General features: G+C 48.3%; 2 protein-coding genes across 10 annotated transcripts; one reads left to right on the forward strand and one right to left on the reverse strand.

The window, feature by feature from the left end:
* Window positions 1–9,071: 9,071 nt before the first annotated feature.
* LOC148754985 (uncharacterized) lies at window positions 9,072–19,897 on the reverse strand. Its single transcript, XM_088793034.1, has 2 exons — window positions 16,941–19,897; window positions 9,072–15,872 (listed from the first exon to the last, which is right to left on the reverse strand). Exons 1-2 carry the CDS (start codon window positions 17,311–17,313, stop codon window positions 15,847–15,849), a joined length of 399 nt encoding a protein of 132 aa, XP_088649160.1. The 5' UTR covers window positions 17,314–19,897; the 3' UTR covers window positions 9,072–15,846.
* A 1,288-nt stretch (window positions 19,898–21,185) lies between these two features.
* PAX5 (paired box 5) lies at window positions 21,186–209,302 on the forward strand. Of its 9 annotated transcripts, none has more exons than XM_019729111.3 (12): window positions 21,186–21,331; window positions 34,489–34,654; window positions 39,806–40,003; window positions 47,589–47,653; window positions 51,498–51,626; window positions 84,930–85,105; window positions 123,250–123,306; window positions 129,078–129,207; window positions 152,222–152,257; window positions 162,691–162,792; window positions 197,283–197,369; window positions 202,379–209,302. In XM_019729111.3, exons 1-12 carry the CDS (start codon window positions 21,286–21,288, stop codon window positions 202,453–202,455), a joined length of 1,269 nt encoding a protein of 422 aa, XP_019584670.1. In that variant the 5' UTR covers window positions 21,186–21,285; the 3' UTR covers window positions 202,456–209,302. The 9 variants fall into 9 exon arrangements, with proteins under 9 accessions (XP_019584670.1, XP_074186821.1, XP_019584672.1 ...); XM_074330720.2 differs by lacking the exon at window positions 202,379–209,302 and adding an exon at window positions 200,587–202,372; XM_019729110.3 differs by lacking the exons at window positions 21,186–21,331; window positions 202,379–209,302 and adding exons at window positions 26,936–28,721; window positions 200,587–202,372.
* The last annotated feature ends 79,056 nt before the right edge of the window (window positions 209,303–288,358 follow it).

Here is a 288,358-nt window from a genome sequence, read left to right on the forward strand (position 1 = left end):
TTCTTATTCAACAGCTTCTCTTTCTTTGTCCCTTTTCCTTCTTTGCTTTCCTTTCCTTATACTTTTGCCCTGCCCTCCCTCTTTTTAAGACATCTCTCCCTTAAGGAAGTCTCATTCCCAGCAATACCTCCTCAAAGGAGCACATGAATAGCTGACATTATGTAATACTCCGACATTTGGCATTCCCAAGGCATTACCCTACCCCTGATGCAGAATAAGTTGTCAGAGCATGAAATTGGTATTTTTACATATTCTTAATGTACAGATCAGTCTGAAAACCATTCACTAGTGTAATGATTACGTTCTTTGTCTCGTTTTCTTTCTATGCCAAGATCTGTTCTTGTGTTTTCTTTTCTTTTGGGAGTTTCAAAGAGGGAAGACAAAACTTTAATAATCCAGCTTACTGATTCTGCCAAAAGGTAAAAGTAAACTTTTAAGGCTCTGACCATTTTTGAGAACCATACTTCTGGTACAGAAGCAACGAATGTAACACGAAGGACCAGTTGCAAGATGGAAATACAATCAGTGGCCCACTTGACGGTGCCAGATTCCTCAGCATGTTCCAAGTCAAATCTGCTTGCAGTTTACAAGTTTGTTATTCTGCGTTAATCACAGAAATGAATGGCCTAGGCTTCTGGGAAGAACACATGTAAAAATAATAATCTTGTTGAAAATAGACACGGTAAGCACTGGAAGGGATTTAGAGACGGTCCCATCCATGTTACCATATACTCAGCAATATCTTCTTTTCTAGGATCCCTGACAGAGGAGCATCCAGTATCAGTCTGAATACCTTCAGTGATGAACATCTCACTACCTCATGAAGCAACCTGTTTTGTACTTGGACAGTTGGCAATACTGCCCAGCATTCCCCCCCCCCCCCCCAGAAACAGTCCCAACTTCCTTTGGAGAACTGCTACTTCTTCATTCCATGTGGTGTTGATAGGACACAAGGTAGTGTGTTGCTCCCTGGTCTGTTTGCCCTCACCTCCATCCCTTGGCTTCCCCCTGCCTCTCTCTGCATGCTCCCATGTCAGCTGGGTTTGGGTAGGTCTGAGCAGTGGGAGGCATTGGCAGAAGATTGGAGGGCGAAGAAAGAAAGAAGTCATGGTATTTCTCGCCCTCTCTAGAGGGGGAGATGGGGCCAGATTCCTGTGATGCTGCTGCATTTCTTCCATGGCTCTGCTTCAGGTCCCCCAGGACAGCTCCACCATGGATCCAACTTCCACTGGGTGACCCCAGCAGCACCACCTTCTCCCTTGGTCCCTCTAATTTAGGAATAACAGTGGCCTCATGGTTGGTAATATCTGAGTTGCTTTGTTTTCTCAGGAAAGTTTCTGAACCTCTTCCATCGCTGGTGTATAACCAACAAATTCCCTCTGTTCAGAGCAGTTTCTATTTCCTGGTTGGATCCTGACTGATACAGTTCTACACGTGACCAAACCTGACAATCATAGTGCCTGTTTCTGGCCAAGTGATGGGCTCAGGGATGGGCATATGACACAAGCTGGACCTATCAGAGTCCTTCTGTGGGGCTATAATACACTCTTTTTGATGGGGGTCTCTGAGCTCGGATGGGATAAGATTGGAGTCTGCAGCTAAGTCTACGGTGCCCATCTGCATAATGAGAGACTGAAGCCAGCAAGGAGTGAGAGACAGAGAAAGAACCAGCAAGGGATGGGGAGACATCCAATGCCATCCTTCAAGTGCCTCAAGTCCCTGAAGCTCCAACCTGAACTATCCATTTACATGAAACAAAATAGTCTCTTTTTCCCTTAAGTTTCCATGATTTGGGTTCCTGTTACTTGAAACCTAAAAATAAGCCTGACTAACAGAGACAGATTTAGTTAGTAGAAAAATAGCCCCTTGAGGAAGCCCAAATCTGCTTCTCTGTAGCCTCCCCCTGTCAGCCTGGTTCGCGGCTCAGGGACCACAGCACTCCTGGCTCCTACCCACCCTCTGCAGCTCTTCCCACCTCCAGCCTGAGTCCAGCTCACCCCATTGGCCTTCCCTGGCCCTGCTGCACCTCCTTATCCCCTTTCCCCAGTGTTTGCTGTCTCTTCGAACTCCCTCTGCTTCCCTCAGGCTCTCGTCAGACACGCCACTGATTCATTCTTGACTCTCCTCTTCAAGACGTAATGTTGGCAAAAGCTTTTGGTCCCAGGAACTGGTCCGAAGCACTCATGACCCTCCTTGTCAAGGGGGACATTTGGTGACTCTCTTCATGGCCTTTCAGGTACTAAAGGCAGCTTTTCTGTTCCCCTCACCTTCCCGTTTCCCTCAGGACCTTAGAACCCCATGGCCTTCACTCATTCCTTGTATTTTGAGGTCTCTGGTCCCAAGCAGCCTGGCATCCTCCACTGAATGTGTTCAGAATGGTCACCAGGATGCTGTGTCTTTATGGAATGGCTTCTGGCCCGACACTTGGGACCCAGGGGAGAGGATCTGGAGATGACTGTTCACTGTTCCTGGCAGATGGCAGCACAAGTGACCACAAACCCACTAACACAGGAGCATCTTCCCAATGACAGGAAGAACAGCCGCTGTGATGACCGTTTACTAGGTGCTGAGCACTATGACAGGCCCTTACTTACTTCTTTATTTTTAATCATCATAACACCCTGCAAAGTGGGCATTGTTGTCCCCGTGTTTCAGATGAAGGAACTGAGACTTGGAGAAGTTAAGCAACTTGCTCCAGGTCACACTGGTACGGGGTTAGACTTAAACAAGGCCTGAGGAGCCATCCCCCACCCGCCCTGTGTCTCCCATATGGCAGTTCCTATACCAGGCAGTGGGGATGCAAAGATGAAGAAGATGTGATTCCTACTCTAGAGACGCTCAGAGTCCAGTGGGGCAGGAGGGAGCATAATTCAAAGATGGCTTCCCGGGGGAGGTGGAACTGACTGAGCAGAGTTCTTCTGCAAGGGTGGAGAGGGAAGGGCAATTTGGACGAAGGAAAGAACAAGTACAAAGCTACACTGATGTGAGGGATCTTGGCTCATTTGAGTAAACACAAAGCCTTGGTATGTTGTGTCACAGAGAGGTCCTTGGGGAGAGATGCGACTGACAGCTGATCGGGGACAAGATCACAAAGGGCTTTCAATGTCATGCTAAGGAGTTTATACCTTACTCTGGAGGACCAGAGAGCCACAGAAGAGTTTTAAGCAGCCTTTTACATTTTATGATTTTAAGCCCACCTCACCGGTTATGTCCTTTTCACAGCACCAAAGGAATAAATATTCTGACTTCTCTCTTTTCCCATCCTCTGCTTTCTCTCTAGTGCCTCCCATTGGCTGAACCCAAAAGGAAGTAAGAAGGCAAGAAGGTCTGGTTGATGGAGCCTATAAAGGTCAGCCTGCCAGGACGCCAAACAGAGGAGAAGGGTAGAAAATGGATCTGGAAGAGCATCTGTTTCTCTGAAAACATTTAGCACCTTCTTCAACAAGCTAAGGATCACAAGAATCAGGAAGAAAGAGATGAATTCTGGAGGAGGAGCGTTTAAACAGCCTTGAAGATCTTTGAAAGGTACTGGTAAGAAAGGGCCTTTGGGAAAAGGGAAGAGCATGAGTAAAAGTTCAGGGCACGTTCAAGGAGCTATAGCTCTTGCTCCAGCATGGCCAGAGCACAGGGCAATACATAAAAGAAGGGGAGAGGCACATGTATACTGGAGGGTGGCCTCCAGAAGAAAAGTTCACTAGGAAGAAAGGTAGATGGGGCTGTGTTAGGAGAGCCCACACTCGGGAGCCAGACTGCTTGCTTCAAGTCCCAGGGGGGCAATTTTCAATCTGTGAACACGTTGCTTCACCTTTCTGCTTCAGTTTCCTCCTCTGTAAAATGAGGATGATACTAGTATGTACAGGATTGTACATACATTGGAGGGTTGTTGTGAAAGTCCAATGAGTTAAAATATAGTGAGTACTTAGAGCAGAGCATGGCACATAACTAGTATTATATATGTGTTACTGCTGCTGCTGGTGGTGGTGGTGGTGTCATTAAGGGAGCTATCTGACCTTAAGCCCTTGGTTTGGGTCCAGCTCTTAGAATGACCCAAGATCTCAGATGAAGCCTGAATAGAAAGGGCATGTGTATAAAGTGGTATAGAGCAAAGCCATCAAGAGAAATGTGTCATCTTACCTTTGTTACAGAGCAACCATAAAGTAATCCACCACATAATGGAGAGGACGCAGACCTGGGGATCAGGAGACCCGGGTTCTGACCTGATCTCTGCAGTTAATCTCATAGGTGACCTTGAGCACATCCCTTCTGCTCTCAGGACTTCGGCTGACCCTCTGTAAAATGACGGGTGGGATTATGATGAAGTCTTAGGGGCTCTCTTCCAGCTCTATCATTCTGTGATTTTAAATCCCTTTATAACAAACTGGAGAAGAGGAGCTTTGCTCTTGCAAATGGAGTGTAAAGTTAATCCTGCCTGTGCAGAGGCTAACTACTATGCGTGTGTGGTTTATCCTACTTCATTAAACCCCAACTCCCCACAGAGTTCGCATTAAGGAAGCCCAGGCAGGTAATACTGAAGTGTTGCTGAATGGGGTCTCCTAATGGAAAATGATTTCTCCCCACTCACTCTCAGGTTTATAAACACAAAGCCTATAACTCCCATTTTCCACACTGTTACTTTGCCACTTGTGTAGATCAGACTCAGTCATAGGTACGGCCAGTTAGGTCCTCAGACCTTACTTATGTGCGCGCACACCCTGCCGTACCCGAACATGCTGCAGGCAATGCCATCATTTTACATATGAAGAAACCAAAGCTCAAACACTTAGGGGACTTGCTCGGGGAGGCACAGGGAGTTGTGTGTGATCTAGAAAGTGAGGGCTGTGCTGCTCTTGAGCAAAGGCTCGCTAAGGGGTGGACGAAAGGGAAGGTAATTGGGAAGCTCTGAGGCGATGTCCCCAAGTGAAAACTTTCTCCAAGGATCCTTACCTTTTGTAAAACTTCTTGCAGAATCCCAGGTCACTTTTCCTAAGGCTAAAAGAGAGAAAGCACCCATTCTAGATTGTCTTTGGAGGACAAAATTGAATATCTGTCTTGGATTCCCTCAGTTTTCCTTCTTTTATTGTGAAATATAGTACAGATACTGAAAAATGCATAAAGCACTTGTGTATAGTTTAATGAGTAATTAAAAGCGAACACTGGTAGTGCCCACTCCAGTCAGGAAACAGAGTATAATGTTGGGGAACAGAAGCAAGACACAGAGAATACAAATATCCCAGTGTGACCCCATTCATAGAAAGTTAGAAAACTGACCAACTTGAGGTTTGGGCAAAGTGACCAAGCTCTTGGCTCACTCCTTTGCAGTGTGTACATCTGGCAAGCCTTCCTCCCACTCCACCTCACTGCACATGGAACCCACTAAGGACCAAGAGGCACAGAGGCACCTAATTGTACAGCTGGAAGCCACCTCACATGACTTATTCACTTATTCATTCCTCAGGTGTTTTGGGGGTCTTACTGTAGGGACCTCTGGGCTAGAAATGGGGGTATAGCATGGAAGTATCTTGCATAGATGCTGCCCTAAGGAGCAAGAAAAGCTGGAATGAGTTGAGTCTGAAATGGGGGGAAGCTATGAGGGTCTTGGAAGTGCCTGGTTGTCAGCCAGGACATATCCTCATGCTCCTCTGAAAACGAGCCAGATGGAGCAGGAACCACCACAAGGGAGGAGCCAGGAGAGACTCCCCTGGCCTCCGAAAGAATGAGTAGGTTACTGCAGATGGCTACAACCAGCTTTCATGCCAATCTTTGTTCTCCAAAGTCAATTAGATGGCAGTTTATGTGCAAATGGATGAATCCCAAAGGGGTCAAAAATTAGGCTCTGGAATGTCAGAGACGAGGGGCCCTCCAACATTGCCTGGTCCAATGCCCTTGTTTTGTGAAGAGACTGAGGGCCAGAGTAAAGTGACTTTTCCGGTGTCAGCTGGATAGCTTGAGGGGACCCCAGGGCTAGAATCCAGGTTCCTGCCTTCCTAAACAGTTCTCTTTCTCAGCCCAATATTTTCTAGGATTCGTTTTTAGAATCATGGGGGTTTTTATGGTCGTGAAATCATGAAGAAAGAGAATATAAGAGCTGGAAAAGATCTTGATAATCTGTCTAGTCCAGTGAGTCCCAAAGTAGGCTGATCATCAAATCATCTGAGGAACTTGTTTTTAAAAATACGGGCTCTGGGACCCAGCCCCCAGAGATTGGAGTTTAGTAGGATTGGGATTTAGTAGAAATAGCTTGACCATTTATATATTTAAAAAAACACACAAAAATACCCAGCTGATTCTGGTGGGAAATTCAGAGGCCTAGACAACTCTCTCTAGCTGACAGAGGAAGAAACTGAGGCCCAGATTAGGGGAGGCAGAATGTCTACACTAGGTCACGTCTCATTTTACCATAAACTCTTCAATTGTCCAGGAGAGAACTGAACCAGGCTGCATATCTAAGTGCCTTGATATATTAATAGTGTTTTTCCCCAATATTGTTTTTGTGGTTAACATGTTTTATTTTTTGAAGCAGCTTAAAAGATTCCTAACCATGCTGCAAGGCACTCAGATTTGTGCAATGTTTACAAAGACTTTGTTGTTCATTAAACAAATTTACCCAGACTAACTCAACATGAAAAAAATATCTTGTTTACAGTGAGCTCCTGACAAAAATACATGTAGCAAAGACAGACAAACACACATAAACCTGGATTGTCGAGGGGGACATGATTTGCTGCCACATCCAATTTTTCTCATTAGAACTTATTTTATTTGAACATGACTCAGTACCCCGTGTAAATGCGAGGTTGTTAATCTTATTACTATATGGAAAACAAATTAATTAGTATGCATGCTATTGGAGATGAGTTGTAAGGTTGGTGTTGGAAAGATTAGGAAAATACACTCATTAATCTAAATGATATCTGATATACATGTCTGACTTCCATTTTAAGATCAGTTCCATTATATGGGCAACAAATATAGCTAATAAAAATCAAGCTTTTTGTGCTCAGCATCTAAATGTTGGCATTGACCAGATACAGACATGCTGGCCTTTTTTGTTTTAAAACAAAGGTCGTGTGATGAATAACTAACTGCTTGTCACTCTTCCTCAGCTGAGACTCACTTGCCACAGGCAACTTCTCAGGGTCCAACTCCCACCCCAAACCAAACCTAACTGAGAGCGATCTTCTCTTTCTTCTACATGGCCACCACACTTTTATGCCGGTCCCTGAACACTTTCTACCTTCTTTTAGTACCGTAATGAACACACCTCATTTTTCCAGGGGACTCTGTGCTCCTTAAGAGTAGAGACTATATCTAATTGGAGATTCAAATATTGATCAGAATACCATGCTACAGAAAAAAGATTACAAAGAATGAGAAATTCTTTATGTACCAATGTGGAACAATCGCCAAGGCATACTGGTAAGTGTACACCTATGATTACCTCTGGAAGTGTACTGGTAACATTGATTCTCAGATTACCAGGAAGGGGACCTGGGTACTTGAGAGTCCAAGGTAGGAAGAGGCTTTTCCTCGGGTTCCTTTTGTACCTTTTGAATTTGAGCCATATGTATGTACTACTGAATCAAAAAAATAGAATGAATATTAAATGTAAAAATAAAATCTAGTAAAAAGAAAATATTTGTTCCAAATAAAAATTAAAAAAAAAAAAAACACCAAAAAGAATAATAAAAACAATTGTCATTTGGGGTATTAAAGACTGTCATGCGGGGTCTCTGGTTCCGCTCCCCACACAAGAATGCAGGACATGGTGAGGCCAAAAATGAACACCCACAGAGCCATAGATAGGGGAGTCATACCACTATACTCTCGCTGGAGGCTGGGTTGGAGACACAGGAAGCAGGAACCACATGATCTGCAATCCACACTCCACCATGCTAACTGCAATCCATGCTTGCTAGCTCAGCCACCATCTTCTTGCCAGCCCCCTATTTTCTGCTAGCGTAGCCACAGCAGTTATATTAGTGGCCAATGGCTCACTGGTTATAGCTGACGGCCAACTAGCCACAGCTGATGGCCATCCAATTATAGTTGATGGCCATTTACTACCTGAGCCAGCACCTTCCATGTGAGGCCGAGAGCCTGGAAACTGTACTCCTGGCTGTGTCCCCACAAAGACTTTGGGAAATCCTTTAATAAATAAACTTGTTTTATTTTAACTCAGTGTTACCACACTTATTTTACCTGGGAGCTCCAAAAGAAACATAAGGTATCCAGTATTTCTGAAAGGTTTTGACCCCGAAATCATTTCTAAAAAGATTCACTTATTACTATCTCACAAAACACAAGTGAGTCACTAGTGTGCTCTAGGCAACTTGTTAAACCAGAGGGTGGGGAAAAATATGTATATTGACTCTGCTGCCAGCCTCATGAACGGACCAGGGCAAGTCCTCTCTTCTCTGGGCCTCAGTTTGGTCATTTCCAAAATAAGTCAGCTGTATGAGATTATCTCTGATGTTCCTTCCAGGTCTGGAGTTCAGAGCTTCTCTGGCAAGAACATATCAAAGCTCTCCTCCAAAGTGAGCCCAGGCCTGGAGTAACAGAGGCAGGGAGGTCTATGATGCTTGTTGAAAGAAGTTACAAGTGTACCAGATGTGGATGTATTTTCCCAGCTTCTTCAAAAACCCCAAGGATTAAAAACAAGCAAATAAGTACCCAAGGACAGTCCAGGAAGATTAAGCAACCACTAAAATAATTGTAAGAAACCAATACAATCATCTTTGGTTCACTCCTATGACTGATACTGCCAAAGTCTCAGCACTTGCGCTTATTCACTGTGCATCATGGGTCAAAGCCCTGAGTTGAGACTCAGTTTGCTGAGCTATACAGTGGGTATAACAATTGTTTTGCTGCTTTCCTCAAATTCTTAGTAAAGGCATTTAATTTATGACAGCAACAAAGATAAGAGATTAACGAGCCAACGACAGGTTTGTCAAACCATTTATTTAACAAATAAAAATGTTGCTTAAGTCATTTTTCATTTGTCAGTAGAATTCCCTTGGTTGGGGCAAGAGGATGGTACGAAATTATCATACTCATCTGTCACTGGAGGCAAAATAAATTGATAAAAGCCTTTGCAAAGTGATTTGCCTGTATATGTCAAGAACCATGCAAGAATTTAGGCCCTCTGACTCAGAAAATCTATATCTGGGGATTTTAGGAAAGTTAAAAAAAAAAAAAGGAGAAAGGGAAAGATATGAAAATTGCCCTTAGGGATTATTTGTGATGGTGATAAATTGAGTCCTTCTAAGTATACAATACTAGGGAATGCTATATCCACTTAAACGAGTATTAAGCAGCCATTAAAATAATTATTAAAAACATTTATTTTTAATAGATAATTATAAAGCCCATGTAGAATTATAATGATAAACTGTTACGTGAGAAAGCTGAATACAAAGCTGTACCTACACTAATAAATTACCTATGTAAATTTTGCCAGCGCGTAAGAAAGGACAAAAAAGGAATACTGAATAGTTCATTTGTTAGAATAGTAGGATTATGGATAATTTTCTTTCCTTTTAATTTCCTTTATTGTTAAAACATTGTGAACTAAATAAAAATGTGAGGTAAAATACAATGAAAGCAACAGATAGGTACATTCTGTTGTATCCTTCGTAAATCCTTTCACCAAAGAAAGGGATTAAATGTGGCTTACCATAGCAAATCATAAAATAAGACCCACATATTGCATTACCTATAGACCCTCCTACCCTTCTGAGAATAAATTAAAATATAAACACCAGAGTTGATTTTTTAAAATCCAGGATTATCTCATTATTCTATTTAAAACATATTTAAAAAAGAAAATGCACTCTCTTTTTTTGGATTAAAAGTTTCCTCAGCCAAGTTCCTTATGTCTGTTCTTCCCTGTCGGTGGGCCATGGGGCCCCATTCCTACAGAAGGCATTTCTCAACTGTGGGACCTCCACTCAGATGTATAGACAATGGTGGAGAAAGTCCAATCAAATTGAAGGGACCCCAACTGGTCCTATTTTGTGAAATGAGCATACTAATTTCTGCCCAGGCTGCCACCTAGGTCTGTTGTCAAGATCCCCTGAGATGATATATAGGAATATATGAAAGTGCTTTCAAATCCTCCAGAACTACGGTCAGTTGGATCTTTTTTCTTTAGGATTGGATGTAGCATAATGGAGGCCACACAGGGGGTAGAATCTGGGTGAGGGTAAGTGTGGGAGAGGGGAGAGGACTGGGTTTTAGGGGCAAGCGGTGAGTTACGTTAGCAGTTACGAAATTTGGCTGTGAAGTCAGAACTGGCTTCCAAAGTCTAGCTCTGCCATCTCCTAACTGTGTGACCTGAGCAACTCCCATTGTCTCTGAGCCTCAGAGTTGAGACTTCACTCAACTCATGATGATAATATGTGTAAAGCACAGTGCCCAGTAAATAGTGAGCCCTCAAGAAATGTTAGTTACTCTCATTAGTCCTGCCCCTCCCACTAATTTACTGTGGAACCTTTGTCAATTCTATCTCCTTCTCTGGGCCTCAGTGTCTCCATCTGCCAAATGGGACAAGGGGCTAGATTCAATGGCCTTCCAGGGGTGTTTTAGGGACAATGGTTTCACAGTGGCAGTTGTAGCAATGTCCTTTTAAAGACATATTTATGTGGGAATCTATAGCCCGTGGAGACATAGCCATGGGAATAGAATTCCAGAATGTTCTACAGGTTGGACTCTCAGCCTCAGAATCCTGCTTCTGCTTTATGCCTGAATGTGCTTCTCCCAGTTGACATTCCAAGACCACTTCTTCCGGCTGGGATTATTTGTCCAATGACATAGGGGAGGTGTTGAATTTCCCCTCGTCTGAGCAGATATCTTCACAGCAACCTTCACTGTGCCACCTTGTTTGTTCTTTCCTGAGGGAAACAATCCCCAAAAGACAGAACCAGGACCAGTGGACAGAAGTTATATAGAAGCCGATGTGTGCTCAATGAAGAGAAGAACTTCTCGGCAGCCATTCCACAATACCAATTCCATCAGTGGTTTTTAAATCAGTGGTTAGTGAACTCACTGTCCCTGGGTGTATTTAAGCTCAGGTTGAATGACTATTTACAGGGATGCTGTAGAGAGGCCAGCCTAGATACAGCTTATACAATTTAATGAGGCTCATTCACTACTCCAAACCCCTGTGCTATTAATGAACTATCTGCTGATTTATTATTACTTTAGCAATACATTAATTGATAGACTGCTGGTCGTACTATCTTTGAGGCTCTGGCCTAGTCTAGATTCTCTCTGAAAAGAATACCCACTTGAAGACTCCTGGGGTTAGGGGCTGGGGGAGAAATCAGACAGAACATATGACTTATGACTCATCTTTCTGAACCTTCTTTCCCACGAGTGACATTCTTTCTACAATGTATAGGATACGTGTGTGTAGAGCTCACCTCGTTAATGTACTATTGACTGCAATTATGTCTTTGCATTTTCCCTCTAGGAGCTAAGGTTTTCTTCCCCTGCCAGCTCTACCCAGCTGTGTTTTTTGTCAGCAATTCTACATCCAACATTGTCTTTTCAGAAATTTAGCAGCAGTATCATGACAGCTGTTAACCTATGACTCTCAGATGTGCTTGAGTTGAATTTCTTGTTCTTTGCTTCCTCTCTTGCAGTGCTGGCAAAGGATACTTCAAAAAGAACCACACAATTTTTCAACACATGAGTACTGTTGACCTCTTCCTATACAAACCTTCACTCATAGCTCCTGTCAAATGCTAGGCCATCAGCTCTTCCACCAAAGGAGAAATATATTGAGTCAACCAGAAAGGATTTTCTTTAAACAGCGTGGGGAAATCTAAACCCATGGTAACAATACTTCCTGTAGCAAGTGCCAGGTTATTAAATCATTTGGTCCTCACAACAGCCCTGAGAGGTGGATTGAGTGGATGACAATCACCTCCTTATAGCAAACTGGTTAGCAAACTGAGGGGCAGAGAAGTGAAGTCACAATGCTAGGATGTGTGTGGTAAAGTGGAAAGCATAAGTCATGGACTGTAGAGGCCAGTCCAGAAAGGATGTCCTCTTCATCACATTTTTTCATTCATTGGGCATTCAACTAAAATGAGCAAGTCCTACTTGCAAGCCCTATGCTGCACTGGAGCTGCAGAGATGGATCAGACACTCTCCCTGCTCTCAGGAGAGGAAAGCGGGAGGACAAACTACTATGGTAGTGTGCCAACGATATTAACAGAAGTGGGGGACCCAGAGAGAGCCTGAGGTGCTCACACGTGGAGTGACCCTAGGCATAATGCAGACACCAAAGCCCACAAAAGCCGGCGGCAGTGACTTCTGCTTAGCCAGGGGGTTCACCAAGAAGGGGGGTCTGGCAAAGCTCAGAAGGAAGTTCAGATGGTCCCATGGGTACCACCTAGGAGTGGTGGCTATATGCTTGAAACTATGATATTGCTCTAATGCAATTCTTACTGTGTATCCTTGGGGATTCCGTTTCCTCAGCTGGTCCCAGTTTCATCAGCCGGGAGCAAACACTCTATCCTGCTGCTCTGCCAGTTCCTAAACAGGCCAAGCATTTTCCGTCTTTAAGCCATTGCTCATACTGAATCCTTAGCCTATAGCACGCTTCTTCCTATCTTTTCTAATTCAGTCTTCAAGGCTTAGGTCAAATACCACCTCCTTCAAGAAATCTTCATACGTTCCCCCTAGCAAAAAGGGATTCCTCCTTCATTTTCCTACTGTATTTAATCCAAAGCTTGATCAGCTTCTACCTTATACTATAGGCTTGTGTCTCTGACCTGACTGAGCAACTCAAAGGCAGGAGAGTCTTGTCTCCCTCTAGGACTAAGCAGTGGTCTCTCTTTGTTGAATGGCATTAAATTAAAATGAGGGGAGGAGACAGATGGTTCTTTGGTCCTTGGAGGGCACACTGAGAATGGTTTGCAAATAGGGTTGCTGTTACTTTTGGGATTTGGGTGCTGCCACCCTGACAAGCTCTAAGTTCTCAATGTTTGGACAAGTGTAGCCCTGGTGAGGGGGGCAGGAGTCGGTGGATCACAGCAGTTTAGACCTTGCCCTGGAAAAGCTTTTAAGCCGGTGCCTCTCAGTGGATGGCTCAGGTACCTCGTGCATCTGACTCACCTGAGGAAATCACTAAACACTTAGGCTCCAAGCTCTGTCCCATCCCACTAAATCAAGCTCTCTGGAGCTGGGGCCCAGGGATCTACATGTGACTCTTCTCACACTGAAGTTTAGACGCTACAGTTCAAGGGAACATCCTGGGTCCTGGAGGTGGAATCTTGCCTCTAGGAGTTCACAGACGGGGAGGAGTGGTGAGGACTGGACACAAATAGTCCATCACAAACACACAGGGAAATAAGGAAGGGAGAGCTCAGGGCTATGTGGCTTGAGCAGTGAGTGGTGGCCACCGGCTCTAGCTCTGGAAGGGTCTCCCACAGCTTGGGAGGTTATAGTAAGGTGCACGGGGAGCATTCCAGGCTGAAGCTTTTGTTCCCAGGCTGAGGTTTTTGATCTTCATTACAAATTTCCCAGGGCAGAAGGTAGAAAATTGACAGAAATCAAACTCTCCTGTGTTTCTCTCCTTTGGTCCTAAAGCCTTTCCCTTTCCTCTCCCTCTGACCCTTGGGGTCCACTCACTCCATCTGGTAAGAAGAGAGTATCTGCAGCTGCTGCTCTGGCAATCTGAAGGGAGGTGTGACAGGGGCTTGCCCGCTTTATCCATCCTCCTTCCTTTGCCCTTCTGTCCAGTGAATTCCTTCCCTCAGAAGCAACTGCCATTCCTATTGCTCCCCAAACCCTTGGTCAGCTCTTTTCATAGCATTTTGCTTATACGTTGATATCCAGTAGCCTTATCTTCAAAATGGGAATATTAACCATGCTCTCTATGTCCTTATTTATCTAGTAATGGTCTACTCAACCTTGGACACTCATTTAGGCCACTCCCCCACAAAGGTCTCGTCTGACTTCCCTCTTTCCAGAGTCTGCCTTGACCACCCTGCTCAGTTTTTCCACAGTCCCCTTTGCTTACATCCATTCTCACACTTTTATGGACTAAGTTGAGGTCTTTCTCTGCTGGACACGGCCTGGGGCTCAAGTGACATTACACCCTGACTCCTCATATGGGGCTGTGCACCCCTCCCCAGGGTGGCAGTGAGGATCAATGACTGCTATGTGGAGATTCACTGAGGGCTTCTCTGCAAATGTTCTTTCCCTCCTCCCTGACACTCATGACAGTGAAGGGCACTGAGCTGGCCCATTAGGCCCCGGGGACAGGGAACCCCAGTACCTCAGGCATCAGATGACCTGGAGTAAAAGTGAAGGGCTATCCACCTGGAGGTATGTGGCCCTTCTGGACCAGGAAGGCACCTCTCCCCCTCCCCCATGCCAGCTGGGAAACAGCTTCTGCCTGGGTGGCCAGAAGGACTTGAGGGGCAGAACTTTCCTCTGGGTCTCCTGAGCTGCCTGGGTTGGTGCAACCAGGGCACCAGGCCTGTACTGAAGGCCTCAGAGGAAATGGAGGAACCAAGCGCTCAAAAACCAGGCTTTGGTGAAAGGAGCCAGGACAAAACCCAGCACTGAACTTAATTAAAAAGAGTGCTTAATCCCTCCTCCAACAAATGCAGCTCCCTCACAAAGGAGAACAGGAACACCAGTGGCCAGGAAGACCTGAAGCCTTATAAACAAGCACTTCGGGCTGTGCAGGTCAGCTCCTCCATGATCTGATACAATGACTATTGTCAAGGAGGGTTGTTTTTCCATGTTTTTGTATCCTTTCCTTTGCATTTTCTTTTGCTACCTAATTTCATGCATCAGAGGTCAAAAGACAAAAGGTCAGGCCTGGTTTAGAGGCAGCAAACTCCCCACCACCAGGAGCGTGTGTCCAAAGGAGTTCTTTGAGGCACCGCCTGCAGACACCAGCAGGTTTTCATCCCGCCTAATTCTCTTTTGTCACTTCATGGGTACACAAATCTACCTGCAAATTGAGAAATGAGACACCAACTGCTACACCAAAGTAGGAAAAACATCTCCCCACTTTCAATTCACCAAACTGTTTCCATCTCATACCTTGTTTGTAAGAATTTGTGCCTAATAAGAAGCTATCTGTGTGCTCTCAGCCTGCCTATGCCTGCACATGTGTACAACACACACACACACACACACACACACACACACACACATACTGTAAATATAAAATCTAAATAGATATTCCCTAATTGTTTTTCTGGGAGAATTTATAAAGCTCTCTCCAGAAAATTACCAACAGTTGTCCTAAAAATTGCTCTCACTGAAAATTTCATTTTAGTATGAATAATTTAGTATGATTTTTTAGTACGTTTTGTCCTAGACTTCCAATCTTTTCAACGCCCCATTTTGGATTCTTAAATAATAGCAGATTGTTAGTTTCCTTGTGTGATAGGCAGACACTTACATGTTTTTAAGGAGAATACAGCAGCATGATTTCCCATTAGAAATATCTTCATGATTTAGGGGGGAGGACATGACTTTCTTGTTCTACGTTCATAAGCTCCTTGTACCAACTTGGCATGCCAAATGGCTTTCATATGACTGAAAATAATTTAGGCGACATTTTGAATTTTTCTTCTTGTAGACAATTTTTCAGGCGATTGGCATTCAATGTCTGAAGGTCTGGCCCCCATCTTCAGTGTAAAGTAAAGAAGACAAGCACAGTGGAAGGTGTCTCTGGTGATCACTACACACTGGGGCTGGCTGCAGGGATCACCTCAAAGACCCTCTGGACCCAAGCCCAGCTCCTCTTTTCCATCTTACTCTAGGCTGAGTCCTACAGGAGGCTGCCAGCAAATAGCCAAATAGCCGGTCAAGTTGTTAAAAACAGGTCATCAGCAGCAAATCTGAAAGATTTTTAGAGCACAGTTTTATTTCAGGCATGTTTTCAAGTCCTCCAGACACAGTCCCCTCTCCTCCCTATAAAACTACCCCTCAAAAAAAAAATCAAAAAAAAATCAGTCCACAACCTGCCACAGACTGAGGTCTTTGCAGGGTCACACTATAGGCTCCAGGGAAAACGCACAATCCTGCTGTGACCTCTGCTAATGCTCTGAAGTTATTACAGAAAAATGGAGACTGAAGTAAGCGATAGCATTAAAGGGCCTACTTACAGGTGGGCTTCACGTCCCTTTAACCTTCTGATCTGGGTCCGAAAACTTCAAGAATCGTTTAACCTGTGCACTCACTCAAAATCCCTTGTGAAAGTAGGCGCCTCTATATTTCAATATTTCATGGAATCACATTATATCACATTAAAATGTTATTCGTTTAAAACCTATTAAATAAATCCAAGTCTGGGCTGGTGCATGAATATTTAAAGCTCACATTACACAGAGAAATACCAGAAGAAAAAGGGGTGGGGAGCGCTAACAGTTCTTCATATCAATATTGCTAGAAATAAAACATCCTACATGTGTATGATTTTAGTAACATATGATTTTATTACTTACAAATTACGGCGTTGTTAAATTTAAAAGGAAAAAATATAAGAATAAAGAAAACGATTTACAGTTGTTTTCAATGTTAAACAAGCAGAGTGCCAGTAAATCTTTTCAATGCCCCCGTTTTGGATTCTTGGGTGATAGTGGATTGCTGGAACGTGTTGGCAAAATATAAATTTAACTGTCTGTTTTTCATATTACATTTCTAATGTAACTCTAGGAGGAATTTTAACTCAAAATTCTCCAAGAGTTGCCTTCAAATCGTCTCTGGACATACGTATACAGCATACACCTGACATCTGCCATGTGTACCTGTACAATGGAAACCAGTCGTGGAACTGAATTGAATCACTGGATTTGAGTTAAAATGAACCCATCCAAACCACCCAGGTCTACACTCCTTAAGGCTTCTCCCAATAACACTTTAAAACAAGAAAGGCGGTAAAGTAATCAACGATAACAATAACCCACCATAAGCACCAGATTCCGCGAACACAGACCCGTGGTGTTTTCCAGCGGCAACCGAGCGGCGAGCCGCTAGCACATGCTGCCCAGGAGAGCCAGCAGCCCGAGTTCGAAGCCCTTTACGCGTAGAGGACCCCACTAGCGGCAGAAAAGGGCGCTTTGACCCAAACCAGTCTTCAGCCCCTTTCTGCCGGGGGCGCCGCTTGAAAACCTGCGGCGGCGACAGGCCCGCGCGTTGCGCGCTTTTTGCGCTCTGCTCCCAGGGAGTTGAAAGTGGAGAGGCGTCCCCATCCACCCGGGCGCCATCCCTAGCCCCAAGTTTGTACCGCGAGGGACCTACTCGCCGCGACTCGGCGTCCACCCTCAATGCTGACACCATCCAGGCCCCGCAAACGAAGCGGGGCGGGGCTGGGCATTATGGGCCCGCCTGCCCAAGGTTCAGTGCCACGTGCGTGCAGCTCGGACCTGGAATCCTGTGAGTCCAGCTGCGGCCTCAGCAGCCCCCAGAACTGGGCCCCCAGCTTTAGGGCGGGGCCTTCTCCTCGCCTCCTGCCTGGACGTCGGCTCCCACCCACTCTCAGCACGGGCTCCATGCAGCCCAGAGCCCCAAAGGCCAGGATCGTTCCCCCGCGGCTTCTCCCAGGGCTCGCACAGAGGGGAGGCCCAGCGGCTGACCGCGGTGGCCCAACCTTGGCTGGATTTCGTGCTGGGGGTGGCGGGGGGCGCCGGGCCGGAACCCAGCCACAGTCCCCGCTCCACAAACCCTGGAGTCCCCGATTGTCTCCTGGCTGAGTAGAAGATCCGGACCTAGGCTCCTCACGTCCCCACGTCGGCCTCCCCCTCCCTAAATCGCAGCGTCCTAGGGTAGAGAGAGAAGCTGGCAGCGTGCGTAGGCCAACCCCTTCTGTGACTCTTCTTTTCCTGTCATTCTGTCCTCGGTTTCTGCTTTCCCCCTCTCAGAAAATGCCAGAGCGCGCAGGGGCCGGTGAAGCTTCCGCGCCAGCCCCTTTCTTGGGCCTCCAGTCTGCCTTTGCCCACAGTTTTGTCTCTTCCTCTCCAAGTTTGTTTGTTTCTCTATAGATTCTCCCGCATTCCCTCGCCGGTTTAGCTAGCATGTCTTTCTGCCTCTTTAAATTTGCCTTTCCTTTTCTCCCTGATGCAGCGTTAAACAGATCCAGGTGTATCGAGGTTGAAGTTCTGGCAATGTGGACAGAAAGAATGTCTTTTCCGTCCTTGGAACATTTCCGGGCACTGCAGTTCGGCTTCCCCTGGAGGTGGTGCCCACGCAGGTTCCGCCATGCAGGCCGCTGCTACCAAAGCTTTGACTCTCTCTAGCTGTGTATGCGTATGTTCGAGTGTGGATTTATGTGTCTATGGATGCAAACCTGGGCAGGCTCTCCAAACCGAAAGCTGAGTGGAGTTGTGTTTCTAGGATCCTAGGGCTGCAGACAAATGAGACGGGGGATTTTTCGGGGGTCCCGACGCCGATCTGAGCCTCGACTCCACGCATCCCTAGCCACCTGCCCAGTATCTCTAGGGCCGCAGCGTCAGTTCCGTGTCCTCCGAAGAGGTTTGCCACCTGCTCCGTGGCCGGGAGCCAGCCCTTGGTCTGACGCGGCGGGAGTCGGGGAGGTCAGAAGCACACTGACCAGGCGCTAGGGGAGATGCAGCCGCAGAGAACAGGGTGGGCAACAGGGCGGCGGCTGGGCCTGGGTACTCCGCGAAGGGGGGCTCTGTGAATTCTGACTTGGGCACTAGTGCCACATGACCCCGCGGTTTTATGACTAAGGGCGGGCGCCCCCTCGGGAACGCACAATATTTTTTTGCGTTGATCTGGAGCGCGCAGAGTAGCACGCGGCGGCGCGGGGGTCAGGGATTTCGAAACACGAAGAATCCATCCTTCGTGACGCTTGGCCTAACCCTCTGCGCTTCCTGGATGCGAACTGCAGCGGAGTAATGGCGGGTGTCTCTTTCCTAATCCAAAAGCTCCACAAAGCCAAAACAGACACGCAAACCTCATCAAAGCATCCCACAAACACAAAAACTAAAGCCAACACACGAAAACATAAACCAAAATCCCCATCCAAACGCACGGTTTATAAAAACAAAATCAAAATCGAAGAAAACAAAACAAAATTCACCTAACGCAAAACACACAAACGACACCCACTAATACAAAAATCAAAGCACCACGCAGAAGGAACAACCTTCCAAACGACACACAGAAAGACAACCTACAAGGACAGAGTATAAAACACACACAAAATCAAAACACACAAGACAGAAAACAAAACCCACCCCAAAGAACAACAAGACTTACAAAGCAACACCCGCTAAAATGAAATCCGCGAAAAAACACGCAAAACACCTGAAGCAAAAGACTCTCTCATAGATAATGAAAATAAAACTCACAGAAAACAAAAAGAAAACAAACTCTCTAAATAGAAAACAAAACAAAACGACTCCCGCCCCCAGCCCAGGGTGAAATGTCAATTCCGGGAGGGCTTTTGATCTCTGTCTGCGGACAGGCCGCTCTTCCTTGGCGTAGCCGCTCTGCGCTCGCTAAGCAGAAGGGCAGGACGCCGGGGCTGGGGCCAGGCTGCGGAGGGGAAGAATCGAGCCCTCCGAGATGACCAAAAATCAAATCTTCGGACTGGGAACCAGATCCACAGGCTGCAGGAGGGAGGCGGCGCAGGGGGGCTGCGCAGACTACTTGGTGGTGGTGATGGGGGCCGCCCGGGAATTCCCAACCACGTTTCCGATTGTGGCGAAATCAGCTCAGTGGATAAGCGATGTCCGGTCCCCGCTGCGCCCCCCACCCCTTTTCTGGAGCTCTGGGCACTTCCCCCTAGGTTGTGGCCCAGCCTCGTGACCACCCCTTCCAACAAACAAACAACACTCTCGCTGAGGGCGATTCACTTTCCGAAACTGCCATTGTCCCGCGGGCCAAGAGTCCTCCTGCGGAGCGCTTCCCACCCCCCCACCCCCATCCCCGCCCCTGGAGAACCTTGCCCCTGCGACCACCCCGCAACCGGGCCCCACGGGCTTCCAGTGGCCCAGCAGCTGGACTCGGGACTGGGGAGGGGGAGAGAAGGGAGATCTTGAGGCTGGGCCGAAGACAGCGGGCTGGACATGCCACACCTCTGCCGGGTCTCTCTCGGGCTGATTTCCCGTCTAGAATCAAGTCCTGGGACTCGTGGACGCCGCAACGTCTTGGGGCTTGAGGGCAAAGGGATTCTATTTATGGGCCAGGGTAAACCGTTTAGGACTCCCGCCAATCTCCAGCACCTCCTGAGATGGTTCTGCTCAGCCCGGATGCTCCAAAGCGGAGGTCCAGATTTTATCTCCAGCGTTTCACAGCTTAATTTCTGTGCACTGGTCCAGAATGAGACATGGTGTGGGGAAGAGAACTGCGACCAGGGGTCTGAGTGGGACCAGGGGGGTTTAGAATTCTGGCACTGCCCTAGAGTCAGGGACCCAGCGATAGTATTAGAGCTGCAAATTGGGGTGGGGCGTGGGGTGGCTGGGAGCTCTGGGGGCGGGCGCCGCCCTAGGGGTGAATCTGAGGAAGCTGGATGCCTGGCAATGCCGCTTGCCTTTGCGCCCCCAACCCCCTCAAAAGCACCTGCGTGGCAGATTGGATAATTTCTTTAAAAACAAAATCCCGCCCGGCACCCGCCTACACGTCAGGGTTTGCACCTAGAGGGGTCCCCGGCCCCGCGCACTGCGCATAGGGCCGCGACTCCAAGACATAGGGGTTTGTAGAAGGTGCTGCCGTGAGGCCAGGGCTCCGGGCTCGCCTTTGGTCGGCCCCTTCCCGTAAGTGCGCGGGCTAGCTCCCGGTTGTCTGTAGCCTTCCTTCCCTTCCCCCCAACCCTCTATAAAAGTCCAGGGCGGCACGGCGGTGGCACTGCTGTTCTCCCGGCCTTCGGCACTGCTCCGGCCCGGTCCGGCCCGGCTCGCCCCGTCTGGCCAGCTGAACAGGCCCAGCCGCACGGCGCGGACAGCCTTGCCTCGCTCTGGGCCCGCAGTGCGGGGCCGCACGCTGGGGGCGCGGCGTGTCTGGGGACATCTTGTGATGTTGGCGAGAACAGGACATGATCTCACATGGCGAGAAGCTCTTTAGTTCCTTAATCATTTCACGGTGCCTTCGGACGCTTTTTTTCCACCTAAAACGTTTAGTTTCAGCTCAGTGATCAGCTACCCCAGCTCGGCGGGGGAGCGGAAGGCTTGAATTATTCCGACCTGTGAGCGGCCCCTGGCACCAGAGGGGGGAAAAAAAAAAAGAAGCACAAAAAAAGTGGAAACTTTTTTCCCCTCTGTCCATTCCACCAAGTTCTGAAAAATCGAAATGGATTTAGAGAAAAATTACCCAACTCCTCGGACCGGCAGGACAGGTAGGACCTCGGGACGGGCTCCAGGCGTGCTAACTACCGGACCCAGTCGGGCGCTGATCCTGACGTGTGTCCGCCCGGGGGGAGGGGGTGCGCCTCCTTTTCGCCGGGATTGACTGCATGTTTGTCTGCACCTCGATTGTAGGTCTTTTCACCAATCTATTCACAGACTTCTGCATCAGTCCAAGAGTCTGAGAGTTTGCCTATTTTTTCTTTATTATCGAATGTTTATGTAGGTGTCTATCTGGGGACCTGAAAGTTTGTTTGAGCCTGTGTGTTTACATATGGATTCAGAGTGTGCATGAGAGACAGTGAGTTTGTGTGTCCCTGTATATGTATTTTCAAATGTCTGAGTGTGTGTCCAAGAGTTTATGTGCCTGTGTGTGTGTCTTTAGATTCCTGAGTGTGTTAGTGTGTGTTTTTATGAGTTGGTGTTCCTGGGCATTGTTCTTCTGAGTATCCAAAATGTGTGTCTATGAGGGGCATGTATGTATGTATATATATGTATATACATATATGTACATATATATACATATATAAAAATATATACATATATAATTTGGATAAGTGTCTGGGTGTACATCTACTCCTTTAACAGTCTGTGTTCACCTGTCATATCCCAAGTGATTTTGGAAGTGAGAAAGATGTGTTTACACTGACCCCTCCATTTTTGGATGTCAACAGCTGTTCACTGTGTACATCCCAATGTACACAAAAGTGCCAGCCCCTAGGCACAGAAATGGGTCTAGGGCCTGTAGGGGTTTGCTGTGGTAAGCCTGGGAACAGTCAGTCTCAGGTCCCATTCTATTGGGAGAACCAGGGTGCAGATGTGAATTCAGGGTGTGCAGACCTTCAGTGTGTAATGGGCACTGCTTCTCTCTGCGGGCACTGTTGAGTCTACCATTTGTATAAATGGGTCTCCTTGGCAGGTAAGAGCAGTCAGCCTATAGGTTAGAACAGACGTTTCTAGGGACCCCCAGCCTGCCTTCACTTTCACCTAAACAAGGCTCTGACTCGTGTGTGTGTGTGTGTGTGTGTGTGTGTGTGTGTGTGTACTGTGTGCTCAGGTTTTGTCTTGTGGTTGCCGCTCCAATGGAGGAGAGCACAAGTGGGTGGACATGTGTGCCTTGCCTGGGCATCCAGTTCTGGTGTCTGTATGTACACAGGCCTTTCTGGCACAGGGCACTGTATGCCTCCTACCGGCCCAGGGTGTGAGTAGAGTAAGGTGGGTTTATATCTGAAAGGAGATGGCAGACAGCAGAAGGCCTCTGTTTGCCCCGAGGTAAAATCCTCATTTACTCTTTAGGCCAAATATGCTAACCCCCATCCAAACACTCCTGTCACTGGCAGGAACTCTCCTAACCCCCATTCCTGTGCATCAGTGAGCCCGCTTCTCTACCCAAATATAAGCCCAAATGTAGGTCAGAAAGCAGAAAGAGAGGGGTGAATTTATACCCTAAACCCAGGACAATTCCCATGGCTTAGATGTGTTTCCAAAATTGTAACTAAGACATTAGGGCAGAGGTGAAAGAGGCAGAATTGAAGAGAATTCCCCACGCTGAGGGTGTAGGAAGGGAAACCTGGAAATGCCCTCTGCTCCATCCTCACTCTTCCCCTCTTGGCCAGTGGGTCTCTCAGTAGTGGGACTGCCAGAGGTGCCTGTACCTGGACTAGGGATTGTGTATGATTGAGAATGGGTCAGGGGCTTATGAGGGTCCAGGAGAGGGTCTACGTGGCTGGCCTGGCTGCCTTTCCGACAAGCAGTCTATGAAGAATGTAATTCAAGGCGGTCGATGAGCTCTTTGATTAGTTCAATCACCTGAATAATCGTTTAATCAATAAAGCATTTCATCCCTCAGTGGGGCGGGCCTGGGTGGGGCTGGGGGGCCCAAGGCAGGCCAGAGTCTAAAAATCTGAAAAGCCACGCCCCCTCTTCAAGCCGGTCAGGGTAAGGGCCAGTCTGTCTGGGAAAGTGCAGACATCTCAGGTGACACTGCACTTCTGCCTGTCTGCACCAGCCTGAGCCCCGGCTGGGGAAGAGGAGAGAGCCAAGAAGCTGGCCAGGCTGGGGGCATCCAAGTCTGGTTTTGGGGCTTTTGCATGGGCTTCTTCCCTCTCCTAACTTTGAGGCCTTTTATGGGCTGCTTGAATTCCCTTTCCTTTCTTCATAACTGTATTCCATTTCATTGCTTGAGCTCAGTTTCCCCATCTGCACAATGGGGAAGATGTGTATGCCTTTGTAGCTCTAAGCCCAAGATTCGGTGAGGTCAGCCCTGAGCAGGAGCCTCTTAAGGATCCTCTTACCAAAAAGGAAAAACTGAGGTCCAGAGAGAGGCAGAGACTTACTGAGATGATACAGCAGGAGGTATGGGTGGAGTAGGATTGGAAGGCCACTTCTCTGCCATTAGACTTCTCATTCCAGCTGAGAGGAGACAGAACCCCACCCTCCACCATGGCCCCCCTTGGAGAAAAACTACTATTGGGGAAACTAGCTGCAGTGGGAGTTAAGGAGTCCCAAGGCCAGGGAGACCAGGGTAGGCTGAACACTTTCTGACTAGGCAATGGCATCCAGACCACCAGCTCTAGAATGAGCCTGATGAACTAACACTATTCGCTACCCATGAATCTTCATTTTCCAAAACCTTGGGAGGCCTCATCTTAGGAATTCTCCTCCCCATTAGACACATGGGGAAGCTGAGCCCTAGGAGAAGGGGTCCCCTGCCTAAAGTCTTTGAGAGATAGAAAGGTAGTCCCTGGCCTTTGGGGTGAACTGGTAATGATAACAAACTCTGACAAAGACAAATCTGGTTAAATTCTTCCCTTTTATCACCCATTTCAATGATTCCTACAAACAGACCCGGGCCAGGCAGAACAGACCCCTAATCCAGGCGCAGGAATCGGCTCTGAGCCCACTAGTTGTGTAACCTCGGATCAATTTCTTTCTCTCTTTGATGCTTTTAAAATGAGAATTAGAGAGGACCCACCGAGTTAGGACAGTGATGGCTGTGTCACCTTCAACTTTCCCCGAACTGAGCAACGAATCTGAGCCCTGTATGCCTCGCTTTGCCCCAAGCAAGAGCAGGGAAATAGGCTGGACTTGGGCTGCAGGAGTCGATCTCAGGCCTACAGAGCTCTATTGCAGCCCCAACCCCCCGGAGCCGCTGGGCGATGGAGAGACTGACTTGGAGTAGCGAGACGGGAGACGGGAGGTAGTGTGTTCCGAGTGAAGCCAAGTTCTGTGGCTGAAAACCGAGGTGGACGCTTCTCTGAAGGTGTTTTAGCTCCTTAAACATTATTCTCAATGGGCTTTCTCTCAATAGCAAAACTTTCAAAGGCAATTCGATTTACATAAATTGAGTTTCTGCCCGGAGGGTTTCCCTTCCTGGTCTCTAGCACTTAGCACGGGGCCCGGCCCAAAGTCGTGCTGCTGGGGGAAGGAAACCACGCGACTGTTGCGCAGAGCGAGGCCCCACCGCTTTCAGCACAACGCTGTCGAGACCAGCTCTCAGCTCGTCATTCTCCTGGACTCAGATTCTTGGGCTCGTGAGGTTCCCGAGACCGGACTGAGCGGTAGAAGCCCGGCTTGGTCAAGGAATCATTGTGTAATCTCGGACTAGTCGCGTAACTTCTCTGGGCCGCCGTTTGGTGGCCTGTAAGGCTAGGTTTGGTGGCCAGGATATCAGGTCTGGTGGCGCCTCTTGGCATTAAAAGTTTCTGGGGGCCGGCCCGCTCCGGAGGCAGTGAATTACCCTCGACCCAGAGGGAAGCTCCTTCTGCCCTGGGCAGCGTACTGTGCCAAAGGGGGTTGCTCGACGCACAGGTTAGGGAGCCCAACGCCGTCCTGAAGCCGAACACCTTCTGTGGGAAATGGGAGTCTGAGCTATTCCTATTCGGATATCTGCTGTTCCATCCCACCCGGAGCGCCCCCCGGGAATTCTGTCCGAGCCGCACAAGTATAGGAAGGAAAACCCGTTTGTGAGGGCATATCCTAGCTGGGTTCTTTGATTTAGTAGCATACCCTCCCCCACCCCACCCCTCCATCCCAAGAGTGGCTCTGGAGAGGCGTTTCTGAGAAAGAGGTTACAGGCTCACTGCCTTTCCTCTAGTCCAGACTTGCTATGTGACCTTAGAGAAGTCACATTCCTGCTCGGCCTCAGGTTCCGTATCTGTAAAATGGGGAAAGCTTAGCCTCGGGGCCTTTTGAGTTCAAAGATTTTAGAATCTGAGTTTCCAGCCCTGAACTCAATGAGCGGGGCTGGAGGTGGAGATGTCACTGACGGCGTCCCTCAGGGCGTCCCCACACTCCTGAGTCTCAGGTGGAAACGCAGAGACGCCACGTTGAAATCTAGCCACTTCCAATCCACCGCGCGCCACCGGTGGAGAGAGCGCGGGAACCCTAACTTATCCTGGTCCTTCTTCGCAGTTGCGATCTCGCTGCTCCAAGGCGGGCGGGCGGGGTGGGGGTGTGAAGATGAGGACAGGCGGGGTTCCAGACAAAGGAGAAATAACGCCGCCTCCAACCCCCCCCCCCCCCAGGGCTCAGGGCAGCCTGCTGGGCCCCCAGAGGCCCGCCTGAGGCGGTTTCCCCGCAGCTGTGCCCTGGAGGGGGTGGGGACCGTGTCAGGCCGGAAACTTATCTACCGTTCCGGGGCAGCTGGGTCTGGGACAGGAACAGAAGGTGGGCCTGAGGACCGACCCAGTGTAGGGGAGTGAGAAATGGGGCAGAAGTAGAGAGAGAGGAGGCTGAAGCAGAGAATGGCCCGGGAATCCTCCCAGGGTCAACATGTGCCCTGCCCTCCTTACAAGCCGGAACCTGGATCAGGCATCTCAGAGCCATTGTTTTGGTGGATTTATATTTAACATTAGAGGATCATCGCTTATGAATTCGAAATGATGGGACTTGGGACCATGAGCTGCTGGGGCAGGAGAGTCTTCAATGTCTCTGCTAGACATTAACCGCTCACAGAATTATTGCCTCCTGTGTGTAGACTGGCTGTCCTATGCTTCCTTTTCAAAGACCAGTTCCTTTGATTGTGGTCGCAGGGCCTCCCCTCCTTCCCCGCACCAGAAACTGAGACTCGCTGGACAAAAACCCTGCATTTCTGGACCAGGAGGGTTCTACTATAAATTCCACCCATTTTGTCTTAAAAGCAGTAATAACTTCGCCGGAGAGGGGAGGTCGGGTTTTCTCAACAGCTGAAAGCTGCAGCATGGTAGGTAGCACGCCTGGCCGTGGCTTGGCGCGGCCTTGCAGATAGAATGCGCCCTCACACCCGCCTGCTTCAGGACCCTCATTTAACACTGGGCACCACTGGGTTCGTTCAGCTCCCAAGAGGCCATGCGCCAGATGCGGAATTGCCCCTGTGGATAGAAGCCTTCGGCTGCGTGCATCACTATCCCCCCCAAGTGTCTAGGCTGGAAAGGGGCTCAGGGCTCAGTGCTTGGACAACCGGATCCAAAGCCTCAGATAGCTCCCTCCCCTAGGAGCACCCTGGTTATTAACTTTAAAGGAATGTGAGATTTCTTTCACCTCAACATCTCTGCCATTCGGTTATCTTAGAGTTGTAGGCCCTGGGGTAAAATGAGGGAGGGTGGTGGACGAGGAGGTGGCAGGGCAGCGACTTAGGCTCTTGATTCAATTATGAAATGTTTCCACTGAAAGGAGCTTTCATTAAAGACTATGTAAGCCAACTCTGCCCATTTTACCGAAGAGGAAACTGAGGACAGAACGGGCGCACATTGCGAGTCTGATGAGGCTTAGATTGAAAGCCGTATCTCTACTGCGCTCCATGTCTTCCTCCAACAACCGCTGCGTGTGTGCATGTATTTTCTGGAGGCTATTCCGCCCCTCCACCACGCCTCGGCTGTCCGCAATCCTTCTAGGCATCCCAAGGTCTCAACGCCGCGGCGGGGAGGCCAGGTTCCCGCGGGACCTGCTGCAGGACTCTCCGGGCACTATGTGGATCCCCTCCCCCCTCCGTCCATCCGCGCTTCACTAGGCCTTCGCGCCGCGCGTTTGTCAATGAACGTGGCGCCGCCGCTTGGGCCCCGCCTCCCATTCTCTCCTATTGCCCAGGTATCCTCTAATCAGGCGGAGCCCGCCAGTTGCTCAGCCAATGGGGCGGTGTCTCGGGCCAGGGCCGGCTGCCACGGCTCCGATTGGCTTGATGAAACGTGATTGGCATGTTAGCCCCCGCCCCGCCCCCGCCCGGAGGGAGGCTGAGCCCCGGGCGGCGCTGTCCACACGCAGCGGGTCCTGAAAGCGGCTCCGGGGCGGCGCGGTGGCGCACTGTGCGCGCCGAACAGGCGGAGGGCTAGCGCGGGCGCCGGTGGCGGCAACGCGGGTAAAGCCGACAGCAGCTCCATCTAAGCACCAGCAGTCCCGGCGGCCTTGGTGGAGGGGACCTTCCGCTCTCTCGTCTGTCCCTCGCTCCACGCCTGGGGCAGGCGCGGCGGCCGTCCCGGAAGAGGCAACTGAATGAAAGACAGTAGAACCAGACCCCCGAGAGAGGACAGCAGGGCTCGAAGAGTTGGTGGGCGTGAGGCAGATACTCAGGCGAGGAGGAGACTATCGCTGTTGTCCCCATTCCTGGCCCTAACGATGGGGGAGCAGCGGGAACTTTGAAGACAGTGAGTCCGGGGGTGTGAGGGTTGCAAGCTCCGGGGGACTCCGGAGTTTCAGCCCCAACGTCAGTGGCGGAAGAGTCTGCGAAACCACCTGGGCCCCAGCACCGCAGAGAGGAAGTTCTTAGCAACTTCATCCGAGACGTGGGAGAGCAGGGTGAAGAGAGGCTGAGGCTGCAAGTCCGAGCCCCAGAGACTCAGAGAAGCAGAGAGAGAAAGGATCCGGTGGAGACCGGCAGGTCGAGGAGAGACGCCACAGGCAGCGAGGCCGCGGAACCAGCCTGGCAGCCAGCGGGCCTCGCTACCCCCTGAGTGAAGCCCAGGGCCGTGAGTCCCGCAGGCCTCCTCAAAGCCGCTCCTACCGGAGGCCAGGGGTTCCTAGCCCTCCTGGAAGCAGGCCCCTACGCTATGCCACCGAAGCTGCGAGCGCCTTGGCCGCAGCCACTCCGGGCCAGGTCCGGAGCTGCCGCCTGAGTCAGCCCGGGAGGGAAGCCACCAGGAGTTGGGCGCCTCGCTGCCAGTCGGACTGCACTAGCGCGGTTTCCCGCCTCTAGGCGCAGCTCTACGCGATCTCCGGCAGGGCGGCTCTGAGAGAGACCCCGAAGCTCCAGCAGTGTTTTCTGAGCCCAGTGCCTGGCCTGGCGGCGCGGCTCCGTAGCCGCGCTGGGCAGCCCGTTGGCGCGGGGAGGCGGCGGCGTGGGCCGGCCTGCAGTCTGGAGCGCACCGATGGAAATACACTGTAAGCACGACCCGTTTGCATCCATGCATAGTAAGTAGGCGGCGAGCTCTCCTCTCTCACTCTCCGAGCGGGACGGGGTTGGGGGTGCCGGACTGCCGGGCAGGTACTAAGGCTGGGAGGACCCAGGACTTCGTTAGCGGAGCAGTCAAGTTTGCAAAGTGCAGGGCTTCCAGGCAGGGGATGTGGAACAACGTGCCTGGTCGCCCAGGCCCAGAGCACCTGGCACCGAGAATCCCGCCTCCACCAACGCGTAATGTAGGCAGCGAGCTGCAGCCTTTCGGGGGCTCCGGCAGCGATATCTCAGCGTGCTGGGAGAATCCTGGCTGGGACCTGGAGAGGGCTCCGACCGGGCTAGTTAGTTGGAGGGTACGAAGTTGTAGCAAAAGGTTCAGTGTGTCAGACAGCGCCCCACTACCCAACCCTTATAGCTCCTTTTCAGCCGTGGGCTGATCTAGACGGGCTTGGAGGGAAAGTGGGGCCCCAACCATTGCCTGTGTGCTTGTATGTGTGAAGGAAGAGGTTGAGAGGTAAGCAAGGACACTAGGTTCAGAGCTCCAAAGGCGTCCTGGAGTTAAGGAGTGTGATTAGAAAAATCTACGAAGTAGAGGTTCCTGAGCTGAGCTTCTGCTTAGAATCCGCCACTTCATACACAGACCCTTAAAGACACCATCCCGTCCCTCTCTGCAGGGCGCTTGCCTTATGATGACTGCTTCCCCCACCCCCCAAAAAAATCAAGAAGAAGAAGCCAATTAGTCACTATACAGGCGCCCCAGCCTTCTGAAATGCGCCGCGTGTGTAGGAGACGGAAGGGTCATTTTGGGCGCGGGCGAGGTCGGCCGGCCGGCTGCCTGACCCGCGGGATCTTCCAGTTCACCCTTTAGCACAGCCTTCTGTGAGACGAGCGTTCCTCTCACGGTGAGTTAGCGCCGGATTAGATTCGGAGATTTCAAGGAAATACCAAGTGGAACGAATCGTGTTTCCCTTCTGCGCACTGCAGAGCTGGGCCGGAGCAAGGCGCCAGTCTTCGGCGGCGTCCAGCCGGGTGCCCAGCTCCGGTCCCCACGGACCGCAGGTCATAGCATTGATCCCCAGCTGGGAGTCCTCCCCAAGACAGGTTCTTCTCAGATAGCCCAGGATCCTGCTTACCCAGCTGTGGGTCCCCTATTTAACAAAGGCAGCAGAGACCCGGCTGCAGAGAAGGCGAGCTTTCTTGGGCGAATTTGTCCGTTTTTTACCCGGAGGGCCCAGTGACCTAGTAGGCAGAGAAATGCTGATCCAGGCGGCCAGAGCTGGCTGCCGGCAGGTCACTTTCTCTTTGTGTCAATTTCCCGAGTAGGAGGTAATCCACCAAAGCGGTGCGGAGGTTTGCGCAGAAAAGCCGCTCGCTACGGTCCCAGCCCAAACGATTCCTTCTCGTCTGGGGCCTGTGCCAAAACGGTTTCCATTCCACAGTGACCCCAGCGCCCTCGGCAGTCATCTCCTGTGCACACTTGAGCTGGGTTCGGGGCAGGCTCTGATCTCGCAGAGTGAGCCAGAAAACAAACGAGTTGGGGTCAATACTCTGAGAGGTAGGCAAGCCCTTAGCTCAACCAAAGAGCAATTGGGGGGTGGGCAAAATGGGGAGGGCTGGCCCCTGCGCTTGCTTCTCTCTTCGCCGGTGGAAATCCACAGACCCTCACTGCCTCTTTCTGCGCAGAGAGGCGCCCTAAAGGTCTTGCCCAAGCCCTTGGGGAGATAGTATCAGACCCCGTGGTCCCCCAGCTGTGCATGAGGATGGAGAAGGCAGCTCCTTCCAGGTGCTGCTACCCTCTGTCTCTGTCTCTGTCCCTCGTCCTCCCAGACTTCATCTGCCCCCTCCTTGAGAAATGCTCCCTCCTCCCATTTCTAAGCTCAGGGCCAGTACCGTGAGGCTGGGCCCCAGCCAGCCCAGCTTCCAGATCTGGCTTCTGTGGAAGTGCCTTTCGTTCTGTCACCCAAAGCTATTTGCTTGCACAATGTAGGCCGGCTCTGGGGCCTCAATTGGTTGGCGATTGGGGGTGGGGTGTACAGTAGATCCTTAGAGTTCGTTAGGGCAATAGGGGCAAGGACCAAGTCTCATCTCATTTTCCTTCCTGGCCCTAGTCAGTTTCTTCCCCTGACACCCCCCTCCCCCATTGGAGCAGGACAGCTTCTGTGGGGGGATGGGGAGGCACTGCCAGGAAATGGACTTCCTCTGCTCCTACCTGCTGCTATTCCAGACTCATCACTTTCATCAGCACAATGGTCTCCTACCTCCCTCCCCAGACATTTCCCCACCACAGGTATGGTTAACAGTTATAAAATACTTTTATAGTCTCCTACCTGAGTGTTATCTAGACCTTTTGTTATGCCCATTTTACAGGGTATAATATTGAGGTCAGAGAGACAAAAGGACTGAGAGGAAGTTCACCTGGGCAAAGCTGGAGCTGGTTCTTGGCTCTTCAGGAATTCACAGAAGAGGAGAGGGAGGGACTCAGGTTCCAGAGAGGACAGTGGACTGTCTGGGTGGATATACACATACAATGTGCAAGGCACTCTGTCTGGTTTTACTATATCTGTATCTATGGCCCAACTGTCCATGTGTATCAGCACCTGTCTATCATTTAGAGAGTCCATTAAGAAAATTTCATCTCGGCTCTTTCCCTGTGTTCCTGTTGGCACGTCTCTGTGTCCCTTCGTTCATCCTCTCCAGTGACACTAGGAGGAATTTCAATGACCCTGTAAGTCCTGGAGTTCAATCTGTGGCTGAGTCAGCAGACATCCTCTCCCCAAGACTCTATGCCCACCCCAGGGTGTGGACAGGGCCCTTGGTGGGCAGCATGTCCGTATTAGGGCCTGAGAAGCATCTGTGGAGGCTGGCCCTTCCAGACCAGAGCCACAAAGGCCCAAGGGGCATCTGCAATTCAACCCTTCTCCCTCCAAACCTTTTCTGTCAGTCCTGTGGGGGCGGGGCTGTGTTTCCCTTGTATCTGTGTCTGTTTCCTGGTCTTCGCCTTGATTTGTTTCCATCTGTCTTTTAGTCAGTCTCTCCTGTACATTCTACTTGGCCCTGAAAAGTGTAGCTGAGCCTGTCTCCCCCCAACCCCCCGGTACCCTCCAAGGGATGAACTGTCACTCAGCTGGAGTCCACAGGAAGTAGAGGCTGGGACTTGGGTGTCTCAGAGGAAATGCAGGGCTTGAGCTGGGGTTCCAAAAAACAAAGGTCTCCCTCCATACAAGTCCCCTGTCCTCCTGCTGCCCCCTTACTGGGCTTCCTCCATTTTCTCTTCTGGTCTCCTTGCCCTCCACTGTGTACCACACTGACCTTTCTTTTCTTCGCTTGTTGTGGCTGATCCATTCCTTTTTCTCCTCCTCTGCTTTTCTAATGTGAGGCTTACCTTTCAGATTCCCTTTTCTTGCTGTCTGGCTCATTTAATTCCTACTCTTTGCACCCTTCCCCTCACACCTCACTTTTCCTATTTTATTTCCCCACCCTGCCTCCCCTCTCTCAGGCATACAGTTTCACTTCTTTCCAGTCTCAGGGTAACTGGGAGACATTGCCATCTCAGACCACAATTGTAAATCACCTCCCCACCACCCTCACAATGCTCTATTAGCTAGGACTATGTCTGGACCAAGTGGGTTTGGAGGCCTTTCCAGGGGCTCCGAGGTCACCCTGGGTCTTGTGTCAGCCGTGGACATGTGGATCAGACTCTGCAAGAGTATTGGTAGCATAGTCTTTGTGGTCAGGAGCAGACGGTTTGAAGGTTTGTGGGGGACACCTTGAGTGTCCAACCCTTGACGTTTTTTCCATGATACAATGGCCCCCAAAACTCACAAATGTCCTGTAGAACTGCTCTTGGAATTTGAGTCCTCCGAAGGTTGCCACTGTATTTTGGGCAGAAAGTTTAATTGCCTTTGGTATAGGGAATAGACTATTGCAGATGGGCCACAGTGCTTGGACTATCTTACAAATGTGCTGGGTGCTTTTAGCTTCCTTTTTGTCCTTTCTGATGAGATTGTACCAATTTTGAATTTACTTTCTTCTTAAATACAGCCTGTTCTTGAGAGATCCATACAACTCATTTTTATTAGGTGCCTCCAACCCTAGAACAAAGCCTTCATAAGGCCCTTGAATAGGGGTGGCTGCAGTCTTTCTCTTTTAGGTGATCTATGCAGTGGTATTTCTAACTGCAAAATCCTGTTAGGGATGGTTTTCCTTTTTCTTACATCTGGAGTGGTTTAGAACAACCAAAACCGATCAAAGCTCATTTTGAAAATCAGAAATTCTAGCTTAGAATTCGAATGAAGTACTGTCATTATCTTCAAAACTGTGTTTTCCCTTGAAATCAGCCTGAGCTTGGAAATTTGGGGAAATATTCAATTGGGACTCTCATGGGAAATGAATGAATTTCTTTGGCAGTTTTTAGGAACTAGGCTATGTAATGGGTGCCTTTCCCCCCTTCATTTCAGATGTTGTTCGTGAATCTTCATAGTAGTTGAGTGCTGGGGTGGAGGGGAGAGCTGAGAAGAGGTAGCTCTTTTATGTTTTAGAGTTGCAGTGTGTGTATGTGTGTGTGTGTGTGTGTATGTGTGTGTCCTCTGAGATGCCCTGACTTCCCTGGTACAGGCCAGTCCCAGGCAAGTTCAAGTTCAGGAGAGTTCCTCCTCCTTGGCCTCTGAGCTGCCAGTAGCATTGGTAAAGCCTTCGCTTTGGCTTCTGACAGTCCTCAGCAATATTAGTGGCTGATTAGCAGCTACAAGGTCAATGACGTTGCTACACTGGATCACCCTGTGTTTACTGGTTTTTGGCTCTTCATTTACTCGGATCCTGTTTCCCTCCAGATGGACCTTGATGTAAGAGAAGGGAGCTTATTGGGTGGATACTTTCCTAGCCTCTTTTTTACTTAAAATGTGTCCCAGAACCCTTGAAAAACCTGGGACTCAGAAGCCCTCTCCGGCTTCTTTATTGCCCCTGAACCAACTTAAAGCTGCTTGTCAATTGCAAAACACTCCAAATATTTTAGGAAAACTCCTTTATAATAAGTTCTGGTGCAGTAGAGTGGAATGTGATCCTCTGACGCATTTCTTTTGTGTGATCTGAGAAGGTGCAGGGGTCAAATATGCATAACAGCCTCACCTTTTTTGTTTATTTTTTTTACCAGCTTTATTGAGGTATGGACCTCACTTTCTTAAAGAAAACATTTTTGTCTAGGCCGTCGTTGGGTTTTGTCTCTGCAGATACTAGTCTAAAAAATTTTTAAAGTCTTTAGCTCTTAATCAGATCGCTGGTTTAAAAAAAACATTTATTTTCCCCTGAAGTTTTTTGGAGTGGACCCTTTCACTTTTAAAGATATTTGTTAAAAGGAAAAGAGTTTCGTTTTTAAACAATCTCTTTAAATTTGATGTATTTTCAAATGTCTTTTCTCCTGAGGGTCTCCCTTACACCTCAGCATCACGTATGTAATAAATTGTGTCCCTAGTATAGACTGAGGTCTTCACATATTCCATTGTTAAAAAAGAAATTACAAGGAAAATGCTAGTATAAAGGAAACGTAATATGGGATGCTTGCCCTCCGTAGCCCAATTGACTGGCTGAAGATGGACAAAGGCTGAAGTTAATTCTAAAAAGTAACCCGAGGTGCTCATGTGGTCTACATGGTTAGACTTCAGGTTCCAGACATCTAGCCTGCAGCCGTTTCTGATCTGAGGGGCTCTGGGTACTAGCAACGTGCTTTACCTTCTATGTGACTGGTTCTAACCACCCTTTCCTTTGCCTTTTGTTTCTGATCTGTTTCAGGACATGGAGGCGTGAATCAGCTTGGGGGGGTTTTTGTGAACGGACGGCCACTTCCGGATGTAGTCCGCCAAAGGATAGTGGAACTTGCTCATCAAGGTGTCAGGCCGTGCGATATCTCCAGGCAGCTTCGGGTCAGCCATGGTTGTGTCAGCAAAATCCTTGGCAGGTAAAGGCAGGAGCTCCAGGCTTCCCTTGAGTTTTCAAATAACGACCTCAAACACGACCCAGCGGCTGTCCAAACGTGCCAGTGTCCTAGTGAGAATCATGATGGCAGTTTGCCCACACGCATAGCACTGTAGAGTTTGCAAAGTCCTTTCGAGGCTGTTCAATTCAAAGTAGCCCTGGGAAACCCCAGTGGCATGTGGAATGCGGACTTAGTCGGGAGGGATGACATGTTTTCTGAGAGCCTGGTGAATTATTCCAAAGAACCCAAGAGTAAGAGGTTCTTGGGAGATTCCTCTATACATCTCAGGTGAGCCCAGGGCCTGAGCGGGGCTAGGTAGAAAATCCACAAGTTAAAATCACCAAAATTACCAGAATCCAATGTTTCATTTTAATGTTTTCCAAATGCATGTACCATTTTTAAAAGTCAGCTGTCATTATCAGTTTTTGGGTTGTCATCAACCTTATTATGTTGGGCTGCAGTATTTTCCTTCTGTTTTGTTTCCTTTGTAGTGACAGGCATCCTAAGTATCTATTAAATTAGAGAGGAAAAAAAAAAAAAAACAACACTCAAAGAAACACTAACTCTCCAGTCTGACATTTGAAAGTTGCCACTTGACCTGGCGATTTGCTGCAAGCAAAATACTAACAATGCTGATTCTCCCAGAGGGCTGTGCAGCTTTTAGCACTCCTGTTGATTTTCTCGGGTGAACCTCAGCACCATCCAGAGAAGCAGTTTCGAGAGGAGGAAACAAACCTAGAGAGAAGTGACTGACCCGGGTCCAGCCAGCCAGTCAGTACTCAGGCAGGGAAGAGGGCTTAAGGATTCCCAGACCATGCACACCTCACCATCCTCCCAAACCAAAGCCACAGGTTTGTTTCCAGGCATGTGAAGTTGTCATAGGTCTGCCCTGGCAGCCATGAGCGGTCTCGGGTTTAGCTGTTTAATGCTCTCTCAGGATTTCTCTCTCTGGGTCAGAGAATAACCTTTGTCCTGTAGCTCACATTATGGTTTGAGAACAGATGCCTGAATAGAAAAGAAATATTTTTGAAGCATGTCAGTGACATCGTGACTTTCTGCTTGCTCTTTCCCTTCCATGTGCTGGAATTAAAGAAATTCTCTCAGATGGAGGGAATACCAGTTTCTAACCTTGGGGAGCCTTGCTGGAGGCCAAGGGAAGAAGTTTCAGGGCCAGAGGTCTGGCAGCCCCTTTAGGGACCTTGATCCCGGTGTTTATTTCTCATTCCCCTGCCTGTCTCAGGTCACCTTGGCGGTGGAGGCTGTGGGCTCCCGTCCTGTTTAGCACTCAGACGCAAACGAGCCCCAGCCAGAGTTCAAGGAGGAAGGCAGGACGTCAGCGTGGTGTTCTTATTAGATGGTGGTTTTGTTGGACGGAGGATGAGAGTGAGAGTAGAAGAAGAAAATAGAGGAGACAGAGATAGAGAAAAGAGAAAGAAGGAAGAAAGGAAAACAAAGCGAAAAGGAATAATTGATTTTTAAAAAGAGAAACAAAGAGAAATGAAGACAAGATACAAAGAGAAAGAGAGAGAGAAGGGAAATATTTTAGACTATCTCAGCGTCAGACTCCGAGAGCCAAATGGATCTTAGAGATCTTTTTGGGAAGCTTCTTCCTTGTACCGAGGGGGAGAGAGAGAAAGAGAGAGAGAAAAGAAGGCTCTTCCTTTGTTTTTGCTGAGACATCTTTGCTAAGCCGACATTTTGCTTGCTATTTGAAATCGTCTCAGGGCAAAATGCTGAGCCCTTCTCAGAGGTGATACCTCCATGCTGGGTTGGGTGCTCAGGAACCCTCCAGATCTCCCCTGGAGACTGAAGGGGACAGGGACCTTCTCCGGCCCAGCTGGCCGCCTCCCACAGCCCAGAATAGATTTGTCACTAGGTAGAATGGCACTCGGAAGTTACACGCCGCTCCGGTGCCTGGCCATTTAAGTTGTCAACAATAAATTGGAATTTCATAGCTCATTATTTTCATAACTAAGAACCACAGTGGACAAAATGTCACTCTAATTAGAACTGCCTTTTAAGAAACAAGTTCAGACCTAAAACAGTGTGACTGGGAATTTCTGAACTGGGCTGTTCCATCCACTGATTTGTGTGTTTTTTTTTTGGTCACTGAAGAATTTGATGGGTGCACATGGGGTGACAGATTGTAGAGAGTGTGTGGTGTGTGGTGGCCATGGTTTTCAGAGGCTGCATGGCAAGGCAGGCAGAGTCCCTGGGGCTGGCAGAGACTCCCGTCATCTTGGGAAGGTGGCGGTCTGCCAGGAGTGTGGGCATTCAGTCCGCAGAGCTAAAGGCTCCGGAGGGGCTTGAGAGGCACAGCCTGGTGGCATGTGAGGCCCATTTAAATCCACCCAGAAAGACTGGCTGTTGTCTTCTTTCACTAGAGCCTGTCTGGGAGGTTCAGGCCATTTGGAATTGGGTGGCATGTTACACAGTAATAAACACTCAGAGGATTTTAATCCACAACACGCGCTCTTTATGTTTTGCAAAGCTTTTTCTTCACCCTTCTGCATTTCTGTCTTCACAACAGCCCTGCAAGGCAGGCAGAGCAAATATCCTCCACTTATTACACAAATGGAATAACTGAGGCCCAGAGAGGCTAAGGGAGTTGACCAAGGTCACACAGCGAGTTAGTGTCAGAGCCACTGATTGGCATCTACACCTCTTTACTCCCAAACTAATGCTCTTTGCACTGAACTAAACTCTGTATTGGTGGCTGCTGTTGGTCTGCCGTTCATCTGTTGTGCGCAAGCCAAAGGGATGCATTTCTGTTTCGCTAAGATGAAAGGGTAGTTATTTAGTCTGAATCCTCACTTGACACAGTTGCCAGCTAGGGTTTCCTGAAATGTCAGGGTTGCCTTCTGAGTGCCTGACCCATGTGTCAGTCAAAAGGAAGACAGAAACCTCTCCTGTCAAGAGCATAGCCTCCTGTGGGTGGCACTGCTCAGGTGGGATGGGTGGAGAGTCTTGGGTGCTGTCACCCCCAGCCATGCAAGCAGGGCAAGTGCTGGCGGTGGAGGGGCGCTTCATCCTGCTACACCTTCACAGTTGTTGCTGGAACACTGTGGTCCCATTCAACGAACATATTTTGAGTATCCAACATAGGGTTGTCTGTGTGTCTATAACACCCGTTCTAACAGGTACTCGGTGACTATTGGTGCAGCGAGTGAATGAAAAAAAAATGCTTATTAAAATTCCTGGTAGACAGTAAAGTGCTCTACAATTGCAAGGGATTATTATTATTATTATCATTGCTTAACTTTTTACCACCAAAGCAGTAGTTTGATTTAGTGGGAGGAGCACTGGATTCAGAGTCAGCGTTGAAAGCTGGTGTTGCCCTTAACTTCTAGAAGGGAGTTGTGCAAGTCAGTTAATCTTCTCATCATCGGGTTCCCTTTCTACAAAACCCTACTGGACTCTCAGGATTGGTGTGAGGATCAAGATAAATCAAGGAAGAAGTCTGTAAACTCTAGAGCACTGCGCTGAAATAAATGAGTTGTTGCATTGATATTAACGAATGACTTTATCTTGTAAAATTGAAAGAATGTTTGGAGGCTGCAGAGATTATTGGGTGCCTTGATTTAGGTACTTTTCTAGACTTCTGGCAAAAAAGTATTTTCTTAGATATTTCTAAAAAGCTGTTTGTGACCAACAACACATTTTCAGCAATTATAGGAAGAGGGAGAATAGGTTGAGTTTTGCCTTATGGTCCCAATTTGACTCACTCTTTCCAATGAAAAGTAGAATTTCTACTTCCACATTATCGCTCCCAAATCATTTCATCCATTTATAGAATATTCACTAAGTTGGCCCTACCCAGACTTACTCAGGCTGCGAATTTCAGCATCTCTTTCAATGTAAGCAGCCATCGTTCTGGGTAACCTTTCCCACCCATCTCATGAGAGGATCACCTCTTTCCCTTATCAATTATAAACTCTTGTTAGGCTTGAAAATTACCAGTCATTTCTAAAATGTCCTTTTGGTTCAAAAGACATTTCAACTGCAAGATAATCTCCTTTGCAAGAGGAAGTCAAGAATTCCTCTGTAAATATTGAGAGAGACATCCAGTCAAGGCTCAGACTCCGAAAAGGAATCAAGTCGTTTTTTTCCCCCTGAAATGATCTTTCATGGCACTCATCTCCCTGGTCTCGGTGTTACTGTAAAACCCTGACATCCTATTTGCCTTAACGAGGGAGAGCTGATAGCATGAAAATGTCCTTTGAAACAGCGATTTACCTCAGGGGAGGTCCCTGGAAGAGCTGCTGCGACTTGCGGTTGGTTTTTTTGATCGCTTGGGTTTTGACTTATCCATGACACATATTTCCACTTAATTCTGGAATCCAACATTCCCTTTAATTTTATACCAGGGTTATTGTTTTTTTTCTTATGGAAAAATAAGTTGCATTCTAGGGGACGGTTTTACAGAAGGCAGATGAATCTGCTAGGGGATGAAAGAGCTGGCAAGTTAAAGATACCAGCCAACTTTCTGGAGAAATGAGAGCTCAGGAGGTGGTGTCACGGTTCTGGTTTAGCCAGTGTGTTTTGTGTGACTCTGGACAAGCCGTTTAACCTCTATGGGTCTCCGTTTTATTCTCGTGGGTATAAGACCCATTTACTTATTCATTCACTCATTCAAAATGGGAAAACTGACTTGAAAGTGTTCTGTAACCTGTAAAATGGTAGATAAATATGAATGAATGAATGAATGCATAGCATCCTGACCAGTGCTGTCCAAGTGAAGTGTAATGTGAACTACATATGAAATTTAAAATTTTCTAGTAACACATTGAAAAAGGAAAAGGAAACAGGTACAATTAATTTAAATGATATATCGCATTTAACCAAATAGATAAGAAAATTATCATTTCAACATACACCCAAAGTAAAAACTATTAATGAGACATTTTATATTCTTTTTTGGTACTAAGTTTTGAAAATGTGGTGTGTGTTTTTTGTTTACAGCATGTACCAGTTCAAACGAACCACATTTCAAAAATGTAAAAGCCACAGATGGCTAGTGGCTACTGTACTGGACAGATGTGGATGTTTCCAGGATAGAGTAGCCTGTTATATTGTTACCAACATCCGTTTTGCTGGTTCCTCAGGGCTAAGCTCCTTTCTCTTTGGTCCTAGGTATTATGAGACGGGGAGCATTAAGCCTGGGGTAATTGGAGGATCCAAACCAAAGGTTGCCACACCCAAAGTGGTAGAAAAAATCGCCGAATATAAACGCCAAAATCCCACCATGTTTGCCTGGGAGATCAGGGACCGGCTGCTGGCAGAACGAGTGTGTGACAATGACACGGTGCCCAGTGTCAGTTCCATCAACAGGTAAGGGGCTGCTGCCTGTAGGGGTGTAGGGATCTGGGCAGAGTGGGGCATCCTGGAGGCTCTGTGTGTGCCTTCCCTGAAAATCTGGTCTCTCCTTTCACCAAGGTCGCTTAGGGGTCATTGGGCACGAGGGCTGCTCATGGGGCCAGATGGGTCTTTTTATTGCCCTTCTCTTCTCTCCAAAGTGGGTGGGAGCTCGATGCCCAGGCAGAGGAGGCCATGAGATTCTTCTGAGTCCAGAGTGATTTCCATCACTCCCTTTTACCACCTACACTGTGTATGGAGATCTTAACAGGGAATTGTCCTGATTAGGCCTTCACAGATGTCTTCCTTGCAAGCCTAGTCTCAAAGTCTGAGCATTGGCCCATCTCAGAGCTTCCCAGGAAGAAAATCCCTGCGTCTAGTCAGGGCAGAGGGTGAACCACTGAGTGTAGGGAACAGAGTTCTGGCTTGGAGTTGGGAGTTTTAGCTCCTTGTCCCAGCTCTGTCATAAACTCAAAGTGTCACCTTGACAGAGCTTTTACTTTCTCTGAGCCCAGGGCCTTGGCGGTTCCAATGTGGGTCTGTGATCTCCAAGAATGATGTCTGGGATGCTAAGATGCTGTGGAGTTAGGGAGTTGCCCTCTCCCCAGTTGCCCCACATCTCACCCATGGACAGGAAGAACCCCAGAAATACCATGATTGCCAGGCTTGGGGGTCTTACTAGGAGCCACCATGGCGCCTTCTCCTCTCTAGTGTGATCCAGGATATATGTAACAGAGCTCTCAGAGCTTTACAAATAAATTCCTGAAAGAAAGTTTTTTTATAGATGGTGCAGTCTCAACTCCATTTAAACCCACAGAGTCAGGGATGAAATTGTGAGATGAACAGAATGACCATTCTGTAAACTCCACAAAGGAAAGAGAAACCAGCAGACTGACAACTTGAGCAGTTCGCATTTCTCCAAGGTCATGCTTTATCTTTGTCAGTGTAGAGCCTGCCTGGGCTCGGGGACCCCTCATCCCAACCAGAAAGAGCAGTTGTACTAGAATGTCTCTGAGATCTCCTCTGGTCCTGAGAGTCATTCCTTCTGTAATGACACAAATGCACAGAATCACTGTGCAAACGAGTATGTGTCGACGTTTTGAGTACTGCTATTTCATAAACTGTTAGCCTGATTTACTTTTTTCAGTAAACCTTTACTTTGCCTCTGGCATCACGCGAGGTGCTGAGAAGAGAGAGGGGAACCAGGCACACAGTCTCTTAGTCTCTATTCTCGGGGGGCTCCTTGTCCAGGCTGGGACTCTGGCATGTACTTAGAAGTCTGGACAGCCTGAATTAGGGACAAAATGACAACTATTGTGATGAGCTTGGGAGGAATAACTCCTGTTCTTTTTCTGGATTATGAGCGGCCCCAATGTGCCTTGTGAGTCCCCTGATTTTGGCTTGTTGCAGGATTTCTATGACACAAAGCAACATGATCTTTTTTTTCCGGGTCTCTAAAAGCCCTAACGTGGAGTGAGGCATACACTACCTAAAGCAATGAAGAAGCAGTCAGCCTGCTCTGCAGAGGAACCTCTGCCAAACCCGTGGTCAGGCTTTGGGGGCGCACAGATTTGCCCATGTAGTGTATACACGGAATTGGTGGTTCAAAAGATAACTTTAGTTTGCCTGTGAGGGTCCAAATCTCTAATGTCTATGTGGGGCCAGCAGAAAATGCAGCAAGAGAAGCAGGGCAGGCATAAGGTGATAGGGAAAGGTTGGGTCTGTGGCAAACTAGATAGTACGTGCCCTCTGGAAGGGGCAGTGGCTTCTCAGCTCCAGCTGAGTGCTGCCCAGTGTTTGCCAGCTTTTTTCCATGCTTACAGAGAAGCCAGAAGCTAGGACTTGTGTGTGCGTGTATATATGCGTACTTGTATATACGAAATCTCTCTATTTTTAAATGGTGGCAACTAATTTCAATGAAAAAAAATGCCTTACAGGACAAGCATAACTTATTTACAGATCTCCAGCTTACATCCTCTGAGATACGAGGATAAAAATTGTTTCATGATGAATTTGTTTGAATGTATTTTAGAAATAACGAGCACATCAAATCAGGGAGTGTGAACGTCATGAACTCCCCCTGTTTGTAGTAAAGAACTAATGTTGCCTATTTAAGTGAAAAAGTAAGTTATTTGAAGGAAACAGATGAAGTAAATAGAACACAGTAATTACAGAGGTGGAAAAAGCTATGAAGGGGGTACTTAGGAGTGTCTAGGGAAATTGTGGCTCCGCGGATGCTTTGTCCCTGGAGCTGTGCTATGCGGAGGCTGCGGGGTGGGGGGGTGGGGGGTGGGGGGGGTGGGGTGGGCTCTGATTGCTGGTTGCTGGGGCCATGGCTAGCCTCAGGGGCCTCCCGGACATCCTCGTCCATAACAGTGACTGGCTGGCTGTGACTCTCAGGTGCTTTCACATCTGTGGTCTCCGACAGCCCTCAAGGCCTAACTCTAGCCTATGACAGGTATAGAAATGAAGGCCCAAATGTGGAGTGCAGAGGAACGATGATTTTGTGATAGAGAAGGGAGTAAGCGCCTGGGTCCCCTGATGGTAAAAGGAGGGTTGGTCTCTTTCTACCACTGCCCTGCAGGACTCTGCCAGGGGCAGAACTGAGGACCTGTGAGCAGAGAGACAAGGAGTACAATCGGCATTTCTACTTCATTCCTGAGCCTCGCAGCTTGCACGTTTTGCTGCCTGTCTGCAGGCTTCCTCTGCGATCCATGGCCATCTCTTGTGCTCCCCAGTGGGGTCTCCTCTCGAGGAGCATTCTCTGGCTCCTCACCACATTCTTCAGTGAGAGCTCCTTGGTGTCTTTAACAACCAACCCTGCAATGCAAATAAACTAAGTGTGGGACTATCTCATGTTGCTGCATTCTGCCCCACCCCTAGAAAGCCTGAGCCATCCCAGCATAGTTTTGTTTTCTATATGAAGGCAAAGCTCCCACTGAATTCAAACAGATGCAGCTTCTAAATAACTGTCTTGCAAATGTCAGTGTGTACGAGGGTCCACAGCGCCTTTCCCAGCCCCTGCTTCCCTTGGAGGCAACTTCTCACTATTACCCTGCTTCAAACAGCTAGGGAGGTAGTGGTGGCTGGACTTGTAGCTATTCTGATGGCCACAGGGTCATCTCCAGTGTTCACCCCTTCTTTTATTCCAGTCCCACGGCTCTAAACCAGGGGCCAAGTGGTGGGGAACTTTGAGTGGCATTCCCAGTTTAGAGGGGCAGCTCCATTAGCACCAACTGGTTGTTGGCGTGTGAGAATGAGGGTCCAGAATTACCAGGTGTTCTGATTTTTCAAGGGAAGCTAGAAATCCATGTATTCATGTAAGAGCTCCCAACTTACAAATATTGGCAACTAATTCAAATAAAAAGAAATATACTGGGCAGGCCAAACAAAACTTGCCCAGTGATGGATGTGGCCTGCGGATGACAGTTTATAAAGTCTGCCCTTAATCCTAAATTTGGCAACAAGCCTTCTGAGACTGTTTACCCACTCCCTCTTTCTTTTCCACATCAGTCACAGGCCTGAGTGTCACCTGTGGGCCCTCTCCCAGCTTGGCCCAGTTGGACCCTTGGTTTTTGGACTCTTAGCATAGCTGATGGCCCAAGATTTTTACTGAACTAACGGCAATTAGATCAGTGCAGCAGACGTGGATACTTCTTCAGCCCTATCTCCCCGTTTCCTTTTTGAAGGAATCATGGTTTTCCCTTTCAATGTAATTTTGTGTGTGTGTGTGTGTGTGTGTGTGTGTGTGTGTGTGTGTGGTGGTGGTAGTGGTGGTGGTGGTAGTGGTGGTGAGAAGACCTAGCCTTTCCAAAGAGTGGGGGCGATATTGAAATAGAATTCTTACAAATACCTGTAATAACTGAGGTTCCATGGGCTTTTAATCCTCAGATTTTAAATCGATTTTGAATCCAAATAGGCTTTATGCCTCATACAGCAAGTATTTATCAGAGGGACCACTTCCTTTGAATGTGGATCAAAGAAAAGTGCCCCGGCATGGGCGCTGACTTACGGTGTGACCCTGAGCAAGTCACTTGAGCATGCTGGGTTTCAGTTTCATCACTCATGGGAACTGGTTGATTGCTGAGCTCCCTTTTCTGTTGGACCATCTAGGTGGTGTCCAAACTGCAGCCCGCAATCCATTTTTAATTGGCCTGCAGCAAATTCCAAAAATATATTTAGTTTACTTAAATAAACCAGGTGAGGCACTAGGTACTTCACCTCGAGTGAGTGGCCCGGCTGTTTGTGTATTTTACCGCATATGGCCCTCGGTGAAAAACGTTGAAAAAAGTTTGGACACCCTGCTCTAGAATGTTCATATGGCACCCAGGGTCGTGCTCACGCTCAGCAAAGTAAAAGCTGTATGTTTCAGTGTGAACTGCCAATTAGCTCCGACTGCCTCTTACTTAGAAAAGGTCCTGAGTGTGGCTCTTATTGTGATGAGTCTTGATGTTGCTTGTTATTTTTTAATTTTCCTAGAATTGTTATAATTCAGTTAGTCTTGTTCTTCCCACTGTTATTCCTTCTCAGTGGAAGATGATGCTCTTTGTTCTTTTCTTGGCAGCTGCTGCAAGCAGATGGGCAAAATCTCTATCCCTGGGGACAGCTTTGGACAGTTCCCTTTAATTCGGGTCTTACCTATAGAAGACAGTCCCATTGCAGCCTTAAAATTGGGTGTGGGGATGGCTATTTTCCCCTCCCCAGCTCCCAAGGGGATCCCATGTGTTTTTAAGGCATTTGTAAAAAATATGAACCTTTTAAGATTGAAGCTGGTCATTAATCTTCATGAAGATTCCACTAGCAATAGCAACAGCTCACATTTATTGAGCACTTATTACACAGCAGCCATGGCTTTAAGTACTTAATTAATTTAATCATCGTAATAACCTTCTGAAGTAGGAATGAATCTTACTCCCATTTTGCAGATGAAGAAACTGAGGTACAGAGAGGTTAAGTAATTTACCCAAAATCATGCAGCTGGCAAATGGCAAGCCTGGGATTCAGACTCTAAGTCATCTGGTTCTGGAGCCTGTATAATCACTATGCTGCAGCTGCCTCTTCATGATTTATAATAATTGATTAATGCTTGCCAATGATTTATAAATATTTAAATGAAAAATAAGGAAACTATAGTTTGCTTAGCTTATGGACTAAATATAATGGCTAGATAATACTTTGAAAAATTAGGACTTTATGCTGGACTGCAATGGAAAATAGTTACGATATATTTTATCGTATATTTGGATGTATATAAACCATAATATAGATAAATTATATTTATAGCTGGTATATCTATATGTTCACATAGCTGTATCTCTGTAGACACACACATATACACACACACACACACACACACACACACACACACACAGGAGGTGACATAGACAAAAATACAAAGGTTAGATCAGATACTAGCTTTAATCCAGGTGGTCAAAAAGACTACCTCACTCCCAGGTCTTTGTCAATACGCTTCATGCTTGCTTAGTGAAAATAAGTGGTTTGAATGTTGGAGAAAACACACACACAAACAAACAAACAAACACTCTGAATGTATTTGAGGCAATACTCCCGCTGACTTGTCAGAAAAGGGCAAAGGATGTGGAGGCTCACGTGGCCTGGGCTCCAGAGGGCCTGCGGTTATTGGGCTGCGGTGTGACAGAAAGGTCCAGTCCCGGCTATCAGCTGAGGATGCTGAGTGCCCTCGGTGCCCAGTGCTGAGCCGTGAGATCACAGAGGGCCACAGCCTGATGAGGTGAAGGGGAGTCATCTGCCGCCCTGTCCTTCCTCTCCACTTGCACAAGCTGGAGACCCAGTACAGCTTGAAACGAACTTCCAGAAAAAATGGTCTGGAATGTGAAAAAGCTTTTCCTATAATGTTGAGTGAAAAGAGGAGCATACAAAACTGTACACGTGGTTTAATCCTGATTTTGTTTAAAAAAAAAGAAAAAGGATATTTCCAAATATGTACAGGAATGCTAGCATAAAGGAAATACAATTGACCCTTGAACAATGCAGGGGTTATTGGTGCCCACCCCTGAGCACTCGAAAATCCGCATATAACTTTTGACTCCCCCAAAACTTAACTGTAGTCATCCCTTTGTATCCATGGGAGATCTGTTCCGGGACCCCCCACGGATGCCAAAATCCTGAATGCTCAAGTCTCTTATATAAAATGGTGTAGATCAATGCATATAGTTGGTTCTCTACATCCGAGGATTCCCAAGCTTGGTGTGAAAATACTGTTTTCCATCGGCAGTTGGTTGAATCTGTAATTGTGAAACACAGGGATACCGAGCATTGACTGTATATTTATTGAAAAAAATCCATGTATAATAAGTGGACACGTGCAGTTCAAAACCGTGCTGTTCAAGGGTCAACTGTACATTGAAATGTGATTTTAGATGTCTTCTTTAAAGTTGTCAAAATAGTCTACACTAAGCACAGAGTACTTTTATGATCAGGAAAAACTCTAATAAATGATCTTTTCAAGGATAATAGTTGGAGGCTGAATAGAACTTTTCCAAAGAAGCTGAACACTTTATTACCACCCACCCTTCTCCCAAATGCCAGGGAAGTTTCTTGAAGACCCCAAAAGGACTTTTGGCCCAGCCTTGGTTGATATACCAGGGTTAGGGTCTCGTGGAGTCCCCATGCATTGTCCCAGCTGGAAATTTGCAAAGTAAGCTTCCCAGAGCCCAAGGTTCTGCAGAAGGTACCATCAGAGCTGCCAGGTGGTAAAGGGAAGCTAGCACCACTATTATCTGTTTTATACACTGGGCTTTTCCATAAGGCATTGTATGAGAAAAGGATTCACTTACTTAAAGTAAGCAAAGAGGGCTCTGTTCTAACTGCCTTATTGTATTGAGGCCCACAATGGAATGGACTTGTCCAGGGTCACAGTCAGATTCCTGTTAGAACAGGAGCAAGGTTTCTGGAAAGATCGGCCAGGTCACCCCTGGCTCCCAGACCTGTTAAGCTTTACCTTGAGGTTTTTGAAGACTTTCGCTTAGCAAAACCAAGTCAAGCCTTTCCTGGCAGCACTTTAACCCTTTCTAGTTTCAGAACAACTCATACATCCCCTTCCTTGATGATTTCCGTTGGGCAAGGATGTTACTCCTCCTGTGGCTCTCTAAGGCAGAGAAACCAGAGTGTGAGGGCTATTAGGGGACAGTGAGGTCACTTGGGCCGGTCCTTTCATTCCGCAGATGGGGGACGGGAGTGGGGGGGGGAGCTGAGGTCACTCAGCGCGTTTATGGAGCTGGAGCTGCTCCCAGGAAAGGAATACCTTTATAACATTAACACATCATCCAGAAGAGGCATTTGAGGCCCAGAGAGGGGTGCAAGTTACCCAAAGACACCCAGGGAGGTAGGGGCTGAGTTGGGACTATCACTTTTCCAACCCCCTAACTCCCACCCTGTATTCATAATCTCCTCTTCCCTCTGCCCCAGCTTGACTTGTGATCCAGCTGGAGAGGGGTTTTCTGATTGTCCGTGCATAGTTAGTTGAGAACTCTTTTCCATCATGGTAAATAGCTATTTCTTTTCTTCCCACTGTCCACAGGATCATCCGGACAAAAGTGCAACAGCCACCCAACCAGCCTGTCCCAGCTACCAGTCACAGCATAGGTAAGAACTTTAAAAAAAATTTTTTAAATCTAATGGGCTCCAAATATTCTAAAGAACTTTTAATCATTCTTATGGACAGATAATTCTGCATAAAACACTTCGGCACACGTACTAATGCGCCTTCTTTGTCATTCTCCAAGGGCTGAACCCGGTAAATGAATTTTATAAATACTGCTAAAAGGTTTTGAATTTTACTGATTATTATGATAAATAGCTTTCAGCATGAGACAGAAAATTGAAATCTAAGCCAAAAAAAAAAATAAAAAATCCACTAATGGGGGTCTATAGAATGTCAGATAATTAAAGTAATAAATCAAGAAAGGGGTACTTATTCATAACATTTTCTGCATCATTAGTCAGTAAGTAGTTTTGAATGTGTTTTTTTTCCTTCTATCAACCAGCTCTTCTACAATTCTTTGTGCACTTGCAGTCTTGAGTGAAGATGTGGCAAAACTTCCCAAACTTTCTCTCTCTCTCTCTTGCTTCGAACTCATGTGCTCCGTGAACATTCAAGGGCTGCTAGTGGAGTTTCTGACTCTCATGGGTGAAGGCTGAGAGTGATCATGACTTATAAAAATGCGAGTCATGTTTCCTAGTAGTTGACCCTTGAACAATGTTGGGGTTAAGGGTGGTGACCCCTGCCCCCACAGTTCAAAATCTGAGTATAATTTTGACTCCCCCAAAACTTCAGTGTCTCTTAGTATCCACAGGGGATTAGTTCCAGGACCCCACCACAGATACCAAAATCTGCGGATGCTCAAGTCCCTTATCTAAAACTATGCAGAACAATGCACACAGCCGGCCTTCAGCACCCTCAGACTCCTAGCCTCCGATCAAAAATACTGCTTTTGATAGTGGTTGGTTGAATCTGTGGATGTGAAACCAGGGGATAGAGAGGGCTGTCTGTATATTTATTGAAAAAAAGCTGTGTATAAGTGGGCCTGTGCAGCTCAAACCTTTGCTGTTAAGGGTTAATTGTACTCAAGTGTTCAGAAGTTTCCCTTGCCTTCCCTTCTCTGCAAAGATTGTGAGATGAAAATGACACGTGCCTATTTAAGGCATATTTCTCCACTTGGGATAAAGGAAACCCCTCCAGTTAGCTGGGGGAGGTTATTCTACTATAAGAAAGTGGGCAACCGTTCAGCAAGCCTCAGCCAATTCTGGTTGCCAGAGTCACTGTGAATTCCACTTAATCATGCCTCAGATTCTATACAATTTCCACACCTTTGTCACTCCTTTAAATGGAAACTTGAACTCCTCGTGGTGAAGGTACAGGCAGAGGTCTGGCTTATAGTTCCCGCTCTGTCATGAATGCACCCAGTAAACTGTGTAAGTCCCTTCGCCTCTTGGAGCCTCAGTTTCCCCATTTGTGGACCAAACAAGGTGCTCTCTGAGGTCTCTGATCCTCCATGGTTGCCTGTTTGGATGAAGGTAAGACAGAATTCTTTCCTGCCATAAAATCATTCTTCATTTAGTAATCCATTCATAAAGTTTTTGCTAAGCCTCTGCTACGTATGCAGACCTTGGCATTGGAAACTAATATTTTAATTAGGAGGCAGGACAAAATCCCCATTCTCAAGGGCTTCTCAGTCTAATGGGGAAATGTAACAAAAAGACGTTTGCAAAACATTGTGATAAAGCTCAAGAAGAAAGTCCAGGGTGTTGTGGAAACTGAAGTCAGGGAACCACCAGCTCTGTTGAGCTGGGGCAAAGAGGGTTGAGAAAGGCTTCTGGGGAAATGTTTGTGGCTGAGATTTCATCTGCAGCTTTTTAACTATTTCAGGTCACTTAACAATGAATATCAAACTGAGAGTAACTGATAATAGTCTTTCAGTGGGGTTAGAGGAATAATCCTATGTAAAGGTCAGCAGAATGCTTTGTTTTGTGTCCAAAATTTTTATAAAAACTATATCTTATATGTGTACATAAATAGCAAAATATGTGTACAGCCCCTTACAGTTTTCAAACTTAATGAGGAGTGAGGAAAGGGAGGCTTAGAAATATTAAATTACTAGCCCAAGGTCACATTGCCAGTAAGTGGTAGAGCCGGAATTGGAACCTGAGTCTTTCGAATCTAGTGAAATCACAAAATACTGGAACAAATCTCATCGTCTCTGTCAGCAACATGCTGAGCCTTGGTTATATGTGGCTATAAAGTACCAAATAACTTGTGATCTTCCTTCTTCCTCTGTTCTTTGCACCTTAATACAGAAAAGGTTGTGAGATTTGCATAAATCTATTTTGAGGAGCATCTTCTGGTGAAGGAAAAGAGAAGTTAACGATTTCTACTTCTGGGTCTCATAAGGAAGATCTAAAATCAAACTCAAATATGAGAAGAAAGGCACTATTCCCTCTAGGTCTGGAGGAGCAAAAGAGCTGGATGTGCTTCACGGAAAGCAGCAAACAGCAAACAGCTTCTTACGCAACCACCACCATTTCTAGTAATTTCCTACACGTTCCAGTCAAAGGCAGCTCCACCTGCCTCCAGCTAGAAATGTGCCTGAGATTGGTTTGTAGGTTTTAATGAACCAAGAAAGAATTCTCACAGCCCAGAAATGGAAATTCAGCTGTACAGCTTGAGAGGACCCTGATGACTGACTGACCGGGCTCTCCCTTGGACTCTGAGGCCAGGAATTAATGTGAAACATGCACAAAACCTCCCCTCCCCTATTCTTGTCCTTATGTCCTCAGAGACCTGGTGTTAGTCACAAGTCTGCCCACATTTCTGGGCATTTCTGGGCAATTCTAGACTCTCAGTCGGTAGACATGAGGCTGAATCCTAGGGCTATTGCTTACTGGCTAGATGACTTTGAGCCAATCACTTCACCTTTGTGAAGCCTCAGTCTCTTCATTTGATAAATGGGACAAATAACAGCACTCTGGGGGTGGCAATCATTAAATGAAAAGCACTGCATTAACGTGAAGCATATTATTGGTTTTCATTATTAATTAGTGAGGAACAGATTACTATAGGGGGGGAAGACTAGTTTCTGGGCTTCAGTTCCCACTCTGCCTCTTATTAGCTGTGTGACCTTGGGCAAGTCACTTTCTTTCTGTGAGTCTTGGTTCCTTTATCTTTACAATGGGGTAATAACATGACCTAGCTTATACGATTGTTCTCAGAATTAAATAATTCCTTAATGCTTGTCACAGAGTAAGTTCTCAAAAAACGATAGTTATCATTATTATATACATCAATATGATTACATATTATATATAGTACTATATCGATATTATATAATTAATATTAAAATCCAGGTAAACTGGAAGGAGAAAAGACAGTGAGGAACTGTAAACAGTGGGGACAGCCTGTCATTGGAGTTTTGTTGGCTGTGTGTGTGTGTGTGTGTGTGTGTGCACGCGCGCGGGTATTTATGTCTTGCGTAGATGGGTGGGTGTGTAAGCAGGCGGTGAACCTGCCTAATGAGTAGGTCTGGGTCTTTTATTTCAGCACTGGCTGGTGGTGGGCCCCAGCTGCCCTCTTTCTCCTCTCCATCCCCCTGTTTCCTGCCTCCTTGGACAAGCTGGGATTGGAGTTAGTGCCCTTTTTACACTGTCCCTCGTTCTCCTTTCTGCACCTGCAATCGTCCTCTCTGCCCATCCTTCCCGTGGCATCCCCCCCAGCAGCAGGGAACCTGGGCAAATGGCCTGAGGGACACCCTCATCTCCCAGGTGTGGCCGGATGTTCTCAGCACATACCCTGCTCCCTATCCCTGCACTTTTGCTCCCTCAGCAGTTGGGTCCAGCCCAGTGTAGGGTGAGTGCCTTTGTTTCGGCCCTCCGCTCCCTCCGCCCGGCGCACAGCCCTCCTGCAGGGCCCTGACCACCCTCTCCCTCTGTGCAGTGTCCACGGGCTCCGTGACGCAGGTGTCCTCAGTGAGCACGGACTCAGCTGGCTCCTCGTACTCTATCAGCGGCATCCTGGGCATCACTTCCCCCAGCGCTGACACCAACAAACGCAAGAGAGATGAAGGTAAGAGATGGCTGCGCAGCCCTGTCCCGGATGCACCCAATGGGATCTTTCTCAGGGCGCTCAGTCAGCATTGGAAGCAAAGATACCCGCTGAGCACCCCCTTACTGCAGAGCACCGGAGTCTGTCCCCAGCCCCCGCCCAGGCCCAGGCCCTTCTCTGGACACGGGGAGGGGGCAGACAGGGAGCCGACTAGACTTTACTCCTTGCATGGAGAAAGGCGGGCCTGGCAGAGCCCTGTGGTTTGAGCTTTGTGGCCTTTAACAAGACCTTGCGTGTGCAGCTATGATGCCGGAGCGCAGGGTGTGGAGGGTCTGAGCACAACACCAGTGTCCCCTTGGTTGGGGAGCCCTGGAGCAGAGGGAGGAACCTGGTGCCCTGCAGTGAGAGGGCCATGCATGGGGTGGACGGGTCAGGGGGCGGGTTCTCTGAGGGGCTGTGCACACCTCTCCCAGGAGAAGGCCTTTAGGGGTGGTGATAGTGGGGGCCTGAGGAAGTTAATAATCATCATCTCTGCCATGGGGCTTGGAAGGAAGGAATGCAGGGGCCTCCTGGGGATGACAAAGACGACAGTCTTCCCATTGGTTTGTCTCAGCCCCTCAATGGTGCCAGCTGGGCTTCCAGAGCTTGCTGGCCCGCCTTAACCTGGCTCTCCTTTCCCCTGGATGGGCTGCCAGCGCTGCTGACAGTAATGGGTTTGAGAAGAGAAGCGACCCCCTGGGAGTCTGTAAAACCTTAGTCAAGAAAGGAAAAAAAAAAAAAAAGGCTGTGGTCTAGGGCCTGAGAGCAGCGTGACAGAAATCTTGATTCAATTATTCTGTTCCTCGGCACAATTCCCTTTCTCAGCTCCCTGGAAGGGATGTATGTTCTGGTGAGCACATGCCTAAGTACTTAAGATCTGTAACTAGAAAATTGAGTCAGCCCAGCAGTGGATTGGCCTGTGGTCTGCGTGTTCCAGGCATTACAGAAGCTGGCCTCTGTTTGGAGCTGTGGGGGCCCACAGGGATGATTCACGGCTTTGGAAACCTGCCTCACCTCTTTCCTCTGCTCCTGACACTCAGAGCAGATGCCAGAAGTCTTTAACTCAGTGGGTGGCTGTGCTGTGTTACTGCAGGAGGCGGTGGGCCAACCATCTCTGTTGGTTTATGGGGTTGATGGTGTCATCTTTTCTCCTATTGTCACCTGGACTAGAAGCAGATGTGCCCAAGGAGGGGCCCAGCTGTGTTTGATCATGGTGGAGGGGCTGGTTGAGTGCGGCTCTGTCAGAGGCTGATGGGGCCAGGCAGAGATTTTTGGAGGAAAAAAATCTAGTTTGATGTTTACCACCAAACAGGTCCTGATTTGGGGGGACTGTTTTACTGTGTTTGTGGGGTGTTGTATCGACAGTTTCTCTGATCCACAATCATCCCTGGTTACCCTCTTAAGCTGCTCTAAAAGGTGTAGAATGGTCAGAATGTGGGGGGGTGTTAGTGTAAACTGCTCTGTGTCAGTCAGACATTCTTGAGGACTGTGGCCCATTTGGGGTATTGACCATTAAGGGGGACAGTGACAAATTGGGACGTGTCCAGATGGGTGTAATCTGGATGGAGAGGGACCTGGAAAAACACCTCAAGGCTCTAGGTGTGTTTTTGCACAAAGATGAGAAGAATGAACAGGACTGGACTGTTTCCTTCAAATATTTGCAGGGCTGACGTAGAAGGCAAGAGGAATGAGACTTTGCTGTGTGGCCTCAAAGACCAGTGTGTGGCAGATGCAGAGGGGATTTCAGCTCGGTATAAAAAAGAGCTCTGTAAATATGAGAGTGGCCTAGGGCTAAACGGGGCTGCATCGGGAGGTAGTGAGTGCCCTGTCACTAGAGATATGTAAGTAGAGCCTAGGTGGCTACCCACAGGGCTGCTGTACAACAGTATTAGGAATCAGATGTAGGATCAGGGTGACCTTTGAGATCCCCCCAGTTTTGAAATTTATGTTTGAGCCCCAGAAAGACTTGGGAGGTGACCCAGTCTGTGGTCTGGGGGCTAAGGGACAATGATTTGATGATCTTGGAAGCTTATAGGATTGGGAAAAGTGGGAGACCCAAGCAGCAACCAGAGCCCCCCTACCCTCTGCCCAGCATCATGGAGAGTGTATGTGGGTAGCAGACAGGTGGGGGAGAGGTGGCACAGAGGTGTCTAGCTCATATCGGGCAATTGTCTGGAAGGAGTACTGCCTAATGCTTCCTACTGACCTTTCCCTAACCACCTCTCTATCTCCCTGGATCCTTGCATTGACTTCTTGAAGAGTTGAAGCGGTGGAGATTGCCACCCCCATTTTATCGGGGAGGAAACCGAGGTCCCAGGGAGTTCCTTGACACTGGCAAAGCCACACAGCTGGTGTGACCTGGGGGGTTGGGAGGAGCTGGAGAGCCCCTGAGGCCCCTGCTGCTCCTCAGCCCCTACAGAGAGATGCTTTGGAAGTGGAGTAGACTGAGGCTGGGCAGGTCCTGGGGACAGTGTGAGGAAGAGTTTCCAACAAAAGGGCATGGTCAGCAGGTGGCTGCTGAGAGTGGTGAGAAAGGGAAAACCAGCCACTGGGGAAACAGGGTACTTGCTGGATGCACTGCAGGGCGGGTCCATTGGGACTGCAGACCATGGCACCATTTTTCTTAGGAGACCTCAGCAGCCTGAGGGAAGGGCCATGGAGCAAGAGAGACAGTAGAGGGCCAGGAGGAAGCCTGCTGGGATCCTCACCCCTCTTTCTCAGATGAGGTGACTGGGGCTCTGCAAGGGGCAGTCACTTACTCAGCTCTAGTTCATAGTAGTCTACAACTTGGACTTGGGTTTTACCCTGTGGGCATTTCCTGGTGCCACTCCCTTGTCCAGGCATCAGGGCAGGGGTGGGTGGTAATAGAGTCCAGTCACAAAGGGCCTGCCCTGCAGAACTCGCAGTCTGGTGGGCAAGACTGGCAAGCCCAAAGTCCCTTCACTGGGCAGAGTGTGAGGTGATGTGTGATAACGGATGACACTAGAGGGGGGAGGAAGGCAGAGAGGGGCCGATTAGACCAAACGGATCTGGGAATACCCCTTACAAGAAGCGGCACTTTATTGATAGAAAAATATTTTCCACTACTTCTGTTATTAAATTTAAATGAATTACAATCAAATAAAATTAGAAATTTAGTTCCTCCTCAGTTGCACTAGCCACATTTTAAGTGCTCAATAGCCACCTGTGGCTAGTGGCTACTGTAGTGGATAACATGGCTTGAATACACATGTGTGCCACATAGTAGATGCTCAATAAATGCTCCTTGGCGGACAGGATTAGTCCCATGCCTACAGAAGGGTCACAATTAGTGAGGAGGGAGTGCGTGGGGATCTCACCAGGAGTGCTTTTGTCTGACAGTTTGGGCTTCCACAGAAAGCTCTGTTTGAGGAAAGACTTTTGTAGCAAAAACAAACAAGTTAGAACACTGTTAGACCACTGGATTGCCAACTGCTCTTTCAGTCTAGAAATTATAGGATTCTTCCTAGGATGTTTGTCTCCAAGACAAGCCTTGGGAATATGGCCACTGTATCCAAATCTCAGATGAACCATTCTGTGGCTGAGGCAACAGATAAGGTCCTTGGGGCCTCTGAGGGCAGAGGTGGGGTAAGTCAAAGGAAGCTACAGGGAGGCAGAGTGTGGCTCAGTGCAAGGAACAGCTTTCAGGCAAGAGCCAGTCTGGGCCAAGGATGGAAGCATTATCTTGGAAAGGTAGTGAGCTCCCCATCATGGGAGGTATGAGCAGGGGCTGGACAAAGGAGAGGCAGAAGAACCAAAGAAGGCATTCTGGTTTGGATTCTGTAACTTTTGAGGGCCGTTACACTCCGGGTAGCACGTGCTTCAGTAACTGTCCTGTGTCTGGAAGTGGTTCTGCCTACTTGCTTTTCCTTCCTGCCACCTGACTCTGAGTCTGCCATTCACGTGGACTTGCCTCGTCTGGGGCCACATCACATCAGGGCATTTTTATCTCCAGCCCCGCCCCTTGGCACAGGGCCAGAGCACAGAGACCCTCAGGAGGCTTGTGGATGGCAGCAAGAGTCAGATTAGGGTGCTGCCCAGGTGTGGCTCGCAGCCTCTTGTCTTAGTTGGGATGACCTGAGAGCTTTTAGGGAGAAGGCTGTGGTGTTGGTTTCCGGAATCCTGCTAGGCTAGGGGAACAGAACCTGAGGCGATGCCTCCCTCCCCGGAAGGCCCAGAGGAGGTGGTGGCGGGGCTGGACTTGGCAGAGCAGGCAGGCTTGTGAATAGCGGCTGTGGGTGAAAGGGCAGCCCCAGACCCTCTGTTCCTTCCTGGGCCTTTGATCTCTGGTGGGGCCTCCTTCCGCCTGTCTCCAGAGCCCCCATTCAGGTCCCCTCGACCTCCCCCTCCCCTTACTCCCCCCCACCCCAGAGTTTGAAAAGCCCCGAACACACCGAGGTCAGCCGAGTGCGAATCCCTTTCACTAGGCCAGAAAGCTGCCCAATCGAGCACCAGTGTGGGCTTTGGAGACCAGAAGCTTTTTTTTAGGTAGTGGAGGATCCATTGCAGGTTGAATTTCTGGCCTTCTGGTCCCTGGTCTGCCCTCTGCCTGAAGAAGCACCGGAAGGGTAGCCAAAAGTCAGAGGTGGCCTGTCCAAGAGATAACAAGTCCAGCAAAACCCTTATGGGGAGGTTTGAGGGGCATTTAGCAGGGACTCCTGTCATGGCTCTCCATCCCTCTTTCTGGGGGTGTCTGTCTTCCCTCTGTCTTCTGATGTCCTTTGTTTGGGGGTACATTTTATCCAGTGTTATCTGCCTCTGCTTATGTCCTGTTAATTGAGAGTTCCTGTGTGTCTGCTTTTGTCTCTCGGTCTAGCTCTCACTCTCTTTCTCACATTTACTCTCCTCTCTCTCTCCCTGTTTCTCGCTCTCATACTCACTCACTCACTCTCTCTTTCTTCTTGTATTCTCTCTTGCTCTCTCTTACCAACTGCCCTCTCCCCTCCCTCTTACAGGCTGGGAGCCCCACCTCAGCCCTGCCCTGCAGACCTCCATGGGAACCATCTTGGGGAGGGAAGGGGTTTCAAAGCTCACAGGCCAACTGGCCCACGGCCCTCCTGACTGTGTGCAGGCCCCAGCCTTCCTTTCTTAGGACCCTCTTCCTTTGCTGGATACTCAGACCTTGTCTACTGCTCGTGGGCCCTGGACAGAAGGCAGAGGCAGGAGCAGAAAGTGCAGAGACCCGTCTCAGGTTTCCCAGGAGGGAATGGGATATATGGAAAAGCGCAGGATTCCTGAGTCAGAAGTTGCAAGCAGCCCTTGTGGCACCAAGATTCCTGATCTCTGGAGAGCCCACAATAAGGTGTTTAGGTATTGAGGCAAGGCCAAAGCCTCCCAGGCTAGGGATAAACTTGTCTGAGGACTTTCTGTGGTGAGATCTGTGGCAAGTTACTTAATCTGTCTGAGCTTCCATTTTGTCATCTGGAAAAGAGAGGGGGCTCAAGTGTTACAGGTTACTGTGAGGATAAAATCAAGTCACACCCGTGAAGGGTTTCACCCCAGGTCCTGGTGGTACTGAGTGCTTCCTCCATGGGCAGTGAGGGAGAGTGGGGCTTGGGGCTGTGAGGCCAGTCACAGGCTAAGGGCAAGCAGGCTCCAGCCACACTTCTGTGCGGCAGCCGAAAGGAGCTGATCTGCCCACCCCCCACTTCCTGTTTGTAACAGTCTACTGCTGTGGGCATCAGGACTGAACAACAGTGCCCCCAGGTGTCAGCCACAAAATGAAGGGCCACTCGTTTTCCTTTGCTTCCTTTCCGTTCAGGACCCTGGGCTCTCAGCCCCCTTGATGGAAGAATAAAAGGGTCAAGCCTCAGTTTCCTATGAAGAGGGGCCCTGGGTACACAAGGCAGAGGAGGCCTCCAGGATGGAGGGCAGAAGGCAGTGAGCCTGGGCCTGGGAGTTGGGGTCACCAGCTTGGACCTCCAGACTCCCCTGTCAGAGCTGGAAGGGCCTTGGAGAACACCTAGGACATGTCACCCAGGACATGGACAAGGGCCTTGGAGAACACCTAGGACATGTCACCCAGGACATGGACAAGGGCCTTGGAGAACACCTAGGACATGTTTACCCTTATTCCTATGGGTAAACAGGCTTGGAGAAGAGAAAGGGTCTGACCAGGACGCACAGTAAAAACCCAGAAAAACTAGAGGGAGAGAGTCCCTCAGAGTATCTTCAGGATCCTACAGCTATTTGATGCGATAAGTCTCAATTGCTTCTCTCCCCTCACTTCTTCCGCTCTCCTCGGTCTACCTTCTGTCCCCACTGTTGAAAGCCACCAGGAACCCTGCCCCTGCCCGGGCCCTGGGAGTGGGCAGCTGACCTACTAATCCCCCAGTGTTAATTTCTCCTCTTGACAATGAGCCCTGACCTTCCCGCCCTGGGCTTCCATTCCTCCTCCTCCTCCTGACCCTGTACGTTCTCTGTGCTTTCCTGTCTCTGTGACATTATCCGTCCAGGGTCCTTTACCTGGAATGCTGTCCTGGAGGCTGGTCTGTTGACCTGGCCTGGTTTCCAGAGGCAGCCCACTCTCTGGGGGGATTGTCAGTGCTGGGCCAGGGGTCCTGCACAGCTGGCTAAGGCCCTTGGATTCATCAGGGATCAGCATGGAGCTTTGGAGACCAGACATGCTCTGCAGAGAGGGAAGGAGGTGTTGATCACTTTGTCTTGATCTCTCCTGGGGTTTCACCAGGCCCCCACCCCTTGGTCATCCATAATGTGTCCCCTGGATGTACCCTCAGACTGGCCAGGCAGGTGCATGGACCTGCATGCAGGTACAGGGACCAGGACCAAGGTTCTTGCTGGGAGGGCATCACTTAGAACCTGGGTGGCCATTGCCAGCCTGGCAGTCATGATTTACTTGGCTTGCCTTGTGTTTAAAATGACTTTGAGTCAGTTATCAATATTTAAAAATCAGGAAATTTCACATATGGATGTCTGGCTTTTCTTGGGGAAAACAAAAAATCAGATCTGGCAGCACTGAGTGGGCTTCCCTACGTGGCAACAATCATCTGGGGCTGCTGGGGCTGCTGTCTTCAGACTCTCCCCGCTCACCTTGCTCACAGCATTGGTGCCCTTTCTCTCTATCCGAATGCCTTTGAGCTTCTGGAGTCTTAATGGGGACTCTGAAGAGTCCAGCCTGTGGCAGCTGAAGCCTATGGGAGGCAGGGTCCTGATCTGATGGAGGTACGTGTGTGCGTGCGTGCGTGTGTGTATGTGTGTGGTTAGGGAACTGGGCAGTCAGGCTTTCAGACCAGAGGTGGGTGGGGTAGGGGAGGCACTACGGCGGGGTGAAGAAGCCACACCCCTTGGCAGCCTGGAACAGTGAGATAGAGGTCATTCAGTCCACACCTGCCAGATAGGTAGTCCAGGCACAATTGGATGCAGGCTTGCCCTGGGAATGCGGGGTGGTTACGGCAGAAATAGTAAGGACTGGTTTTCTGTCTCCCAGCTTGGCTGGCCACTCTTCTGTCCTTTCAGACTTGCAGTCCCTGGTCCCTTAGCTGAGCCTCAGGCCAACAGGTTTCAGAGGCTTCCTTGGTAAAGTAGAGGACCTGAGGCCAGATGGTCAATCAAAGGGGCTCCTTGGGCCTTTCCCTAGTGCCAAGGGCCTGCCCCTTGGGTGATGGGTCAGGTTTCAGTTCCTCCCAGCCCCCTGCGGCCCCTGGGCCCCTGAGTTTCACTTTTATTCACTGAGCTAGAGCCTTCGTGAGAGCCAACACCACTGAACACCCTCTCCACCCTAACCCTGCCTGTTTGCCCACCTGCTTTGCCCAGGGCCCCTCCTCCCCTCCTACACCAGCTCCTTTTCCCATGGGGCTGTGCACTGTATCCGGAGAGCCCCAGGGGGATGTGAAGGGCAGGCTGATACAGGGTGAGGATCTCAGTTCAGAGAATTTGTTCTGAGGTCATCCAGAACAAGAGTTGTGGCGTTAGCTGAGGGGATAGAGTCTCATCCGCGGTGGGCAGTCCCCTACCAGGGCAGTCTAGAACTCAAGGTGGAATGGAATGGCTTTCTTCCCACTCCAAATGCCCTGCTGCCTTCTGGGGCAGAGGTTCCCTTGCTCCTTTCTCTTTAGCTTTGGAATATGGTTTAATCCTTGGCCACAGAGTCTGTGGTTCAGGGACTTCAGAGGCTTATGAGGCAGGGGAAGGAGCCTGGGTAGAGGGAGTCAGGGGCTCTGGGTTCTGTTCCTGACTCTTTGGCTGACTTGCTGGTCACCTTAGGGAAAAATCCATTCTTCTCTCTGGGCCTCCAGTTTTCACATCTATGATATGGGATCAAGGAATTCTTAAGGTTCTTTCAGGTACCAAGATTCCAAGCTTCTCCTTGTCCTATTATTTTAGGTGAGTGATTCTCAAACAAGTCTTAGGACCTCTTTAAACTCTTAAAAATGATAAAGGACCCCAAGGAGCTTTTTATTAGATTGGTGCAAAAGTAATTGCAATTTTTGCAATTATTTTTAACCTTTTAAACCATAATTACTTTTGCACCAACCTAATAGTTTGCATGGGTTAATGCAAATGGACATAAATTTAAATATGTATTAATTCATTAAAAATAACAGTAATAAACAAGTAATATAAATAATATTTTTGAAGTAAAAAAGAACTCTATTTTCCAAGCCAAAAAATTTCGAGTGGCATTGCTTTATGATTTTACAAATCTCTTTAGTGTCTGACTTAATAAAAGACAGCTGGATTCTCCTATCTGCTTCTGTATCCAATCTATTGTGATATCATGCATCCTAGAGCCTCTGGAAAACTCTACTGTATACCTGTGAAAGAGTGAGAGTGAAGAAGACCAATAACATCTTGCTGTAACTATGAAAATAGTTTTGACCTCACAGAAAGGGTCTTGGGGCCCCCCAGGGGTTCCTAGATGAGATCTTGAGAACCTCTGCTTCAGGCTACTGCAAACGCTGAGCTTGCTCGCTTACCACTCATGCAGATAAGGGAGAGCAGTTAAGTGGTTTTAGTTTAAAAACAAAAGAAAGTGCCATCAGTTTTTCCCATTCTTACCTCCTGAAGGCAGTGGGAGCCATGGCAGGTCTTTGACCTGGGGAGGGAGTAACAAAACACACCATGCTTGTCTTCTGGCAGATTGGGGTACGCAATGCTTCTTGCTCCTCTCCCAAGCTTGAGCTCCACAAGAAATGCACAGCTACGGAGCTTCCTTTCATTTCCAGTGGAATATCTGTAGGGTTTGACATTTGATCTTCCTCCAGCAGGCTTCCTTTGGGGCCAACAGCATCTACCTAGTGCTCCCAAAGAGCCCAGGGAGTGGGCCTCTGGGACCCAACCACATCTGTTTTTCCCAGTTTAGCTCTGCACTAGCTTGGAGACCCCTGAGACCCCATCATTTTGGGCATAGTTTTGGTGGGGAAAAAACCCAGCAAATGATAATTGATTAGGAATGAAACAAAATAAAATGAAATAAATAAGTAGGTTTGGTATTATCTTGACTCCTGGCATTTCAGGAAAAGCAGGTCTGAAAGGCCATTGACAAACGGGAAGTTTATGTTCTGATTTCATAGGGGCTTCTGGGTTTCCTGGAATGACAGTGTGTGTGTGTGTGTGTGTGTGTGTGTGTGTGTGTGTGTGTGTGTGTGATTTCACTTTGAAATGTCCAGTTTTAATTTTTATAGCTGTAAGTTTATCATTTGCATTAGTCCATCCTGAGTCTAATAGACTAAATGGAGGAGAGGGAGCGAAAGAGAATGTCCTAAGGTAATTACAGAAGCATTGAGACAGGGAGGATAAAAGGTGCTAGAGAAGATATGTGTGGAAAAGAGGTTGCTTGTAGGGAGATGAACTGAGCTATGAGAAGAAACAGAGAAAGGCATGGCTAGAGAGACAAGAGAGGAGCAGAATGAGAAACGACGAAGAGGTCAGACACTTCCCAGCACCAGCCACCAGGTGGCACCATTGACCCAAGACAGCTTAGTTGCCGTCCAGGGTTAGGGACCAGAGGGGTAACAGGGCAGTGTGTACTGGCCCTTGTGAGCTTGAACTGCTTCTAACTCGGTGGGGGGCAGCAGGGTCCACGTAGGCTGACCATTTGCTGGAGTCTAACTTCTCTGCCAGCATTCAGTCAGGGCAGGGGGTGGTGGGACGAACATGGTTGGGGATCAACTTGATCCCTTTCTCACCCCGTGGTGCAGATGTCTTGATACAAACCTTTCTGGAAGTCTATCTAGTCCCTGGTTCTATTCTAAGCTTTTACTTGCTGTGTGACCCTGGGCAAGTCACTTCTCTCTGCCTTGTTTTTCTCATGTTAAAATGTGGAGATTTGAAAGATGATTTTAAGGGTCTTTGGGCTCTAACATTCTGTGGTGTGTCAGGGAGAGAGAGCCCTGGAGTTGGAGTTAGATTCAGGATCTTCTTCGGTCACCTGTTTGACCTTGGGCAGCTAACTTCTCATCTGTGGGGATTATACAGTAACATCTCCCTCACAGGCTTTTATATAAAATGGCAGGTGGGAAAATGCTTTGAAATCTTTTCTGGTGCTGTGGGAGAGGGAGGGATCACTATTTATTCTTTTCCCTGGAATTTGAGTGAGAAGCAGGCGTTTCACCATCCTCACAGCTCAGAAAGTTTGTGCCTCGGTCTGTGGCCACAACAAAAGGGCTTATGGCAGGTGTTTGCTCCAGGTCACTGCATCTCTGCCCTAGTATCTTTTGAATCTGTTCATTTCTCTCTGTCCCCACTGCTACTGCCTTGGTCCAAGCATTCTCTCCTCTAGTTTGTGGTCTATTGCTGTGGTCTCCTAGCGAGTCCCTATCTCCAATGTCCCCGACTTCTCCAAACAGCCTGCCTTCCACAGGGCAGTCCCAGCAGGACTTCTGAAATATAGTTCTGATCAGTGACTTGCCTGAAGGGTTTTCACCCTTCATATCTGCCTGTTGTTCTCAGAAGCCAGCCAAACTTTTTAACAAGGCTGCAAGGCCTTCCATGATCAGGCCCCTGCCTGTCTCAAGAGCTGAGTCTCTCTCCACCCTCCTCTTTTCATGCTCACTCCAGCCATACCAAACCTCTTCCCATGCCTTGAGCAGCACTTGTTCTTTCCTGCCTGAAGCCTGTAGGGTCAGATAACTGGGGTTCTGGTGCTGAGTCCACCCATGCCTACTCGTGTGACTTTGGGCAAGTTATTTGACTTCTCTGAGCCTCAGTTTCCCTGTATGTAAAATGAGAGCACCATTTGTGCCTATGATTGGGTTGTTAACGTGGACTGAATGAGGTAATGCATGTGAATGGCTCAGATTGACCCGATGCATGATATGTGCTCAATAAAGCGTGCCTTTTATTATGATACTGTTCCCACTGCCTGGAAAACTGCCCTCCCCCATCCACCATTTACCCAGCTGACATGCCCAAACTGCAGGAGCCAGCGTACATGTCACTTCCTAAGTAAAGTCCTCCTTGCTGCTCACTCCTAACTGTTAGCTCTGCTGACCCCACCGGCAGCACACAGAATCTTCTTGTTGACAAAAATATCACATTTGTCACTTCTCTGTCTTCCCTGTGAGACCATGAGTCCCATGAGGGTGGAAACAGTCTCTGTAGTGGTCACGATTGTCACCTAGTGCCCGGCACAGGGCCTGATTCATGGTAACAAATATGTACTGAATAGGACTTGGATGTCATGGAAGCCTGGAGCCCATCTGGTGGGTGCAGGCTGCTGAGTAGAGCCCAGAGCCTTGCACATCAAACATCCTCCCACTCCTGCCTGACCCTACAGCCTCCATCCTCCAGCTGACACTGTCTGGTCCCATAGATCTTGTGACGACCATTCTAGAGGGGTAGGGAGCTCTCCTGTGGTCTACACATACACATAAACACACATACACTTGCACAGGTATGGATGCTGGGGCCTGCAGCCTGCCTTATCTGAGCATATATTCCAAGTGTACATAGGTCACGGCCCCAAATAGGAACTGCAGCTATAATGGCTAGCAGTTATTGAGTGTTTACTGTACATATTTTAAATTATTAACACAGTTGATACTCACCACTACTGTACCAGGTGAATATGCTTATTATCCCCATTTTATAGAGGTTCAGAGAGATCAAGGAAATTGCCCAAGGTTTCAGAGCTCCACCGGGGCAGTGTTGGGACTGGCCCCTGGGGTGGCTGGCTCCGGAGGAGCCTCACCTGCCACCTTGGTCTGCCTCTCACAGAGTGCCACAACAAGATGACATCAATGGGAATGTCCTTACCTCTCTCCAACATGGAATTTCAATTCCACTTTTTTTTTTCTCCCTAGTTTTGCCGGGTCCCCATCACCCTGCCAGGCTGAGCCGAGGGGGACCTTGGTTCAGAGCCAATTTTATTATTCAGGTACCCCATTTCTGAGGCTGCCCCCAACAGTGCACACTTTCCTGTCACACCTTCAGGTTGGTTACCTTCAAGTGCAGCTGCTGATCACATGTGGGCTTTAAACCAGAGCAGGTTAGGGCAGCGAGTGGTTCATGCCCAGCCCTCCCGGTGACCAGCTGTGTGAGCTTTGACAAGGCCCTTCACTTCTTTGAGCTTCAGTTTCCTCATCTGTCAAAAGGGGACAATTCCTGCTTTTCCTGGTAATTAAAAATATTGCCTATAATATTTTGATTAGGACTGGCACATGGCAAGTTTTAAAAATATCAGTTATTATTATTTCTATCATCAGAAAAGAGTTGTTACCCTGGGTCCATATTCCTCAGGATGATCTTGTTAAGAACTTCCCAAATTCCTAGCTCTTTTGTTTTCTCATTCCCTCTTTTTACATGATTATTTTATTTATATTGCTAGGTCTAATGACAGGATTATTCCTGCTAGGGTCAGAAGGAAAAGACATACCCAATAGAATTTATACTAGCAGAATTTTATCTCCATGGTTCAGAAGCTACTAATTTAAGTTGTAGATGATGACAGCTTGCAGAGGCAGGACAAGCCAGACACGGGGCGGCAAGGCCTGGGTTCCTGGCCTCAGCTCAGCCTCTATCTTGCTGTGTGATCAGTCAGGTTCCTGCCCTCTTGATTGGGATGCCGTGAGCCCATGCAACCCTTCCAGCTCCTGAGCCTCCCTCCTGCCTCCTCCACCTTCTCTCTCTTCGTTTCCTTTCTGTCTGAGACACAAACGCCATCCAGCACTTTTGAATGGTACTTTTGTTCCGCTAACATCTCTTTTCTGAAAAGGACGATCAATCAGGTTTGTATCTTTTAAACGCTGGCACATTTTATCAGTTAAGAACCAGCATACGTCTCTCCCAAGACATAGCCTTAAAGAGGCAGACAGAAGCAGCTAAGTGGAAGGTTTATAGGAGACAGTGGAGAAAAAAACAACAAAATTTCTTTGGGGCCTAAGGTATGGTCCCCCCAGCAAATGCCTTCATTTCCGGGAGCACACTTTCCTACTCTTCCTCATGACCCTAAGCATTTTCTGGCTTGATTCCAGTTATGACTTGTTTCCCCCTCTTAGCTCCTCACAGAATGGGGAGGGGGCAACAGCAGAACCTGTGCCTGAGACATCCTTGTCTCAAGGCCTCTTTGATGTAGGGCTTGGAGCACTGGACTTGGAGTCACAGGACCCTGGGTTTGAGTGGTGGCTTTGAACTCCTATGCTGGTGATCTTGGCCAATGCATTCTGGGCCTCAGTTTTCTTATTGGCAAAAGAGGGAGCAGAATACCTTCCTCAAAGTCTTGTGCAAATTCAGTGAGAAGCAATGCGTGAGAAAGTACTTTGTAAACTGTAAAGCTCTATGGAGGTATGAGAGTATCCTTGTAGTTCATTTCACATGCCTGCTCTGTGACCTTGGACAAATTCCTTAACAACTCCAAGGGTCAGTTTTCCCATCTGTAAAATTGGGACTATAATTCTTATGTCATACAGTTATTGTGAGAATTCCATAATGGATGTAAAACACCTGGCACAGTTCTTGGCAGTGGCAGGTGCCCAGGTCTAGGTTAGTGCTTTGTCCCCTTTTCCTTTCTTATTTCTTCACCGTGCACAATAATTAAGCCAGAGGATTCTGAAGTCTGGTTGCCCAGTCTGAGACCCAGTGAGTCACTCCTTGGCTGGGAGATCTCAGGAAAATTCTCTAACCTGTGCCTCAATTCTCTTGCCTGCAAAAGAAAGATAATAATAGTATCTACGTCAGAGAGTTGCTGAGCAGAACAGACTGTGCCCGTAAATGACTGGGCAGAGTCCTGCCAGACCGTGTTCCTTCTGCACACCCAGACCTAGGACCCCAGCTGCCATCTCCTTCAGACCCCCTGGGCCTGTGAAGAAAGCCAGGTCTGAGCAGAGTGAAAAGAGATTTGCCCAAGATCGCACCAGGATTTGTACGCCAAGATCTTTGAGGAATTTCCAGGGATCCCTCAGTGCCACCTTGCAAATAAAGCCCCTCCAAAAGGCCAAGGGCCCTGGGGAAAGGCCAGAACCTCTTTGTTGGCCCTGCTCTCCGAGGCGCCCCTTTGGCCTAGAAAGGAGGGCGAACGCCTTCCAGGAGGGCATCAGGATTTTCCTGTGGAAGGAGAAATAAATTCGACCGCGTCAGAACACGGCGCAAAAAGAAGGGAGCGCGCGGCGCCCTCGGAAAGGAGGCGGCCCTCCCGCCCGGCCTCTGCCAAACATTTGCAATTTAATTGACATTTGGCGGCAGGAAGCCAATCAGTATAAGTCAATTGACGTTCCGAGATAAAACTAATAGCGGGCCGGCGCTACCCCCGCCAGCGCGACTCGGCTGGGCCGCGGGGCACAGCGTGGCGGCCGCGGCGCCGGCAGGTAATGGCGCGGGCGCGTGTCTTGGCCCGCGAGGGGGCAGCCGGCGGCCCGCTGATTGCAGTGCAGCCCACGGCGGCGGAGAGAGGCCCGTAATGAATGACTTTATTTGCCGGAGCCCTGCTGAGAACAATTGAGTTTGTTATGGTAACAACGGATGCCAGCTTTCCTGGCCCCGGGGAGCTCGGAGGCAGCCGGGAGCTGGGCAGCGGAGCCGATGATGCGCGCCAAGGCGAGGGGTGCTTGAGGCGGGGGACCGGCCCGCCCAGGGTCGGGAAGTCGAGGGACGCTGTGCGCCCTCAAGGCCACGGAGGACAGGCCTGCGGCCAGGCCACATTGGAGCGAGGTGCTGGGGTGGACAGTGCACACCGCTCTTGCCTTGGACCACAGAGCAGAATTGGAATGGAAGCTCCTAAACTCCTTGCTTGCCTGTTGGACTGCCTAGTTCTCCTGGGTGTCCTTGCAGCCTCATCTTCTCTCTGCCCCCGGACCTGGTAAGGTGCGGGGAGGAGGCAGAGGCAGGCGCCCCTTTGGCCTTGCAGAGTGATGCCCTGATATCAACTTTTTGTCAGTTGCATCAGTGGAAAAGTAGAGAGGCACAAAGACATCCCGGCTTTGCGTTCTATGGCTTGACAAAATCAGGGCTGGATTTAAGCCCACCAAATGTGTTAGCATTGTCTCTGTGCCCTCTACTCTGGAGAGATGGCCTTACATCTCTATCCTGTGTGCGTTCCCATGCTTTTTGGCATGACATCTCCCACAGGAAGCCCTCATTTCTCCCACAGAGAAGGCTGTCAGTCTAATGGCTGTTGGCAGCCTTTTACTGACTCTTTCATCAGACCATGAGTTCCAAGGCAGGGGCCACCTCTGATTCATCCCATTGGCTCCCTTAGAGCCTAGCATGGGGCCTGGCACAGGTCACAGATGTGGAAGGAGTGGGTAAAGGAGTGGACTTTTTTCCTCTTTGCAATTTCTTGCTTTCCTTCTGGTTACAGACACCAGAGTTCCTTTTCCCCCCCTTTTTCAATTCTATTTTCAAGCATGCTATCATTCGTTCATGAATTCATTAGCTCAACAAATATTTCCTAAGACCCAACCACATCAGGTACTCTGATATAACAGGCCCTGCCTGTGGGGAACTTACTGGCTAGTGAGAAATGATAATGTAATGCTTGTGATAAATACACGTCAGGCACCTACTGTGTGCTGATTAATGGCTGAAATTTCTTGAGTTTGTAAAGGCTTAATAAGGGCTTGCTAGAGCTTTTCTCTCTGTCATTGAATTCAGTGATCCCTGGTGCCACCGTGTGACAATCACCCCCATTCACAGATGTACAAAGTCATGCTTAGAATGTTTAAGAGGCAGCATGATGCTGTGGAAAGGAATCTAGGCTGGGAATCGCACATGTTTGCTGTGTGAGCTCTGTCCATCTCCTTCCCCTCTCTGGGCCTCAGGATCCCCATCTGTAAAATGGGGGAGTTGGAATTGATGATCTCTGAGGGCCAGTTGAGTGTGAGTGGTCTACAGGGCAGATGGAGCCAGGACCCGGGTCTCTGCTCCCAGTCCGGTGCTCCCAGGTCTTGCAGCAAGACCAGTGGTGAGGGTGGGGTGGTGGGATGGTGGCATGGAGGGGTGGGGGGGGTGCTCTCTTTTCTCAGCTTTATGAGGCTGGCAGTGAGACTGAAGCATTCACTGTGTGACAGGCACTGTGCTCAGAGCAGCCTGAAGAAGTGTAGGTACTATCACTATTTCCATTTTGCAGATGGAAAAGATGAGAAGTTCAATAACCAGTCCAGGGTCACACAGCTAGTAAGTTGCAGGGCTGGGATTTCAACCCAAGCAGTCTAGTTTTAGAGCCTGTGCCCTGAACTGCAAGTGGAAGTCAGAAATACTGCTGGTTTGGTTCCAGACCACCGCAATAAAGCAAATGTCGCAATAAAGCAAATGTCGCAGTAAAGCAAATGTCGCAATAAAGCGAGTCACATGAATGTTTTGGACTCCCAGGGCATATGAAAGTTATATTTACACTCTACTGTAGTCTATTGAGTGTGTAACAGCATTATGTCTAAAAAGTGTACATACTTAATTAAAAAATACTTTGTTGCTGAAAATGCTAACTGTCATCTGAGCCTTCAGCAAGTCATAATCTTTTTGCTGGTGGAGGGTCTTATCTTCAATTTGTAAAAAATGCAGTATCTGCAGAGCACAATAAAAGTGAAGCACAGTAAATAGATGTATGTGTTTATTCTGCTAATGGCAGAGGTAACACATAGACCCCCTCCACTCCCTTCCCTCTCTTCCACCTTGCTGCAATCTTCGTCCCACCTCCCCAGCTCATGAGCTCCAAAACCCAATCTGCATGTCTGCAGGACAGCAGAAACACTGATTTTTCAAGGTGTCTTTTCTCCCACTGGCTTTTTGCTCTTCAAGCTGAAATGGCTGAGAGAAGGCTTTGGCAGAAAGAGAAGCTGCTGTGGAACTTGGGTCCCTTCCTGGCTCCGTCCTGGCTGGATTGCTGCTTTTGGGAAATGGGTTTCTGCAAAGGGTAGGGAGAATCCAGATGCCGTCTTGTAGAAACAAGCTCTTACTATTCATAGCTGAGGAAGTACATTTATTTTAGAGCCATTTGTGGCACCTGTCTTCCTGTCCCTTAAAATGGGTCTGGAGAACTCTTTCTATCCCGGGCGATATCCCTTTTTCAGGAAGACAGGTTAGGAAGATAGTGTCTCCCACGGGTAGTCCTAACTGGCAGAACTGGAGGGGCTTTGGAAATCATACACAGTGGTTTTAAACCCTGTCAACTTAATGTCCCTTCTTTAAAACAAATCCTTTGTAGTGCTTCCTTTGCTATCCTGAAGTGAAATTTAGAGAAAATATAACCTACCCACATACATAATTTAAAAGGTCAATACAATGCTCCAATTGTAACAAAAGGGGAAAGAAAAATAAAATCATAATAAAATGATGTACTTCATTATGTAAATGCTCAGGCATGACTACACCAGAAGACACAATAAAATAGTCCGGTGCTTGCACTTATGCGTAGAATCACCGTGAATACAGCAGCTACAAATGTGGACAGCTGTGTTTTTTGGCAATACAAATACCTCTGGTGGCATGCCACCAGCAAACTGATTTTCTGAAATTGTGAACATGTCTTGATAAAATTCCAACCAAAGCAAAACATCATCTTCTTTCAATTTATGTGATGGTTATATTCCTGGAAAAGTCATTCTAAGTTGAAACACCGAGTTTGTGTGTATAAGTAAAACAGAGTTGGGTTCATAGCTCAAATATTTATAAAGAGTTTTCAACAACCTGAATGTATGAAGCGTCATTCCAAAGATGTGTGGGATGCAGGGGATCCTTCACTGTACAGGGCAAGGCTGGGTAGCACCCCCTGGCTCCGCCCACTAAAGCCCGTAACTCCTCCCAATAACAATAAAACAGATTTCCAAATTCTCCTCTGATCTGACCACCCTTGTTGAGATCTGTGGGAGCAAATGAGTTTCCCTTTGAGGTTTTTTCCCTTTGGGAAGTTCTGTGACTTGGTTAAAAAGCAAAATCTGCATATTGTGTGTACCTGTTGTGTGCAAGACCTGGTTCTGGGCAGACAGAGAAGCATGGCCTGATTTGTATCTAGGGCTATGACAGCTACCTGACTCTAGTCCATTGGTGCCAAGCTCCCAAGGGGCCTCACGCGGTGAGCACAGTCCCACTCACATCTTATCTCTGTCAGGATAGCCTCTGCCTCCTTCCTCATATCCAAATTCTGGTTCAAATACCACCTCTTTCTTCCAGGACATCTTCTTCCCTGACCCCTCTCTCCCCACACCCAACAGCAGATAAGTTCTATCTGTCTCTGAGCCCCCATTGCCTGCTCTTTGGGGCTCCCTTAGGTACTTTTCCATGCTTGAATCATAATTCCATCTCCAGGCCTTGTCTCCCTGACAGAATAGGCACCCTGAGAGCTGAGACAAGGTTCTCTTACAGCGCTAGGCTTGGGGTCAGAGGCCCAGCAAAAGATGAATGAATGCTTGAACCTAGGGATGCCGCTTAGCCGGTTGCTCCTCTCTGTACACATCTTGTCCTTTTTAATTAAGCAAATGTTTTCCCTTTTCCTTTTCTCATCAGTGGACACGAGATGCTTGCTATGCAGAAAGTACTATCTCGTTTGGTTGGGGTCCACTGGCTGGCTTGCTCTGACCCAGTACTCCAGGCTTGGCAGGATTTATTGACCCCATTGCACAGATAAGATGTGCTGAGTAAAGTCACACAGCTGACAAGTAGCAGAGCCAGAGCTGGCATCCAGTGTGCTACCATCTCTGTCATTTAAATACTTCCAAGGCTGGGTCTCCCCCCCAACCCGGGAGTCATTCATTCATTTACTGGCTCCTGACTCAGTGTTGGGCACTGTTGCCTCAATGATAGGCAAGGCCTGGCACCCCCCCCCCCTTTTTTTTCCCTTAGGGAGTCCTGTCTCCTAAGCCCCAGGCCAGGCATGGACGGGAGCATCAGATGCCCCCAGGGAGGGAGTGACCACTGTTTCCCAAGAGGAAGTCACCAAGTGGTGGCTGTCTCCTTTGTACCTGGTTTTATTTATTTATTTTTCTTTTGTTTTTTACACTTTGAATGAGATATCCACTTTAATCCAGTCTATTTATTAATAAATCCATGAGTATTTATTGTGTGTTGGCTATGTGCCAGGCGTTGTTCTAGGTGCTGGGGACACAGTAAAGACAGACAAAACTCTGCCCTCATGAGTGACATTCTAATGAGGGCAGAGAGAATAAATAAATAAGGAAAATAAACAGCAGGTTGAGTGCTCTGGAGGATAACAAAGGTACGTAAAGAGATAGAGAATGCAACAGGGGTAGAAGTAGGGGAAGTGCTAGTTTGTGGAGGGTGGTCATACGATGAGATGACATTTGAGCAGAGACTCTAAGGGAGGGAGGAGTGAACCAAACAGATATCTGGGAGGAATGTTCCAGAGAGAAGAAATAGTACATGCAAAGGCCTGAGGCAGGGATGTACTTGGCATGGTTGAGGGACAGCAAGGAGGCCACTGGGACTGGAGCAGAATAAGTGGGAGGAGAGAGGTCAGGAAGATGGGGTTGAAGGGCAGGGTACCCAGGTACAGTAGGGCCTTGTGAGCCATGATCCACTGTGGATTTTGCTCAGAGTGAGATGGGGCACCAGTGGATGGCAGCCCAGAACGTCTAATAGGGAACTTCAGAGGCACATTCTGTCCCCTGCTGCCGATGAGTCACTAACTGCAGAATTTCCCTCCTAATCATCTCCTAAACCTGGGTAGCCATTCCCATCACCCACTTTCTCCTGGGCGAGGTGTGTCCATCTGGCCCAGTGGCCTCTGTCTCATCTCCCTCCAGCGGGGTCTCTACACTGTGGCCAGATCAGACCATATGAGCCTCTCCACCCCATGTCCCTTCCGTGTCTGGAGTGAATTGTAAATGTATCAGTATGACCAGACAAGGGCCTACTGGTTCGAACACAGATTGGGGAGTCTGGGATGTGGAGATTGGGGTAACTGGAAGGTGGACTGTCATTTTGGGGGTAAGGAAGGCACCATGCTGCAGTGGGAGGCCCAGAAGCCCACCCCCACACCCTCAGCAAGCCTCTGATCTCAGCCCAGTCTCTGGCCTCAGCAATGGCTCCCCCCAGAGGCGCCTGTTTTATTTATTGCTTCTCCCCAGTTCCCCATGGGCAGAGGAAAGTCCATTAGTGTATTTGCAGACTGCCAGCTCTTGAGCAGATGCAAGGCTTATTTGCAAACTGTCATTGCCTTGGCTTCCTCCAGAGACCCGCATGCTGAGCTCAGCCTTGTGGCTCAAGAGTCACCTCCCCCAGGCAGACAGCCGGGGCCAAGACCCATCCCCTGATTTCCCAAAGCACAGCGTCTTGGCTTGCAGTTGGGGAAATTAAATTAAATGCCACAAAGGAACCATAACAGTGCATTGGGCCATGTTGACAGTGGAGAATGAAGTTCTCTCTATTGATGGGAGCTCAGTGGCTTGGCATAACTTAGGGGAGGTGTTGAGAGACAGAACAAATAGTCCTGAGCCTGGGATCTAGGTTCGAGTCCTGGTTCAGCTGCTGAGTGTCCTGGTGACTTTGGACAACTGTTTATTGCCCTTTGGGTCTCAGTGTCTAAACTGTACAAGAAGCTGCAGGAGATCTTAGAATCCATCCTAAGCTCTAAAATTCTCTGAATTGAATGTTGAAGATGTTCCTTTCCTCCAGTAGTCGGGGACAGAATGCTGTGCCCAGAATGGCTCTGAAATTCTGAAATTGCCTGGAGGTTGGCCTCAGCGGAATAAGAGACACTCAGGAGCTGAGACACCAGGACTCTCCATCTCTCCTACCCTGATAACGCTGCTGTGTGACCTTGAGCAAGTCACTTCCCCCTCTCTGAGCTCATTTTCTCATCTGTTAAATGGGAATGATAATTGCTTGCGTACCTGCTAAGGTTGTCATGAGAATCAGATTAACTGATGAATGTGAAAAGTCAGCATGAGTATAGAGGTTGCCAAGACAATGTATACACATTTTAAGAAAGGAAAACACTGTATTAAAATTGTAATATTCAACATGTACCGATAACAAAAAATGAATACAAGTCATGTGTATACATTTTTTTGGCATCCCCGGTATATACTTGAGTGGCAATTATTAGTGTTGTTATTGCTGTTATTATTTTTGTGTGTGTGTGCATTTTTTTTTATTAGTTTCAGGTGCACAAGACAAAGCAATACTTAGACGTTTATCTTTTATATCCCTCACACTGTGGGAATCCCCCTCCCCCCATCCACTATCCCTCTGACATCACACAGAGCCATTACATTTCAACTGTCTCTATTCTTAATGCTGTACTCCGCTTCTTGTAAGTACATACATATACACACACACACACACACATATATATACAAACTTGCAGTTGACATTCATTATTGTTCAGCTTCAGCTTCAGGTATACAGTGCAGTGATCAGGCATCTACATCATCCCTGAGGTGGTCTCCCTAATGAGACAAGTGTGTTGTTGCTATTATTTTCACATGTACCTTACCCTGTCTAGGCACACATACTTGCCAGTATAATACAAGAATATGTCCCTACTGAGTACAGAGCCCAAACAAGTCAATTTAACTATGTAAAAGGGAATGATGATGCCTCCATGCAGAATGAAGAGCCCTTCTTGTAATTTGTGGTGGCTCAATTCCAGGCCATCATGAATTCACCATTGATGTGTGTGTTTGGTGGAAAAACACACCGCAGATACACAAAAAAGCCTCTCCAGTTCTTTTCAAGTGGGACAGGAGATGACACACGTTGGCAGACAGAGGCTGATCTCTGTGTATCCAAGAGGAGTCGAGCCAGTCCGAGTATATCTAACAGGTCAAGCTCTGAAATGAAGAAGCAATAAGCCAGTGAAATGGTACTATCACCGAAACATGATTGATCAATTGAATTCTATCAGAGACAGTGGACAGTGAGATTAACTCAGGCCTGATAGGTTCAATGAGTTAAAGCATGATGTTCATTTCAGCTTCATTTCACCAGTCTTTGCTTGTGAAATTGGTCAATCAATAGAGGTTGAAGATCATATATATATATATATATCGGGGACCATCTTATGGGGAATATAATCTTGGTGGCTGGCTCCTGGCTGGGGCTGCCTGCCTTGGGTAATGGAGACAGAACTGGGAGTCCATCAGCCCCATCGAAATGGCTTGATATCTTCTCCAAATGAAAAGTATTTTTGGATCTCTGATGATTTATCTTTTTTTCCTCCCTCTCACTTTGATCTATGACAAAACCCATACCCATCTTGGAGAAATATAGTGATTTCTTCTGAAAACATTTGTGCAATGATCAGATAGATACACTTCAAAATATGAACCTTTTTTTTTTTAGTTATATTGTCCTTGGAAAAAAATAAAGAGTAATTTAAAAACTCAAATAGGGGTAATGCAAAGATATCAGAGTAAATATGATTTTTAAACCCTTTTATTTATTTATTTCTGCACAGTGGGGGATGGGGGACAGACTCCTCCATGTGTGCATGAAAGCCTAAGAAGGGATGCATGCACGATAAGTCCTTCCAGGTGTAATTAAAATGAAGCCTTTAGCATTTTTTGATCTCATTTAAAAGCACGATTCACAGAAACAAATCACCCTTTTGCTCCTAGTAATATTTAATTTGCTTCGGAATATTTTCACTATGGTGGTTAACATCCTTCCTAATTAGTGTGCATATCTCTCTGCAAGGTAGAGTAATTAGGTACGACTGTATGAGGTAATGGACTTGGACAGTGTGGATTAGAGAGAACAGACTTGTCCTGTGGCAATGCGCAAGGTACGACTTTCTTCCTGCCTATTCTGGGAGGTCATCTTGATTCATTTAAGCACAAAGAAATCCCATCTCTTCATACCAACACCATGAGAGCTTCAATAATGCCTTGCACTGTTTGTATATCAGAGTGTATATTAGGGTCTGGATAATGGATAAAGGTGCTAAGCATCTACAGAGAGGAAAAAGCCTTGCACGCATTGCTGCCCTGCCCTCCCCCAGTTCCTACATTCTAACCCGATAGAATGATGCAGCCCTTCCCCATGTACCATGCTGTCTGGTGCCTCCAGGCCTTCACATATGCTAGTCCTGTGGTTGGAACGCACTTCCTCTTCCCTGCCCCCTCCTTTGACTAATTTTGTTCTGCTCATCCTTAAGATTCAGGCTTCATCTTTTCCAGGATGCCTTTCTGGATCACCCCTGACCCCAGTCTGGATTAAGTGGAGTGGTTTAGTGTAGGGTTAGGAGCAGAATCAGGAGCCAGACTGCTTAGGTTCGGATCCCACCTCCTCCATCTCATAGCTGTGTGACCCTGCTCAAGTCATTTAACCTCCCTGTGCCTCCGTCTCTGTACCTGCAAAATTGGAGGGGGCAATAACAGACTTGACATCATTAGGCTGTTGTGAGGATTAAGTAGATGAGAATAGAATAGTGCCTGGCACAGAGGAAGCACAGATAAGTGTTGGCTACTACCGTTTGGCTCCTGGGGTTGTCTCTGCTTTTCAGGTTCCCAGCACTTATCTTACTACATTGGACTTTTGTATTCATTTGTCTACGTCCTCCACTTGGTGGCAGGGGCTAGAACTTGAGCCCCGCTGTAGCTCAGGTGCCAAGCCCAGGGCCAGACACCAGCTGGAGTTCGGTGTATGTTGCTCAGGAATGAAGGGACCCAGGAGACTTGGAACAGAAATCGGGGCTTCGTGTTTTCCTAGACCTACCTTGCCTCAGACCTGCCTTCTGGCCCTGGACAAATCCCTTTGCTATCCCTGAGTGTGCAGTCATCGATCCCTAGGGTCTTTTCCCTCCCTGACAGCCTATGACTCATTGGGTAACACGGCACAATCAGATTCACTCTGGTCGAACCTGAACGTATTTGGCAATTTTACAATTTCGCGTTTTCCTTCTCCGAGAAGAAAGATTGAGTGAAACTAATAGCTGAATAATGGTAGTTCCAGTGGAATTTTCCTCCATGCCACTTTGATTTTTCTCAGTCTGCGGCCCCAGTTTAGGACGGGATTTATATAATCAGCCGGAACATTGATTTTGGCTCTGGGCTGCCATGGGACATTCCCAGCCTTACCACCCCGGGCCCCAGCACTGGGCCGGGCTCATAGTAGATGCTTTGGAAATGTTACTGACTGACTCTTGTTGTCTGTGCCTGGAATCCGTCCCCTTAGCTCAGCGCCTTGTCCCCTCCCCTTATCTCAGACCTGGCTTGGATGGTCCCTCCTCCATGCCCCCTCCCTGTTGTCAGTCATTTCTAGTCACCCTATGCATCCAAACACCACCATGCAGAGCATAGAAGCTCTGTGAATTATTTTGAGTAAAAGAATTAATGGCATTTTGTGGTGGTTGTTGTTGAACTCAGCAACAATGGGACTTGCTATGCTTCCCGTTAGGTGTGTGTTGCCAAGAAGCTTAGAGCTCAATTGAGTTTTTGTAGTTTATCAGCCTCTTGTTTAAAATTTTACAAACAGCCTCAAATCTTTCTTAGAAGTAGGCAGAATGTAAACCCTTAGGCGTTTCCTCCTCTGGGATCACTGATATAATGGAGATCGCCTTCTAAGCTTTTTTACCGAGTTCTCTAATGATGCCAGAGACCATCCCACTGTGACGCTCCCTTGAGACATTCAGGCCTGCAACCCCTCAAGTCTTCCGAGGTCACTCATTCAGTCAACAAACACTGATTAGCATTCCTGCGTTGGAGATGAATCAGACGTGGGTTCTGTCCTCAAAGAGTTTATACTCTAGCAGGGAATGAAAGAAATAATAGTCTTAGAAACAGCACATGTTTATTGAGACTTATTATGTGCCAGGTACTAAGCATTTTACATGTATCCTCATTCAATTCTTTCATCAACCACAGGTATCATTGCTGTGCCATTTTATAGATGAAAAAATGGAGGATTACAGAGGTTAAGGAAGTTCTCAAATGTCATAGGCTTGTACGAGACAGAGTAAGGATTGGAATCTGGGCCTGTCTGAATTGGGGGTGCCAGAATTCCCTAGTGTGCTGTGTGTACCCCATCTATCACAGTGCTTAGCTTCACTCTAAGGCACCTTAAGAAGTCTTCAAGTGCTCTGCCAGTGTTAGCTGTGACCTTGAACAAGCTACTTATTACCTCAGCCAGTCTCTTCAGCTACAAAGTGGGGATTCCAAGAGGACCAACCTCATAGGATGGGTTGTGAGGAGTAAAATGCAGACCACAGTGGTGACCTGTGCTGCTTGCAGAGGAAACCTGGGAGACAGGGCAACTAATTCAGCCTTTGAACTTGGAGGCAGGCTTCAGAGAGGAGGTGGCATTTAGTCTGAGCCTTATGGGCAGGGGTGAAGGGTGAACCAGAAGAGGGAACAGAGTGAATGATGGTATTGGGGAGTGACATGAAGGGACTCTTGAGGAATGAGGACTAACCTGCTGGGGTGGCACTGTGGAGTGGCTGGAGGGGTAGCCCTGATTGGAAGGGCCAATCATGGAGGTCCGTAAGGCTGGGGCGTGGTCCTGGGGAAGCTTTGGGAGGGTTTTCCCCGATGGAAATGTTATGACAGCAGCTGACTTTGTTTGGACACGACCTTCTTGCCGGGCACCCTACTAGGCGCCTTGAAGGGATCATCTCATTTAATCCTCACAAAAGCCTTAGGGATTGTCTCACATACCATTGTTTCCAGTTTACAGATGAGGAAACACAGGGCTTTGGTCTTAGTAACTGACCTGGAGAGTAAAGAGAAGTGGAGAGAGCACTGGATCTTCAGACAAGAGACCTAGGTACAAATCCCAGCTGAGGCACAGTTACTCCACCTCTCTGAGCCTCAGTTTTCTCATCTATAAAATGGGATAAGAATACATGTCTCAGACAAATGTTCTGAGGCTCAATGGAATTTAAGGATGAAAAAATAACTTGGCTCCGTGTCAGCACTGAGCAGTGCTCCCTCAAGGGGGAGGTGAGGGGTGCTTGGAGGAGCCTGCGTCCCCATCACCTTAGTCAGTCCCCTTTCATTCTTCGATAGGGACAGATCATGCTCTATCAGTTATGTGCGGGGCATTTTGCTAATGTAGCCCTCAAACAAATACCCTGTCTCCCTCCTTTTATAACCTATAGTCATGCCTAGTCCCTCCTGTGGAGAAATTCTGGAGCCACTATTGCCCTCGGCAAGCTTCAGTGGAAACAATGTCCTCAAGCTGAAAATTAGCCTGGTCTGAATTTGGTTGGTCTCTGCTTTATAGATTGCTTTAAAGCTGCCCAAACTCCCTGGCTCACTTGACCCATGCTGGAAATGTCCCAGTTTGCACCAATTCAATCTTCCCAACCACCCTAGCTCTAGACTGCTGTCGCAGATGGCCAACTAAGACCTGGTTCTGTCCCCGGTCTTCACTGGGGGAGGCAGGTCTGGAGGGTATCAGAGTCCTGAGGGAAGAAACAGCAAACAGGCTAGATGTCAGCTACCATGGAACCCTGCAGGCCAGACCTGGAGGGGATCTTGGACCCTGGGGTAAGGGTCGGGATGTAGTAGTGCATGAAAACAGTAATGGTGGGATCCGGGACTTATTTTCACAATTTCAAAAAGATTAAGGATAAATGTGAAGAAAGAAAAAGATTTCTTCCTGTTTCCGACTTCCTCCCAGAAGCCCTCAGTAGTCTCCGTCTCTTCGCATGTCCATTCCTAAACCAAATATTGGCAAAGGTAGGCTTGGACAATCGTTGAAAGGTAGAATGAATATTGGAGGGGGGAGAGGCCCTACAAAGACTGCAAAAACAACCAAAATGGGAAAATAGCTTAATGCTCATTTAACACTATTTAGTAGACAAAATCTAGGTGGGTTTTGGTAGAGAAAACAGTTATGACTGACTCAACCTTCTTAGTTTATTTGTGGGACCCACTGAGGCCCAGAGAGGGAGAGGAGCTTGCCTGGGCTCAGACAGCAAGTAAGGGCAGAGCTGGGGCTAGAACCCAGGTCTGCTGGCTCCCAACCCTTTTCCCACTGGGCCCTGCCACTGCCCTGCCATACACAGGAGTAACTGTGAGGATGAAGGAGGCTCTGGAAGGGCTCTGGCTTTGGCTGGGCTCTGGAGAGAAATGGACTTTGCGAGAGGCCCACACCCAGTGGCTCCAGCCTCCTTCCCTGCGGCTCCTGGGCCTCTGGCTGGGGCTGCATCCCAAAGACCATGATGCCAGAAGGGATTATGGAGATTCTTGTTTGTTTTTATTTTTTTCCTCCCAGTGAGCATCTGCAGACATAAAGTACATGATGATTTTTAAAGAAACAAACCAGAACCCTCCAAGAAAAATGCAAACCCCCTGAATCTGCTGTGCTCCGAAGAAAATGCAATGGGTTTATGATCTTTTAAGACACACAAGAGACAGCTTTTTCTTGACAGATGGGAATCTGAAGCTATTTTGCTTCCTCCCTCTTTGCGTGACCAGACCCGATTGTGTAAAGCTTTTAGCTTCAAAGCCAGGTTGTGAATAACATTGGTTTAACCTGAAATTTAAAGCCAGCATTTCTTTGCTCCCCGAGATGGGGCTTCCTGCCCCTTGCTCCCCTGAAGCTAGCTTCCAGAATGTTAATTCTGACAGCCATGGTTGACTAAGCCCAGCACTGGGTCTATTACATATTATTTGATTTGGAGTAGAAAAAAAAGATTTAAAGATACCATGCCCCCTGTATACCTTTGTACTTTTGCCCATGTCTGTCCATATATTTAAGCATACCATTCACACTGCGAGTTCAGATTTTTCTCCCTGAAATAAAATGGGTCCGAGCATTTCTGTAGCCTGTCTCTAAGACCACATTCCCCAGTGAAGTCAAACAGCATCTCTGTGGCACAGATGAGAAATGCTACAGAAGCTTCCACTGGAGGCCTGGAAGTTCAGACCTGCTTTCCTACTGGGGATGATTTTCCGGTATTCATTTTTGTAGCTGTCTCTGAGCATATAATCTGTTTGTGCACTCACTGTGTGCAGCTGTGTCCCTGGCCTGAGAACTATGTGTCTTTTTTCAGAGTATTTATCTGGGTTGACACATGTGTCTTTATGGGTCTGATTATTTTTCTTTTTTTAACCAATCAATTAATTTTTTATTATTAGTTTCAGGTGTACAAAAACAACATAATGATTAGACATTTACATCGCTCACAAAGTGATAACCCCAATAAGTCTACTACCCCTCTGACACCGTACATAGCTATGACAATACCATTGACTATATTCCCTATGCTGTACTTTACATCCCGTGACAATATATACATATATATTTAATTATAGTTGACATTCAATATTACTTTATATTAGTTTCAGGTGGCCTGATTATTTTTCAATTAATGTTTGCCTCTTGTACGGGACCTAACTCCGTGGGGACCAGGGCTGGGCCAGCTTTTGCCCACCGCTACATGCCTGGTGTTAGCACAGTGCTAACAGATTGGTTGAGGGGCAAAGGAATGAATGAATGCGGTCAGATGGAGGGATTCCTATATTTGCAGATCAGACCTGAGGAGTGAAGGTGGTTTTCACCGGTATTACTAATTTGTTCATTTATTCCAGAAATATTTTCTGTGGAGGAGATAGAGATGAATTAACTGTGGTTCCCTCCCCCCCCCTCCTGCCCCAGCAGACATACACACAGGTAGCTAATAGTGCAGTGTGAGAGTGAAGGGTCCAGGGGGAAAGTGGTTAGAGGGAGAAGTGGCTGGGACATGAAGGAAGGCATCCTGGAGGAGGTGAGCCATGCTTGCAGGCTGAGTCTGTCCTGACAACAGTGAGGAATGATTTACCTTTCATGTGGCCATGGTGAATCACCTGTGGTTGACAGGCTGACTCCACACGTCACCTTCAAATGCCCACAAATGCAAAATTCATGTTGCTAGTCCCTAGTCTTTCCAAAAGATGAGGCTTGGGAGCAGGTTTTAGAAAGCATGTCCTGATCTAAAGGAACTAGCGATTCAGTTCCTGGGACTGAGAAATGTGGAGGGCGACTGCTTCCCCAGCCCCCTCCCCTGGCTCTGCACTTCTCTGTGTGGCTGCCCCACCCCTGCCTGCCTCTCCAGAGTCTCCTGGGTCTCTTCCCCTCACTCCCTCCGTTCCTTTCATCTCCGGGCTTTCTACAGGCTTCTCCCCTGTGTGGCATGCCCTCTCCACTCCCACCCTCTTTGCCCTGCTGACCCCTTGGCCTCCATTCTCAGTTCAAGCATGACTGCCCCTTGGAAGACTTCCTCGATGCCTCCCCCATATGAACGGCCATATGTATATATTTCTAGACAACTTTTCTACTTAGCAGTAATCCCAGTTTGTAGTCATAGGTCTGTTTGTGTGAGTCCTTGACTAGAGTGGACTGCCCGTTCTACACTGAAGAAAGGGGCTTGTCTCGGTCATCATTGTCTCCTCTGTTTTTGTGGTTAATATTGCCTGGTACAGAGTAAACACTTTATCAATATTTGTTAAATGAATGAATAACTGATTATAAATGTAGGAGTGTCTGAAACCTTCTTAAGGAAATGACAGACCTCAGGCACCTGTGCAAAGTGAGAGGGTAGCCTTCCCCCACCTTCTCAGTAGAGAAAACAAGTGGAGGTGCTGGCTGGGGTGAGAGCAATAAGAGCCATCATGGTCGGGGGAAAGGCCTGGACAGGCGGCTCTTCCCAGCCCACCGTTCTCCACTTGGAGTGTGTGAGTCACAAAGACAGGCTGGATAGTCTCCCAGGCTTCGCCCGTGGGTGCTGTGGCTGACCTTCAGAAAGCCAGAGCAGGACGCAGCAAGCCTTCTTCCTGGGACTCCATGGGGTCCTGGCGAGGCTGCCTCTGCTGGAGTATGTTTGGTGACCTTGCAGGGATGGGCCTCAAGGACCCAGTGCATGCACTTGAGTTGGCCAAGTGCCCTGAACCTTCCCTGTGCCAGGCCCTACTCCTGACCACGCAGAGACCTTGCCCCCGGGAGCCATTAGCTGAGCTACCCTCTCGGAGCTTCCCCAGTGGAAGCAAAGCTCTACCCTTCCAGAGCTCTGAGCTGTGCAAAGAGCCCAGCCTGTGAATACCATGGGAGAGGGGTGAGCGTGAGGACATCTGGGAGGATGGCCTGGCTGTCAGGGAGAGACCTGAGGGGCAGAGCTGGGGCATGGGGCATGTGTGATGGGGGAACCTGAGTGGGAGGGAAGAGGTGGGCACTGCTCAGCTGGGGCCAGGGCAGGCCTGGTGGGAGACTGCAGGAGCTGCCTGACAGGAAGCAGCCTTTGTTAGGAATTTGGGGCCTGGCTGGCAGGATGGTGGCTGGGGAGTGGGGAGTATAAGTGAAGTTGGGGGACAGAGGGAAGTCTCTTAAGAGTGGATGTGGTCTCTGACAGAGAAAACTTGGGAATACTGGGGACCAAGGCCAAGGTCAAGCTTTGGCAGGAGTGGCTGTGGTTAGGAGGACTGGCCAGAGCAATAGCTGAGGAGCAAGCTGAGCTTTCTTCATGTGTGTGTGTTCCCATATTTTCATATTTTCATTGATACGTGCACACATGTGCACACATATACACAGCAATGTTGATAATAGGGTCATTTGGTGGATGCCAACCAATAGGAGAACACGCTGGGCAGACAGACTGAGGCGTGAACGTCCACATCTGGCTGGTCTTGGTGCCCAGTAGGAATGGTTCTCACGGGAATGGGCCCTGATGGAAGAAGGGCCTCGTGATGTTGACGAGGGTGACGCCCTGTGGGTAGGGACAGGGACCCAGCCTATGGTATCCCCTTGGATCCAAATTGATCTAGGATCCATTTTCTCAGGGGGCTCCTGAGCCACCTGTGAAGGCCCTTCTTGTAGAAGGTGCTGGGGTGCTCTGACCTGTCAGACTCTCTGGGTACCCTGAAAGGTTAATGCTCATGTAAAAACCCAAAGCTGGTGTCTTTGTTTAAATGTCAGACCCTGTGTTGCAGTTGCCCCCAGATAGGACAGCTGGGGAAACATCAACTTTTGGCAGCATCTCAGTGACACAGTATCCCACTGCTTCAAGCTCCTTGGTTTGGCCTCATTCCTCACATGGATGGGGTTTTGACGTGATGAATGAAGTCTAGGTCAGCCATGTGCTGGCGAGATGGGGGCAGGGGGAGGTGGGGCAAAGCCTTGTGTGAGAAGGGCACCTGTCAGTGAGAGATCTGATGCATGCTGGTTGCCCCTGCATGTCCCAGGGGCAGAGGCAGGGGCAGGGGCAAGGGCAAGGGCAGGGGCTGTGCCTCTGGGCCTGGGTTCCAGCAGTATATCTCCAGTCAGCCCTGCATGAGCAGGTTGGTCCTGGAGGGCCCTGGGGAAGGATGGACCTTGAGGCCATTTCCTCACTGGACACTTTTGCCCTCCTTGCTTTCTCTCATCTTGAATGGTTCAAGCCTAAGGCTCACAAAAGACATTTCATCCCATTTGCTTTTATATCGATAATTCATAATATTTTCACTGACATGTAAACATCATCACCAGAGACTGTTACAGAGTGAATAGCTAACGGTACAGAACACATAGAGAATTCAATCCTGTACTTTCTTGGTAATTTACATTTTTGATTAGGCAATACATTGAAAGCTCTGCAACAAAACAAAACAAAATAAGCGTGCTATGAAACGTCTCCCTCCCCTTCTCTTCTGTCCACTTAGTTCCCACCTCTCTGAATGGGTAACCACTCTAAATGTTTCTCATGTTTCCTTCCAGAGTTCCTTTGGAGATATATATACAGAGGGTGCCAAAAAAATGTATACATGTTTTAAGAAAAGAAAAATCTGTATTAAAATTGTGATACTCAATATATACTGATAACGAAAGATGAATACAAGTCATGTGTATACATTTTTTTGGCACCCCCGGTATGCATTTATATAAAATTTTATATAAAATGCATTTTAATATGTATATGCATTATATGTAATGTATTGTATGTGTATATTATATATTAGTATATATTATATAATACATAATCACAATATATTAATATCTAATATGTGTATTAGATATAAAGTTTTACACAAAATGCATATAAAATCCTTTCTTCATTTTTACTCAAAAGGTTATAATTATACATGCTGTGCTGTACTGTGCTTATTCATTTTTCATATAACAATGTATCTTGAAGATCTTTCCATATCAGTTCACAGAAGGTGTCCTCTTTCTGCTTCGCAGCCATGCAGTATTCCACGGTGTGGGCATACCATGATTTATTTAACCAGCCCCTACAATGTAAACTCTTGGGTTGTTTCTAGTCTTTTGCTGCCAGAACCTATACATATACACTTCCCATACGTGTAAGTCTAGTTGTAAAATAAATTCTCAGAGGTGCAATTGCTCTATCAAAGGGAATGTGCATTTGTGATCTTGATAGATTTTGTCAAAGTGCGTGTCATGCGTGTGTGACATTGGCTATCACCAGAATGGTATGAGAGTATGTTTCCCTACAGCCTTCCTAACTGTTTTGTTGACTGGTCACATGATGTGGTGGCAAATGTCCTGGGTAAGGGTATCAACTCTGGGACAAGACTGTGCCTCTCAGGGGATCGACAGTGCAAGAGAGACAGTGGTACCTGCTGAGTAAGCCTCAGAGTCGACCTGAGCTCCAGTCCTCAGGCAAATCACTTAATATCTTTAGACTTCAATTTTTTCATCTGCAAAATGGGAACATAATATCATCTCCATTGGGTCATTGTGAGGATTAGATGAGCTGATACATGTAAAAAGGGCTCCACACAGTGCCCGACTCGTGGCTCTGGGAGGCTGATTCTGCGCTAGCCAGCAGGGTCTCTGGCCGGGGCCCCCCTTGTCTGAGCCCCTGTCTGTTTCCTCTCTTGTCAGGGAGGAAGCTGGGCTCAAAGGTCTCTCAGGCCCTCTTCCAGGTCCAGGGTCTGATACGTCTTTCTTCAGCAACTTGTGTCAGTCGCACTCATCCTTCCTCTCTCATGCTCATCAAAGGTATTCAGGAGTCTCCTGTGCCGAATGGTCACTCACTGCCAGGCAGAGATTTCCTCCGGAAGCAGATGCGAGGAGACCTGTTCACGCAGCAGCAGCTGGAAGTGCTGGACCGTGTGTTTGAGAGGCAGCACTATTCAGACATCTTTACCACCACGGAGCCCATCAAGCCCGAGCAGGTAAGCCCCACCACGCACTGCCTGCCACACCTGCCACTCAAACACAGGCCTGGGTCACCCTCTCGAAGGCGGCTGGCGGGTGTGGGTGAGAGCACCGAGTTCTCCTCAGAGGCAGGTTTCTCTCTGTTCGCAGCCACACTTGGCCAGTCACAGTACCCCGTCAGGTCAGGAGGACACGTCTGGGACTCTGGAAACTTCTTGCCCTGGTGCCTCTGTCTCCCTGGCCGGCCAGTGGGTGCGTGACTTGTCTGGCTGCTCTGCCATTGCTGAATGGCGGCCTTTCCCAGGGCTCTTTGTACAGGGGGGTGTAATGATCTTTTGGGCCACTTGAGGTGGTCTTGGGTCATTATCCTGTCAGTCAGAGTGAAGGTGGAAATATGCAAGCGCCCTATGCCCAGAAGCCATGTTAAGATGTTACTGGTGTGTGCCCCACTGTCAGCCCTCTCGTCAGGTCATCCTGTCGTGCTTTTAGAGACCGAATCGAAGAGTCTGGAAATGAAGTGTCGAACTGGACAAATGCCCAGCAGGGTCATTTGCATGACAGGGAAGGAAGCAGGAGGATGACCCACTACTGAGCAGCCCTCTCTGCCCTGCCCAGGGCAGAGAAGCAATCACTCACTGTGTGTGGCCACAGGGATGGGATTAGAAAGGCTCTGCCTAGTGAGAGGCCCTCAGGGCCTGGAAAAGGTCCACATTCAATTCAGGAGGCTAGTTCCTGATGCCCAGTCTGTGCCAGGCCCTGGGCTGGTTTCCTCGCCAGCACGAGCGGCTCAGACATGGCTTCTGCCTGCTGAGAACTCCTATCTGGTGGCTGAGTCAGACAGACCTATGAGAATGACTTGCTGAGCCCTTCGCTGGCTGGAGGTGAGGCCTGGCCTCGCTGAGTTTCTTCTACATGCTATTTAGATGATACTTTTGAAGTTTTCCCAAAAAGCCATTCAAAACCATGTAGGCTGTGTGCACAGGCTCCTGTGGAGAGGAGAGGGGCCAGAGGGGACTTCGGGTGGTGAGGCGTGAGCAAGGCCTCGGGGCCACCATCTTATGACAGTCTGGCTACCTCTCAGCATTCCCTATGAGAGCTCTCACAGACCACCTATACCTACTTTGTTTTCAGATGGGGAAACCAAGGCCCAGAGAGGCAAAGAGACTTGCCTAAGGCCACACAACAAGTGATTTGTTAAGTATTCACTTATCAAATGTTAATGGGTGTCTACTATGCACGATGCAGAGCCAAGTACTAGGGGTACATTAGTGAACAAGACAGGCTTGGACCTGCCCTCAGGGAGCCTACAGATGCATGGACGAATCACAATAAATAAGAATCGCCCAAAGGGTTGTGGATTACAGATGTTCTAGGTGCTATGGACTGGATGACTGAGATTCCCCGCAAGCATAAGGCAGAGATTGAGCCGGCTTGAAGGGGAAATGCATTTTCCCCTTATATAAATGTTGGGCTGAACCAGGAGAAGAAACATGGGGGTGGGAGAATGTGCTTGGCAGAGGGAAGAGCAAGTGCAAAGGCCCTGAGGTAAGAGGGAGCATGGCAGGAGTGAACAGAAAGAGAGCCAGTGGCTGTGCTGCCGATGATGTTGGGGAGATAGGCCTGGCTATGTAGGCTGTGGTCAGGATTTTGGTCTTTCTCCTACAAGTTGAGTGCAGTCTTCTCTGGGAATGTAGTCAAATGGGCTGGACAGAGCTGATCCAGCGCACTCTAGATCCTGGGCTTTAGAAAGAAGAGTCTGTGTCCATCACAAATATCCTCTTCCACTGCTCAGAGCCCTTCTGAGAGATGGCTAAAGCCACATTTAATCTCACACAGGAGGAGGAAAAAATGGGACTCATCCAGGAAAACTTCCTTGGATGAGGCCTACCTTCCCCCCTAGAATCTGGGGAAAAATTTATCTTCTCACCACTGACAAGATCACATAATTTTAGCACTAGCAGGGACTCTAGAGGCAAGCTTTCAATCCCCCTTCATTTTTAAGAGGCCCAGAGATGCGACAGGGTTTGTGTGAGGTGACCCAGCAAGTGAGTGGTGAAAGGAGGCACGAAGCCTCCAGCATTTCTACTAAGCCCGTATTTATTTAGTGCAGACATTCAGTACTAGTGATTGTGCCTCCCCGTTTCATATGACCCTCACAGAAACTCAGAAACTGACTCTTAGTTCATTAAGCTTGGAATGCCCAGAAAGATTGGGCAGAGACCACAGGGCTTCATAATCAGGGGGAGTCCATCCACGTGTCCATTCACTCACTTGCTCAGACACTCATATGCTCATTTATCCAACATATTTCTTGCGCGCGGTCTGTGAGCCTGGCACTGTGCCAGGCCCCCGGCGAGGAGGGATGAATCAGGCATGAGTTCTGCCCTCAGTCTCACAAGGGCTGTATGACGTGGATTCAGACTCTGCAAAGCACGGGAGGAGGTCCTGTGAGCCCTGATGAATGGAGACATGGCCTCAGCCTTCAGCTGGGAGCATCAAGGGGCATGTTATGGAGGAGATAGTGTTAGGAACAGGTCAACAGGCCTATGGAGAGATGGGACCTGACAGGGAGGAGACCTGAATTACAAACTCGGTGGGGGCTCCTTTTCGAGCAATCTCACTGTGCGGTGTCCTTTAGGATGACGCGGACACGGCTGCAGGCCTGTGACTGTGTGGGTTGAGGCAGGGCCTGTAGGCGAGGCTCATGGTAGGATTATGCCTGACTCGGTGCTTTCCGGTTAATCTGCTTCACCTCCTCGTAATGGGTTGTAATGAGGAGAGATGGCAGGTGAGGCCTCGGGGCTGCTGGGTACACACACAGGCACTGGACTATGAATGACATACCCTCGCTCCCGAGTCCCCATCACTTTGGACAAATGATGGTCCGAGCAAGGGGTTATAGTCTGAGAAGGCAGGTGCATCAAGGGTACAGGTTCCTTGAAGCCCCTCATGCTCACTTTCACCTTGCCTTGTGGGCCCCAGAACATGGCGGTGGCACCAGGAAGGGGGCCTGGAACTCTGGCTGCTTAGGCTGGCCTCTCTTCCATTGTGAGCAGATCTGTGACTCCAAGGGCTACTGGCCTACGGGCGGGCCTTGCTGTCAGTTTCATCGAGCAGCTTGGAGGGGAAGAAAGAGCATTTGCTGGCCTTGGAGTTGGGGGAGTTTGACTTTAGTCTTGGCTCTGCCCTGTTGGGCAAATCGCTTTTTCTCTAGAACTCAGTTTCCCTCTCTGTAACAGTAGTGATTTTGATAACAACGTCAATAACGGCAGTGACCTTCCTTACCTCTGCATGATGCTGTACAGTTTTCAAAGACCTTTCACATCCATTCTCTCCTTGGACTCTCAATGTAAATGCTCGCTAAGCAAGCTGGGCAAGATCTGTGAACCCCGTTTTATAGATTGGAGCATTTTTTTCCAGACTGTTCACCCCATTTTCAGGCCCAGGGGGCTGCTGGGACTTGTTGAGCTAGAATTTGACCTCAGGATCGTCTGTCTTCATCTTATGCAAGATGGTTCCATGGGCCTCCATGTCCCCGAATGATTCTAGGAGCCAGTTTTCTGACTGGCTTGTTTTCAGAACTGGCCTTTTGCAGTCAAAGTCTATCTGTCCGTCCAGAACCCTCAGAGACTTAAGTGTGTTACCATAGGCTCGGATGGTCAAATCCTCCTAAATCACCCACCCACTGCCCATGGAAAGAACAGTCCTCTTCAGGGCCAGGTTGCGGTCCTGCCAATCATTGCCATGAGCTTACCTTCACCTTATTGCTTTTCCTGCCAAGATCTGCCCTGGGTGGATGGGCCCCGGGTTCTTGCTTTTATAGGGAAACTTAGTAAACCTTTGGCCCTGGGTGGAAAGGGTTAATGCATACACACTCCTGGGGCAGTGAAACACTTCCTTTTCAAAATAGTTATCAAAAAAGCAATTCTGGTTTCCCTACTTGTGGAATGAGTAAAAATCACCTTGGAGAAGAAGAAAGGAAAAAAAGAAACAACTGCTGGTGGCATGTGTGTGCGCGTGCGTGTTTCCAACAGTGGAATCTGTTTCAGTAAAACTCGAGTTGACACTGTCATGGGCGCTGTGCTCCTGGCGGGAGCTGGTCCCTCCTCCAGCCGCCATGGGAAGGCCGCCACCCAGCACAGCCTGCGTATTTACTCTCAGAAGACTATTAACCAACACCAGGCTATTAATCTGGCTTTTGAGCCTTCACTAAAGCCCATAAAAGCTCACAGTTGTCAAATGGAGTTCATTTTAATTTCCTTTCAATCACAGTAAATTATTCAGGTGATAAATCAGCTGGAGCAGCCTCCTGGCTGTAATAGAAACCCTAATTCCTGGCTAATTATCCAGCCCATTGCTGCCAACAGATCAATACGGGTGCAAAATGGAACGGGCCCAGGGCCCTCCCTCCCATCGGACCAAAGACAGAAAGACAGCTGGGGAAGAGGGACGTGTGCTGACCTCCTGGGAAGTTCAAAGGTCATGGGGTTAAATCAGGAGAAGGCCTGTCCCTTGTCTAACAGAGAAAGCCACCAGAAATGTCTCCTACTCTCATAAACTGCTTTGCCCTCTGAACGGAGGCATTTCTTCAGTCTGGTAGGCCTGGGGCCGAGCATTGCCTACTCCTGTGGGAGTCCTGCTCCTGCGAAGGGGCTGGTTTGTGTTTCTGAGCATGGCTGAGCTTGGTCCTCAGGGATGGTCTTGAACACCCACCAATGTCAGGAAAAGGGCTGGAGGCTGTGGGGAGAAAGATGAGGTGCCGGACATGCTTTGTCCTGTTCCTCTGTAGTGGATCTGTGCCCACCAGTAGAGGAGGGGGTCAGGAGACAGTTGTATAGGCTGAGAAAGGGGGAGGGCTCCCTGGAGGAGGTGTCATTAGTGCTGTGCCTGGGCGAAGGTATGAAGGAATGCAAGTACGGCAAGGACTGCAAGCTGGTCAAGGTGGTTGAAATGCAGAGGAGTGAAAGGAGGTCAGGGACACTGGGCTGGAGAAAGAGGAGGGGACCTGAACCCCAGAGGGCTGGAATGCGGAGGTGAGGAGCTTTGGCCTTGCTTTGGAGGCAATGTGCCCCAAAGAGCCCCGAGTCTGTGTCCTGGGCTCCTCTGGTCACCTGGAAGCAACCTTCACTGCGGCCTCCGGCCTCTTGCCCTATCCCTGCTGCTACTGTTGAATCTCTCTTCCTGAAGCCCATCCCCACATAACTGCCTCTCATGGTTTCCCAGCACTTGAAACTCCAACCACAGCCCTTCATTCCCATCATGGCCCTTTACCGCCTGCATGTCCCTCTGCCTGCCCATGAGATGCTCTGGATGTGGCTGGGCCTGACCCCTCACTGCCCACAGAGGCTGGGTTCCTCCTCTGTCCAAGGGGCCATGGACCATGGGCTGGTGTGTGCATGGACATTTGTACATGTGCATGTGTGTGCACGTGCGTGTGCATGAGCGGGGCTACACCAGGGATGGCTCTGAGCAGGTATTGCAGTTATTATCACTTTCCCAATGTTGTTCTCACTCCAAGCTCCTGCTCATGGTTTCCCTGCATGGAACATTCTTTCAGTCTGTTTCTAAATCTACCCTGTCCAGGCCCAGCAGGAGTCCTGCCTGCCCTGGAGGTCTTCACTGACTCATGTCAGCTTTCACTGACTTACCTCTTGTCTGAGCTCATAAATGCCTGAGGTTCTAATTATTACTGTAGTAATTGTTGTAGGGACTGTGGATTCATTGCTTCCCATGTGCCTGGCTGTGTTCTGAGGAGTACCCATCTTGCCCTGCAAGGAGAAGCCTCTGCAACATTTTAAACCAAGGACTATCAGGATCCAATGCAATACAAATTAGAAGATTATTCAGGCTGCTGTCAGAAGAGTTGGAGCGTTGGGGACCAGGAGACTATTGCCAAGGTGCAGACAATGTCACTGTCCCCTGGATGTCGCTGTACCCCTGGAGATGGTTGTCTGCCCTGTCTGGGGCTGGCCATCTCTCCAGTCTGTGACATCGACCAGGAATTGTGGCCCCATGATATACTGCTTCTCTCCTCTCCCCTGCACTCCCCTATTTCCTCCCACTTACTCCCAGCACAACCCCCAATCTCTCTAGCCAGGCTCCCAGGGTTACTAGAGTTGAGCTCAGAGTTGATTCTGAGCTTCCTGATGGTCAAAGCAAAATGGGAAACACAGTCAGTTGTATACTTCTCATTGTCCACCAGGGGAAATAGGCCAGTTCCCCAAAGGAAGCCATGTTTTTTTCTGACACTTAGAGTGGAAAGGAAACTGTCACATAGGCTTCCAGTTAGGGACCCTGTGAAGGCAGTGGATTTAGTCCTCAACACACCCACAGAGGTGCTGCAGCAGGTTTTATAGTGCTCTGTCCATTGGGTAAAATTGATGACCATATGCTAATTGGTGCATTTCTTTAGGGGCAATTCTTCTGTGACCACACAGCTCAAGAATACAGACTTTCTAAAAGCCCAACTTAAACTTAAAAATCCCAGACACTCTGGGGCAGTCATTTCTGGATTTTTCAATATGATGCTCCAGGAACTACCTATTACCTTGAGGCTTTGTCACCTCCTACCACCCGAGGGTACCCCTGGGAAAATGTTCCCACCCCCCGCACCGTTGGAGAAGTTTCGATCTATAGAAATGTACCTCTCATCAACTTAACTCCATCATTTCAACTCTTGATGAGAAAGAATTTAGTGAATTGCATTTGACTTTTCTGATGAGGACTTGGTGTGCAGGAACTTGGGGAGTGTTAAAGGAAGGAAGAGTCATATGTTTCAGAGATTTAAGAAGCAGATGGCTCCCCCACCCACTTGCGGATGGAGAAGATGGAACCAAGAGAAGGCACGGCTGGGCCTTGTCATGGGACGTAGGCGTGGTCTGACCTAGTTGTTACCTGGAAGCCTGACCAGAGGAAGACTTCTGACCCTCGGGCAGTGATGCTGCTCAGTGGTGAACTTGACTCCGTGAATGCCCTGGGCTCTGACCAGTTAGATGGGTGACTCTTCCCATGGAAAGCGCTACAAGAGGTAGTACCTAGTTGGACAATGTTGCAGAGGCTTCTCCTTGCAGGGGAAAATAAGACCTAGTTGGACAATCAGCTCTAATGCGTCTTTTGGAGCAAAAATTAATATAAGACCCAGTATTATATTATATTATGTTATATTATATTATATATTATATTATATTATACTATACCTGGTCTTGTAGTAAAATAAGACCGGGTCTTATATTAATTTTTGCTCCAAAAGATGCAGTAGAGCTGATTGTCTTGCTAGGTCTATTTTTTGGGGAAACACGGTAGCAGGGAGAAGGGCAGGAGTTCTTTTCCCAGTTCTCCCCAGCATGAGGAGAGGGGGTAGAAACCCTTTCCTGAACTGAGATGCTTATGCAAGATTTCACTAGGATGTCATCTTGCCTTTGGAATGAGATAATGACAAGGATTGTGCTGGAATTCTTGCCCTAGATCTCTAGAGGTACTGGGTGCCTCCAGACCAGTCAGATTCTCCCTATCCTTCTACTGGCATCTCAAAGTGACCCAAGGGTGAAAATGACATGGACTCTGTAGGGTCTCAGCCTTCTTCACTTGTTCTGCTGACTAGAGTCTTATCTGGGGATGCCCATTTCTTTCTTAAGAGCTTTTAAACTATATTCTAAATAGCTGAGTATTCTGAGTATTTTTGTTTTCCTGTGGATCAAGCGGAAGGGTGTCTACCCAAGAAAAACCACTGTGCCGGATTTGCAAGACTGGGGGATATATGAGGGAACACTGAGCAAGTTGCCATAGTGTAAAAGCATGGGACAAACCCTTAGGCTTTCGTGATGGCTCTTGGATAGTCATGTTTTCCTGGGTCATGGTTTCTGCATTTGGGGTGGGGGATTAGACTGGGTCATCCTTGAGATCCATTCTAGCTCTAACATTCTGTGAGAGATAAAACAAATTGGAAATCCATCTCTTATTTTTATTTTGACTTGTTTACAGTTTTTCCTCCTGTCTGTTCTACTCTTTTAGATGACAGGCAAATTCTGCGTATGTGGGATTTAAAGATTACAAGCGAATTGTCAAAGAGCTGTCTGTGCCTTGCTGGGATGTTCTTTCACTCATTTATTCATTCCTTCATCCAAGAAATTTTTACAGATATGCCATGTCAGTGACATTGACCCCCTGTGCTGTGTGATGTGGCATAAAGTAACAGTGATAGATGCAGCCAAAGGTACTGTGTATAATTTGACTTTTGGGTAGAGATATTTCCCCCTAAGCAAGGCTAACCGATACTTGCAATAAAACAGGCAAAAAATACAAAAGAACAGGTAATTCCAGTACTACAGCTTGTTTGTTTTGAGAGTGCACTGGAAGTTTGGCTTAAGGTTTTGGCTATACACAAAGCTCTTTTAAAAACCAGAAACCTTTATTATTGTGTAAATTACAGAAAGAAAAGAACATAGGTTTATGGTTTTGATAATAAGATCTGAGCTATTGCAGACTCCCCTCCCACCTCAAACAATAGAAATACCAGATCAAATATACCAATAAACTATTTTTGATTATATATATTTTTTGATCATATATTTTATATATATATTATATATATATATATCTGAGGTTTAAATGAAGAGAGGGAAATCCTCAGGAGCTGGAAATTAAGAAGGAGCTCCGAGCTAGAACTTTAAGTGTCTGAGCTCTGAGCTCTAGTTCCAGTGGCCCAGGTACCTGTTCCTGGCTAGAGTTCCTAGTAAACGGGTTCTGAGTTTTGATGTTGGCACTGAGCCATAAGATACGGCCTTAGACTGATATGATATGTGAGTTGGAACTGAAACTTCTGCAAAAACTTGAACCCGGAAGGACTAAACTTTCCATGAAATGAGTGCTAGACAAATTTCACCTATAGACTGAGAGAAGCAGAAAACTTGATTTTGCATGGGACTCAGAGTGGAACAACTGTTTCCCATGGGAAGTTGAAATCTCAAGCCTGTGCCATATATAGGTGTGGTATTTCACTTTGTATTATTCATAAAAAACCCAAGAAGATAAATTAATATAAAAACTGGGCTCATATCAGTGACATTCTTGAGATGCTTAGGAGAAGCGCATGAGCAGCCCTCATCTGGATCCTTCCACAATCCAGTATGTAAGACGTACCTATAGAGTCAATGCTAACTACTGAAAGTGAGCTCACAATTAAAAAATTGCAAGCCACACAAGGAAATGAGGGCAAGTCAGAAGACATAACCAGGAAAATCAGTACTCCAAGAAGCTAAAATAACAGACAATATGAACGGGACTATCAAATGAGTAAAGAGATGAAAAAAGAACTAGAAACTTTACAAAAGGATAAAACATCATGAAAAAAGAATAATCAGATTAGGAGAAAACAAAATAAATTTTCTAGAAATAAAATTTTTAATCATCCAAATTAAAGAGTCAATTGATTTACTAAATGCCAGGTAAGACACAGCTGAATAGAAGATTAGTGATTTGCAGACAATAGTTTAGTGGTTACCAGAGGGTAAGGGGGGAGAGGGGTGGTAGATGAGGGTAAAGGGGATCCAATATATAGTGATGGAAGGAGAACTGACTCTGGGTGGTAAACACACAATGGGATTTATAGATAATGTAATACAGAATTGTACACCTAAAATCTATGTAATTTTACTAACAATTGTCACCCCAATAAACTTTAATTAAAAAAAAGAAAAGAAAATTAGTGATTTGAGAGACAGAGCTGAAGAAATTGCCAGGAATGAAGCACAGCAAACTAGAGTTTGGAAATATGAAAGAGAGGTAAGAGATAAAACAAAATTTCATGATAAGTTCCAACCTACATTTAATAGTTTCTCTGGAAAAATAAATAGATAAAATGGAGGTGAAGCAATATTTGAAGAAATAATGGCTAAGGAATTTGCAGAGCACAACTGTTGCAAGATATGTATCATTACACTGAGCTGAGCATACTAAATCCTAAGTATGTTAAATACAAATAAATGTACATCTAGGCAAAACTGTAGTGACATTGAACATTAGAGACAAAGAGAAAATTATAAAAGCAACCAGATAGCAAATATAACTTTTAAATTGACAAGGAAGGACTTTTTTTTTTTTTTTTTTAACTTTTTAAAACATCAACAGAAGTCAGAAGACAATAGAAAATATCTTCAAGTGTTAAGAGATGACAATTAACCTATACTCAGGTAAATTGTCCTTTAATAATGAAAGCAAATAAAGACATTTTCAGATAAAGACAGAGATTTTACCACTTATAGAGTCTTGCTAAACTGCTAAAAAATGTGCCATTGTACACCAGTAAGAAGGATATGAGAGACTTCCAGTTTCAGCTCTGACGCAGAAAGAGCTTGGAAGTTGTCACTCCCATATTTACAACAGGAAATAAAGCTGAGCAAACTGAAAATCAACAACTTTTCTTCAACAACTGATCAGGGAAGTGAGGTTGTAGGACAAACAGTTACTGCAAAATCTGGAGAGGAGAATACAGAGAGTTATAACTGAGATCTGTCACATTAACATAAAACCTCATACTAAAGGCCTATTTACCTTAGTTCCTGTTACCTAATACCTCATGTCCAGCTTTTAACAAAAAGTTAGGCAAGAAAAACACAGTCTGAAGCGACAAAGTGAACATCAGAATCAGACTTAGATATGACATGTATTTTAGAATTAGATAGGAAATTTAAAATAACTGATTTATATATTAAGACCTCGAATGGAAAAAGTAGATAGCATGAAAGAACAGACAGGTAATGTACGCAAAGAAATAGAAACTCTAAGAAAGAACCAAAAGGAAATGCTAGAAATAAAAAACATAGTAATAGAAATAAAGAATGCCTTTGATGGTTTAATCAGTGAAATGGACATAGCCAAGTAAAGAATCAGTGAGCTTGAAGGTATGTCAGTAGAAACTTCCCAAACTAAAATGTAAAGAGAAAAAGGAAAGACAAAAACTGAAACCACTATAACAGAATATTCATGAATTATGGGATAATGAAAGGAGTGACATATGCATAATTGAAATACCAGAAGAAAAAGGAATGAAGGAAAATATTTGAAATAGCAGAGAATTTTTCAAAATTAGTAACAGATATCTAACCACAAATGCAGGAAACTTAGAGAATATCACAGATGCAGGAACTCAGAGACTATCAAGATATTTCGATATCTACACCTATATGTATCGTATTCAAACATCAGAAAACCACAGACAGAGAAAATCTGAAAAAAAAGATGGAAGGGAACAAAACCACTTTACTTGGAGAGGAACAGGGACAAGAATTACAGGGGATTTCATGTCAGAAACCATGCATACTAGAAGAGAGTAAAGTGAAATACTTAAAGCATCGAAAGAAAAAAAACCGCACCAACCTAGAAGTCTATATTTTGGGAAATTATCCTCCAAAAGTAAAGGAGAAATAAAGACCTTCTCAGTCAAAAATGGAGTGAATTCCTGACCAGTAGACCTGTCTTGAAAGAAATGTTAAAAAAATTAAAAAAATTCTTTAGGGAGAGGGAAAGTGATATAGGTCAGAGACTCAGATCTATAAAAAGAAAGGAGGGGAGTCAGAAAAGGAATAAATGAAGGTAAAATAAATTTTTTGATTTTTCTTATTCTTGATTGATCCAAAAGGTAACTGCTTGTTTAAAGTAATAATGGTAACAATGTATGGAGTGATTATAACATATGGATAAATGAAATGAATGACAGCAATATTGCCAGGGGCAGGAAGGGGGAATTGGGACTACTCTGTTAGAAGGTACCTGTATTACAATTGAAGAGGTATAGTGTTATTTGAAGATGAATTTAGATTAGTTATAAATGTATATTGAAAACTCTAGAACAACCACTATAACTTTTTTTTTTTACTTAAAAAAATTTAATGGTGATAAAAACACATAATGTAAAAATTAGCCTATTACCCATATTTAAGTGTATAGTTCAATAGTAAGTAGAGAGAATGGAATCATATGACATTTATTTAAACCCAGAGAAGGAAGAAAAAAGAGAGGGGGAAAAAGAAATAAAGAACTAGTTCAACAAATAGAAACCAGTTACAAGCATAATAGATATTAATCTAACAATATCAATAATTGCTTTAGATGTGAATGGTCTAAGTAGATTGTCATAGTGTATTAAAAATACACACACACAGGACCCAACTATATGTTGCCTACAAGAAGCATATGAAATACAAAAGGAATGGGATTTAAGAAGTATTTGCTTATACATTGATAAACAAATACATTGATAAACAAAGGATAATCTAAATAACTATTGACTATAAAAATAATGACTAGTTTCGGTGGTTTACAAACAAAGCAGAAAAAAAAGACAATAATATGTAAGATTAGGAGTGAGCTGATATGAGTTAGAAATTCTAAGAGCCTTGTATTAGGAGGAAGATAGATATATTGATAAATGTTAGATTTGGTTATATCAAGGATGCAGGTGAGCAAATAAAGGAAATCATTAAAGGCATAGTAATGTAATATATAACTTCCAAACCGGAAGAGGCAAAAAGGACCATATAGAATACTCAGTGAATCCAATAGAAGTAGGGAGAAAAATGCATGGTAAGTTTAAAATACAAAATTAGATGGTAAGTGGTAGAAATAAATAAAAATATTTGATTAGTTTCAATAAATATAAATTTGCCACACAATACAGAAGATACGAAAAGTAACCAAAACCCAGAAATATACTGTTTATGGGAATTAACCTAAAACAAAATTGTACTGAAACGTTGCAAGTAAGAAGATAGGAAAATATAGACCAGGCAAATACTAACCAAATAAAAAGTGATAGAGTAATATCCTCATCAGATGAAATAAACTTTAAGATGCCCAATATGCTCAAAGAGGCACATTCCTCAATGATAACAAGAATAATGTATGCACTTAGCAAGAGTCGCAAAATATTTAAATATGAATGAACAAATGAAAATAATCCCATAATATTTTTTGGAGACTTTAACATACCCCTCTTACTAGTGGATAGATCAAGGTGACGAAAGACTTGGCAAGGGCGTTTGTAAGATTTGCACAACACTATTAACAAGCTTGCTCAAATAGACATAGAAAGGCCAACAACTGGAGAGTGTACATGCTTTTCAAACACACGTGGAAGGAACACTTAACAAAGATCGACTATGTGCTACTTGTGAAAGCAAGTCTCAGCGATACCAAAATCCACATCCTAGACTACGTTCTTTGACTACAGTGCACCAAAATTAAAATTAAGCATGGTCTCTAATCTTCTGTATGTTTGGAAGTTAAAAAACAAACTCAACCTTCTCCAAAAAGTCCATGGGTACAAAAAAAGAAAAAATCCTAACGGAAATTACCAACTATTAGAATTGAACAACCAAAGCACCCAAAAAAACCCTACCACCACTCCATATCAACACTTGTGCAGTTAAGCTAAAGTGGTACTTAGAGGGAAATGCATAGTTTTAAATGCATGTATTTTAAAAAGAAGATAAAAGAGTAATGAGTTGAACATGTAACTCAAGAAGTTAGAAGAGCAACAGGGTAATTTCCATTAAGGCATAGCAAGCATAAGGCATATGTGTTGCAAAAAACTCAAACAATATAGAATCATACTAAATAAAAATGAAAGACGCTACTTTTTGCCTACTCTGTGTCTCTTTAGAGAACCGGTGTTAACTAATGAAAGAAGAAATCTCTAGACTTGTATGTTCTAAAAAGAGCAGTGGGTGGATAGTTATATCCTACAGCAGCAAGTGGATAGGCCTGCGTATAGGGATGGAGCAGAGGTTTCATAAATAATAACTTCATAGTAATAAAAGTAACTTTGCAGAAAACTGAATCAAGGGGACATGAAGATTAACAGAAGCCCTGGTGAGAAAGATCTAGGGGTTTGAGTTGTCTGTGAACTCAAGTCATGAGGCTGCCAGTGAAAGCAAACTCTGGACTGCTCTCTTCTGTGCTGGCTAGGCCTCACCTGTGTGTGGAGCTCCAGGTAGGTGCCTCACCTTAAGAAGAATTTTAACTAATTGGAAGATGATCAGAGGAGGTGACCAGTTTGGGGCTAGACCTAAGCGCTGATATTTACTAAGCACTTGGTATGTGCCAGGTACTGTACTGAACTCTTTGTGTAGCTCCTTGCCCACCCCCTCCATGCTCTAAAGTAGGTGGCATAAAATGATGCCCACTTTATAGATAAGAAAACAAAGGAGAGAGGATAGCAACTTGTCCCAAGACCCATAGGTAGAAACACTGATCTTGTAGCCAGGCAGTAAGAATATAGGACCTGAACCTTGAACCACCATTTATCCTGCCCCCACGTATACCACTCTGCTTTCCCACCCCCACACCTGTCTTGAAAGGCTCTTATGGAGGAACAGGAACTGGCTGGCTTGGAGAAGAGAAAACTCAATGGATACACAAGAATGTAATCTATCGCAGAGGGGCTCCCATGGAGGAAAAGCAGATTTGTATGTGGCTCCAATGGGCAGAATCAGGACTTAGGTGGATGTCATGCAGAGTGTCATGCGGGGTCTCAGCTCCCACTCCCTGCGTAAGAACACAGGACATGGTGAGGCCAAAAAGGAACGCCCATGGAGTCATACATAGGGGACTCATACCGCCATATTCTCACTGGCAGCTGGGTTGGAGACAGAGGAAGCAGGAGTCACACGATCCACAACCTGCCGACCGCTTCTCTGCCAACCAACCTCACTTGCTAACTGCAATCCATGCCTCTCTGCAATTCGTGCTTGCCAGCCACCATCCGCTGCTAGCGTAGCCATGGCAGTTATATTAGTGGCCAATGGATCACTGGCTACAGCTGACGGCCAACTAGCCACAGCTAATGGCCATCCAGTCACAGCTGATGGCCATTTACTCCCCAAGCCAGCACCTTTCCATGTGAGGCCGAGAGCCTGGAAACTGCACTCCTGGCTCTGTCCCCACATTGCACCCCTCCAGGGTCTCGCCTCACAATCTACGCGACAAGCGTCTTCCGCGAGGGGCCCTGTGCGAGGATCCTGGAGGTGAATGCAATATCCTGGACACAGGCAGGCTCTCTGGGCACAGCCCGGGTTTCTCAGGGCACCACCAGTCCTTCTGGGCGCAGCCAGACTTCCTGGGCTTCTTAGATACCACCAGCCTCCCCAGGCACAGCCAGGGCCTCTCAGGGCACTGCCACTCTTTCTGGGCACAGCCAGACTTCCTGGACTCAGCCAGGGTTTATCAGGGCACCACCAGTCTTTCTGGAACAATAATGGCTCACAGCCAAGGTGCTTACATATTCTCGATGGCGGCCAGTCGAGACACAGGAAGTGGGATCAACACGATCCGCAATCCGCCGTCCATACTTGCTAACCGCACTTGCTAGCCGCAATTCACTCTTGCTAGCATAGCCACAGCAGTTATATTAGTGGTTAATGACTAACTGGTTATAGCTGATGGCCATCCAATCACAGTTGATGGCCATTTACTACCCAAGCCAGCACCTTTCCATGTGAGGCCGAGAGCCTGGAAACTGCACTCCTGGCTCTGTCCCCACGTTGCACCCCTCCAGGGTCTCGCCTCACAATCTACGCGACAAGCATCTTCCGCAAGAGGCCCTGTGCGAGGAGCCTGGAGGTGAATGCAATATCCTGGACACAGCTAGGCTCTCTGGGCACAGCCAGGGTTTCTCAGGGCACCCCCAGTCTTTCTGGGCACAGCCAGACTTCCTGGGCACAGCCAGGGTTTCTCAGGGTACCACCAGTCCTGGGCACAGCCAGACTGCCTGGGCTTCTGAGGGTACTACCAGTCTCCCCAGGCATAGCCAGGGCTCTCAGGGAACCCCCACTCTTTCTGGGCACAGGCAGCGTTCTCAGGGCACCACCAGTCTTTCTGGAATAATGGCTCACAGCCAAGATGCTTACATATTCTCAAAGGCAGCCGGTCGAGACACAGGAAGCAAACATCTGCCAGTTCCACTACATGGTGGTACGTTCCCAAGCAAACAGTCAAGCGGTCCATCAAATCAGGGATGGAAGGCAATTCCCCATAGTCCACAGTCATTCGCCAGGGCTGTGCGCCGGCTCTACAATGTGTGCCCTCTCCGCAAGTCGAAGGCTCCAAGTCCTCCCCAACCTAGGGGTGAGGGACGAACTCGACCTCACCCGCATCCTCCACAGAGGACTCAGCAAGCGTTTCCTCCTGGGACTAGAAGTCCCGCATCCAGGCCGCCTCAGCAAGCACTTCCCAGCCCACAAGGCCGCACCGACCTTCGCTTTCTCCGGCCTATGCTGGTTGGAGAACCATCCACGTCTTCCCACCTCTCCACAGGGGTCCAGCTCTCCGACAGCTGCTCCTCCTGGTCTTCCTGAGACTGAGTATTCATACATATAAACTGCTGCATTACCTTTTGGAGAGTTTCGGCTGACATCATACCCTGCTCGCTGCACCATGTGTCATGCAGAGTGTCATGCGGGGTCTCAGCTCCCACTCCCCGCAGAAGAATGCAGGACATGGTTAGGCCAAAAAGGAACACCCACAGAGCCATAGATACTGGAGTCGTGCCACTATATTCTCGCTGGCGGCTGGGTTGGAGACACAGGAAGCAGGAACCACACGATCCGATCCGCAACCTGCCATCCGCTTCTCTGCGAACTAACCTCACTTGCTAACTGCAACCCGCGCCTCTCTGCAATTCGCGTTTGCCAGTCACCATCCACTGCTAGGCGTAGCCACGGCAGTTATATTAGTGGCCAATGGATCACTGGCTACAGCTGATGGCCAACTAGCCACAGCTGATGGCCATGCAATCACAGTTGATGGCCGTTTATTACCCAAGTGAGCACCTTTTCACATGAGAGTGAGAGCCTGGAAACTGCACTCCTGACTCTGTCCCACAATGGAAATTAGAGAGAGGCAGCTTTCAACTCAGTCAAGGAAACTTTCTAAATTGACAGAATTGCCCAAATGTGTGTTTCCTGTTACTGGGAGATTCTGACATGGGCAGTGTGGCCACTTGGGAGGAGGTTCAAGGAAAGTCTTTATGCATCGGATGGGGCGGATGGGGGCTTGGGAGAGATGACCACCAGGGTCCCTTCTAGCTCTGAGCTTTGGCATTCCAGGACAGATGAAATCGCCTTTCCTCTCTTCTATGTCAGAGAAAAGATGGATTTGTTGATCCTTTCCTCATGTCTTGGCTGTGAAACAAAACGGGATGAATTTATTGAAGACCATCACATAGTCCAGCTCAGTGTCAGTGCTTTTAAGAGCTTACAGACAATTCTGGGGTTGGTCTAAGGCAGTTGGTGATGTTACTATCTTTTCAGGCCATCAAGAGGGCAGGTATCCACCTGTTGTAACTTAAGGGGGTTCCTGGCAAGAACTGGCTCATCAGGATGAGGGTGTGAAAGGAAGATGATGAGAGGCTGTGCTCAGGAGCATGCGGGTTTGAGGTCTTAGAAGTGGAGCAGTTCTAAGTGACAGGATAAGGTCCTTCCTGTGCCATCCATGGGGCTGGGGAATGATGATCAAGACCAATGGAGTGAAAGAGGTGTGCTCCTTGAGGTCGAGGGCAGGTGAAGATGATGCTGGGAGGTCCCCAGGAAAGGGGCATCTGTCAGGAGGGATTTAGGCAGTTCGCCAACAGTATGGAGGGACTGGCTTGGGCAGACTCATGGCAGTGTCCTCTGAGGAGGAGAAGACGTTGTGGCAGGATGGTTACGGTGGAGTAGTGCCAGGAATTGGTGCTGGGGAACAGTGAGTATGCGGAGCCCTCTGCCTTTGCCAGAAAGTCACGGGGAGAAGAGGGAGAGGATGTCAGAGACCAATGTCTGGGGGGTTCCTGGAGGCCGTACAGCATTGTGGTTAATAGCACAGGCTGCCAAAGCAATGGCTTGTGACTCTGCACCCTATTGTGTTACTTGGAGCGTCTAGGGAGATGATGGTAATAAGTGATTGCATCTGTGTGAGTCTTCCTTTATTCCCGGGTTTGAGTACACCGGTCACCATCACGTCCCAAACAAACACCAGTTTTTCTTCCTTTGTATGCAGTTATTATTTTAAACCTACTTGGCGTTACCACTGCTTTCACCTCAGTTTTCTCATATGCAAAATGGGATGACAGTTCTTGTGCCATTTTGGTTGTACAGATTAAATGAGGTGAATGTAAAAAGGGCTTAGCAGAGGGTCCAGCCCATAACAGATATTCGATATATGTTATGTCTATTCTTACTGTTATTATTATCATTATCATCAGGAGTATTTTGTCACAGCAGAGCTTCCACAGGCCAGAGAGACAGGGTCATGGCAGGAAAGGGGTCAGGGCTCGTTGGACGGGATGGGAGTGAGAGAGGAGGCAGAGAGACTGGAATTGTTGGGAGGGAGGGATGACGGATGCACTAGAGGCACTGTCTGACCTGCAGTGGGGGAACATTTGAGCTATGGAGTTGCTGGGAACTTTCTCCTCCCCAGGCGTTCTCTGTTGTTACTGTTTGCCTGGTTACAGATTACACAGGCAAATGAGCTCAAGCTTGGAGGGGAAAATCCCATTAAAGTAACCCAAGTAACAATTGGTACCACTTTTAGAACTTCTGCCTGAGGAGCTAAGAAATCTTCGTCATGAATTATTAATTCTGAGTTGCATTATAAGAATTTCCCCCACAAACAAGCAAATTAATATTTCCCTGTTGGTGTGACAGAGGACAGGAGTTCTCTGGTCTCCTAGATTTGTCCCGAAGGGAAAAGGGGGTATTCAAACCCAGACTCCCATACTTCTGAGCTTGAGAATGTCCCTCCTGGGAGGAGGGGCTGGGCCTGCCAGCGCCTGTGACCACGCTCTCAGGGACGCCCGCCATTCCCTCTCATACTCAGCCTGTCTGAGGTCTCAGGCAGCGCTACGCTACGTGGGTCACTCAGTGTGGTTCAGAGCAAGAGCTTAGTCCCACCTGGAACCTGGCACCTGCACCTATTGGATGTGCAATCAGATCAAGTTGCCCAGCCTTCCTGAGCCTCAGTTTCCCCACCCACAAGAGGAAGATGGGGATGCTAGTGTGCCCCTCTCAGAGTTGGTGTGAAGACAGAAGGGGAAGCTCATGTGAGTAAGCTCTTGGCACATGGGAATGCTCAGTAGATGTTATTTATCGTTATTATTTCCATCCTCAGAGAATGCCTGAATGACACAGACAAGGCTCCTGCCCCCACAGAGCTTAGAGGCTGGAGGGCTGCTCAGGCAGCGGCTGGGGCGGAGGAGTAATCAGGTGGGGCCAGGTGGCCAAGAGGAAGAGCAAAAGCACGGACACCGGTGCATGTATAATCTGGGGAAGGGGGAGTAGTTGCAGGGGGCCAGAGTATGAGGGGGTGGGTTGATGGCTCCGGAATGCCTGTTTAAACACACACACACACACACACACACACACACACACACACACACACGATACAATATAATGAAATGTAACATAACATATACTGTAATAACATAATACCTATGCAGTGCATACAGTTAAATATTTTATTTGTATTATTCATTCAATCCTCATAACAGACCCTTCCACATTGGTGTTTATTTTTCCTCATTTAAAAGATGAGGAAACTGAAGGGATGCTACTTGATACCCAACAAGGTTTAAAGTTTTTACATTACATTTGCCTGGCAAGACACATGCAGTAGGTTTGGTTACACAGTGTGATCTTTATTGTCTTTTAAACCTCGGTGCTCATCACTTTTGGTTGTTGGAGTGTGAGACCTGCATCTGGAGCTGCTGGAAAGGGGCGCGTTGTTTCCCTACGGGACACTTTTAGGAACAGGTGTAGTAATTTATACAGATTGTTCTCAATAAATTCATTTATGAACAGAATCTGTGTGTTAAAGCATAGCATATGGAATAAATCTGGAGAAATCCTATGCTATCTGTGCCCTGGGGGCTGCACTATAGATTCTCTTGCTACTGTCCTTTCTCTGGGCTTCTGAGCCTCTTTAGAATACATATTTGGGCTCTGGAAAAAGTAACCACTTCCCTCCTGCGTGGCACTGGGCATGGCTGAGTCCTCATTTATTCCTTGTGGTTTGGGAAGTTAGGAGCTAAGAAGCAGAAAGTGGGCCAGGGGGCTTTCAAATTCTGTTGGGGACCTGCCTATGGGTAGATAAGCAGCAATTTATTTTAACAAGCTGCACAATTTGGTTATCCCGACATAGATTTCATCTTGGAAGGTACTGGAAGTAGCATTGATCAAAGCTAGTTGTCCAAAGGGAATTTTATTTCCTTTGTTTTTTAACAACAGAGATGGGAGTGTGGCTACACCTGCCCCAGGTATCTTCTGGGACATAACCCTTGTGACAGTGCTAAATGGAGGGGAACTCGGGGTCTCCATCAGCTGGAGATCTGTGTGTTGGTGTGGATCCAAATCAGTTTTCTAAGGAGATGCCTGTCCCTGCTGGTGGCTAGTGGCTCTGCTCCCCTCTGTAAGGCTTCAGGTCTGGGTCCCTGTCAGGCCTCTCAATGTTTGCCGTGCCAGCGCTGCTCCCAGCTGCTCCCAGCTGGGTCTGAATTTAACTGTGGGCACAGAGGAATTTTGCCCCTTGTTAGGAATAAAAGTACTTCCCATTGTTATTCAGTTGGCTCAGAGAAGCAATATTTGGGGAGGTTTGCTTGGAAAACATATAATCTGTGAGCTTCCATTTATTCTAACATTATTCCCAGATCAAGTCATTTAATTGGGTGACTGAACTGCCTGTAAAGTCCCTTCAGAGTTATTTTTACTGAATTGTACTTTGGGGGTGATGCCTGAACCTGCATGAGGGACATCCTAAGGAACAACCTGTGGCAATTATCTCTGAGTCTGGAGGACAGTTATACTTTCTCAGCTTGCTCTTTAGGGAGGACCTGGGCGAACCCTGCCTGGTCTGAGAAGCTGTGAGTAATGGACAGTCTGCATCTCATGGACTTGGAAGTAATGCACCAAGTTTCTCTTCTCCAGCTGGCAGTGAGGAGGGCTTGCTGTGGTTCCTCCTATAGCGAGTTCATAAGCCTCTAGTCTCAGTCTTGGCTTTGAGGGTGTGGAGAGTGGTGTTTGAGAGTGTAGGCTCTGGAGCCAGACTGCTTGGGCTCAGTCTTAACTCCACTGCCTACGAGCTGTGTGGTCTTGGGCAGGTTACTGGGCCTTGCTAAGCCTCAGTTTCTTCATCTACAAAATGGGGATAATTAGCGTTTGCCTTATGGAGCGAGGTGAGGTTTCTGTGAGGGTTCCTGTGCAGGGCAGAGCCATGAAGCAATTGAGAGTCAAATAAATGGAGCCTGTCCCCTTCCTCCTTCCAACTGTAAGTGTCACTTTTCCTGAGAACTGAGCTCTGACTTGGATCTATCTGTTTTCCTGTGAAGTCCTTTTGAGCTAGTCTTTTCCCCGCACCAGGCCTCAACAGCCCATCGGAAAATTTGTGAATTGGGGATACCTCCAATCCTTCCCAGCTCAGACATGGCCTGCAGCTGTGGGTCTGACGTAGGAGGGTCTCAGTCCTTCCCCTGAGCTGAGGAATGGGGCAGGGTCCTAGTAGGTAGATACAAGAATTCATGCATCCAGCCTCCAACTGTGGAGCACACTGCCTGGGGAACTTGTGCCTGACATGCTGGGTGATGCAGAGGTGTGCAGGGAACCCCTCCATCCACACAGGGTCCTGAGGGGCCCATGGGCACAGCCATGCCCTGTTCAAGTCCAGGTAGCATGTGCTCATTGCCACTCTACTGTTTTTATTCAGAGTGCTTTAACAGGTGTAGCTCACCCAAATGGTAAAGAGTCAGACAGTACCAAATGTGTACAGTGAAAAGTAAGTCTCCTCACTTCTTTCTCCATGCCGCCCAGTTCACCTTTTGGGAGGTAACCACCATTACCAGTTTCTTCTGTTATACTTGTATATAGTTATATATTCTTTAGAGATTTATATACAGTACTTTGGTGAGGGTAAGGTATATGTGTATATATATGTGCATATATATACACACACACGTATGTGTATATATATATATATATATATATATCCCCCACTTTTGAGCACAAATGGTAGCATTCACTATGTATTGTTCTATTTTTTTTGCTCTTTTCCATTAACATATATTTCTTGCTGATTGTTCCATAACAATAGAGTGCTACTTCATTCTTTTTAACAGCTACATCCTATTCCATTACATGGGACATCATAATAGGAGCCCAAGTCTCCTATTAGTCGCTTCCAGTCTTTTTTTCTTTTTCACAAAGGCTGCAGTGAGCACCCTGGTGCACGTGTATTTGTGCACACGTGGGACTATACCTGCAGAATAAACCCCCAGAAGTGAAATGGCCTCATCGGTGTACATGCATTGTGGATTCTGAGAGACAGACCCTCTACTCTCCAAAGACATTTATCCCCAGAAGTGAGAAGACTATTTCCCTAGCCTGCCTGCATAGTATGATACATTGTGGTTTTAATTTGCTTGTCTCTTATTATGAGTGAGACCTGGCTTCTTGTTTTTGTACATGTGGTTTTTATCTTGGAATAATTTTAAATGTACAGAAAAGTTGTAAAGATAGTCCAGAGTCCCCACATACCTCTCATCCGGTTTCCCTGTTGTTAACGTCTTATGTAACCATGGTCTATTTGTCAAAACGGCGAAACCAACATAGGTATGATACTAATAACTAAACCGCAGCCTTTATTTGGCTTTGGAGTAAAGTTTTCACATTTTGGTGAGGGTGAGGTCATAAGCCGAAGGTGCCATTGCAGGTGCCAGAGCTGCGTCTCCCCGCTCCCCCCAGAGGTTGTGCGGGCCTGTGATTTATATCATTCCTAGCACAGCCCAGGGCCCAGACCTCCTGGGCTGGCAAGGCAGACTCGATGGAGAAGTGACTGCTGTTTCTTAGCTCCTCTGGAAGAGAGATGCAGTTGTTGTCAAATCCCTGGGTTGGCCCTTTAATGCAGATCCATCAGCATCTTCCTAGCTTTTGGTCTTCTGGCAGAGGAATGAGCGTGTGCTCAGGCAGAGAGGCATGAAACTTAATCAACTGTAGAAATCTTGGTGACACCCGTAGCACTTCTCTTCTAGTAAAATTAACACATTACAGGTAGGCTTACCTAACAACTCCCACCTCAATCTCTTTTTCTCCCTCTCAGAGGCAACCCTGTGGCTGCTTTGGTGTGTATCCTGCCAGAACGTTTTCTGGAAAGCACGCACTTTTCAGAGTGCATCCAGGGGTGGAGGTGGCTGGAGAGGACACTGGGCAGGGGTGGGAACGCGCTGCGCTTCTTTCCTTGCTCACACTCATGAGGAATGTTGACGTCTCTCCCATGCAGACAGCATTTCATACTAACAATGAGCTTCACAGCGTGATCTCATTTGAGTCATAGCAGCTTCTAGAAGCTCCGGGTAGGGACTGTCTTATTAATGCTCTTCTTAGACTGATGAGAGGAAGCTGAGGCCCTGAGGGGTGGGGTAACGTGCCCCAACTCACACAGCTAGTGAGAAGCAGCGTTGTACTTGAACTCACTTCCGTTGCTTCCTGAAGGATGATAGCAGTCGTACCAGTAATAATGATGGCAAAGCTTGATCCAGCGCTAGTCACTTTGCACACATGATCTCATCGAACCCTCACAATGACTCTGTGAGCTCAGTACTGTTACTAGGCTCGTTCCACAGATGAGGGAGTTGGGGCACGGAGGGGTGAGGTGGTGGGTCTGAGATGGGGGCAGCTGGGATTCTCACCCAGTTGTGTCTGCCTCCCAAGCCTGCAGACTTCGCTGCTCTGCTCACCATCCCCTTATCTGTGCCTTTCTCTAACCCCACAGGTGCCTTGCAGTCTGGTTTAGAAGTTACTGAGCATTTTCACTCTTTCACTCACAGATCAGTGGTGCCAGCACTTCTGTACTAGTTCCTGCCTTAATTTCCCCCCCCCGCTCCCCCCCCCCCCCCAGGGTCTGTGCCTCTGTCTAGTTCATCTTAACCTGTTTTTAGGCTCTTCTCATCCATTCACTACCTTTCTTTTAGGATATTTCTCGAGCACTGCTGGGTGTCAGGCACTGCTCTAGGTAGAACAGGAAACAGAGCAGACAAAAATCAAAGCTAGGTGTCCTCAAGGAGCGTCCATTCTAGATCAAAGATAGTTTCTGACCTGAGGCCTGGATGCTTCTCCAGATCCAAAGCTGACTCTCCCTGAACTGGGCTCCGACCACCTGCCTCCTTGCTGTTTGCTGGGCCAGTGGCACATTCTGGAGTCTGTTCTAGAGGTACTAACTGTTTCCCAGGGATGTCGCTGTGGGCTCAGGGCAGGTCCCCAGGCTGCTCCCGGGGATTGTCCGCCCGTGTGATTTAGCGCGCCTCACCGCGCCACATGTCTTTAAAATTACAGTGCCCATTTCCTGCTGAAATAATTTCCACAAAGAGTGGCTCCTATTACCGCGAGAGGCGTGCAGACGTCATGATTTATTATTATTTATGGTCCCAAGGCCTTGTTTATGCAAGACGGGTTAGGTGCGTGCGATAGAAATGCCATTATGCAAATGACATTGAATGTCCTTACTGCGCCTAAATAATTTTTGTGTTGGACGATTAAACCTCATCTGTTATTGATATGGGCTGCAGTCGGGCTATTACAGAGTCCCAACAGTACTTACTCCCAGTAATGGGAAAATTGAGAGAGAGAGACCAACACAATTGCCTCAAGTGGGCCATGAGGGTCTGGAAAGAGTAGGACATCTCAGAGGCCTGCACGGAGGGAGCCTGCGGACTCTTATGGATAAATAAAGAAGGCAGCACCTTGGCAATAAATTGAGCCTTGGGTTTGAGTGGGTGCCTTGGAGGGTTTTCGGCCTTCCAGTGATGTAATTTAGCTATTTGATTTAGTCAGGGAACTAGGCAGCCCCACCCTGAGTTCCAGGGTGGCCTTGTGCTGAGTGAGCTGCCAGCGAGCGTGGAGGGGAGGGTCCAAGGAAGGGGGTGGTGGCTGATGACACTGGGCATCCAACTGCTGTGCCCACACCATGGCTGCCCGGGCTGGTCCCTGCGCACAACCACAAGCCTTCGTTCTCACTCTTACTCTTTAGCTCTCTTGCTTTCTCTCTCTCTCTCTCTCTCTTTTTTTTTTTTGACACAGCTGTGAAGTCCCATTTTGATCAGTGTTGATAGCTTATGAATTCCAAAATTGACAAAATTTACAGAAAAATGAGGATAATCCATCTTCCTTAGCGGCCTGTCAGGAGCTGGCCATACTTCATAATCTCCAATTACAGATGCTATTTTCCGACATTTACATGCAGATATTAGAACCAAATGAAAATGAGAAACAAAGAGAGAATGGAAATGCAGCTATTTATATGTATAAAAGACAAACAGGTAAATTCGAGACATTTAGATTGGATTTGGGGTCCCTTTAGGAGGCTGGAAAGAGACAGCCTTGAGCACGTGGGGTTTCAGAATAGAATGGTAAGACACATGGCCCCACTGGGCCTACTCGTGGTCTGCAGTTTGGGTTAAAAATGGGTCGACTCTGCTGGAACACTTGGGGGATGCTTGATTTCAGTGGGGACACTTAGGGCATCCCCCAGGGTTTTATGGAGTCTCTGGGGATTGCCCAGAGCTCATGCTAAATCATCAAGTCCACATATATTTCACAAATGAGTAAGTTTAGAACCTTCAACATTTGTTTAAAAAAAAAAAAAGAAGGTTTGTGTGTGGGGAGTGGGGTGAGGGAGGCAGGAAATGCCACTGGAGTCAGCTTTCCAAGGCAAATTTCAAAAAGTTAGCACATTCTGGGGACCAATGCATAAACTGCCCCTGACAAGTGGGTACCATGACTTGTCAGAAGGGCTCTGGCCAGGTGCACAGGGAGTTGCACCAATAAACTTTTAAAATGGGGTATAAATAATAAAATTAATGGGGAGAGGAGTTCTGATATATGGATCACTCGCTTTCTTCTCGAGGCTAATCTGGTTGAGCGAGGAGGGTCTGGGAGGAGGCTTTGTAATGAAAATGTTCTTCCTATAAAATTGAAAGGAGAACAGCCTTGTTGCCCTCGCAGCTGTATGTGGCACTGGCTTCTGGAAAGCTGGGGATATTAATTAGCAGTGCTTTGGATTAAACTCTCCCAACCATGTCGGATGATACGATTTTTTCTCTTTGTGAGCTTGACATGGGTGGCAAGGAAAAGTCTGCCTGGGTTTGCCCAGCTTTCTGTTATTACTGAACTTTTGTTTGGAGATCAAACCCCTTGCTCTCCTGGAAATGAAAATGAGGTATTTCAGGGTTTTCTTGGGCAGTTGGACAGGAGAGGCTGTTTTTGTTGGAGCAGGCAGAGGAGGTGGAGATGGTTGGATGGGGAGATGTGAACGTCTCTGCTTTTGGCTTGAAAGCTTTTGTTTATTTGTGTGAAGTCTTGTTCTAGCCAGCAGGATTTTTTTTTATTATTATTTGAGGTTTGAATTTTGGGAGAGAGGTGAAGGAAATAAAACGGGAGGTTAAATTTAACATGTGTGTCTGAGAGAGAGAAAAGAATTGTTAAAAATCAAACTCAAACCAAACTGTCATAAGTGTATTTGTTTACATGTCCAATCTCAAGGCCAATGGTTTGCTTGAATGATTATTAGACTTTGTTTCTAGGCATGAAATGCAAGCTTCATGGAAGTGACACGTAACTGTAACATGCAAACGTATTTTCAGTAGTTATAAGCAAAGGCTTTTAAGTAAAATTAACCTTGATAAAAAGACATTTTAATAGAAACACTGCTCTTACAGTGCTAGTTTTTTTCTCTATTATTTATATTAGCTAAAATTTGGGCTTACACGTAATAGCTAAAACATAAGCTTAGGGTCTCCTTTCTTTAGTTTCTGATCTTTCTAAAAGCCATAATGTTACTTTCAGTAAAGAACACAGCACCTGAACCAAGCAAACAGGCCGATGCCAGAATTTTCCCTAACAACGCTAGCAATGTCACATGTTTCCATTTATTTCTCTGTTGTTTCCCAGTAATGTTAAGATGAATTGCCAATGTTGACAAAAATCTAAGCACAGCTGTCCTCTGAGTTTATCGTAGAGGCTGTTCCCTGAGTCTAAGTGGGGAGAATCAAGGATAAAGTTGGTATCTATACCTGAGCCCATCTGTAAACATTTCCTGCAGGAGGCTGTTCTTGAGTCAGAACAGACCAGAACTGGAGGAGAGGAGGGGAAAAGGGGAACGGCCTTGTCACAGGTGCAGTCAGGAGCAGGGAGCTGTGTGAGGAGGCCGGGAAGCACGTGAAGGTGCACCTGGCCTAGCAGGTGGCATTCCTCTCTCTGGGCCTCAGCACCTCATCATGAGGAGCTTTAGAATCACGGTGAAGAACCAGACTTTGGGATCAAGCAGTGCCTGAGTCGCACACTTGTCTCCACAGCTTGCTCAGCTGCTCTACCCTCAGTATTCTCATCCGCACTGGGCTGGGGGTTAAGGATTGTGGTAGAGAGCGTGGTGCCCAAGATCTTGGACTTGAGGTTGCTCTGCTGGGGGGTGATTTGGAACATGCTATTTTGGACCCTTGTGTCTCATGTTCATCATCTGCAAATGGGGGATAATAATACTTACCCTGGAGGGTTGTTGTAAGGATGAGATAAGTGAATGCGTTTGAACGTGTAGGCAGCGCCCAGGAAGTACAAGTTATTGTGACTGTTACGCTGTGTGTGAGGATGTAGGTGACAGCTGCTAAAGGCTTCTGAATTGCAAACCCAAATTAGCCATCCGAGGCCCGGCCTTCTCAGCTTCTTTTTCTGGTACTTCCCTTGCAGAGTTCCTGTTTGGCCCTAGCAAATTTAGCTGACAAAGAGGGCACACCCTCCCAAGGCTGCCTATTCGCCTTTGCAGAATATGGCCTGTTAAAAAGTTTGTTTTTCTGATGGGGAGCTGCAGGGACAGGGAGGTAGCCTTTGGCCTGAGGAGTGTGTGTGTATGTGTGTGTGTGTGTGTGACGTGTGTCACCGCTCAGAGGCAGTGTGGTGGGGAGGGGCATCCACGCCCACCTCCCCTCCACACCCACCTCCCCACTGGTCTTGCAGTACAGAGGGAAGTCCTTTCATTTCTTTATGCTGCCAGGATAACCTTTCTGTCCACCCGCAGCTGGTTAGTCCACTCAAATGGAAGTGAACTATGAGCATTCTGGGATGCCCCCTGCACTCCCATACCAGGTTAGGATGGGGGTGGGGGCCTTCCTTCACATGCCCCCATTCAGGCCCCTTGGTAGCCAAGAGACCTGTCTTCCTTTGGGGGTAATGGGCCTCCCTGTCCTTCTCCCTTCCTAGCCCTGTAGCAGGATGGGGCAGCCAGGCCCCACCATGGACCGTCTGGAAAAGGCTCATGGAATTGGGCTGCCTGAGATGGAGCTTTGTTTTTGGAACTCCCTCCTCTTCTCCACGTTAGGATCTGCAGCTGCTCATCACACTGGCCGGCAGAGCCTTGCAGACCCCGGGCTCCCACACAGGGAATCCTCCTCCTCTCCCCTCTCATGACTTCCCCCCACTGCATCTTCTTACCATTCAGGAGGCCTTGGCTGCAGAAGTGGAGCTTTGTTCTCCAAGCCGTGTCATTTCTTGCTTTGTATTTGAGAAGACAAGAGCCAGACTCCCCTGAGCCAGCATCTTCTCTTCCTGCTCTTCTTGCAGATTTCTCAAAGTTCAGGTGGCTCTGGATCCCTTCACTCCTTCCCTGTCTCTGTCTCTCAGCTTTACTCATGATTGGTCCTGCCCAGGCCTGCTGGGAGGACCCAGCTTCTAACCAGGGGGGATAATGCCGATAGGTGCCTCCCCATCTCAAAGGGAGAGCAGACAAGATGCCAAAGAACTAGAATAAAGTAGCATGCGACAAATGTCCTAAACGAACTGTGTGATCAATGCCATGGGGATTCAGAGAAAGAAATGATTTATTGCAACCAAATACTTAAGGAAAGCATCCAGGAGTATATGGTATTTGAACTGGGCCTTTGAGAACAAGGTTTTAGACTGGGGTGAGACTGGGAAAACAGTGTGAGCAAAGGCATTGAGTAGAGGGACCTGGGTACTCAGGGATTAGCGTGCGTGCGTGTGTGTGTGTGTGTGTGTGTGTGTGTGTGTGTGTGATATGATGTTGGGGTAGAGGGTGGTAATTTGGAAGTACAGTGGATTCAAGTTGAGGTTGGGAAAGTAGGTTGATATTTAGATCAGAGCCTGTATGGTTCGGGTTGACATTACCTGACGGCAGTGGAGAGCCAGGGAGGGTTTATAATAAGCACAAAGCATTCTGGCTTGCAAATAGCACACTGGTTAGGGGTGGGAGAAAAGGAATGCTTTTTTAAAAATCATGTGCAAAATCACTTTCCATTTCTAATGAATTTGTAGTGAGCTCTGCGTTGACTGTGAGAACAGCATGAGTCAGTCAGGTGACAAGGCCACGAGAAAAGTAAAAGCAAGCTTCTTGTGCCCCAGTCAGAGAGAACATGTCCAGAATGAGAAGTAGAGGAACTGGGGGCCCTGCATTGCATCCAGGTGAGGACAGCTCTGGCGCTGGTGGCCTGAGAGGACATTTGTTGGCACTGGAGCCTCAGAGAGCACAGCCCAGACCGACATGGAGAGGCCTGATGGGACAGATTTAGCACTTTCTCATAGTTCGAGCTGGGTAGCTATGGAGGTAGTTCCCCATCACTGATGGGTTTACCTGCCTTAGGAGGTAGTAAGATCCCCATCACTGATGGGTTTCAAGCATCAGATAAAGATCAGCCTCCCAAACCCCTGAGCTCCTTTGGGCCCTGAGATTCTCTAAGATTCTCTAAGTGGCCCGAGGCGGGGAAAAGGAGTCTCTTGATTAGTCATTGCTGGAAAATTTTCTCACAGACAGAAACCACAATATTTTATTTCAGTCTCCTCCCTGGGGCTCCCCCTGCTGTTCCATACCACCTGGAGGGGTGTCTGGGGCTGTGCTGGAGGGGTGTCTGGCAGGCCGGAAACAGGGAGAGATGAGTCAGTTAAACCTTGCAAATCTCTTCTTGGAAGACCCTCAGTTCCACTGCAGACTATTTTGACCCAGGCATGGGCACAGTTCTGGAGAGCCAAACGAGTAAAGAGCACGTCTCGTTCATGCCTCTGATACTTACTGATGAATAAAAGCACCTCGAGGTCACTTATCTTCTCAGTGACCCTGGGAAGCACCTCTGGTGCTGTTGGCAGAGCCAGGCCATGGTACCTGTCCCAGTTCATTTGGTTCCACAGGCATTTATGTCACATCTGTTCAGAGCTGGGCACTGGGCCAGGAGCTGCTATTACAAACATGAGGGAGACACAGCCCCATCCTCATGAAATTCACTCTCTAGTTGGGGGATGAGGGCCCTAAACAACTAAGTGTACAATGCAGAGTGATAAGTGCAGTGGTAGAGCTATGACCACTTAGGTGCTCTAGGAACACCGGGGAGGGGAAATCAGGGAAGCTTCCTGGAAGAGGGAGGCCATCCAGAATCCTTGGCTGTTCTTCCCCCCAGTTAATACTCACAGTAGCACCTTGTAGATTATAGAGTGTTTTAGCAAGCCTAGTCCCTCCATTAAGCAAACATATTTTTTTCAAGTTTAATTCATCTTTATTAGGTTTAATGGGGATGGAATGCTAAAACCTGTTTTTTTGTTTTTCACTTTTTTAAAATTAACCTTTTTATTTTGAGACAATTATAGAGTCACATGCAGTTGCAAGAAACAATACAGAGGGATCCCATGTACTCTTATCCAACTCCCCCAGTGGTAACATCCTGCGAAATTGTAGTACAATTATCACACTGGGATCTAGGTGTTGATAGACGAGATACAGAGCATCTCCATCACCACAAGGATTCCTTCTATTGCCCTTTCCAGCATTTTTAAAGTGTTAATTTACATGTCTGGCCCTGAGGACTCAAAAAATGAGAAGAAAAAGGCCTGACTCAAGGATTGACATTCTTATCACTCTCTTTGTGTCTTTGCGAGCTGGTGATGTAGGTCATGAATCCCCATATTACAAATGAGAAAAGGAACCAAGAACATGAGGTGCCTGGCTGAGCTTCACAGAACATGAACTTGGCCAGGTCACACTTGAATCCTGTTCTCCTGGCCCCAGGGCCAGTGGGCTCCCTCAGTCACATTTCTCCTCTGTTGGTTGCAGGCCTCTGGGTTCAGGGGCCTGGGTAGAATGGGCAATACCTTCACCAACCCACAGAGCATAGCCTATGCCCAGCCTCAGCCACATTAGGGAGAAACCCATTCCACACGGTGAGGACCCCACCTCTGTGGGGCACAGAACCTGGTGAGGCCTCAGAACCAGAAGGGCCCTAATTGTCTGGTCCATCTTCTTCATTTGACAGATAGAGTCACTGAAGCCTAGAGAGGCGTGGGGTCTGCCCAGGTCACCGGGGAGTCTGAGGTGGAGCCAGGTCTCCAAGCTCCCTGCCAATCAGAGTAATCCATTGTAGTCAAGACAGAACTATTTCTTAACATATGCTCTACAGGTAGAGTTTTGTATACTAGGTTTAAAAAGTGTGGCGCCTTCCTCCTTCTTGTTTCAGATTCAGAGCTCTTTCCCTAGCTAGAGTAGAGTGGTCTATAGTCAGAGTGCTTCATAGAGGAGGATGTTGGTAGTAAAGTCTGCTCCAATTCTAACTCATTTCTTGGGTAATGGCCTGACACTGAACTTGGAGTTGGCATACCTGGACTTCCCTCTGTGACCTCCATCTCTGAGTGTACCCACGCCCTAGGATTCCCAAGGACACTAGGGACCTGTAAGGGCTTTGCAACCTGGAAAGTGCTAGGCAGACAAGAGGCCCTATGCTTCTTGTGTTTGGAACCATGCGGTCCCTGAGACAGTGGGGTGATGGCCTTGAAGAGAGTAAACACCTGGCTGTCCATGGCTTCTTGGGTCTTCTCATTATTCCAGGGACTTGTTGGACAGCAGACAGGTGCTGGCAAGTGGCGTGACAAGTGAAACACATGCTGTTTGGGTCTTTTGACTTTAATTATGGAGAATTGCAAAAGTAGACAGGATAGTCTAATCACCCTCTAAGTACCCATCACCCAGATTCAGTTATCTACTCACACTAGTCATGTTTCACTGATATTCCTACACTCCCCACACTCTGCTTTATTTTTTAATAGCTTTATTGAAGTATATTTTTTTATACCATAAGATTCACTTATTTGAAGCATACAAGTCAGTGATTTTTAGTAACTTACAGAGTTGTGCCACCAACACCACAGTCTAGTTTTAGAACAGTTCCATCACTCTTCCTGTGGGTTTATAGTTGATCCCTGCTACCACCCCAGGTCCAGCCAACCCTGCTCTGCTTTCTGTGTCTGTAGAGTTACCAGTTCTGGACATTCCATTTATATCTGGCTTCTTTCACTTCACATGCTTTTAAGGTTCCTCCATGCTGTCACATGCTTCAGTAACTTGTTCCTTTTTATTGTTGACTAGGATTCCACTGCATAGATATAGTCCTACATTTTGTTAACCAAACTTTATTTTGAAGCCAACTCTAGACATATCATTTCATCTGTAAATATTTCAGAATGACCCTTTAAAAAATGAGGCCTTGGAGATCCAAGATGGCAGATTAAGTAAACGCTATGTCTGCTGCCTCCCAGGATCACATCAAAATTACAACTAAATTATAGACCAATCAACCTCAAGAATCATCTGAAGACCAGCTGAACAGAACCCATATAACTAAGACTTAGATAAGAGGCCACATTGAGACTGGTAGGAGGCGCGGAGATGTGAAATGGGCTGACCCCAAACTCACAGGTAGTGACTGAACACCAGGAGGGACACCTTGGTGACAGAGGTTGCCCTGGAAGAGGGAGGGGTCCCAGCCCAGGGTTCCTGTGCAGGGAAGAGGAGTCCCTACAACACCTGGCAGTGAAAATCAGCAGGGACTCTGTCCGTTCATCCCAGATGGAAGGTGGCTGAAAACCTAGATGTCCTCTTAAAGGGCCTGCACATAGACTCACTTGCTTGCAAACACTCATCTGAGTCTCCAGTGGAAAGGTGGCAACTTGAGAGGTACCAGAGACATATGGGGAAACACTGAGTTGTGTGGCTTTGGGGTTAGGGCTGGAGGGACAGCCACCATCGTCCTTGTGTGGAGCCTGCCTCATGTGTAGCCTACAGGAGGGCGCCATCTTTTCTATGTTGAACCCTCCACCCAAAGGGCCAAATCTGAGACCACATTAGTCTGGTAAACACTGCCTGTGCACACCACTTTGGTGATGCCCTGGGTCCCTGCCCCACTCAGCTAGTACTGCATCTCCAGGGGCACTTTAGGCTCCTGGGAAGCCAGCCCTGCCCCACAGGCTGCAGAAGATTTTTATAGCAGCAGATGGCCTGTGGCAGCCTGGGGAAGTTTTGGTGATGGGCAGTCAGCCACAACTTGTGCTGCAGCCTCTCTTGGATGGCTTTCAGCGATCTGAGGGCCTGAGGCAAGTGGTGACTGACCATGGTGTTCTCAGGGCATTTTGCAAAGTGGTCACAGGCCTGTCACTGAAACAAGAACTGAATCTGCATTAATTTTGCAAACACCACCAGCCACACCTCATGACTCCCTGGGACCCAGCCCTGCTCAGCTAGTGCTGCATTACAGGAGACACTCTCAACACTGGGTCAACCAGCCTGGCCTATGCACCTAAGGAGGCTCTTTCAGTGATAGACGGCAGGTGGCAGTAGGACTAGGGGGACGCTGGGCCTTTTGCTATGCTGCCCCAGGCCCAATACTGGTGGCAGCTAGCCTCAGTTCCAGTGAGGCCACCCCCACATGCCTCCAGGTCCAGCACAGACAGCAACCAACCACATATGGCTTTGTAGCTAGCCCTGGGCCATTCACAGACATGGCTGAATTTGGCCTGCACGGGAGCTCCTCTGAAGAGACACAGGAAACAACACACCCAGAGGCCAGCTTCAGACCACACCAGAGCACTACCCAGTTAGCCCCACAAGCAGCACACCCGAAGGGTGGTCTCAACAGGCACAAGAGCCTGCTGGGGTGAATGCCCCTCTGAGGGGTCAGCCCCCACACAGCAGCTCATACACTGTGGGCAGAGCCAATCCTTGTAGCCAATCCTTGTATCCAGTCAGCCTGGGAGTCAGTCCCACTCACTGATGTGCCAAAAGCAATCAAGGCTCAACTGCGACAGGAGAATATACACAACACACACAAGGGACACTCCTGGAACACACGCACAGGTGATCAGGGAGACTGCACCACTGGACCACACAGGACACACACTACATAAGGCCGTGCCACTTACAAAGGAGCTCCCATAAAACTATGAGCTGATTTTTCAACAGAAACTTTGCAGGCCAGGAGGAAGGGGCAGGAAATATTCAAAGTAATGAAAAACAAGGGCCTACAACCAAGACTAATCTACCCAGCAAGGCTATCATTTACAATTGGAGGAGAGATAAAGAGCGTCTCAGATAAGAAAAAGCTAAAAGAATTCATTGCCATCAAGCCAGTATTACAAGGACTTTTTTAAGCAGAAGAAAGGAGAAAACAAACAGATTACAATAAAAAATATGAATAATAAAATGGCAATAACGATATACCTATCAATAATCACTTTAAATGGAAATGGATTAAATGCTCCAATCAAAAGACATAGGGTAGCTGAATTGATAAGAAAACAAGACCCATGTATATGCTGTCTATAAGAGACTCACCTCGGATCACGACACACACAGACTAAAAGTAAAGGGATGGAAAAAGATATTTCATGCAAATGAAAATGAGAAAAAAGCTGGGGTAGCAATTCTTATATCGAACAAAATAGACTTTAATATGAAGACTATAATAAGAGACAAAGAAGGACATCACTTAATTATAAAGAGGTCAGTCCAACAAGAGGACATAACCCTAGTAAACATCTACGCACCCAACATAGGAGCACCTCAATATAGCAAACAAATATTGACTAATATAAAGGGAGAGATCAACTAACACAATCATAGTAGGAGACTTTAACACCCCACTGACACCAATGGACAGATCTTCCAGACAGAAAATCAGCAAGGAACCAGCAGCCTTAAATGACACACTAGATCAAATGGATTTAATTGATTTTTTAAGAGCATTTCACCCCCAAGCAGCAGAATATACATTCTTTTCGAGTGCACATGGAACATTTTCCAAGACCACATGTTAAGCCACAATATAAGGCCCAAAAAATTTAAAAAGATTGAAATCATATCAAGTGTTTTCTCTGACCACATGGTATGAAACTAGAAATCAATTATAAGAAAAAAACTGAAAAACACACAAACACATGGAGGCTAAATAACATGTTACTAAATAATGAGTGGGTCAACAATGAGATCAAAGAAGAAATTAAAAAATACCTTCAGACAAACAAAAATAAAAACACAATGACCCAAAATCGATGTGACACAGCAAAAGCAGTCCTACAAGGGAAATTCATAGCAATGCAGGCCTACCTAAAGAAACAAGAAAAATCTCAAGTAAACAGTCTGACTTTACATCTAAGGAAACTGACAGAAGAACAGCAAACAAAGCCCAAAATGAGTACAAAGAAGGAAATAATAAAGATCAGAGAAGAAATATATGAAATACAGTCTAAAAAACAACAACAACAAAAGATCAATGAAACCAAGAGCTGTTTTCTTGAAAAGATAAACAAAATTGACAAACCTTTAACCAGGCTCATCAAAAAAAAAAAAAAGATAAATGATCCAAATAAATAAAATCAGAAGTGAAAGAGGAGAAGTGACAATAGACACCACACAAATACAAAAAAATTTAAGAAAATACTACAAGCAACTATACGCCAACAAATTGGCAATCTGGAAGAAATGGATAAATTCCTAGAAGCATAAAATCTTCCAATGATGAATCAAGAAGAAACAGAAAATCTGAACCAACCAATTGCTACTAATGAAATTGAATCGGTAACCAACAAGCTCCCAAAAAACAAATGTCCAACAGCAGATGGCTTCACAGGTGAATTTAACCAAACATTCAAAAAAGAATTAATGCCTATTCTCGAACTATTCCAAAAAAATCAAGAGGAGGGAAGACTCCCAAGCTCATTTTATGAGGCCACCATTACCTTGATTCCAAATCCAGACAAAGGCATTACAAAAAAAGAAAACTGTAGGACAATACTTCTAATGAACATATATATAGATGCAAAAATCCTCGACAAAATATTAGCAAACCAAAGTCAGCAATATATTAAAAAGATCATATACCACAATCAAGTGGGATTCATCCCTGGTATACAAGATTGGTTCAATACCCACAAATCGATTAATGTGATACACCATGTAAACAAAATATAAAATAAAAATCATATGGGCATATCAATAGATGCTATCACTTTGTGAGGGGTGTCAATATCTAATCACTATGTTGTTTTGTACACCTGAAACTGATAATGAAAAAAAAACACATACTAAATAAAATAACTAGATGCTTAAGTAGTTGTTTAAGGCTATTTTAAAAAACCCTTTTTTAAAACTATTCTTAACCCCTGATATTGAAAGTCCCACATCATCTGGAGTCAGGACCAATCTTTCCCCTAAACCATATAATGAACAGACTGATCATAATCTCTTTGGCCATAATCTCCGTTAATATCTTCACAATATCATTAAAACTTCCCCCAAACTCTGTGATGGACCTATTGTCAACAACATTTAATGTTGTTTTTTGTAATCATCTGAAATGGAAAATTGGATTCTTTCAGAAAATTTGAAAAATATCGAGCATACAAAGGAAGAGAATGAATTTAATTCATATTTTACCAACTAAAGAAAACCTTCAGGAAACATTTCATATGTTTCCTCTGCTTAAGCATCTATTTTTACATATTAGAGATTACTATTTATGTACAATTTTCTAGCATTGTTTGATGTCTTTCCCCCTGAATGTTATGTCCTGAATATTTTCAACATGACTACACTCACCATTATTATGGTTATTTTCTATTATTACATAGTATTTCTTAAAATAAATGTATTGCTACCGTTCCCCTAGAATTCACTTATTTGGTTCATTCAAAAATATTTATGGAGTGTTTCCGGGCACTAGATATTATGCTAGGTGCTGAGAAAACATGGCCAGCCAAGTAGTGGTGATCCCTGTCGTCATGGAACTTACAGCCTAACAGAGGAAATGCATATTTTTAAAAGTCACACAAGTCAACAAATAAGAACAAACTGTGTTAAGCACTATAAAAGGGAAGAGATTTATAAAGTTGTTTGAGTAAGTATATTGGAGGGCCCAATATTTGTTTGAGTTTTTGGAGACCTTACAATCAGCTCAGCATCGTTTGGGTTTTATGTCTACATGTTTCTTTCTCTTATCCTTCAGAATCCAACAGAAAACTCAACATATATATGTATTCAATAAATTAATTATTTTCTATATTAAAAAAAAAGATGAGGCCTTCAAAAGCATAACTGTGATAGCAGTATTACACCTAACAAGTTAGCAAATCCCATAATGTCATCAAATACCCAATTGATGTTTGCATTTTCTAATGTTTCATTACATCATAATGTTTATTGACAGTTGTAGTTTTTATAGTTTGTTGGAATCAGGGTCCACATTGCGATTGATTGATGCATCTCTAAGTCTCCTCTAACCTAGAGAATCCCCTCCATCTCTTTTTTCTTGCCTTAGTATTTATCTGTTGAAGAGGGAACCTGTACTTTGTCATGTGGCCAGTTACAGAGGCCGAGAGCATTAGTGGTGCCTGGGGACTTAGAGATCAATTGCAAGTCCTCAGACAGATGGGGAAGCAAAGACCGGAAAAGAGAGAGACCTACCCCCAGACCCCTGTCCCACCCCAGCTATCTCAGGTAGCCAGACCCCTGTGCCTCGTCAATCTCAGGTCATTAGGCCAGGCCCTGGGGACACGCCTCCCCTACTCCAGCTTCCATCTCCTCTGCGTAGGTGTGTAGGTGGGTAGGTGTCTGGTGTCTCAGCATGGGAGTGGTTGGCCTGGCTCTGGCCCAGCTCCCGAGGGCCACCTGAGACCCAGCGCTGAGCCTGGAGAGCTCAGCAGGTGATGGGGAATCCTCATGGCCCGCGGTGGCCACCTGAGGTAGCCAGCCCTGAAGCCTCGTCCCCCTGCTCTGCCCTCCTTCGTGCTGCCCTCCTTCTCACGTGTCTGTGTTTCTTTTCTCCTCCATGCTATGGCAGTGGTGCCCCGTGCTGATGAGACAATACTTGGTGCAGCCCCAGGCAGTCCTTTTCCAGGTAATTTCCTAGGGACCCAAATGACACCCAGCATACACTTTCCTGGGGCACGTGCTTCCTTGAGTCCCTTTCTAGGATTCCTTAACCCTTCATGTGGCTTAGTTTCCGAAGTACTATCCTTTTCCTTTTCTTTCAGATCCTCACAGTCACCCTGGCAATCAGGCAGCAAGGGGTTAGACTTAAATCTCGTTTTATTAATGAGGAAGGTGAGGCTCAGATTGCTCACCTGGCTTGCCTAAGGTCACACCGGTGACAAAGAGGCAGAGCTGGAATAAGAACCTCATGTTATCACTCCTAGTTCACTGTTCTTTCTACCACTGTGTCAAAGGCTAGAAATATTGCAGATAAAAATGAGCTCCCCGTACCCTGGTATTTCCAAGTTGGGAAAGATGGCTCTGAGTATCCTTCGTACTCAGATTTTGAGAGTGCAAGACTTTTCATCATCTGGAGCATGGTGTCTATGAGGAAGGTGTGATTACCTGGTGGTCTTGACCTTGAGGCCCTACGGAAGTCTGTGTCAATAGGCCGAGAAATTTTATCCTCGTTGGTTGCACTGGAGTGGACAGTCTGAATTGCTGACCTCAGTTCATTTCTCTTCCTGGGTCATCGTCAAGGACAGCAACAGGGGGTCCTGAGGGAAAGGGAGTGGAAACCCAAAATGACATCCTAAAAAAGGACTCCAAGAACTCAGAAAAGTAGGAATGTGGGACACAGCTATTGCCTGTGACTGTCAATGGCTGGGGGAGGGTGGGGGCAGGGGTGGGGCACCGACATACTTAGACATATGTGTCCATGTGCATTCCTAAGGTCTTTGCACCCCACTGTTCAGCCCTTGGCTTCCTGTAACCAGGAAAAGAGGTACCAATAATGCCTTCTCTCTTCTCCTCTCTCTTTCCTGATCTTCCTTCCCATTTTTTCATCATTCTTTCTACCTCTCCCAGCCTTCACTTTCACAGAGGACTTGAGGTGTCTTCCAAAATAAATAATTAAGTGTATCTAAATTAGTTAAGATTGAAAAAAGTTCAGAGGTATATAGAGGAAAGGGGAAGATCATTGCGCCGGGTGCTAACAGTGATGTAGTTGTGGCAACTGAGCACTGAATTTGACTGAGCTTCCTGGCAGCCAAGGCAAAGAGGGACATGTAGTGGTTTCCAATGTTCCCATTGTTTCATCAAAGACAAATTAACCATTCATCAAGAGGAAAATTTTTTTCCTGATAATTACTTGTGGAAGGGATTGACATGGAACTTGAATATTCTAATGGGCATGTCTCCAGGGGTTTAAAAAAGAAATTCTTTATGTGGCTGTTTTCTTTGGTTGCCTCTAACCAATGTTGAACGCCTGATATTCCATCACAGAGCAGTGAAGGCCCCTCTCCAGGGGCTTTAACTAATGCTATACAAGGACATTATTTTCTGGTCACCTGACTTGATGAGGAGTAGAGGTGGGAGGTTAGTAGTGTATCACTTAGAGCTCTTGTGGAAACACTCCCCAGTGCATTTTTGAGTGTTGTGGCCAATGTCATGTTACCGGACCATACATTCACTTACACAACAAGCAATTAGGAAGCTATAGGGATGTTCCATATTCCGTGCTTTCAAGGCAACCTGAAAGGAGATAGACAAAGAGTCATTATACGTGGTGGGAAGAAGGATAATGGAGGTCCGTGCAAAATGCAATCAAGTATGGGAGCATAGACAAGGGAGTCATGATTTCTTCGTAGGAGTGTGGGGCCCAGGGACGGCGTCCCTGAGGACTGACATTTGAGTTGGGTCTTGTGGACAATGTAGGACATCACTAAGTGAATGAGTGAGATGGGCCCTCCAGGCAGAGGTGGGACGGTTCCTGGAGTGGAGGAGGGGCAGCCCCCGGTGTAGAGAGATTCCAGGGAGCCCAGGAGACTGGGGAGAATGCAGCTGCCTTTAAAAATCACAGGCAGCTTGGAGGCACAGACGGTGATTAGGACGTAGGGAATAATCACACACCAAAACTAAAGGACAGCACCCCCGGCTCATGCAGGAGCAGAGTCAGAGCTGTGGGAATCGCACCAAAGAAGAGAGGCTGGGCTGGGGCCAGCCCTGTGGGAGCCCCAGATGCTAACGGGTAGTGGGGGCTGGTGTCCGAGTCCCGAGTCCCGTTGTTCCCAGAGCCGCAGATCTTTAGGGAAGCCCACTTCATCTTCTGGGAGCCAGTGGTGGTTGGGTGAGTGGCTTTTTGGACCTTCCACCACATGCATAATACAAGTTGAAGATTTCATGTCTTGAAAAGATGATCCAAACCCAACTGTTGAAGCGACTGGACAAACTTTGATATTGAATTTGTTGACAAAAACAAGGTCCAATAGCAAAAAGGCCCTTCTATGTGGACATTAAAGAAGTTAAGAGGCATGCTTAAGAGGTTGGCCACCCTCTTGTAATTTTCTTAAGCCCAGATTGACTCTGCTTTCTTTGGGGAAATAGTGGCTTTCCCCTGCAAACCCAGCTGTCCCGCAGGGGTTGAGGAGGGGGGCAGGCCTGGCAGTGGGGTGGGCAGGGGTGCAAGGACGCTGAGCATGCTGCCTGGCCCTCCTAAGCATCACTCATTCATTCGTTTATCCATGTGTTCATTGTGTAAGCCTGTCACAGTCGAATCCCAGCTTGTTGACCTTTCCATCTTTACCTTTTCTCCTTTCACGTCCTCCAACTCTTGGCACGTGCCCGGCTTCTGGGTCACTGCTATCGTCTTACCTCTGAGCATTCCTTTGGCTCTGCTCAGCCTTGGGCGTCAGGGCTTGCTCAGACCCAGGTTAAATATAGCCTGCCCTGAGAAACCTTTCCCGACCATTTCCACCCTGTGTAAATTCATGGCTCTGTGCTCCTGTCCTTCTTTGATAGAGCTTCTGACCCATGCGTTTTTTTCTCTTGGGGTTTGTGGATGAAGGTCAAAGAGCATGTCTGGTCTTCCCACGCCACCTTACACACAAGAGAGGCTCAATAACTGCTGAACAGCCACTCGGGAACACAGAAAGGAGAGAGGCACCATCTTCACCCCCAGGGTCCCAGAAACTCCAGACGATGCCATCTAGGAGGAGACCTTATCAGAGGCATTTTGACCTTTGTCTTTGCACAGGGCTGCACTGAAAGAGTTCCTTTCAGTGAGCTTTACTTCCAAGTTATCTCTTAGCAAATCAGGAGGCTGATGCCATGACTACGTCCAATTCTATGGAGGACGAAGTCTAGAGAGTGACCTTCTCCCAGCAGCTCCGTGCTGCACGAAATGAAGACTTTGCTGGTTGTGACCTATAGCAAGAAATGTACTCGTATTTTCATCTCCACCTAGTCCATGCGTATCCACTAATGTGTGAAACAAAGACTCACAAACAGGACTTACTCTTTCTATGTGTGAAACCCTTGGATATTTCCATTCTAATTTCAATTTTTAGAATGTTGGTACTAACAGATTGATTTCATATCTGTTAAAGGGTCAGGACATGTTGTGGTATGAAAATAATTAGGGTAATTGTCAAGACTTTGGAGTCAGATGGACCTGGGTTTGAATCCTAGCTCTGGCACCTAGAAGCTGTGTGACCTTAGGGAAGCCACTTCCCTCTATCATAGAAGTCTCAGTTTCTTCATCTGTAAAAGGGGATAACACAGAACCTACTTCATGGAGTGATTGTAAGGATTAAATGGGGTAATACAGGTAAAGCTCCTGAGTAAGTGATTGATAAATGTGAGCTTTAGGCACAGTTGTGAAGATTATGGTTATTGCCCTGCCACCACCTGGCGGGATCAGCAGAGTGAAGGCAGGACTCCTGCCTCCTGGAGAATGGTAGTCAGGAAGGTCTTCCTGGAGGAGGAGACATTGGAGCAGGGTAGCAGGATGTTTGGGACCCACTACTGTCCTAACAGTGACTGAGTGTCCTGTGTGAGCATCCCAGGGTCACTTGTTTCCTTTTTCAAGAAGGGCAGCTTTGTTCACAAATATTTTTGGCCAGATCTATTGCTGACATTAGATACTTTTGCCTTTCACATTTAGGTCTCGAATCCACCTGGAATTGATTTTTGTGTTTGGTGTAAAGATCCCATTTCTTCCCCCTACATCCCGTTTCTGAATGGATAACAGGTTACCCCACACTGTTTATTAAGAGTCCATCCTTCTCCGCTGACTCGTACATTACCTCTCTCATATATCAGGGTCCCATGTATGTGTTGATCAGTTCCTGGACTAGCTTCTGTTTCATTGGTCTATTTATCTGTCCCTGTGCCAATCCCCCACTGTCTCAATTCCTGCAACGTTATAGTGAATTCCTGATAGCGTGAGGCGTGTCCCCATCTTAGCCTTCTCCCTTAGAAGAACCGGGCTGGCTTCGGGCCTGTGCTCTTCTCTGCATTTCGGAATCAGCCTCCGCTGGAGAAGCCTGAAACGCCCCAGAGCTCTGTACAAGTTGTCCTCAGTAAGATTCCATCTCAAGGTGCTGCACCTGTGGTACCTTCTGGACTCACAGCTGCCATCCTCCCCGGTTGGCATTTGAGCTGCGCAGGAAGCACTTTTTAATTCATCTGCAGAGAAGTGTCAAAATATGCCTGAGTCTGAGTTCACTCTGCCTGCTACTTGCCCAATGGCTCCTCCAGTTTCCCTCCCTGTGACTCAGTCCTCGCCATCTTGCCCAGGGGGCCTGTAGCTCCTTTCAGAGGACCACTTGCTTCCCTGTCCCTGTTTGCCAAGGACATAATTCTGCAGACAAGGATGTGTCCTCCATTGACAATGCCAGGGTCCTGGAGGGAATTCCTCACACCAGAGATTGGCACGCACCACCAAATCCTGTGGCTTAGGAGTTTGCAAATATTTGCTTTACCTGAAAATAGGCCTGGGGGTTGGGTGGGAAAAAGACACCTGTCACTCATGCTTACAATTTAACCTGTCCTTGACTAGGAAGACCCCGGTGGCATCCTCACAGCCTTCTCTGGAGGCCATTCTGGCAGTGGCTGGTAGGACAAGGAAATGACTCATCACAAGCTCTGATTTCATGAAATGGTTTAAAGAAAGGAGTGTGACTCATGGGCCACATGCACGTGGGTGGCATGGTCTGGTAAATGAGACGTATGCACCCCAGTGTTCAGCATGCAGGTGTTTGCCCATTTCCAGAATTCCCAAACACTTGCCAAACTATGGCTCAGTTGGTCTGATGTATTGGATTTGGGGTGACAAGTTATGGTGAACCATGCCCTGGACTGGGATTCTTCCCTGTCAGCCTTGGGCAAAGCCCCTCTCCCCGCGAGCCTCAGTTTACTCATCTGTGAAATGACAATTTGGATTGGATGATGTCCCAAATTCCTGCTAACCTTGTTTCTGCGAGTCTATGTCTGTGGTTTAAAAGCACAGAATCAGAACCCTTTCTTTCCAGCCTCTTGGTGACAAGGCTTGTCTGTCTGCCTTGCCTTTGGTTACTGATGTCTTCTTCCCCGCACTGGAAGGATGGCTGTCTCTGGCTGCTGGGGCTGGGCGAGGGGAGCCTGCAGACCACAGAGGAGCCGGGTTTGAATCCTTGTGAAGCTGCACTGAATCCTGCCCACCTCTTCACCTGGGCAGGATCGTCAATTCTGGCACTGTCTTGTTCTCTTGAGCTCAATCTGCCCTCTCTACACCTGGGTATTCATGAGCCCCCTGCGGGCTTGGCACTGGCATGGCAGCCTCGCTAGGTGGCTGAGCCCTGAATGTGACAGTGGCATTAGGCTGGGGTGTTTTGGAGTCTCAGTGCTGAGACATCTGTGTTTTGTTTCCTTTTTCAGACCCCCGAGTATTCAGCCATGGCCTCACTGGCTGGAGGGCTGGATGATATGAAGGCCAACCTGAGCAGCCCCACCCCTGCTGACCTTGGGAGCAGCGTGCCGGGGCCGCAGACCTACCCCATCGTGACAGGTGAGGGCAGCCGGGCTGTGGTGGAGGAGTGATGGGGAGGCATGGTGGGGAGAGAGAGATGGTGGCGGGGGGGGGGGGGGCAGAGAGAAAAAGAGAGAGAGAGAGAGAGAGAGAGAGAGAGAATGCCTGTGTGGTGGGAAGAATGGCTTCTTGGTGCTTTTGGACTTGACTGGCCATTTTTGTTTTAATGAGGTTATGAGCACCTGGAACAGGTCAGTGGGAGACTGCTGGGGCCAGGGGTGGTGGTTGCGTTGAGACATGGCTGTAGATTGTTCTGATGAAGCTGGAGGACGGCAAATGCCACATGGTCTGGAGCCTGGGATGGGTGGCAGGGGGACCTGGTGATTTTAGGATCCCGTATGTGGGGCTGAGTATTCAAAGTTCTGGGATTTATGCCCCTTATGAGAAGGGCAGCCCTTGTTGGTGCCAAGGGTGAGTGGGTCTCCTGGTAGATTATCGTTGGCATTTCTGATTTCCAGGCAGAGGCCGAGTCAAGAAGGGCAGGAGGTTTAGGCTGGAAGGTGCTTGGTGTATGCAAAACAGCTGCCTTTCTGGAAGGCCCAGGGCCAGGTTCTTTAGCTGTCAGCGTAACGATGAAGACTTTGGGCTCCGGAGTCACACAGTTGCGTTTGAACTTGCCGTTGACTAACTGTGTGATCTCGAGTAAATTATATAAGAATTCTGGTCTGTGGTTTCTTCATCTCTGACATGGGAATAGCAACTACTGTTGTTGTGAGGATTAATGTGTTAATGCATATAGTGCTTAGACTCTTGTCTCGCATACAGCAAGCACCCAATGCACATCGCCGTCACTATTTCTCAGAGCCTTCTCGTGGTGGCTGCAGAAGGACCACCTTCTGGGACTGGGAGGACCCAGACAGACACCCCTCACTGTTCCAGAAGCCCGGGGACACAATCAGCAGCTAGCTCTGGGAAATTGTCCAACCTGGCAGGCAGCAGGCAGTCTGGGATATGGTACAGACAGACACTGGGGGGCTGAGGGCAGCACTTGGGCCAGAGCCTTTGGGTCCAGCCTGAGGTGGCCGGATGTCCTGTAGGCTGGTAGGCAGGATATAGTAAGTAGTGTCAGAGATCGGGGTTCTTAGAGATGCAGGTAGGCTGCGGGTGCATTAGGGAAGCTGGAGGTTGGACTTGGGTTAGAAATTTAGGGGAGGGGACTGGATGAGACAAGTTCTCAAGGCAGGGAAGGCATAGCTCTGAGACCCGGGGTAATAGTGCTGATAATACTGGGGCTTTTGGGGCTCAGGCAGAAGCAGCTGGGGCCCTGTTTGCAGATCTGGGCACCACATGAGGGTCAGTCAAGTGATAAGAGTGACTTGGTCCCCTGTCCACCTGAGATAGGCAAGAGCCTGGAGGGCAGCTGAGACTGCAGGTGGGAAGATGCCAGCAATGGGGCAGGGAGGAGGGCGTGGGGCGCCTCCGTCAGAGTAGTGGGAGGTCTCCTTCTCTGGTGTCACAAGGGTCTGTGACAAGACCTCTGACAGTATACCCACTTTACAGATACAGAAACCAAGTCTCAGGGCGGGGCAATGAAAGGGTTAAGGGGGAGAGTTGGAGCCAGCCCTCAATCCTTAGATCTTGGTCCTTATTCTTTTCAAGGAAGTACAAATAATTAGGGAGATGGGGGTAATAGAGTGGAAAGGATCCTGGACTAGTTAATATGAGTAGTAACTTTCACTTTATGAAGTAGTTACTAAATACCAGGTCCCCTGCTAGGTAAATTCATTTTACCCTCAGAGGAACACTGGGAGGTGGGTACTATTATGTTCATGCCCATTTCATAAACAAAAGAACAGAGGCCTGGGGCAATTACGCTCCTCACAGGTGAGCAGCAGAGTTAAAATTGAACACCAGGGCCTGTATAGCCACCCACTCTGCACACAGATAATCTGGAGTTTGATACTGACACTCTATCTTGCTGTCTGGCTTTGCATGCATCTCTGAGCCTCGGTTTCTCCATCTGTAAAATGGTTCTGGTCTCTGAGGGCATTTTGAGGATCAAATGAGATCCCCGAGGGGACTATTCTGCAGAGGAAAGGTTTGTTGTTGGGACTGGGGCTGCTGGGAAACTTGGCTTTAGGTAGATCACAAGAAGACATTCCAGTCCACCATCCATGCACAAGCCTATCTAGATGAAGCCAGTAAATAAGACCCTTCTCTACTGAAGTGATAAACTGGTGGCCAGCTGGCCAAAAGGCTAATCTAGCCCACAGATATCATTAGTTAGACTCACATAACTCATAGGGCTTTTTACAATTTGAGTCACATTTAAAAAGGTAAAAATCTGAATTTTTGTCTTCCCTCGAAAAATCAGATGTGGCCACATTGGGCCATATTCTCACATGGTCGAGGTAGGCAGAGACTCTGTGGCAGCAGCCCCTCAAGACAATGCTTTTTAATGAGGTTAGAAGACCTGGAACCGGTCAGGTGGAGACTGCTGGGCCCACGGGTGGTGGCTACGTTGAGACATGGCTCTCATTTATCTCACAAGCCTACCTGGAAAGGATTTGAGTTGAACACCCTGATCTAGAAAGTTGGTGTTAAAAGCCAGCTGGGTGGTTTAGCCATCCACGGGTCTGTAGAAGGCTTTAGTAGGCCCAAGTTTCAGGTCTGGACGTGGGCTGGCTTTTCAGGTAAACCCTTAGCCAAAGAATCATTTGTATTTTGATCTATCAATTTTAAAGTCACTTTTTAGAGCAGAAAAAGAATGTAAATATCCCAGATCAAAGTAAGAATTATGCTTAATTTTGAAATTTAGACTATTCTAATTATAAATATGAACATTATAAATATGTAATATTTATATAATTTATATAATATTATAAATATAATCATTAGCTTTCTCATAAATAAACAATAGCTAGATAGAAAACATAATTGAAGAAAACATTAACAATAGCCCATTCCCCCCCAAAAAAAAAGATAGAATGCTGAGGAATAAATTTAAAACTCCACTAAGAAACATAAAAGAATAAATGGAAAGATACAGTTTGTTCTTAAGTAGGAAGACCCAATATCATGAAGATGTCAGTTCCCCTTAAGTAATCTATTAATTCAAAGCAATCCCAATCTAAATATCAAGAGAGTGTTTTTTTTTGGAACTTGTCAAAATTTCCACTAAATATTAGATAAGTATTGGTACTAAATACTGGATAAATAAACACTCAAGGATAGCTAGAAAAATTCTGAAATAGAGAAATGTGTAAAACAGCATATTTAAAAACATTATGAGAAAGCTACAACAATTAAAACCATTTATTACTGAAACTGCAGTAAGTAGACAAATGAAATAGCATAGAGTCCAGAAATAGATCCAAATACATGTGGACATTTACAAATGCAGCATTTCAAATCAATGGAGAAAAAAATAAATCACTCAGTTAATGGTGTTGGGGTACTTGGGCCTGCTGGATCCATACCTCATTCTTTATATCAAAATTAATTCCAGGTTGATCAAAACTTTAAATGTAAATAAATAAATAAATAACACTATAATAAAAATAGAGAGAGGAAAAACCATGAAGGAAATTTTTTATAATCATAAAGTGGGGAAGTCCTTTTAAAATCTGTTCCAACTATAAAAGACAAAAATAATATAAATGATTGTTTAAGTGTAAATCTTTTGTATATACGGAAAAACACCCAAAAGACAAAGAACAAAATTAGGGGAAAACAAGTGGAACACAGACAACGAAAAGCTAATTTTCTTGATATATAAAGAGCTTTTGGAAATTAATAAGAAAAAAATCAGTAGAAAAAAAACAGGTTAAAGAATTTAAATGGGAAATTCACTGGAAAAAAAATGCAGATATCCAACAGCACATGAAAAGGCATGCACCTGACTCATAATTTTAAAACTGCAAATTACAACAATCATGAGACACTTTAAAAAACAATTGAAATGTTTCTTGAGGTCCAGCGTTGGAGAGGGTATGAGAAATAGATATTTTCATATACTGTTATAGGTGTATAAATCAGTGCAATCTTTTTTGGAGGGAAATTTGGCAAAATCTATCAATATTTTACATGCATATACCTAGTCTCTAATCTTTTTATATGCAGTTAGGACTTTATTTCACAGATCTATTTGCACAGATGCACAGTGATACCCACATCTGTATATTAATTACAGAATTTTTATAATGGCAAATAAATGGAAATGACACAGTGTGTATCAGTAGGAGCTGGTTAAATAAATTATAGCTCCTTCACACAACAAAATAATACACAGCCATTAAAAAGAATGAAGTAGATCTATCTGTGCTGACATGAATAAATGTCCAAGATATAGTTTTAAGTAAATAAACACTTTGTAGACTAGTATGTTAAGTGTGACCCCATTGGTGTGAAAAAATATAAAGGGCATACACACCGAGGCACAAACACACTCATGCAGGTGAGGTGTATGTATATGAGAATTCAGTGGAGAAGATCCCTAGTCCTTTCCCCTGCTTGATGGGGCATTGTGGTGCTGTGCTCAAATTGGGGTTCTCTGCCTAGTTCCACCTTGGGATAGCGAGCATCCCCTTGGGATAGCAAATAGTAACATTGCCTCTTTACTCTCCTGAAATTACGTTCATAAAAAATACAGCCTATCTTCATATTTAATTTCAAATAAGATCAAAATAACGTCTTAACTATGAGATGAAGGAGAAAGGAATTGTTTATAATTAAATGCTGTGTACTTTGATAAGTACGTACTGTGTATCTAACTGCGAGACACACTATAGTAGTCTGGGGCGTGCCCCATGCAGGATCACTGTGAGTGCAACAGCTCCGAAACAGATGTATGCAGGAGTGTGAATGTAGGGACTCATACTGCCTCAAACTGTGAGTGTGAGTGTGCCAAGAGGTGAGTAACTCTTGGCAAAGTTCCAAGTAAAACAAGGTACGTGCTTTGCTAGGCTTACGTGGTAGTTGTACTCCTAGAAAATCCAGTGTATATTAAGAGCGTGGAAATTGCAAGTTTACATTTATATGTAAATGAAGTCCAATTGTGGATTCAAATAATTACAGATTTTTCATGTACATGAATGTTTGGCAGGACATGACAATAGTGCGGGACTATGAAACACTCTTTATTGAATGAGACTGTTCCACTACAAGCCAATACTACTCCTCAATCATATAAAACCCCCACAAATTTTCAAAACACCCTCTAGGGGGCAATTGGCAACCCCACTGAGAACTGTCAGAATCCCTTGAAGGAACGCCCCCAAGGGCTGTTAGGGGGGCCTCCATGTCACGATGTGGCCTTAATTTAATTCCACCTGTTAGGGGATGTGCTGACACAGTTTTGAACTCTTCAGGGGAGAGCTTGAGTCTTCCAGCCCCACACTTTACCTTCTCCCACATTTGTACTTGAGCCCATCCCAGGTCTCTAGCCTGGATGGCACGTGCCAGCCTGGGGTCTGGGAGGGAAGGGGAAGGACAGGTGGCTTCCATGCTGTTCCATCCTGGCCCTCACACTCCAGGCTGCCTAGGGAAGATCTCATTAGAGAACGAGTCGATTTCTCTTTGTCGTTTGTATGCCACATTAAATATTAAGTTAAACCCCTGCTCTACCAGCCAGGACCACGGTTCAGAAACTGTTCACCATTTGCAAACCAGTGACATGGCCAGCCAGTTCCTGCATTGTCAGCAGTGTGGGCCCTTCTTGATTGGGACTAATGACCTGCAGGTGTGTCCTTGGGCCATCGGCCTGCTGCTTGGGCAGCTACTGTGCCTACCTGCCAGGGAGGATAGTGAGTGGGATGCCAGTGAATTTTGCCCCCAGCTGTGCCCACCTGACCCTTTACTTGGGAGAACAGGAGGAATGGGGCAGCCTGTGTCCTTGCTGGCCCCTTCCTCTGAGGACCATCTCTCTGCATCAGCAGGTTGGAATGACAGGAGAAAACTGAGGGAGTCTTCTTTTGCTCAAAAAGTTTGGGAAATACTGACTTGGTGGATGACCCAGGCCCTGGGGACTGCGGTTCCCCCTGGGCACTGTCCCTTCTAAACAACAGAGACCATACATAGGCACAGGTGAGCACCCACAAAGACAGACAAAATGGCTGCCAAGTCCCTGTGACTACCAATTCCAACTTTCTGTATCCCTGAGGTTCAATGTCTAAAGCCTCAGTTTCCCAAACATGGCAGCCCCAAACTTCTGCCTTTCCCATCTGAGTAATAGTTGAAGGCTGGAGGAAAGATCACCAGACCAGGAGTCAGAGGAATGGGTTTCTCTGCTACGTAACAGTCTATCTTTTGGCAAATAGATTGACCTCTCTGAGCCTTAGTTTTCCTATCTATGAAATGGGCATGGTAATTTCTACCCTACCTGACTACTTTGGCTATTACGAGGATCTAAGGGGGCAAGGGTTTGAGAGCCGCCCAGGGAGCATCTGAGTGTGTGTGGGCAGTTGTGGGAAGAGATCTGGAGGGGTCGGCTAACCAGGATTGGCACTTCCCAGACTCCCTCAGGGTCAACATCCTGACCACAGATGGGCAGGGTGGGAGGGTCACGTTATCTAACTGCTCACTTCCCAGCTGGGGAGACTCAGGTCCAGAGAGGGGAGGTGACCTGCTCAAGGAACTGGAATTGGGGCTCACCCAGGGCTCTTGCCTCCATAACCTGCTGCCATTATGTGGCCCGATGGACTAAGAAATTCCGGTTTAAATTTCCAGGGGGCATTTCTTCTAGCATATAATTGAGAATGTCAGCAGGAAAACCAGGCTGCCTGACTGGAAGCCCAGCTTCACCCTATTCTAGTGGGTGACCTTGGGCAAGTTACTAGCCTCCATGCCAAGATCCCCGTCTATAAAACAGGGCCTGCAGTTGAACTCCCTCCCAGGCTTCCTGTGAGGATTACATGTGTGGGCCATGCAGGGTCTTAGCATTGAGCCGGACACAGGGTCAACCCGCAATAAATGGTAGTTAGTAGTATCTTCCTGGACTCTTGGACCAAACAGTCTGGCCAGGTGCCAGGCTGCCCTGAATGCTGTTTGCTCATCTATGTCTCCATGGGGAACAGTTCTTTTGACCTGTTTTTTTATGAGCCATTTTGAGGCTCAATCAGACCCCACTAAATAACTCTTCCCTCAGAGTAAAATCATAATGAATAATAAAAGCAAAAAGACGAGAAATGCCCTGTGTATCCAGGCTGCCAAAAGGTGCTGGGAAAATGACAATGAAAGCTACAGTTCTCATAATACCCCATAACCGCACTCAGCCAGGGAGCTTTCCTAGGAATCCCGAGGAAGTTGCTGGGTGTCAGGGTTGTTGTGTGCATTGGAAAGGGAGCCGAATAGCAATGGTTACTGTTTAGTGGACTGTCACGCTGTGCCCTGCTGGGAGTACGTTGGTGGCTGCAGTGGACAGTCCCTGCCCTCACTGGGCTTACCTGCTGGGGAGAGCCAGACAATTCACAAACAAACAGAAAAAATGGGTAATGTAATTTCATAGTGGCATGTGCTCTGAAGGAAACAAACTGGGGGAGAGAGTAGAAAGAGATTGGCGTTGAGGGGCAATGGTGAGTGGGGTAGGTCGGGGGATGAAGCAGAACCGCTCTAAAAAGGTGGCATTGATCTGAGATCTCAACGATAAGAAGCATCTGAAGATTTGGGGGAAAGGCATTCCCCATAGAAGACACAGGGGCTCAGAAAATTCCTCTTAAATGTATAAATGAATGAGTGAATGAGATGCCAAGGGGGTGGGACCAAGTCTCAGTTCTGTCTCCACTGCCAGTTGGGCCGAGCCCACACGCAGGGAGTCCTCAGGGAGTCCTGAAGTTAGTTTCCGCTAACTTCAGGGCTTAGGCAGCTCGACCCTTCACCCAGCCCAGGGATCTATTCTACATCAGGGCTTGGTCACCTCTGGTGATGGGGATTTCACTGCATCAAAGGCAAAGAAGCTTCAAATAGGACGACCCTAAAGGTGTTCTCTGTTGAAGTGATTTCCTTCCCCACTGGCCAGCCAGAAGCTGAGGTGTCTGCAAAATCCAGGCCAGCATCTGTGCTCGGAACTCAGACCTGGGCACTGCCCGAAACATCCCTTGGCTGACATTTGGTGTCCCCATGGTCCAGCCCGAAGGTTGTTTGATCGCATAGTGTTTTTAAACTTAAAAAACAAAACAAAACAAAAAAACCCTAACATTTTGAAGATCAGGGAACAACCCAAATGTCCACCAGTAGGGGACTGGTTAAATAAAGAAGAGCTCACGCATACGATGAGGTGCTGTACAGCTGTAGGGACAAATGAGGACGCTCTTTACGTCCTGATAGGGAAGGATTTTTTAAGTTAAATTATTCATGGAAACATCAAGAATAATGTGTACAGGTGCTACCTTTTGTGGAAAGAAGGGGGGGCAGTGGGAATGTATATCTATCTGTGTACACATGCATGAAGAAACACTGGAAGGCTGCTCAGGAACTTAGTAACATGTGAACTGGATGTGGGAAGAGGACTTTTTACTGAATATCATTTTTGATACTTTGAATTTTTGTCAATATATCGTCAAAAGTTCAATTCAAAAGTGCCTTAGAAATCAGATTTAACCTAAAGATTAAAATGTCTAACTTTTCTTTAAAAATTGGAAGACTTGTCCACCTTGGGTCCACATTCCCATGTGGCCACACTCAGGTAGAGCCGAGAAGTGGTTGTCCCCTCTAAATAAGCTGTGCACTCCTGTTTGTCCCAGACTCTACCTGGCCAGCTTGTCTCTCCTACCTTGCCTGCTGGCCCAAGTGGGCTTTGGAGTTTTCGACCTTACTCCAGCCCCATCCTTCCTGTCTCCTCTTATTTCTACTCCTGTCCAACAGAAACCACCTCCTGTCAAGCCAGGAAGACTGTCCACCTGTCCTTGCCTGTCCCTGGCTCCAGGTCTTTATCAGGCTGTTCTCTCTGCCTGGAATGGTTTTCCCCACATAGCAGCTCAATATGTAAGCCATCCAACGGGGAGGGCCTGGGTCACTGAGTGCAAAGTCCTTGAAAAACACAGCATTTGATCCCAGTGCCGTGATGTTACACTCTCTCCAAACCTAAACGTTGTGGGCCTGCTTCACAGGATCACAACCCAGAGAGAAAACTCAGTATTCAAGACTGGGACTCTCCCAGATATACAAGACTATTTGCATTCCAGAAAGATGCAAGGTGAATCTGATGGGGGTTTAAAATATTTGGTTTGGGATTGTTAGATAGACTCACAGTTATAGATTCTACAGAAATCTAGAATTTGGGGATCTTAGTGTTTGGAAGGATACTCAGTGGTTCAGAGAAGCTGGAGATCTGATCATTTTTAAAGCCAAAATGAAATTCAAGCATCTCTGTAATTAAAATGTACATCAAAGGAAAATATGATTTGCTTTCAGGTTAGCACAGTGTTGCCAAGAACTGTTTTTTGAATACAAGAATTAATATTTGTGTAAAGTGCAGTGTCAATTTAAAAAAAAATTTCAGCAGAAAATGCTCTTGTTGTGTCTGACCTTGTATTTTGTAGGATAAAAATAAACAAAGTTGGATGGCCATCCTGGTAATGCACTCATAGATTTTTACACTTGCAGGCAGCTTGGAAACCGACCTTTCCAAATAGCCTTTGAGCAGGTCTCTGGGCCTCCAGCTTCCCGGCCTACCCTGCTGTGATCCATCTTACTAAAATACTGGTTTCATTATTTGAAAATAGCTTGTTCTCCTGGTCAGAGATCTCCACTGCCTTGCCATTATCAGGAAAATAAAATATACCAAGCTGTAGTGCCCCGGCAATTAACAGAGCTGCCGCCATTCACCATCCATCCATTCATTCATTCACTTACTCACTCATCTCTCCATCAAAACTTAACTCCTCCTTCATGTCAGATCATAACCTAGGCTGGGTCTTGAGGTTTGTACAGTCTCTGCCCTCAATATATTCATAACCTGGCGAGGGAGGCAAACATGGGTACATGTACGAAACAAAACATGTAAAATAAACAAGAAAAAGAAAGATAAGGACCATGGAAGAAGCCAAGTGCTTTCGAGGGCAGGAAGAAATAATTGCTGCTCTTGGACTGGGGTTTGGGGAACGTTTTGTGGAGGACGCCATGTCTAAGCTGCTCTGGGGAACCACACACTCTTGGTTTCTCTGCTCTGAAACTTGCTTTAGTCTCTCTCAACCCCCCTATTATAATTCCTTTTTAGTCACAAAGTAATACACGCTCATTGTAAAATAAATTCAAGTGGCTTGGAAGTAAGTATTCCAACCTGTAACCCTATCCCCTCACTCCATTCCTAACCCATTCTGCTGATATCGTCAGAGGTGACAGTTTGGTATATTACGTCCCTCCAGAACTTTTCTATGCACAAAAAACATATATCAGGTTATACAGGCATAGTTTATTTCCTATAAACAGGTTTTTATTCTTCATATACTGTTGTTCAATTTTTGAAATTTTTACTTCATGTTTTATGGACTTTCAACATGTTGGTAGGTACAGGACTTCCATCGTCATTATCTCTAATGTTCTAGATGAACCATCATGAACTTTTCTCGAGCAGTTTGGGCTAGAGAATCTGTAGCCTCAGGGCTAAGGGGTGAATCTCTCTCAGTATTTGATACTCAGGGCTCCAGGTAGAGAAGGACCAGGTCCAGGAAGGGGAGAGAGCAGGGAACCTTGTCATCCACAGTGACCCAGGACTGTTGGCTTAGACACACCCAGGCCTGTGAGGGAGGAGGTATGTCTGCTAGGAGCACAGGAGAGGAAGCCACAGGGAGGCAAACTTCAGTTGAGCACAGAGAACTCTTTTAACAGTTTGAGCTCCTGGAAACCAGAACAGGCTCCCTTAGGAGATAATAACAATGATAGCTAATGTTTATTGAGCATTTGTTATGTGCTTTGGTTCATTTAATCCTTTACTCCATGAAACATCGGTACTATTTTTGTCCCAATTAATACTTAAAGAAATGGCCTGAGTTCACACCGCAGGAAGTAGCAGAGCTCGTTTTCTCCTAACCCCATACTGTATTGCTTTTGTTGGTAGTGAGTTCCATGTCATCAGAAGTATCCAAACAGAGCTCTCTCACATTCACCTGCAGCACAGCTAGACCAGTGGCTGGAGTCTGCGGAAGCTGATCCAGGCCTGTTTTTTTTACCACCTTCCAACTTAGCCATAACAGGTCCTGACTCCAAGCCTCTGTTTCTGCTGATTCCTCTGCTGAAGATGCTTCTGTCATTGGCGCGGAGGTGGTGGCAGTCTGCTGTGAAAGGAGAGCGTTGGGCTAACTTGGAGTCAGGATCACAGATCTTCATTCCAGCTCTGCCATGACTCCCCAATGACTTGGGGAACACCCTGCCCCTCTCTGAACATCAGCTTTCACATCTGCCCGATGGGTTTATAATCCTGTCTCCTCTTCTCCTGGCAGGAGTGTGGGGAAGTGCACCTGAGCTGAAGGCTGTAAAGAGCTGTGTACTTTCTCTTGAGCTCATGGAGCCCATGCCACCTCGATTGTCAGGTGCTCAGGTCCTGTGTCCCCAGCAGGAAGGTGAATGTGAGCTGGGGCAGGGCTTTGCCTGTGAAAGGCTGTCATGACACCTGACGAAGGAATGGGGAACCAGCAGGCTGCCGGTCTCTGCCACGTGCCTTCAGGGCATGTGTCCAGGAAGCAGTCCCCAGGTGCACTTCTTTCAGAAGCCCTCCTCAATTACCCCACAGAGTGATGTCCCCCTCATCGGGGCCCTGGATGGGCCCTGGATCAGCCTGCCTGTTATCCCGTTGTGCCTTGATTCTTTGTGTCCAGCCTACCTTTCTCTTTAGACCATGAGGTCCTAAATGATCTCTGCCTTCCCCAGCACACCCTAGCATGGGCCTCGGAACATAGTAGGAATGCTTGTGGAATGGATGGATGGATGAACAAAGCTGTCTACTATGATTGGTTGTTACTAATTTCCCCAAACCCCACACTCCTAGGTTATTGTCAAGATTATTGGCATGATTCACACATTTACATACACACATCTTTGATGAGCATAAGGGACACTTGAATGCAAGACATTATCACAATTATTCTTTCTCTCCAAATGCATTAGCTTCTATTGGTCTGCTGCCTTTCACCCCCCAATGTTCACAGCCAGTTAAAAGCCTCTCTCTAATTCATCTCTATTAGCTTTTCTTTTCATTACCCGAGAGGCTGTAGAACTTCTACTTCCAGCCCAGATCTTCTGTAAATGTTTGGTAAGGCTGGTTTTAGCATGAATCCCTAGGCACACCCACTGCTGTCTGAACTTGCCCATCCAGAGAAGTGTTTGCCCTTCCAAACCCACTAGTTCCTTTTGTGAACCTCTTATAACCCAGGTCCAGGATGGTGTCACATGCCCACCTCAAGGACAGGGTGGCAAGCAGCCTATTTGGGCGCTGGCACCTAGGGTAGGGGCTAGGATAAGGACTCTCCCCGCAGAGCTGATCTCAATCCTGAACAGGATTGAAAAACCCAGTCAACAGCAGGAGTGAAAACTAATACTTGCCTCCCACTTCTAAGGCACCAGGCATTGTTCTAAGCTCTTTTCATATGTTAATTTGTCTAAACTGCAAACCCCCCTATGAGGGTGTTAGTTTTCTTATCCCCATTTTATAGATGCTGAAACTCGGCACAAAACAGCACAGAAACTTGCTCAGAGGTCACACATCTCCTAAGTGGTGGAGCCAGGTTTCAAATGCAGTCAAATTCTAGAGGTCACACACTTGCCCTCTGTGCAACACTGCCTCTTATCTGCCTGGTGTGTCAGTGGCAGGCAGGAGATGTGACCAGAGGAGGTCTGAGTTGGGCAGCGCCTGATATGGAGAGTAGACCACAAACGAAGCCACCTGCGGGGGCTGTGCCTGACCTGGCTTGTCTTAACCTTGGGTAGTATCTTGTTGAAGGGCATTGGGTTGACTCACTCTCCAACAGCTGGCACCCCATAAATCAGCCTGCACCCAGACAGACCTGCCCAGCCGAGCTGGGCCTCAGCACACAGTAGGTCCTTAGCAGAGGTTTGTTGAGTAAATGAGCAGACAACAAAGGTATCATTGTTCCTTCTTTCTTAGGAAACTTACGCTGTGTACCTTCTGGCATGTTCTTACCTGGGCCAGGTCACCTGGCAACTCCTTGGCAACCCCATGGCTCTCAGCCCCTGTAGCAACTTCCCCTCAGGTTATTCCCTGAGGGGGAACTGGCACTTCCAGCAACTCCCCACCTAGACCAAAGCTCCCGTTTGTTGTTTGTTTTCAGGAAAGAAACCAAAAGAAAAATAATTGTCACTGCCTTTCGTAAATAGACTTTCTTCCTCTTTCACTGGTCAAGTGCCCGTGGAAGACTCATGCCATTTATGTTCCGGTTCTCGGTAGGAACAAGTCCGTTCAAGCTCCCAACTCTTCATTCACACCACATCCAGTCGGCTTCCTGCTTTCTCATCTCATCTTTTGTTGCCCTGCCTGCCTGAGAGGAAAAAAGATGCCGAGTAAAAGTCCAGGTGGCCAGGGGTTGGAGCTTTGTCCCAGGCACTTGGGCAGGTTGGCAAGGACCCCCACTGGAGAGTGGGAGCTCGGGTTCCGTTGGGCTGTCCTGGCCCTTACACTGGAGGGGGCTGGGGCAAGAGGACTCGCCTAATCAAATGGAAACTTGAGGTGTATCTCCTCCTCTCATGGATCCCTGTCTTACATATGGTCCTGGTGGCTGGATTTGGGGAGGTATCCAAAGCATCCAAGGGAGGGGCAGGGGTGGCAGAGGGTGTACTTAAGGACTCTGGACAGTAACTCTTTCCCAGGTGACCTGGCTTTCTTACAGTGTCTTTCACACCAGTTGTGTCAGTCCGGAGACTTGTTCAAAAGGTGTTGCCCCCCAAAAGACCACAGCTGGCATAAATAGCCATCTCTACCAATATGGGGGGTAGATTCTAAACAGATACTGTGGTTTTATTATTATCTTTGAATTTGTTTTGTACTAATGAGTCTGATGAAGTAAAAGACTCCTGTAGAACTCAGCCTGGGGTCACAGAGCCCAGGGTAAGACTCTCTGTCTCCCCAACACTCCCTCGTCTGGTCCCACAGCCCATTTCAGCTGGCTCCAAACCCAGGCTCACGGGGCTAGGTCGATGCTCGTCTGGGCTGCCAGGAGCACACCTAGCAGCTGGCCGGTTTCTCTGTGGGTTGAGCACACCTCCGGCAGGAACCGTGGCACCCCCCTCCCCAGAGGAATCCCTTCTTTGACCTTTGTAATTATTCCTGTTCAATCTTCCTTCATGTTTTTTTCCTCCCCCCTTTTTGAGGTGCTCAACTTCTGCACTCTCTCCAGTGTATTAAGGATGTGAGTGAAATTGATGACTGGGATGTCTCGGGTCTTTATGATGATGAATGACTTTCACTGCCAAAGCTTTTATTGTCTGTGATTTGGGAAGAAGGGGGAACTGATATATCAAGGCTGCCTGTCACACCATTTAATACAGTTATAAATCCTGACGTCACTAACTGGTGGTCAGGAGCTGGAGAATTCCACCGGCCACCGCTTGGCTGAGCCTTTATGGATTTTTTCCCCCTCTCCTCTTTCTTTGCTTGTCTGTCACGATTGTGTTTTGGGAGGGGTGATGGGAACAGCTGGATGGTGACTTTAAAAATCCCAGGGGCAACCTGGCCTAGGGAGGACAGTGGGAGCCCTCCCCATTGTAAAAGAAGGAGCAGACGGCAGTCCTTTGATTCTAAGGTGGGCGAGGGAAGTGTCCAGTGAAACCGAATCCTAAAAGTGTGCTAATACCTTCTTCCATGGGCACCAGCCTTTACAGATTCCTGAGTGATTTTATATCTGTTATTTTTCATATCTTCCTTCCATTCCTGTGGGGGAGGGTGGCAGAGAGAGACTTGATCCCCTTTTGACAGAAGAGGAAACTGAGGCTCAGTGAGGCAAAGTGGCTTGGCCAAGGGTATGCCACACCGGGCACATGCAGAGGACGACTTCCTGGGTAAAGCGATAGAGACTCACCACTGTCCAGTTGCTGATCTCGGGAAGGTCACTTCAGTTTTCTGACCCTCAATTTCCTCACCTGGAAATAAGAATAACACTCTCCTGGTAGGGTTGTTATGAGGATTAAATGAGATAATGCATGTAAGATTCTTAGCAAGTTTCCTGTCCCATCAAAATTGCTCAATAAATGGTTTTAAAAGGCAGAACTACAATGAGAGAATCATGTGGTAGGTGTCATAGGTGCAAGAGGAGGGACATCTATGCCTTCCCAAGATTGTGCAGGGAGGTGTCCAAGACAGGCTTCCTGCAGGAGGTGACACCTGAGCTGATTGGAATGAGTAGGAATTAACCAGGCTGGGAAGGCAGGTGAGAAAGAGCATACCAGGTAAGGGGAACAACAAGATAAAGGCAAACATAGCATGGGGTGAGTGAGGAAATGCCAGCAGCTCTAGGAGTGGGGGGATGTGCAGCTGGAGGTGAGGGAGGGGCCGATCATGGAGGCCCCCAATGACCTGCGATCATAACCTGCGATGCTCGGGAGCCTGGGAAGACTTTAAAAGGAGTGGCGTCCTCAGAGAAATCTCTCTGGGGTCTTGACAGAGGGGGACATAATGAGGCTGAGACTCAGTAAGCAGACCTAAGCCATTGAAGGTGGTTGGAAAAGTCCGGGAGAGAAAGGATGAGGACTTGGACCCAGGCAGCAAAGATGAGGATGGAGGAAAATATTTGAGGGATAGAATTGGCGTCAGTCAAATATCAGGGATAGGTGAGATGCAGAAATCGGGGATGGCTCCCCTGGCTGGAGTCTGGGGGACTGAGTGGGTAATGGAGCCACCAGCCAAGACAAAGACAACAGGAAGAGGATCTGGTTTGGATTCCTTGACTTTGTGGTGCCCCAGGAATGCCCAAGTTGAAATGTGGGCATTAGGAGAGGGGTCAGGGCTGGGGGTATGGATTTGGAAGTCATGGGCATGGAGGAGATGGGTCACCCAGTGAAGATGTAGAGGTGAAAAGTGTCAAGAGAAGCAGAGATCTAGGAAGGGACTCTGGGGAACGAAGGTGGCTGGAGAAAGGAAGCCATGGAGAAGTCTGAGAAGAGGTGACTAGTGAAAGACAAAGCATACCACCCTCTCAGAGCCTGTAGCGGTCATCGCTCTTGGTTGAGAACAACAGAATTCTCTCTGGCTGCTTAAGCAGGAAAGGGATTTGCTAAAGTATATTGGGATACTCAAGAGGACCACAGAGCCAGGCTTGGAGGCATCATAGCTGGGAACCACACCTGAAGCACACCTAAGCCACACCTGAACACCTGAACCGCACTGTAGGACTGCTCTTGTGGAGATGCCATCCTTAGGCCTGTAGACATGGAGACCTCAGCTCATGCTGCTATCGTGGACACCAGATGTCACCACTAGAACTTCTGCCTCGGCAGGCAGACTCCACAGGTGCCTGCTTCTTTGTGTCATTAGCTTCTGAATTAATCACTGACACCTGTACATCTACTTGGTAGAGCCAGTGAGGTGCCTGTGTCCTAGCTGCAAGAGAGGCTGGGAGTTCAAGTTTCTGTTTTCTGCCTTGAGGAGCCTAAACTCTTAAGGTGGGGAATTCCCAAAACAAAAGAAAGGTGTTCAATGGTGTCAAATGGTAAAAAAATGTTTGAAGAATTAAGGAGTGAGCAAAGAGATCCAAAATACCAAGGTCTGAAGCATCAGTTGACTTTGGCTGTTAGGAGGGCCTTGTCTTTGACTCATTTGTTGACTACAGTCAACCCCTTCCCATAGGATTTGAGGCATCATTAAGTTCAAACCCAAAGACATATGCACATGGGCCAGAAACCACGGAAAGAAAGCGGGGAAATGATTGTCCTGGATTCCAGGAAAGCCCTAGTGAGGCGAGGCAGCCGGACCCGAGCCTGTGGGGTTGCGTTGTGTTTTCAGGATTTGAGTGACTGTGGGTGAGTGACTAGCCTGGCAGAAAGAATAAGGGAGAGGGAAGAAGCAAGGATCCAGGGGCACAATCCCACCCTGGGAGGATCTGGGGGTGGCAGGGAGCCATTGCCCTTTGCCAGCACTTGGGTAGCGGCTGAGCTTTGACTGGTGGCTTTTCTCCAGCAGTAGGATCAATAGCGTCGCCTGTTGGTCTCCAAGAAAAAGCCTCCTGTTCTTAGGGCCACAAAATCCTCAGCACCAGACACAGGGCTGGTGGCTTGGAAAGAAGAGTGTCTTGGAAAAGGTTTTCTGAGCAAAAGAATAAAGCAACCAGTAAGGATTTCTTTGGCTTTAGCTCTATGCCGACCATTTTGCCAGCACCACAGGGAAACAGAGGTCAATAGGACACGGTCCCTTGCCCTGGAAGGGTTTGGTCTAGTATCTTCTACCAACCGCCATCCCAGGCAGCCTGACAAGTGCTGTGATGTGGAGCTGGACAGAGGGGCTCTGAGAGGACTAAGAAGGGGCCGCATAGCTGTGGGTGGGCGGGCCGGGCAGGGCATCTGGGCAAGGTTTCCATGGGACGCGACATTGGTGGAGTTTGCCTGGTGCTGCCAGAGCACACAAGCAACATTTGCTAAGGCTTGGAGGCGAGTTGGGGGAAAGCGAGACATTTAGGGCTGGAGTGAGGGTGAAAAGTTGGAGCCGACACTACTCCAGTAGGAATGGAGGGCAGTGAGGCGTTTGGACTTGATCCAGAAGCGATGCGGAGCCAGTCAGCGGGGGAGCTGAGGAGTACAGGGTCTGTCTGCAGAGGGACTGGTGTACTGGAGGGGGCCTGGGCCAGGCAGGGAGCCAGTTGGGGTGGGTGGCGATGAGGGCCTGAACTGTGGCCAGAGTTGGCTGTGGAGGTAGAGGGGCTGTGACTTGGTACACCCCCAGCCTCCACCCCAGGGGTGTGGGTAGCAATGGCTGGGCCTGTGGGTGCCAGGGTGTCCAGGCTGGGCCTTCTTGCCCAGGGGCTCCCAGAGCCTGCTGGGTGGCCTCATTATGCCACTCATGGACGGGGAGAGACGGGAGCAGCAATCGAGACGCTGGCTGCCTCCTGCTGGTGTACGGAGCGCTGGGCAAACCACATGAGATCCCATCTCGAGCATAATGTGCATCCGAGGACAAAATTAGATTGAGAAGTAAATGGAGCCGAAAATTTCCAAAGCATTTCCCGTCAAGAAGCTGTTTGATTTCGTGTTTTAATTCTCTGAGTCCTCCTGCCCGGTAGGTTCCTTTCGGTGGGGAGGGCTGGAGCAGAAGGAGCTTGTGATGGGAGGGGAATACTGGGGATCTGGGACCCTGGAAAGGAGGGGAGGGGAGAGGCCACAACTGCATGGTGGCCATGAGCCCAGGCTCCGTGAGGCTCCTTCTTCCCAGTGACCTGGTTCAGACCTCAACAGCCCTGTGAAGAGGGTGTTATTGTCCCCATTTTGTAGACAAGGAAACTGAGGGCAAAAATTATGTGGTAACCTGCTGAGGCCACATAAATAGTATGCAGTTGTCTGGGGTGGCAAGCACTGGCCTGTCAGACTTTAAAACTCAAGTTGATGTCACGCTGGGTTGCATGTTTCCATCCTTTTACCAGAAGGCTCTGCTGTCTTCCTCCTTCTCTCCTGCCTCCATTTTCAAAGCCCAGGAACCCTTCTAGGTAGGACAAGGGGTATATCCCCATTTTGCAGATTTGGAAAGCGAGGCTCAGCGAAGTACAGTCAGTGAGGTACATTACAGAGAGGATAGAAGTCAGTGACAAATTCTGTAAATTCCTGTGTGTGTTCTCCCTACCTGCCCAGATCGGCAGGGTCAATAAATAGAACCTCCTCTGGGCAGGAACCCAGCTTGTTCTGTCAGTGTCCATCCCTCCCTGACCCAAGGTCACTGTGGGCACTGGCTCCTCGACGAGGGCTCAGCCCTTTCCTGACTCCAGAGCCACTGCTGACTTGAGCCAGACCTGCAGAGCCCAAGGGGATGCCTGTGCCCTTACATCCACTCATGGAGGAAAGTGATCTTTTTGTTTCATCAGGGACATTCATGCCCTGGGCTACTGGAAGAAAAAAATTGAGAATCCGTTCCTTGAACTTGAGGAGTATTCTGTGAAGACAGAGGGAAGTGGCAGGAAAAGAATCGAGAAACCCCCAAAAATAAAAAATTAAAAACATTTTAAAAAAAGGAATCGAGACACCAAGGGGAGGAAATTTGGATTGGGGGCCACGGTGGTTCTAGGGTGCAGGCCTGGCTGTGCATAGCTCTCTGGGCAAGGCCTGGCCCCCAAAAGGGGTTTCTTCACTCACTAGCAGTGTGGGCAATTAGTGATTTTCCAATGATTGCTAAGTTTAAAATATTTTTTGTCAAGAAAATTTTTGTTCAGATGAAACCTTCCTGGAAAGCCCTTTGTGTAAACCAGTCAGAGTGGAGGACCAGTGGTTTGGGGGTGCCAGTCCCAGAGGCCTCCAAGGTCCACCAGGAGGCCCAAAGAAACACAACTGGAACCCTCCTGCACTGGTTGACCTTTAGCATTCTTCGGGCTCTGGTGCCCCTGATTCCGAAATGATTTTTGAGCCACTGTGAAGGTTAGGCTTTCTCAGTTCCAGGCCTGGCTCTCTGTGACACCCACCATCCTGTTACCCTCTGCAGCAGAGGCAGACTGGCCGAGCCACTGGTTTGGGATTTGTGATGGGCCTCCACCCCCTTACAAGAGATCGTAAACCTAGCTGAGGCTTAGATATTTACCCATTATTTCTTAAATAAATGGGCTGCCACCCAGACATAGAAATAAAGCAGAGAACCAGATAATATGCCTTTCTCACGCTTTGTTTGATTCTTCCCACGTGGGGGGCCTGGGGTTAGGACTCTGATTCACAGATGAGAATGTTCAGAAGGGGAGGGGACCTGCTTAAAGACACAGTAAGGAGGTAGAGAGCTTTCTGACCCCAGTCCAGGGCTGGCTGGGCCTCGGTGGACCTTCATACTTGGTCCTCCAGCCCTGACCTTACTCTTCAGCTTGAAAGGTCCAGTAAGTCCCTCCCACCATGCCTGACTTCATTTCAAACTCATCCTACATGTGCAACTTGATGGTCAAGAGCACAGGCATCCTGGGTATCTAATCCCAACTCCCCGCCCCATTTTCCACCTTTGCAACCTTGACAAGTTACTTAACCTCTCTCGGCCTCAGTTGCCTCCTCTGTATATTGGAGGTAATAATGGCATAGCTAACATGTGGGAGCACTCAAATGGGCCAGGCATCTCTCTAAGTGCTTTGCATGTCCTAAGTCTTTACAGTCTAAGAAGGTGGTATTATCATTAGCCCCATTTTATAGATGAGGAAACTGAGGCATAATCTTGCCCAAGGATACAAAACAACAATAAGTAGCAGAGCTGGGATTTAAATCTGGCAGTCTGCTCCCAGAGCCTTTGCTCTTAACTACTAGGCTCATTCAGCCTCTCAATAACCACCACCACTGCCGCCATCACAACAATAAGAATAATTTCCACCTTGTAGGATTGTTTGGATGGTTAAATGAGATAATGTGTTGGGAAATAGCAATCTCTCAACAGAGCTAGCTACTATCAACTATCCATCGTTTGCATGCGTATTCAATGATATCACAGGTACACAAAGCAGTGGGTGGCATTATTGAGTGTTCACTCTGTGCCCAGTCCTGTACTGCTAGGAGCTTTACATGCATTTGTTAATTTAATCCATGCAACAACTCTGTAAGGCAGATAGAATTATCTTCATTTATAGATGAGAAAACTGAGACACAGAGAGGCTAAGCAACTCGCTCAAGGTCACACAGCCAGCATGTGTGGAGCCAGGGTCTAGATCGAGACTGCCAGCTCATGACGCTTGTCTCTAACTGCCCTGCCACACTGCCCCCTTTTACAAAGATGCAATGTTCCCCAAGCTGGAAGTTTACTTCAGAAGAACTCCATGCTTTCTGTGTGTTCATTTATTCCTTCTGTTTTATGTTTAACGATCATCTAGTTTATGTAGACTCCAACTCTTGGGAAGGAGGACTTTCCCAACAGTCAGGTCTGGGAGGTGTCTGCCACATTAGCAACCTCGGGTGGGCAAATGTGATGAGAACACTGTCGGCCTTTAGTTGGGTCACCTCCATGTTTTAGTCCGGCCATGGGACTCCATGGTTTTGAAATATCGTGGCGCAAAGAGACATTTTCAATATTCTGCAGCCAGCTTGGTGGGCACATGCGGTGTTCAGGAGTGGAGCTATGGCGGGTGCCATCAGCAGTCTATCTCCTGATGGTTTTTGCAGTTGCCACACACTGTACCAGGGTCCTCCAGGAACCCATCCTCTACTGAGATGGGCAATTGGGCTTTCCTCCATCTGCTACTTACGATTACACAGGTCCCAAGCCAACTTTCAAAACACTGGTTTGTCATATCAGTTTCTTCAGAAGAGATGCACATAACTGTGCTAGAGCTACTGACATAAGTGCACTCTCTTCCAATGACAGCAGCCAGGTTCATCTCTGTGAACTGCATTACTGAGCCTTACCTGATACAGAGGTCTGTACGCAGGCAGCTTGCTCTTCCACTAAGCACCACCCCCAAACTGCTGAGGTTTGGATTTCTTATGTCTGATTATATTGTTTTCCTGTCTCCGTCCTTGTTGCTCACCTGTCACCTGTCACTTCTCCTAATGTCAGTTTGCCTGACTCTAGAAGTCTCTCTCCTCCTCCTTATTTTGCTGTTTTCTATCTGCTAGGGGGCTGGGAAATCAAACCACTGAGCTTATTGGAACTGTGTGCAAACGAGGATTGGGCCTGCCAGAGCGGGTGCCCAGAGGGAATCTAGGGACAGGCTTTGTGCCCACCTTTCGGCTGCTCACAGCCAGATTGCCAAGATTGAGAGGGCTTGATGGCATGTTTTGGAGGGCTGGAGGCTGGCTTGGGGGAGGCCTGGTGGGACCACGAGCTGTGAATATGTGACTTGGCCAAGGCACTCCTGGCATCATGACGCTGTCCTTGAAAGCAAGAAGTCCCTGCTGTGACAGCTCTGGCCTGAGAGCTGCAAAAGTGGGAGCAGGGGACAGGGAGGAGCTGTGCCCTCCCTGTATCTTGGATTCATTATTATCTCCCCTTCAATACTGTGAGTGAGCCCCTTGGGGCACAGACGGTGTCTGGTTCTTAAGATAAAGTTAATTTTAAATCAAAAAGTTAATTTCAAATAAAAAGTAATACATGCATGGAGTTAAATATTCAAACCATACTGAAAAATATAAAATGAAAACTAAATCTTCTTCCCCCAACCTCAGCCCTCCCAGCCACAGTTCCTCACCCCAAAGTTAACCTTTTGTGTATACTTTCAGTAACATTTGTACACATCTATCAGCATGTAGATTTTGTCTACTTTCTACTTGCACAAATGGAATCATATTGTACGTAATCTTCTGCATTTTGTTTCATTCATTCAATAATGCATCTTGGAGCTCTTTCCACAATCCACACATTCAAAGAGACCTCACTGTCTTTCAAAACTGTGTAATACAGGGAAGTGTCATAATTTATTTAACCCAGCCATTATGGTAGACATTTGGGTTTTCGCCCTCCCTCCCTCCACACTTCCTTCCCCCCATTCCTCCCTCTTTTCCTCCTTCCCTCCCTCCCTTCATTCCCATGAAATGTAAATCTTGGTGTTGTTTTCTGGGTATTTCCATAGGTAAAGTCCTAGAAGTAGAATTGCTGGTCAAAGGGGAGGTGTGTTCTGTATTTTGCAATTCATTTACTGCAGCAGAATAGTTTGGGGAGGGGATGGGAAAGGCATGACTCTGGCATCAGAGAGCCTCAGTTTGCATCCAGCTCCACCTATTTCTAGCTGCATATCTTCTCTGCAAATCGGGGATTATAAAGGTTTATATCTCCCAGGGTAGCTGTGATGCTTACATGAGATGATACGTACAAAACACAGAGTGGTGCCTGGTACATGGTAAGAGCTGAATAAATGCTAAAAAAAGTTCCTGTTGTGGACATATTATTATTATTATTATTATTATTATTATTGTTATCATTGCCATCATCATCATCATCATTATTATTATTATCATCTCCCAGGTCCTCTGGAGCACTCAGGAAGGTGCTTAGAATTTGGTAGGTATCAGATAATGCATGAATGAATGAGTGCATGAATGAATGAATGAATGAAGAGATGAGCTAGCCCACAGTTGCCCTTGACATTCCCCTCCTATAAATACTGGCTTCTCTCTGTCCCTGGAGCCGTGCCTGGCCTGACAAGGAGGCTAGGAGCCAGGAGTGTGGCAGAGCTTTCTGCAGCCTTTGTAGGTTTATTACATTGGATCAACAGTTGCTAGTTCAAGGAAGATCGTGGCATAAATGTACGTGGAAATATTGACTAAGCCCCAGTGTCTGCTCTAAAATGCCAGGCAGATGAAATTCAAACACTCTCTTGAAATTGAAACACAGGGTTGGAGTCTGGAAGTTCTCGGTGATTCCAGGAAAGTAGACGAGGTCAGTTCAAATGAAGGAATGGGGAGGGTTGAGACTGTGAAGTAAACAGTGCCCTGATTAATGAATTGTCAGAGTTGTCTTCCCCACGCTACAAATCCAGATTAGATCTTTAGCCAGGAAAATTAGAGGGAGGCCAGTCAGAATTAGTTAAAAGTGGGGATTAGGTAATTTTCAGAAAAGAAATTTAGGGTTATTATTTCTAAGTAAATAACACCACCTAAACTAATGGCTAATAAACCTGTCATTAGGAGCCATCCAGGTCTGCTGTAATGACAGGATGTGGCTCATCGGCAATTAGCACGTCCATTGTCTGCAGGCGAGTTGGGCTGTTCCATCACTGCCAGCCTTTCCCCTCTAGGTGAAATACTCCCCCTGTGCATTGCCCGGCTCAGCACAGCCCTTACCCATGGCAGGTCCAAACAAAGGGAGACTTCAGAGCAGCCCCCGTTCAAACTGTCACGCGTTTCAAACGCCAGCTGGAACGAAGGAGCCCGGTGATGTGTGCGCTACTTGTACACATACACCGGGGTTCGTTCAGCAGCATTAGTCCTCTCCCCGTATCCTGGATGTTGGGCCGTTCTTCCCCTCTCCTCAGATGGCAGTTTACTATCATCTGCTTTGATGTTGGTTGAAAATCTTCAGCTCATGTCACTCAGGCACTGTTGACTTTTTCCTATGTGTCAAAGTACAATTTTTAAAAAGTTAAGAACATAACTCATGTACAAATATAGAAGGAACACCTTTGAAAATGTTATTCAACTCATAAATTAATGAGGGAACACATGAAAAAGATAAAAGTGGTTTTGAGAGCAAATAAGGAATAGGGGTTTATATCATCCAGTGGGAAAGGCATTTAAAAAAAGAAGTTGAAATAAAATTGCTAGAATAGATACAAAATTGGTTTATGTCTTACAGGGCAATAAACCCAAACTTTGGGGGTTATGTCTTCTATCAGATAGAAACGTACTTGTTAACATGTAACTTCCCATGTCTGGGTGCTAATCAAATAGTAAAGAATTGCCAAACACAGGTATGTTCTCTCATAGGCATGGTCCTTGGGTGTGCCTATTAAACGGTGCTTGTGACATTGAAAGGCTATGCTTTCTACCTTCAGATCTTTTTTAAAAAGTTTTAAATAACGTTTAAATAATGTTTCTGAACACTCAGAAAGGTTTCTCATGGTTCTGTGACTTTGAGGAAGGGAAAATGTTCTAGACGTGTCTGCAACGCCTGGTTAAATGACCACATTGAGACAGAATCAGAAGCATTGGCTTCAGAGCCCTCACCGAGCTCCTTTGTGGTTCCAGGCTGTCCTTCAGGGCGAGCCGAGGGGATCTGTGGCTGGACACCGGGTGCTAGGACAGGAGCCTTAGCAGACAGTCCAGAACAGAGGTTGGAGCAGGGCCGGGACAGGGGGTCTGGGAGGAGGACACCAGGAAAAAGGGAAAGGAAAGGACAGTCTGTCCTGGGTAGGTCAGAGCCATGGAGGGAAGGCAGTGAGGGGATGGAGAGTCAAGAGGGGCATGGGGACTGACTGAGCATGAGGGAGCAGGAGTGTTTTTGAAGCTGCTGTGGCTGGGAGGCTAGGGCTGTCACCCACAGAAACGAGGAAGATGGCAGGAGATTTGGGCAGCCCTGGGGAGCTGGCTGTGCTCATGCCCCAGTTTCCCAGAATTCACCTTCTGCAATGCTTTTATTCTATGCTCTGGCCTGTTCCACCCTGCAGGGTGGTTACCTCCTCTTTGTCAGTTACCTGGGCACCCAGGCAGGGCTCGTGTCCTTAAAAGCCCTGGCAGCTGGTGAAGCTGGAGTTGGGGGGGTCCTGCAGACAGGACTTGAGGGCTTTGAGGATGGGTAAAGGTTGAAAATTGGCAGTCTGAAAGCAAAACATGGCCTTTCGACCAGTTTTCTTTAGCCCTCAGTGTATATTTTTAAAACTGGATTCATGTCAACATTCACATGGACAGGAGATTCCCCAATGAAATGAAGCCAGAGTCCCAGTTCTTTTGTAAATTAGCAGGAGCCGAGTAGGGGCTGCTATCTCAGGCCTGGTCGCCTACATGGACATTGGGTGAGAGGACCGCGGCAGCAGTGCGCAGATTGACAGCTCCTATCTCCTTCTCTAACTTCCTTTCCTGGAAACAGGAAAACAAAACTGATGCTTACCCTCCTTTCACTAGGATTTAATTGAGGGGCTCCAGGGAATCTGATGCTGTGGGTAGGAACTGCTATACCTGTCGCTATAGCAGCCAGCACCAGCTCCAGTTCCATCAACACGGGGATAAAATGATGTCCCTGACTTACGGAATCTTGGAGCAGAAAACCCCCTGAGAAGCCATTTGTTCTCACTGCTTGAGTGTTCAGATGGGACAACCAAGGCCAAGAGAGGGGATGGAACTTACCTGAGGTCACACAGCAGGTGACTGTTGCCCCTTCCTGGGGTGTGCAGGCTTCCTGGGCATTAAGAGTCCCCAGTGGGTACAATTGCCAGATGTGAAGGGCCAGCTCTGCCATATTCCAACCAGCTCCGCCATATTCCCTTATAGCGTGGGCCTTGTGTGTGGAGATTGCCCTCCTCTGGGTAGAACCTGCAGCCCAGAGCTGTCCAGGCCGGAAGACCTTCTCTGGCCATCCAGCCTCCACCAGTGTCCAGCCCCCATCCTCCCATCTTGTTCACAATAATTCATGGCTTCTTAGTGGCTTTCTTCTTTCCCTCGCTCACACACACAGTCAGGTAGATAGAGGGGGAGTTTGGTTGGTGCCCTGTGGTATTCAAAGTGAAGGGTTTTCACACTGTCAGGGTAATGAATTCTGTAAGGGTTTGAAGAGAGGCACTGGGAGGATCTCCATGTCATGTGTCTGGGAGTGACAACCCCCAGTGGTTAATTACTGCCACACGATGAGAACCGAGCTGGTAGCAAAATGAGATAAGTTCATTATGAGCTAAATTTGAAGTTAATTGGATTCACATTTCCCCCCATTAGTGTACATAGAGAAAGCCTACCTAGAAATGGGCTCTATAAAAAAGAAAAAGTTGCATCTAAGCAAAAAAATGGATAAATCAGGCCTAGTTATGTTGTGGAGTTCATGATAAAGGGCTTTCTGAGATGTTAGTGAGACGGGAACCAAAGTTCCTTTCAGATGGTAGAACCGATGTCTGATTAATTTCATCCTGACAGACATTTTCTGAGCACCTACTGTGTGCCACGTTCAGTGCAGGGGCCTTGTGTTGACTGGTTGTTAAACACCCCCAGCCTTGGTGACATGCCTGAAACATGTTAGAGAAGGGACTGAGAAGGTGAAAGTGCCCATACACTCCAAGATCATGGAATCCCCAGCTCAGTGTGGGGAAAGTCCTTATAGGCCATCAAAGCAAATGTAGGGTTAAAATCCACTCTGGGTTTTCCCACCAGGTGGTGTCCAGCCTCTGCTCAGATTTAGACAGGCCTTCTTAGAAAGTCCCAGGCAGCATGTTGTTAAGCAGAGGCTAATGAAGAAAACAAGAACAGGTCACATTTATGAAATCTTATATCTATCGCCTATTTCCACAACACTACTGCTTAGCAAACCACCCCAAAGATCGGGGCTTAAAACAACAATCATCGCTTCTTGCTCATGCTCCTTGGGGTTGGCTGGGGGTTGGCTGATGTGGGCTGCGCTTGACTCCAGTTGTAGGTTGGTTGGGTCCATCTCTGCTCCATGTGCCTCTTTTCCTCCTTGTAGCCACCTAGCCAGGGCCTGTTCTCATGGTGATGGCAGACGTGCAGAGGGCACACCCAGTCGCACAAGCATATGACGAGCTTCTGCTTGCCGAATGTCTGCTCACTTCCCATTGGCCAAAGCCAGGCTCATGGCTGAGCCCAACCTGAAGGGACAGAGAAGCATACTGCCTCCACTAGGGGGAACTGCAGAGGGTTTCTTTGTAGTTTCTCATCAATTTATTTGGTTTTAATAAGTTAATAAGTTTTTCCTAGGGTTATTGTAGGAATGAGTAGATGGTACCTGGCTCGTCGTGTCCTCTCTATGAGTGTTAGCTATTATTTGTTCTAGGTAAGTGTTGGCTATTATTATCTTCGTTTTACAGATGAGGAAATTGAGGCTCAGAATGGTTAAGGAACTCTCTCAAAGCCACACAGCCAGTACGTGGGAAAGCAAGGATTCGAGCCTGTGCACAGTGCACATTCTTAATGCTGGGCTCTGCCGCTTCCTTTCCATACTGCGCTGCGGTCAGCTTCCCTGTGATTTCCCCACAGGGTCTCATAAAGTTTATTGGAAATTTTATAATCAGTGAGGGTTCAATGGACTAATGTTCATGAACTGCTTACCCCAGTACCCGGCACAGAGTGAGGAGGGGGTCAGAGTCCTGCAGACGACACAGACGCTGTCAGTCTCTCCCTTCTTTGCCCACCACACCGCAAGCGCTCACGCAGACTCTTTGCTTTTGTGGCCAGTCCAAGGAAGGTAGCTGCAGCCACAGGCCACAGCCTCTGTTTCTAGGGACACTTGTGGGATGAAATTGGAGCCATGGACAATGCAAAGGAGTGGCTCAGTGACAGGGAACTCAGAGGCAGTTATTTGTAGGATACATGTGGCCATTGGCCAGCTACTCACTGTGTACGCTGCCATCCCTGTGGGCTGGGAGGAGGGCCTGGGGATAAAATGAGTTCCCAGCATGACGGCTGAGTCCTGAACCTTGCTAGAGCTGACACCAGGCCCCACTGAGGCTGGACGCTCCTAGCACTGCCTGCCACTGTCTAAGGAGGACATATTAGCCCTCCAGGTAGCAACTCACATTACAGGATTGATTGTGGAGTGTCCAGAGCTGCAGGCGCAGTTGAACTTTAAGGCAGAAAAATCTACTCACAGTTAAATTATCCTTTGTGTATACGTACACACAGGCCAGTGTAGGCTCTTGGATATCACTGAGCGAAGAGCTCTTTTATTTTTTTAATTGGGAAAGACTGACGCTCAGAGTGGCTGGCTGGTCCAGAGCCCCACAGCAGTTCAGTAGCAACACTGGGGCTGCAATCAGTTAAAAGGGCCCCGAATGGCCTTTTAGTCCTCGCTTTCCCACTAATAGTTATGGGCACTTGCTATGTGACAGGCACCGTGCAGCCCTGTCCCCATGGAGCAGACTAATACTGGTGAGTTTATTCCCAAACGGGCATCGATACCCACCTTCTGTTCTGGCTTCTGACAGCCCATCTTGGACCCCCGCTCTCTCTTTCCTGCTTTAATCTGCTCACCCCTTCCAGTTGCTGACCTGAACAATTGAACGTCCTACTTCTCAGCCCTCCTTCTTTGCTCGTTTTCTCCCATCCACTCCCTACCCCCACCCATGAAGCTCAGGCTGGAGTCCAGCCATATGGGTTCAAATCGCAGCTCTCTTTCCTACTAGCTGTGTGACATGAGGCAGGTCGCTTAACCTCTTCCTTCCTCCTCTGTTCCCTCTTTTATAGCGTGGACATGGTCACTGTTAGAAGCTCATCAAGTTGTTAGGATAATAAAGTGCGTGAATGTATGTAAAAGAGTAAGAGAGTCTGGCACAACCTACGTGCCAGCTCATCATTGCTAACGTCATCTTCTCCAGCATGTCTGTTCCCCTGATGTGATTCTCCCTTCACACTGGGATGGGGTTTGGAGCAGGGGGACCTTCAGAGAAGGCAAATACCACAGATTTGAGGGCCTAGAAAAGCCTTCACAGAGGAGCAGGGTCCTGAGGGTGGCATTTGGAGACTGCACGGAAGGTTTAATTGATAAGAATGGGAGAAGGGCAGTTAGAACGGGAACAGCATGAACAAGGGCGTAGGGGTGGAAAAGTGAAGGGCAGTGTGAGAAATAGCCCCAGGGTCAGAGTTGATGAGGCTGGCAAGGTCACAGGTCAGTGGCACAGATGGAGGAGGGCCTTGGAAGCCAAAATAAATAATCTATACTTAATTGAATAGGCCGTGGGGAGCTGCTGAATCTAGAAAGGTGTTGATTCTAGACACTCAATGCCTGGCTGTCTCACCAAAAGTTTTCTACTCGTTCTAGTAAATGGGCTGATTATCTTGTGATTTTTCCAGACTCAAGATATATCCAGCTAATGACAATTTTGGTGTTTCCCCCTACGCCCCCAATGTTTATCCCTCTTTTATCTCTACTTTGTCTGCTCGTACTGGCTAAAACTTTCAGTCCAGTTTTCAGCGATAACAGATTTCCTTGACATGTTCTTGTCTTTAATAAGAATGCTTCAGGTATTCCACTCATTAGGGAAGATGTTGCTCTAGATTTAAGATAAATATCAGATCAAAGAAGTATACTTCAATTCTCATTTACTGAGAGGTATTATAAGGAATTCGTATTGAATTTTAGCCAATGCCTTTTCCATCCTTTTGATATAATCATGATTTTTCTCCTTTGATACATGAATATGATTTCCCAACCAATACTTTAACATTAAATCATCCTTGCATACCCCAAATAAGCATTATTTGGTCATGGTATACTATTCTTTCTCTGATATTACTTGATCAGTGAGATAGATTTTTTGCATGTATATTAAAAAATTGTGAGACCAGCCTTTGATTTTCATAGTGATGCACCTTTGTTAAGTTTTTACATCAGGATAATGCTAGCTTGGCAAAATGAATTGGAAAGATTTTCTTAGTTTTTTACATATCCTGAAACAGTTTAATAACAGAAATACAGATTCCTTGAAGGTTTAGAAGAATTTTGCAAAAACAAAAACAAAAAAACTTGTTCAAGAAGCTAAATGGATGAGGCACCTTATTTTAAACATAATTTAATTAAAAAAACAAGTTTTTATATTTCTCCTAAGATTATGGGTTGTTTATATTTTCTACCTCTTCTTGAGTTAATTTTAGTAATTCATGTTTTCCTAGAAACTTACACTTTGGTGAGATTTCCATATTTATTGGTGTTGAGTGGCCATGCATTTTCTTTCTTTTTTTTTTTTTTATCATCATCTCTTCCATATCTCTGGTTGTGTCTTCTCCTGATTCCTTACTTTGGAATTTGTGTCTTCTTTTTTGAATCTCTCCCTAGGGTTGTCTATCTTACTGGTCTTTTCAGATAACAATTCTTGGCTGTATTTGTTGATGTGTCTGCTTTTCTGTTTCCTAAGTTGTTATTTTCTGCTTTTTGTTAATCGATTCCTTCCTCCTCCTTCCCTAGGTTCATTTTATTGCTTTTTTAATCTGGCTTCTTAAGCTGAGTGAGGCTTTGGTGAGGCACTGATTTTTCAAACCCTTGCTTTAGGGATCAAGGTTTGAAAACCTGTGTAACAGTGGCAGAAACTTTTGCGATTCAGACATGACCAAATGAGCAGCTCCCCATGGAAGAAAGAACCCAATCCCAGGAGCAGGAGAGCTGGATTCCAGTCCCAGCCTTGCCTGAGTGTCCTTGGGCACATCCCTTCCCCTCTCAGGATGATCTTATCCGTCTCAGGCAGCAGGTGGGATGTGGATCTTGTGTGGTTTGGCCCCCACGAGTCCCCTGCACTGGGCAGCCTCCTAGCAGGATAATAATGCCCTCCATCTTTCTGGAGGAAGATTTGGCTTCCTCCCAATGTGCTTCTGGTCCCCACCCCAACACATATGTCATTAAAACTGCCGTTGAATTTCCTGCTGCATGATGGAGCCAATAAGCAGTGGTGGCAGTGTGGCCTGAAGGCAAAGCTCTGCCTGGGTGTCCCGCTGAGACGCGAGGAACCTCTGGACTCGGGGACAGAAGCACAGCCAGGTGTATGCGCACGGCAAGTGGAATGGCTAAACATGTGGACTTGGACATTGGATTGCTTAGATTTGAATTCTGGCCCTTACTGTGTAAACTTGGACAAATTACTTGACCTGTCTATATCTCATGATCCTATAAAATGGGAATAGTATCAGTACCTTATCTCATAGAGTTGTTGAGGGTTAAATGAGTTAATAATTTAAAATTCCGAGAACAGAGCCTGGTGCTTTGTAATTTCTGTGTTAGTATTTGGGGTTTGTTGTTGTCATTAGGGTGTGAGCTGGAGGCGAGGCCCCAGTGGGAGGCCCCAGTGGGTTGGTGGAGGAGCCAGCCCTCCAGAATAGCCCCAGCCATGGCTGTCTTCTCTACGTGACTTGCAGCCTGGCCCCTGGCACTACAACCTGTACTGGCCAGTCTGCCCTGCACTGGTGCTTGATCACGGAGGAGAGGGCTGTTATGGCCTCCAGAAAGCTCCTGCGTCTCTAGCAGGGCCACTTCCTTCATTCACTTAATATTTGTAGGCCTATGCCATTCTGACCTTGGAATACAAAGACGTGGTCCTGGTGTTTACACTCTGTAGAGACAGGAGCTGCCATAGAGGGTGTGGGTGCTGGGTTGGAGGAGGGTGAGAGGCGGAGGCATAAGATGGCTAGGGGAGGGGGGCGGCACAACTCCTTAAATCACCTTAGAAGTTGTGGTCAGTTCTGCCAGCTCCAGTTTTCTGTTTGGCCTCAACTTCATGGGGAGTCATATACAGTTCATATGGAGGGTCAAGGACTCCCAGAGCATTGCTCCCGTCACAATGCCGCATGTGAAGAGACACCAGCCAAGCTTGCCATACAGAATGCCCAGTCCAAAGCCATGGAGGCAGTGAGCAGAGGGAGAGAGGGAGCCTCCTGTTTGGCAGCTGCCTGGTGTTCCATAAGGTTCTGGAAAATAAGCAGAACTGTGTGAAGTGAGGCCACCTCGAGGTGCTGGCTGGCTGGTCTGAAGGACCGGCAGTAGAAGAGCTGTTCCTTCATCCAGGGAACATTCACGGCTGCCAGTATGTGCTGGCTTGGATTCTTTGGGGGTGCTGGTCAGAGGTGGGCCCTCTCCCTGGGCCATGTGCTAATGGGGCTGAGCTCAGAGTCTTCTAGGTACCGCCTACACCACCCTGTTGGGCCCTAGGGAAGGCTCCTGGGGCACGGCCTGGCTGTGTGTGGTCAGGAGCTGCTCCCCTACACCCCTGGGCCCCTCTGGCCTCCCCAGTCTTCAGTGGCCACATCCAGAAGAGGTGGAAGTTCTGCCCTCCCCTCCCCCATCCAAAGGCAACCTTATTTCCCACCCACTTCCCAGCATGGCTGACAGCAGGTGCACCCCTTTCTCTTAGGACCAACGGCCAGTTCTACCCACCCTGGTGGGGTCTCATCCTCAGGGCCCCACAGATAATCACAGAACGGTCCACTCTCCCAAGGGGTGGCTTGTTGGTCTTACCCATGAGCACATTGTTACATACACACAACCGGCCATGTTGGAAAGGGCGGTAGCCCTGCCCTTTCTCTAAGAGGCAGACAAGCCTCGGTGGCATCTTCCTCAGAGTCCTGCTTCCTTAACACTCGGATGTGCCATTCGTTCACGCATTTATTCACTAAGAGCCTACTAGGTGCCAAGCCCTGTGGTGGAGGCAGTTGTCTGGTTGATGAATGAGGTGTCACCTCTGCCCCTCCAGGAGCTGGCAGCCTACTAAAGAGGTGGACACGCACGGACACGTGTGCCCCTGAGGGCGGATCCCAGATCCCACTGCCCAGACAGTGCCTGGTGTCAGAAGGAACTTCCTGCGCTTTTGCTGAATGAGTGACTGGCTCTAGGCCAAAGGAGGAAGAATTCTGTCAGGACCAGCGCAGTAAGGGTTAGAGGTGAAAGGAGGAATCCAAGCTGGTGTTTGAAGGTGGGTGGTGTTGGGCCGCCGGCAGCTGGAGGAGAGGGCACTTCACGCAGAGGGCACAGCAGAAGCAAAGGTGTAGTGGAGGAAAAGGCCAAGTCCTACTTGGGGAGTAGAGAGCAAGGTGAGCAGGCCAGAGCTGCAGTTTCCGAGGGACACAGCAGAGCCGTCCTTGGTTCCTGCTGAGCGGAGCCAGGGTGGCTGGAGGGGAGTGTGTGTGTGTGTGTGTGTGTGTGTGTGTGTGTGTGTCTGCATGCAAGGGATGTGGGGAGCTGGGGGCATGTGGGTGTTCAGCGTCCAGACGTGACAAATGTGCAGATGTCCAGGGAACTGTGGACATTAGTGGCTGGCCATGCAGACACTCACCCTGTGATTTGTTGCTTTGATTCCTCAGGCCGCGACTTGGCGAGCACGACCCTCCCCGGGTACCCTCCACACGTCCCCCCCGCCGGACAGGGCAGCTACTCAGCACCGACACTGACAGGGATGGTGCCTGGTGAGTTTGCACTGTTGGCGTCTCCACAGCAGGCAGTGGACGGGGTTTCGGCGGGGGTGCTTCCCCCCAAACAGCCTGGGTGACCTCTACGCTTCTGACCTGAATAAATCAGGCGGAGATCACTCAGCCTCCTTCTGTATAGCTGGGCCTACAGTGGAGCTAAGACCAGCCAGTGGCAGCACCTGAGAGGACATGAGAGAGAGGGGGGCCCTTGGCTGTCCCTCAAACAGCCCCTCGCTAGCCACACAGGGAGTGTGAACACAGAGGGCTGCAGGACCCGGCCAGAGGTTGCCCAGCCAGTGGGGAGTGGGGGACCACCCCCATCCTCTTTCTCCCCATCCTCTCTTCTCCCAACCTCCCTTCCCTGCCCTGTTTGTGGGGCATGAACACAAGGAAGCCCCCCTGAGGTGCTCTCTTCCGCAGTACTCCATGGGGTTCAGGACCATTGGCTGGTGGGTTTGTCACTTGATTCTAAACTGAACACTCTGTAGCCATTGAAACCTGATGCCCTTGGGGCCAGTGATGTGTCACTGTCGTGTGGGGTACCCTGCTCGCTGTGCCATTTGTCGTGCAGGGTGTCAGGCAGAGTCTCTGCTCCCACTCCCCACATAAGAATGCAGGATATGGTGAGGCCAAAAGGGAACACCCACGGAGCCATACATAGGGGAGTCATACCACTATAGTCTCACTGGCGACTGGGTTGGAGAAACAGGAAACAGGAGCCACACAATTCTCAACCCTCAGTGCGCCGCTTGCAGGCTCAGCCACCACCTTCTTGAGTGTGTGTGTGTGTGTGTATGTCCCATTTTCTGCTAGCATAGCCACAGCAGTTATATTAGTGGTCAATGGCTACTGGTTACAGCTGATGGCCATCCAATCACAGTTGATGGCCATTTACTACCTGAGCCAGCGCCTTTCTATGTGAAGCCGAGAGCCTGGAAACTGCTTTCTGGGGCTCTGTCCCCACATTCCACCCCTACAGGCTCTCGCCTCACAATCTATGCGACAAGCGTCTTCCACGAGGGGCCCTGTGCGAGGAGCCTGGAGGTGAATGAAATATCCTGGACACAGCCAGGCTCTCTGGGCACAGCCAGGGTTTCTCAGGGCACCACCAGTACACACAGCCAGACTTCCTGGGCTTCTTAGGGTACCACCAGTCTTCCCGGACACAGCCAGGGTTTCTCAGGGCACCACCAGCACTTCTGGGTACAGCCAGACTTCCTGGACACAGCCAGGGCTCTCAGGGCACTGCCACTCTCTCTGGACACAGCCAGACTTCCTGGACTCAGCCAGGGCTTCTCAGGGCACTGCCACTCTCTCTGGGCACAGCCACACTACCAGTCTCCCCGGACACAGCCAGGGTTTCTCAGGGCACTGCCACGCACTCTGGGCCTCTCAGGGTACCGTGCTGGAACAACAGCAGCTCACAGTCAAGGTGCTTAATATTGTCGATGGCGGCCAGTCAAGACACAAAAGCAAACATCCAATAGTTCCACTACATGGTGGTATGTTCAAGCAGTCCATTAAATCAGGGATGGAAGGAACACCCACGGAGCCATAGGTAGGGGAGTCATACTACTATATTCTTGCTGGCGGCTGAGTTGGAGACACAGGAGGCAGGAGCCACACTATCCGCAACCCGCCATCCACTTGTCTCTGGCCGCTTGCTAGCTCAGCCACCATCTTCTTGCTAGCCCCCATTTTTCTGCTAGCGTAGCCACAGCAGTTATATTAGTGGCCAATGGCTCACTGGTTACAGCTGACGGCCAACTAGCCACAGCTGATGGCCATCCAATCACAGTTGATGGCCATTTACTACCTGAGCCAGCACCTTTCTATGTGAGAGGCCGAGAGCCTGGAAACTGCACTCCTGGCTCTGTCCCCACACTCCACCCCTACAGGCTCTCGCCTCACAATCTACGCGACAAGCATCTTCCGCGAGGGGCCCTGTGCGAGGAGCCTGGAGGTGAATGCAATATCCTGGATACAGCCAGGCTCTCTGGGCACAGCCAGGGTTTCTCAGGGCACCACCAGTACTTCTGGTCACAGCCAGACTTCCTGGGCTTCTTAGGGTACCACTAGACTTCCCGGACACAGCCAGGGTTTCTCAGGGCACCACCAGTGCTTCTGGGCACAGCCAGACTTCCTGGACACAGCCAGGGCTCTCAGGGCACTGCCACTCTCTCTGGACACAGCCAGACTTCCTGGACTCAGCCAGGGCTCTCAGGGTACTGCCACTCTCTCTGGACACAGCCAGACTTCCTGGACTCAGCCAGGGCTCTCAGGGCACTGCCACTCTCTCTGGGCACAACCAGACTTCCTGGACTCAGCCATGGCTCTCAGGGCACTGCCACGCTCTCTGGGCCTCTCAGGGTACCGTGCTGGAACAACAGCGACTCACAGTCAAGGTGCTTACATATTCTCAATGGCAGCCAGTCAAGACACAAAAGCAAACATCTACCAGTTCCACTACATGGTGGTCTGTTCCCAAACAGTCAAGTGGTCCATTAAATTAGGGATGGAAGGCAATTCCCCATAGTCCATAGTCATCCGCCAGGCTGTCCTGGGGGTGAGGGATGACTTTGACCTCACCCACATCTCCCACAGAGGACTCAGCAAGCCTTTCCTCCTGGGACAAGTCCCACATCCAGGCTGCCTCAGCAAGAACGTCCCAGCTCACAGGGCCACAACGACCTTCACTGTCTCCGGCCTATGCTGGTTGGGGAACCGTCCACGTCTTCCCATCCCTCCACGGGGGTCCAGCTCTCCGGCAGCTGTTCCTCCTGGTCTTCCTCAGACTGGGTGTTTATACATACAAACTGCTCCACCGTCCTTCGGAGAGCTTTGCCGGCACCGTACCCTGCTCGCTGAGCCATGTGTCGTGTGGGGTACACTGCTCGCTGAGCCATTTGTCGTGCAGGGTGTCAGGCAGAGTCTCTGCTCCCGCTCCCCACATAAGAACGCAGGATATGGTGAGGCCAAAAAGGAACACCCACGGAGCCACAGATAGGGGAGTCATACCACTATATTCTCGCTCACGACTGGGTTGGAGAAACAGGAAACAGGAGCCACACAATTCTCAACCCTCATTGTGCCACTTGCAGGCTCAGCCACCATCTTCTTGCTAGCTCCCATTTTCTGCTAGCGTAGCCACAACAGTTATATTAGTGGCCAATGGCTCACTGGTTACAGCTGACGGCCAACTAGCCACAGCTGATGGCCATCCAATCACAGTTGATGGCCATTTACTACCTGAGCCAGCACCTTTCTATGTGAAGCCGAGAGCCTGGAAACTGCTTTCTGGGGCTCTGTCCCCACAGTCACTTTCTTTCAAGACATTTGGAAAGGAGGCCCCCATGTCTCCTTCCACGGTGGGGTGGCGTGGGGACAAGACACACATTACGTGGCACTGGCTGTCTGTGTACTAAGGCCATGAGCACAGCAGGGATACTCTAAGTATTGTTTTTTGAAAGATGTTTAAAAAAACAATCGGGGGGACAAACAGGTTGAAGTGTTGTTCCACTTCCTTTAAGGGTTCATGCTGCCTCTTGTTTTGAGTCACTTACAGGGGCTACGCCACTCATTCAGTGCCGGGGGCTCGATGGCCACTCCTCTCCTAGCACAAACTGTTGACTCTCTCAGGGTATGTGAAAAAGACTGTCCCCACCTAGGTGGATTTCTCTTTGGAGCCCCATAACAACTCTGAGAAATAGGCGGGTGGGTCATTCACCGCACTTTCTTGGTGAGGACATTGAGCCCAGATAAGGGCTGGGATGTGCCTAAGTCACCCAGCCGATAGGAGCCATGACCCAGGGTGAACCACCCTTAGACAGAGGCAAGAGGGACCCACTCTGTTCCTGCAGGAGGCCCCCCGCCCTCCATGGGCCTGGAGAGTCTACAGGGTTAAGGGGACCTGTCCACCCAGGGTGCACGCCTCTCTTTCTAGCCCACCCTCGGGGTCCGGCCCAAATAGCCCCAAGTCTCTTCCCCGACACATGTCGCAGGCATGTGCACCCCAAGCTGAGGATTGGCTCTTTGTGGGGGGCCGAGAGCTTGGATGTGATGACTGGGTGTCCACACCTACGTGCCAGGCCGCGCAGGATGATGAGTGGAGCCGGTGGGGGGGCAGCGGGGTACATCTTAGCTCCGGGCTCTCCTCACGCAGTCAGGTCCTGACACAGATGCCAGGAGTCCCAGAATTCTAAATTCGTTCCTGGCCTTCTAGGTTGTTACGAATGTACTTAACAAGGTAGGAGGACAGAGCATGTTTCATTTAACGGTTTGTTAGCTTGATTTATGACTTTTAAATATGAGACACATGGGAAGTGGCCTCTGTGTAGCCTCTGCCCTGGGCCTTGCCAACGCCGGGGATGCCTCCCAGGGTCACGCCTGCAAAGCCTTCGCCTTTTCTGATGCAAGGATAGGCCCTTGCAGAGCTGGGGAGACATCCTGCACAAGGCAAGCAGAGGTGGTGGGGTACACAGCCTCCTTCTGTCAGCCACCCCCTCCCCCCCCCCATTTCCCAACAGTCAGCAAGTTAGGGCAGGCTCAGGAGATGGATCTCAAGCCATCTCCTTTAATGGCCCCTTGCATTTATATGGCACTTAAACGGATGCCAGTGCTTTCCTAGGAACCCTCTGATGTGACAACACTGTGACGTGGGCACGATCTGGACTGTAATCCCTGTTTTCCAAAAGGGGAAACTGAGACTCAGAGCAGTTAGGGAACTTCCCGAGGTGGCACAGCTTGCAGGTGGGAGGGCTTGAATCTGCCCTCGCCTTCCAATTCACTGCTCCTTCCTGTTCCATGCTGCTGTATGTGCTCTGAAGCCGTCAACGCAAGCTTCTTCTCAGTGATGGCAGAGGCGGGGGCGGCAGCCCCAGGCCCTGTCCCCAGGGCATGTCGGCAGGGGAAGCAGAGGCCACCCAGCTGGCCCTGCTGGCTCCCCACTGTAAACCTCAAAGAGTCTGAGTTCAGAGAAGCAGCTGAACTTGCCCGAGTTTATCCAAACGGAGCCTGCCCTCTGGACCCCTAATTCTTCCATGATTCCTAATTACCAGGCTCAAGATACAGATGGCCATGGGCCTGGCAGAGCCCCCAGCAGGCACTGATGGCAGCTCCTTGCCCGTGTACAGCAGCAGGACTCACAGGCCTGAGCAGAGCGCAGCCCAACCAAACCTGCTGGCAGCAGCTGGACCGCGGCTACCAGAGTCGGCCAGTGGTGTGATCCCCTGAAACTGTGTCCCCTGAATAGAGGGAGGGTGCACAGTGCAAAGGGAGGAACACAAACACAGTGGCCCGGGAGCCCCATGTCTTCTCCTCCTCTCCCTCCGCTCCTTCCTTCTTTGCATCTCACCTTCCTTCTGCACGTCTTCTTTTCTTGACTTCCCTTCTCCTCCAACAGTCATTCAGGGCCAGACTTGGTGTCCGGGCTGGGACTCCAGGCTCACTGGCATGGTCCTTAGTTCCTGTTCCTCAGCATCCAAACCAACATCCCGGCTTTGGGACTCTGTTTCCAGGATTATTTCCAGATCTGTTTCTTGGATAGCTTCACAGGACAGTGCGGGCCCTCACGCATGGTCTTTGCTGGAACTGCCCCCGGAGTTGGCCCACCTTTCGGCAGAGCGGTCCTGGGACTGCTACTCAGGCATCACCGTAGTCTGGCCTCAACTTGCTTTTTGGGTTTCTTCTCCCAGCCTGACCACTCACTGTTCCCAGAACAACTCACACACTTACTGGTCAGTACCCTTCCTTATTCTATGCCCGTGGCTTACACCACTTCCTGCCCTGGCCTGTGGGGATCCAGCATCACCCTTCAGGGCTGAGTGCACACATCACCTGCCCCATGGAGGCTTCTGCTGCAGCCTCCTTTGCGGATAGTGCTTCAGACTTGGCTTTATTATGCCACATGGCCCAGTGTGTCTGTGGCTCAGCTAGCTATGTCCCTGGGTGGTGAGCTCATTGAGGGGCCAGGCCCTCTGCCTTACCCTTGTCCTCTGTACCCTTGCACAATCCCTAGCACGTAATAGGTCCTTTTGTGTGTCTCGGCTAAGGGAGGGAGGCAGGGAAAAGTAATACTAACCCATATATTAGTGTCCTGTGGCTGTTACATTAGGTTGGTGCAAAAGTAATTGCGGTTTAAGAGGTTAAAAATAATTGCAAAAACTGCAATTACTTTTGCACCAACCTAATAACAAGTTACTACAAACTTGGTGGCTTAAAATAGTAGAAACATATTTCACTCACAGCCCTGGAGCCCACAAGTCTGAAACCAGTGTCACTGGGCCCAAATCAAGGTTCTGGCAGGGTGTGGCAGCCCTGGGGAAGAGCCGCACCTTTCCTCGTCTGCCTTCTTGTATCTCCTGGCTGTGCCTGCATCACTCCAGTCACCAAATTGTTCTCTGCCCCATCTTTATAGCACCTTCTTCTCTGTGTGTCAGATCTCCCTCTACCTCTCTTATAAAGACACATATAACCGAATTTAGGGTCTACCACGATAATCCAGGATACTCTTCTCATTTCAAGATCGTTAACTTAATCACACCTATAAAGAACCCTCCTGCCTCCCACTTTTATTGGCCATGGACGTCATATTCGTAAGTCCCGGAGATGAGGACATGGGTATACTACAGCCTGTTGGTGGATTTCAACTTGGTTCAGATTTCTCAGACTTTGGACTCTGGGAGGCATTTATTTGATTGTGATGGTGCTGAAATTGATACCATAGCGTAACCCCCAGGACCAGATTGGTACAGTTTGGAGAAACAAGCTGAGAACGGCTTTGGGATAGCAATTTACTGCGCTCTCATCTCCGAGATTGTTATACAGCAACGGGCTATTTCACTATATGGAACAGTCCTCCCTCCCCGCCTGAAGTGAAATCAGAGAGAAGCTGGAAGTCTTCTGAGTTTTTCCCATGCTAGGTTTGGGGACATTGCCACCACCTATTCCACTTACAAGGGAAGGCTTCCATCTATAAGGTTTGCTTTTAGGACGATCGAGGAGGCTTGCCTCCAGGTACACTCGGGCAGTTGAGCTTTTAGGCCTTTATGCTTTTCTGTATTAAATGCCAGCTCATTGGCTTGGACTCTTGTTTAGTTTGAATCCTGATTCTGCCATCAGAATACTGTCTGCCTTTTCTGGCCCCAGGGCATCCCCATGTCTACAGAATGGCTTCTTGGTCTTCTCTAGTGTTTGTGGATTTCAGTTCCTTCAGCGCTGTGGACCCCGTATAGTCTTTTGCTGTTCAGTTACATTGACTAAGGCAAATACAGCCACATCCTATCAGCTCAGAATGGAGACAGTTTTCAGATTTTATTTTCATCAAGTCCTAGCAAATGTCAAAAGTTTTTCACCAAAGATTCCATAGTGTCTTGACCAGTAGAACTAGTTGGTTCTGCCTGAAGATATTTGTACAACCTAACATATGGAAATGGCATTTGAAACTTAAAAAAATTCTGGGCCGAGGGAAAAGAAAGGGGTGTTCATTGCATTTTGGCTTTAGTGAGTCCAAGAAGCAAGGTTCATCTTTGAGATGAACCAGCCAAAGTTGCTGGGCAGCCATGTGGTGAAACAGGGAGGCTGGGTGGTTAGAAGCATGGGCTCTGGAGCCAGACTGCCTGGGTTTGACTCACCATCCTGCTTGTCACTAGCTGTGTGACTTGGGGCAAATTATATCATTTCTCTGTGCTCTAGTTTCCTCCTCATCTATAAAATGGGGATGATGATACTAAGTGAGTATGAAATGATGTAATATATGTAAAAATCTGTAGAACTTTGCCTGGCACATATTAAGTGCCATATAAGTGTTCATTATAATGATGCCAGTGATAGTGATCCTTTATACAGGGGTCTGAGCTGGGTGTGGTGGTGAGAAGAGAAGCCTTGCTGGCTGCTGGCATGCCGAATGCTGGCCTGGCTGAGCTAGCATTAAATCCAGAGCTGTCCAGCGGAGCTCATACTCCATGGAGTCCATGGGTCAATGGGAACACCAATTAGAAAAGAATCCAGTCACAAAGGAGAATGTTTCCGGGCAGGAGTGGGGACAGACTCTGAATGCTGCGGGTCTGGAGAAAACAGACAGACACGTGGGTTGGTCTAATTGAGAAGTGTCTTGGTGAAGGGGGGCTGTCCTGTGACATGTGTATCCTTGGCTATCTGAAGAGGAGGACAGGGGCACTGGGGTGGGGCAGAAGTGGGTTCACATAGGTGGGAGCATGACCCTTCACCCCAGTCTGGGTCAATGGGGTTGACCAGAAGGAGAGCTAGCTGAGGAGGAGGCTGCTGGCCAGCACGGTTAGGATTTGGATTTGTCAACTTTTGGAGGCCAAGCGGACAAGTGGTGAAGCAGGCCAGGAGCACAGAGAGAGAGCTATGGTTGCCCTACGAGAAGTGAGGGGTACCGTGAAAGGGGCGTGGCTTCACCAGTGCTTAGCTATGTGACTATGCAAAAGCTCTAAGACCTCTCTGAGCTTGCCTTGCCTGCTGAAATGATGGCTGTGCAGTTACTGAGGCACCAGCTATGTGAGGCAGGAAGGGTACTGAGCTTTGGAGGGGAAGAGAGGAGTGTTTCTGCCTCTCCCAACTCTAAGCGTGTAGGCCTGGGGGCTGGGCGGCCCAGCACCAGGCAGAGAGGCAAAAGCCTGGATTGTGGCCAAGCTCAGCCAGGGACTCACTGTGTGATCTGACCAGCCATTTCCACTCTCTGGTCCTCATTGGGTGAGAGGACCAGGGGCAAAATATACTTTGCACAGTTCCGTAGGCGTGGTCGGGACCGGTGAATGGGAATCAGAAGGACACCCATTTCAGCTTTGTATAAAGCCCCTTCCCCATAATTAGAACTGAAGATAGGGGAATGGGCAGGCTTGGGAGGGGTCCGCAGAAGCCAGTGAAGACTTGGGGGGGGGGGGGGGGGGCTGGAGATCAGGTGGGAGATTGGACCAGGGCTTCCCTGGTGTCTCCCTGGTCCAATCATAGGCTCGGGGAGTTTTTGCTCAGGGGATGAATGGCCTTTCTTCTTAGCTGTTACTTCTCCCTCGTCAGGGCTCCTGGTGGTCCTATGGCCTGGACACCTTTTCTTTTTTTTGAATTAAAGTTTATTGGGGTGACAGTGGTTAGTAAAGTTACATAGATTTAGAAGTGTACGATTCTGTAATACATCATCTATAAGTCACATTGTGTGCTCGCTACCCAGAGTCAGTTCTCCTTCCATCACCATATGTTTGACCTCAGTTACCTGAGCACTTTTTGAAGCTCCCTCCACAGCTCTCTGAATGCTGGTCTCCCACCTGTTGCTCATTCCTGACTCTTTGCTGCCCTCTAGTGGCCTCCAGCCACTCTGCCACGGATGGTAGAATTGACCCCCTGGGAATGCCAGGAACAGCCAGGATGAAATGGCAGGTGGCCATTCATTTGTTCATTCATTCGTTAAACATTTCTTGAAAGACACTGGGTTCTGAGCTAGGTGTGGTGTTGTAGACACAGCCGCCCTGCCCTCAGGGAGCTCACAGTCTAGTTGGGGAGACAGATATAAAAAATTGTCATTGTGTGGTGTGTTAAGAGCTAAAATCTAGGACTGTGCTGAGGAAATGTAGAGGAGGGGGCTGCTGAGTCTGCTGGGGCAATAACTGAAGGGAAGGCTTCCCAGAGGAGGTCACTTGAGTTGGACCTTGAATGATGTTTGCCAGTCTGAGAAGTTGGAGGGACATTGTTGGGAGAGGGACTAGTGGGCGAGAAGACCCAAGGACCAGAGAGCACGGGCATCAGGCAGAGCTGGGTGTAACCAAAGCCTTAGGTGCTGACAGGGACGAGTAGGAAGGGCAGGCTGGGCCGAACGAAGAAGGGCCCCTGGGAGCACCCAAGCCCCCATCCCTGGAAACCTCTGGTGCATGAGGCAGTGCAGGCAGCAGCCTTGACAGACAGGAGGCTCCGCCCAGGCAGATCTGGATGTGGGTCAGGGGTGAGGCTGTTGTGCCCTCGCAACACGGAAAACAGGGTCTGGAGTGCTCTGATCTGGGAATCTATGCGACCAGCTCCCGGGAACCCTGCGCTGAAGTGATGTTGGGACTGGGGACAATCTGACATCCAGTGTGGGCTCGCTTAGCTCTTCATGCCATTGGGGAAGAAAACAATTACAAGAGCAAAGACAGAGGTGGAAAGCACACTGGAAGCCTGAAGGTCCCACTGGAATTTAGGAGACCTGGGTTCTGATTCCAGTGGCCAGACACCTGCCTTGTGACCTTTGGACACCGACTTGGGCCTTCTTGCTCTCTCTTAAAGCAGGAGGCAGGGGGCGGGGAAATTGGGTTAGTGCTCTCTAGGGGACTTTCTGGTCCTGCCATCCAAGGGCTTCTAAGTCTGTGGCATCCCTGCCTGCTGGTATCACCTCCCAGCTGGAATGGAGGGCTCCCTGAGCCCTGCCACCTCTGTTCTCAGTGGGCAGCAAAGACTTCGAAGTTCCCTTCAGGTCTGGGCTGTGACAAGATAAGGCAGTGGGCCTCGGCTGTCATGTATACTTTGGTAATACGTTCCAAAGGGTGGAGCCGAAGGAAGGAGGCCTCAGAGTGTGCTACTCCTGCACACCCATCATCACGGCACCACGTCTCCATACGGAAGATCCCTAACACTGCTGAGGCAGGCGAGGACTGGCCTTCAGGAGCTCCACACCTGGGATGGGGTCTTACAGACATTGGAATCTAGAACCGAAGGGCAAGAGAGGCAGCAAAGTTCACCATGATTTGTTCCACCATCAAAGCAGAGTCCCTTTGGGGACCATGGGGAGAGGGAGTGCAGCACAGGTTTCCTCACACACATCGGCCCCCATGGCAAGGTCAGATGAGAGGCAGAGTCCTCGCTGGGGAAGAGCGCCCTGCCCGGAGCCAGGAGCTCACTGGCTGCCCAGGAAGCGTCCAGCTGAGGACACCTTCACATCCTCTTGGCTGCTCTGTGTCCAGCGCACTTGTTAGTTCTCCCCACTCTCCACTCCTTCTGATGGCAGTGGGTGGGCCCCGTCATGACTCCGGAGACCACGTGTCTGGGCTCCTGACTTCCAGTTTCTGCCTGAAGTGCCTCTACAAGTGATGTTTCTTTAAACAAACCCCCCCCCAAAAAAAAAAAAAAAAAACACAAAAAACAAACTGGGTTGTGATACCTTTTTAGGAAACCAGGGAGAATACAGTCAGGATTTGCTGCAGAAAGAATTGAAGTATCCGGAGGGTGTCTGAGCACTGGGTGGAGTGAAGTGGGGGCAGGCTGGCCTGGTGCTGGGAGGAGTGTGTGGGTACAGAGTACAGAGTGTGGGTGTCCTAAGGAGAACGGGTGTCCTCACCAGGCCATGGGCCTTCATCCTCCTGAGTCCTGGTGGCCACGTCAAATCCCAGCAGATAAACCCTCAGGATTGCCCAAGGGTGGCAGCCCAGGTGTGCACAGCCCTGGCAGAGTGGCAGCAGGGGCGCTGCCCTCAGCACCTGACCACACAGTAAGTGGCAGAGTGGCCTGATGTGAGCCACTCTCCTGCATCGCCGCCCGGTACCACTTCTTGCCAGAAAGTCTGCAAGACTGCTGGGTGGCAGTTCTCTGTGAGTCCTGGTTCGGGCCCTGGGAGGAGCCAGTGTCCTTCAGGGTCCAGGGGTCAAACCAGCCCCTTAGCGACAGGAAAGCAGCCATCTGCCCATGTACAGCTCAGGACCCCACACACCCCCTCCAGTCATCTGTCCTTTTACTTTAATGACACTTTCTGTGAATGTGTCTTCGCCCCTGCCAGACTTGAACTCCTGAGGAAGGGAGTTGGTGTCCTAGCCAGGCCTTCCCACAGGACAGTGATCAGGGATACAGCCCCGAAGAGGTTCTGGACTACGGGCCTAAGAGCTTTTGAGGAATTTACAATTTGGGACCTGACCCAAATTCCTTTTGCCTCTAAAATTCAAAACGGAAGCCGGAAAAATGGCATTAATAAATGTTAAGTTAAATGCCTACAAATTGTAACATTATGTTAACTTCATTAATTATTAAATTTAGCACTCATAAAAATTTCATTACACTTGAAAACAATCTTTAGATTAAATTTTCTCACTTTGCAAGAATTCCCTAGTCTGTGTCTTGATTGCTGAGCAATCGTAGCCAGTCATAAATTAAGTAAATTTCTTGTGACCAAATAATGTCAACAGCAAAATTATAAAAATAAAATGTTCATATTTTTAGAGTGAAAAGTAATCATTACTGTGGTGCATTTAATGTGTGATGTGCTGTAAGGTGAGGTGGAGAAGGGCCTCCATAGGAAGACGCTGAGGGTCTGGGAAGGGGGTGCTTGGGAGAGACCCCGATTTCTCATTGAACTGTGCTGAACATACAACATAGCAGTGGGGTCTTCAGACGATCAGGTTATAGCCGTCTATTCATCCATCCACGCATGCATCCATCAGTCATCATTTCTTCTTTCCTTTCCTCCTTTCTCCCTCCATCCCTTCCTTGCTTCCAACGTTTGTTGGTCCTCTACAGGTACCAGGCATAAGCCTAGGGATGCGAAGGTGAAAGCCTGGCCCTTGTCCGTGAAAAGCTCTGTCTCTAGTGCAGATGGCAAGTCAGGAAGGGCCTAAGGGGACACTTGTGCTAACAGATAAGCTCAGGGACACTGGGAGCGCAGAGAAGGGGGGTCCAGACTAGACTCCGGGTGTCAGGCACAGAGGGCTCCAGAATTTCTCTATAGGAGGGTTAGAGGGTGGAGAGAGGGCATGTCTGAAGCTGCTTTTGCTGGAAGTTTTGCTATCATTGAGAAATATTGTCCACATCAAAGAATGAGGGAGGTTAGGGGCATAGCTAAAGCATGCCAGGTCACCCGTGGGGCTGCCCTGGTCGGGAATCTAGGAGGAGATGAGTCTCCAGCTTGGCTTGTCATTGAGGGAGCAGCATATGTTAGCAGTGGGAAGTGGAGTGAGGAGGGAGACAGTGAATGGTTCCAGTGGGGCAGGGCAGTAAATTCAAAGGTTCTGAGACCTGCTTTGCTTCTGTACATATTGGAGTCCTTCCAAAAATCAAATTGAATCTACTGGGGTCATCTGTGTCTTCCGCCCTTTGATTTGCTGGAATCTCCAAGACCTAATCAGCTCACAGCCCTCAGCTGGACCTACTGCCACTGCTAAGCCTGTGGGCCACTCACCTGGGGCACCTCTCTCCAGAGAACTTCTGGCAGTGCCCGGGGAGCCTTTGGGGACAGGAGAGCCAGTGGGGCTTGGCTCCTGCTCTCCAAAAGCAGAAGGCTTTCTAATGAAGGCAAATCGCCTATGCCCATGAGCTAATTCCACCAACAAGCCCTGCCCCAACCTGCCTGGTGCTTTACGGTCTATACAAGGGGACGTACCTCTTATCCCCAATTGCAATTTGAAAGTACCTTGTGAGGTTGGGGTGTTTATCCCCATTTCGAAGGCATGCTAGCTGAGGTTGGAGAGGTACTATGCTTCGCCACGGAATACAGCCCGTCAGAGGAGCAGCTGGGCCTGGCTCCTGGAATTCGTGTCTCAAGTTCCCCCCAGCCCCTGGTGCCCAGGGCGAGTGACAAGGAGTGGGCTCTGGGCCCAGGGGAAGGTCTTGGTTTCCTTGGGGCTCCTTGGGGGCTGTGGATGGCCCTCCTGACCCAGAGATCTTTTGCAGCTTGGGAGAAGCCCTTCCCAGCTGGGACACTAGGGAACCACACTTTAGATTCCAGTGTATTCCCTCTATTCCCCACGTTCACCTGTCCACGTTTGACCCATCCTCCTAGACCCAAATTAAATGTTCCCTCTTGTAGGAAGCCTTCCCCTGCCCCAGTCTTAGTGACCTCGTCTCTCCCTTGAGAGCACCCCAGGGCACGGCCTATGGTCTGCCTCGGTCAGAGCGGTAGTGCCCTCTCGGAACCCTCTACCTGCCCAGTCCATGCATACAGTGGGTGCTCCATGCATTATAGGTGGAATTTATTTGAATCCCTATCTTGTCTGGGCCACATTCAAGGGCTTAGGGACCAACTGTGCAATAAACAGGGCTTCAGCTCGACTTCCACACCCCCACTCACTCTTCCAATATTTGCTCTGGCTCCTCGCTGGAAGACGCTGAGACAATGGCCCTTGTTACCCTCTGTTTGAGTTATTTATTTTTTTCACTTTTCCTTCCTTCTCCTCTCAGGGGACGCGCCTCTCGCCCTCATCCCTCATGTTTTCCCTTTCACTTGACTGTCACTCTCATTGTCCTCCTGGGGCCAGGAACGTGGGGTGACAGGCAAGCAGCCCAACCGGGCCGGGGAGGCTGGAAATATAGTCATTAATGGGACCCGTGAAGCCCAGATGTCCTCCCTGAATGCGGGTAATTTGTTTTTAATGAAAAACCACGCGGTGACCCTGAACAAATGAATTTTCTTTATAAGGAGTCTATGTGCAATGGCACAAATAAAGGACCCGAATCAAGGAGAGTGAGATCCAGGGCGGAAGAAAGAGCGAAAGAAAGGGGGAAGGAATGGAAAGGAGAGCAAGAGAGAAAAGAGAGAGGAAAGAAAATTTTAAAAGGACAACTGTATTATCACGTCCTTTTGCCTAAAGAGCAATCTCAGGTCACAAATACCTTGGGCATTGTCCTGCCAGAGCAGGATGTGTGACAGTTGTGGCCATTTTGAGGTCTTGTTCACAACAATGCAAAGAATATGAACCACCATCTGGATAGACCTTTACAATGTACAAGCCTCTTCTTTGCATGATCTCAGAGGATCCCCACCGTAGCATTAGGAGGGCATGGCTATTAGCCCCATTTCACAGAAATGAAAATTGAGGCTTAGGAAAACTGATTTTCTGAAGATCACACAGCTAATGAATGGTGGAGTCCAGATGACAAGGGAAGGACTTTGCCAATTTGTAGTTTGACTCTTAGAAACACTGTGCTAAAGTCTAGAACTTGCTTTCTCTGTGTGATACAAGAAAAGGGGCGTCACACGCAGCTCTGACGTCACGGGAGGCACCGGGTGTGGACAGAGGACTCTTGAACTGAAGTAAATCCCCACAGCCCCTGGGAACTTTCCATTAGGATTTTGTGAATGTGCAGACTTTCTGAGAGCACGTTGGATAGGGGATTCCTGGAGAATTCCCCAGCAAGGAGCCAGAGACACTTGGAAAAATGGCTGCAAGGGAATTGGCACCTGGAGGCCAGCCATGTGCCACCCACCAGAAGCCAGGACCTTTTAGGGGGAATGTAGAGCAGATAACTGGGGGCAGCAGCAGAGGCCCCAGCTGAGGGCCCTGCCCTGGGCTTTGGGGAAATGGGCCTGAAGCAGAAGCCCTGAAGGCCTAGGACAGGGTGTGTCTGTGTACTGGGGGGATGTATCTGTTCCAACACGTACCTCGCAGGGGGCTGGAGATGGCCCTTGTACATGCTACAGCTACTTCTCCCTCCGGCATGGATGCATAGGGCTGGACTTGACCTTAGAAGTCAGCCCGGGAGTGTGCAGATGAGGTCAAGGACAGGACTTGTTCAAGGTCACATGGCAAGTCAGAGAAAGAGTCAGGCTGGCCCTCTTGCTGTGACATCAGCTTGCCCTGTTGTCCCTACTGGGCTCGCGGGAAATAGCAGCACCCACTTTAGTTCTTCACTGAAGCAATGAAAAGGACGCACTTTTGTCCCCTGACCTCATGCAGGCCTGGTGTCCCTAAGGTAGTCCCTGGGTGACCTGGCTTCTAGAATAACTCAAAGCAAGACTCCGACCCCACCTACCCCAAACTTGTCACGTTCTTCCTGAGCCCGCATCCTTCCCCAGGCCCTAGGACCTGGCCAGCTGCAGAAGTATCTCCTGAGATTCAGACAGTGCCCATCCCCAGGCCCGTCAGAAGTTCTGCCTCGGACCTTCAGGCCACGCCATGGACTCAGCTCCTCTGCTCTCTGCTTTGCCCCCAGAGTCAGGCAGCTAGACAAAAACAAATGATTGTTTTTTCCCTGGGTTCAGTTTTCCTCTGGAAGTTGTGACCCAATTAGAAAATCAGACAAATAGAAAAATCTGGCTTTCACCTCGGCTGAGGTTATAAAGTCTCGCTGGCATTTAGGTCTCTGCCTCCCTCACGTCTCTGTGAGCACGGCCGGCTCAAGCTGCCTTGGCCACCTGGAGCAGACCTGCCCCAGTGCTGTGCTTCTCTGTAATTGATGGTTTATTCCCCATTGACTTCCAAAATGGATTTGAGGCAACTTCTTGACCTTTCAATAACACCAGCCTGAACCTGAAATCCCAGTCCTAAAGTAGGAGGCCTGCAGTGGGTCACGTGGAGAGGCCCAGGTGTGACGTGTTGGCCCTGCCCACGAGTCGACTGGTTTTTAACAGGGTCCCACCATCAAGCCTCGGCTCTGAGACCAGCCAGCCCTGCGCCCAGTGCTACCCACACTTTGCTGCTGGGAGCAGGGAGCTCACGTTCCCAGAAAGCTTCTGTCTGTGTGCATTCCAGAGCATGCTTGCAAAAACGTACTTCTAATCAAAAAGGCGATCACTAGAAAAACTAGGACAAATTGTAATTTTGACAGTGGACAATTATAAATACCAGGAGGGGTTGCCAGGTGGCAAATAAACTCCTCTGGTGAGGTCTTGGATTAATTATACCACCAGTGAGCTGACCGGGTGGGGACTCTCTTAATTGTCCTCGTTTGTGGGTTAAGTTCTGGTCCTTCTTTTCCTTCCCTCCTTCCTTCCCTCCTTCCTTCCTTCCTTCCCGCCTTCCTTCCTTCCTTCCTTCCTTCCCTCCCTCCCTCCCTCCCTCCCTCCCTCCCTCCCTCCCTCCCTCCTTCCTTCCTTCCTTCCTTCCTTCCCGCCTTCCTTCCCTCCCTCCTTCCTTCCTTCCTTCCTTCCTTCCTTCCTTCCTTCCTTCCTTCCTTCCCTCCCTCCCTCCCTCCCTCCTTCCTTCCTTCCTTCCTTCCTTCCTTCCTTCCTTCCTTCCTGGTCTTCCTCTCTAGCCCTATACCCCTCGCTTCCTTATTCCCTTCCTCTTTCCTTCCTCTCTTCTTCCTTTCTTCACTCACTCGCTCATTCATTCACTCACTCACCAGACAATCCCTGAGCTCCTCCTGAGTGTTGAGCCCAGTTCAGAGCAGACACGGAAATAATTGAATTTCTCAAGACCCAGGGGTATCTATGAAGAGAATCACCCATGTTACCTGCCCAGAATGAAAAGAAACCAGCTTGAATGTGGCGGTTTTATGGGATTTTTAGGCTCAGGGACTAGACAGGGGACCCCTGGGAGACAATAGAAAGTGAGGTTTTCGGGATGCAGGAGCTGAGGGCTCGGCTGCTGACAGGAGGGGCTGCCCGGGACTGTGGCTAGCTCACCCCGGGCCTCCCCGGGAGAGCTCCAAGGGAAGCCTGGCTCCCGCAAATCTCCGTCCCTGACGTGGGTGCCAGGCCCGTGTGTACAAACAGGGCGCTCAGTATTTAGGAGCAGGGAGGAGCAGGGAGCTGCCCTGAATGGCTGCCCGCTTTGGAAATTTCTATGCATTTGTAATAACAAAATTACCATAATTTGCTCGTTAACGCAGCTAGATCAGTCAAGCATTGTTCCATTGCGGGCGGGGAGGCCACTGTGCCTCTGTCTGCACACTCTACACACCCCAGCCAGCCTGCCAGCCCGTTAGAGCGCTGGAAATTAGCATGCAAATGGTCCTAATTCGGTGGGCGAGCTGTCAGGCAGCGCCTCTCTGGCCTCATCTCTGTGAAGGCCCTGACAGCCCAGCTCCAGTGCCGGCCCACCCTCCTCGCTCCAGCCAGGAGGGGCTCCGAGGGGCACCTCCAGACTGACAGCTTGGCGGCCTCCCTCCCTCCGTCAGCGCCATCAGGCCTGGCGGCAGGCTCCCCGGGGAGCAGGCAGGGCCTGCCACCATGCTGGCCAGCCTGAGGAGGCAGGAGGGCGGGTGGGCTGGTGGGGGAGGCTGGCCTGCGCTCAGGTCCACCTGCTTTGGCTGGACTGGGGCAGAGGGGCACAGTGAGGGCGGAGGGTGGCCCCCAATTCAGGGCCAAGTTGGGGCACAGGGACCCTTATGGCTGGTGGGTTCTGAGAATGTCCCCTTGGGAACTCGGGGGCACCTTCTCCCACCTGCTCATCCATAAGGATCAAGTTCAAGTCCTGCCTTGCTCTCCCTTCTTGGTCTTCTAGGCCTGACCTCAACATAGCCCTGCGCACCGTCCCCGTACCTGGAACATCTCTGTCCAAATCCATGCATGGAATTCCTCTAGCTGTAATGGAGAATTGGGGGAGGCTGAGAAGGTGTGTGGTGTAGGCAGGACACTCAGCACCTCTGGGCCTCAGGCCTGCCTCCAGGGTTACTGGTCTTCAGGGGGAAGTCATCTTCTACCCTCTGGACCTCAGTCTCCAAATCTTTATGGTGGAGCCATAAAGATTGGTCTTCTTCCCAGGGCTGTCCCGGATAAGAGAGAGAAAGAAAGCCCTGCTGTACAGCAGCAGCTGACATCTAGTGAGAACTTCTGTATGCTGGTCCCTGTGCTAACTGCCTTTCGTTTCCCAGCCTGCTGCCCTTCACAGTAACCCCACCAGGTCGGTGTTGACGTTACCGCATTTCACAGAGGGGGTGTCCGATGCCTCAGGTCACACACAGTAACTTGCCCAAGCAGCAGGAGCAGGATGGAGTCCGGTCTTGCTCGCTCCAGAGCCCTTTTAACAAGAGAACATGCAGGACCCTGGAAGCCGGATCATGCTTCTGCCTTCACTGTGAAAGGCATGTGTGCCCCCTCGCAGGCAACGTGTGCCTCTTTCAGGGCTTGGCACATCCTCAGTACTAATAAATGGGAATTGAAAAAAGAGAACCCAGATGGGCCCAGGTATGACCGCCCTTGGGGATCCACTGTATCCATCCTGCTGTTCCCCTGCTGATATGCAGCAGAATGCGTGGGTGCAGCCCCAGGCCAGGATTCAGGGTTCGGTGAGTGGAGAGCCGGCTGGATCTCAGTCCCCACTTGTCCAATCAGCTGGTCATTCTTGTGCAGTGAACAACCTACTCATCCCTTCATGGCTGCTCTGCCCCCTTTGCCTCTTTTAAGGGAATTGTATCGGGACTTTTAAAGCTTTCAGATAAATGGAGAGGTAAGAGAGACCCTGAGAAATTCAAAACCCCAGCTGGCTTCTGGCTGTCTTGGGAACAGAAGGCGGCTCGTGAGCCTGAGTCTCTGCTGCCTCACAGCCCCACCCACCACCCAGCACAGAGCCTGGCACACAGCAGGTGAAGGTCTGAGAAGCCACAGTGAACAACATGTGGACCATGAGAAGAAATACACACACACACACGAACCAAAAGCCAAGCAGCCTGCCTACCTAGACCAAATGCCTTGAGCCAAGGGTGGCTTTTCACTTCCATGTGGCTTTTCCTTTCCACCTAGTCTTTGGTTTGTCCATTTGGGGCCATGGCCTGAGCCTGATGGACTCTTGGTCTCCGTGTGCCAGCCTCTCAGTAGCTGCTGTTGGGTTCTTCAGAATGTCTCTTGGAGAGAACAATCCTGCCAACCACAGTGTCCAGACACTCTGAAGACAGCGCAGGGGCACATACGTTCCCACCTCAGAGGGCCGCACTGAGGACTCCTGCAGTTCCCTGGATGAGACAGGATTGGTGCCTGCCAACGGCAGTGCTGCTCAAGGAAGAATTGCCCAGGCTCCCCCTGGTGGAGAATTGGGACGCGTTGCCCTCCTGCCTTCCCGGTGTGTGGCAGGACAGGAGACAACTAATTCCCACTGCCACCCCCCTTCTCAGTTGACTCACAGTTGGCTCATCATGCTGTCACCTAATCCTCAGTGCGACCCTATCAGTGCCCTTGGTTTCACCTTATTATGGGCTCAGCGAGGAAGGGCATGTCCCAAGGCCATGAAGAGCCAGGACTAGAATCCAAGGTCCTTCTCTTCCTCCCAACAGCCAGTCTGTCCTCACTCCGACTGTGTCCTTGGCTTTGGCCAGCTGACCACCTGCTTGCATGGCCACACAGCCTGGCCCTTCCCAGCCTCAACGCCTTAGGCTCCAAATGGCCAGAGGTGCCCACTCTGTGGGTAGGTCAGTCTTTCAATAAATATTTGCAGTCGCCTCCTTCCCGGCCTCCCTACTGCCACCCCTGCCCCCTTTAGTCCATTCTCATATGGCAGCCAGAGTAAACCTGTTAAAATGAGAATCAGGTTATTGCTCACTCACAGTAGAGGCCAAAGTCCTTATACGATCTCTCCCTTCCTACTTCTCTCCTTGACTTCATCTTCGACCTCCCCACCCCTCACTTTTCCTCTCCAGCCACACAGACCTCCTCGCTGTTCCTCCAATGACCTTCCCACACTCCTGCCTCAGGGCCTTTGTACTCGCTCTCCCCTCGTTTAGAGTGCTCTTCTCACAGATATTCACATGGCTGATTCTCAATTCCTTCCGCTCTTTATTCAAAAGTCACCTTTTCAGTGAAGCCACTCTATCTAAAATGTCACTGCTTTGTATTTTCTCCTTAACATGTTGTATGCCTTATTTTTACAAGTATTTATTCATCTTGTTTGTTGTCTGTTTGTGCCACTAGAATATAAGCCTTATGAGGGCAGGGACTTTTGTCTGTTTTGTTCATGGTTGTATCCTCAGTGTCTAGAAGAGTGCTTGCTATCTAGTAGGCAGTCAGTCAATATCTGGTGAGTTGCGTAGGTGGATGAAATATTGACTGTCCGCTGTGTGCCTGGCATGAAGGTGGACACATACCGGTCTCCTCAGCACACCTGTGGGGCTCTCCCACCTAACCGTGCATTTGCTCCCTTAGGAGGCTTCTCCACTCTTCCTTCGTTGGCCCCCAAAGATATCTCCAGCCCCCCTCCTGCCAAGCTCCTCCCCACAAAGTCACATCTCAGCCAGGTCTGCAGGCTGGTCCCAGAGGACACAGATGAAAGTATCAATTGAATTTAAGAAAAGAGAACTCTCCATCAGCACAGCCAACTTCAGGACTGACTTACTCACTGCACTCATGGGGAAACTGAGGCCTGGACTGGGGAAGGGCCTTGCTCCAGTGAGTTTGTGGTAGAGACAGGACTTCATCGTGGCTCCTGTCTCCCGGTCCAGCCTTGGCAGTTGTGAGAACTGGCCTAAGGCATGGTCCTGATTCAGCGCCCTCCAGAGAATATGTTCCTTATCAAGCTTGTTGAATAATGGTGGTGGCGGCCCAGTGACCTGCCTGGAGTCCACCCATACCAGCTGGCCCCTAGTGGCAGTCAGCCTTCTTAGAGTTGGCCTTAGGGGCCCCTTTTCAAAGGACCTGGGGATGAGACATCAGTGTGCCTCTGAGAACACTGGGAAACTCTTTACCGTAGTCAGTGCTTCTCAAACTTGACTGCACACAAACCACCTCAGGATTGTCTTCCAGAGCAGATCTGGTTAGTGAGCCTGGAGGGGGGCCCCGGGGGTTGAGCAAGCTGCTCAGCAATGAGTAGCAAGGCTTTCCATTGGCTCTCACACTCACTGCATGGGGAAGCACCTTGGAAGTTTGACAAATACTGACACCTGGCCCCACCCCAGAGATTCTGATTTAACTAGTCTGGGGTGTGGCCTGACAGTCTGGATTTCTCAAAGCTTCCCAGATGATTCTTATGGGCAGCGAGGTTTGAGAACCACCGCTCTGGGTCACTGCGCGTTATCCCTGCCCTCTGGGGCAGCTCTGTTGTGGGAGAGCAGCACAACTTAAAGAGAAAAGGGTTCATTGACACTGAGGAAGAGGGAGGAGCTGGGAGGCTACATCCACTCCCAGGTAGCCTTGGGGGAGGGTACCCCAAGGACTGAATGGGGGCTGCAGGTCCTGAAGGGGAGGGGGCTGCTGAGACCCCGCGGCCAGTAGGGATAGAGAGCTAGGAGGGCTAGAGAGCCCTGGAGCCGGCGCTGGAGCAGGTGGGTGGCCCCGCACAGCCCCATCTTTGGCTTCGTTCTTGACCCTAACTCTGCTGGAGAAATAACTCCCCCTTTTCCTTCCCCTCCTTGGCCTCTCATACCTGTATCCGTGCGCTGGTCCCCAGCCACCCAGGATCCACATAATGTATGTGTGTGTTGTCCCCTCCCGCAGACTGCGGGCTCTTGGTGGGCAGGGACCGTGTCTGATTCATCTCTACCTCCTCCAGGCCCTGTGCGCTGGGGACAGGAAAGGTGTGCAGAATTGAGTGCGTTCCTCGGGGTGCACTGGGGCTCAGGGCCGCTGTGCTGCTGAGCTCCCAGCGCACAGCCAAGCCTGCGCGTCGTGGTGGTAATTGTGGAGGTAAATCTTGTCTGGTCTCCTTGCAAACACTTGGTGAGGCATTCCATAAATATGTCAGCAGCAGCATTAAAATTTGATGGCAGGCGGCATGGGTCGGGACTAGCACTGTGACTCCCCAGCAACGTACGACACCATCACCTCCCTCTCATTAGTCAGCGGGGGTGGGGACGCTCCCGCCCCTCTCCGAGCCAGGCCCAGCCTGGGGGAGGCGATTTCTTCAGAGGAGGACCTCTGGCTGCTTTGAGGGACAGGCCAAGGTCTAGGCCACAGAAAAGTAACTCCGCTTTGGGCTGTCATCAGGCTGAGCGTTGTCCCTGAAGGCTCTGGAAACGTGTGGGGAAGTTAGAGGCCTCTGAACTGGAGGGGACTGGGGTTGTTTTTTTGAGTCTGGGAGCTGGTAATAGGGGTTGGGGGCTTATTTCAGCTTTATAGGCTGACAAATCAAAAATTGTCTATTTGCCCACAAAAAGGCCTCATACCCTGTTTCCCCCAAAATAAGACCTAGCCGGATAATCAGCTCTAATGCATCTTTTGGAGCAAAAATTAATATAAGACCCGGTATATTGTATTATATCATATATCATATCACATCATATCATATCATATATATCATACATCATATTAAAGACCAGGTCTTATAATAAAATAAGTATAATATAAGACCCGGTCTTATGTTATAGTAAAATAAGACTGGGTCTTATATTAATTTTTGCTCCAAAAGACGCATTAGAGCTCATTGTCTGGCTAGGTCTTATTTTGGGGGAAACACGGTAGAACAACTTAAGAGGGTGTGGGGTTGGTATAATTTCAGCAAGCAAAGGGTCATTTGGGCAGGAATCAACGGAAAAAAAGTATTCCTTAGTGGCAGAAAGGTTGGAAACCAACTTGTTTACCTCCCACCCTGCCAGTGTCCATTTGTGGAAACTGAGGCTAAGCAAATCTGGAAGAGACACGCTTAAAATCACAGTGGTACAGACAGAATGAGATTGGGCCCCTGGCTCCTAGTTCAAGGCTTTCCCTACATTCAAGAATTTGGGGGCACCTGTTGAAATATGAGAAAACCATCTGGAAATATAACTGTCGTTAAAAAAACAAGCCCCAGAGCATCCATTTTTTTTCAATAGTCACACAGCGTGTGTGCCACGTGCCAAGGACTGAGTTAAGCATCAAATAGTCCCTCACATGTGAAGAACACTTTTTGATTCACAAAAGAAGTCTTTTAAATGCATTGATATTATTTAGTCTTGTGAGTGCTGTAATATCACATTGCAAATGAGAAACTCATGTTCAGAGAGGTAAAGTGACATCTCCAAGGCCACTCACCTAAATGGCTGAGGGGCTTTGACAGGGAAGGGCAGGCTCCAAGCCCTCGGTGTTCCCATCGCCTCAGTTATCACCGCAGTGTGGCAGCCACTGCTACTCTCAGCACCGACACACAATATCAGTGCCCACCTTTTTACAGTTACTTATAAAAATCATGATGTGGTTCAGAGCTGTCCAAGGCTTTCTGGGTTTATCAGCTGATGTCCTATACTAGCAGTTGCCTTGTCAGGGAGTTGAAAGAAAGAGGATCAGGCCTCTGTAGCTGGTTCCACGCCAGGACACATTATGTCCTACTGAACTGCCTCCTGTTTGGGAGGAGCTAGAGATTGACCTTGCCCTCAGGCTCCCTTCCATGGGGACAGAGGCAGTGCACTTTGGCTCCAGAATGTAGCAGGGCTGGTGAGAGATGCGTAGGGACAGATTTCGGTAACCCACTAAGTGATACAGCTTCAGTGTCTCTCAAGGCCCAGATCACAGCCACTTCCTACAAGAAGTCTTCCTGGATACCCCAGCCAGCATAAATTATAACTTCAGCTCTGCTCCTAAACCTACCTCACCCTTTGCTGGTACCCGGATGTCTAGTCCTGGGTCTAAGAATCCCCTTAGATGCAGGGAGTCCCCTCTGGACTAGGGGTCCTTCCTTGCACAGAACTCTGAATGGAGTAGGGCCACTGTGAATCCTGAATTGAATGGATTGACCAAAATCCTCCTGAGTTAGTTAGACATCCATCACTGAGGTGTGAGTTGGACTTTCTAGGGAATACGATTCAGTGTTATTCCAACAGAACATTTGGAACTTGTAGTCCAACAGTTCAGACTGTGGGATGGGGTCTTCTGGCAACATTCTGGTCAAAGAATGTCTTTAGGTTTCCAGACTAAGTGTCTTCCAGTGGCCAAATGAGTGTTAAGGAAAAACCTTCCGTTTTCCAGCCCAGCTTCGGCCCCATGGAATGCAGTCTGGTCCTGCTCTCTGAGCTATAACTACCAGTGATTTTTGCTTTTTTTTTTTTTTTAAACTTCTTTGCTTTTTAGGAGTGAGCGAAACTTGGTGCTGTCATGATGTGGCAAGGAGGCCCAGAAAGGCCTGGTGGGGGTCCTAGCCCCTCAAGAAAGCACCCGTCCAGGGTCCCTTTCCACGTGTGGGACCTGCACTCTGGCCCCTGCAGCCTTTTTCTCTTTTCTGTGTGTTTTGCTGTCTAGCTCAGTCTCATGCTTCTAGCAAAGATCAAGGACCAGTATTTCACTAATGCTTTCTTGCACCGTTTCATGACCTGTTTCTGTCTGATGCTGAAAGGGGCTGACTCAAGAACCATCTGTCTGCACGTGCAGTGCTCACTCAACCAGTATTTGTGCTATGGGTGGCACCGTGTGCTGGGGGCGGCAGGGACTGCTGGGATTTGTCAGTCACACTCGATCAATCCTGGTTCCTGCCCTCGAGGAGGAACCACAGACACACCAACAGGGGAAGCAAGACAGGGTCACAATCACCCTGAGTCTGGGCAGGGGTAGACCAAGGGCTGGGGTTCAAGGGAAAATGGGGAAATGCTCTCAGTTGGGATCATTGGTCCCAAAAGGCTTCCTGGAGGAGGTGGTATTTGAGCTGGGTCTCAACAAGTTGGGGGACTGAACACGAGGAGAGGGAGGAAGGTGGCATTTCAAATGAAGGAAACAGTGTAAGTGGATGGAGGTAGGCCCCACGTAGCATGAGGGCAATGGCAGTTGGCCTGGACTGTGGCTTTCAGGCAGGGGTCAGTGGGAGGTATGGCCGGGAAGCTCTTTGGGAACCGGACCCTGTAGGGCCTAAGTGCCACCACAGGGCTTCTGGGCATTACTTGTAGGCTTTGTCTTCATAAGTGTGTTGCCTGTGGGCACTCCCCTGCTCCCTCCCCACACAGACATACACACAAATCAGGTTGTCTTGCAGCCAGTGAGGCTTCAGGAGTCATTTGTACATTGTCTTGTCTATTCTTTGCTTAGATGAGGGCATTGGGACAGAATTTTGGAATAAGACCACAGCCGGAGAACAGATTAAAATTGAACCCAAACTGCTCAAAATGTGCTATAGCATAGCCAGGCATCTCAAACTGAAATGCCTACAGGGGCCAGGCAGATGACAGAAAGGAGGGAAATCAGCCTTGAGGGACAACACAATAGTTCTAAATTGCTTGTTCCACGGCTGATGACATACTTGCCCCTTTAAACCACCAAGTAGCCCATCAGTATGTTTCTACTGGCCCCATGTGTCACAATGGCCTCAGTTCTTGCCTCTGTTGGAGAGCTGGCTGGTTGGGTCTGGCGTGAACCCTGTGGCCTATGGTGGGGGCACTGTAATTCAACAGTGGGGTTGCTTCCCCTGAGTTCCCTGAATGGTCCTTGCCTTCGGGTCTTTGTAGTGTAGACAACAGGAAGTAGGCTGAAGGCACAACAGCCTCCTGTCTCCAGAGGACCAAATTGAGGCCCAGAACCATCACTCAACTGAGCTTCATGGCTGCTCAGTGGCAGAGCCAGGGCTCAGCCCTAGTCTCCAACCCGGGCTCACTGTGGCCTGCCCAGCACTGCCGTCCATGGCGCTCTAGCAGAAATGGAAATGCAACACATTCTGCATTCTCTCCCTCACTCTTGCCCTCTCTCTCGGTTTTTCTCTTCTCTCTGTTTTTCTGAAGGCCTTCATGGCTGGCCTGATCTGGTGGGAGAAGAGGTTTTTCCCAGGAATGGATCGATGCTCTGTGTGCAGGCTGTCGGGCTGACAGGGCTGACCTTTACTGAGTTTACTCTGGTTTTCCTTTCCCTGTTGGGAGCCCAGGAAGGTCTTGCTCTGGAGGGAGAGAGGTTGTGAAACCTTTGTCTCCAAGGAAGTCGGGCTGGGGTTGGGTACAGTGAAGATACGACAGTGGAGAATCTTAGCATGGAAAGCCCTTTGAGGTCAGTTATTTAAATCACTCCCATACACATGGCTTTTACAGATTGGGAAAACTGAGGCTTGGGGAGGAGAAAGGACTTGATCAAGGTTACTCAGAAGCTTTGACAGAGCCCCAGAACCCAGTGTGTGTGTGTGAGCGTGTGTGTGTACATATCCATAAAACATGTATATGTATGTGTTACACATGTTATATATACCGTGTTTCCCTGAAAATAAGATGTAGCTGCACCATCAGCTCTACTGCATCTTTTGGAGCAAAAACTAACATAAGACCCGGTCTTGTTTTACTATAAGACGCATCAGAGTTGATGGTCCGGCGAGGTCTTATTTTCAGGGAAACATGGTACATATATACTGTATATACATATATGTTATGCTACATTATATTCTAATATAATATCATATACTCTCATATCATATATGATACATATATGAGAGGCTGACTATTGCCTGTGTAGGTGACATAGTTATGGTCACTGTAGCTGTAGACAGCCACCCACCAAGTACCCACTGACCCCCAGTCACGGCCCATCATGCAGTTCTACAAAACCACGGGGAGGAGCTGGAGAAATAGCATGGTCCTTTTCAAATCTCCTCCTCTGCAAAGATTTTTCCTTCACCTCCTCTGCAAAGATTTTTCTCCCCAAGACCAGTTTCAATCCTTCAGAAATAGAACTTGGCTGTGAAGTCACTTTGAAAGACTTTCCGTATGTTAATTACAGGCGGCCAAGGTCTCAGCAGAGGTGGGAGCCCACCATCTGCAGATGGGGTCGGCCCCCAGCGTGCTCTGCAAATCCCCATCATCTGGCAGGTGTCGTTTTGGGTTAATTAAGAGCTACACTGAGCCGGTTTACCTGTCACTTCTGCGGATTTTAGGAAACTTCGACTTTCTTGCCATGTCTGAGCTTTTAGTGAAGGGGAAACTGAAAACATCTCTGGCTCGGATGATTTTCCTGGCCCTGGGCTGGCTCTCCAGCACAGCTGCAGGAAGTGCGTTTTTTTTTATGGCCCCCTGTAATCTTTTATTTGAATCAGTCGTTTCTGGTTACCTCACTGGTTTTTACAGTTAGTGAACTAGCTCTTCTGTATTTGGAAGATGATGCTTTCTAGGGGGAAGCCACCCTGCATCCTACATTTCTTAAGCTTCTGCTTTCTTTCTGAGTCTTTCAGGAAAGCACATAACATTCCTTGGTTTCATTTGGTTTAGTGGCTTTGGAACAGCTTTTGATTTGTGGGTCAGGGGCCTCTTTTCACAATTGGGGTTTGGGTTGTTGGTGCTAAGCTTAGAGCTCTGTGTTCATGGGGGCTGACTTGGCCAGAGCCCCCAGATAACTGGGTTCTCAGTTGGATAAAAGTCCCCCTTCTCCAGCCTGAGAGAACTTTCTCTCTCTGGGGTGATGATAATGTTTGGTATCTTGATAGAGGTTTGGGTTATACAGGTGTGTACATTTGTCAAACTGCAGCAAGGGTACACTTAGGATTTGTGTGTTTCCTTATGTGTACACATTGCATCAAAAGAAAAAAACTTGTAAACAAATAATGAATTTCAGTTAATCATATGCATGCCGAAGTACTTAGGGAAAGATGTACTGATGCCTGCGATTTCTTCTGAAATGCATAGAAAAATGACATGAATGCAAGGCTAGCGGGATGAAGAAATATATGATAACAAGTGTAAGACAATATTGATGGTAGAATTAGGTAGTGGGTATACAAGTGATTACTATAAAATCATTCCAACTTTGCTGTGTGTTTGAAAACTTGCAAACCTACTAGGGATGGGAGGGGTAAGGGAGGACTCCCCCCCACACACACACTGGGCCAGTGACATGTTCCTTGGGATGGTGAAAGCTCTGCGCCTGGGAATACAGCTGGGGTATGAGCGCTCTGCTTGGCGCTGCCTGGCTATGTGGCCCAGTTCTAATCATCTGGGACTGTGAGTAATAGCAGAGGTTGGTGAGGTTCAATGTGAGATAGATGATTGTGTGGAGGGCAGAGGGCCGATTTTACTTCCCATCAATTCCAGAAAGGAGTACGTTGCTTGAGGTTGGGTGGGAATGAAGAGAGTGGTTGCTAGTCCTTTGGATGCCCAGTGAGAAGCCAACTCCCTTGGGTCCCAAGCCCCAGTATTCTCGGCTCTACCGCCTTCCCTGGGGGTTTTGTGAGCTGGAGCGCCATGCCCTTGAAGAGGCTTCCTGACCACCGCTGCTCTTTCTCTCCTTCCAGTCTTGCCCTCACTTGTTTTTTTCTCTAATAAACCAAAAGCAGACAGTTCCCTCAGTTCTCCCTTTCTGCCTTCTGGACCGTGAGGGATTTCATGTGCCTCGCCTTTGTCGTGCCAAATCCCTTCTCCTTTCCGAGCCTCAGTTTCCCCATCTATAAAACCAGAATGTCCCACCCTGTGCTAACGTTTCTGCAGCTCTGTATTTCTTTCTGTCCCTCAGTTTCCTCTTCGTCCTTTCCCAGGATCCTGACAGAGGGGTGCAGAGGAGCTGGGGCTGTGACAGAGGGTTTAGGGTGGGGGCAGGAATGGCTGAGCTTGTTTTCTCTACTGCCAATAAAGGAAAGGCACCAAATCCTCACCACCCAGGGTGAGGAAGACCCTCTGTAAGGTGAAGTCATTTGAGCTTCTCCACCAGCTTAAAAAGTAGGGACTTTCCTTCTCTCCCTTTTACAGATGAGGAAACTGAGACTCGATAGGTAAACTCACATGCCCACGGCCACCAAGGTTGTCAGTGGCAGAACCCGGCCTCGAGCCATTTTCTGTCATCCCCTCCAGGGTAGGCAGCTCTGGGAAGGAGTGGGAGGTAGAGCACACCTGTGGGTATGACGCTGGCCATGAGCCTGGAAGGGGACCAGCCCTCCGTTCTTGGTCCTGTTGGTGGCTGCTAAAGAGGGGAGAGTCAGTCCCGAGTGTCCTGGAGTCCCATCGTGTACCATCTGCCCACCTCCCTGCTTTTGCTCATACAGTTGCCCCCTCTGGCCCCACTACTCCTTTGCCCAGTGCAAAGAACACGAACAATGGCTGGCTAGCTTCTCCTGGCACCTTGACATCAAGATAAACTTGTCTTAGACCCTCATTGCTCACCTTGTGGAAGAGTCCCATGTCCTCCCCAAGATTTCTGCAGTGTTTCCAAGAGAGGCTCGCTCTCACATGCCCACCTCTGGCTCCGGCTGTCTGGCATCACTGAACTCTTGGTCTCTGTGATCTGTGCTTCTCTTGGACCACATTGTTTCAGCTCAGCCCCTGTGGCTACCCGGGCATGGCACTCAGCCGCTCCCTTCGGTTTCCATGAGGGGAGAAAACACCAACCCAGTAGTACAAGGTATTCAAGTGCATAGTAGGCTTTATTGAATATATGGGAGTTAGGGGGAAGGGGTTAGAGTCCTCAAAACAGATGACTTAGTAGAAAGAGGTGAGTGGCCCATGGTGTCCTTGGTGCTGGGCAGTCATAAGAGAAGGAGTTTGTTGTGTGGTCTTTGTCTTCAGCCAGCTGGCTGCACCTCTTGGGGTTCTGACAATAAGCCAGAAGTGGGGGCTTTCATTTTCTACCCCAAGACTATCATTCCTGTACTTGAGGAGCATCATTTTGTGTCTTTGGATGTTGCAGTTATGTTGTTTCCCGGGCTCTGGTTCCCTCTTGCTTGGACTGTGGCAGCAGCCACCTGGACGTCCTGCCCGACTGTAGGCTCGCCTCCTCCAGGCTGTCTTCCAGATTCTGGCCCTCCCTAATCTGAAGGCCGTCTTAGCCCTAATGAGAGAAAAGCAGAACGTTCCTGCCCCACCACACTTTGCTCAGTGGCTTGCTCTACTAGGGCCTCACAAAGACGTGGCCATATGGGAGTCACGCTCTGACCAGTCCATCCCCAGACCTTTCTTTGTGCCTGGGGTGCCTTGCCTCCCTCTGCTTATCAAAGTCCTATCAATCCCAGCTCACATTCACCCCTAATCCCAGAAAGTGTCCCCAGGGCTTTCCCCAGACCTGCTTTTGGTTGGACAAGACTCACTTTTCTGAGCTGCTGTCATGGGGTTTGAAGGAAAGAAGGTGAATGTGCCTTGGGTGTCACGATGGTGGTGAAGTAGTACGGGAAATGAAGTCGCAGAATGGAGCCTCCAGACCCACAAAAACCAGCATCCAGGGAGGCCCACAGAACTCTCAGGGAGGGGGCCTTCCTCCCTGTAAGGCCCCTGGCAAGTGCAATCCAGGTTCAGCAGACAACAAGGGCCTTTGGCTATCACTTGGTCTGTACAAATGGGAGACAGAGGCCCAGGGTGGGAAGGCAGTGTCATAGGCAGAGGACCTTGGGCTGGAGGTCAGGAACCTGGCCTTTTAGTCACCTCCTGGCCTGTGCAAGCCTGTCCCACCTGCCTGGAGCTCCATTTCCTTACATATAAAATGTAGACAGTTGTGCCTGGGAAGGTTAAATAAGATTCTGGATGCCAAGGAAGTCTTGATGACCAATATTGGGTCATTGTCATTATGGCTGACATTTGCTGAGCATTCAGTGTGTGCCCGGCACTCAGTGTATCACTCATTCACTCTTTACAATGACTATATGTGGTGGGATCTATTAATTGTCCCAACTTTACTGAGAAGGAAATTGAGGCACCGAGAGTCTGAGTGACCTTCTGAAGGTCGCAGAGGTAGGAAGAGGCAGCCCTAGGATTGGAACCCAGGCAGTCTGGCTCCGGAGCCCTTGTTCCCTGCCTCTATGCACATTGACTGAGGACCATGGGGTTCAGTAGGAGCATGTGGGTTTGAACTTGGGCCACCTGCTGCTTCCCAGCCATCCTTGTGGCCAAGGCAGTCCAGGTCTGTAGACAAGCAATTTTCTTGGCAATTAAGGACCTGGACTCCCCATATCTCGTGGGGTAAGGGCTCCCTACATTCAGTCAGCTTCCTGTGTGGCACTTCAGATACCATCCCAGAGTCCCCAGCAGGTGGCTGGACCAGCCCCGAGGCCCACCTCATGCCCTGGGGATGGTCAGGCTCCCCTTGCCCAGAGTGCACACTCTGATAGAGCACGTCACAGGACAGGGCTGGGCTCTGAGGGTGCATATCATGCCCCCACTGTTAGTATATCACGCAGGCTGGGTCCCTGGGGGATTATTTCTTCCACTGAGGAGCTTATATCCTTGTGGAGGTGGCAGAATTATCAAGATAAGCACCATACATAAGATGTTGGATTGTGATCAGTTCTATGAGGAAAAATAAAGCAGGAGAGAGGAGTGGGATGGAAGGAGTTTCCATTTAAAATGCAATGGTCCAAAGACAATGTTGGAGCAAAGCCTAGAAGGAGGTGAGGGAGATAGCCATGAGGGCAACTGTGCAAGAGCTTTGTGTTAGCGGTGGAGGCAGGCAAACGACTGGGGCTTCACCGAGCACTGACTGCTCTAGATAGGGCATTACACTGCGGGCTGGTGGCACACAGGTGCAGAGAAGAGTCAGACATGGACCTGCAGGGCAGACACTCCCATGTCCCAGGACGCGCCCATGCAGGTCAGGGCGAAGCTCGTGCTGTGGGATGCTGAGTGCACCTGAGGGGCCCGGGGTTTCTGAGAAAAGAGGTATCTGAGTGGGGTTCTGAGACCGGGCCGGGGAGAGGGGGTGGAGGACGGTGGGCAACACTGACTTTGGTGCATATGCTAAAGGAGTTGGCGCTGTTTATGGTCCTTTGCCACTTTTGGAATGAGATGGGGGACGCGGGACCGATAACATGGACACAATTCACTAATTAACTGCAGCTGAGTGGACCTGAGACTTGACCTGTTGGGGCTGGAGGTCAGGGAGGCTTCCTAGGAGAGCTGGTTTTGGAGCTGGGCCTAGCAGACAAGTTCAGTGCCGCTAGATGAAGATGGAGAGATGGCCTTTGCCAGGGTAGCCCGATGCCTTGGGCCCAGGCACAGAGCTGTCAGGAAGTGCCTCGAATGGGACAGCTTCACGGGTGCCCAGAGCCTGGATGAGAGGGTGGTTGTGCCCCTTCTCCAGGCGGCTCAGTCTCTCTGCTCTCCCACCCTGCCCCCCAGGAGGAGAAGGAGGCGCTGGAGCACTGACGGATATTCCGGGGCTGGGTTCCTGCAGCCCAGCATTGTCACCATGCTCTCCCTCCATACGCTGGAACCTGACACCCTGACCACTGAGGCATAAAAAACAGAGAATTGGAAGGCTCAGCCTGTCAGGCTGGGAGTGGCCCCCAGAGATGCCTGGGGAGGAGTGTGTGTGTGTGTGTGTGTGTGTGTGTGTGTGTGTGTGTGTGTGCTCACGCTCTGCCTGTGGTTGCCTGTAGAAGCCGGGAGGTGGAAAGGAGGCCGAAAGGGCCAGGGGGCGGGAGCAGCTGACCCCTCAGGCCTGCTTTATTGTTCCGGATACACCTGGCCAAGCCCCGTGGGCCCCACATTTGGGCTTAGGAGGGGAGCAGTGCTCCCATCCTGACATCTGGCTGGTCCCTTCTGGGGGCTCCTTCCTTATGGTCCTTTGGCATCCTTAAGAAGAATCTGTGGAAGCTTGCTTGAGCTGAGGCTGGTCCCCAGAGCTGTGTAACTCCCAGCACCACTGCCAGGGAGGGGCCCATGTGCTCTGTAACCAGTGGCTTACGAAGCCACTCAGCAGCCAGCTGCCTATACAACCTGTGCTAGGCACTGGGGCCTGTGAGATGAGTCAGGCCTAAACCGTGTCCTCTGTGAGTCCCCAGCCACAGGGCAGCAAGGATAGGCAGCAAGGTGGTAGGGGAGGGAAATTTGAACTCCCCTTCTAGTGACTGGCTGGTGGTAAACGGCTCTCCTGGGGCTGGAAGCGAGAGCCCAGGTATCATGCGGGAGACCCTGCTCGCTGCACCATTTGTCATGCGGGGCGGCCTTCGGGGTCTCTGGTCCCGCTCCCCATATAAGAACGCAGGACATGGTGAGGCCGAAAAGGAACACCCACGGAGCCACAGATGGGGGAGTCATATCACTATATTCTCACTGGCAGCATCCGCCTCTCTGCAATCCGATCTTGCTAGCTCAGCCACCATCTTGCTAGCCCCCATTTTCTTGCTAGCGTAGCCACAGCAGTTATATTAGTGGCCAGTCACTCACTGGTTACAGCTGACGGCCAACTAGCCACAGCTGATGGCCATCCAATCACAGTTGATGGCCATTTACTACCTAAGCTAGCACCTTTCTATGTGAGGCCGAGAGCCTGGAAACTGCTTTCTGGGTCTCTGTCCCCACACCAGGGAAGTGCCAAACACAGGCATCATTGTTCTATGAGCAGCTGGGTAAGAGGTCCCACTATGTTCAAGTGCCACCATGCCTCCTCCTTGCACACCCAGTGTTGTCCCTACCCTGGCACAACTGCAGTTCCTGCCCAAGCTAAGAGCTGCCCCTCCCCCAATGCCCAGGAGACCCCAACCCCAACCACTCCCTCTTCTGTGCTCCCCTAAACCTTTGGCTTGTTCCCTCCATCTCAGCAAAATGCCATCTGCCTCCTCCTGGCAGAGGGCCTGTCTATGCCTCATCTTCCCCATTGGCTGAGGCCCTGGGAACAGCTACCTCTGGAGTCTCAGCACAGAGGATCAGACTAGAGTTGAGGCCACCTTTGGTTTCTTGGTCCAGAGTCACTCAAAAACACATGGGAAGTGGATCTAAATCTCACTGGGGTCCTGGAGTGGCCTCAGTCAGGGCTGAGAACCAGGTAGTCCGGGGCTTTGGACTTGGGTGGATGTATCAAGGCCATTTTGTGAGAGACCCTTGGCATCAGTCTCCTCACCTGCAAAATGGGCCAACAACCCCATGGAACACTTGGCACATGGCAATTTCATGGTATACATATGAGAAGCTGGTATTCACTCCCACTAATAAGCAAAAGGTTTTAAGGGGAAATCTAGACAATGCCAATGACAGCTGTCTACTCAATGAAGGTATGGACTGGACTTGCCTTTATTGATTACGAAATGCGATGGGCATTTTCCAAACCTGCTTTGACATTTGGTTCCTGTTTCTCTCCTACCCACCATATGCAGGGAGTGAGTTTTCCGGGAGCCCCTACAGCCACCCTCAGTATTCCTCCTACAACGACTCCTGGAGGTTCCCCAACCCAGGGCTGCTCGGTGAGTACTGGCGGAGGCCCTGCGGGGCCCCTGGGCCATCAGCTGCCCTATTCAGCCCCCTCGGTGGGTCAGGTTCCCTCAACATCCTGAGACTCGGTCACTGAGGTGGGTTGGGTAGCTCGCCCCAGGCACATGCAATCTGCAAGTCGTGTTGGGGCCGTAGGACAGTAAGCTTCAGGCCTGCTTAGGCCCTCCTCCCTCCCCCCAGATGTTTTGGGGGATAAGGGGAAATAGCACAGAAAGGGAACAAAGACAAAACAGGCATTGAAGCAGAAAGAAGAAGGTAGGGAAAGTGCCTGCCCAAGAATAAATGATATTTCTTAAGAATCATTGAATATTCAGATGAGAACTCTCTAAATAAGAGACAGCAAAGAGACCAACTCAGATAAATTGGTGGTGGCTACTGGTCTTGATAAGGACTCTGAGGCCCAGTGATTGATTTGTGATGTCTGCCCTGGACGTCACCACAGCCAGCTCCATTGGAAACTGGTTGCCCTGTGGCTGAAGGCCCAGCGGGCGCCCAACCTCTGCCCAGGCTTTAGACTGGCAGATTGTCCATGGCTGGGGCCAGCCTGATCTGTGAACACCATCTAGCTATTTGGTTTATCTAAAAGACCAAACAGGGCTAACTCAGCCCTCAAAGGCCAACAGGAGCCTTTTGTTCTGTTGAAATGAACTTACAGGGAACTAATGTGCCAGATGGAGCTGAAGGTTCTGGAGCATGAAGCAGGAGCTGGGGCCTCACAGATATCACTCACCACCTGGGGGTGGAGCCAGCCAGTCAGTGGCAGGCAGAACACTGATCTCTCCCCCAGCAGTCAGTTGGAGGATTCCCTCAAAGCCCAGACATGGGAGGGCCTCTGAGGCTATCCAGGTTTGTCTGTCCAGTTTAACAGGACCTGCTTAAGTAAGAACCTGTTAATTCCCCAGATTAGGGAACTGAGATTAGGACTGAGAACCATAGACTTCATCAGAAAAGCAAGAACCTGGTGTCTTCAAGTTCAAGTTGCCAGGCCATGGGTCTACAAAGGAGCCAGACAGTCACAGCCTTGGCCCCTTTTGAAGCCTGCTTTGGTGTTTAGGACAGACACATGGCATGGACACATCCCTTCCATGCTCCTGGGCCTCGGGCTGCTCAAAACATTTTGGTGTATCAGGTACCACTGCAGTGACATAAGGAAGAATGCCGATGAGAGCCCCAGATCCCTGTGCATGGAGAGTTCCAGTTTTATAGATGACGAGGCTTATATTATTGGTGGCCTCCCGGACGGGCTGCATCTGTGACTGATCGGTCAGACTTCCTTTCTGTTTTTGGTAAAAATTATTTCTAAGCATGAAGCCTGGTCTCTACTTACCTACTGCTTTTCCTTAACACCCCACACCCACCCCAAGCAGCAGCCCTGAGCTCTGCGTTGGCCCAGCCATCAGTCTCAGGAGACGAAGGCTGGCCAACCTCTCCCTGAAGCAATGTCTTTCAGCAGGGCTGAGGATGGGGCATGGGTCTGGTGGCCTGAGCCTGGGAGTCCCCTCCCTGCAAACCTGCCTCAGACAGAGCCTTGGTCCCAGGGCTGCTGCAAGACCCTCAGGGGATGTGGCACGAAGGATGCCTGGGCCAGGCTGCGGGAGGGGTTCCTAGGGATGGGGCTAGGACCCCAATGAGGCCATGTTGAACCAGGACCTCCACGGGTGGCTGTGCACTGCCCAAGGAGACAAGCGAGGCTGAAGTCCAGCCCCTGCGTAGCCAAAGTCCCAAAACCTGGCACAGGGTTACAGGTGCCCAGAGTGGACACCTTTCTCTAATTCTCACAAGGTATGCCATCGGCTCATTTGCCAAGGAGTTCATGAGGCAGAGAAGTGGGGCAGGAGCTGCTCAGGAAGGTGTGGCAAAGGGATGGAGTGGTGGGTGTTCTGGGGCCACAGATGAGGGACCTTGAATGCCAGGCTGAGAAGTCTGGACTGATTGTGTGGGCAACTAGGAGCCTAAGGGGATGGCGAGGAAAGGGTGGGACCAGACTGCTTCTGAGGCCTTTCTGCTCAAGCTGGAGTGAGATCCAGTTCATACCCACAGTTATTAGGCATGGGCTGCATGCCTGGTGTGGAAAAGACGTGGACTCTGTCCCAGGGAGCTCACAGGCTGGGGTGAAGGAGCCTTGGGCAAGTGTGTCTGTGATGGGAGGTGCCCAGTGCACTGAGAGGGGTGGAGAGGAGGAAGAAGAATCAAAACTCTGTTCGTCTAAATGAGCACTTGCTAATTGTGCAGGGACTGGGCAAAACCCTTCATATGTGTTATCTCATTTTATACTTTTAACAGCCCTAGAGGGCAACGTACTATTATCTCTATTATACAGATGAAAAAAGTGAGACTCAGAAAGGTTAATTCACTTACCTGAGGTCACACAGCATGCAGATGGCAGAATAGGGACCCAAACTCAGGTTACTTTGACCCCAGAGCCTATATTCGTAACCAGTGTGTGATGTAGTATTCTTACTCTCCCTGACCAATTCAGTCTTGACAGTACTACAGCCAGGAAAAGAGGCCTCATCCTTCCATAGGAACAAGCCTTGAGAGTTCTAAATAGTCAGATCATGTATGTGATTAGAATAGCTCTGGACCACTTCTTCAAGTTGCTCGCTCCCCAACTGAGGTTCTATGCAAGAGAGTCTAATGCAGAGCTCACATCTGTGCCCTAGCAGCAAAGGAAGTTGGGAGAATGAGTTCTGACTTCTAGCTCAAAGAGGCAGGCCTCATATCCTAGGAAACACAGGAAAAGTTTAAACGATGCTGGGCAGTTACAAACATAAGAGATCGCACCTGCGCTGCCCACATCTCTATAACCTGGGGAATCGTGGCCATGTCATCCAGCAGTCCACGCCTCAGATGCCTCAGGTATAAACTGAGGATAATGGCCACTGGCAGCTTCTTTCAAGCAGGAGCTGAACACAGCGCTCTCTTGAAGCCCTGAAGATGAGATACCAGGCTCATGCTATCATTGTCTTATAAATAAGTTCCAGGACCATTCACATCTACCAGCCTGCCCTTCCTGCAGAGTGTCTTCAGGGCTTTAGCTGAAAGAGTCCCAAGGAATGGGGCAGGAGACTGATTCCTGCTGTCTGGGGAGGGTCCCAGGGTGAGGAGACCTGCTCCTCCGAGGCTCCTTGATGCTAGGTCAGTGGGAGCTGTGCAAACAGGTGAGACCCTCCACCTTCACACTCCCAGGTGCTCATGCACACTGCTCAGCCTCAGCTGGCCTGGGTGAAGCCTCCTTCATGGAAACAATGCCAAAGGATGGGCAATGCCACTAATGAAGCTGCACCCCCACTTCTCCGGAGAACTTCCCGCCCTGCTGAACCTCCTCCTCCGGAGCTGCCTGCCCAGCCAGGGCTGTGGTGACCCAGCAACCTTTTTTTTTTTTTGAGGGGGGGGCGGTGGGCGCAGGCTGGCGAGGCTGGTGGGGCAGAAGGCCGGAAGAAAAGCAGCAGCGGTCAATTAGGATTAGAATGGGAATGCCTGTGGTCTCTGTAAAGGGATTATAGAGCAAGTGGGAGCCCCAAACGACTGTGTCAAGAAGTAAATTGATAATAATGTGAATTAGAGAGGAAAAATGACAGAAGAAAGGACAAGTTTATTCTAGATGGAGGTCTAACGGGCACCAGGAAGACAGAGTGCTCTATGAGGTGATGTTTTCATTTCTCTCAGTAGATGCAAGCTTTTTTTTTATTTTGCCGTGGAGGCCTCATGCTGAGGCTGCTGGACAGCCTGGCCAAGAGAGTAGGCTTTGAGAAGGGAGTGAGTCAGAGCCAAGGGTGAGACGGGTCGGTGTGGGACTCAGAGGGCCGAGTCAGGCTGGGTTTGGAGGGGTGGTGGTGGCACATGCTAAAGTGTCTCCCCAAACCCTACCCTCTTGATTCCATGCTAGCTGTATGGCCTTGGGCAAGCTACTTACTCTCTCTGTGCCTCAGTTTCCTCATCTGCTAAAAGGGGACAATACTAGTTCCTACCTAATAGAATTGTGGAAATTAAGAGTTAATGGATATAAACGTGCTTAGAAAAGTACTTTCATATCCTTATATCATGGCACCCTCATATAGCCCTACTGTCACACCCCCTTTTACAGGGGAGAAAACTGAGGGTTAGGGAAGTGAGGTCACTTGTTCAAGGTCAAGAGTGATAGAGCCTGATTGGCAGCCTCCAGGCCTTGGTGCCCAATTATAGTATCTGGAATAATTGCCAGTATTGGTTTGGATTTGGGTGAGATTTCAGGATCAACATGAGTTGTCTCCCCTGGGGAATTAAGAAGCTTGCTATTCCCACCGCAGCAGACACGTGGTCTACAATGGCTCACATGGCCCCAACTGCTGTCTACTTGGATAAACACAGCCCTCCAGCACTGGGTGTACAGACTGTGAACTGTGTTGTGGTGGAAAGAGTCCTGGGCCAGGACCAGACAACCTGAACTCCAGGCCAGGCTCTCGCACTAAGAGGCTTCCATGGCTTTGATCACATGACTTTGGTTTGTTGAGCCTCAGTTTTCCTACCTGGAAAAGGAGGAGATGGCCTAGCGTCTCTTACTTGTGTCCCATGGAGCACCCCCCCCCCCCGCCCCCATACTCTTTCATCCATGGAGAGGAGTTGGAGCACAGAGCCAGGCTCCTGGAGGCCCCATCCAAAGTGCGTAGTCAAATAAAGCAGCCCAGAGGCAGTGGGGGGAGCTGAGCATGGGTATAGAGCCCTTAGCCGGGTCCCATCAGGAGGTCACAGGAGGCAGACTGCACCCCGCCCTGCTCCACGTGCTCATACTCTCCAGTCTCCCCGTGTCCAAATCTTCTTGTCCCCCAAACCCAGGCTGACCCACTTCCTCCAGGAAGCCTGACCCTGCCACAATAATCTTGGTTCCAAGAGCTCTTTTTGCAGCGCTCCGGTCCCTTTTCTGCCTTTGAACATTGGCCTCAGGTATGGGACTGCAGGCACGTCACCCTCCAACCTCCGTGCCCTCTTCTCTCTCTTCCAGGCTCCTCGTACTATTACAGCGCTGCTGCCCGAGGAGCTGCCCCACCAGCAGCGGCCACTGCCTACGACCGTCACTGACCTTCGGAGCCAGGCAGAAGCCAAGCACTTATGACTTATATCACTGAGGGTGATAGCCTCCCAGCCCCCTCCAAAGATAGCCAGAGGGGCCCAACAAGCCCACCCCCAGCAACCCCCCCCACTCACCTGAAATTCCATCCCCCCCTTTTTCCTGCCAGGGACTCTGGTGTTCTATGGTAGGGCTGCTGGACCTCTAGACAACTGTCCATTTCTAAGAATCAATCGATGAGCTTCTCCCAACAGTGACAGTTTCTCCACAAACCAACAACTGTTCTGCAGAAAACTGCAGTCCCAGCCCAGCCTGCCTGACCATCTGCCCATCTTCCTGCCCCAGGCCTGGCAAGGAGAGCTTGTTAATGTCACTTCAACAGCACTTATGTAAACACCTTTTTGCTTTTTTGTGGGACCAAGGGTCCAACTGAGCAGACTCCCCACCTAATATAGGTTCAACAGTCCCAAAGTATCACAGGTTGTCTTAGACTTGTGCACAAAGCAACCCCTCTGCCCTGGATGCCCTCATAGAGTGGGCTCGGAGCTGTCTGTGAGACTGAGGGTGCCCACCTTGGGGACCCAGGCTCCTGCTCGTTGCTACTTCTTTAATAACTTAACCGAGCTGGTTATGCTCCACTCCTCCCCAAGAGAAACACACTTTGGGGAGACACACTGGCTTCCTGCCTCCATTTCCCTGGGCTCAGTGCAGTGCGAACAGCTCTTTTCTATATATATCAAAGGAATCGAAGAACCGTCTGGCAGATCCCTAAGTTACCGTTGTCCGAGGTGCTGATTGCACCTAACTGAACATTAGGGCTGAGTGGGACCCAGAAGATCATGGTCCTAGGTGGTGCGTGAGGCACCTCAGCCCCTGGAACCACCGATCTAACTGGGCGTTCCCAGGCTCTGATCACTTTGGACGTCCACCATGGACACTGCCCCCTCCTCCAGGACCCCAGTGAGTGGATTCTGGGCAAACCTGTCCCTGCCATGTAGACAGTGATTAACAAAAAGGACTTTGCCTGCACCGAGAACCACACACATCTACAGCGGTCAGCCGTCCTTGTGGAGCCTAGCATGCAGCTGGGAATGAAGGTGCTTGCATGGGGGGACATGTCCACCTGGTGGTACAAGGGACTGTGATGGTCAGGGCCATGGACAAGGGCCGCGGGAGCTGGGAAAGGGTGTGGGAGGGTTGGGGAGAGCCACCTAGGAGGATTTGGAGGACAGAGGAAGGCCTCCTGGAAAAGGGACAGGACAGGCACTGAGGAGCTGGTGGTGAATGGGGTGTGGTCTTGAGATGGGGGTCCAGTGGCCACGATCTCTTTGCCTGGGGCCTCAATTCCTTGCATAGTCTCTCTTGCCAACTCAGAACATCCAGGAAGAGGCTCTGTCCAAATCTGGGCTGAATTATAGTGATGATAGTGGATTTTGCCATCTCATGTGACCATGTTCCTGGTGTCTGCATGTCACCAGGGTGGCAGAGAGCTTGCACTTGAGCCCGCACTTGAGGTGATTGGCCTTGAGAGGTCTTGTCCTGGCTGCACCTCTGCATTGCTGTGGGACCTCAGACAAGACCCTTCACTTCTCTGAGCCTTGGTTGCCTTGGCACAGCATGGCCACCTGCAGGATCGCCCAACAGCTCTCTCTTTCCTTCCTCTCTCCCAGGGAGCTGGATCAGGCCCTCCACTGCTGAGCAAGCACATAGGGCTGGGCATCTGAGTCCCGCTAAGATTCAGACCAAGTGGGAAACAAGAACACCCAGAGAGATTGGAATGAGCCTTGAGGAAGACCTAGCATAGCTCCCCTCAGGAGAAACTGAGGCCCAGCTGGGAGAAGCCCAGGACCACGCAGGGAGACAGAGCAGACCTTTCCTGGCCACCACCAAGTGTTTTCCCCATAAGACCTCTGCAAGGTGGTGGGACAGAAGAGGAAACAGGCTCAGCAAAGTGGAGTCCCCAGGCAATGAGTGACAGAGGTGGGTCTGGGACTCTGTCCCTGACCCCTGGCATATGGTGGTCCTCCCATCCCTGGGGAGAGAAGTAGACAGTGAGGGCAGCAGGAGACGGTTCTAGGCCCACTGCCCCAGATGGGGTGTCCTGGGACTGTTAGAACTGCTGAGGAAGCCCAGTCCCCCAGGGTGAAGGTGGAACTGGTGAGCACAGGCACACCCCCACACCCCCACACCCCCACACCCCGTTCCGCCGAACCTGATGAGAGGGTATCTGGGAGCCAGGATAAACTGGCTCCAGCCTCTGTCTGCCAGGCAAGGTAGGAGAAGGTATTATCTGACCCCTCCCTCCCTTCCACAGGAAGTAAGTGGTGGGTGGGGTCAGGGGTCTGCAGCGTAGCCCTCTTGTACCCAATCCTTGAATCCTGGTCCCTCCTGTGGTGTCAGGCTCTTGGGAGGTCAGCCTTCCCTGAACCAGCTGCCTAAGGCGCATACCATCCTTCCTCAGTGAAGCCCACATGGCCCCATGCACGGCCCTCTACCCAGCCTCGCCCTCTTCAGCCCTGTGATGAGCTCCCTCCATGTTTTTCCTCACTCTCCTGAGGCTCCACTGGTCCTCAGATTGCATTTGAATTTATTAGACAGCCACTGGATTACTGGGCTGCTGGGCAGAAGCACAAGAGCACAAGATGCATACACGTATTCTCACACTCATACCTGTTCTCACCCACTGAGTTCCCACGCTGCCTGGTGCAGCTGCCTGGGAGCTTGGAGGGGAGGCTTCCACAGGACACAAGCTGTTGATGCCAGAGAATTCTGAGTAGAAAACGCAAGGCCAGGACCTTCACCAGCATCGTGGCAGGAGGCCTGGGGCGTTCCTCCACAGGCCTTCAGCCCCAGGTTCTGGCTTTGACTTTTTGAAAAGGACATTGTGGGTTCTATGAAAAATTGTCATACCACTAATCTAGCTCCAGTCTAGATAAAACTGATGACATATCAAACCCAACATTCTTTTCCCAAGGCGCCTTAGTTAGGGTTAGCCCTTTCATAACTGATGTTCATATGGTGCTTTGCAATCCTTGACCATCCCCTGGGGCAATCACAATGCCCATTTTACAGATGGGGAAAATTGAGATTTGGATCTCACAGGGCAAGATAGAGATGAAGTGAATCCTTAGATCTCCAGGCCCCATTCTCTCCACAGAACCATGCTCCTGTAATGGGAGAGTATGGCTTAGAGATACCTTTCAACCCCCTAGAAACTCCCCCAGACCCACAATGAGGAAAGAAAGAAAAGGGAGGCCTGATGGAGAGCCTGGGTGTTGGTGGCTTTGCTGGTCCAACTTGATTCTCATTAACACGGAAACCTGCAAAGTCTGCCCAGATTTACACCAATGCTTCTGACTCATCCAGACTCCTTTCCTGCTGTGCCCTGAAGCTCAGAGGGGATTGGAGCTTGTCTAACACCACATTGCAAGCCCTGACAGGGCTTGGATGTGGGCCCAGCTCTGACTCCCAGGGTCTAGGGCTCCAGTGTCATGAGATATCTCATCACTCTTTTCTTTATCCTTTCTGCCGTGGATCAGACTCCAAGCCTGGCTGTGACAATATGCAGGAGTTCCTGAGCAGGGCCATCGGGGCCAATAGGGTACCCATAGGTCACAATGTCAAGGGCCCTGAATTAACTACTTCCCAGGCCCGGTGAAGTAACCTAGCCATTCAGGCAGCGCACAAGGCCGTATGGGTGGTGGGACCCAAAATCCAGAGTGCTTGCCCCTTCCAATAGCATTCAAATGCGAAAGCTTTTAAAATGCTCTGTCAGCCCCCCAAAAATATGTCTATAGGCCACTGGCCACCAGCTTGTGACCTCCAGCCTTTGTCCAATGTCCCCTTTCTTCTTTGTCTCCTTGCCCTTCATTGCAGATTTGGGAGAGATGGGAGCCCAGATTGATGAGTGTCAGGTTGCCCAGCCCCCAATCCCTGCCCTCCTCCCTCGCCATCCTGGGCTCCTGCAGACCATTTTGGCTTTGAAAGTGGGTGAGGCTGAATGTCGGAGGTGGTGGGGTAGGGGGATGTTTGGCTTTGAGGGTAGTTCAGTGCTGCTGGGACCTTTCACATGTGCAGGGAAGAACTCCAGATGTGACCACAGGGCACGTGAGAAGTCATATCCCTAGAGAGACTGCCCTGCCTTGCACAGTCCCTGGCACCAGCCACCCTTTTCTGGATGACATCTCAGCTAGGATTTAGCTCCAAACCATGGGGAGCAAATCTTAAAAACAAACCAAACACTCCTGACAAATACCTGGAAACAAGATATGTCTGAGACACAGCTGCCCGAGGATAGAGAAAAGTCCAGGCCCCTGGATAGGTCAGGCCCAGGCTGGAGTGGGTGGATCCCCCCACACTGGGCTGGACCACCTCCCCAGTGGCCCTGCTAAGAAGCCAGCTCTGCGGCCTTGGCCTCATCATCCATCGAGGAGCCTGCCTCTGATGGTTTCCAGGGACGCACACCAGTGGTCCTGGAGAATTTATTCCTTTAGTTCTTTTGGCCTCGGAGAGCTTCCAAGGCAAGTGCATTTCTTAAAAGGTAACAAAATACATTCTTGGAAAGTTGGACAGTCAGGCCATGACTCCTAGCTGGCAGTCTGCCCCACCTCCTGGCAGCCCCTTCAGCCCCTGGTCCCCTGCCACCCCCACACCTCAGGACTCCCTCTTGCATATTCATGGTGGAGCCACAGTGTTGATCTGCACTTCCCCACTGTCAGCTCGCGGCTGTGCCTCCAGAGTGGTGGCCAGGTCCCCAGGGGCCAAGACAGAAGCAAGTCCCTTGCCCGCCTGCTCTCCTGACAAGGGGACTACACTTCTGTGACACAGCTGCTTGCTGGGAGCAGGCAGGCACTATTCTTCCTTTCATCTCCGGTAACTTCTCAGTGCTCAGGTCCTGTTCCTGCAGCCCCCAGGGTCAAAGGGGACCTCAGAGTTTCAGTCCATGTGTTCCCAACGGTCCCATTTAGCCCATCTCCAAGTTGGGGGTAAACATTGCCACCATTCAGTGAGTCTTGATATTCTTCTTGCCACATTAGACCCCTGAGAGGCTCAAGGAGAAAATGCAGCTGTTTATCTAGTTATTGAAGGAATCTCAGTGAATTCTAAAATGGAGCTGGTCTCAGGTAGTGTGTTTGGCCTGTGGGCAGGAAAGAGAGGGAAGAAATCTGTCCTTCAGCTTTGGGCAGCTCTGAGCATAGTGGAGGGAGGAAGCATGGGGAACAGCATGGGGTGGGGCGCATTGGGGGTTATGAGCCCCCTCCCCAACACTAAGACCTGGCTGGAGGAGGCCACGCTATAGTCTCACCCACCCCAACCCTGGGTTCACCCCACCTTGTGACTATGGCCACCCAGCTACCCTTCTCTCCCAAATCGCAATGCTTGTGACCACATCCCTGATCTTCTCCAAAAGCACCATTAAGAACAAGTGATTTTGGATGATGGATTTTTGATTTACAAATGGTGCACTTCCCCTGGAGTGGAACAGAAAGGAAACCATTTAATGGCTCCCCTATTTTCAAGCATGAACACATTTTAATGAAACTATTTTATTGTATTTGAGGAAATGGAGAGTTGAACATTCCAACCAATCAATAGCCAATTAATTGCTATAAAGCTAAAAAGAAAATAAATAAGTCCTGAGTTTATTTGAAACGCCCTGCAAAGCTCCAAGCCTCCAAATCTGGCCTTCCTCTCAATACTCGTATATGACAGTGTGTTCACACACACGTGCACACACCCCCACACCTCACACGTACTTGAAACTCAGAGAAAACGCTGAGTCTCCTCATGCCAGTTCTTGCCTGCTCTCCTCACCTTTGGTCAGAGAAGGTGAGCACACCTGGGAGCAGCCTGTCCTGGGCTCAGGAAGAGGCAGCCCAGCCCCTGGCCCCAAACCGCCAGCACAGTGTGGATTCGTGGGCACTGAGGGCCCCACTGCTTGGTCCCCGTTGCTGGGACTCCAAGTTCAAGCTGAGGGTGGAAATCTGATTCGGATTTTGCCCTGATCCTTGCTGGAAGATGCTGCCCTGGTTTTTCACCCTCTAGTGGCCTTTGGACATTGAGTATTTGTAGAAATTCAGATTACTTTGCAAATGGAACTCTTTGCCAGGAAGACACATGGATTTTGCTTTCATTCTTTCAGACAGTTGGCTTTGTCTTAGGGACTCACCTTCCACCGTCAAATAACTATACATATCTTCTGTATCCGCCAAAGTTTGTGATGCCTGCATAGACGCTTACTTGTAAAAAAAAAAAAAAAATACAAAAAAAAAATACAAAAAAACCAACAACAAAAATAACAATTGAATTGCCTTTGAAAGTGGGAGATGATCTGTCTCCAACAGATTAAAAAAAAATTGCTTCTTAAAAATGTGTATGTTTTGTATTCTTTTTTTCTAGTAGAAAATGATTGGAAATATTGGTGGTTTTTTTTCCCCTTAGTGACGTGTGTTGCTTTTGTGTGTAATAATATTTGAATGTAATTACAGCAGTGCCAATTTGCCAAAGATGTCGGACATATTTTTCTTTTGTTGGGAGGAGGGCAGGGGCTGGGGGTGGGATTGGGGAAAAAAACGGGGGTGGGATTTTGGTTTAATTTTTTAACTCTTTTTTTTTCTTGTCAAATCTGGAGTTTGTGGCTTTATTCTAAGTTAAATTGTTGACAGCAACACTTTTATTTTAGATTAGTTGGAGGAACTTGCAATAAGATTGGCGTAGTCTCAATGTGTCTTTCCATGAGTGACTGTTAATTGTGAAGAATTGATTTTATGTAACCTTTATGTGAAATAATTATTTGTAAATATTTGCCATAATTTTATTGGTTCCTAAAATAAAAGTAATTTTTTAAGTTCAGAAAAAGAGTTTGAGCTCATTTGTTTTTACCACTTCACAGATGGTCTTTGGCAACTTTGCCAAAGCCACATGGGGTTGTGGGGGTTACTGGCTCTCCTGATGAACCTGGGTCAAAACAAATCCATGCAACTAAAATGGTGTGCTGTGGTGTTGGCCTGTGCCCTGGAGTGGCTCCAGGCTAGCTACCATCAGGCTTGGCTGAATGGAGCCGTGGTTGAGCCCCCAGCCTGGATGTGACTCCTGGCTCTGATACTCACTGGCTGCGGAATGTTGGCTGCGTTCTGTGACCTTAGCTTCGTTAGCTCTAAAATGGTCAGTAACATCCATCTCATTCATTCATTTATTCAACTAATAGTGGCTGAGTATCTACTCTGTCTGCAACACTGGGGACACAGCAGTGAGCAGGGCTAAGAAGGACCCAAGTAACCTGAAGCTTACAACCCAGGGGGCTTCTGTGAGGATTCATACACGTCAAATATGTGCTCAGCACTAGTATGTACATGCACACGTGCTCTCCACGTTAATCCAGGCTGGGTCTTAAAACTGGGTGCCCCCACATGCTTCTAACATGCAGACAGAGCTCCGAAACCACTCATTCCAGGAGAACTTGTGTTTGGGATCCAAAGCCACAGGCCATATCTGGCCAGAGCTCAGAACTCAATGATCCATAGTCCTTCTGTGGGAGGTGCCCTGTCACTATGTCTTCAGAGCTGAGGCTTTTGGCTGCTTGGGAGCTCAGAGATGGCTTTCTAGCAGGAGCAGAACAGCTGCATACCCGAGCCCTGCCCCTATTGGGCAGTGTCAGTCTGCAAGGGCAGGCAGGGACTGCTGCGCCCCTTGGCACAGTGTGTGCGATGCAGTAATTGCCAGAGATGGAGTAGGCAAGTGACCGCGTGGGGGCCATGGGCTGCAACTCATTCATATTTAATAAAGCCGGCTGCACGGCCTCCATTCATTTAGGCAATGGATGGTGACGAAGGTGATTCCTGAGGGACAGAGAGAGAGATGCTGCCACGGTGGAGCCCGGGCCACGCACCGGTCTTCCCAGTGCTGGTGACTTAGAGGCACACACTTCAAAGAGAAGCGGCAGCGTTTTGGAACTGAGAATTGAACTCTGAACCTACAGGAACTGCTGAGACGAGCAAGTACCTCCACCCCTGAAGTTGCAGCCCTTGTCTCTGGTTCTCCTGGGACAGAGGACTCACGCCTGCCCTCCTTGGATATGGGCCCCAGTAACCAGGGCGTGTGCAGCCCCCACACCACAGCAGAATGGAGGCCATGGGCAAGTCCTCTGGTAGAGGGTGGAAATGCCAACCCTGAAGATGTGTGGGCAGCCTCCAGCATCACCTTTGCCCACAGTGACCATCACAGAGACGCCGAGGGGAACACCTAAGGTCAGCCACAGGAGGCTTTAGCCTCAGGCCCATTCACTCTTCATATTCCCACTGGAGCCAGGTCTCATGCTAGGTGATGGGTACAGAGGTGACTCACGGGGGAATGGACTGCACCAGCGCTGTGAAAATGGCAGATGCATAAAGACTCCTAAGAACTCCTAAGAGCCTTGGCTGGGAGTCTCAGCTCTAGCTCTTGATGGTCAGTTTACTGATGTAAGCCTTGGTTCCTTTGTCTATATCATGGGTATAAACCGCCTACTCCATCTCTGGCAATTACTGCATCATGGGTATAAATCATCAATATTTGCTTCGAAGATATTCTGAGGAACAAATGGTATGCATTGTGGGAGTTTTTCTAAATAACAAATGTGAGTTTTGCCAAGATATGTTCCCTGCTATAAGGAAGTCAAAATTCTACATCCAAAGGTCAAACTCTAGTTGGACCCTCCTCTGAGCCAGGCTTAGTGCTAGATGCAGGAGGAAGGTTGCTATTGATTAAATGTTTGTGTCCCCCCAGAATTCGCATATTGAAACTGAATCCCCAGTATGACAGTATTGGGAGGTGGGGCCTTGGGAGATGTTTAGGTCATGAGGGTGAAGCCCTCATGAATTGGATTAGTGCCCTCATAAAAGAGACTCTGGAGAGCTCTCTCACCCCTTCTACCATGTGAGAACATAGGAAACAGGCTCTCTCCAGACACAGAATCTGCCAGTGCTTTGATCTCAGAATTTTCAGCCTCCAGAACTATGAGAAATAAATGTTTGTTGTTTAACAACCCCCTCCCCCAATTTTGTAGTATTTTTGTTATAGCAGCCTGAACGGATCAAGACAAGGCTGGAATGCAGAAATGAAAAAACAAGGAGCCTGCCATCTGGGGCAGGTGATGTGCATATTTTAATTCCAGGCGATGCATGACCAGCGCCACCTACAGGTCAGGCAGACAAGGACGTATGCGCTCAGAGGGGGAATTCCATTCATTTAGGGGTGGGGTGATCAAGGGAAGGCTTCCTGCAAGAGGTGGCTTTTGAGCTGAGCCAAGAAGGATAGGCAGAATTCCATCAGGAAATTTTAGAGAAAGTAGGAAGGAAAGGCATTCCAGGCAGAAGGAACGGTGTGTACAAAGCCCCAGGGGTGAGAAAAGGAGTGTGTTGGGAGGAGACACTAGATGATTTACCTCTGAGGTAATCAGGCACTGTGGCCTTTCCCCCAAACCCCCTTCTGAGGCTCTGTGGGTGCCACTGGATCAAAGATAAGCGCTAACCTGGGCTCTGGGTCAAAGGGGAGGGCAGCCTGGGCTCAAATCATTTCCTAGCAAATGGGCTGCTCAAGGAGGAGGGGGCAGTGTGAGTACAAACAGACGCTGAAGATCCACCTTGGAGGATGTAGAGGGGGTGGGAGGATATGGAGTTCCAGCTCCACGGATCTGGCAGCTGCTGGACCTGCTGGCCTGCTATATGGTGATGGGGTAAGAAAACGATTCTGTCTGCTCCAACACATGCCACACAGCTGTCTCTGGGAGAGACATGTGGTCAGCACACCCCAAGGAGAAGGGGGTTGCCATCACTGCGAGCAAATCAAGAGGAGGCCCCCTCTGCAGGACACACAACCACTGTGAGTTTGGACTATTGGGGGCATTAGCACCCCAGGTGATCTTCTGTTCTTTTCTTTTTCTTTTTTTCTTTTTTTAAACACTTCTTGTAAGACTGGTTTGGTGGTGATGAACTCCTTTAGCTTTTTTTTAATCTGGAAAGTTCTTTTTTTTTTTTTTTTTTTCCTAAGATTTTATTGGGGAAGGGGAACAGGACTTTATTGGGGAACAGTGTGTATTTCCAGGACTTTTTATTGCAGGACTTTTTATTGGGGAACAGTAGTGTGTTTTTCCCAGGACTCATCAGCTCCATCCAAGTCAAGTTGTTGTCCTTTCAATCTTAGTTGTGGAGGGCGCAGCTCAGCTCCAGGTCCAGTTGCTGTTGTTCATTGCAGGGGGCGTGCAGCCCACCAACCCTTGAGGGAGTTGAACCAGTAACCCTGTGGTTGAGAGCCCACACTCCAACCAGCTGAGCCATCAGGCCACCCTGGAGCTCAGCGGCAGCTCATTGACATCATTCTAGTTGTGGAGGGCACAGCTCGCTGGCCCATCTGGGAATTGAACCAACAGCCCTGTTGCCCAGAGGTTGCGCTCTAACCAACTGAGCCACCCATCTGCCCTGATCTTATTTCTTTTACTGCTCTGTATATCCAGATTTTTCTTCAACGAGCATGCATTATACACACTTTGAAAATAATTTTTAAAAATTAGCATTGCTGTCTTGACTTGGCCTCACCAGCAGACTGATGGGAGCCTTTGCAAGCCTCACTTCAGACCAGCTCTGGGGCATTTACCTGAGATCCCACCTGTATTAGTCTGCTAGGGCTGCCATAATAACATAGCACAGAATGGGTGGCTTAAACAACAGAAATTTATTTTCTCACAATTCTGGAAACTAGAAGTCCAAGATCAAGGTGTCAGCAAAATTAGGTTCTTCTGAAGGCTCTTTGCCTGGCTGATAAGTGGCTGGCTGTCTTCTCTCTTTGTCTTCACATGGACTTTCCTCTGTACTTATCTAATCTCCTCTTCTTATAAAGACACCAGCCATAAGGGCCCACCTTAATGATCTCATTGTAACTTAATTACTTCTTTAAAAAATGCTATCTCCAAATACAGTGACATTTTGAGGTACTGGGGTTAGGATTCCAACATATAAACGTGTGTGTATTGGGGGGGGGGGGGACGGGCACAATTCAGTCTACAACATCATCTGAGGATAAAAAGATACCATCGTCTGAGGATTCAAGCCCAGCCTGAATCTGCCCTTCACACATTAACTCTGCCTTGGCCTGTCCAATGCCACCACTTCCCAGGGACATCTGCCCCTGTCTGTCCAAATCCCCCACAAGCTGGGAGCTCTTTCTCCCCAATCTCAACTCCCAGTGTAGCCCCCAGGAAGAGCCTCACCTTACATTCAACTAAGTCCCTGGTGGATTAAACAATTACTTTAAAATTTTTCAAATAAAACTAGTGAAGTTATAGATGGATATACCTCAAACCTCAATATGAAATGTGACTTTGTAGACTTTGTAGGTTCCTCCAAAAAATGGAAAAGTCTCAAAGGAAAAAAAATTTTTTTGACTACTTAATTTTTTTTTTTTTTTTTACTTTTGTATGTATAAAAAGATTCAACAACAACAAAAAAAGACAAATAACTTGGAAAAATAAACTAACAAAATGTGAATAGGTGCCATTATATATAAAGTCCCTAAATTATAAAAATTTTGTATGCAATTATATGAAAAATACTACTATCTCCAGTAGAGACATGAATAAAGGACATGCATAGATCATTCACAAATAAAGACATACTGAATATTAGTAAATGTCCCGTCCCACAACATGACTCGATTTCACAAAATATCTTTTTTAAAAATACCCAGTTCTGGCAAGGGTCCAAAGAAATGGACACCACTCTATGCTGCTGCTGAGCTGTCTGGCAGTGTGAGGCCAAAGCTGCCAGGTGTCCCTAGGCTTGGGTGCTAGCCCCAGGGGTGCCTGGAGGAGCAGGTACTCCAAAGGAGTGGAGATCCTGCACCTGGGCCTGCCCACTCCAAGATCTGTGGTTTTTCCACTAGGCTGGCTGCCTGCAGTCACAGAACGACATTGAAAGCCCAGGTCAAGTAGGAAACATGGCGTTTTCAGCCCGACCGTGTCATCTGGAAGGGCACACAAGCAGCAGAGGTTCCCACATTATCCACAAACATGTGTAAATATCGCGACGGCTCGTAATGTAACCAAGAAAATCACTTCCCGTTGTTTCCCCTTCAGTGATATTTTCTGCTTGGCTGAGTTTGCTTAGCACACTGGAAAGGCCAACTCATCAGTTCTTGTTGTTAATCAAGAGCAGTAATTGTCCGAGTTCAAAGCCTCCTGACTTAGACTCTGCTGAATAGGATAACAAGTTCCCAAAATGCTAAGTAGTAGTTTCTAAAAGTGGGCCTTTTTAATAGGGAAGGCCCCTGAAGAGGGATTGGAAAGAAAACCTTTCTGTGAAGTGGAATTAAAATATTGTGCATGCTTTATAGAGCATGGCAAATAAACTCCTGGAAGTCCTAGAAGTTCTTAAAGCATGGACAATGTGGGTACAGACTCATTTCCTCATTTACTATGTGAACTTGTGTATTGGTTAAGGTGATGCCAGCTGATGTAACAAACATACCCTATAACTTCAATGTCTTAACACAACAGAAGTCTGTTTTTCGCTCACACAACTGTTACATGTGGGCGTTCCTGGTAGGCAGACAGCCTACCACACGCAGGGCTCCAGGCTCCTTTTATCTTTTGGTTCTGCCCTCTTCAACATGTGACCTCAAAGTTTACCTTGTTTGTCTGCAATACATCTGCAGAAAAGGAAAGAGCATGGAAGATCACGTCTTGTGAAGTTTTCATGGGCAGGGTGGGAAGTGGCAAATATCATTTCCACTCACATTCTATTGGCCAGAACCTGGTCCCGTGCCCTCATTCAACTGCAAGGGAGGCTGAGAAATGTAGTCTAATTGTGTGCTGAAGAGGAGGAAATGCGTCTGGGGACAGCTGTATCTTCATGATACTGTGAATTCCAGAGAATTTCAATCTTAGCTTTATTCAGGTCTTTCCTACCAACTCTGGGGCAGTGAAGGAGAAATAAGCTGAATCAAAAGAGTGGCATGAGCATGCCCTGCTCCTCATCTTTGCCCTACACTTGGTCGAACTCAAGCTGTCACCAGGCTTAGAGAATAAGTATATTCTTGGCCTGGAAGAATTGAAGGAGTCCCACAGCTTATCATGAGCAGCTGTGCTCCTGGTGCACTCTCATCTTCTTCCCTGCCCCTCAATACAGGACTCTTTGGTTTGAGTTGTGAGCAATAATACTCATTAGCATTTACTGAGTACTAATTATCTCTCGGGTACTGATGCTTAGTAGAATTTTTTCCTGTTGTCCCAGAATTGCACGGCCAAGGCCCAAAAGTTGAAGCATCTAAAAGTTGGGTCCAGTCATCTGGCAGTGCTGAGAGGTGACAATTCAGAGAATGGGCTTGACCACCCAGTTCTACCCCCCATTCACCCCACCACCACAAATGTGAGACAACTGAGAGAGGAAGAGGTGGTCAGCTTGGGGAAAATGCATGTTCAAGAGTCCTGTGGGCAGAGCTGCTGCTTCCTCCTTCCAAAGCCAAGGGAAGACGGCTTTAAGAGAAACCCTTGGAAGTTTGGAGGTCTCTTCAAGAAGGGAGGATTGGAATGTCACTCCCTCTGTGGGTATCACATCTTGGCCAGCAGATGTGATTAACTTCTCAGTGTTTACTGAAGAAGGGGAAGAACAGGCAAAGATAGTGGTGAGCCTTGTGGGCTGTGGGGGTACCATTGAGGAACACCATCTTTACCCTGTCCTGCTGGAACGCTGCCCCAAAGAGCCTCCTCTCCCTGGCGAGAGGTCATCTGAAAGCTGAAGGCTCTGGGGTGGACAGCCTTTTGTGGGGCCTGGGGGGTGGCTAGGGTTAGGAGAAGAGACGAATCCAAGTCTCTTACATCCAGGAACTGGGTGTTGGAGTCAGGAACGGGAGCTATATGGAATTACCACATTACAGTAAAGGGGAAGAGATTCTGCAGGTGTAATTAAAGTCCCTAATCAGTTGATATTAAGTTAATCAAAAAGGGGAGTATCCTGGTAGGCCTCACCTACTCAGGTGACTTCTTTAAAAAAGATCTATAATGAAACCAAGAGCTGGTTCTTTGAAAAAAATATACAAAATTGATAAGCTTTTAATGAGGCTCATCAAAAACAGAGAGAGGAACCAAATAAATAAAATCAGAAATGAAAGAGGAGAAGTGACAATGTATACCACAGAAATATAAAAAGTTATTTAAAAAAATACTATGAACAATTATGCGCCAACAAATTAGACAATCTAGAAGAAATGGATAAATTGCTAGAAGCATACAATCTTCCAAGGCTAGATCAAAAAGAAACAGGATATCTGAACTGACTGATTACTACTAATGAAATCAAACCAATGATCAAAGAAGTCCCAACAAACAAATTCACAGGTGAATCCTACCAAACATTCAAAGAATTAACCTCTATCCTTCTCAAACAATTCCAAAAAATTCAAGAGGCGGGAAGGCTTCCAAGCTCCTTCTATTAAGCCACCATTACACTGATTCCAAAGCCAGACAAAAACATTACAAAAAAAGAAAACTATGGGCCGATATCTTTCATGAAAATAGATGCAAAAATCCTCAACAAAACATTAGCAAACTGAATTCAGCAATATATTAAAAAGATCATACACCATGATCGAGTGGAGTGTATTCCTGGGATGCAAGGTTTGTTCAATAACTGCAAATCAATTAATGTGATACATCATATAAACAAAATGAAAGATAAAAATCATATGATCATATCAATAGATGCAAAAAAAGCATTTGACAAAATCCGACATTTATGATAAAAACTCTCAGCAACGTGGGAATAGAGGGATGATATCTCAACATAATAAAGACAGTATATAACAAACCACAGCTAACGTCATACTCAACAGGGTAAAGGTAAAAGCATTCTCCTTAAGAACAGGAACAAGACAAGGACATCCACTTTCACCACTTTTATTCAACATAGTATTGGAAGTCTTAGCCACAGAAATCAGACAAGGAAAAGAAGTAAAAGTCATCCAAATTGGAAAGGAAGAAGTAAAACTCATTATTTGCAGATACTATATATAGATAACCCCAAAGATTCTACCCAAAAACTATTAGAATAATAAATGAATTCAGTAAAGTAGCATGATACAAAATTAATATTCAGAAGTCAATTGCATTTTTATACACCAATAACAAACTGTCAGAAAGAGAAATTAATAAAACAATTCCATTTACAATTGCATCAAAAACAAAATACCCAAGAATAAATTTAACCAAGGAGGTAAAAGACCCAAACTTGGAACATCATAAGACATTGAAGAAAGAAATTGAAGAAGATACAAACAAATGGAAGCATACACCATGCTCATGGGTAGGAAGAATTAATAGAGTTAAAATGTCCATACTACCCAAAGCAATCTATAGATTCAATGCAATCCCTATCAAAATACCAATGGCATTTTTCACAGACCTAAAACAAATAATCCTAAGATTTGTATGGAACCATAAAAGATCCCAAATAACCATGGCAATCCTGAGAAAGAAGAACGAAGTTGGAGGTATCACACTACTTGATATCAAACTATATTACAATGCCGTAGTAATCAAAACAGCATGGTATTGGCATAAAAACAGACACATAGATCAATAGAGCAGAATAGAGAGCCCAGAAATAAGCCCACACCTATATGGTCATTTAATCTATGACAGAGGAGGCGAGAATATACAATGGGGTAAAGACAGTCTATTCAATAAAAGGTGCTGGGAAAATAGACAGATACATGTGAAAAAATGAAATGGGACCAACTTCTTACTCCATATACAAGAATAAAAATTGTTAACAATCAAATATTTATTTAACTAGGAATGCTTCTATAAAATATTCTGATATATGTAAGCCTAAGAAAAATCATTGCCCTATATAACTTTGCTTTAAAATTTATGTAGAAGATTTGTAAGACATTTACAAATGAAAAGAAATACTACAAAACCAAAAAAAAGAGGATCTAGAGGTGAGAGAAGACTTGAAGAAGCAGAGTGTTATGTTGTGGAGAAGGGGCCATGGGGCAGGGAATGGTGGGCAGCCTCTGGGAGCTGAAGGCAACAGTTGTGTAAGTGCAAGGAACCAAATTCTGTCAACAACCAGTGAACTTGGAAGAGGAACCCCAGCCTTAAATGAGATTGCGGCCCCAGCCAACATCTTGATTTCAGTCTTGTGAGACTCCGAGGAGAGGACCAAGCTAAGTCATGCCCAAACTCCTGACCCACGGAAACTGTGAGATAATAAACTTATATTGTTGTAAGCCACTGAGTTTGCGGTAAATTGTTATGTAGCAATAGAAAACTAATACAGTTTCTCAGCAGGGTAGGCAAGCCCGTCAGGACAGTAGTTATACATCAGGTCCTTGAATAATGTTGTTTCATTATAATGTTGATGAGATGCCCTAGGAACTTAATTCTTGTTTATATAAATTAGGCTGTAAAATTGACAAAATTGGTTTCCAAATACATTGTTTCACTTAGTCACAGAACCTATTGATGGTGTTAAGTGAGCACTTATTGTATGAGCGAGTGAGTGATCAAGCAGCATCTAGGAGGTCCTGGGGGCAGGCCGGCCTGGGGTGTGAGAACAGTAATCAGCCCCTTTGCTGAGCAGTGAGGACAAGCCAGCTCACGGGTGCATTGGCCACGGCTCTGTGAGGAGGGTCTATGTTTTCCCCAGATGAAACGACCAGTTCAGAGAGGTCTGTCACTTTTCTCCTTTTCCACTGAGCTATTAAGCTGTCTGGGGAGGAGGTGGACCTCCTGTCACTGAGACGCCGGGAGGAGCTGGATGTCCATTTGGCAACATTGAAAACGTTCATCTGATAGTGACTGGACTGGGAGCCTCTAAGGTGTAAAACGGATTTTCGTTCATTTAAAATTTTTTACGTTAAAAAAAAGATAACACATACATGTGGTTAAAAAATTGAAACTGAACCAAAAAGTAGGCAGTCAGTCTCACTCCCACCCCAACCCCGAGACTCCCAGTTCTCTTTCCCACAACTTCAGTCTCTTATTCTGCCAGAGTTTACACACATATTATATAGGCATATAGGTATAGAGAGAGATCATGTGTATGTGTGTATATATACATATCTCTTTATTTAAAATATTTTCAACTGGAGAATTTAATTTCTTTTTTTCTTTTTTTTAAAGATTTTATTGGGGAAGGGGAACAGGACCCCACTGGGGAACAATATGTACTTCCAGGGCTCTTTTATTCCAAGTCAAGCTGCTGTCCTTTCAGTCCTAGCCGCGGCAGGCACAGCCCAGCTCCAGGTCCAGCTGCTGCTGCCAGTTGCAGGGGGCACAGCCCTCCATCCCCTGCGGGAGTCCAACCGGCAACCTTGTGGTTGAGAGCCCACTGGCCCACGTGGGAATTGAACCGGCAGCCTCCGGAGTCAGGATCACGGAGCTCCAACCGCCGCAGCCACCGGGCCAGCCCCGAATTTAATTTCTTAATAAAATTTCCTTTTGAAAAAGTCCAATGTTTTCTTGGCAAAGGTAGAAAGAATAGGAATTTTTTTCAAACCCTTCTTAAGTATTTATTTTACTGTCTATAATAGCATAGATCAGCTACGAATGACTGAAAAAAATCCAGAATAACAATGGTTTAAACAAGACAGAAGATGACTCACACATATGGAGTCTGGAGGTTGGTGGCTCAGGGCTTATATGGCAACTTGGCTGTAGGAGGCTCAGACAGTTTTAGTTGTCCTTGGCCCTCCAGAGGCTGTGTCCCTCAGCCTCAAGGTCTAAGATGACAGCGTCAGGATTTCAGGGAGAAGGACAGAGGAGACAAAGAAAAGACAATCAGCTGTCGCTTGAGTAAGCTTCCCGGATGCTGGCTCTTGACACTTCTGCTTGTATCCCATTGGCCAGAACTGAAGCACATGGCCCCACTGAGCTGCCAAGGAGGCTGAGGAACATGATCTTTATTTGGAGGTGGCCCTGTTTGTCCAGTTACAAATTCTATTACTTTGGGAAAAGAAGCAATTGAATCCTGGGACATGAGCAACAATTTTCGAACGACTACCATGTCTCCATTGCTTATAGCACACTACCTGGTTCAGAGTAGAGACTCATTCCATTATTTATTCAACCAATTGTAATTGAATAAATGTTTACTGAATTCAATTGAGGAAGATGGGAGATGACGCGCAGATTTGTGTGAGTTTTGCTGTAGAAACTCAAGAGGAACCAGCTGAGACCCCCCAATCCCCAGAGAGAACTGTCATCTTCCTGCCTGCTTCCTCTCATCCCCATGTCAGAAGGTCCTCACCTGAGGCTCATTCTCTCCAAATGCACAGTGGGGTAGGGGACATAAGTTTGAACTGCACACTCTCCAGTCTGTCCATCAAAAGCTTAAGGAGTCTGTGGGTCTAAATGAATCAGACAAGAGACCAAGCATTGACGACAACTCAGAGTCAAAGATGAGGGAGCAAAGATACGGAGAGCTCCTTGAGTCTGGCCTTTCCTGTGGTGATCTTCATCCCTCACAAGACACCTCTGAAGCCCACAGGCACTTGGTCCTGCTTGGCCAATGAGCTGGATCTCAATCAACACTGGCACCCACCCAAATGCTGGGAAGAACGTGAAGAATGAAATTGCAGAACTCTGGCCACAATGAGGCACCTGTCATTGGAAATCACCCTCAAGCCAAAGAAGTGTCAGGCTGCCCATGGCAGCAGACTGCCTGTCAACAGAAGGTGTCCGTGGGGAACTAATAAAAACAGTGGCTTGGGGGTCCATGAGGGATAAGCCATGGGGAGTGAGGAGTGAGGCTTCTGCAAAGAGAATCCTGCCTGATCTAGGAGGATTTTTTGAGGAACAATGATGTTTGGATGAGAATAAACCAAAAGATGTTATTATTTAGTCTGTAAAAGGCTTTGGGGACATTTCACAACAAACCCACGAAAAACACGGAGCTTTTCAAGAAGGCTTGGGACATTTCCTCTTGATTAACAAACTGGCTTAGGGAAAGAAAAACCAGATGTTAGGATATATAGACCCTTCTCTGAGTGGAATATGGTAACATTATCTAATTCTCTAGGGACTGGGACTAACTGGTTTCAGTTAATATTTGAGAGCTATTGGAGAAAATTCCTTATGAAGAAGTTAAGCCATTTAGAACTAAAGTATTGGAAGGAAGTTTGAGATGAATTAGGTGCTCTTGAGTGGGGTAAAATCACTGCATATGAATTGGGGGAGTAGAAGACACAGCACCAGGAGTTACGTGGAGATTAGGGCTTCCTGGGCATTCCCCAGAAGTGGAACCTATGCTTAAGCAAGGAATGTTTTAAACGGAGAATATGGGGATGGAATGTTTGGCCAATCACCATCCTGGGTGTGTGGGCCATCACACCAGCTCCAAAATGTAGAGGAAGGCAGGTCCCCAAGCATCCTTCGGTCGTAGGCTGGACAACAGTTGCTTCTCCTTCTGCCAGGACCCTCGAGTTGCTATTCAACTTCCCCAGCAATTCTGAACCTGGTGAAGGTTTTAATTTTCTATCTTGATGAAAAATGTGTGGTTTATACACTGTCGCAGAACAAATAGAATTGGGATTTATGTTGTACAACTTACATGGTTGGTTTGAGTTTTTTCCATATGTCTTCGACAGGTCTATCACATTTCTGACAGTTACATTTTTTTTTTCTGGGAAGTTGGGGAGAGGCAGAGAACTGGTTTTCCCCTTTCTCTACTAGGTGTAGCTTGGGGATATCTGTGTGCAATTTATGGACCTATGCATGTGTGTCTGCTGTTGGGAGAATATTTGCATGAATGTGCCCAGAGTGTGGGGTTGTATGTGTGTGTGGTGTGCTGGACTCCAGTGTATGTACGTGTGTATGTTAAATGTAGTCATAAGTGTTTGGCTATGTTTTTGTGATGTGGTGATGGCGATGGTGGTGGGGCGTGTGTGTATGTATCTGCAATAGATACAATTTGCCCATTAGATGTCATTCCAATTCAGATGTCATTAATGACCAAACCTTTCGGGCTTGCCCACAGGTGGGAAGAGTTGCTTTGCTTTCTATGTCCCAAATTTCGTGTGTTTTCAATTAGTTTCACATGTGTGTTTGCAAGCATGGCACTTTAATTAAATAGGTGAAGAAAATACTCCCAATTATGAATCAAGGTACATTCCTTTACTTTGTGCTGCAGAGTCTTCATCAGAAGCGCAATTAAACATGACATCAATCCCAATACTTTCACTAATTTCTTTTTCATTATTAAAGCAGATTTACAACTTTGGAGTCAGGGCATTGATGTGGGTTTTTTTTTTTCCCCTGCTAGAAAATTCATCTGTATCCTAGAATCAGCTTGTAGCTCAATGTAAATTCAGTGTAGAATTTAGTCAGTTATTAAGTGGATTTAAGTGGCTTGAACCCTGGTGTAATCTGACCAGCAATGCATGAAGGAAAGAGTTGGAGGTATAAAAAATGTCAAATAGCTTTCTCGGATGCATTAAACTATTAATAAAGATAAAACGATCTTTATGTTTGGGGTTTAGAACATCTCTTTTATGATATCGAGAAGCCACTTTGATTCACGACTCGTTGGCTTCAAGGTCTGGTGTCATTATTCAGAAGGTGTCAGAAAGAAAAAGCAGACAAGCTCCTCAGCAGGGGGAGAAGTGGGAGAAGAAGCAGAGCTAAGGACAGCCCAGGCCCATCTGGGTAGGGCAGGGAGACGTGACAGTAAAGGGAGGATGCCCATGTCGCATAGAGCCCTCTGCAGAGGATCTCCACTTGGTCCTGGGACATATTTTCTGTGGCCCTTCTGGGGTGGTCTTGGCCCCTCTGCAGAGGGGTAAGCCTGAGGCAACATGGGTGGGGGGTGGATATAAGGGATATTCTCCATTTGTCCCCTCCCGCCACCAGACCATCCCTTTTCTCTGCTCTGTGTCCCAGGAAGTTGATCTCCATGGATCTCATCACCTAGAGCCCCTGGCGCTCTGGAGGCACCAGCTGGAGACAGAGAGAGAGAAGCGCAAGAGGTCAGAGGATTCGTTCCCACTCCCTCCTTGTTCCGGGGTGGCTGCCTTCTAGAGGTACATCGTCTTGCAGCCTCTCTTCCATGACTCCTGCTTTTTCTCCAGGTTCTGGCAGCAACATTCCTTCCCCTTTGCCCCTCACCCTAGAAGTGTAAGGCTCCCCACTCATGCCTCCCCATCCTGTGTGGGTCTCCCTAGCACTACTCACACCTCTGCAGAGTCTCATCATTAAACTCTTCTCAGTTGAATTCTGTGAGTGGCTGTCCATTTTCTCCAAGGACGCTGACTGCTTTGGAGGAGGCGTCCCAGTAAGAACCAGACTCTGACCCTTCTGGAGCTGGGTTGGGAGGAGGGAGTGAGGAGTGTCAGATCAAGTCAGCAGGATGGGGGAGAAGGGAGCCAAGAAGGAGTCTTAGCATAACACAGTTGCTACATGAGGTGCACGGCAGCCCCTCCACCGAGGTCTCTCAGGCACATCACTGCTTGCCCTCCCTCTGCTCTTCCAACAAACATTGATTGGGCAGCTTCCAGAGCCCAGGTTCTGTGCTAGGCAGGTCCTGTCTTCGTGGAGTTTACAGTCCAGTGGGGGATGCAAACAAACAGACTATTTGATCCTGTGTGTTAAGTGCTATTATAGAGGGACTCAGGACTCTGAGCTGCACATAAGAGAAGAGATGCTGGGCAGAAGGGCTGGAGGGAAGGTTTCCTGAAGGAACATCTACACTGAGAATCTGAAGAATGAGGAAGGTGTTGGGGGAGGGGGCACAGGGAAAGTAGTATTTCTGGCAGAGAAAACAGCACGCACAAAACCGCAGAGGTGACAGAGCTGGGGCACTTGACAACTGCCAGGGGTGTAGGAAGCTGAAGAGCATCAACAAGGGAGGGGAGACCAGACGTAAAGCTAGAGGGTCGGCCATGGTACATCCAGCTGCCCTCCCTCTCCCTGCCCTGGCCTCAGGTCCTACTAAAGCTTTCTGCCTTTATCCTGAGGGCCATGAAGGCCTTTGGAGCAGGGTATAGACACAGCCAGGTTTCTACTTTGAAAAAAGCCCTCAGTCTACCTGGTGAAGAAGGGCAGCAATGACTGGAAGCTGGGTGACTCCATTAGAAGAACCAAGGTGAGAGGCCTTGGGCAAGGAAATGGAGTGGGGCCCCGTGATCTAATCTGAACCCCCACTTTCCAGATGGGGACACAAGGCCCAGAGAAGGCCAGACCTTGCTCAGGTCACGCAGAGGGACAGTGGCCCAGGGTCCAGGCTGCCAAAATCAGAGCTGGCGGGAACATCCAGGGTCTGGAAGCCACCTCATCCTGGGAGAGACTCCTTTGGGAGGGGCTTCATGGGTCGGCTCTGAGCCCTTGGTCACCCACATGTTTCCTTGCAGGGCTGGGTGGTCTTTGGGCCAGAGGGATCCCACCCTGGCAGGACCTGGACCCTCACCTGGGTGCACCTTGGGCATGTACGCCCAGTGCCACGGGCTGGGCCCAGGTGACTGGCACTCTCCACCGAAATCATGCGAATATTAAGCTAATCAAAGCCTTGCCTGGGAAGGGATGGGGCTGGGAAGGCGGCCCTAACAGCAGCGAGCAGTGTCACTCCCTCCACCCTGCGCGTCTTGCGCTGTCCCATTTGTCTGGCTGTAATCTACATTTCAAATGATTACATGGGAAGCTGAAGTGGTAGTGACAAGGATAAACGAAGCTTGTTAAACTAATAGCTGCACTAATGCCCAAATATGTGAACTTCCCGACGCAGGCCGCATCCCAGCCTGGCGGAGCTGTCAGCCCTGCTCCCCCGGGCTCCGCCGCCAGCCGTGGCCACATGATGAATGGCCCTGTCGACCAAACTCATCCGGGGCCCAATTAAACAGGCAGAAATGAACTGGAGCCGTCAGGCAGCCAGGGAGGGGGGAGGCACGGAGGGGGGAGGCTGAGCCAGACAACGGGGGTGGGGGGGGAGGTAGTTAAACCTCATACAGACAGGAGAAACAGAGAGAGGGGTGGGTGGAGTGGGCCAGGGACTAGGGGGTGGGAGGGAGAGAGAGAGAGAGAGAGAGAGAGAGAGAGAGAGAGAGAGAGAGAGAGAGAGAGAGAGAGAGAACAAACAGCTAGGGAGATGAGAGGGTCAGAGACCCAAAAATGAAGGAGGCAGTCACAAACAGAAGAGATGCCAGCGTGGAAGGGGGAGGAGAGATGGAGACACACGGATAGAGCGAGACAGAGAGCCGAGAGACTAAGGGCAGAAACAGACACAGAGATCCACATCACAGAGAGGTGGGGAGACAGACTTAGACACCCAGGACAGCATCACAGCGGGGAGGGCAGAGCCCTAGGTGGGAAGAGGCGGGGAGGGGAACAGGAGAAAAGAGGGTGAGAAGAGAAAATATGTCCACGAAAGTCAAGGCAGCTCAGCGGAGGCAGCAGGGGGAAGTCGTTCTGTCAGAAAATGGTCATTTAATGGTTTGCCGAGCCGGCGACAGATATGTCATCTAAGGCTGCTGGCGGCAGTCCCAGGGCATTTCATTTATTAATTACCAGCTTCCAGCCAGCTCCCTCCATTCCCTGCCCATCATCAGCTCGGCCCCCTGGCTGGAGGCCCCACAGGTACCTCGCCCCATTTTCCGGAGGAGGTTGCCAAGGCCAGAGGGGGGCAGGCGGGTCAGAGCCTGGCCCTGAGCAGGCTCAGTATCCTGGGCTCCACCCCCCAGCCTGGGGGTGCAACCTTCTCAAACCTGCCTGCTCCCCAGCACCAAGGGTGGGGAAAACAGTCCCAGGGAGCCACCCCTTGCCCCCCAGCTACCACCCGAAGGAAAGGGGGAGGCCTGGAAAAACATTCTCTCCTTCAGTACACATTATACTTTCTATTTCACAAATATAATCATGTCTTGCTTGCATAATAATTTTGGGTTTTTTCCCCTTTTATTTAAACTTAATGGTATACCTTCTGATCTGCTCTTTTCCCCTCTCAGCAGTTCCTCAGCCTTTTAAATAGCCTTGACTCTAATTCCGACCCAAGGAACTCGTCTCCATGTTTAAGTAAAGGTGAGCCCTTGCCGGTAAGACATGTTTCACCAGGAATAGTTAGTAAAACAGAAAAGCGCACTCACATATTCTGTTGGTGCAAGCCCTGCCCCCTGTACACCTGTGCACCTGCCTGGCTCCCCCCCTCTCCCCACCACAACTTCCACTCACCTTCCAAGCCGGCCTGAAGCTCCCATGGAGGAAGGGAAACTGCAAGGGCATCTCCCTGTCCCCAGAGAGTCAGAGACCTCTCAGGACCCTGTGACCAAGAGCCCTCCCGAAGGAAGAAAGGCAGTGAAACCCCTGTTCTAAGCAGAATGCCTGTCCAAATATAGTGGCTCCAGCTTGAGATGGACTGACTCTTTCTCTGAGGCCCAGGATAGGTTGGACATTGCTGAGGCTTCCAGAGACTGGCATAAATCTGGGGAACGGGTTGATCTGAACCTCCCACCTCCACTACTATCCCCGAAATCTCCAGATGGCTCCCCACAAATTTCACATACCCCACCCATGTCTACAAATGACTGACCTTCTTCTCCAAAGCTACCTTCCCAGGGTCCCATTCCAGCTAAGGGCATCTATTGCCTCTGTCCTCTAGCTTGGGTGTAACCCCACATCTACTGGTCACCAAATGCCATGCAGTCAGCCTTTCAGCCCAACAGATATCACCCCTCTTACTGTAAAGATGGGTAAACTGAGATCCAGAGAGAGGAAAGGACTTGTCTAAGATCATGGAGTGAGCTGAAGGCAGGCCCAGAGCCAGAGTCCAGGTCACCTGACCACCTTCTAAGGCTTTTCCCCCAAAATAACATAACCACTGATCTCTGTACATCAAAACCCATTGGAGGAGCAACTAGGTCCCCACCGAAAACAGAACTCCACAACTTTAATTAATCTTGTCATGTGGAAATTACTGACCATGGCTGTCTTCAAAAGATCATTACAAATGTGTGTGTGTGTGTGTGTGTGTGTATAAATATATATATATATATATATATATATATATATATATATATATATATATATATTATTCTCTCCTTAAATGACCCAGCCTCCAAGACTACTAGGAGCAATACACTCTCCATGGGTCATTTACACTACAGTGGACAGCCTGAGTAAAGGACCATGGTGGCTCTGGGTTATTTTCGTCAGCTTAGCTTTGTTTCCATGGAGGCTCTGTTCTCCTGCTCTGTGTGTGATTTGCCTGGGGCTGCCAGTCAGTCTCTGGACAGGCCTGACAAACCATAGTACCTCTTCCCTGTGGCAACAATAATTGGTCCAAGACAGGGACATATGACTCATCAGGGCCAATCAGAGTGCTTCCCTGGTGTTTATATACTGACACACACAGACCCCCTTCTTCTGCTGCAATGTAAGGCTAGAGCTTTCAACTGCAATTTTATTCACCTGCTTAAAGGAAGTTCAACTGAAGTGGGAGATGATAAGGCCAATATATAGATGGAAGCAAACCCAAGAGATGGAGAAAGAGACTCCTGATGACTTGGTTTAAGCCCTGGATTCAGCCATGCTCTGGAGGTACCCAGTCTGATAGCTCAATAAATTATTTTTATTCTTTATTTTAGATTGAGTTGGAATTCTTTTCCCTGTACCTTAAAGAGTTCTAAAACTAATACAGAGCGCTTTCTCATGTCAACCTGTTTCACACAATAATTGGCACACACACACACACACACACACACACACAGCCCTCTGCTCTGGGCCACTTTGGGCACAGTGCTCACACATACATTCTCTTGCCCCTAGGGAAGAAGATCCCAGCTGCAGGACCCTGTGTCCCCTCACTCCTGCACTGTCTCCTCAAAGCCTTGGGGTTTCTCCTTGTGAGCAGAGAAGAGCTGGCCGCTGGAAGCCCTATCGGGGCTCCAGGGAGGCCAGAGGCTCTGAGATCCTTTTAGGTTACATATAAGTCTGTCTCCTGGGGGAGCGAAGGAGCCTTTCTCACTCAAGTGCTCTGAGTACATCATTGTCCTGTTCTAAAACCTTTAGGGGCTCCCCAACACCAGTGGGGGAAGACCAGATTCCTTATCCTGACATTCAAGACTCTTCAGAGTCTGCCCTACATTCCTCATCCTCTACTCTCTCCTACGTCTGGGTCTTTGCTTATACTGTTTTTCCTCCTTCCTCTGGAATAGCTACCTGTGAAAGCCCTTCCTGTCTTTCTATGCCCAGCCCAAGAACCACCTCTAGTAGGCAGCCTTTCTCATTCCCCTAATAATAATAAAACTTGTCCTGGGACCTCCTCTAGCATGTTATCTGCCCCTCTTTCGTGGCCATCATATAATCTGTCTTATATTAAATGTATTGTTTCTTCTGCCTGAATTGTTCCCCTCCCCCTATTCCTCCTCGACACTGAGTAACTCTTAATTCATCCTTTAGGTCTCAACTCAAAGGTCACTTGCTCAGAGAAGCCTTCCTTCGTTGCTTCCTCCTGACAAAGTCTGTTCTCTTGTTTTCTTGTGTTTACAGCACTCTACCTTCTTCTTCAGTGCTTATCAGAGTTTATAATAAAATATGTATTGCTATAATTATTTGATTTATACCTAGATCTCCCTATTAGAACATATATGCTCCTATGAAAGCTGAGACTTTGTTTTGTAGCTAGAATGGTACCTGCAACATCAATATTAGTGGAGTTAGTATCATTAGTATCAATGACTGAACAAGTGAATGAATGAATGTCTTCCTTAACCTTTTACTAACTAGGAGCTTGCTGGGGCCAGGGGTTATGTGGGTAATCTTTACATTCCTCATGTTCCTAGCATGCGGTCAACAGTAAATGATCAGTTAATATGAATTTAACCATCAGCAGGTGCATATTTTATGGGAGTTTTCTGGTCTCTACACATGGCGATAACATGAGCCAGGAATCGAGGGCCTCAATCCAAGCTGGGCTAAGAATTGAAAAATTTTAATAACCACAGAGAACATTCCCTAATCAAGGCACACCAGGACTGCAGAAATGACTGAAACGAGCCCCCCTGCCCTTGGGGAGCACATAGTGCAGTAGTCCTGAGTGAGTTGTTCTGACCCATCACCTCTTCAATGGGGTATGACATCGTTCTCAAGTTTTATTGCTACAAGATGGGCTTACTCAACTCCTCAGTAAACAGCATTACACAAGTACCAGGAACACACAGGCAAATCCAGAGTGGACAATAACCCCAGGCATGTTGGAGTGTTTGATGGCATGGCTATGGGAAAGCAAGCCAGGAGCCAGCTTTAAAAACAATATTTATTTATTACAATTGGCAGAGCAATGGAGAAAATTGCCACTTAGATAGGATTTTACATTTTGCAAAGCGTTTTATAATCAGCACAATTTCTCCCAACCATTCTTGAAGACAAGTTGTTTTTGTCATTCCGATTTGCAGGCAAGGAGAAGGTAGTGGGAGAAAGTGAAGGGAAATGCAGTGCTTCTACTTAGCAAAGCACAAGCTGAAAGGCAAACTCTGGCTTAATTGAATGCAAGCAAGCACGTATTTTGAATTTTTACTATGTGCTGGGCACTGAGAATCTGGTTGTGCACAAGACCTGCATAAGATTCTGGGCTATGGCTCACTGCTGGTTTCTCTGGGAGTATGTGTCCTTTGTCTCACCCAGAGAAAAAAAAACAATGTGTTCTCTTGCATTGCTTCTACCTTAGCCTTCTTTTAAAACTTCATGCAAGACTCTGGGTGGTGAACACACAATGTGATATATATAAATGATGTATTACAGAACTGAACACCTGAAATCTATGTAACTTACTAACAATTGTCACCCCAATAAACTTTAAGTTAAAAAAAATCCAAACAAAATAAAACAAAAAACTTCATGCAATTTGTATCAGTCAGGATAGGCTAGGTAATGCTACTGTAACAAACACTCCCCAAATCTCAGTGCCATCAAACAGCAAAATTTTATTTCTCCTTCAAGCTATATGTCCATTGTGGGTCAGCAGAGGGGGGCTCTGCTCATTGTAGACACTCAGAGATCCAAGCAGATGGAGTAGATTTTGTCTCAAACATCATTGGTTAATGTGCTAGAGGAAAAAGAGAGTTCTGGAGACTCTCACATTAGTCGTAGTTCAATGCCCTGATGCAGAAGTTAACATATATCATTTCATCGCTCACTTACCGAGTTTCCCTGAAAATAAGACCTAGCCGGACCATCAGCTCTAATACGTCTTTTGGAGCAAAAATTAATATAAGACCCAATCTTATTTTAATATTATGTAAGACCCGGTCTTATACTATATACTATATAATATGATATAATATGATATGATATATGATATGATATGATATGATATGATATGATATGATATGATATGATATAATATAATACCAGGTCTTATATTAACTTTTGCTCCAAAAGATGCATTACAGCTGATGGTCCAGCTAGGACTTATTTTCAGGGAAACACGGTAGTTGTGGAGGGTGCAGCTCATTGGCCCATGTGGGAATTGAACCAGCAACCCTACTGTTCAGAGCTCACGGTCTAACAACTGAGCCCTCCAGCCACCCTGCAACACAACTTAAAAAAAAAATAGACCAAGACTTGAATGGCATTTCACAAAAGAAGATATACAAATGGCTAATAAGTATATGAAAAGTCTTTTAACACCATTAGTCATCAGGAAAATGCAAATCAAAGCCACACTGAGATATCACTACACACCATCTAGAATGACTACAATGATAAAGGCTGACAGCACCAGAGGTTGGCAAGAATGTAGAGCAGCTCTAACTCTCACAGGTTGCAGTTTGGAGTGTAATATGGTTCAACTACTTATGAAAACTGTCGTGCAATTTCTTAAAAAGATAAACATTTATTCACCCAATGACTCAGTAATTTCACTTTTAGGTATTCATCCAAGAGAAATGAAGACACATGTCTACAAAAAAGCTGGTATAAGAATTGTCATAGCAATTTTATCCATAATAGTTAAAAACTGGAAATGACCTAGAATGAAAAAAGTCAGACACAAAAAGTATATAAGATTCCATTTATTCTAAAACAGGCAAAAGTGACCTATGGTAATAAACTCAGATTAGTGGTTGTTTTGGGGATGAGAGTGAAGGTTGCCTGGAAGTGTTCTGTCTTAATATACACTCATGAAAACTAATGGCAAGATACCCTTAAGATCTGAGCAGTTCACAGAATGAAAATTATACCTTATGAGTTGACCCCTATCTACATGGGAAGCTGGGAAATGTTGTCCCCATTGGTCCAAATGAAATCATGGCTCTGTCATTAAGTAAAAGGGGAGAATGGAAATCGGGCAGGCGACAGTAAACACACACACACACACACATTACATATGATGGGCCTGACATGGTCTCAGAGCATCATACATTAGTTCATTTAATCTTCACAATGACCATTATTATCCCCATTTTAAAGATAACGTATCTCTGCTACGGAAAGTATTGAAACGTGGTGCCATGTCATATAGAGACTGGCTGAAGGAATCAGAGATGTTTAGTCTAGAGAATACAACATTGAGAAAACCCAAGAGCTGATTACAAATTTCTGAATATCACAGGGAAAGGGGATCAGAGTTCTTCTGGGTAGCCCCAAGGATGAGGCTAAGATCAATGGAAATTGATCGAAGTGTCAGAGTCTAGTTCCTTGAGAGGAAAAATTGTTCTACTAAGCGCAGCCACCCTTTCCTCAGAGCACCTCCAGAGTCCAGTGAAGGAGATGTGGCGGATCATATCCCCATTCCCTAGTCCGTGGACTAGGAGACTGAGGCTGGAAGAGGTCACATGACTCACCACACAGTTGGTGACAGAGCCAGGGTGAGAGCCTAATGTTCTCCCCTGTCCATCTGTCTGTCCCCATTTGAATGGCATCTAGGAGGCAGTACCTTTCAGTGGGTAAGCACGGAGAGTCTGGAGTCACACAGACGGTTGTGTCTACACCACTTACAAGCTGGGTGACTTTGGGTTTGAAACTTTCTGGGCCTTTGCTTTCTCATCTGTAAAATGGGAATGATAATAATAGCTCTCTCATCAGATTGATTTGAGGACTAATTGAGATGACGCATGTGAAATAATAGCACAGCGTCTGACACATAGTATGTGCTCAGTAAATAGTGGTTACTATTGTTCTCCCTGGAGACCAAATCAGTAGCATAGCACCCAGTGCCAGTGGCTTGACCCAGGCTGAAGGTCACATCCTACAAGATGGAAAACATCTGGATCCTGTGCAGTGTTTGCCATGTCAAGGAGGATTGGAGGCCTAATTAAAATTGCTACTCTGTTTGCATTATCAAATGTCAGGTAGTTTTTTTTTTCCTTCCCACAGAGCAAAGATTTTTCTTATCAAAAATCTATTCACTAAAATGCTAATGATCGTCAGTGATTAGAAACTGCTGCTCAAATTTTGAAAGTTCCCAGTGGGCCTCTCAGACATGGCTTGTAACTTGTCAGTTGAAGAAATGTTCTCAACAAATCAAACTTTGCTGTATATGTTTAAAAAAAAAAAAAAAAGGAATTTCATTTCCTTAACGCTTCACTGTGCGGGTCCAGGAGGGACTTTTGAGTTAAGTGACAGAGACCACATTATTAGTTGTGGAGTCAGTTCTAATAGAAGTCTCTCAAGGCAAGATATTCTCAGATAGGCCCCAAAACTGCTAACAAAAGTTTGCCAAGCTTATCTCAATTTAAATGAGCATTTAGTTTGCCAAAGAGAAGTATAGTGAGCAATTTGCTTTTATTTTCTTCTTTTTGTCCTTCCTCTCTTCTCTGCCTTCCTCTTCAGGGGGAAGCATCTACAAGGCCGCGTGCTTCAAAATGCAGCCAAGGATACCAGTGCCACCAGCTGTCCTCCCTGGTCAGACCTGGGTGCCCGGGTCTCCTGAGCTGGGTCTATGCAATCTCAGCAGCCCCAGGCGGGCCGACAATGCAGTGGGTCGGTTCCTCCTGGGCTCTCAGCTGCCCTGCCACACAAGGGCACAGTCAGAAACTAGAGGTCTTGCCTCTCACTGTACCCCCACACTGCTCGCCCAGCCTCTTGGCCTGTCTAGGTTCTGGGAATTTTCCAGAGTACACATGACCAGACAGTGGCAGAACAGTCACTTTGGACACAATTAGAGGTTTGGCACCTGTTTCCCAGCAACAACAACCCAGCCCAGCTGAAGGGCGTGAAGTCACACGGTACTCAGTGGTGTTTACAATGCAGACTCGAATCAGACAAGCTTGGGTTTGCTCATTCATTCAACAAATATGTATTGAGCATTTATTATGTGCTGGGCACTGTACTGGGAGCTGGCAATAGAGCGGTGAACCAAAAAGATACTGTCTGCCTCTCCCTGAAATTTACAATTTGGTGGAGACAAGCAATTAAGCAAATCAATACATTAAATAATTACAAATTCTGATTAGTGTGTCAAAGGAAATAAACTGAGTGCTATGATCAACAGATTTTAAAGTCTGGTCCCCGACCTGACAGTAGCTGCATCACCTGGGAACATGTTAGAAACGCAAACTCTCAGGCACCCCCCAGACCCACTGAATCAGATCCTCTAGAGTGAAGCCCAGCAATCTGTGTCTTAAGCCCTCCGGCCGATTCTGGTACATGCTCAAGTTCAAGGACCCCAGAGATAGAATGACGGAGTGTGGGGGCCTCTTGATGGAGGATGGTCAAGAAGGCTGGTTTAAGGGAGCGATATATGAGGCTGAGGCCTCCGGAATGAGGAGGATTCATGTGAGGAGCCAGAGGAAAAGCCTTCCTGGTTGCATGGGTTTTGGCCTCAGTTTTCTTACCTGTGAATTGGGAGTGACAATAGTTCTACCATCATAGAGTTGTCAGGAGGACTTAGTGGGTAAAGGACTTAGCATAGATATTACCAGAATGGAAACTGACCATCAATGATTATTTTTATCATTTGGAGTGTGATACCACCAGGTCCCACTCTTGGGGATGATAAGAATGCTTCTCAGAAGCCCTCAGGCCAGCCAGGTCTCATCCCCCCAGGGGTCTGCTCTGTAGTGTCAATGGACTGAGGGCCACAGGTAGAGAAACAGCAGCCAGGGGTCTGCATTGCAGGGGATGACTGAGCAGTGTCTACCTAGCACTCCCCACTGACCCCCTATCACCTTTTCTCTATTTGTAAGAACTCCAAAGTAGCAGTGCTTCTGTGCATTTAAGCAGCACACATCCTTGTAGATCTCCCCAACAAGATGGGGTGGGACGCTTGGTTGAAAATCAGAGAAGTGTTGTCATCCATCCAGCCAGCAGCCACACCAGGAACCTCACCTGAGAACCTACTACGTACATGGTCACTGACCTCAGAGGGCTTGGGGAATAAACCACATAAGCATCCCCATGAAATATCAGGTAGAAAAACACTATGAGGGAGGTGTTGGGCATTCAGGAGACAGGGAGATTGATTCCTGCTGAGGGGTTGGGGACACCTTCCTGGATGTACCTTCCCTTGGGGATATCCATCATTTCTTACAGGAGCTTCCAAGTCTAAAGAGCTTATTATTCCCGCCTGCACCACTTTGCTCTTGGGACTGTAAATCAAAAAGTCCAGTTCATAGAAATCCTTGACTCTTGAGCAGAGGAGGGAGAGACTCACAGTTGGTTTAATCTCCCTGACAGCCCTTTCAAAGAGGAAGATGTTTGAGAGCTGCCCCCACTGTGTTTTAGAGCTGGCAGAGCCTTAGGGAATATCTAGACCAGTTCTCCCACTGTAGAGACGAGGAGCTGAGGCCAGAGAAGGAAGGGCTGTTGTCAAGGCTACACATTGAGTAAGAGGCAGCACTGGGACTGGACTCCTGGCCTTGTGGCCCGACCCCCACGGGAGCAGAACCTGGGGAGGGAGGAGGCTTGCCTGGATTTACTGCCAGGAGCTCCTGGGACCCCTGTGCTGGATCTTTTGGCTAACCAATTAACACCAATTTCTTGTCCTTGCATCCAGAACCTATACCCACCCACCTGGAACTGCCTCCTGTCCCAGGGGACCTAGAAAAAAAGCCCAGAATTTGAGGCAGGGGCTGCGTCTCATCCCAACCGTTCCTCCTGAATCTGCCCTATTTCATCACCTCTGACCAATTCCTTCCCCTGGCCCCGGGCTTTGGCCCCAAAGGACTGGAGCCCTTTTGTGGGATTCCTGCAGTTTCTTTGGCCAGCTTCTCTGTTCCCTCTAGACTCCCAAGCTCGTCTGACCTGTGTTCCTGTCGGGTCTCCCTCACCCACAGCTCCTGCTCACCAAGCAGGCCCTTGGCCCTTGTCCAGCTTTCCCAGCCCAATGAATGAGTGACCACCCCCCTCCCGTCCTCTGCCCCCCCCCCCCCCCCCCCGCCAGCTTCTTATTCTCTCATGGCTGCACCAAGAAGGATAAAACCCTACAGAGCATCAAGAAAAACTACCAAATTCGGCATTGCTTTAAAAGCCAGGTGAATTAATAAAGCTAGAGAAGGAAAACATAAAAATGGTTTGACTAATGAAAATTCTGTTACTTAGAGTCAATGAAGTGAACTTAGGTTCATTGATCGTTCAGGTAACAACAATTATTTGCAGCATTATCATGTGTCAGAGTAGCTTTGCTGTGAGTTTAATTTGACGACATGAGCTCTGGGATAGGATCCTGAGCCTTCATGTTTGCCCCTCGTGTAGCTATGTCGTCTGCTCCCAGTGTTTTGTAGGGAGAGGATATATTAGCTTAAACACTTTTTGCCATATTCAGATGTCGGGACAGTTGCTGTGTTCATAAAATTGCCACGCCAAAAAATCACAGAGGCCATTTAAGTAAATCTCGAGCCCAAGGAAGGAATCCCACCCATGCTTCTCTGGAAGAGGTCATCCAGTCTGTTCTTGAGGATTTCTGGTGATGGGGAGCTTACTCCCTGCAAGGAACTCTGATCTCTGAGCTGCCTTTGTTGAAGGAAGTTCTTTCTTAGGTGGAGTCTAAATCTACCTCTTTGTGGCTGGTACCCTTGGTCCTGGTTCTGTTGGTCTAGAAGTTAGTGAAAAGCCTTGCCATCATCTCCCACATCTCCCTCCAGTTTAAGACATTGAGATCGCTAGGCCCCCAAGAGACAGTATGATATTGTGCTTCAGAGTCTAACTATTTGGGGTCAAGTACTTGGGTAGCACCTATTGGCTACTGCTGTGTTAAGAGAGTTATGCAATCTCTCGATAACTCAGTCACCTCAACTGTAAAATGGGGATAATACCGTGTTTCCCCCAAAATAAGACCTACCCCAAAAATAAGCCCCAGTTAAGATGGTTGGCCAGATGGATGCATTTAGTACGTCATGACGATGTTCCAGAAGAAGATGATGACATGACTGCATTTCATAAATGTAGATTGTTGTACATGGAAAAAATAAGACATCCCCTGAAAATACGCCCTTTGGGAGCAAAAATTAATATAAGACCCTGTCTTATTTTGGGGGAATTACAGTAGTATCCATCTCATAGGGCTGTTGAGAGGATTGATGAGCTAATGCACAAGAGGCATTAGGACAATGCCTGGCGCATAATATGTTCTATATATATTAGCTACCATTATTTTCTTAGTCCCACAGACCAAATACTCTCTATTTATTCACCGTTTTCCCTTAAAAATTACTTATGCCTCCTTCATATGGAAATAACATGGGAATCCTATGAGTTTCTCAGATCAGGTACAAGAAAGAATGTAAGGTTGTTATAAAAATGAGTCATTTCAAGAAAAGTGCAGAGTATAGTTGTTTAGCATGTAGCCTCAATAAATATTTGCAATTAGAGTTATGGGTGCCTATTCAACTCTTCTAAAATAGAGGAGCGAGATGGTTGGGTAATGCACATGTCTCAGATCTGACTGACTTTTGAATAACTTCGATGCGTACCTAAGTGAAATGTCTTAAATAAAAATTAGGCATGTGTGCAGAAAACGGCTCTAATTACTCAGCGCACACAGACACATTCCCGTCTTTGGAGACTCATGCCGTCTCAGTCACTGGTACCCCCCTAGGTATCGTGCTTCACGGTGATGAATGGAAACTGATTCTTGGCATAGAAATGCTGTTTCCATGGGGCCTCAGTGGCAACAGTGAAGGCGTTAGGTTGGTGTTTGAAACGCATGTCTCAGAGAGGAGGCCTGAGGCTGCCTCAGAGAGCACCCCAGCTCAGCCCTGAGACTCATGGAGAACAGGAAAACCTCTCACAAGCGGGAGTTCCAAGAGCGCCAGGGACTCCTGGGGTTACAAGCAGAGCAAAAGCTCCAGACGCAGCTGTTCCAGGCACAGCAGCTTTCTCTGAGCAAATCAAACATGCTGTCTAGAAAACTCCAAAAGCAACAAATGCTTCCTTTTATTCTCCTTTTTGCCCACGCCGGTTTCCTTTTTCCAGCTGTCAGTGTTTGAGTGTGACTATATTTCACCTAGACTTTTGCGTGCATTCTCTCATTAGACACACAATGCCCATCTGAGGTTGGTGGTTTTATTCTCATTTAACAGGTTTAGGCTCATGGTGTGTATATAAACTGTTCCCCATGCCCTGTGAAGACATAGGCACAGCCAGGCAAGATTTGGCCAATGAAATGAGAGTGGAAGTGAGGTGACTCATTTTAAGGGTCAGTAAGTGAGTTTCACATTGCCCTAGTTATTGCAGAAGCAGTAATAAAAAGAAGGCTCCATACACCCGGCTTCTGGAATGACTATTATAAGTAAAGTCTCCAGCAAACCTTTAATGAACATGTAGCGTGGGCAAGAGATAAACCTCTGTCATTTAAAGCCACTTTGATTTTGGAGCTGTTTGTTATTGCAGCATAACCTAGACTATGCTGGCTGATACAGAAACATTAAGTAATGTGCTTAAAGTTACATAGCCATGGAGTGGGAGCCGGAAGCCAGGTTTGTCTGATTTCAGAGCTTGTGCTCCAACCACTAGAGGGTTACACGGCCTCCTTCCTCTCCCTCTTGTTCTCCGCCTCACTGCCTTCCCCACTCCAGCCTGCAGAGTGGATAACGATGCTCCGAGGGTAAAATTGTCCCACTCCAGGAAGTACTTCCCTGCTCTCTGAAAATTCTTCTGGGCTCCCTATGTTTTCTTGGGTTTTTTTTGTTTTGTTTTTTCACAAGATGGCCTAGCCCCAAGAGCAGGCGAGGAAGTGAATGGAGCCCTCTCTCACCTTGTTCCTTCCCTAACCATCCTCTTGTGTCCATCGCCGACCCCCTCCATCCCAAGGAACCATTTCCCCTAAAAATCCAACCTCACTAGTTGTTCACTTTATTAAAACTTTTTCATCTCTCCCCATTGCCCTCAGGAGAGAGGCCTGGCACTGAAGGCCCCCCGTGAACCAGTTCCTGCTTCCTTTCCAGTTTTTTCTCCTGTTTTTCCTATGCATGAGATGCTTGCACTGGCCACCATTCCTAAGAAACGCTTCTCACCCAGAATTCCCAGGTACAGGTGTGTAGGACTCTCCTTTTCCTGATCCTTTCCATCTTCTTCTGCCAGGAACACACATTTACATGCACACGTGTACATACAGACATGCACATACACATGGCAGTCGCCCCCTCCCCTGCAGCCCCCTAGACCCCCACCACCACAGCTTGAGTCACCCTGCATCATCCTCGTCTGTGCAGGCTGTCTCCCCTCAGACTGAGGTGCTCAGGGCAGAGGCCACATCGGACTTTTTTCTGCATCCCCAGAGACCCCACAAGGCCTGACCCAGAGTGAGGGCTTCCGACATTGCAGCATAAGATGCTAACTGGCAGCTACCCAAGGCCTGAGCCTCCACAGCAGACCGAAAAGGGTATTTTGCAATATCCCCTCCACTTCCCTTGAACAACATCCAGCTGAAACAAACAAAAACAAACAAACGTGCTCTTTTCTCTAAGCCCCAGACTGGTTCTCCCCTGGCGCTGTGCTTTCAAACATCATCTGCTTTCCCCTCCAAGGTCTATCTATCATCTTCACCAGAATCTGTCCCCATGGGGCTGTGGCACAAGAATAGTCAACATTTAACACAATCAGAGCTTGTTCCATTGTGGAGGAGGTGGGGCGGGAGGCTGGTGGGGCTGAGCACAGCTTGTCTCCTCACTGAGCACAAACGCCTACAGACAGAGGGATTCTCTCTTGAGACCCTCCTCCTCCTTCCTTCTTTCCTATTTTCCTTTTATCAAAGAGTGGGGGCAGGACAAATGCGAACCTTGGTCCCATCCGAGCGCTCACCTCTCCCGTCCTGGCCGTATGTCTCAGCCTCATTTCAGGGTTCTTACCTATCCATCACCACACAGCAGTCTGTGGCCAGGGAATATAGGTCATTTACACCCTTCCTGCCTTTAGTAGTAACTGTTGTATCTGAACACTCCCTTTATAGAAGTGAAGCTCATGGTGGAAAATCCTAACTGAAAGACCCCCAGTGAAACTTCAGGTGGACCGGCATGTTTGAAAAAGGGGAGAGAAAGGAGAAAGAAGATTGTAAAAGGACATGTAAAATCATTTCAAATGGCGTTTATGTTTAGAAGTTTCTGGTTTCAAACCTTTACGTATGGGCCAGGGCAGGAATGACAAGGTGAGTATTGGAAAGCCAGTTCTAGATTCCTCTGTGGCAGTGACCCTGTCCACAAAAATAATATTTCTGTACTTGACCATGGGCAGGGGCATGCTCAGGGACAATTCAGGTTAAGTGTTGTGAAACAGAGGTAAGAAGGAAGGATCAAGAGAAACAGTTGCTGCTTCCTGGAATCCCCCTCCATTTCCCCTTTGCCTTTCCTGGGTGGGCATGTCCCCATTCTCTTTGGGTGTTACTCTCAAGTCATTGAGCTATGGCCCCAGGAGTAGCCATTGGATGCCCTCATTGACCCTCTGCAAATGCTCCCCCCCCCCACACACACACACACACAGGACTGAGACACCTTCTCAAATCTACCCCTTGCAGGGGCCTGATTTGCAAGTACAAAGACCAAGGCCATGGTTAAGCGGGTACTATTCCCAATTCACTGCAAAAACAACAAAGTTCCAGTCCTTCTGCTCCAGATGGCACTGAGCCTCTGGGCTTTTGAGAGAGGGTGGCTTCACCCAACTCACCCAGGAACAGGCTGATTGATTGAGCTGAATTCATTTTTCCTGCTGAATACAGAGACAAGTGCTTACAAATTGAATGAAATTGATGCAACGTCTGCAAGTGAAGTTATTCAATTTTCAGTGGCCTCATTCTGAGCCTTTAGCATGCGCCTCACAATTTTAGGGCCAATAATATATGCTTTCTCCCTGCACAAATATAAAAACGCTTCCGGCACGCTGAAAGTCCCTCTGTTGGGTATTTGCACTGAATTCCATTTCTGTAAGCATTAGCTGAGGCGTGTTGGTCTTGATTCCCAGCAGTTGGCTCATGTTCCTTGAGAGCTTACTATTTGCCAGGCATTTTTACATGTACATTTCATTTATTCTTCACAAGAACTATCTGAGGGAGGTAGGGTATTATCCCCATTTCATAGATGAGGAAACTGAGACTAGGAGAGTGAAACGGCTTGCCGAAGGACGCATAGCCAGTCAATGGTGGACCTTTCTCCAAAGCCAGGCCCTCTCCTACAGCCCCTGTCACCCACGAAACTACAAGGCCAAAAAGGGTGTTAACCAGTTCCAACCTGAGCTGATGGTGATCAGAGTCAAGCTCAGGCCCTGGCAGAAAACGTTTATGAATGCATGGGTGCATGAATGAATGAACAAACAATTGAGTGAATCCCAGCCATTCAGGATAAGTTTCCCATCTTCTCTCCTCTGTGTCCCATCATTCTGCTTCTCTGACCCTGCTCTGGGAGCCCTAGACCCAAGACGTCCTCCTAAGTCACATCCCTCACTCCATGGCCACACGTGGTTGGTTATGCAGCACACAAACCCCAAACATCCACAGCACATGAGGAGGAAACCTCTGAAGAACCATCTTGACTCACTGGAGAGCTCATCTCTGCGTGTGCTGAATGGCAGTGTCCAGCACAACTGTAGCTGTCCAGCTGGAATGGCAGTGCCCCGCCGCCTTGGCAAGCTCCTCCAGCTGGGACATGGACCATCTTCACAACAGCCTCAGCTGGTTGGTACGCCAGGAAGGAGTCCCTTTTGAACAAAGGGGGAACCAGACTCAAAGAGGGAGATCACAGCAGAACCGGGGTCAGGTTTCCTGATGTCCTGCCCAGTGCTCATTCCTCTGCCCACGATGCATCTTCCTTTCTGACTATCAGAGTCATGGAGACCCATTTACCCTGGGTCCTGGTTTGCAAATAGGTTTTGTTTTGAGTTAATAGGAAAGAGTATATGATTGATTAGTAATGTCTGCCATGAGTGAAGGTAAGAGTGACACTAGAGGTGAAGTATATTTATGGCTCCTTCCCCAGGCCCTACCTAATACGCCTTTTCCTCTTCAAAACCATTTTGAAATTACCTCCATCCTCCTGTCTCCACCTCAATAAAATTTTCTGACCTAATGGCCAGAACTTGGGAAATTTCACGTAATGCTACCTGGGAAGGAAAGGTTTGATAAACAATTTAACACAGATTTCAAGATGGCAAGGGGAGTGTTTAATTCGCTCAAGAGACCTACTGTCCTCAAGGACTCCAGTCCATTAGTTTTTGTCCAACTAATGACAAGTGAGTTTTCTATATTCATTAAAGCAGATTTGGGATTTGGCTGGAGGGGCAGTGAACTGGAGAGGAAATAGCACTGGACTCAGGAGGCATGTTCTTGATTACTTGCTGCACGTTTTGAAAAAGAATAAAATGGTGTTTTCTAAAATCCTTTTCAGTCAGACTTCTCTCTGATATGGGCAGGTGCACCTTCCAGGGGAAACCAGGGGTCTGCCCAAAACGAAGTGCTCGGGTCAGCTCAACGCAGCTAGGATAACCCCCAGCCACTCCCTGTCCACTCCCACTGGGCTGTGCTGACTGAGACGAGATGTTACAGGCACAGCTGGCCTCCGAGGAGCACACGATCTAACCACAGTCTAAGGGGTACCTGCAGGGGACCTTTACTGACTCCCGAATCCCTGCCTCTTCCACCCCAGCTTGCAGAACTCAACTCATCTCAGCACAAGCCATTCACGGGGGCGCTGCTAGTGCAAGGAGTCTTGGGGGAAAAGCAGATGTCACCACGCTGCCCCTTGCTCTGTCCCTGCACTTTTGTCTCATGAGTGATGGAGCCTGGATTCCTCCCTGATGCCCCTGCTAGGAACAGCTCCCCAAATGCCATAGACTGAGGTCAGAAGGCTTTTGAAGCTGCTGCCAGTCAAATGGCATCTTTGTGTCAATTAGGAAAGAGCCCTGTATTGGCAGGAGACAGATGGCTCACTCAAAAGGGGTGACTGGAGAGAGTTTAGTGAAGAGATTGTTTACTGAGGTGTGGCCAAGGGTAAGAAAAATCACCAAAAGAAGGTGAAACACCCTAGCCACAAAGGGAGCCGTTACCACCCTTGGACCAGAAGGGACATCAGGAGAAAGCAGTTATGAAAACCCCACCTGAGCCACATCTACAGTAAGGGGGACATACCAGGTGTGGGGATCCTTGCTAGAGGGACACAGACACTGTCAAGCCAACAAGGATGGAGCTGAGAGAATGAACACCCCTTCCTCTCTCTCTGCCAGCCGGGTGTCTCCTGCTGGTGCCTCCCATTGACTAAACAGGAAGCCAAACAGCAGGAAGCCTGGTGGATGCAGGCCATGGAAGTCAGCCTTCCAGGGCACAGAGAAGGGTAGAGAGAAGACTTGGGGGCAAGCAGAGATAGCCAGCACAGTACCCCTTCTTCCAGACATTTGCTGTGATCTGCCAAAATGCCACGATAAACAGTCTAATCTATGCTTACAATATGGATGCGCGGCCCCCACATTGATTTGTGTGACTCAGTGGTGGTCCTACTGTAATCAGACTGGATCCCAGGTCTCACTCTTCCCCACACAGCTCAGGTTCTGTCTTCCCAAGCATCCTGAACAGAAGTCCTAACGACCCAGCATCTTCCCACATGGCTCCCTCCTCTGCAACCTCTTCCCCATCATCAGTTGTATACCATCGAAAGCGCGTGCGCGCGCACACACACACACACACACACACACACACACACACACACACACACCCCATGATAGCATCTGAGAAGCACTTAGCCATCATGGGCCACAGCAGGGCAGTGGAGGGAGCCCACAGGCTTTAGAGTCCAACAGGTGGAATGTAATTTCTGGCTTCATCCCTAACTAGCCTCACATTTCTGAGCTTCAGTCTCCCCATCCTAGCCATGGGAATAATAATCCCTACCTCAGGGTTGTTGTGAGAATTCAACGTGACCATGGATGAGGCACTTACTAAATGACAGCTTCCCTTTTCTTCCCCCAATAAACGGGGTGCTGCTCCAGGGCACATCGGGTCCATCTTCACCCAGCCTCAGCTCTCAGAGCGGGCCTGGAGCTCCGAGGGTAGGGTCATATAGGGCACTGGTTAGAAGTACAACCTCTAGGGAATTCCTGCTCCCTACCTGTGTGACCTTGGGTGAGTTACTTGGCTTCTCTGTGCTGTTTACTCATCTTTCAAACAAATAATAGAAATAGTAGTGGTGGTTCTAATGTCCACGCAGGGCTTACTGAATGCCAGGCACTGTTGTAAGTGCATAATGTACATGAATTCATTCAATCCCCAAAACCACACCAGCAGGTGACACGTTAGCCTTTTGCTGTTCACCAAATATTTCCAGTTTTCCCCTCAGTCACTTAGTTGGGTTACAATTGCCCACCCCCTTGGAGTTAGATGTAGCCATATGACTTGCTTTGGCCAATGAAATGTGAGCAGCTGTGCTATGAGTCACTTCCAGGAGTCAGTGCACGATTTGCCACACTGTCTTTACGTCTGTTAAGAGATCAGAGTTTTCCACGTAATGGCTGTTCTGTCAGTCTGAGCCCCAGTGCCCTTGGCTGATCCAAGATGGACTTTGCAATGTGACTGATGCCACTTTAGGCCACTGAGATCTGGGAGGTGCTCATTACCGCGGAATAACTTAGCTGATCCTGACTGATGGGCGTGGGGCCTGTATTGTCCTCATTTCATCTTGAGGAAACCATAGTATCTATGTCATGGAGAAGACTGAATATTACATAGGCTGGTACATGTAAACTGGCACAGGATAAGCCCTTATTAGATGCCAGCTCTGAGACATGCAGGCATAGGCATAGGTACAAACATGGACATGGCTCTGGGTCAGTAAGTCTTTCCAGAGTATGGACCAGGGCAGCCCCAGGCCATCACAGCCTGAAAGGGAGGCCAAGGCCTCCACAAGCACATTTCTGCTGCTCCACCACTGGCCAGAACTTGGAAATTAGCAACCTCAACAAATGCCAGGTCTTCCTGCCTGTCTGGCCATCGACCTTGACTCACTAGCAATTGTTCCTGGATGTCTGTGAGCTGGCAGCCATGGATTTTCTTTCTTTCTGGGTTAAGTTTCTGGCCATCAGTGGGTGCATATCTGTCACCTCCAGCTTACCTGGATCTGGCAGAGCCTGGGAAAGCTGGGAAGCTGAGGGGGGCTGTGACAGTCAGGAAGGGGCAGGTGCCCCTGGGCACCTTCCCAGGCCCATGCTCTCTAATCACCTGCATCATGTCCTAATCTTTCCTGATTGACAAAGGGTGACATTATCAAGCATTACATTTGTACAGTGCTCCCCAGTTTAGAATGAAAACATTCTCCTGCTCTTTGTATACTCAACACTCACTGGCCACTATACTAGGTTGATATTGCTGCCTCCACCAACTCACAGCTTTAGTAACAAAAGCAATAATACCAGCTAACCTTTTGAACGTTTATTCTGCGTCAGGCCTATGCTAAGCACTATACATGAATTATCTCATTTTATCCTCCAAACAGGTGTGTGAAATGGGGGCTAGGGTTATCACCACCATTTTACAGATGAAGAAACTGAGGCATGGAAAGATTGTAACAGGACTGAAGACGCAGCTAGAAAATAGTGGAGCCAGAATTCGAAGTCAGGTTAGTCTGGCTTCAGAACCCCAGTACCCCAATGGTAGTGAATAGGGTTGCAAGGCAGAGAGAAGGGAGCTGGGATCACATTTACCCCTCACGACAGCCTTGTAAGGTAGGTCTTATCACCCCATGTTGCAGATGGACTTGCTAAGGACCAGAGATATAAGGAATGCGTGGAAAGTTACACAGCAAACAAGTCGGGAAAGAAGAGTCATTCTCAAGTATGCATGTCGCCAGAGCCTTCTCTGTACAGGAACTCGCAAACCATGGAAAGTGGAAACAGGTTCGTAATGTGGAAGAGCACCACAGACCAAGAACACATTTAATGAGCACATAAGCAGAGGAAGACAGAGATGGAGCACGGAGGAGGGGTAATCAAGGAAGGCTTCCCAGAGAAGATGGCATTTGAGTAAAGACAGGTGAGAAGAAAACCCCAGAAGAATGGTGCAAAGGCCATGTGCTATTATACTGGGGGTGCAAGGTACAGTGAGCAAGGTAGCCTGAGGCTGGCATATCCAGCACCTCCTGAAGGCTGCCATGATAAGATCCTCTTGATGAATTTCTCCTCTCCTAAGTCAGGATACTCAGACCACTCCCTTGAGAGGGGAAGTTTTGGTCACTCTAATTCCCTATTCCCAGACCACTAGGAGGACCGCCAGGCTGGAAATGGTAGTAGTAGTGGCCTGTGAACTCTCAGGGGACACACACGTAGAGACCTGGACAGATTTTTCCAGCCACATCCAATTTCCCCACTGCATCCAAATCTGTCTTCATGCAATTGTAATTCCAGTTTCATTTATTTTATACCCACCTGTCCCCATCTGGAAGGAAATTGAGTGAGAGTAAGAAGGGAATAAAATAATAGGGACTTTTTAGTCTGGAGCCGTCATTAAATGCTCTCTTTGCCTCTCAGACTGGTATTTAAGTGGAGGAGGGGTCTAGGGTGGGCAGAGGGCATTGTTCACAACTGCCTCAGTGTGGCAGCAGGAGACAGGAATAATAGACTCAGAGAATGTTTTCCAGATTGTGCTGAAGTGATGAAAAACAATGGGTCCCCAAAATGGAAGTAACGGTGCACAGAGCCTCTCTCCATGGATGCTGCAGGCAGCAGCAGACACTCTGCCTTGCTCCTTTACTAACAGGACTGAATTAATTCGGGGACCTCGCGAGCCTTGTACTCCCATTTCGATTACAGACAGACCTAGTTTTTGCAGAACTCATTAACTACCGGGTCTGTGGGGACCTGGGCTTCCAAGTCTTGCTGGACAGGCCCTGGGAGCTGGCTTCCCAGGAATCCAGGCACCTGGAGTGTGGGCAAGGCCTGTGCTGAATGTTGGGCCTGGGAGGGATGCTCTCACTGTTGATGTAAGTCTGAAGGAGGTCAGTGCGTGGAGGAGGCAGGAGGAGGTGAATAGCCTGCTTCTCACCAGCACGCCACGTCATGACCACCAACGGACTCAGCACCGAGAGGGTAGTTGGACATTAGACGATTTGAGTTCTGTAAAAGGTCATCTTCCCAGTAGTGATGTACCGTGTCAGCACATGGCAGGAGTGTGTTGAAATCCAAAATGGAGACATGTGGATGTGTTCAAATGCTGCCTGGTCCTCAAGGTTCAGCTCCAGGGCCAACCTCCTCCAAGAAACTTTCTGGGACATCCCAGCTGGTCAGGACCCCCTCTCCTCTGCTTTGGTCCCTGTCCCAAAACAGCCCACCATACCCTGTGTAGCAGGTATTTCCACCCATTTCCTATCTCTTGTGCCAAGCTCTAAGTCCCCCAGCACAGGCTCCTTTGATTCTTTGTATTCCCAGCCTCAGCACTAGTATTCCATGTTTACTTATTGAACACATGAATGCATAAATGAACGAAAAGTGTCTGTAGGCAAAAAAAGTAAAAAGGATACAATATTTCATGTAAACCTTCTTAAGACCTTACTACTAAGAGATGAATGAAGATAACTGAGTTTAGTGGCAACATATTTATACACTCTAGACAGGGCTCTAGAACCATGAGGAGGCAGGCTCGCATGGGAGCAGCAGACCATAATAGTTAACCCAGACTCTGGGGCCAGACTGTTTAGTGTATTTCCTAACTATGAACTTAACAGCTCTGTGACTTTGGCTAAGTTATCTATCTTTTCTATGCCTTAGTTACCCATCTGCAAAATGTGAGTGATAGGCTAGTACTTACATGCCTCGTAGGCTTGTTATTTGTAAAGCCTAAAGCAGGGCTTAGCACGAAGTGATGAGCCATAACCCCAACTCTTCTCTGCCCTGCTCAAAGGCTGGCTTTTCTGTGTTTCACCCTCCCTCTCCCACCACTTACACCTCGGCCTCTCACCTCAGCAACCAAGCACAACCAAGCTGTGCTGGGTCATGGGGGCCCCTGGTGGCGAAAGCCTGGAACTGTCTGGCCATTGCAGCTTCACCACCTCCTTCCTTATATAACCTGGAGAATACTGGCTATATCAAGCACCCCCTTCTCCTTGCCTCTTACTTCTCACAACTCAGCTTACACCACCTCAGATTCCCTCTCATACATAACCACGCTTCCTCTCTAACTTGTGTCCAGTTACCTTTAATTAAACGTCTTCCTTTGTCTCTATCTTCTTTTTCAATCCCCACCCTACCCCATTTTGTTCCACCTAAGAGCCCCAAGTGTGTTTTGGCTGATAAGCTTCATAGTAATGCTGTGATGCACTGTCCAATGTGCTAAGCTACTAACCATGAGCGGCTCTTTACATTTAAATTTAATTTCATTAAAATAACATTAAAATTCAGTTCCTCTTTTACACTACCCACACTTGAAGTGTTCAAAAACTACAGGTGGCTAGTGGTTACTCAATTGGATATAGAACATTTCCATCACTTGCAGAATGTTCTATTACACAGCGCAGTTCTACACTCTTCTAAATAAGAGAGAAACATAATCTCAACTTCTAAAAGGAACAGACATAATAAAGAACTAGCTGTTTCCTTATCTGTACATATATACTGTAAATAGATACACATATATACACACCATACATATATGTCATATCTATATATATATATAGATATATAGATATATAGATATATAGATATATAGATATATAGATATATAGATATATAGATATATAGATATATATAGTTGACCCTTGAGCAACAGTTTGAATTATGCAGGTCCACTTATAAGCAGATTTTTTTTTCAATAAATACTGTAAATGTGCTTTCTCTTCTTTATGATTTTCTTAATAAATTTTTTTCTCTAGCTTACTTTGTTGCAAGAATATAGTATATAACATATATAACATACAAAATATGTGCCATAATTGACTATTTGTTATCAGTAAGGCTTCTGGTCAACAGTAGGCTATTAGTAGTTAAGTTTTTACAGAGTCAAAAGTTATGCATGAATTTTTGACTGCATGGGGGGTTAATGCCCCTACCCCCTTCATCGTTCAAGGGTCAAATATATATATGAAATTATGTTAGATGCAGATATCTATCTAATTTGTATATATGTTATATAATATTTATATAGAGAGGGAGAGGTTCATGTATCATAACCTTGAACGCTTTTAAAGGTATTTGGTATTTGGAAGCCCTTTAGAACCTCATGAAAGTATTTGACAATCATCTGTTATCTAATTCACCCTGCCTTTTCCCAAGCATCAATATTCAAGATAAGCAACAACCTCTTTCTTACAGAGGTCTGTGCACTTGGAATTTTGTTTACTTACCAGCAGTGCAGTTACATTGTTAGATCAGCTGCAACCCAGCCACTGAATAGCTGTGCGACTTTGCACATATTCCTTACTCTCTTGGGCCTCCCATATGAGGCAGGATTGCAGAAGATCACTAAGAGTCTCCTAGCTTCAAGAAAAGTTTTGCTTCTAGATTTGTTTTTCCATCACATGAATGTAGAGAATCTTGTATTAGATGGCCATTGGGGTCCACAAAGGGTTTATTATGTAACTTTTGTGGGCTGGCCTGGGAGCAAACGACCGTTTAATAGCTACCAGGGGTGCCAAAAAAATATATACAAGTGGACACTTTGGTCAACATTGCTCAAGCAGTAGTTCGCCATAATCAGAAGTGTCTGGATGCTGATGGTAACCACTTTGATCACCTCTTGTAATTGTAGAAGTCAAACGTGACTTCTATTCATCTTTTGTTATTGGTATATATTGAGTATTACAATTTTAATAGCTTTCTCTTTCTTAAAATGTATGTACATTTTTTTGGCACCCTCTGTATTATACAGGAAGCTGCACTCTGAGGTCCAGACTCTGGCCATATCTCATTGGGGCCGTCAGTGCCTAGAGACCAGCTCTCACTCCTGGAACCTAAGAGAGCTGCTAATGACCAGTGAAGTCTTGGCCTAGCAGGGAGGAAGGTGCGAATAATACCTCCCATCATTCCTTCTTCCAACACTGTCATAAAACGTTCTTTTAAAATTGCCTGACTAACTGTAGAGAGAAAAGTTGCCAGGTACACAAAAACAACTGTTCCTGCATTTGTTAAGCTTTTCCTGGCATGTTACTATTATCACACTGATAATGGCAGGAGTAGCGCCCAAGCTCTGTGTAGTGCAGGTCCTTAAGAAGGCTGGTGTGGGTGCCCACACTGTGCAACAGCCCAGCAGATGGGTGCGCTTCCTGCCAGAGGAGCTATCATTTCCTCTCCACCTTTTTCTTAAAAGAACAGCTGGGAAGGGGACACTTACAGTATGTGAAGACCCACCCTGCCCCTGCTTCCAGCTGATGGGCCAGGGGGCAAATCTTAAGTAAGCTGACGTAGCAGATTCTCTCCCCTGAGACTTTAGAATCAGGACAGTCTGACTCTGGCCAACACCACAGGGAACGGAGTAGGAAGGCCTTGGAGGCGTGAGGGTTGAAGCTACCATTTCCTGGAGGCCTTGATGGGCATGTATTAGCAATGAATGAGCAGAAAAACCCGTCTGCAGAGCCAGCAATATGAACTAGAAGTGCCAGGGACATAAAATAAGAAATCAAGTACAGCACAGGGAATATAGTCAATAATATTGTAATAACTATGTACGGTGTCAGAAGGGTACTAGACTTATGGGGTTATCACAGTGTGATGCATATGAATGTCTAATCACTATGTTATTCTGTACATCTGAAACTAATATAATACTGTATGTCAATGGCAATTGAAAGATAAATTTTTTAAAATTAAAAGAAAAAAAGAAATCAAGTACTCTGTGGTAAGAGGTAAGGGGACGGGTGGCAAAGTGGAAAAAGTAGCTACCTAAGGTCTTTCCAGTTCCCATCTGGGGAGACCCATCTGTACTTTTTGTAACAGGGTGCCATGACATTCTCTGGTGTCTTCATAACTCCTTTTGACCTGAGCTCCAAGTTGGTTTCAGCACCTTGCCTTGAAATGATTCCTGACCAGGCTCTCAGTGTCTCAAAACAGAGCTCTGACAGAGTGATGGATTGTGCTTGTCTTTGCCGTCCTGCTCCCAGTATTATTTCTGTAAACACTGTACGATGGCCTGAGGGACCCTGATGTCCAGGAGGACACTAGACGTGCAGGGACTCCGCAGTTGGTTGTCAAGCATTTCCTGGGTTTCTCCAGAGTGCCAAGACATGACTAAGGGACAGAAAGGTGTCCTTCCCCTTTCATTTCCAAATCCTAACCAGACTTCAGGGCTCTGCTCAGTGCCACCACTTCCTTGAAGCCTTCTGAGATCTGCACACACACACACACACAAAACACACACACATACACACACACACTCCCTTTCCCAGACTCCTGTGGGACAGTCTCTGCGCCTCCATTTGGGCAGTCCTGTTTACTGCCTGCATTACAGTTCTGTGCACCCTGGGCCCATCTCTTACTAGTATGTGTGGTTCCTAGGGGCAGAAGCTAGCTCCTGCTCACCTAGCTCACCTGGGCAGCGCCCAGGATCCAGCAGGTGATAACCAGTTTGGGTTGGATTACTAGATAAACATTTAGACCATGCTTTTGGTCGTCAACATGTCTAACCTCTCATAGCTGCTCATCTAAAGCAAAATGGAGTCAAAACCGCGTCTCCAGAATATGCTGGAATGTGATTGGGCCCAATTCCTTATTTTACAAAAAAGGACTCTGCAGCTCAGAGAAATAACTAACTGACAGATGCACCTGGACATTCTGCATTCCCAGGCCGACTAAATCTCACTTCTCCAGAAAGCCATCTCAGGGGTCGTCCCAACACATCCCTTGCCTTTGAGATGTTATTCTGAGCAACGGTGGCCATGGGTGGGGGGGCATCCCAAATAGAAGTAAGGAGAAGCCCCAGTTAGCTCTGGATGACAGGTCCCATGGAGATTGCCTGAGTTAGGCAAGTTTGGCCATTTTCACTGGTGTGACTGATTTGCTCACTGATGTGTTTGATAGGACGAAATTACCTACATGTATGGACCTCGAACATGAGGAATTCAGGTATTTGTCCATATGCATTTTCTCATGGTGTTAAAAGGCTAAGGGATGGTTCAGCATGACCTCCAACAGGATGGGTTCTCCGCTGGCCACTTAAGTCTAAGTTGTCCTAATTAAGAACATGGCACACAATGATCAAACGTTCATCACAATTATGAAAAACTTTGTCATACCAGGGATCACCAACTTCTGATATCTATGGCATAGATAACATGTTCACTAAATTTCAATATCACTAAAATACTAACACTCATTAAATTTCGGTTCCCTTTTCAAGATCAGGGACGGGAAACATGTTTCATTTCATCTCACTTGCCAATGCTGATCGTTTGGTGGTAGTTGCTTAGAGCTTGTGTTGAGAGGGATTCTGAAATCCAAAGAAAGGTGCTGATGGATGACCCAAATTTCACAGAGTGAAAACTGCGACACTGAGGAAGGTGAGTGCAAGCAAAAGGGCCAGGACAGGCAAAGGCTCAGCCACACGGGAACCTCCACACCACGCACCCTGGGAGTCCAATGAACAAGAGCTGGGAAATTTGGAGTGAGAACATTTGGACATGAGTGGCACGCTTTGAAGGCAGTAGAGGCCCAGAGGCCCCTGTCAGCTATGACAGCAGGGAACCCTGAGGAGAGCCTGCTGCAGTGCAATTCTGCAAGGTCACTGTGACGCCCCCTCCTTCCAGTGGCTTTCTCTTCTCACCCAGGGGGCAAAAATCCGTGCCTGCCTCATCAAGGAACTCAGTGTTCATTAAGGCTGCAATTCCCATCCTGGCAGCCAGTGCCAATGTGGTGGTCCCCTAAGCCTTTCACCCGGCTGTTTACCAGCCCATCCCGGATACTGTCTCAGTCCCCAGGCCAAAGGAAGCCCTGGGACTTGGCACCATCGTGCCCCTAACCCCAGAAGCCTCCCACTGCAGGGGGTTAAATCTTGCCTTTGGCCTGCAGCCCCTCTCCTGCTCTCCTCCTCTCCCACCACTCCCTCACCTGCAGGCGGAGATGCGACTCTAGGATTTGAATAAAATAAAAACTGACAGTGTGGAGCCATATCCAGGGCTGAGCAACAAAGGATTCACGCAATTATGTTTGTCAGAATTCATTCCGTCAGCGCCCGTCTCCTCTTCAGGTTGCACGCTACTAATATCTTTGGAAAGTTTGAGGAGACTGAGAATACAATGAGGGAAGTACCAGGAGCAGGTCACAGTTAGAATAAACCAGCACAAAGCAGGCATGGGTAAGGTATATGAGCCCAGAGGAGTGAGGGCAGACGAGTCCTGCTGTGCCACAGAAAATCCCCAAATTGCAGTGAGAAGGGACCTTAGAGTCAACTTGTTCAGCCCCTCCCCCCAATACCAAGTCCCCATCTTCAGCCCTCTATTCAGGGACAGGGACCCATCATAGTTCAGATCACTGTGGCAATCTAGGGGGTGTGGGCAGCCCCTGCAATGTTCTCTCAGCACCTGGCCCGGGAAAGTCCAGGAAGGGGCAGCCCTGGGACTGGGATAGCCACACATACTGTGTTTCCCCAAAAATAAGACCAAGCCGGACCATCAGCTCTAATGCGTCTTTTGGAGCAAAAATTAATATAAGACCCGACCTTATTGTAATGTAATATAAGACCGAGTCTTATATTAATTTTTGCTCCAAAAGACTCATTAGAGCTGATGGTCCGGCGAGGTCTTATTTTGGGGGAAACACGGTAGTTATCCCAACCACTCTTCCATACCCTTCACAAGTGTGTGCTCGCACGTGCACACCCACAAATGGAGAATCTATGTGCTAATGAGCCCCAAACTGGCCTATCCAGCCTGTGCTTCAGCCCTGCCCTCCAGACCTGGGTTTCCAAATCAACTGGCATTGCCTGCTGGAGGACGAAGGGGATCTCAGATTTCACAGGGAACAGAGCTGAGCAGACCTTCCCCACCCCCACCGCCCCAGGCGCCTCTGCACCTCAACCTCCTCATCTCAGGCCATCCCCACTCTGCCCTGGGAGTTGTTGATGTGAAATCCTCTGAATTATCTGTTTCCTCTATTTCTCTCAAGCCCCACATAGAATCTGTCAGCAAACCTATCAGCTCTGCTTTCAAACTCTGTCCAGCACCTCACTACCTGTCACCCCTCCTCTGCTGCCACCCTGTCCCAGCCACCTCCATCTCTTCCCTGAATAGTTGGCTCTCTGCTCCCCACCCTGATTCCTCACTGACCTACAGTTTCTTCTCCACACAGCAGCCTGCAGGGCCCTTTAAGTGCATAGGTCCAGTGATGTCACTCCTATTCTCAAAATCCTCCAGCGTCTCCCCGTGGACCTCAGAGTAACAGCGGGGTCCTCACGTGGGTCTACAAGGCATGGCCCCCAAACTCCCTGCAGGAAGGTGGGGCTCCTGTCTCCAGATGCTGGGAGTGGCACAGGCTGACCACCCAAGCCCACAGCTATCACCTCCTCAGGGACGGCCTCTGCTGAAGAAAGTCTCCTCACCTAGGGTCTTCCCAGGGTGGCCTGCACCCAATGCCTGATCATGGGAATGTAAGGTCCAGATGTCTCACCCCAACCCAGGATACCTATGAACAGTAGCCCATGTCCCTGCAGGGGTGGCTGAGAGCTCCACTGAGACTGCATTGCTGCTCAGCTCCTGCCTCCATCTCATCCTGCTTCCTCTCCTCTCCTCTCTCCATTCCCTTCCCTTCCACCAGTGTTGATTCCAAGAGCACCCCCTAATAAACCTTCTGCACCCCAACCTCCATCTCAGAGTCTGCTTCCTGGGGACCCCAGCCTGAGACAAACACCTGAAGGAGTTGTTTCCCTTTGCCCTCTCCCTTGGCTCCCATCCTCTCCCCTCGTTCCCTCCGCTTCAGCCACACTGCCCTCCTCGCTCTCCCTTGAACATGAGTTACGCTCCTTCCTCAGGGCCTTTGCGCTTGCTTTTCCCTCGGCCTGGGAGGCTCCGCCCCCATCTGTGCACACAGCGTACCTCTCCTCTCATTCACGTGTTTACTCTCAGAAAGGCCGGCCCTGGCCCTCCCATCTACGGCTGCAATAGCCCTAACACTTCTACCTCCTTCCCTGTTTTGTTTTCTCCTTGGCCCTTGGTACTATCCAATGCACCAAATACTGTCTTTTGTTCATGGTCTACTCCAATGAGAGCATAAGCTCCATGAGGGCAGGGATCTTTGTCTGTTTTGTTCAGTGTGCTGTCCCAAAGCCTAGAACAGGGCGTGGCACACAATAATGTGTAGTGAATGGATTAGACTCAGCATCGTGAAATCCATTCGGCCATTTATCCATCCATCCATCCATTTTGTAAGTATTTTCTAAGCCTCTCCTCTGGACACACCAGACTAGCTATTGTGGGAAACTCATAAACACCACAATCCTCTCTGCCAGTGATTTCTTGGTCCAGGAAGAACAGGAACAACACACGGCTGAGTGGACTCAGAGGAGTGGGAGATCCCTGCCAGCTGGGGAATAGACCGTGGGGGGCTTCCAGAAGGGCAAGGCACTGCGACTGAGAAGACAGGAAGAACCTGGAGAAAGGGAAATGGAGGGAGGCCTCTCAGGCTGAGGGGACAGTGGGGCCGAAGGCATGGGTCTGGGTGTGTGGAAAGGGCAGCTCACAGGGGCTGCAGTTTTCGAGAACAGTGGGAGAGACTCCTGGGAAAGTGAGTGGGGTTAACAGATAAAGATACTGGACCCCTGCTCTGTGGACAATGGGGAGACCCCCAAAGGTGTCTGGGCAAAGGACCGATGTGGTCACAAGTGCATCATTTCACAGGCTGACAGAGCAGTCATCCAAAGATAGAGAAGATGGAACATCAGAAGCAGGGCTGCAGGTGTGTGAAGGGGACACTAATTTGAGTGTCCAGAGAGCGGGACTCCAGTCCCAGTGTCACCACTAATTAGGCAGGTGATGTTTAGAATACCAAAGCACATTTCCTCCCTCTTGGCCCAAAGGTACCTGTCATTGAATCCCTGAGTCACTGAGCTGCCAGGGACCTCAGAGGTCATCTTGTCCAGGTTTCCAAACTCCAGGCTGGGAAATCAATTTACTGAGCTGAGAGTGTTTTAAAAATGAAATCGAAGACAAGGTGCTATGTCAGAGTGCATCACTTCGTAGTAAAGGTAAAATTGCTTTGCAAAACTTTTGTTTCGAAGTGTGTGTGTGTGTGTGTGTTCAAAATATAAAAATATAAGTCTATTTCCTTGAGTCACAGTAATAAATGTTTGAAAGCCACTGGTTTAGTCCCCTCCTGCTGCACTGTGTGAATTGCCTTTGCAGCAGTCTCCATAAAATGCATGGCCACTCTTGCTCACCTCTGGGAATAGGATGCTGACCCCTCCCAAGGCAAAAGCCCTTTCTGGTGCTGACTGTTCTGTGCTTTGGAAACACTTCCTCAGGCTGAGCTCAAATTCACCTGTTCTCCTGACCATTGGTCTTCCCTAGTTCTCTGACCATCCTCCCCCAGATAAACCCAACCCCACTTGAGATAACAGCATTGAGAGGGTTGGAGGCAGCTCCAGGCCTCTTGCCATGTTATTTTGAGGCTTTAGGCTCGTCTGTTTCTCTTGCCTGGCCAGCATCCCTTCGCTAGGAAGCAAGACTGCGTCCTCATTCTGGGCAACCACCTCTGCCCAACTCACAATCTACGTGGTCTAAGTGGGCCTGACCCCAGCCCCTGGCTCCAGAGATGCCCATGTGAGCACCACATGCCCTTAGTCACAGGGACTGGCTCTGGAGTGGGCACATGGTGCCAGCTGAGACAATCAGGGACTTCGCTGAAACCATTAGAAAAGATAGCATGATGCTGAGTTGGTGGACTACAAACCCAGAACTGCAATGACAGTCTGGGCCAAAGCCCACGGAAAATCTGTCATTGAATGAAGCTAACACAAAGGGAACAAAGGTGGGAGGGTGGGGGGGGGAGAGGGGGAGGGGGAGAGAGAGAGAGAGAGAGAGAGAGAGAGAGAGAGAGAGAGAGAGAGAGAGAGAGAGAGAGAGAGAAATACCTGACATTACAGGCTGAATTGTGTCCGCACCCCCAAAAAAAACTGTATGTTGAAATCCTAACCCCCAGTGCCTTAGAATAATCACTTATTTGGAAATAGTGTCTTTACAGAGGTAATCAAGTTAAAATGAGATCATTAGGGTGGGATCTAATCCAATACGACAGGTATCCTTATAAAAATGGAAAATTTGGGCACAGAGACAGACACAAAGCGAAAAATGCTGTGGAGACACACAGGGAGGACGCCCTGTGAAGACAGAGGCCTACAGTGATGCATCTACAAGCCGAGGAACTGGAAAGAGTCCTGGCAAATGACCAGAAGCTAGGAAGAGGCAAGGAAGGATTCCCTTATAGGCTTCAGAGGGAACGTGGCCCTGCCGGCACCTTGACTTTAGACTTCCAGCCTCCAGACTGTGAGACAGTAAATTGTTGTTTACTGTTGTTTTAAGCCCCCCAGTTTGTGATATTTTGTTACGGCAGCCTTAGAAAATGAATACAGCTGCTTATACTTACATAGCATTTACTGTGTCTTCCGCACTGATCTAGGTACTTTACATATAGTAATTCATTTGCCATTCACAGTAGCCCTTAAGGTAGTACTGTTTTAAATCCCCATTTTACAAAAGAGGAAATTGAAGTACAACGATGGTAAGTAATTTGCCCAAGGTCACACAGCTCATCAGAGGTGAGGCCAGGATTCAAATGCAGCTAGTGTCTGACCATTAGGCCATCGTGCCTGTCAGGAGAGATGGTGTCCTGATGACGCTGTCGAGACTCTGCATCCAATGGCCTGTTGAGACTCTGCATCCAATGGCCTGTTGAGACTCTGCATCCAATGGCCTGTTGAGACTCTGCATCCAATGGCCAGAGGCCAGTTACAGGAGCCAATAAATACCCGTGTTTTTGCCTACGCTCCTTTGATTTGGGTTTCTGTCACTAACCAGCCCATACTGTAGGCATCCAGCTCTAGTGCCTCGCTCTTCAGGGTGGTTCCCAGATGCTCCGTCATCTTGCCCTCTCCGTCTCCCCCACTCCCACACACGACCACTGGGGGATGTCCTGAATTCTTTGCCTAGTAACCAACTAAGGATCTTAAAAACGATCCACAGGCTCTCTGGATGGTCTTCGTGGACCAAAAGACAGAGAGTGTCTAGCAAGGAGCAGCAAGAGGGCTGAAGGTAGTTTTCTGAAAAATTTATCAAGGAAGTTCTCCCTCCTCAGTTTGAAGCAGAGAGAATTAGACAAGAGGAATGAAAACAAACACACAAGAAATTCATGTGGGACTTTAGGGAACTGGACATCAGGTTTGGGGTTAACTGGGAGAGATGGGAAGTAGGGAGGAGGAGGAGGGAGAAAAAGGAAGGGGAGAGGAGGGAGGGAGGGGGAGGTCGCTCTCCAGATCCTGTCAACCATTTCTCTCCAAGCACCTTTCCAATCTGGCCCTTCATCTCCTACAAGAATCCCCACAGCTAACAATGTCTCAGGGAGGCTTCCTGATGAGCAGTAGAATTTTCTAGTTTGGAGCTGAGAGAACACAAGATCACATTCTAGAAAACACAGAGGGCCAGAGAAGAGACACAGCGAACTCATCATCAACTCCTAAGCCAGCATCTAGGAGGCAGCCCGTTGTGGGTGAAAGACAGTTTCAGGCCAAAAAACGTGGAGGCTCTATGAGTAAAAAAATGGGCGACAAACTTTAAGGACTCAGGATTTTATGCTGTCAAATAAAAATATGTTGAAGAAGAATTTAGAGAGTTTCAGAGGCCTCTGATAGGAGACATGTTGTTAATGTTTGTTGGTCTTCATGTTGACGCCAGACAAGGATGGGTACAGAGGCAGGAAACTGGAAGGGAGGAGGAAACAGAAGAGATGGGATAGGCAGTAGAGAGAAAGGACAGGAGAGACAGCACTGAAAATGGAAGGGAATAATAAGAAACAGAAGGGTCGGGACGGAAAGAGAACTGGGTGGGCCTGGCAGAGCGGCATGTGCCACCATTTATACGGGCAGAGATGCCCAGAGGAAAGAAAAGGCCAGTCCACGGAGAGAGGCCTTGTCCCCCTGTAGAAGTGGCGGGGCGGGGCGGGAGGCAGCGACTAGGCTTGCTAACAAAGGACTCTCTCAGTTGATAACCTTCATTAAACAGAACTTCACAAATGGCTTCATTTGAATTTCCAATACTTGATAAATTTCAAACCCAGAACAATCATTTCTGATACAAAGGATCAATAAACAGTTTCCTGGGCTGAATCTCAAGGAAGTGGGGACCCTTCCAACAGGATTGCTAGGATGAAAACCTCTTCAAATGCCGAACACTGACTTATCTCTCTTAAAGAACTTTTTTTGTAAGGCAAAGGTTAGCTTTGTAAAGAAAGGCAGGATGGGAATTAATCTAACTTACTGTGACCTCCTCAGGCTGGGTTTGAATTACATTTCCACACGGCCTGGGAAGATCTTTCATGTCTCTCGCTCCATTAGTTGGTGTAGTTAGCAAAGGTCGGGTAATGAGCAGACGTACTTTCTAGCCCAGAACATGATCCAGCCGCACGGCCCCATCCTGCTCCGTCCTGCCTTCCTGTGTGTCTCTGTTGGAGGTCACTGGTGTGGGTGGGAGCCAGCGCTGTGATGCCTCATACTGCAGGCGCCTGAGAGGGAGGGACGTTCCGGCACCACAGCTCTGGGATGGCACAGGTCTCACAGGGTGCCCCGTGCTCTGGGACCCGAGAGAATTTAACAGAAGCCCTCAGGTTTTCTTATACTCCCCAGGGGAAATTCCCATGTGCCTTTCAGGGGATTGCTTTATTTAGTCATGCAAACCTGCTAACTGAAACTCAAGAGAAGGAGGGGGAGGAACAGGAAGAGGAAGAGGAGGGAGAGAAGGAGGAAAATAAGGAGGAAAGAGACGGGAGGGGAGGAGAGAGAAGACAGGGGAGGAGGAACTTCAGGCCACCTGCACCAAAAGCCTGGTGACTGAGTAAGGGGCAGCCTTTGCCCAACTCACCTCAAAGCTCCCCTTGAGGGCACCTCCCTCCCGCACCCCAGGGACCCGAGCACATAGTGAGGAGGGGCTCCCACGCTGTTCTTTGGGGTGAAAACTAGCACACTGAGCACCCCAGACTGGGATGGCACGATTGATATCCCTGTTTCATCTGCTTAAAGTTTCCTGGCTCTCTCTTGCCCTGCCATTCTTTGCCTTGCATTTTAATCGGCCACAAATCATGCCAGGGACAAACCCTCTCAAGAGAAAAAGAAACTGGAAGATATGAAATCAGAAAAAAATTCAGAACTAGAGCCTCCAGCCTTAGCAGGCCTTCCCATCCCAGAAAGCCCTTCTGAGGATCTACCCAGGGCTCCCCCATCTTGCCAGCTTGTCTATTCACATTTGTTATTCTTCTGGAACCGGCTATCAAAATGAATAGAATATTTATCGTTCCTTACCCAGGATCTAGAGTGATTTTTTTTTTTAAGAATGTAAATTGGATCATATCCTTCCCTTTATAAAGTCATTTGATGGCTCCTGGTCCCCCTTAAAATAAAATCCAAGTTCCTTGCCATGCCCCACAGGGCCCTGTGTGGCCTGGCTGCCGGCTGCTTCTCCCATCTGATGACGTGCTAGTCGTCCCTTCTGCACCCTTTCTAGTCCTGCACCGCAGCCTTTCCATTCCTTGGAACTGCCAGTCTCATTCCCAGGTCACGTCCTTTGCACAAGCCAGTCCCTCAGCCTAGAACACCTTCTCCTCTTGCCCTGGCTCACTCCTGGCTCGATTCCTCTCATCCTCCAAATTTCAACTTAAATATCACCTCCTCAGGGAAGCCTTCTCCAACCACCCATCGAAATGAAGTACTACCATTCCATATATTTTCTTTACACAGCACCATCTTTCCTCCTCTTTATAGCATTTCCCTCCATACATGATTATTTAGCCATTTGATTATTTTCTTGTTTATTGTCAGTCTTGCTCCACCAGGCTGCAAGTTCTAGAACAATGCCAGTACATAAAGGCTACTCAATACTTATTTGTTACATGAATGAACTGATTGATTAAATAAGCATTTATTGATGATTGCAAGGTTGTGGTAAAGATCAAGCGAGATAACACTATGCAAATATGAATGGTTATCAGCAACAGTATCAACTATCTCTATGTGCAATAAACTTGTAGTAGAGAACATGAGCCAACCACCAGCCGGTTTTGCCAGGCTGGTTATTCCAGCACAATTTGAACAATAGCAACCATCGAAAAGGTCAAGGCTTCGCTCCACTTTGCACAACAAGGATCATTTACAGTCCAATCATTTGGATTAATCTCTTGACTTGGGTTTGATCTGTTTTTGTCAGGCAAACAACTATATATTGATATTTGCAAAGAGCTTCATGCACGTGGTGCCCACTAAAATATGGCTGCATTTTCCAGAGTAATTGTCTCCAGAAGCTCATTCCCAGCTGCGCTGGCTCATTTAGCTAATCTGCAGTAAGTATGGTATTGATCCAAGCAGCGAGGGAAGAGCACATTAGCCTGGCCCACAGAAGGGTGATTACCTCGGCTGCACTGTCACTTCATAGACTTGGATGAAGTCTAAAAGCCACACTGAGATGGTCTGGAATTAAGCGCTTTGCCTTTCCCTCCTCCCCCACCCCTAGCACATATTCATACAGGCAGTGGGATGTGAGCTAGCCACAGGAAAGTGGCAGTGTGACAGCAGCATCTCAAGGAGACCTTAGCATTCCCATGAAAGGGTTCTTAACACTCATTCCTTCATTCATTCATAACTGACAATGTCTTATAAAAACGATAACACTCAGTGCTCACTAAGATGCATTAAAATTGATATTCTTATGCTGCTTAAGGAAATGTGAATGAGGATAACCATTTGAAAAGCCAATTTGACAGAGTGTATCAAAATGTCCATATTCTTTGACCCTATAATTCCACTGCTCTGAGTTTGTTCTTAGCAAATAGTCATGGATGCATAGTATTGCTTATAATAATTATAAATGTCCAAAAAAGGGATTGGTTAACTGAATAAACTATTGTACATCATTTCAAAGAATACTTTTCAGCCAGGGAAAAATATTTGTGATTTATTAAGTTGTGGGGAGTTGTGGGGAGCAGCTTTCAAAACAGTGCAGACAATTTGTATATCATCCCAAAGTATTTAAATTTGCATATAGTATACACAGAAAAACTACCAGATTAATAAAAGGGGGGTTGGGTGCACAGGGCAATGTTGAATTATTCTCTATTCTACCTGTTTTGGAAATATTTCACAATAAAAATTAATGAAAGAAAAAGATTGAAAAGATATACACCAAAATGTTGACAGTGGTTTTAGGATTCCAAGCTATTTTTTATTTTGTCTGAGAGATTGTCTATATTTCCAAATTTGCTAAAATAAATTTGAATTCTTTTTAAGATTAAAAAAAAAGCCAAAAAAAACTTCCTATACGAAGAAAGCAACATTCACACACAGCGCCCAGTTGGTAAGCATTTGCCATGTGTGGAACCTGAGAAGGTGCATAGAGGAAAGAGCCACATAAGGAGTGAGAACAGGCCTTCCAGGCAGGAGGAAGGCTTAGATAAAGACCTGAAAGTGGGAAAACACATTGGATGGAAAAGGTAGTGAATCCTTCTGTTTGGTTGGTTCGGACCTGTGAAAGGTGTGGTGGGAGACCAGGCTAGAAGGGTCAGGAGAACCCAGAACCAGACAACTAACTGGGAGCCATAAAGGGGGGCTGGGGAGGGACACGAGGGAGGGACATGGTGTATTGGAAAGCTGTCTGTTTTAGAATGGTCCCTGCAAGCTGGAGTGGAGGGTGGTTGAATGGGCCACACCATAGGCAGGGTATTCGGTGGAGAGGCTAAAATGTGGCCAAATGAGAAATGAGTTGGCCAAGTCCAGGGCAATGGCAGTGGGGCCATCTGGCAAACGTCCCTCCCCCAAGACCCAGCCGGCATTCATCCCTCTGACCCGAAGTCTCCCCACAGTGCCCTGAATTGGGTATGTTGCCCGCAGCAAGGGGCACAAGCCAAGGCACAGTGTGGGCTCTGTCTCTCCAACTCTCCTTCAAAAAGCTGCAAAAGAGTTAAAATGTTGACAAAGTCAAGTGCAAGGAGAGACGAGAAGTACGTTGTAGGAAATGTCAGTGAGCAGCCTCTCAGCCTAGCTTTGTTAATAACGCCCAGATCAGAAGTCAGGGGGAAGATCGCTGTCCTGCGACAAAATTCCTAGGTCCCCAACTGATGATAGTGGCCCTGGGCACAGCCTCCTCTCCTGGGCCCAGGGACCCCCTTCTTCTGACTGCACCATCAGCCCTAATGGGTGCAGTTTCCCTCATCTAAACCAACCTTTCACAGCCCCTGTCCTAAGGCTAAGGTCCATCCATTCCTAATGAAAGACACAAAAATTTCAGTCACCTGCCACACACACCCTGCACCCACCAGTTCCCAAAGCAAACAAACTATAAGTGGCTTCTTTCAAAATCAAAGTTGGGGAAAAAAATTAAAAAATCAAAGTTGGAGGCCGAGCTGCCTTTGGTCAGAGCAGGCAGGGGAGGTCGGCAGGAGGAGCTGTCCCCATCACCCCCACTTCCTCTCCTATCTCCAGCCCCACAGAGGTGATCAACAGCCTCTTCTTTCCAAGGCAAAGGAAATGTACAATCAATCCACGCCTGTAGGGCTGGGCCACTATTTAAAGAGAGGAGAAGATAAATAAAAAGGCTTATTTTCTAGAGAGCCATTTAAGCCCAGAGAGAGGCCGTAATAATGTGCATTGCACACTAGCTCTGCTTAAATTCATCCCCAGCTCGCTCAAAATTGCCCTGAGATAATCAAAAGGAAGTGAAGAGGAACAACACAGACTCCAATTCAGAAGAGGATGTGGTAATTAGCACCCAACGCCTGGACCCCGCTGTCAGACAGAGCAGTTGGTCACCCTGGGGCCTCCTGCTGTCTTGCAACAGCAGAAGACACTTCGGCTCTTCCTGTCTCGCCCTGAAGTTGGAAAGCACAGAACTGACATATCTATGACTGTATTTTTAAAATCATCTCTCAAAGAGATAAATGACTTCCTCCAGCCGGCGATGTCCGACTTGGGTCTGGGAATAGATAAATTCATTTACTCAGGAGCTCGATCTCCATTTTTATCCTGGTGCCATCCGTAATCCCATCTCTTTCAATGTTTGAGACACTCAGTGTGATGAATGTGCCCCAGTTAAGGGGTGAGCGGTGAAATCCTCACTGGGAGGATTGAGCGTCCTATCTTAGGCCAAGCCAATGTGACGATCTATTCTCAGGGCATGGTAAGTTCAAGAAGCCACCACACAGATAGGTCTCCTGGAAGGAACTGTATTTGGTTCTAAGTTGGATGTCTTTCCTCTCCATGCCAGGCTTGTCTACCTGGGCTGCACAAGCTGAAGGCTGCATCAAAGAAAGGCAGGGCCCTTTCCATCTCCTCTGCAGCAAGAAACAAAGGATGGCTGGGATAGAGGGAGGCAGGACAGGCAGCCTGGCCCCTGTGAGACAGTCCAAACCTTTGGTGCCTGCAAGAGCTAAAGGGGTCTATGCTCTTGGCCTTGCCTCGGCCTTATGGTTGCATGGTGGATGCAGTGGCTTGGTGCTCACCTTCCTTTCCACCCCACCTTCCTGTGCTACAGAGCCAAGAAGGCCCAAAGTGACATTTCCCAGATGCCCTTGCAGTGAAGGGTCCACATGTGATTTGGTTTCAGCCAATCAGACGCACTTGGGTAAGTGCATGTGGCAGGTGAAGATGAGGCAGGGACTGCACTTCTGCTGCTTCTGCTCCTTCAGCTTATAGAGCAGTATTTGCAGGAGGCCCCGTATTTCAAGGAGCCCAGGCCTCATCACCTTACTGCTGTGGATCTAGCTGTTCTCGCATTCCCCATTCTCCTGATTGTGGCAGAGGTTGGGGTCCCTCTGGCAGGCCAGTTCTGCTCCGTCGTTATGGGAGTCATTTCTGGAGACCCGGCCAAGGGTCTATTCTTCTCATCTTTCCAGTGATACTGTTAGCCCCCAGCTCCCTGTCATAAATCCCTTTCTTCTTAAACAGCTTACGTTACTTCTATTATCTGCAATCAAATGAACGTTACTTCATACAGGTACACTCCCACCAACTTACCTGGCCTCAAAAGTGGGCTCCACATGAATAAGGGAGAGACAGCATTGCAGGGAACCAGAGGCCGGAGATGGAGACCTCTGGCTCCAGCCACAGAGGGCACTTGGGTGAAACACTTGCCTAATTTGAGCCTCAGTCTCCACATCTATAAAGCGGGGACAGCAGTGCGGCCCACACCCATCAGGCTTTAAGCAAATACTCACTGGCCCTTCAGAAGCTTAGTCCAGCCAAGCAGAGGGGCTATTAATTGGGAAAATGGGGCTGCACAGTGTCTCGGTTGTCTTGACTGATGCTTCCACAGTTGAGTGGAGCACAGAGGAGGGCCAGTACTGGAGGGATCAGGGATCCCCCACAGAGGGAGGCAGCACTGACAGGCTGGGGACAGGGAAGGGGGAGTTATACATGGAAGAACCATTTAAGCAGAGACTCAAATGTCTGAAAGACTGGGAAAAAATGGGAAGCAGTAAAGAGTAGGGCAGAGACGGGGAGAGCTGGATGAAGAAGAGTCTTCAGGAGGGCAGACCCAGATCTGCTGGGGCCCTGGTGGCACCCGGTCACCCTCCACACCTGCCACCATCCCAGATCCTGCCTCTTCACAACCTACGAAGTGTTTTGAGATGCACAGCCAACCTGTGAAATGGGAGGCAAGTCATGCGCGTCCCCATTTGATAGATGAGGAAGCTGAGGCTCAGAGCCAAGACACTGACCCAAGGGCACACAGGGAGCTCAGCAAGCAGCTGCCCCCAGTCCAGCTCTTCTCCGCCACAACCCTGTCAGTTCTGCAGGGCCCAGCTCAGAGCGACTGATGGAGTAACTGCAAGCTGCTGCTTTCACCTGGTTGGCAGAGACCTGATTTCAGGGCTAAAGAAGGGTCCTGGGCTTCTGCATTGAAAGCCAGGGCCACAAAGACAGAAAGGCCCAGAGTGAGGGCAGCATGGGGTTCAGCCTGCTCCCCCCCACCCCAAAGTCCTGCCGGTTCTCATGGCGTGAAGGAAAAAAGACACAGGAACTGATCCCAGTCCAATCCCAGCTCTATCACTAACCCTGGGGAAGGCTCATCACCTCACTGAGCCTCAGCTTGTTCATCAGTAAAATGGGGATAATAAACCTCGCTTTGGTTACCCCCAGCGCTTTTAGAGAAACAAATGTGCTAAGGGATAAAACAGCCCCTGGTCACCCATGAGACCCTGCTGCCTGCGGTTATCCCTTGAGGAATGGGGGGTGGAGGGGGCTCTCCCACACACCCCAAGGTGGGCATTTTTCTCTCTTGCCCCTAGTTTCCTAGTTGGTCCCCTTTTTACTTCTCTGCCCAGCTTGTGTGGCATCTCCCTGTCCTTGCCTTTGTCCTGGGGGCAGCAGAGGCAGAGGGCACGCCCTCAGCATCGAATCTCATTCCTGCCCTCTGGGCAACACAGCTGGAAATCCCCACGAGCTGGGTTTGGCTGTGACCCTGTGAGGCCAAGATGCTCACCCTTTTGTTTTGGGCATCTTAACACTGTGCAGCCACTGCTGCCATCGCACCACCAGCCCTGTGAGGAGTTCCATCCCATTAACTCCTCCACATCACCATGGCAACACAAGCTGCTGACTCTCTTAAAGATAGGAGATAGGAGTACAGATGCCAGAGGTGCCTGAACGCCCTCCCCAGACATGTAGGAGGGCGAGTCTGGATAGCCACCGTGCCTAAGCTCCTACTATGTGCCCAGCACCTCCCTCCAAACACTCCCCGCCCAGAACAGCCACAGCCAGAGTGTGTTAGCAGACGGCTGTTGTCTTGTTTAAGGTTACATTTCTCCACGACTATGTATCTGCCTTTTCTCCCCACAGCACTGAAATCCAAGTTGACTCATAGCAGAGCTGGAGCTGACACAGTCATAGTATGCCACAGTCATACATGTCCATTTTCTCATTGACTCCCCCGTATAAACCTCTGAAGTATGTATAGTGGTTCCTCCCATTTTATAGAATAAATTGAAGCTCAGAGAGGTTAAGTAACAAACCCAAGGTCACAATGCCATTAAGTGGGATACAATATTTTAATTCAGGGCTATTTTTAACCTAGTATATTTGACAATTACGTAGTTCTAACAATATGCCAGACACTGTCCTGTGCTTTATGCATATTAACTCTTTTAATCCTCATAACAACCCTATGAAGTAGGTACTATCGATCAATAGCTCCCTCTGCCTTATAGATTGATATTAAGCCACAGAAAGGTTAGGTAACTTGCCCAGAGTCACACAGAAAGAGATGGAGCCTGGTTTCAGGCCCAGGCAGTCTGGTTCCTGAGTTTGTGTCCATAACCACTGCACTATGTTTGATGTTAATTTTAGGGCTCCTCACTCCCAGTTGCACCTCACCCCACACTGAAGTCAAGAAATGGCCCACCTGACCACCGCCGATGGCCACTCCTGCCTTCCCTCACTGAACTGACTGGCCTTTCAAACCCAGCAACTGGCTACTTTTGAGGATTTTATCTCACCAACTGTCCTGCAGCTTTCTTTTCCAATTTCCCTCAGTCTTAAGGTAATCTCAAGTTTCCACTCATTGCTCTGGGCTTTAAAAGGCTCCCGTTTGGAACAACGGCTGGGAATATCTTCCTTTAGAGAGAAGAGCCTTCCAGGGCCCTGCAAGGGAAGTCCCCGTTCTCCTCCCACACTCAGCCTGTCTCCAAAGACCATTAACGCAATCACTTAACAAGAGGCCAGCTCTAATAGAAAGGAAGAAAGAGGCGGAGCATTGTTAGTGGTTTGAAGGGGAGAAGAAATCATAAAATCCATCAAACCTGTATTTGTCTCATTAAAAGTGTTTCTAATTTATAATGTCCTGGAATGAAGATGCCACCCAGCTGTGCGGGCCTGGAAGTGCTGCCTGGTGCACCCCCACCCCCAACTCCTGGGCCCCCTCTCCCACCTCGCTGGGACTGCCATCAATTTCTGCTCATCAGCGGCACTTACAGTAAATGGATTCATTTGTGGCAATGGGAGCTGAGAGACAAAGGTGACAATATAATTAAGGTTTTTAATTCTATGCCTGAACAGTTAAGTCCAGAACTCATGATAATTAGCCGGCTGTAATGAAAGATCTTTAATCGTTATTTTCCCTTTGTTTCCTATAATTGTTCATTTTGGCCAACTACATTTGTCCTTTCATTTGAATCTGGCTGCACCGTTTTATGTCACTTCTATTATTCCTATCAACTCCAAAGAAAATACGTTGTGGAGCTGGTCATTTACAAAGTCATGGAGAGATGGCACAGGGAGCTCATGTGTACACAACTGCTGACGGGGCCTTTGGCTACTTTCTGGAGGGAAGGAAAACGGGGCTCGAGAGAGCCATGGGCCTGGGGGTGTCTATATAAAAGCAGCAGCGGTAGGAAAATGAAAAACAAGGGGCCCTTCATAGCTGAATTGGCTACATGAGCCGATTTGCAAACTGTCTGGTTCATGGAAGGATGATTATTATCACGCAAGTTCTTGATTCTCAAATGCATGCATTGTTTGTTCCCATTTTAGCATTCCTATTATCAGGGTGTATCTTATAGTCGATGTGCATATTTAATGTCATGGCCACCTTTTGTCTTTATTGAAGAGTTCTAAGTGAATTGACAGTGTTTCTTATAGTCGATGGTACCTTAGAATTGAAGAAACATTGTAAAAGCATCATGCATACAACAAATGTTGAAGACCTACTACACTCCAGGCAAGGTGCTGGGAATACAATGACGACAAGTAGGAAGTGACCTGGCCCTGCTCTCGTGGGCTCCACAATCGAGAATCATCACCAAGTCAGCCTCCTGTCCAACTACGGCCGGCCCTCTGGACAGGACATTTCTCACTTGCTATGGATTATTTGGATCCTATTTCAACTATGGGTCCAGGTAGCCAGATTTCTGGCAGGCAAATGCTTCTCAGAAACCAGAATATCAAAGCCAAAGGCTGGGGGCTTACAGCAAAGGAATGGAAGAACCTAGGAATTTGAATTCTGCCTCACAGGTGCCCAGGACTGGAGAAGAATGCAGCTGGGAAAACAGGGTGGCAGGGTTGTAACAGAAAAGGAAAACTAGCCTCAGACAGGAGCTAAGGAAAGCATTGGATGTGGAGGGGCACCTGGGCAGAAGACCTGTGGCTTCTGACACATGCCATGTCCTTTCTCTCCTCCCTTCACTCCGGAGCCGTTCTGAAAGTGGCTTGCCCCAGGCCACATGGCAAGTTCATATATTTCTGGAGAGGCATAGAACTAATCTGTGTCTCTGATGCACTGCCCTTCAGCTCAAGGTTCTGACCTTGCCTGATCTCAAACTCTCTTTAGTGACCAGTTACCATGAAGAGAAAAATTAGAACACTACAATGAGAATCTTCTTGCTCTTCCTCAATGCATTCTACACACTAAGTCAGAGTAGATCCTTTATTAGTATCTGCCCCACCAGACTCTACCTGCCTCCACAGAAACAGAGACTGGCTTATCCACCACTGTTTTCCCAGTGCTAGGACGGGGCTAACCCAGACCAGGAAACGTGTGATAGGAACAAATGAATGAAGACAGTGAGGACCTGGCCAGTCCACAGGCAGCAGGACCCCAGCCAGTTGGGTTTTCCAACCTTCAACAAACATCTCATGAACTATCTCTCTGTGCCAGACCCTGGGCTCAACGATCAGGCACTAACTCAAGAGAACAACTCTGCTTCAAGGTTGCTTGCAGGCTTCTGAGGAGCCCATAGGGCACAGTGGTTAAGAATACAGGTTAAAATCCCATCTCTACCACTTACTAGCTCTGTGACCTTACATGAGTTTCCCACTCTTTCTGTGCCTCAGTTTCTTTATCTATAAAATGGGGACAATAACAGCAGCTACCTCCGAGGGTGATTTGAAGAATAAATGAAGTCATGTGTGAAAGTGGTTATGTCTGGCCCATTGTAAATGAGCAAATAATGTTAGGTCTCCCAGCTCACTGCTGGTCCCTGCCCTTGGGGCAGCCTCCCTGAGGTGGACACCCACAGCCCTGTGCTCCTGGCCCCTCAGGGAGCCAGTGAGGCAAAGGCAAGAGAGCACAGGCTGAAGAGTCACCCAGATGGGAATGCAAGACCTGGTTCTGCCAACTAGCTGTGTGACATTGAGAAAGATCCATGTGAAATGGACCATTTCCCCCCAGAACTCAGCCAAGCCTCTGTTTTCCCTTAGGACAAGTAGAGAGGGAAAGAGTAACTGCTCTGCCTGCTTCACCGAGTGTTGTGAGGATAGAACAAGATAGCGGATATGAAAGTCCTTTATGGGCTGCAGAGGGATTATTCTAATCAGAGCATTACATCCGGGGGGCTAGCTGGCTGGGCTGGACTAGACGTGTGTGTGTGTGTGTGTGTGTGTGTGTGTGTGTGTGTGTGTGTGTACATACTCACTACCTCCAGGGACAGGAAGCCACCAGCGGGGGGGCGGTGGGGGGGGCAGGGGATGAACAGAGGGTGACAGGCACCTTCACAAGCAGGGCCTCAGTGAGCTTTTGGGGTGCACTCTGGGGAGGCCCCATTCTGACCCCCAATACTGATGTCTTGGGCCCTCTCCCCCACTCCTCTCCCCTCCCCATGCCTGCCCAGATCACCATGACAGCAAGTGCCACTCCTGAGGACTCACCCTGGCTGCAAGGCTGTTCCTGTGCCCTTGAATCTATTACACAGAGCAAAGTGATTAATTATTTTACTGTCTTTATGGCATCAACTTTAACTTGCTTCACATCCAGATTTCCAATTACATCAGCCAGAGTCTTAAACTCAGGAGGACATGTATTATTGAACTATTTATAATCAGAGTTTTTCAGAGCAGAAAAAGCTCTTCCAGGCAAGAGCTACACAACCAAAATTAATGATTCAGAGACTAGAAGACAATCTTTCCATAATCAGAGGGGTGTGGGATACAGGCAAGGAAAGAACAGAGAAGTTGAGTCTGACTCAAGGATGGCAAACTCTTTTCTACTGCTGGGCACAGACCCCCAAAAGAAAGGCAAGTCACCTGAGGGACAGAAGTCAGGAGGACACGCCCACGCAAAAAGCCATCAAATGGAATTGGGGGAGCTCTTCTGTGAAGCAAATAATTTAACCTGGGTTACCCCAGCCACAGCAACTCTGGGTTTAAAGTGGGGTCACATCATTACTGATAACCAATGCTTTGCTTTCATTGTGCTCCCGCCACCTGAAAATTCTGAATTTCTAGCTGCTTCCAGCACCTCCTTAACTAATTCTAGAGAACTCATATATTTTCCCCAGCAAGTCCCATCAGCCAGCAATTCTTGTCCTTCAGCTCCTGCCAAGTCATGGGAGCATATCCAGTGCAGCCGTGGGGCCACCTTTAAGCCACCTCCCACTGGGCAGTGCCATCTTGACCAGCGATGTGCCAGAGCCCTGGGTGGTCCACAGCCAGTCTTTGTCCCTGTAGGGACTGTTTCTCCCTCGCTTTGGTGTGGTAGAGAGGCTTGTGTTCCAACGATTTGCAGAGGTTTGATTAGGGCCCGCCTTTCCAAGTTTACCCACTGCAATCCCCTCCTCGCAGGCCCCAGAATGAGTCCATGATGGACTTGGACCAGGAGAAAATTCTCAAATACTCCTTCTTGCTAATAACTCTAGGCTTGTTGCCAGTCTGAGTTTTTGGGTCTGGCTCTCCTCTGTGCCACAGGAAGATTCCTGAAGGACCCCTCCAATCAGTCCCCCAGAGAGGATCCTCTCAGGATCAAGTTGGGTCCCTGGTATGGAACATAGAGGGGACAGGTACAGAGAGGCCACTCCTATTTGTTGAGCTTCAGTTACATGCCAAGGGTGGGACCAGGCTGCGTCCTCACAGAAACTCATTAGGTAAATGCCATTAACCCCATTTCACAGATAATGAAACCACAGTTCAGAGCAGTTAAGGGACTTGCCCAGGGTCCTATAGCTAACAGTACACTAGGCTACACCAGGATCCATCAAGGTCTGTTGGACGCCAAGATTCAAAGTTATGATTCTCTCCCGTGCTGCTTGTTTAAGAACATAAAACTTGACACTCCATTACCAGGCCTTTGTCTAGAAAAAACTATTTTCAACATAGAATAAATGTTTTGTTTGTTTGTTTTCTGCAAGGGAAGCAGAGGAAAGGACTATCATCAGGAAAGAGAGGCAGAGGTTTCCTTCCTGGAGTACATGTTTGCTGAAGTAAATTGTAGTCTTAAAAAGATGACCCTAGAAAAGGCATCATGTCTTCTTTTACCAGCCTTTTTTCCTTTTTTCTTTTTTAATTGTAGACACTGGCCAGCTGTTCATGAAACCTCTTTCAACTTCACCTGAGCACTGAGCTAGACTACATTTCCCAGTCCTCCTTGAAGATGGGTGTGGCCATATCCTCGGTTCTGGCCAATGGAATGAGAGTGGAGATATGTTCTAGTTACAGCTCTGACCCATAAAAACCTCCCCCATGAACCTCCGTGTTCATTTCCTTTCCATCAGTTTGATGCCAATAAGCATCATGACCTTGGAAACCACAGGTTGAAGGTAGTTCATCCAGAAGATGACAGGGCCTGAGTCCCTGAACTAGTATGGAAGGAGGACCACCCACCTACAGAGTTGCCAGAATTAGCAAAAACTAAAACAGGACTCCCAATTAAATGTGAATTTCAAATAAGCAATGAATCATTTTTCAGTATAATATACTGGGGACAAATTGGGGACAGAGGCAACCCCAGTTACCTTTCTGGATCAGCTCTGGGCCCTTGGGATCACTGGGTAGATAGTTATCATTTGGGACCTACTTATACTAAAATTATTTGTTTATCTGACATTCAAATTTAACTAGGCCTGCTACATACTTCCTCCCCTGAGGATCTGTCAGCTGGAGAGGTGAGGGGTAGCTCACCTTCTTTATCACTCCCCAGTTCCCATTAATATGCATGTCCTCCCTTCCCTCCTCCCTACCCCTCTACCTCCTGTGGCCCATGGACCATGGCCCAGAGACAACTGCAGCCAAGGTTGAAAGTATGTGTCTGATGCCTCCATCTTTCCTTCCAGTCAAGGCTCACAGAGGTCCCATCACCACAGAAATAGGGTTCCAAATAGAAGTTGGACTCCAGGCCAGCCCCCAACACCAGCCTCTGTCATAATATTGCTAAGACTCTGACCTTCATTAGCAGAATGGACTTTAAGTGGGCTAGCCTAGGAACCCAATCACTACTTCAAGCCTTGTTGCTCCAGACCTGAGCCTCACTCCTTCAGAAGACATGCCCATATGAACCTCACACTCCAGGGACGGCAGGTGAGGCCTGAGCTCCAGGGCCCAGCTGCTTATTTCCAGCACGCCCATCACTCACCTGCTCCTGGAAATACTCCCGTTGGCTCCTCTGGAGCCATTACCGTTCGTCATGTTTATCTGTACTTTGGTGCAGTGGGGATTCACACACTTCAATCTGTCTTTGCTCATGAAGCAATGGCCCAAAAAATGGTAATGAGGCCTCTGACGCTGCAGCATTACTGCATTCTTTACATATACAGGGTTGACTGGTTTAGCAAATAAAAACACAGGACTCCCAGGTAAGTTTGAATTACAGATATACAACACATTTTTTTTTTTAGTATAAGTATGTCCCAAATAAGCATGGGACATACTTATACTAGAAAAATTATTCAGTTTTATCTGAAAAATCAAGTTTTACACAGTGTCCTGTATTTTATCTGACAGACCACTCTACTCACCTGTCCTCCTGGTGCAGCTAGAGAGAAAATTCCCAGCTAGAGAATTTTCATAGGCAGGCAAGAACTGGGGATTTGGGGCATCTCTCTCCTTGCCCAGATTCTAACCTGTCTTTCTCTGACATCTACACCCACTCCACCTTTCCACAACAAGACTCCTTGCTTTCCCCTAAATACACACTCACTTTCCCCACCTCCGGACCTTTGCCCACACCATATCTTCAACCTGGACTCTCGGTTTCTCTGTCTCTGTGTATTTCCTACCTTCCTGTTCCTTCAAAGCCAAATTCCTGGGCCACCTTCTCCAAAACATGCCAAGCTTCCCAGCCAATTGATTCCTCTTTCCTATGCCCTTCCACTGCCTGGGGTCTGCCACTCTCTTAGGACAATGAATACTTTCATTGGAGCAGCTGCTCTGTGCCAAGGTCTGTACCAGAAACACTCTCAAGTCCATGTGTGGCTCTGTGTTTCAGCAGATGTGCGTGTTTCTGCGCATGTATGTGTGTGCGGGGTGGGGGGGAAATGTGCACAAGAGCATACTATGCTAGAGGTGGGAAATCTCCTCAAATGTTAAACACCCTTGTGTATTCTGAGGAAATAGAGATCCGCATGAGGATTATGTCCAAGGAAACTCATCCCAGCATTCTTTTCTGAGAGTAAAAAATAAAAACAACCTGAACATCCAACAATAGAGAAATGGTTTGATGAGGAAACTTGTATATAATGTGGTATAGTCATTACAATGCTAGTATAAAAGAATATATAATGACAGTAGTAAATATTCATGATGTATAAAAAAAGTTAATAAAACCGTATATACGATAGTGCTCTATTTTTTAAATCTCTGTGATAGGACATGAATTTAAGATACTGATTAATTTGTCCTTATTGTCACCCCTGCATCCCTTTTACCCCACAACCATCACCCCCCACAAGGGCATGGCACACCGCACTGCACTCCCATCATTACCCCAGAGGGTAGTTGTCAGCATAGGACCAAGAATAAAATTCTCAACCTCTTCGGTTTTAAGTTCAGGAGCCACAGCCCAGGTGTGGGATAGACAAGTCAGGAGGTAGGCACGATCCACCAGTTACCCCCTGCGCACTTAGACTAGAGAAAAGGCACTCGGGTCTGGATGGCAAAGAGGGAGTTTGCAGACGAAGCTCTAGACCAGTTGGTGATGTGGGACAGACCTGAACTCTGGCAACTACGCACTTTGGGCCAAATCCCACGGGAGGGGAGAAGATGCTAGACACCCCCAGATAAGTGCAGAGACCCCAGAGCAGAAAGTCGCAATGCCTATGTCCAGTGCTGTCGAGAATATGGCTGCTAGACAACAGAGTAGGTGAAATGGTAGGTCTAGCCACGAGAGGGCCAGTGCTGCCCACCCCCTCCATAGTTTCTTGCAGCCCCAGACTGGATGGTAGGTCATTCAGAAAATTCTCATGGCTCTCCATTGGGGCCCTGAGGTAGGCTAGAAGAGAAGGCGATGGCCAGTCAGAGTTTCACGGCCAGGATGGCCCCTGTGGCCAAGTGCAGCCACGCTTAGCAGGTTTCCAGCCTCAAAGGGCCCACACACTCTGGCCAGAAACAACAGTGGCATCTGGACCAGGGCGATGAAGGCAGAGTAGTAGCACCTTCCCCACCACTTAGAGTCAAGCCACAGAGAAAAACCCGACAGTGGAGCAATTCTGAGTGTGCCAGAGCTCTAAAACCTGAAGTCACTGAGAAGTCCCTGAATAATAATGACGTCAGTAAGGTATCACTAGATTGATTTTTCTGCACCAGGCAGATCAGGGGCACAAGATAGAAGAAAAGTTCGTTTACAGATACAACACATTTACATCTGGGGTCATGTACCTTGAGCTATGAAATTCCTTCCCCTGGAGTACACATACACACTCACACCAAACTGGAAGACCCGGCCTAAATGGTAACTGTGGTCAACCATACCCAAGGGAAAGCAGGATTCCTAATTGATGGGATGTTTTTCTGTGGCTTTTTCAGAATTGTCAAGACTCCTCAGTAGCTTCTCTGGAATTCTCCAGGATATGACATCAGCACAGACCAGTCTGACTGTCCAATCCCAGCCACCAGGAGTAGGTGTGGTCACCCTCAAGGCCACCTTTCAGGAGTGAGCTTTCCAGAAGGGTTGTGTAGGCTTAACCTCTGTCTGAGCAGTGCCATCTTTCCCACCACTTACCCCTCACCCTAACAACCTGCATACTATAACAAGCAATGGGAAGTATTAGCAGGAGAAGCCGGAGGAATCAACCTACAGATGTGACCTTCCTCCCCAGTTCAGAGATGTTTGCCCTCCAAGGTCTTGGTCAGTGACCTCGTGTGACCACATATAACATAGTTCTATCATGATCAGAGGCCTCCAGGCAGAAACGCTTGAGAGCCATCAGGGTCATGTCTGAGACCCAGCCTTAGAAGAGAAGTCAAACACCAACATTGTGTAGAATTATACATGTGCTGAAGGTAAGGAATCTTAGCTCAGACCATTTGACTCTCCCTTGGCTTCAAAAGAAGGTCACAAAGTGTCCTGAGATGACGAGAATGCACAGTAATAAGAGTAAAGCTGTCTTATATTGAGAACTTGGACTCTAAGCTCTGTGCTAGTTACTCTGTGCATTTTACCATCTCATCCTTACGACAACCCAGAATAGATTCTCCCCTTACCACTAAGTACCTGCACATCCTGGTTTGCCAGGACAGTCCTGCTTTAAGGCCTGCTGTCCTGACTTAGTGTCCCAGGCTGGATGACCTCAACAGTCACCCTAATTATCATCCCCTTTTTATAGATGAAGGGATGGAGGCTCAGCGAAGTTAGATAACTTCCCCCAGGTCACACAGCTAGAATGTGGTGGGGCTGAGAGTTGGACCTGGTCTGCCTGCCTCTGGAGGGTGTAGGTTGTTAGTGAGGAAGAGAGAAGGGCCTGGTCAGGGAAAAACAGGCAGGGAAAGGACTGCCAGCCGGACAGCAGAAGCAGGGCTGGGATCACCCACACCCCTACTTCCAGCTTTATTTTCCCAATACTTTAAAATAAACACGTAAATATTTTACAGATCTTCCCATAAAAATACCACCCAATACACTTCGTGAGAGGGATGTTCTTGCAGACAAGAGAGTGCTCATTAGAGAGACCCTCCTCCCCCAGCCCTGCTCAGGGAGGATGTGGCCAGGTGCCCCAGAGCCCTGTGCATCTGGGCAGCCCCTTCTGCACCTGCTGTTCGGGGAAGTTTGGGCAGAGACACAGCAGGAAAGGCCTGCACAAGGGCCCTGCAGCCCAGCTTCTTGTCCCCTCCACTCTCCCTCTGAGTCACATCTCCTAATCTGTGAAATGGGCATGATAATCCACGTCCTACCTGCCTCCCAGAGTTCTGCCAATGGGACCTAAGGGGAAAATCTGGCCTTAGGGATATTGTCTAGAAGCCCAGGCCACAGGGGCCAGCCAAGCTGTCAGCATTCCTCTACCCAATGGACACTGCCCACTGCACTTTGATATGGCCACCCAGGGTGCCCATGCCCAGAGCAGGCTTAGCTCACAGCTATGAGGTGAGCAGCAAGCAGAAGTCATTGGCTTGGGTTGGCAAGTTCTCTTTTTAGTAGCAAGGTTCCCACTCCATTCTTTATTGTTCATCCCCCTCATAGGACCCTCAAGTAAATTTGAATATAATCCTCTCCTGGGAGGAAAAGAAAACTGCAGCACTTAGCTCAGCGTGTATGAATCATGTTTCAGGCCAGGCACCCCAGCATCCAATATGGAAAGGGGACATGGAGCCAAAAGGAGGCCACTGACAAGGGACCTGGTGATGCAGGAAAAGGGAGGTGATCCCACTTGCAGACCCTCCATGGAAACTGCACCAGCTGAGCTGCTGCAACGCACACACAAGCAGCCAAACCTCCTTGGGGGAACAGACCCTTTCTCCAGGGGTGCTTTCTCCCCTTGGAGCAGAAGTCAGCCTGACAACTTCCCAAGGAACCTTTGCTCTGAAATGATGGAGGAACAGAGAGGGGGCCTCTGGGTCTCTGCAGGGGAGGACCGCAGAAAATTGTTTATCTTGTCATTTCCATGAACAGCAGGAAAACCTGGGCAATGGGTGCAGTATTGGGTTATCCAAAGCCCCAACTCTGGAACACAGAAGCTGCATGACATAACCTCTGAGCCTCAGTTTCCTCATCCATGAAATGCGACTGTTAAAACATGCTCTGTTTACATCCCAGAATGGTGAAGGCTCTGTAGTCCCCTAAGAGGTAGGGAGACTAAGGCCCATAGGAAAGGTTTGAGGCATTCACCTACTCACTAGCCCAGCGCCTTCCCTTTTATCTCTTCTCCTCTTTTCAGGCACTTAAAAGAGGTACTCTGTTACTTTGTCTCCAGAACACTTTCCTATATCTGGCATTTGATTCAAATTAATTCTCACAGTAAAGAAGGTCTTTGGAGTTTTGTTTTGTTTTCTGTCCCAGAGGGAAGTCCAATTCCTGCCCTCCCCACTCACAGATTCCGCACAGCCATTCAAACACCAGTCCACCCTGGATCTCCCCTTTTCATCCGTGAGCAACCTGAGGTCAGACATGGCAAAGATTCCAGGACCACCGCAAGGGCATGGCTCAGAAGAAACCTAGTGCTTTCCCCATCCAGCTTCCCACAGGTGCACTTTTCTCTCCCTAAAGAAGCCAGGAGAAAAAGGGGATGCCTCCAAGGGGACGCCATTTACAGACAAACCTTAACAGTGACAAGAGCAGGGCAATGACCTTCATAGGAATCCCTCGTAGTAACATTTCAGCCCCGGCCTGCGACAGGCTCCACTGACTCCTAAACATAAATTACTTGTTCATTATCAGGCCCCGACATGGGGAAGGATGTCGCAGCTTGATTGTGTCTGTCCTGTGGCAGGCGTGTGCATGCTGAGCTGCCGCTGTCCATGGTGCTGTTTCCCATGGGTCAGTTCTACGGCCGTCATCGCCAGGCAGGCGCAGGCCTCTCAGACCTCAAGCCACCTACCAGCTTCGTGCCTCATGCAGGCAGCCCTCGAGTCTGGGCTGGGTGGCAGGAAGGATATGTAAGGCCTCATGACAAGGTGGCCAGAGGGAAATGGAGGAGGAAATTCAGCACCATTGTTAAGACACAGAGAGCCTGACTTGAGTTCATTCTGAAGCTACCACTTAGTGAGCCAGAAACTATGCTAAGTATAATTTATATGCATTGAGGGCCTTTGGTTCCAAGTGACAGAAACCCAGCTCCAACCAGCTTACTCCAAAATGGAAATGTTACAGGCATTTACTCAAATACTGAAACCACAGGAAAGATAGGGATAACGCAGGACTAAGGATTCAAGTGCAATCGGGTGTCTCTCTCTCTTCTCTCTCCTCTCTCTCTCCTCTCTCTCTCCTCTCTCTCTCCTCTCTCTCTCCTCTCTCTCTCCTCTCTCTCTCCTCTCTCTCTCCTCTCTCTCTCCTCTCTCTCTCCTCTCTCTCTCCTCTCTCTCTCCTCTCTCTCTCGTCTCTCTCTCGTCTCTCTCTCCTCTCTCTCTCCTCTCTCTCTCCCTCTCTCTCTGTCTCTCTCTCTGTCTCTCTCTCTGTCTCTCTCTCTGTCTCTCTCTCTGTCTCTCCAGTTACTTAATAAGAATTGGAGAAACTGAATCATCTCTGAGCTGAGCTGCCCACACTGGGGCTTCCCTCCAGCTCTAAGAACATGGCCCTCTGGAGTGAGGAACCCCCTGAATCCTGGCTTCAGAGCAGAACTAATGCAGAGAAGCCCATAGGTGCCTAGAAAGCACTGGAGTCCAGGAGCGCTGCAGTCAGGGCTGTGCTGGCCATCATTCTGCAAGGTGGACGCCTCCACCCAGCAACCACCAAGGGGTGATGAGGCCAAGGGACTGCCTGATCCAACCGCATCCTCATTCCTGGAGTGAAGAAAGCTGTGAGCCCCTCCCCTACTGGACCACATCTAATTCCCAGGGGCCAAGCCCAGTGTCTGACCACAGGAAGTAATCACCAAGTTTGCTGAATGAATAATGTACCCAAGGACAACAGAACCAGTGGGTTCAGAAAACCAGCATTGATGGAACACCTGTGACAAGCTGGGTGCTCCTCCTAGGTTATCTCACTTAGCTGGTTACCATTCCCACAAAGATGATCCAACCGAAACTCAAAGAGGCACCTCACAGCCAGCAACAGAGGGGACTGTCTGGTCCCAGGCCCTCCCTTCACTCAGAGTCTACACATGTGCCATGAGGCAGGATGGGAATCTCCTATCTACCATCATCTCCCAGTGCCCAGTGCAGGGCTTAGCTCAGAGGAGATGCCCAATGGGCCTGTGAGCTTGTGGCTGTAGCCATGTTGGTGTCCCCAGGTCAGCAGCTGGAGGAGACTGAAGCAGGCAAGTCCCAGACACGGGGCCTAGGGGCCAGGAGGCCCCATGAGGCAGAGCCCCTCCCCACGGCTGCTCCTGTCTCCCCACATCAGGCCTCCTAGGAGAGCTGCTCACCCAGCGTTGCTGGAGGAGGGCTTCAGCAGACAGTCTCGGGCCGAGCAAACCGCAAGGTCCCCAAACTTTCCACTTCCATAAAGTGCTCTGATCTTGTCAAATTGTTACCAGAGGAGTCATAGCTGAGTGAGCAAGCACTTGCCAGGTCCCCGCAGCTCTCCCGAGAGCTGTCACCATCCTCATCCATCATAATTGAGGCAGTCCACCTGCTCCGGGCCCATCTTTCAACTGCAATGATGGCTGAGATGCAATAGATGTGTCTTGTCATCACCTTGACTTTTTTTGGAGAATGCAAAGGTCAGAAGGGATCCTGGGGTGGGTGAAGCCCTGATCCCAGGCTGGAGGGCTAACCGCCTCTCCCGCTGAGCACCAGTCCTCACCATGGCCGCCTGCCACAGCCCTCCAGCTGCCTCTCTCCATCAGCTCCATTCACCCAAGACCCCAGGGCCCTGCATCTGCTTGTGATTTTTGGTTCTGCAGAAAGACTCCAGAGGGCCAATGGGGTTTAGGAGGCATGGACTTCCATGGTACCCAGACTTGGAATGACCCTAAGGTAGAACCTTTACAGTCTATTCCCATGGACTTCTCTCAATCTATACCCATGGACACTGACCTGTTTGTCTGGGAAAAGAAATGGTTATCACTGGTTACCTGCCTTCAAGTCCATTAATTAACACAGTGGGTGCAAACAGGTGCAGAGAGACAGGCATCAGGTTGCCCTGCCTCTAGGCCTCCAGCCCCGCAGTGGAACCACCTTCCTTAGCGGGGCTCTGCCTGTTCACAGCCCTCTACTCAGAGGCCTCCCAGGGCTCCCTCTGCAAGCAGAATAAAGACCAACCGCCAAGGGCACTTAAGGCCCTTGGCAATGCAGCATGAAAGAAGCTGGAGGGGCAGCGGGAGCCCCTAAAAGAATCAATGCTTAGTTTAACCTATGAGAATCAATGCTCACTTAGTTTAAGAAATTCCTTTTTCTCATAGAGATGCTCTAAAATACAAAGGAATACCAATGGAAGAATGAGCTCCCTGCCTCCAGAGGCATTCAATTGTAGCCAGAATATCTTCTGGAACGCTGCTCCTCGGGCTTTAGAATGGGTTCAAAATGGGGAAGGGATTTGAATGGGGCAGCTCTGTATGTGTGCCCAACCCTGAGTTGTCTGACACGCACTCTCCAGCCTCATCTCCCATTGTGACCACCTCCAGGCCTTCACTCATGAAGTTTCTTCAGTCTGCCACCTTCTCCTTCTCTGCTACCGGCAGAACCCCTAACTCAGCTATTCTTGGACTCGATAACACATTTGCTGAGCACCTACTCTGTACAGAGGTAACTGAAACATTGTTCCTGCCCCCAAAACCCCAAACAGCTCTCTCCCTCCTCCCACCCGAGGGGCTGCTGAGCACAGCCAGCCAACATCATGCAACTGGGGCGACCAGAATGCTGCTCATCCTCCCCACCCCCGCCCCTTCACAACACTGGCTCCTCTTCTCCGGTCACCCAGGCTGTGAGCAGGAACAGGGAATCTGCCTGTCCCTTGCCCAGAGCGCCTGGGGAGAGGCACGGAGTGGGGAGGGGCGTGGGGCAGCAGCAGCCATTCAGGTGGGCTCTGCACGGAGAACTAAGGCGGCCCATAGTCCCAGGTGCACACTGGGCCACTCCCAGACTTTTCTTTCAGCATGTTCAGGAGCCAGGCCCCTGGTCTCAATCAGCGGTTCAGTGACTCAGGCCACTCGGTTTATTCTCCTCAGATCTGGGTTGCAGCCTCTTGCCTTCTCTGGAGAGGTCAATCCCAACGGGCAGAAGAATTGGGACCCTGTGCCCCATGAGCTCCCCCACCGACACTGCGCATGTGACCCTAGCTTTAAAATTTGTGGGGTTTCCCTCAACAATGGGATTTTCACCTGGGCAAATTCATTGTCTTCATTGGTGTCACATCCTGCCTACTCAGGAAGGGTTCTAGAGCCCCACGGAGGCGCCTGCAGGCTGGGCAGAGGGGTCTCAGAGCCGGAGGACTGGGACAGGCGGCCCCTCCCCGCCTCCCGGCCTAGGTGAGAACCCACAGTGCCTGATTCATATAAGTACTGAATTTTAGTTCTTATTATTACCCCGTTTTAAAAATAGGGACATGAAAGTTACATCCCTTATCTGGGGCTGCGAAGCTGGGAAGTGGAGGAACCACAACTTGAGCCAGATCTGACTCTAAGCCCACCCCCTAGGCTCTACTGATGGTTCTCAGGGTACAAGTTCTTTCTGTGGTTAGTCCCTGCCTCAGCGCTGTGATGGGGGAGGACTGAGACCTTGGGGTTAGGAAAAGTCCTCTTTCCAAGTGCACAGGCATTTGTGAACGTTCACTGTGGCATCAGAGTAGTATCTACGGCCTCTGAATAGACAGAGAGGCCTCTCTGCAAATAGACTGCTAACCATTTGGATTACAGACCAGAGTTTCCTCAGCTCTGTACCATGGGGCTTCCCCAATTACCTCACCCCTCCCTCTGCTCCCTCTTACCCTCACCTCAGCTCAGGGGTTTAGAAGGTAGGTGCCTCAGCATTGCAGTAACTTTCTCCCTGCCTCCTACCTCCCCACCAGCCCATGCTCCACACACAGCCTGCCATCTCTCCAAAGTTCTGGAATGCACCTGACCTTGTCACGTCACTACTGAGAACCCTTCCATGGGGGCTGCACTCATCAGCCATGAGGCCCTACGTATCTGGCTCCCACTGTTTCTCCCATTGGATCTCCCCCTCTCCACCACACACTCTACCTTCCCATCTGTCTCCTTCCCCCTTGAAGCCTTGCCAGTCCCAGGGCTGGGGAGGGGGAGCTTTCATTGCCCTCTCCTCCCACATTATTTGTGACTTTTCCCAGCACGGACTTCCTCCTGCCTGGTGCCTTAGCCAGCGTTGCCACATCTTTCTCTCTCCCTCTTTTGATCCCTCTGAGGGAAGGCTGAGGCTTGGCCACCTCGGTTTCCCCAGCACTCAGCAATGAAGGTAATCAATTGTCATGCAGGGTGTTATGCAGGGTCTTTAGTCCTGCTCCCCACATAAGAACGCAGGACATGGTGAGGCCAAAAAGGAACACCCACGGAGCCATAGATAGGGGAGTCATACCACTATATTCCCGCTGGCGGCTGGGATGGAGACACAGGAAGCAGGAGCCACACGATCCGCAACCTGCCGTCTGCTTCTCTGTCAACCAACCTCGTTTGCTAACTGCAACCCGCGCCTCTCTGCAATCCACGCTTGCTAGTTTAGCCACGGCAGTTATATCAGTAGCCAATGGCTAACTAGTTACAGCTGATGGCCAACTAGCTATAGCTGATGACCATCCAATCACAGTTGATGGCCATTTACTACCCAAGCCAGCATCTTTCCACGTGAGGCTGAGAGCATGGAAACTGCACTCCTGGCTCTGTCCCCACATTCCAACCTTCCAGGGTCTCGCCTCACAATCTACGCGACAAGCATCTTCCGCAAGGGGCCCTGTGCGAGGATCCTGGAGGTGAATGCAATATCCTGGACATAGCTAGGCTCTCTGGGCACAACCATGGTTTCTCAGGGCACCACCAGTCCTTCTGGGCACAGCCAGACTTCCTGAGCTTCTTAGGGTACCACCAGTCTCCCCAGGCACAGCCAGGGCTCTCAGGGCACTGCCACTCTCTCTGGGCACAGCCAGGGTTTCTCAGGGTACCACCAGTCTTTCTGGGCACAGTCAGACTTCCTGGGCACAGTCAGGGCTCCCAGGAAATCACCAGTCTTTCTGGGCACAGCCAGAGTTCCTGGGCACAGCCAGGGCTCTCAGGACACTGCCACTCTCTCTGGGCACAGCCAGGGTTTCTCAGGGTACCACCAGTCTTTCTGGGCACAGCCAGACTTCCTGGGCACAGTCAGGGCTCCCAGGGCATCACCAGTCTTTCTGGGCACAGCCAGAGTTCCTGGGCACAGCCAGGGCTCTCAGGGCACTGCCAGTCTTTCTGGGCAACAGACAGATTTCCTGGGCACAGCCAGGGTTCTCAGGGTACCACCAGTCTTTCTGGGTACAGCCAGAGTTCCTGGGCACATCCAGGGCTCTCAGGGCACTGCCACTCTCTCTGGGCACAGCCAGGGTTTCTCAGGGTACCACCAGTCTTTCTGGGCACAGCCAGACTTCCTGGGCACAGTCAGGGCTCCCAGGGCATCACCAGTCTTTCGGGGCACAGCCAGAGTTCCTGGGCACAGCCAGGGCTCTCAGGGCACTGCCAGTCTTTCTGGGCAACAGACAGATTTCCTGGGCACAGCCAGGGTTCTCAGGGTACCACCAGTCTTTCTGGGTATAGCCAGAGTTCCTGGGCACATCCAGGGCTCTCAGGGCACTGCCACTCTCTCTGGGCACAGCCAGGGTTTCTCAGGGTACCACCAGTCTTTCTGGGCACAGCCAGACTTCCTGGGCACAGTCAGGGCTCCCAGGGCATCACCAGTCTTTCTGGGCACAGCCAGAGTTCCTGGGCACAGCCAGGGCTCTCAGGGCACTGCCAGTCTTTCTGGGCAACAGACAGATTTCCTGGGGACAGCCAGGGTTCTCAGGGTACCACCAGTCTTTGTGGGCACAGCCAGACTTCCTGGGCTTCTTAGGGTACAAACCAGTCTCCCCAGGCACAGCTAGGGCCTCTCAGGGCACTGCCACACTCCGGGCACAGCCAAACTTCCTGGGAACAGCCAGGGTTTCTCAGGCTACCGGCAGTCTTTCTAGGCACCGCCAGAGTTTCTCAGGGCACCACTAGTCCTTCTGGGAACAGCCAAACTTCCTGGGCTTCTCAGGGTGCCACTAGTCTCCTCAGGCTCAGCCAGTCTTTCTGGGTAACAGCCAGACTTCCTGGGCACAGCCAGGGGTTCTCAGGGTACCATGCTGGAACAATAATGGCTCACAGCCAAGTAACTTACATTTTCTCGATGGCGGCTGGTGAAGACACAGGAAGCAAACATCCACCGGTTCCACTGTATGGTGGTAGGCTCCCAAGCAAATAGTCAAGTGTCCATCAAATCACGGATGGAAGGCAACTCCCCATAGTCCACAGTCATTCACCAGGGCTATGCGCCGGCTCTACAACGTGTGCCCTCTCCACAGGGCGAGGGCTCCAAGTCCTCCCCAACCAGGGGGTGAGGGACGACCTTGACCTCACCCGCATCCTCCACCGAGGACTCAGCAAGCGTTTCCTCCTGGGACTAGAAGTTCCGCATCCAGGCCGCCTCAGCAAGCACTTCCCAGCCCACAAGGCCGCACCGACCTTCGCTTTCTCCGGCCTATGCTGGTTGGAGAACCATCCACGTCTTCCCACCTCTCCACAGGGGTCCAGCTCTCCGGCAGCTGCTCCTCCTGGTCTTCCTGAGACTGAGTGTTCAGATGTATAAACTGCTCCACCACCCTTCGGAAAGGTCTGGCTGGCACCATACCCTGCTCATGAAACTGAGCTTTCATACGTATAAACTGTCCATTACCTTGAAAATTCTGGCAGGCACCGTACCCTGCTCACTGCTCCATGTGTCGTGAGGGGTAACAGGCGGGGTCTCTGCTCCCGCTCCCCGCACAAGAACGCAGGATATGGTGAGGCCAAAAAGGAACACCCACGGAGCCATAGATATGGGAGTCATGCCACTATATTCTCGCTGGCGGCATCCGCCTCTCTGCAATCCGCTCTTGCTAGCTCAGCCACCATCTTCTTGCTAGCTCCCATTTTTCGCTAGCGTAGCCACAGCAGTTATATTAGTGGGCAATGGCTCACTGGTTACAGCTGACAGCCAACTAGCCACAGCTGATGGCCATGCAATCATAGTTGATGGCCATTTACTACCTGAGCCAGCACCTTTCCACGTGAGGCCGAGAGCCTGGAAACTGCTTTCCGGGGCTCTGCCCCCACAGAGACACAGGAAGCAGGAGCCACACGATCCTCAACCTGCCATCCGCTTCTCTGTCAACCAACCTCACTTGCTAACTGCGCTCTGCGTCTCTCTGCAATCCGCGCTTGCTACTTCAGCCACGGCAGTTATAGTAGAGGCCAACGGCTAACTGGTTACAGCTGATAGCCAACTAGCCACAGCTGATAGCCATTTACTACCCGAGCCAGCACCTTTCCACATGAGGCCGAGAGCCTGGAAACTGCACTCCTGGCTCTGTCCCCATATCAATATTTAGGAACAATTTCATGATAGGAATTCTGCCTTAGTTTTGTAAAGTACTGTATTTTTAAAAGCATGTTCCTATCAGTTGCCTCATTTTATCCTTAAATTTCTCCTGTCATGATAGTAATCAAATATTATCCCCACATGATGGAGGAAAAAACTGGAGCTCCATGAGGTTAAACGGCCCCCCAAGGTCACATGACTAATCAGTAGCAGGGCCTGACCAAGCCCTAGGTGCCCTGAAGCCGGGCAAATGGTGTGTTCCACCACACCGACATTACCCAGACATGGTTAGAAATCTTTGGAAAACACCGCGGCATGAGAATCTTGCCTGATGACTGTGGCCCAGAAAATGCTATTCTGGTTTTTTGAAAGGGAAATAAATAAGGGAGATAGCCCAAACCAGACAGCAGTGACCTTGATGTGGACCTAGGCAAGATTGATGGTTGTGAACAGCCAAAAGAGGCAGACGTCGGTAGGAGGTGGCAGGTGGCAGGGCCTGGGTAAGAGCTCAGAATCCACATTGACCAAAGTAAAACGCTCATTCGCCGATTACAACCAACCACAAAAACCTGTGATTCCACCAGGAAGTGGGATTTGATGTATTTCCTGGTCAGTTTACCTTTGGTCTCTAAGTTCCCTGGGTTCTTTCCCTCCCTGCCTGCTAAGTGCTCAGTGCTTGTCTTAGCCGACTTCTTTTAGCCCAGTGTGTGTGTGTGTGTGTGTGTGTGTAAAATCCTCTAAATTACCCAGTACCAGCCGCCCCATCCAGGGGCTCAGGTCCTGTTTCTTAATGATGATTGATGGCTTTGAAGATCCAGCAGATCAATAGAGGCTGATTTCCTAAACTCTTGACAAGAGCTGGAGAGAACACACATCTCAATGCCTGCCACACAAAAGCAGATGGGGGCCCTGTCCTGCTTCTTCCATGGTCAGATCAACCAGAAATGGGGCCTCGTGGGGTCACTCAGAGAGATGGTACATCATACTTGGATTGCAGTATAGCAGCAATTCCTTCATTCACTCAACAAACACTTAGCCATCTCGTCTGTAAAAGATTCTATGTACTTGATGCTGGAAGGGGGCAGAGACAGCGTGTGTGGAGGGTGATGGTAAAGGCCTGGCCCCGTCCTAATGGCATTTGACCCAGTGAAGGAGGTACTACCCCCCAGCACTTCCCATTCCAGGGCAAGAGAAATGCTGAGTACTGAGCTCTGCTCAGGCATCATGCCCGACATCCTCTCATTTGTTCCCCAGTGAGGAACTTGTTACACAGCAGGGGAGGCTCAGGGGAGGTCATTTGGCCAAGGTCACAGAGCCACAAAGTGGTGGAGGCAGGATTGGAGGCCAGAGTCCTCACCCTGGCACAGATAAGGTTTCATGGGAGGGAGAGATTGCCTGGGCATGGAGGAAGGAGGGAGGTAATCAGGGAAGACGGGGCTTGTGAGCAAGCCCTCCAAGGACAAGTTGGATTTGGGGGGGAAAAGAGGGACAGCATTCTAGCCAGACCCCATTACTGGAGTAAGGGCACAGAAAGCAGGCAGGCAGGAGTGGTTCAAAGAAATGGGCAGAGCAGCTGGGTTTGCATAGATCAGTGGCCCAGGGCAAGGGACCAGCAGGGATGACACTGGACAGGTGGTTCAGGGTCAAATGAGGCAAGAACAGGTATTTTCCTAAGCGGGGAATAGGGAGCCACAGAAGGTAAGGTGGGGGGGGGGGGTCACCATCACTGCTCTGAGTCCAGAGGAGCAATGTGGAGGTTACCTCAACAGCAAAATGGAATCAGAGAGCTGACCTGGCAAGGAGAGATGGAGAAACCTGTGCATTTGTCGCCTGGTCCCAGACACAAGTGTGGACTGTGCCGGGTGGGCCCAGGCCTGCAGCCTCGGGTTCTTGGGTGGGCGGCAGGGGAGGCCGACGCGGGGCAGCGGGAGGCTCCCCTCGACAGGTAAGTGATTGGATTAAGAGGCCTGTCTGACAGGATGTCCGTTCAGCCGCGGAGGCTAATCAACTTCCCCATCCTGTCTGCTAATAA

The sequence above is a fragment of the Rhinolophus sinicus genome, chromosome 16 (genome assembly GCF_057876585.1).
Source record: "Rhinolophus sinicus isolate RSI-liver-muscle chromosome 16, RSI-T2T, whole genome shotgun sequence".
Lineage (NCBI taxonomy): Eukaryota > Metazoa > Chordata > Mammalia > Chiroptera > Rhinolophidae > Rhinolophus > Rhinolophus sinicus.

Bases quoted from the DNA above. Each gene is read 5' to 3' on its own strand.
- LOC148754985 (XM_088793034.1), bottom strand. From the start codon at position 17,313: ATGGTGTCAGCATTGAGGGTGGACGCCGAGTCGCGGCGAGTAGGTCCC. The intron at 15,873-16,940 runs GTGGGTTATTGT...AAAATCTTTCAG, and splicing joins CGCGGAATCTGGTGCTTATG to ATTTGCTGCTGATGACCTGT.
- PAX5 (XM_074330720.2), top strand. From the start codon at position 21,286: ATGGATTTAGAGAAAAATTACCCAACTCCTCGGACCGGCAGGACAG. The intron at 162,793-197,282 runs GTGAGTTTGCAC...CACCATATGCAG, and splicing joins ACTGACAGGGATGGTGCCTG to GGAGTGAGTTTTCCGGGAGC. The intron at 197,370-200,586 runs GTGAGTACTGGC...TCACACTCCCAG, and splicing joins CCCCAACCCAGGGCTGCTCG to GTGCTCATGCACACTGCTCA.